Here is a 288,358-nt window from a genome sequence, read left to right on the forward strand (position 1 = left end):
AAAAAATGCCTGTGTGTGGACCACACTTTCAAAATTAGTGCTATTGTAACATAACCCAGTCCCAGCCCAACAATAAATGAGTTTAGGCTTTTTATTTCTTTGATGTGTTGGACTCCTCATTCTGTTAGTTCTTCTTTGACAAGCTGCATCTGCTCGCTCATTTGGTGACATTCTCCCTGTCTTTGCAACTGATGGTGGTATACCCAGATTGTGGGCTGGACAACCTCACTGGCTACACACACACACATACACACACACACACACATCGAGCATCAGAAAAAAGGAAATAACTTGTGAGAGGTCAAAGTAGGATATGGATAGAAGATATCCAACTTCAGTTTGGGTACTAAGAATATTCAGGGGTTTATGGAAGTATTCCCAGGTTCATGATTTTAGAAATATAATAGTTTTTAAAATTTTAACTATGAAAGCCTCCAAGTATTGACTAGATGTTTGGGGCAGTTCATGAAGATCCTGCATGATATGCTTGGTTTGGTCAGCTAATCACTTCATCTGCTATGGTATTTTGTTTTTGTTTTTGATTTTTGAGACAGGGTCATGATATGTTGCCAAAACCAGTCCTGAACTCCTTGGCTCAAGTGATGCTTCCTTGTTATTCTCCTGAGTGGCTGGAACTATATAGGTACCTGGCTCTGCAGTGGTTGGGACCATTTCACAGCTTTCAATTATTTTTATTCAATTGTCTTATTCTTGAATGGATTATTGAGTAAAGTGAGGTGGCATCAAGAACATTGAATTTAGAGCTGGTAGATAGCTCAGTGGTAGAGCACTTGCCTAGCACGTGTGAGGCACTGGGTTCAATCCTCAGCACCACATAAAAAGAAATAAATAAAATAAAGGTATTATGTCCCTCTATAACAACACAACAATAACGACAATGAAGAACATTGATTTAAAAATATAACTATCAACTATATTATTCCCTTAAAGTGGTTAAGAGGGTTAAAATATTAGAATGATCTGATGAGGGACATAAAATAATAATTATGAATTTTGACCTCATATCAATAAGGTAGATTCATATGATCATTTCTTAGTATATCAAGATATCTCTGGTTCTTCAAAACAAATGTTAAAAGGAGATTTTCTTATCCAATTTGGCTTTTCCTTTATTGGAAATAAAATTATCCAACCCCACAGTGTGTTATTTCTGGAGAGTACTTGCAAATAGCAGCCAGAAAGTACTCATGTCTCCTCATTTAGAAACAAAACATGAAAATTATAATAATAAAGTAATTGATTTTTTTAAAGTGCAAAATTCAAGAATTCCAAATATCAGGTCATGGAAGCAGTTTGGAGGCTTTCAACACATAGTTAAATTTCAATCTACATATTAATACACATTTGGTCCCCAAACACAATATTAAAATGTCATTTTGAATTTGTAGATAAACCATGCTCTTTCTTGCATACTTAATTTGAAATAAATTAAGCAGCATGCATCACTTGTTAAATTTGGGAAAGTCAAACTTTGTCCTGATATATTATGAATATTATTAAAGAATATATTAAAGTGAAAATTATAATACAATCTTTAATAATATACTCATCTAAATTCATTTTTAAAACACAAAGTTGCCTTCTCTCATACTATATTAAAATAACACAGTGATTTAGCATTTCTGTGGGAGTGGATGAAATTACAGATTTCTTTGAATGCCGTTTGTAAGAGTGGAGACAGGAAGAGAGTGGGGGTGACTGCAGTGGAGAGGGTGGTTTAGGTCAGTGTTTGTCTGAATGTGTTTCTGTTATCCAGGGTTTTCATGCTGCACCATTTGCTAGCACAAGTAATAGAAATACAATTCAAGGTAGCTCAAGGAAAAAGGGATTTATTGGTTCAGAAAACTGGTGAATCCAGAGATAGAACTTATTTCATGGACTTTAAGATGTCAAATGATATCATAAGGGCTCTCTGCCTCTCTCTCTTTTCACAGCTCTGTTTCTCTGTGTGTGTTGGTCAGTTTTTTTTTTTTTTTTTTTTTTGGTAGTGCTGGGGATTGAACCTAGAGCCTTGAGCATGCAAGGCACTCTACCAACTGAACTGTAACCCCAGCCCTGTGTGTTGGTCTTTTAATCTCCTAGATATTCTTCCATGAGTGGGGGAAGAGGTCAAATTTCATGTCATCTCAGCTTAGTTGACTCTGGAGAAAAGACAGTTTCTCTCTTCTCCATAGATGGATGGATGGACAGATAATAGAAAGGAAACAAGCAAGGACAGAAGAGATAAAAGTTCCAGGAACAAAAACCCCACTTGTTTCTCATACTAAGTATCATCTCCCCAAGTGTTGGGAACAGAGGGTGTTATCATTGGCCAGGCCTTGATGTCATTTCACCCTGGTCATCAGGGGGGATAGAGAACACACAAAGCTGGAGAAAGATAGTTTCACATGATAAAGCAGCTTCTGTTACCAGAAAAAGGAGGACTGAGGTGCTGGAGAGAGGTGAAACCACAGACAAAGGCTCTAGTGGCTACATATGTAACCGGATGCCTTCAAGCTCTCCAGATGCCTTCAATGCCCAAATGAAAATAGCTTGAGACCCTGAGCTGGATATTTCCCATTTGTCCCTCCATATCCAGTCTGGAAAGTGGTTGCTTCCTGTTGATTCTGGCTAATGAGGGAGATCAACAGGAAATTAGAGACAGGAATAGAGTGAGGAGGTCAGGGTATTTGTTCTTCCAGCTTGCTCCATTCCAGGCTTGGATGGATGGCAGCCATTTTCCTCTAGTGAAGGCCATAGCTCCCATCAGACAGCCCTCTCCCAGAGCTATAATGCCTACCAGTTTCAGAGAAATTAGTGAAGAAGTGGCATAGCTTCAGGCCTAGGTATGAGGGCGACTTACTCCTGTTGCTTGCTCTGGGGTGTTTCACCATCTCTTGTTGATTTCCTTCAATCCTGACCATATTTTGTATATAATTTCTTTATTAAACTCCCTCAATTCTACTTTTGAGTGTGACATCTCTTTCCTGCAGGAACATGCCCAATGCACTGCCTCATCCTCCTCACCATGGCAATGCTGATCCTCCTACATTCCCCCTTCTACATACTTCTACCATCTTGACCATTTTAATTTTTTTAGTCGTTGATGAACACAATACCATTATTTTATTTATTTATTTTTATGTGGTGCTGAGAATTGAACCCAGTGCCTCACATATGCTAGGCAAGCGCGCTACCACTGAGCCACAACCCCAGCCTCATCTTAACCATTTTAAGTGTATATTTCAGTAATGTTAATTACAGTAAGCTGTTGTGAAACAGCTTAAGAACTGTTCATCTTGCAGAACTGAAACACTATACCTATTAAACAAGAATGCCCCATTTCTCCCATTTCCCAGCCTCTGACAACCACCATACTACTTTTTGTCTCTGTGAATTTGACTAATATTCTATGTAAGTGGAATCATACAGTAGTTATCTTTTTGTGACTTGCTTACTTTGCTTGTCCTCAAAGTTCATCTACATTGTGGCATGTGACAGGATTTTCTTATTTTTTTAAAGATTTTTTTTTAGTTGTAGATGGATACAATACCTTTATTTTATTTATTTATTTAGCGGTACTGAGGATTGAACCTAATGCCTTATACATGCTAGGTGAGCACTCTACCACTGAGCCACAACCCAGCCCCTATTTTCTTCTGTTTTAAGATTAAATAGGGCTGGGATTGTGACTTAGTGGCAGAGCACTTGCCTCACAAGTATGAGGCACTGGGTTCAATCCTCAGCACCACATAAAAATAAATAAATAAATAAAATAAAAGTATTGTATCCATCTACAACTAAAAATTATTTTTAAAAAAGGTTAAATAATGGGGCTGTAGCTGTAGCTCAGTGGTAGAGCACTTGCCTTCCATGTGTGAGGCACTGGGTTTGATCCTCAGCACCACATAAAATAAATTTGTTGTGTCTATCTAGAACTAAAAAAAATATTAAAAAAGATTAAATAATATTCCATTATATGCTTAAACCAAATGTTGTTTATGCATTTATCTACTAGTGGACTTTGTGTGGCTTTCACTTCTTGGCTACTATGGACAGTACTGTTCCAAAAATGGATATACAAATATCTATCTGAGACCCTGCTTTCAACTCTATTGGATATATACTCGGAAGTGGGATTGTTGGATCTTATGTTCTGTTTTTAGTTTTCTAAGGAACCACCATATTGTTTTCCATAGTGGTTGTCTCATTTTGCATTTCAACCAACAGTGCATAAGGGCTCCAATTTCTCCATATCCTGCTAACACTTATTCTCTGTTTTATTTTGTATTTCACAATGGCCATCCTCATTGTAAGATTTTGATTTGTATTTCTTTGATGATTCATGATGTTCAGCAGCTTTTCATATGCTTATTGGCCATTCACATGTCATCCTTAGAGAAATGTTAAAGTTCTTTGCCCATTTTTTTGATCAGGTTATTTGATTTTTTTGTTGTCGAGTTGTCTCATTTTGCTTTTAAACACAGATCTCAGCATTGAGAGGAAAACGATGTGTCATCTAGTTTTGTTTAAAAACCCTTCACATTCCCATGTCCTTTGAGGACCAGGGACTCTGGGAAGATGAGTGCTGGCAAACAAGTGCTGGGAGTGTGTTTGATGCTACAGAAAGTTTCCTCAAATAAAGAAGCAGAGCCATAGCTAGAAGAACTCCAAGGTGCCTACAACATTCCCTAGGACTCAGTGAGGTGAGAGAAGAGATAGAGATTACCTTCACCCACATCTTTCAGCCCTTTCATAGGTCACATATTAGCATCCTTGTATGTTAGGGAGGTCATAAATGTGATTTTACTTGTAGTGTGCAGGAGTCTATAGATGCTGGCAAGAAATAACTGTATTTAGTTTTCAGAGAAAAATCAGCTATGTTGGTCTCTAAAGTAGTGCTAAGAGATCTTTCTGTGATGATGGAAATGTTTTATATCTATGCTGTTTTCTATGGTAGCAATTTGCCATGTGTAGTTATTTATTTTTATTTTGGTATTGGGAATAGAACTTAGGGGCACTCAACCACTGAGCCACATCCCCAGCCCTATTTTGTGTTTTATTTAGAGACAGGGTCTCACTCAATTGCTTAGCACCTCACTTTTTGCTGAGGCTGGCTTTGAACTTGCAATCCTCCTGCCTCAGCCTCCCAAGTCTCTGGGATTACAGGCATGTGCCACTGCGCCTGGCAACATGTAGTTATTAAGCACTTTAAATGTGGCCAGTGGGACTGAGTAAATGAATTTAAATTTAATTAATTTAAACTTACATAGCTACATATTACCAGTAGATAACAAACTGAATAACATAGCAAAGTAGGCAAAATATATCTTGATTTGGGGCAGAGGACTAGGGGATTTAGATAGATTTAAATTATTCATGAAGTTAGGCTGACATATGCAATTTGGTTGTATAACATCTAAAATTTAAACAACCTACTGGGCATATCACATGATAATGACAGATGAGGAGGAAAAGGAGAAATTTGGGGCCTGAAGAAGAGGACCAAAGACCAGGCAGGAGGAACTTGGTGAAGAATATGATCAATCAATGTACAAGTACATACAGGGCATGTCTTGTCCGAGGGAGAAGTTACAAATGATATGAACAGTTGGATCCACACTCAAAGGGCTATATTTGGGGTAAAACAAGATATGTACACATAAAATGCATGGTGAACAAGACAGGTTGTAATGTCAAAGTTATGCCAACTAACCCTGAGAAGGGAAAGATCTATGTTAGCCACAGATACCAGAACCAGAATGCCTGGATTGATTGCTAGTTATTCTACTTACTGGTTGCATGACCTCAGGCAAGTCACTTACTACCTATGTAATCAGTTTCTTCATCATACAATGATATAAGTGCCAATACCATAGGGTTGTTGTGAAGATTAAATAAATATGTGAAAGTGCTCAAAACATTGCTTTGAATACAATGTGTGCTAATTAAATATCAGCTATTATTGAAGGGAAGGGGGAAATGGTAGAGTAGGAAAAAGAGCATGAGCTTTTGTGACCTACACCCACCCAGGCACTTTCTTTAAATATAACTTAAATTCCTTGTGAACAATTTGATACTGAATAGAATGATTATTTATGGTGTAATTAGTTACTTGGAAGTTCACTCATGTAGCAAAAGTCAGGAAAAACAAAAAGAAGTAAAATAAGTTCTTAGGTAAATGTCCCCAGAAGCAGACCTTGAGATGAGGATCAATGTGCAAGTGGTGTATTAAGGACATGCTCCTAGGGGAGACAGAGAAGGGAATGGAAGGGCATAACAGAGAATGGGAGGAAGCAAGCAAAGGGATGATCTTAAACAAAGTCCCTGCCTCAGTCCAATCCCACAGGGGAGATTTTGCAGGTAAGTTACACTCCAAGAGTGTGTCCCAAATCCAAGAAATGTAGCTGGTTTTCAGATGCCTACACCTACAGGGCATTGGCTAAATTCCACCTAGGGAACCTAAACCACCAGGCATGCCTGCTCTCTGCACAATTGAGCAAAACAGTGTCAACAGCTAGAGAGGGCAGGAAAAGTATACCAAACCGAGGGAGGGCCATTTATCTGACTATCCTGAGTATCATGGGTTTTGCTGAACAAGTCTGGGCAGATAACTGACTGAAGGAAATTGGTGCTGCTGATTGCTGACTGCACAGACTTCTGAGCAATAGATCACAAATGTCACACTGTTTAAGATCACCTTTGGAATTGTTTGAAATCTAGATTCCTGAGCTTCATCTCCAGATATTCTGAATCAGTTGATAGGCCCAAAGAAAATTCATTTTCAATATGCACCCCAGGTAATTTGGATGGGGAGAACTTTGGATCATGCCCTGAGACTCACTGACTTAGGGGCCTGGTAGAGGCTGGCAGAAGGCCATGTGGGTCAGTTGTCTGGCTGGCTCACAGGCAGGGTTCCCACAGTGTTTAGTGAGATGAGGATCAATGTGCAAGTGGTGTATTAAGGACATGCTCCTAGGGGAGACAGGGAAGGGAATGGAAGGGCATTCATGAGCAGATGTGGAAAACCATGGAAACTGTTTCATGAATGCCTTCCTGGGGAGGCACAAAGTGAGAAAGTTAGTCAGGGCTAGAGCCTAAGCCTACAAAGACATTTTTCCTGGAGTAGTCATTATGTAAGCCCTGAGGGAAGGGGGAGAAAGGGATGGGATTTAAAGAACTACAATTATGAAGTGTCTTAAGCTGAGAATACCCCCCCATCATCCCATCCCACCCTGATCTGAGTCCAGTTTACTAGGAGGTGTGAACCTACCAGCATAGAAGTGGAGAAGGGAAGGGAAGGCAGTCCATCAATATAGACTGCTGTTGTTGTCTGTGAACCACTGTAGCAGCAGGGGCTCAGTCCTGCTGGGTATGTTTGGGAAACTACTTAGCACATAGCTCCAAGTTGTCCTACTTGGAGGTGAGAAGCTAGGACATTTTGCCATCAAATCCCTTTCATCAATGGCTGAGGGCTGCTTTCCTGAAATTTTGGGTTTATGCTGGTTATGTGGCAAGCCCTAGGGAGAGCTGCAGATGTTTGCAATCAAAAACTGTCAGCATTACAGGGCTGGTAAGTGTTGAGCGGATATGGGCAGGACACCTATAGTGCCTGCCAGGGTGAGAGGGAATTGTTCATTTTGCCAACAAGGGCAGTGTCTGGCACTAAATTGCCTACTGACTACAGAGTTTATATTAGGTGGGTCTGCTTGGCTGTAGCCATCCTTAGTCCCTCAGCTACAGGCTCTGATGCCTTCAGTCCATGTGCTCAACCTGGCCAGATTTCTGGAACAAGCTTGGTGAGGGATTGTGAAGTCCAGGTCCTCTAGTTCATGAGATTCCAAAAGACTTGTGCTGCTGATGGCCCAGGAATTGGTGTATCCAAGGTAAGAACAAGGCAAATACTTCTACCCACCCCAATCTTGTACATTTTCTGTTCACTCCATTACTGCCTATTGGAGCTATACCTTAGTCTCTGAAAATCCACCCCTGGCCACTATTTCACCAGGGTGAGTTCATGAGAAAAACCGTGAAACACAGTCAGCACTCAGAGAATTCTTTTTAGTACTGTTCTTTTGATCCATTTCTTCCTAGTTTCATCTTTGGCCTTAATCCTTTGTCACCGGCTTGTTTGTTTACCTTTCATTACCTTACAGTGTCAGTAAAGCCATGAGCAGAACTAATTTACCAATCCTAATTATCACCAATGAGGTGGCAGTGGGAGTGATAGGAAATAGGAGAAAATGACAAGAATACTTTGACATAGCCTAAAAAAGGATCACAGGAATACTTCCAGAGTTTAAGGAAGAAAATTTCAAATAGGTATAATGTGCCATGAGTGTGTGTGTGTGTGTGTGTGTGTGTGTGTGTGTGTGTTCGTGTTCTCACAGAGTCCAAAGGAGAGATAAGAGAAAATGATTGCTTCTAAAGGAAGCTAACAAGAGATAAAGAGTGCAGATCTAAAGAAACCATCAAGGCTGCAGTTCAATAGTTTTGATTTTAAAGTGATTTGTGTAAAAACAGAAACCTGACATCATTAAAGGATAAACACAAAGCATGTCATAAATTTATCAGAATGAAAATGAAAAGACTAGAAAAATCTCAGATTTGAGGCAAATCTAATGTTAGCAATAAGAAGACTTTTAAGCTATATTTGAACCAGAAATGAAATAAAGAAAGGATAGGTCTGCTTAGGATGAATGAAGTGATACAGGACAGGGAAAAAGAACCACACAGCTCTTAGTTTGCTTCCTCCATTTTCTTATTTTTGACTAAGGGGTGCACTCTTTAAACTGGAAAGGGTAAAAGATTCTGAGTTAGACTGGAGAGTGGCAGAAATATAAAAGAGTGTTTGGATGTTTTGAACAAGTTCAAGTTAGGAAACCAGTAGGTGGAAGGGATGTCACAGGGGTAGTATGTTCAGTTTTGTGTGTCAGGTTTTCAAAGGAGCTTTCTATCAAAAAAAAAAGGAGAGGGTTCCTTGAAATGAAGACTCTGAAAATCACGGCATATGAAAGCTGTAGGGGCCAGTAGGTTTAGTCTGACAAAGGTGAGACATGGAGGAAGGACATTGAACTGGCATGGATGATGTGAGGAGATGTCATTTGATATCTTTTTTTTTTCAGTACTGGGGATTGAACTCCAGGGTCTTGCCCATGCTAGGCAAGCACTCTACCACTGAGCTACATCCTTACTCCCTGAGGAGATGCCATTTGGAAAAGGACTAGATTATGCTGTGGTTGGGAAGACTAAGCCCATTAGATTGACATTTCAGGGAAGCACTGTTCAATATTCATATTGAATTTAATATTAAACTTCTGAATGCTTAAAAGCAATTAGCCTTGAATAACTGCCTCAAAGTAATGGCATCTTCACCACAATAAAGTCCAAACTGAGAGTTTCTGAATCTGTCAAGACTGCTATAGGTAGAATTTTCTTCCAGGGCATGAAGTCAGGCTAGGATCTCAAACATTATTTCTTAGTCTTTGTTAAGTCATGAAATCCTTTCAGCATCTGATAAAAAAGTAGTTTTTATGTTCAATGTTAAGCAGTTCATTTCCCTAAAGCAGTACCATGGTGCCCAGGGTAAGCCCACCTCTACCTAGAGAGACTTTTCTGTGTCTAAAATGCAGAGATTCTAAGTCCTTTTCCTAGATGTTGCATTATGATTCTCTACTAAGCGGCCTTTGTAAATACTTTCATGGCTGAGTGTTCGGGCTGACCAAAGTCCTTTTGTTTCCCAATTTATGATTTCCACCTTGTGGGAGCACTTAAACATTTTTAACCATCTCAACACCTGGATTTGGCACTTGCCACACATAATCCAATGCCAAGTCCCAGAAGTTCAACTTTGTATATCACAAAATGACTTGTTCCAAGTTGTTTGCCTCTGGTTTCTAGTTGTCTGCATCAGGTCTAAGAAATGTTGTAATACACATCAGCACCACAAGATGACACCCTTGGGAAAGTCTTGCTTTTGGGAGTTGGTTTCCCAGCTCTGACGTCTATTCTAAACATAGCCTTGTAAAACTGCGTGTGGAAGAGAGAAGAGAATCTATTACGGGGGAGGAAAAACACCAATGACAAAACAGCCCTGGCACTTTCCTGTGCTTTGGTAGACAGAGTCAAGCCTTGATTACTTTCTTCTACTTAATCATCAGCTTTTGGAGGCAGACGCGTAGATTTATATAATAGCGTCAGCATATCTTTCATACACATACATATATTTTCTGCCTTTGCTGATGCTCTGTGTGATTTAGAAGCTGCTCATAATTTGGGGGAGAAGCCTGTTCTTTTGGATTGTGAGCTTGCATATTTATTCCTATATCACTTCTATCCCCTACTTCATTTCCAGTAAGAATATTGGGTTTGCATGGAGACATTGCAAAATGCCCTTCTGAAAAGGGAGAAGCTTGGTTAGATCAGGGCTCTCTGCTGAAAACCTCAGGCCAACTGGAAAGAAGATCAAAGGGAGAGGGGAGGGCAGAAGTGGACCAGGCTGGAAAGCAGGATTAGCCACTGAAATTGACATGTCTCTTCAACCTTCTCTCTTCTTCCAAATTTTTCTTTAAAAAAGTGTGAAAAAACCCATATATATGTTATGTTGCCTTATGTTTTATGCTTCTCTTTCTTGTTTGTTTGCTTGGGTGGCACTTGCCATCGTTTAGTAAGCTTCCTTAAGAGAGGGAACAACATCAATTAGAGTACTGTTATCTTTGTTGAGAAAGAACCCTCCGTTGGTTTGTGGTCTTTGGCAGGCAGCTAAGCGAAAATAATAAGCTCTGAACAGATGCCATGTTTCTGTGGGGCATGGCTCTGCCAGCCCTCTTTTCATTTTTGTACCTGCAAGTGGAAAATCACCACTTTAATGAGCCATGTACCCTGGGGTAAAAATATTTGAAATTATTCAATGGAGGAAAGCAGCCTTTTAAAAGATTTGTGAGAAGAGGTAATAAAGAACTCCACCAAATTCCATGGGGAAATTCTCTTCTCCTTACATTTATTTTAAGGACAGTACTGCTAGAAACCTGCATTTCCAAGCAAAGGGCCACAAAACAGAATTCCACAGTAGCCACGACTGCAGCAAATAAGGCACATAGTCATTGAGGGAGTGCATCTTTCCTGGCCTGGCTCTGTGCTGGGCAGTACTGGTGATGGAGAAATTAAAGTGACACTGTTCCTCTCCTCTTGGAGTTTCCAATGAAGTGCAAAAGACAAACATACAGAGACCCCATGTTATGCCTGGAATTATAGTTGAGTGCCAAGAGCAAAATAAAATCAAAGTACAGCTCTGCCTGGCTGCGCATGGCTGCAGCAATTCAAATTCTACTAAAATGCAGACTGTTAGTAGTGTCAAATTATCTTTTGTCCTCGAAATGTAAGTAACTGGCTGGATGTGGGTTATTTTTTCCCTCTTTTTCATACTTTTCTGTTCTTTGTAAAATTTCTAAAATAAGCATGTTTAGTTTTTGCCCTCATTATAGAAGCAAGTGGGAGTCTGAAGAGGAAAATGTATACTTTTTTGGCAATAGTCATAATAATGTTAACAAAAGCAAACACTTCCTTAGTGGTTACTATGGTGCCAGGTACTATTCTAAGTGCTTTTGTATATTAACTCATAATTCTCACAAGCATCATGTGAGACAGACATTATTATTAAATCTAATTTATAGAAGAAAAAAAATCAAGACACAGAGAAGTTAACCAATGTGCCCAAGGTTACACAGGAGTTAAATGGCAGGTTGGTTCCAGAATTTAAATTGCTTAATTTAGTGAATATAATAAAAGAATTTTTTTCTCTTCAGTTAATTTCCCAGGTAACTGTCATTATGCCTGATGATTAGGGTAAGGAATAGGTCATTCCAGAGAGCAGAGTGGGGCCAGGCAGGGAGATGCTAGATTTGAGAATCAGGTCTGCATCTGATTCAGTCATTCTGGGGAACCTCCATTTGTAAACTGAAGAGTTTCCCCCTGGTTGACCTGGCCTGGCCTAAAGGGCTCAGGGGAATAGAGAAGGCTTTGTCTAGAAAAGCAGCTAATCCTGGGAGGGAGTCTGGGGAAGGAGTTGTAGGAGGCACTTGGCAGAATGTCCCGAAGAAGGGAATTGAGGGCTAGGGGTCATTTTGGGGCTGAGAGTTCAGGTTAAGGGTTAGAGTTATATGTTAGGGTTGGGCTTGAGGGTATTGTTAGGGAGTAGGGATTAAACATATACGATAGTGTTAGGAATTAGAGGATTGGGGATAGCAGTTGGTGTTTGGATTAGGATTAAGAGTCTGGGTAACCATTAGAGTTAGGATTCATGGTTAGTGTTAGAGGTTTGGATTATGATTAACAGTTAAGATTTAAAGTTCATTTTAGGGTTAGAGGTTAGAGATTAGGGTTAGAAATTGTGATGAGTGTTAGGGTCAGGGGAGCTAGTCAACCTCCAACTGGTTTGTGTGGTTGCACTAGCCACCTACAGGATGGGTCCTGAGAATTGAGGGCAGAGTTGAGCTACAGGGTGAGGTCTAGCATATGTTTATGTAATTTTATTTTTAATAATGACTATGTTTAGCTGGCTTGCAAAATTCCTGATAATTTGTCAGCTCTTGCAAGCTGGTGCAAGTCTGCTACAATGCATCACTGGTCTGATCCCATATCCAATTCTTTCTATGCCCATTACAGTTGTCTCTATATCATTGAGGCTTCCAGCTATACATGAATATTGAGGAGGACATTCACAGGGTGGATGTGAATGGACATGTGGATGGATTCTATATATATCATAGGGTATCGTACAGTTTAAATGATCAAGGTTGCTAATATCTAACACAATGCCTAATAAATACATAGATGATATTTGAAAAAAGTTTTTGGTTGGGACACAACATTACCAAATATAATCCTATCTTGGACGCATTTTAAGAGCCAGACTGTAACTTTAAAACTTGTAGAGATGTGTTACACTGTAAATTAGCTTTGAGGATATGCCCGTTGTTTACCAGGAAGGTATAAGATACCAATCAGTGTCAAGATGGCCTTGAACTTTGTGTGGGAAACTTAGAACTGGCTTCTCTGTACCCAGAGGCCACCAAAGGGTGATTACATTTCTGATCTGGTTTTCAATCACTGCATCTTTCTTTCTGCCCATAGCTAGGTTATGTGAAACACTCACACATACACACATACACACACACACACACACTCACACCATCTTCTATAGATGACTATATATTCTCCAAAATGAAATATATTCTCTGCCAAGGCTCAGGCAATGAATTGAGAGAGAGGGAGAAGGGGAGGGAGAAAGAAGAGGGGGAGGATGAATAAATGAGAATGAATTGGCTTTTACGGCTTAGAGTAAATCCTCACTGCCAAACCTGGATTGAACCCACCTTCCACTGCCTTTAGGAGTAATTGTGTCTTATTAAAATACATTGATAATTGATCTGAAGCCAAGGGAATGTGCTTATTTGAAATAACCCTTGTATCTCTACCTTACCTACAATTCTAGTCAGTGAACACTTACAGCAAATCTTCATAGACAGAATTGGAGATCCAAAGAGAATCATAGGGGTGGGAAAGAAGATTGGAACAATGAACAAAGGTCATTGGGTTTTTGGAGATAGTAAACCCATTGGTAGGGGGTAAAAGACTAGCTTAGAATATTTTGTGACTTCCCATCTTGATATTTGACCTGACTCTCTACCTTCATCCCACTCTTCCACTGAGAGAGAGAGAGAGAGAGAGAGAGAGAGAGAGAGAGAGAGAGAGAAGGATTGATTGATAGTAATTGGGTACTTAATACATTTTCTTTCTCACTCCTCCTTGAGCAAATTTATGATATGCATAATTTGAATGTTGCTGGCAGGGGGATGGGAAATTTTGCATAATGAGGCCAAGAGCCTTCTGGAAGGAAAGGCACTGTCAATACCAAGCCCTCTCCTTGAGATTCAGAAATGAAATCTGTTGAAGTGGTCCTGGGTGGCAGAGAGCAAACACCAATGAGAGGGAATGGCTCAAACAATGCTGTAATGCAGTTCCCATGGGGGTAAGGAGATTGGAGCAGTTGTTGGGTGCAGCTTTGGATTACAAGTGGTATACCTATGTCTGGAATATGAAGCACCAGTTAATTTATTCCAAGGCATTCCACCTGGGGACAGATTTAGTCTGATAAAGTGGACATGTGGATGGATCCAAAGTGACTGGGCCATTAGATTTACCCTTTCTCACATTGCATGCCCTCTTATTCTCCATCTCTTCCTTGGTAGCTACAGTGGGGATAAGTGGTCACATTACCTGCAATGTTCCCTTGGCCTAGTGGTCTGGCAGACAACTGGTGGCAATTGTAGTATCTTCCAATGTCAAGGGGAGTATTATGAGTTCTGATTCCCTCTAAAACAAGTAGGAATTTTCAGATTGGGACACTAAAAATTCCAAGTGATTCTTATCATATGAAAGGCTATGAGGGGAAAGGGACTTCTACAAGTCTGGGCAGGTAGGGACCTAACAATTGCATTCTGGACAATACTGGGGTAAGCCCTCACTTGAATTGGAACTAAAATTCTGACATGCCAGTTACATAGTAATATGAGAAAAGATAAGACTCAATATGGAAATGTCTGTTATATTCTGAAATGCTAATGGGGTAGACTTTTATAGTTAAAGTCTCTGGATTTGGTGTGTATGTTTATTTTTTTGAAGTGCAGAGTTTTAGATTTTTATTGTGGTAAGAAACATATATAAAATTACTATCTTAACCGTTTTCAAATATATAGTTTAGTCATGTTAAGTCTATTGACATAGTTGTGAAATAGATCTCCAGAATGTTTTCATCTTGCAAAGTGGAACTCTATACCAATTAGACAACTCTCCTTTCTGTTCTCCCTGCAGCCCCTGGCAATTGCCATTCTACTTTCTATCTTTATGAATCTGACTACATTAGATACTTCATATAAGAGGAATCATATAGCATTTGTCTTTTTGTGACTGGCTTATTTCAATTAGCATAATGTCCTAAAAGTTTATTCATGTTATAGTATGTGACAGGATTTCCTTCTTTAAAAAAAACTGAATAATATTGCATCATGTATATATCACATGTCATTTTATCTACTGGCTCATCAATGGACATTTGGGTTGCTTCTACCTCTTGGCTATTGTTCATAGCTATGAACAAGTTGTCTTGTAAATGTCTCTTGGAATCTCTGTTTTTCATTTTTTTTGGATATATAGCTACAAATAGAATTGTTGGATAATATGGTAGTTCTACTTTTAATTTTTTCATATTGTTTTCCACAGTGGTTGCACTGTTTCTCAATCCTATCAATGATGCACAAGGGTTCTTATTTGTCTATATCCTGCCAACATGTCATTTTCTGATTTGGTTTTTGTTTTTAGATAGCAGCAATATTAATGGGTATGAGATGATATCTCATTGTAGTTTGATTTGTATGATTTCTCTATGACTCATGATATTGAACATCTTTGCATATGCTTGATGGCCATTTGTATATCATCTTTGGATAAATGTCAATGCAAGTCCTTTATCCACTTTTTAATTGGGATATTTTACTTTTTTTGTTGAGTTGTAGAAGTCCTTTATGTGTTTTGGATATCAATCCATTATTGGATATATGATTTACAAATATATATTTTTTTCCATTCTGTAGGTTACCTTTTCATTCTGTTGATTATTCCCTTGATGTGCAGTAGTTTTTTTTTTTTTTTTTTGTACCAGGGATTGAACCCACGGGTCTTTTACCACTAAGCTACACCCCTAGCACTTTTTATTTCCTATTTTGAGATAGGATCTTGATATATTGCTTAGGGCCTTGCTAAGTTGCTGAGGCTGGTCTTGAACTTGTGATCCTCCAGTGCAGGAGTTTTAAAATGTGATATAGTCCCATTTGTTTATTTTGCTTTTGTTGCCTATACTTTTGGTGTCAGATACAAGAAATCATTGTCAAATTCAACTCCATGAAGTATTTCTCCAATTGTTTTCTAGTTTGGGTCATATGTTTAGATCTTTAATCCATTGAGTTCATTTTTATATAGTGTAAAATAAGGGTCCAACCTCATTCTTTTACATGTGGATATGAAGCCTTCCTGATACCATGTGTTGAAGACACTAGTCTTTCCCCATTGAATTCTCATGACATCCTTGTTAAAGATCATTTGACTATATATGCATGAATTTATTTGGGGGCTCTCTATTCAATTTCACTTTCCTGTATGTCTGTACAGATGCTAGTACCACTGTTTTGATTATTTTAGCTTGATAATATGTTTCAAAATCAGAAAGTGTGAGTCATCCAATTTCTCATATTTCTTAAAATTTTTGGTTATTTGGAGTTACCTGAGGATTTTAGAATTTTTTCTATTTCTATTTTCTTTTTCTATTTCTATTAAAAAACCATTGAGGTTTTGATAGGGATTGCACTGAATCTGGAGATTGATTTGAGTAGTATTGTAGTATTGATGTTTTAAAATATTAAGTGTTCCAATCCATATCTTTTCAATTATTTGTGTCTTCTTTAGTTTTCTTAAAAATATTTTCAGTTATAGATGGACACAATACCTTTATTTATTTTTATGTGGTGCTGAAGATTGAACCCAGTGCCTCAAGTGTGTGAGGCAAGCACTCTTCCACTGAGCCACAATCCCAAACCCCTCTTCTTTAGTTTTGTTCATCAGTGTTTTGTATTTCTCAGTGTACAAGTCTTTAACCTCCTTGGATAGGTTTATTCCAAAGTATTTTTTTCAGAACATTCATTGTTAGTGTATAGACATGCAACTAGTTTTTTTTTTTAACCCTGAAAACTTGCTAAATTCATTTGTTACTTATAAGAGACTTTTTTTTTCTTGGTATATGTAATTGTTAGTGTTTGGGGTACAATTTTTTTTAAAAAACACCATCAATATATGATTAAAATAGTGAATCTCTAAATAGCTCTTGTGAAAGTAAGTTAAAACTTCACTAGGGAGAAGTTTGTCCAGATTCTAGTAACCTCAGGATTCATGGCATCATCTATTTTCCCCTTTGAGATAAAAAATGTATCAATTGTATAATAGTTACCATTGTCCATTATATAATGGAAGGAAGTGGGCAGATTTTGTTAGTTAAGTCTTTTATAATATTCATGTATGTGACATTTTTGTTTTCAATGACATTTCTATTCCCTTACCCTTCTAGATTTTTGATAACCATAAAATAGTTTTCCCCATGCCAGTACAGGATATAAAATCGGGGCTTCTGGAGAATTCTGATTACAGTGAGTAGACTGTACATGGTGTTTCAGTCTCACAATTACAAAATTCACACAAAATATCATTGCAAAGTGACAATCTCTGTTTCAACAGATTCTTTGCCTAGAAATATTCTTCAGCTTGGAAATTGTTAGCATTTGAGGAGGTAAATGCACATGTGAAATAACAAAAGGCATTCTTTATCTTGCTACAATTTGAGAGAATTACTTTTACTTTGAAATAATATTCTGAGATATTGATTCTCAATCTTTTGGGAATTGTGGCAACGTTATTGAGTTACTTTTAAACAAACTCTTCTGAATTTATCACAGTTCTTCAGTTGCCAATATCAGAATCCACTCTCACTAGTGTAAAGGTTTTATTCCAAATATTAGAAAGTTCGCAGGGAGTGCCAGAGAGCCAAACTTGGAAGCTGCACCAACTAGGCACAGTACAGTTAGAGAGGTACGCAAATCTTCCAACCTCTTTACGATGCTGTTCCTGAGGAACCTCCCTGCCTGAGTACTTACGGCCCTAGATACACTACTCAGCTCTGAGTCCCTAGCTCTTAAATCCATTTATCATTTTTAAAAATAAATGAATTTGGATTTGAAAACTTCATAATAGTCTTTGATATATAATGGGCCAATAAATTTCCTTAATGATTTATTCATTTTGAATGCAGGACTTCTCTTACTTGCAGCCCAAATTATCCTAATTGTTAGGCATCCTTACCCCTATGAGTATATGTGGTAAGATCCAGAGTTGAGCCATACCCTAACACCACCTCCTGGAATTTTTATAGGCAGAGAGTAATGATAAGGATATCCTCAAAGGAACTGTGCTGAGAGTTGATGAGATAAACATAGGTTTGCCTTATAGATTAGTGCCAGGCATCCCTAAACTGGTTTGAGTTTGAAGCTGGTTTTGACCACCCCTACGTAGAAGCTGCCCTGATGTGCTGCTCTGAAGGAAATAAAGGCTCAAGACTAGAACCAAAACTGCCAAAGGAAAAGTTGAAGAATTAAAAATTGCCTTAAAGCTGATCCAAAAACAAATCAGGGTATCCCTTCCAGAGAAAAAAATGGCTGCACATGCTATTAATTTTCTCTGTGTTTATTCAAGTAGTTATAGAAATTATCAATTTTGTAATTTAAAACACAAATACCACATTCATCTGTTAATTTGACTATGGAAACATGAAATCTAACAGCATTTACCACCTTGGAAAGAAGTAGACTACAAATTTCAGACTTCCAAGTCATGCATTTGTGCCCTATGATGTGTTCATGGAAATCAAGTTTGGGTTAACAATAGTTTAGTTATACATCTATGGTGTTTGCAAAATTTCTCCCTCATCAAAGACTTGCTGGTCAATCAATTAATATATCTTTGTAGGGGAGTACCTGGTACCTCGTAACACACTACTCCAGTAAGTGATGGAATCTGCTATCATGTGACCAAACAGCACTTATTTCTACTGGGATCAGATATGACTGTCTTTCATCTGCTTTTCCAGAGTACAGAGAATGAATTGATTGAGATGAAACTATGGAGGCACATTGCCTAGTTCTTCTTCTAAGAAAGAACTTTCCATGCAGCTGTTAGTGCAGTTAGCTAGCAGGGTACAGTGGTGCATGCCTGTAATCCCAACCACTTGGGAGGTTGAAGCAGGAGGATTGCAAGTTTGAGGCTAGCTTGGGCAACTTAATGAGACCCTGTCTCAAAAAAAGGGGGGATGCTAGGAATGTAGTGTCTCTGGGTTCAATCCCCGGTACCAGCACTAAAAAAAAAAAAAAAAAAAGGAGTGTGGTTAGATATCACCACCTTCTTCATTCAATGACTGGGCATGGTGGGGGGACTAGGGCCTGAAATCTCTGCCTAATGAAGGGCTCCTGTCATGGGCAGTCCTTGCTCCAATGCTCCCCTTGGAATTGGTTGAGACTTTGTCAGAGTGGTATCAAGGTCTGAAGCTCTTCCTGACAAATTCTGCTTTCCACAGCTCCAGCCACATTTCCTTTTACAGGTGTAAGAAGTGGCTTTATGGTCTGTAAATTTTCCCCACCTGGTCTAGATTCTTCCCGTTTTATTTTTCACAAATGTCACTCTCTCCAGCTAGATCTCTTGCACTCCTGTCTCATACCCTACTTCCTCAAGGTCCCTACTGACAAAAATCTGCATTATCCATTTTCTCTGTTTCTAGGAAAAAATTATTGATATTGCTTTTTTCATCTCCTCACATCATGATAGAAAACTGAATTTTTCTCTATTCTTTAAAACCTCACTATTCCTTTATCCTTCCATTTCAAAGAGTGCAGACGTCTGGGTTCGCTGCTTTTCTCTGTATCTCAGGTGGTATACAGTGGAGCACAATGACTTACCTTGGATTTTCATGTGAAATAATATGGGATACTTCTTTGGCAAGATACCACACTGAAAAAAAAGTCATTGTTCAGTCAGTAAACATGGCCCACCTGGGCCATTATCCACACTTAGAGTCACAGAATTATACAACCAGAGAGAGCTGAGAACTTTTTTTTTTATTTAGCAGTTTTTACTTTCTTTACTTTAGTCAGAGCCCATAATGAAAGTCATGGACCCTCTTCATTCAAATTTCAGTTCAGTCATGTTCAGAGCACCATCCATGGACTACAGGTTAGAAAGCTGCATTTTAGCCAAACCAAATCCTTATTTTCAAGAGAAGGAACAGAAAACTAACAAGATGAGATGATTGGTTCATGATCTTCCAACTCTTGGCTCAGTATGGAGGAGTAGGATGGGGAGGGGGAAGATCTACCCATTTGCCAAGCAGGGTTGAAATAAAAAGATGGTGTTGATGGGCACAGATAATGCTGGACTTCCTTTGCTAATTTGTCATTGGAAAGATGATATTTACCTTCTCTCCCCTGCCTTAACCTGACCCTAACTCTGGAATATTGGACAAATCATACAGCCTTTCTGGCTTCAGTAGGCTCACTTTAAAAACTCTTAGTGGGGGCTGGGGTTGTGGCTCAGTGGTAGAGTGCTCACCTAAACATGTGAGGCCCTGGGTTTGATCCTCAGCACCACATATAAATAAATAAAATAAAGGTATTGTGTCCACCTACAACTAAAAAATATATATTAAAAAAAAACTCTTAGGGGATTGAGCATGAACCAAATAAACTATCATTATTGTCGACCCTCTGTATCTGCAGGTTCTGTGTGGGTGGATTCAACCATCTGTGGGAAGAAAATATGTTTTAAAAATTGTGTCTGTATGTCTGTAATCCCAGTGATTTGGGAGGCTGAGGCAGGAGGATCTGAAGTTTGAGGTCAGCCTGGGCAACTTAGCGAGATGCAAAATAAATAAAAAGGGTTGGGAATGTAGCTCAGTGGTAGAGCACCCCTGACTTTAATCCCCAGTACCACAAAAATTGCACCTGTAGCAAACATGTACAGACTATTTTCTTGTGATTATCCCCTAAACAATAAAGTATAACAACTATTTACATAGAATTTACATTATATTATGTATTATAGGTAATCTAGAGATGATTTAAAGTATTCAGGAAGATGTGTATAGGTTATATGCAAATGCTATGTCATTTCTATAAGGAATTTGAGCATCCTCAGATGTTGATACCCTGGCAGTATGGGGTCCTAGATTCCATCACTTGTAGGATGCACAGCTATGGAACTGCTGTTAAGCACTTCATGTGTACTATCTGACAACCATATTATGAGGAAGATACTTTCATTAGCTTGATTTTATGGATGAGAAAACTGGACCTAAAGTAGTTCATAACCTTACCCAAGGGGGTAAAAATCAGAACTTTCATTTGAGTGGAAAAGCACTAGCTAACTCTGGGGCACTTGCTCTGAAGCCCTGCATTTCCATCTTTACAGAAAATTCTAGCTTTAATATTCTATTATTCTGTGATTCAACCTTGATACTTCAGTGGGAATTGAGTGCCCTGTGTGTTCCTGGAAGACCTATAATTGCCCACTGAACTGCACTCTTTCTGGTCTTGGCCCAGTGTGGTATAATGACACTTGTCCCTGTTTAACAGGGAAGAGTGTGAGGATTAACAAGGTAATGATTGGTAAGTGTTTTGAATCTATTTAATAAAAGTCTGGTCTTGTGGGATTCCACATGGGAAAAGAATGATTTTTTAATTGGAGTGAGAAACTGATGAGCACTCAGTACTAAGAAGCGTTTTGTTTTTAGATGGCAGTCTCTTAAACCAAGAGCTATCATTTTGTTTAAATGATTTCCAACCTGAATAAACACTAGAACAAGTGAGTCTCAAAATCAGTTAGTCAACCAGAAGGCAAACATTTCTGTAACCAGGAGATAGTGGAGCTTTACAACCTTTAAACAATATAATCTGAGAGTACTCCCTGCTATCTTACCAACTGGCAGCATAAAATAGGTGGGTTTTAATCATTGTGCTGTGATAGTTGGAACAGCCAGCTGATAGGAAGCTTAAATCTAGTTTATTCCTGAGGAAGAAATAAGCTTAGAACCATGTGGTGTGTTTATTTTATTTATATGTTTTCAAATGGATTGCAAGGGATTTAGAATTCAAATGCTCTAAACACCACATTCAAGTAGTACCCTCTTCTAAAAATGATATGCTAAGCCCGCTGGAAGATACAAACAAGGCCCATGGAAGAGAAGTCAAGTGCAGGAGCCTGGCTTCCAGTAGTTCAGGGCTCAAAGAGCCAAGAACATGTACTTCAGGCTGGATCTTGGTCTATTAATTCTGATGTCATCCCTCCCTAGAGCATTTATTGCTGCAGACATTTTGATATTCTCCATGCCCTCATCTCTAGTCTCTCTTGCCTTCTCTCTCAAGGCAACTTGAACTTGCCCTAATAATCTTATCCATAATTTTTCACAATTATTTGTTACCTTCCACCTCTCCCACCACATCATCAACTCCACATAATAGACCCAATACTTAATGCAGAGTCAAAGTGCTCAATAAATATTTGTGGATTTGTGTGACCTTGTGGGGAATGGGGAGGAATGGGTGAGAGTAGGAATGGGTGAAAAGTTTTTCATCTTTCTGATCTCTTCATAAAAAAATGTATGTTAACCAGTTAGATTTTGATTTTAGAAATCTGTGCTACAGGAGTCTTCCCGGGTTCTGGAGTTGATCTGAGAGAGTTCAGAAACATCCCCAGTGGTCCCTGCCTCTTTTAAAAATCAACATTACACTCCTTGGCATGGAGGAAATCTTCAGCACAACTAGAAAGTCTGTAAAGTTTGTCTTCCCAAGATCATAGATATAGTATAGTGGTAAAACAGTGGGATTTAGAGTCAGAAAGGTGTCAGTTTAAATCTTAGTCCCACTATTTATTTACTGGCTGTGATTTTAGGACTTATGTGGCAGTCTTGAAAGTGTGCCACACAAAACTTCTGTTTCCAGGGTGTGATTGAGGGCTGGCCCAGGCTGGGGCCACCAGTGCATGTTTGCTCAGGCCATGCTGCTCATGGGTTGTTCCCAGCTGATATCTGAGCACAGCCAGGGTACTAACAGGGCTAAGAGATGCAGGATTCTTCCAGTGGACAACTTTGGCTTGAGGCCAGACCAAGGATTTCTTAGAGCTGGGTTACAGCCCAAGACTCTTTCTTCCCAATCCTATTTCCTCTATTCTCCACAAGGATCAGACTGGCATCTGATATCAGATGGCATTACCATCTGGAGGTGTACCCTTCCTTCCCTTGCTCCTCCCTCTGAGCCCTTCAGGGACATCTCTTACACATCTAATCCCTTCTTGGCCTGTGCTTCATGGAGGACCTCATGAATTAACACAGCTAGTTATCTTACCTTTCTATGACTCAGTTTCCTCATCTGTTAAATGGAGCTAATATTACCTACCTTTAGGGTTACAGTGAGGATGAAATGTAAATAAGTTCATAAAACTGTCTGGTGCCCTACCATACACAAACTATTATTAGTTCTCAGATTTTTGCCTCCATGTTGCCCACTCCTGCTCCTTCCCACTAACATTCTGTCTGTTTTGAAGTATTTTTTGTAGCTGTCCTCTTCAGTACCAAGGTATCAATTGTTCCATTTGCCTGAATTAATACACTAATGACAGCACTGTTTTAATGTGGATCCTCTGAGCAATGACTCATAAGCCATTCTCATGATGAAGCAACTAAAGTAAATCTGGAAATGGTGACCTATCTTCAACACCCTCCTAACTCCCCTTTCTGCCTCTTTTTCTGTTCATCTCCCCTTAGTGATGGAAGGAATAGAAATAGCCTTCAGCTGTCTCTTTGCTGCCTCTAATAAAAACCCATTGTCAGTGGGGATATGTCATTTGGGGCAGCCTTGTGTTTTACTCTGTATCTAGCTGCCTAGTTTTCTTAATCATAGAACAGGCCTGCCCTGGGTAGCTAGAGAGTGGACAGGTGAGACTACCAGCCCCAGTGACTCTGGCTGCCTCTCCACCCTGCTCTGGAACTCCCTTTGAAGAACTCCATTCCCAAATGACAGCCCCTCCCTTGTATACTGGGTACAAAGTGCTACTTCTTGCACCAGCGCAGTTGACCAATTGAGTGGGGCTTATTTATCTCTTCAAACACAAATATTAGAACATAGTACATGCAAGGACCTGTTTGGTAGACAGATGGCTTTAGCATAAGCAGGTTGTGGGCAAAGTCCAGATGCTGGAGACCTTCAAACTGTCTTCTTTACTGCTCAGACCTCTCTGGGTTGGCCTACTGCAACTCACAAATAGACTGATCCCTTAGGACACACCTGGTATTAAATTAACTTGACTTCTGAACTAGGGATAAACTGGGTGTTTAGTTTAATTCCTAAGCAAATTGAACTTTCTGAACCTTTTAGAACCACTCTGAGAACCCTTAGTCCCCCTTTCTGTTGCAATGTTAGATGTTGAGCCCCAAACAACATCTTACAAAAACCACTTTTCTGTGTCTATCAATAGCACAGGAGATCCTTCACAATGGGATGGTCCCAAAAAGTACAGAAGAGGCTACCTTGGATGTTTTTCTGACTTTGATTACATACTATTTCCAAGGCCTTCAGGACCCTCATGCATCAGTTCACTGGTATAAGTTAAAAGTTCAAAATGAAAGAATAATAAGATAGATGATAAATGCTGCAAACCAAATTCAAACCATCAATAAGCCCAGATGGCAGGTACTGTGGACGCCATCCATAAACCTTGGCCATCATCATTCCCATGCATGCCAATAATGCCCTCCTCTAAGCCCCTGACTCCCAGTCTGAGAACTTTCTTGGGCTTGCCCAAGCACAGGGAATAATGGGAAGTAAATGCCTCAGGAGTGGTTCTTGGTTTATGATGGCAGAAGCTTGTATGTGACTGACTCTTTTCCTTTTCTGCAGGGTGAGAAAATTCTAAGGTAATCTACACCAGTTTTTAGTTACCCTAGTTGCCCACAGTGAAAACCTCATCATTAACATGTTCTATACTAATTTTCTTCCCTATCTGTTTCATATTCCCACTTCCCTGCCAGTACTTCCTGGGTGCAACTCTTAATTAAAACTATTTGCCCTCAAATCTTTGTCTCCAGGACTGCTTCTCTGGGAATTGCCCATATGAGAACAATGACCATCAGAGAATGTAATCGTCTTTGAAAAAAGTCTTCCTATTGCTCAAAGCAACAAACTCCATTTTTTGTGTGTGCCTTCATTTTAATGTATGCCTTTCATTATATGAATAATTTATTTATAAAAGACATCCTATCATTAACCAATATATTAAGGTTATACCTTGGGTAAGCTAAATATTTCCATATTTCCAACAGGTACATGAATGATTTAAAATTCTTTGAGAAACTTTTTCCATATATGAATAGATGGTCATTTGTTTTTGTTCTTTGCTTTTTTATTCTGTAAAGGTTTTATTAGAAGGTACTCAGTCCTTTCCAGCTACTTGCCTGATGGTGGCCAGGACATTTGCTCAGCTACTCTTGCTTCCTGTTGGTATGAATGTGGGTCCTCATCCTTTTCTTGATAAATGTGACAGTCCATTTATCCTTGGAGACCTTACACAGCTTCATGGTGCACTACTTGTATGAAGCAAAGCCACAACCTCTCAGATCAAGCTCTGTGTGAATTTGGTGTGCTTGGGGAGGCAGCAGCAAATGCGGCTTCCTCATGTTCTTGGTCACTTTATGGTTCTTTTTGAAGCTTATGGTTATGTGGTAGCATGGAGCCATGGCTGCTGTGGTGGAAGGGCAGATTGTCATTATTTTGACTTAACTGTGGTAGACAAGGAATGTTCTGGAAGGAGGAGAAATGCCACATTTGTTGGTGTTGTCAAAAGGAAAAACCTCACATTTTCTGATTGTTTGCTTATTCTTGGAATAAGCAAAAAGTTGCTTTTTCAACACTTCTTTGTAGGATTGTTCAAAGTCACTGTTGCTTTTGGTGAGGATTGGTTTCATTGTAACTGTATACCAGAATCTGTAAGCACGCTTTAACCAGGCAGAAGAAAAAAAGCAAATGATGAGTCTTTTCTTCTCAGTGGAGGAATTCCTGTCTTCAAGATAACTTCAGTATTGTTCTTGTCTGTGACTGTCTGGCCTACAAATAGGGAAAGAGGACAGCATCAATCTCAGTATTACCTACTAAATGAGATTCCTTAGAACTAATTAAATACAACAGAAGTCACCATCTTTTCTTCCCTCGCACCAGGGGACTATCTTGACCACCCCTTAAGATATGCATTTTCTTGCATGCAATACCATTCCTTCAAGAGTCTTCCTGCCCTGCTCCCACCTTCCTGAACCTGACCATCCTCTCCAGAACACTCTGTTACAGTCAGCCCAGCCTCTTCCTCCTCTAGCCTTTTGTTTATTTGTTCCCAATTCTGATGTGTATCTTCCTGCCCCATTTTCACTCATGTTTTGTTCATCCTTCCTTTCCCAAGAGCCTCCTTTAAGCTATTCCTGACCAGAATGATCTCACCCTGCTTTAAATCCTTGGAACATGCTTAGCCCTCACCACACTTACTTATTTGTCTTTGTAGCTGAGCTCTAATAACTGACTACAGGCCAGAGCTACTTGAGCACAGAGAAGACAGAAAGATAATTGGAGGTGACCTGGTTTTTATTAGGTGTCACCAGGTCCTGTGTCACAAAACCAGCCCATGGGCCTGAGGAGCCTCTTGAATTCTTACCATAGACAAAGCTTTTCAGCTCTCCCAGATCTGCTTCCTCTGGTGACAGGCTAGGGAATGTAAACCTTAGTTTGTAGCACAGAGGCAGTAAGGAAGCCTTGGAGAAATGACTCCAATTTCTAGCTGAGAGAATAGAACTGTGTCAGGCTCAGAGTGAGTTAGCCCCTGTCTCTCATGCATTACAACTTCTGTTCTGACTTCCCAGGCTGAATCAACACATTCATAATAAGACTTTTTTTTTTCCAAAGAAGCCCACATTTATTAAGATATATCTCACATATCATATAATTCACCCATTAAGAGTATATTCACCCACTTAGTATATTCACTGAATTAGTCAGTTTTACATGTCAACATGCTTAGGTTATAGTCCCGTGTGATTAAATTCAACACTCATCTAGGTGTTGCTGTGAAGGTATTGTGTAGAAGTGATCAAAGTCCATAATCAATTGACTTTAAGTATAGGAGATTATCCTGGATTATCAGGGAGGGCCTGATCCAATCAGGTGGAAGGGTTTAAGAGCTGATGTTTCCTAGAAGAAGAAATCCTTTGTGTAGACTGCAGGTTCAGCTCATGCTCAAGAGGTCTAGCCTGTCCTTTCTGACAGCCTGCCCTATGGATTTCATACTTGCCTCACCAGTTCCACAATTGCATAAGATAATTCCTGGAAACAAATATCTTTATTTCTTCTGCTAACTATATTTCTTTGGTTGAGCCTGACTGATATAAACCCACTTTTAAATTATAAAAACAAAATTCCATTTTCTATAGCAGTCTGTTTTTGTTTCTTATGAGCTCTTGCAGCCATCTCTCTCTTTGCCATGTGTTCTTAGGGTATTTCTATTTCCCTTCATATCCCAAGGACTAAGTACTGGATTGAATCTTTTTTGGTACCAGGCATTGAACCACTGAGCCACATCCCCAGTCCTTTTAAAATATTTTATTTAGAGACACAGTCTCACTGAGTTTCTTAGGGCCTTGCTAAATTGCTGAGGCTGGCTTTGAACTCACAATCCTCCTGCATTAGTCTCCCGAGTTGCTGGGATTACAGACATATACCACTACGCCTGGCCTGGATTGAATCTTACTGTAAGTAGGTGAGATCAAAGAAGTTTTTTATTACTACCAGAACAATTTGTTGGAAGTCTATTCTCAATTTTTCATATTATATTTTTTATTAGAATGTAAATTCCACAGGAGTTAGAATCTTTGTTCTGCTTATTGAACTATATTAAGAGCCCAGAACTGTGCTTGACACATAGTAGATGTGATCAGAGAATGTAATAGTCTTTGTTCATTTGTGGGTTTTTTTTGTCCTCTCCCAAACTCATGTTGAAATTTAATTGCTATTGTAACAATATTAAAAGGTGGGGCTTTAAGAAGTAACTAGTTCATAAGGATTCTGCCCTCTTGAATGGATTATGCTGTTATCATGAGAGTGGATTCCTTGTGAAAGGACAAGTTTGGCCTTCTTCCCCCGTGCCACCTTCTTGCCTTCTGCAAAGGGTGATACAACAAGAAGTCCCTCCCTAGATGTTAGCCCTTTAATCTTGAACTTCTGAGTCTCCAGAACTGTGAGAAATAAATTTCTGTTCATAATAAATTACCTAGTCTGTGGAATTCTGTTATAGCAGCACAAAGTAGACTGAGACAATATTCAATAAATATTTGTTGAATGAATAGATGACTATAGTAATTTTGTAGATTGCTTGAAAGGAGGAGAGGATCTCCTTTTACATCTTCTATAAGAGCCTAACAGTGCTGGATATATAGAAGATGTTTCTGTTAGATTTCAAAAATGGCCACAATTCTTCCCTTCTTGTAAGAGCTAGAGTCCACTTTATTCCTTAAGTTTGGGATCAGCTATGTGAATTGCTTTGGTCAATAGGACATGAGTAAATGTGATCCAAACAGAGACTTTAAAAATGCTTGAATATTGAAGTTTGGGCTTGGAATTTGGGACCACCAGGTAAATAAGACTGAGGTAGCCTACCAGAGGGCAAAAGGCTACATGGAAAAGACTAAGGCATTTCATCCAATAACACCAGACTTGGGAATGAGGTCATCTTAGATCATCCAACCACCTACCAACCTGCAAACTGAACACAAGATGCATGAGCCAACCCAGATTAGATGATCTGCCCAAACTACCCACCAAATCATTAATAAAATAAAATGTTTGCAGTTTTAAGCCACTAAATTGAGACCATTTGTTACATCGCAATAGAGAACTAATATAGTGCCTAATTAATCTTCAAGGTCAGATAAAGAAAGATATGACATCTCATTTCTCAATTACTTTGTGTCTGCTATATGCCAGGCTTTGAGATTGGCTTCAAAAGGACAGAGTTTAAAAGATGTAGTTCTATAATCCTCATTAGATGTGACACCAAAAGCATAAGCAACTCTAGAAAAATTAAACTGGGTTTCATCAAAATTAAAAATTTTGCCAGGTACAGAGGTACACTCCTGTAATCCCAATGGTTTGGGAGGTAGAGGCATTGCAAGTTCAAGGCCAGACTAGGAAACTTAGCAAGACCCTGTCTCAAAGTTAAAAATAAAAAGGCTTTGTAGGTAGCTTAGTGCTAAAGCACCACTGGGTACACCCTGGTATAATTTTTTTAAACTTTGGGGCCAGGGGTTATAACTCAGTAGTATAATGCTTGCCTAGCATGCACAACAAAGTAGAAAGGGCTGGGGATGTAGCTTCAGCACTGGAAGTAAATAAATAAATATATTTTTTTGTGCTTCAAAAAATACCATCAAAAATGTAAAATACAGGGGCTGGGGCTATAGCTCAATGGAAGAGCTCTTGCCTTGCATGAGTAAGGCACTGGGTTCCATCCTCAGCACCACATAAAAATAAATAAATAAATAAAGATATTGTGTCCATCTACAACTAAAAAACTATTTTTAGAAAGTGTAAAATACAATCCACAGATGGGTAAAACTATTTATAAATCATATAAGGCATTTGCATCCAGAATATATAAAGAACGCTTACAGCTCAATAATAAAAAGATAAATAACCCAAATAAAAATTGGGAAAAGAATCTGAATAAATATTTCTTCAAAGAAGATACAGAAATAGCCAATAAGCATATGAAAAGATGCTCAATATCATTGGTTATCAGGGAAATGCAAATCAAAACAGCATGAGAACTTGAGGACTGCAGTTAATGTTTATTGGGTTGTAGAAATTACAGAGTAGATTTTAGGTGTTTTTCACATACACACACACACACACAGAAGTAAATATGACTATGTGATGGTGAATTTGGTTTACTATACTAATAACTTCATTATATACACATATGTTAAAATATCATGTTGTAGACTTTAAATAAGACAATAAAATAAGCATGTATAAAAAAGAAGAAAAAGTATGATTCTAAATAAACCCACAAAGTGACATCACTCAGCACCTACTAGGATGTCTATAATAAAAAGAAAGGACAAACAGTGACAAGTATTAATGAGGATGTGGAGAAATTGGAGACTTCATACACTGCAGTGGGCCAGATGTAAAATGGTACCTCTGCTTTGAAAAGCAATCTGGCTGTTCCTCAAAAGGCTATAGTTACTGTATGATCCAGTGATTTCACTCCTAGGTATATACCTAGGAGAAATGAAAACATACATCCTCACAAAAATTTGTACATGAAGGTTTATACCAACATTATTCATAATAGCCCCAAAGTGGAAACAACCCAAATGTCCATCAACTGATGAGTGGACAAGGAAACTGGAGTACATTGATACAATGGGATATTATTTGACACTAAAAATGATACCTGCTACAATGTGAATGACCTTGAAAACATTATACTAAGGAAAAGATTCCAGACACACAAAAACATACTGTATGATTCCATTTATAGAAAATGTCCCAAAGAGGCTATTGTATAAAGACATACAGACAGTAGTTTAGTAGGTGAGGGGAGTGACTGCTAATGAGCATGAGGTTTCTCTTTGGAGTGATGATAATATCCTAAAGTTGGATTTTGGTGATGGTTGTGCAACTCTGTGACTATTCTGAAAAACACTGAATTGTACCTTTAAAGTAGGTAAATTGTATGATATGTGAATTATAACTCAATAAAGCTGTTTTTACAAAGTTCAGCCTCTTGTCCAAGGGCAAACAATTATTAGTAAATAGCTGAGGTCCTATCTGCACACTCTCTTTCTGTTTGACTTTCTTATCTCAACTATGCCTAATATTGTTATTTATTTTAGAACAGTCCAGTGACTCAGGAGGCTAAGGAGGTTCACAAATTTGAGGCTAGCCTCAGCAACTTAGTGAGGCCCTAAGCAACCTAGTGAGACCCTGTCTCAAAATAAAAAAAAAATAAAAAGGGCTGGGGATATGCTCAGTGGTTAAGGACCCCTGGATTTAATTCCTGGTATCAAACCAAACCAAACAAAACATCAGTGTGCCCCAGCTACTTGGGTGACTGAGGGTGGGAGGATCATTTGAACCCATGAGTTCAAGACCACCCTACATGATATATTAAACTCTGCCCCCCAAAAAAGTGTGTAGAGGAAAATACATAGGAATATATAATATGTATCACAGAACAATGTTTTATAATCTGCTTTTTAAACTTTAAAATGGATTGTAAGCACTTTTCTGTGTCATGGCATGGTCCTTAACAACATACAAATTTTAATAGTTTCCTAATATTCCATTGCATGGCTGAACATTAATTTATTTAACCAAGTTTTTTTTTTTTATCTGAATGGACTAACATGGGGCTATTAAGAAACTCACTGCTATAAAGAAGCTAGTGATTTGTTTTTTTTAAAAAAAATGTTTTAACATCACCTGAGGCCATTTTTCAGTGATCAATGTAGGGTCTCTCATTCCAAATACTTTTTACTAAAGCACAATGTACATATATCAGAGTGCACATATGGTAAGTGGACACATTTTCATAAACCACACACATGTAACCAGCACTCAACTCCAGAAACAACATGACTGATACTTCAGAAGCCCTCTTTGTGCCCTCCCCCCCCCCCACACTTGCCAGGTCTTTTTTTCTTTTTCAATTGAATATCAGCTGGCAATATATCAAATTGGTAAAGCCAACACTCCATTTTGGAGCAGCCAATAAGGACCTCACAGGTGCCACTTAATTTGTATTGCTGTCTCTCTGTTCTCTGTGCTTCAACTCTCCCATATTCAATGCTCTAATATCTGGTAACCTTAACCTTTACATGAGTGTCAACTCTACCATTTGTCTAGTAGTTTTGGTAACTGAGTAGGTAGCAGAAGAGGGCTGCCCTGGGTAAGGGTCTGACCAGGTATGTCGTACCCTATCCCTGCTCACACACATGGTGGAAGGTGGTAAGGAGGGCCTGCCTAAGTAGTTGGGAACAAGAGTCAGGTGTCCTAAACTCTTGAATCCCAAACTTGGTGGCATATTGAAATCTGTGGGGAACCAGAACTGTAATGATGCCTGGGATCCACCTCCAGAGATTCTGATTGAATTGGCCTGAGGTATGGCATGAAACATAAGATTTTTTTAAATACCCAAGGGATTCCACTGTGCAGTCAAGGCGAGAACCATTGCTTTCAATTCAGATTCTCCTTGGCTTTTGTGGGTGTTCTGCTCAGTGTCAACATTAGCTGAGGATTAAATGCCATGTCTCATTGACTCCATAATATTTGTGTAACTCATGCCAACTTTTTCTTGGCTTTCCTTAGAGGGCCTTTGCAACACTGTTCTGTCAACATCCCAGTCTCTCCTTAGATTAAGTTGACAATCTCTAAGATGATTGTGGATAGAGTGGGCCATTTAGCTTGAGTGGGAATTAAGATGATTTCAAACAATATCGAGTTGTAAAAACTAGTTCTTAAGCATATTTGTTGTGCTTTTCTATCTCTCTTGCAGTCTCTGTATCTTGACAAAATAGTGTGCTTACTGGAAGCAATGATAGTTTCAGATGTATAAATTACATGAGAGATTTGCAAAGCCATCATGTGTGACCCATCAAATTGTTCCCTGGCTGTTTCCTGCAGAGGATACAAGCCTTTGCTAGAGCAGGGGTGGGGGTGGTCTCTCAAACTGGGGCCCAGACAGCAGAGTTGAAAGATGATTAAAGGTTTCTTTTACAAGTTACCTTCAAGAAGGAGAAGGAAATGTCTGATTTTGAGGACAAATAAATGGGTTGAACAGAAATCAGACACTTAAATTAGAAAAGGAAGAGAAAGGAGTTTGAGCAGAAGAAAGAAGAGAGAAAAGTCTGGGATAAACTGGCATTTCCAGGGTATCCATGGTGTGAAGCCATTGCCCAGTAAAGAGAATGACCAACTAGCTTACCTGGTAGGGCTGTTGGCAAGTATAAGCAGAGCCTCCTAGGCACTGAGGCACAGGAAACACAGGCAAGTGTCTTCTGTGTTAGACAGGAAAACAAACAATGAAGGCAGAGGCACAGATAAGACAACACCTCCTGACTCCCTGGAAAGTGTCAGGCTCCCCTCAGTGACACTATTCAAAACATTCACATGAGAAGGCTGATGCATGGGCTGGAATTCTCAGGAACCCCACCTTTTCCTTAGGAGTGTTGGTGGATATTGGCTAGGAGGTCTGCTCCAACAGAGCTTGGAGTTGATGATACATTTTCCCACGTGATTTCAAAGCAGTGGTGGGTTCTGTCTTATATTTATACAACCAACAGAAAGAACCTATTTTAGAGAAAACAGGCAAAGAAGGGAGCCGAGGGTAGCAATTTTGTAGCCTGCTCTGTAATTTAGTCTGATATTCTCTGCTGAAGGAGAAAATAGTCCCTGTGTTAACACACAGTGGAGGATGAGAAAAGGAAGGATCAAGCAACGTGATCCCTATTCCCAGAATTCTCAATTATTTGGTAGGGAGGAAAAACTTTTTATCATCATAGAAAGACACTGGTTATTTGTGGAAGAGACAGATGCACAGATTCAGATAAAAATAGATGGATGGATGGATGGATGGATAAGTAGAATGGTGAGCAGTACAATAATAGGATGACAGGAAATAAGAGTATTGGCTAAGAGCATGGGCTTTGAAGCCAGAGTGTGCTTGGGATTGAGTAGCCACTGCCACTGACTAGTAAGTAAGTAACTTTGGGAAGGTTATGCAACCTTTCTATGCCTTGGTTCCCTCATCTGTAAAATGGGTTAAAATAATACATACCTGGCACAAAGTAAGACAAGAAAAGCTGGCTTTTTTTGTTACAGTATTATCATTAGTATAACTTCCCAGGATATTACACGGGTATAGATGAGAACTCTCTATTCCAATCTGACTTTATAAAACATATCATTCCCCAGGCCAGGGGAAGTGGCTTGGCCTGAGTTTTAACTGATCAATAAGAATTAATATGAGAGGAGAGAGCCAGTATTTCCTTTCTAGGTAGAGGAGAGGAGTCTGTAAGTGAGATGTGTGGAAGAGAAGTTTTTAAGTGATTTGCATTTTTTGACTCACAATTGTTTCCATGTTTGAAAAATTTGCAGCATATTTGAAGCATATATGGAAGCCACAATTTTTTCAGTATACCAAAAATAACCTCAGTAAGGAGGTTCAAAAACATCTTATGATGTCTGCAATTCTCCCCAAGGGTCTAGAGACCACAGTGTGTAAATTTTATTAGTCTGTGTTCTGTTGCTATTATCAATATACCTGAGACTGGGTATTTTTTTAATAAGGAGATTTGTTTAGTTCATAAGTTTTGAAGGTGTGAGAGCCTCTGCTCAGTTCTAGTTATGGAGCTCCTGACTATATCACAATGTGGTGGATAGCATCATGGTGGGAGAGAATGTGAGAGGGAGAGATCACAAAGTGAGACAGGAAGGCTGATAGAGATTCAGTGGCCAGGCTAGTCTTTTACAACAATCTGTTTTCCCCAGAACTACCTTACTCCATGACAGCAGCATTAATCCCTTCCAAGGGTAGTATTCTCAAGGAACTAAGTACCTTCAGCAGGCACCGCCTCTTAAAGTTTCCACCTTCTCAACACCACCACTTTGGGAACCAAGTTTCTAACACAAGAATATTTGAGGGGCAAATTGTAGCAAAAATCATTGCTGATATCTGCTGTATCTTGGGCCCAGGCCTTGTTTCCCTTCAGCAATGTTATATAGATGGAGATTCACTAAAGGTTTTCAAAAAGGGGAACCATGATAGAAATAATTATTCTGCACCTATTTCAATTTCTTTTCAGTGTGCCATTATGGATAGAAGTCTAGAGGAACAGAAAAACTAATACAGACTCCCTTGCAGCTGTGTAATTTAAGGTCCACTAATCAGATGCAGTCATTGAAGACATTCAGAATCCATTTACTTAAGTGGTGAAAGAGGAATGGTGGGATGATTCTGTTTTGCAGATGTAGGTTACAGTAGGTCTGGGGTGACTCTGAAGTCAGTGGTTCCAGTGGTAGCTTTCTGATCCCCAGATTATGTCAGAGGCAGCAATACTGGAGCCAACTGCTGAGAGGACACCTTCCTGATTTGCCCACATAACTCTTTCCTGAGGGTGATGGCTTGCTGTCAGGAGAACCTAGTTAGTACATGTCTGGTGTCTGCTGTATTCTAGACCCAAGTCCTACTGGCTTGCCTTCAACAGTGCAATGCAGTGCAGGGGCCAGCCCCTCTTTCCTTGTCACCTCCACCCCCGCCCCACCTGTAGCCCTCCATTGCAGTCATCTGAACCACTAAACTAAATCACACAGCTGGAGTCTTAGTTGTTTTTGTTCCAGAAGGCATCTGGTTTTCTTATACCCCTTCCCCACCCTCTCCCCACTGTGTAAATCTGACCATTCCTCTGCCTTTAAGCTTTATGTTTGTTTAGCTTGAAGGCAATTTACCTCCCCAGACACCTTGCCACAAAGTGGTGCCACTTTCAGGGGGTGGAGCAGTGTAATTTTCTGGTGGGGATGCTGCTACAGCTGGACAAATTATCTAGGTAAACTAACTGAAATGGAGAAGTTATGAAGGAAGCAGATGGAAACAAGAGTTAGGAGATGTTGACTGAAGTAGAAAGAATAATTCTTCAGGATCCTGAACCAAACACTTATAGACAAGAGAGATACAGAGTAGACTGCAGCACTGGCCTGGGGTGGAATAGCCTTTAGACCTGGGCAGAGAGTTTGAAGCATATATGGAAGCCATAATTTTTTTCAGCATACCAAAAATTATCTCAGTAAGGGGTGGGGGACAGTTTCTTCCAGTCCTAGACAGATTTTCCATGTGCAGTGTATGGACTGTGTCTTGCATATGGATACCTGGCAGAGGGAACCCAGCACGAGCTAAAATCCAGCCTTTGCCCCACTTGCCAAGCTATGAATCCCAGCACGGCACTACATACTCCTGGAGGAAGGAGCACTTTTAAAAGTCCTCACTAAGGACAAGCAGGGACAGGCTTAGTTTCAGGTGATTGGATAGAGAGGAAAGACCCAAAAGCAGCCGGTTTCAAAGCTTCCTGACACCCAGAAGGGTGTGCCTTCCCCCACCCTTCAAACTACCAAGGGCACAGATGTGTGCAGAGCTGTTGGCCCAGCCCTCCCCAGCTCTGCATGAGACAGCAGTTTGACCTTTTATTACAAAACCGCACAGAATGAGCAAGATGGCATTGGCTCTGTTATTGCTTCCTCTGCCAAGAGTTTTCATGCCATAAACTGCACGTAACAAACTATGCAATTATTCCTTGGACTTTGAAAATTGCTTAGGAAAGAATACTTCATCTAAGAGAGGATGTGGGAAGATGAGGGGTAGAGAGAAAAACAGGAGGAGACAAAGTCCTCTGGGAACACAAACCGCCAGTTTCTCTTCTGGAGTGACTAACTGCATTTGTCTTTTGTTCTTTGTCCAGGGAACATGTCCAACAAGTATAAGACTGGATCAGGTGGTTCATAGAAATGCTTTGAAGCCACCAGGCCTTTCTGCTGTAATAGGAGCCCGGGCTGTGTTTTCTACTGTCCTCAACCACATCCACGAAGAACAAATAACAAGTCAGACCCAATGAAGTCCTTTGGACACTGAGGCTCCCACCCTGCTGTTAACCTAGGTACAACTTCCAGGAAGGGAGTGTACCAAAGAAGCCTGTATTGGCAGCATGGGCACAGCCTCTGTATCAGGGTAAGAACAATGAACATACACGAAAGAGAAGATGGTTGGTAGAAAATCAGCTTTAAAGAATTTTGAACATAAATGTAAATCATCAAAACTACCCAAGAAGAAAAAGACTAAAGCAAATGTATGAAATATGATATGTCAAGAGCTTTGCATTGTTTTGAACAACTAACAATAAAAAGAAAAAGAAAAAGACTAAAGCAAACTAAAACCCATACCTAGGCCTGTTCCTGCCATCTGTAGCAGATGCTTTGGTGCCCCACTCACAGCCCTCAGCAGGTACCATTTTCGTGTGTACTTACCCACCCTCCAACAGTCAGCAACTACTACTCTTTGCCTTGAGACTGTCTGTGGACACCAGAGTAGCCCTCAAGCAGTGCACTTGCTTCTCACATGGGGCTCTATCTTGTCACCTGGAGTTTCCCAACACCATTAAGCTGCGCTTGACCAGGATGCTAACTTGTCTGACAACACATCCTTAAGTGGCTTCCTTCTATTATCTTCTTTGTCTCACTTTTCCACTGTTCCTATGATGTTTCCTGGAATCTCCCAAATAAACTATTTGTACTGGAATCCTTACATCAGCTCTTATTTTTTGTGTAACCCAAACCATCTCATCCTTCAACATGTATCCATTTTATTAAAATATTCTCTCTTAATAAATAAATGAAAATAAATAAATAAATAAATAAATAAATAAATAAATAAATAAATAATATTCTCTCTTCCCTTGTTGAACAGGTTTAGTTTTCCTTGAAATCATTCATTTTGAAAGCCAATGCAAAGTCGGGGTGGCTTCTTGTCATCCAAACATGTTTGCTACAAGGCATATTATCCAAGTTATAAAAATCCTTTTGTGTTTGTAAAGTACTTTTCCAATTCTTTGATAGATTGGAATTTATTGTATTAGGTATTTGATCTGGTCTCTGAATCAAAACCGGGTCTTAGCAGGTTTGGCAGGCTTTCACTTGGTAAATGTAATTTTTGATGAGTTTTATCAGTTGGGTCACATTTTAAATAGATTAGAGGAATTTAGAATTTGAACTCTCCTGTGAATCATTTTGTAAAACAAGCCAACATTTATGAATTTTCACATACTTTGTTTTCTTAAAGTGAAGTATACCCACCTTGATATTTCCTTGTTAAATCTCACATTTGAATAAAATGTCACCTGTAACTTCTTCCCTTTTTAAATGCTATTTTTACTAGTGCCAGTTAGACTTTACCAAGGATCTATACAAAACTATCTGAAGTAAAATATTGATGGTTATACAGCCTATGGGAAATTACTTTTGTTTCCAAACATCACCTCAGGACTACAACAATATTTCTTTTTTGTGTCATTAATTTGTTGAGGGAGGCTGGATAGATCACTCTGACTCTGCATTCTTCAGTTTTTCTCCAGCATATTGAACAATAAATTAATATTTGAAGTTATATGAAGCAAAGAAAGAATGGACTATATTCCTTTCTTAGAAATAAAGTATTAGAACTTATTTCAATATAAAAGCTATGTAGCCTGGCATAATGGTACATGCCTGTAATCCCAGCAGCTTGGGAGGCTGAGACAGGAGGATTACAAGGTAAAGGCTAGCCTCAGCAACTTAGTGAGCAATTTAGTAACACCCTGTGTCAAAATTAAAAATAAAAAAAGCTAGGAATGTGGCTTAGTGGTTGAGCATCCCTGGGTTAAATCCCCAGTACATAAAAAAAGCAATGTATACACAGATAAAAGTAGAAGAATTCAGAAAAGTAAAAGAGAAAAAAGCACCTATATATCTACTGCAAGAGAAACTTAGCATTACATTTTAGTTTATATTATTCCATTCTTCTTTTTATTTATTTATTTATTTATTTATTTTTTTAGTTTTTTCGGCAGACACAACATCTTTGTTTGTATGTTGTGCTGAGGATCGAACCCGGCCCGCACGCATGCCAGGCGAGCGCGCTACCGCTTGAGCCACATCCCCAGCCCTCCATTCTTCTTTTTTAAAATTGTGTTGTCTTTCTTTCTTTGTCAATTGATCTTTATTTAATTTATTTATTTATATGTAGTGCTGAGATCGAACCCAGGGCCTTACACGTGCTAGGCGAGTGCTCTACCACTGAGCCACAACCCCAGCCCTCCCATTCTTCTTAATATGTACAGCTTATTTGTGTTTTCATTATCATGACATAAGTACATTCTATATTATTATATTTTGTTGGATGTCATTATCTTAATAGCAACATGAAACACGAATGAGTAGATACACCATACTTTACCTATCTTTGTTCCTTATGTTCAGACAATTCCTCCTTTTTTTTGCTGTTATAAATAATGCCTAGCAAATTTAGCTCATGTCATATTGTGTTTCCCCATTATTATTTCCCAATAATTTTTCATTCTCATTCATGATATATAGAACCCATGTTTCATAGGAAATGGGTTCCTAACCCTCTTTGCATCTTGAGTGCTGCTCTGTGTTGGGCATCTTGAGGAAGCTGAAGATGAATAAATATGGTGCCTATCTGTAAAGAGTTTGGAATCTGGAAGGGGAATGCAAAATTGTAATATACAAGCAATAGTAGCCTACTAGCAGAGCTCTACATGGGATGTTATGAAAGAGAAGTAAATTTCTAACTCTAGCTAGAAAGAAGTTTGGGAAACACAAGAAAGAATTTTTCAGACATAAAACACAGATAAAGGAAATAAGAAATCAGGGTAATGTGACAGTACTAGGAGAAAAACCACAAGAGAAGATAGCAAGGATAAGGAAATTCTCTCTGGAGAGATGACATTTGAACTGTGATCTGAATGACAAGAAGTTTTCAGCCATTCAAAGAGCTAGTGGAAGAGCATTCAAAGGAGAGGATCACCAAGCACCAAGGAAACATATGGGATCTTGGCTTATTCAAGGAAGAGTATGGTGGAAATGACATAAGTGAAATGGAGAAGAGTAGACTTGACATCAGGGAATGGAGGAAGAAAATAAAGGGGGGGGGGCGTCAAATGAAAGGACCAAAAGCAAGATTGAGAGTTCAGGTGATGTTAAGGACCATGAAGCATGAGTGGCATCAATATATAAAGTTATATGACTTTTAAGACTGCTTAGTAGCATTGTTGTAGATAAGGAGGATGGTTGGATTGATATATGGTTGGAGGTTGTGGAAGAAGTGTAGCAAAAATACAATAAAGCAAATGAATAGAATATACTGGGGGTGGAGAGTTTATACTCTAAGCTCTAAGCTGGATAAGAAAAGAGTAGAAGTTGAGATGTGGGAAGAAGTAGGTGTGACAAATAGAAAATGGGATTGGAAGTTTGGAGGTCTTAGAGGATTTGCAAAGCAGATGTAATAGAAACAAGGTAGAAGGAAATCTATAAGAATGAAGGGTTGGACTCTGAGAGCAGAACACTGGGGTTTAGGAAAGCAGAGTTTCAGTAGCTTTGGGTGATGTTCAGGTCCATTTTTTAAGTGAAATGAAGGTGATAGTTAAAGGGAAATGAGGGATGGGTGGTATAAGAAAAGGTATTAGGACTTCATCAAATTAAAATCTTTTATGCTTCAAAGGCCATCATCAAGAAAGGGAGAATACAATTCACAGAATTAGAAAAAATATTTGCAAAATATTTATCTGATAAGGAACTTTTATCCAGAATATATAAAGAACAGTTACAGCTCAATAATAAGAATATAAATAACCTGGGCTAGGGTTGTGGCTCAGTAGTAGAGCACTTGCCTAGCCTGAGTGAGGCACTGGGTTCAATTCTCAGCACCACATATAAATAAATAAAGGTCCATCAACATCTAAAAAGTATTTTTAAAAAGAATATAAATAACCTAATTATAATTGGCAAAGAATCTGAACAGACATTTCTTAAAAGAAGATAAACAAATAGCCAGTGAGCCCATGTAAAGATGCCCAGCAGCACTGGCTATCAAAGAAATGCAAATCAAAACAACAATGAGGCCAGGCATGGTGGTGCAAGCCTGTAATCCCAGCAATTGAAGAGACTGAGACAGGAGGCTGAGACAGGAAGATTGCAAGTTTGAGGCCAGCCTCAGCATCTTGCTTTGTAAGGCCCTAAGCAACTTAGTGAGACCCTGTCTCAAAATAAAAAAAAATGAAAAATAAAAAGGTTTGGGGATGTAGCTCAATGGTAAAGCACCCCTGGGTTTAATCCCCAGTACCAAAAACCAAACAAACAACAACAATGAGATACTACCTCACATCCAGTAGAATGGCTGTAATCAAAAGACAAATAAGTACTAACCAGAATATGGATAAATCGGAACCCTCTTGCACTCTGGGAAGAATGTATAGTGGTGTTGCTGCTTTGGAAAATAGTTTGGCAGTTCTTCAAAAATATTGAACAGAGAGGTACTAATATGATTCAGGAATTTCACCCCTGTGTACAATGCTCAAGAGAAATGAAAGCATATGTCCACACCAAAACTTGTATACAGACGTCCACAGCAGCTTTACTCAATACCCCATAGTGGAAATACCCCAAATGTTAATCAGCTGATGAATGGATAAGCAAAATATGATATATCCGTTTAATGCTACCACACAGATGACTCTTGAAAACATGCTATGTGAATGACAAGTCACAAAAGACTACATATTATAAGATATATGATTCTGCTTATATGAAATGTCCAGAATAGGCAAATCTATAGAGACAGAAGTTAGATTAGTGGTTGCTGAAAGTAAATTAGGGATAGAGTGTAGCCAGTGTTTTTTTTCCCAATGAAATAGAATACTTCTGAGCATATTACACATAGTAAGAATAAAATACATATATGTGTATTATGTCTTGATTTTACTGTTGGTTTTTCTAAAAAATTAAGAGAAACTCCTGTACTGTACCCTCTGGTTCAAACATTTATGACTGTAATTTTTTTCTGAAGCATAGATCATTCTATTGGATTGAGAATCAAAGCCAGGCAGGGTGGTGTATGCCCATAATCCAGCAACTAGAGAGGCTGAGGCAGGAGGATAACAAATTCAAGGCCAACCTCAGCAACTTAGCAAGGCCCTAAGAAACTTAGCAAAAAATAAAAACGGGCTGGGTATGTAGCTCACTGGTTAAGTACCCCTGGGTTCAATCCCTAGTACCAAAAAAAAAAAAAAAAATCACAGATTATAAATATAAGACTTTTGATAATTTATAATAGTAAATAGTATAGTATTTTATAAAGTATATTTTAATCGACAAATAATAATTGTATATACTTATAGAGTACATTATGATGTTTTCATCTATGTACAGTATACATTATAGAAACATACAAACTAGTTAACATACCCATCACGTCATAGCTTTTTAAAAAAGTCACTGAAGTGAAAATTTCTCAAGTATAAATTAAACATTAATTGAATTTCTTAAGTATAAATACATGTTAATTTAAATTCTTAACAAATGAACAATGGTTGCAGTCTACATTAAAATGTTTTTTAGACTCCAGAATATTTCAACAACTATGATTATTTCTAATAATTTATGGACAAAAACACTAGGAAGTTCATCTTTAGTTATATGGCAAAATGCATGTCTAAATTCTTCTACTATAAATTAATTCAAAACAGTTCAATTATAAGATTTCTTCTGGGATGTGTAGCACATCAAATGCACTTAATAATTCTCTTATTTGGCAAGCACATGGTGGGGAAGCATGGAGAATCTGCAGCCAGTCAGGTCTGCCAGAAATCCTGGCTCTATTGCCTACTAGCTAGCTGTTTGACATTTGGCATATTAGTATATTGGGACCACAGATTCTTGGTCTATAAAATGAAAAATATTTTTATTAGTGTGTTATAGTTATACATAATAGTGGAGTTCATTTTGACATAATCATAAAGCATGGAATACAATTTGTTCCAGTTCAATCCCCAGTACTTCCCCTTTCCCTCTCTTCCTCTTTCCCCCTATTCTCTTTCCTCTACTCTATTGGTTTTCTTTTTATTTGTTTATGGTTTTTTAAACTAGTGTTTTATAGATATACATAAAGGTGAAATTTGCTGTGGTATATTCATATATGTACATACGTCACTTTGGTAAGATTCATTCTACTGTTCCTCCCTTTTCCCATCCCTCCTCTCTCCCCCTCAGTCCCCTTCTTATGCTCCACAGAGCTCTCTTCTATTTCTCATTCAGCTCCCCCCTTATTTTGGTCTTGCTTCTGCATATGAGAAAAAACAGTGGACCCTTGATTTTCTGAGTCTGGCTTATTTCACTTATCATGATGTTCTCTAGCTGTGTCCATCTAACAGCAAATGCCATAATTTCATTCTTTTTATGGCTGAGCACACCATTGTGTATATATTACCACATTTTCTTTATCTATTCTTCTGTTGGCAGGTTTCTGGGCTGGTTCCATAACTTGGCTGTTGTGAATTGTGTTTCTATAAACACTGATGTGCCTGTATTGCTATAGTATGCTGATTTTAGTTCTTTTGGGTAAATACCAAAGACTGACATAGCTGAGTCATATGGTGATTCCATTCCTTGTTCATTGAGGAATCTCCATACTGCTTTCCAGAGTGGTTGTACTAATTTGCAGTCTCACCAGCAATATATGAGTGTACCTTTTTCTTCACATCCTAGAGTGAAATGAATTCCATTGTAATTCTGATTATCATTTTCCTTGTTGCTAAGTATTTTGAACATTTTTTCATATATGTGTCATCCATTTACATGTATTCTCTTGAAATATCCCTGTTTAGTTCATTTGCCCACGTCTTAATTGGGTTATTTGGTTTTTTTGAGGAGGGGGGAATTAGTTCTTTATGTATTCTGGATATTCATCCCCTGTCTGAGGAGCAGGTCGCAAAGATCTTCTCCCATTATGTAGGCTCTCTCTTCATACTCTAATTGTTATTGGAATGTAGGGAAACAGTTGAATTATGTATGTTGATCTTGTATCCTGCTGCTTTGCTGAATTTGTTTATCAGCTCTAGGAGTCTTCTAGTGGAGTTTTGGGTGTTCTAAATATAGAATCATGTCATCAGAAAACATATAATTTGACTTATTTTCCTATTTGTATTCCTTTAATTTGCTTCACTTGCATGATTGCTCTGGCTAGAATTTCAAGAACTACATTGAACAGGAGAGGTGAGATTGGAAATTCTTGTCTTGCTCCTGTTTAGAATGGAAATGCTTTCAGTTTTTCTTCATTCAGTATCATGTTGGCCTTGGGCTTGTCATATATAGCTTTTACAATGTTGAGGTAAGTTCCTTGTATCCCTAGTTTCTCCAGTATTTTAAACATGAATGAGTGCTAGGCTTTGTTGAATGTTTTCTCTGCATCTATTGAGATGATCATGTGATTCTTGTCCTTCACTCTAGTTATGTGATGAATTACATTTGTTGATTTGATATGTTGAACCAACCTTGAATCCCTGTGATAAAACCCACTTGATCGTGGCATACTATATTATTATTTTTTTGAAGTTGTAGATGGACAGCATACCTTTATTTTATTTGTTTATTTTTATGTGGTGCTAAGGATTGATCCCAGTGCCTCACACTTTCTAGGCAAGCACACTACCACTGAACTACAGCCCCAGCCCCAACATACTATATTCTTAATGTGGGTTTTTTTTCTTATTTTTAAAGTTATTTTGTTAGTGCATTATAGTTATACATAATATTAGGGTTCATTCTGACATAATTATACAAGCATGGAATTTGCTCCAGTTCAGTCCCTAGTACTTCCCATTTTTTCCCCTCCTCCCTCACCCTGTTCATTTTCCTCTATTCTACTGATATTTCTTCTATTTATTTATAGTTTTTTAATTAGTGTATATACATAAGATATACATAAAGGTATACTAGAGGTATAGATATACATAAAGGTAAAATGCACTGTGGTATAATCATTTATGTGCATAATTGTGACTTAAAATTATTTTATTATGGATTTTTGCACCTATGTTCATCAAAGATATTTGTCTGAAGTTTTCTTTCCTTGATGTTTCTTTGTCTAGTTTTGGTTTCAGGGTGATAGTGGCTTCATAGAATGAATATGGCAGTGTTGCCTACCTTTCTGTTTCATGGAATACTTTGAGGAGGAATGGCATTTGTTCTTCTTTAAAGGTCTGGTAGAACTCAGCTGAAAATCTTTCTGGTCCTGGGCTTTTCTTTGTTTTAAGGCTTTTAATTACTTCTTCAATTTCATTTCTTGATATTGGTCTATTTAAGTTTTCTGTATCCTCCTGGTTCAATTTGGGTAGGTCATATGTGTGTAGAAATTTGTCAATGTTTTCCAGGTTTTCTAATTTATTAGAGTATAAATTTTCAAAGCAGTTTCTAATGATCTTCTGGATTTCAGAAGTATCTGTGGTGATATCTCCTTTGTCATCTCTAATTTTGTTGATTTGGTCTTCTCTCTCTTTTGGTTAGTTTGGCTAGGGGCTTATCAATCTTTATCCTTTCAAAAAACTAACTCTGTTGCATTGTTCTTTAGTATTGTTTTTATTCTCAATTTCATTAATTGTGGCTCTGATCTTATCTCCTGTCTTCTACTGATTTTGGAATTGGCTCATTCTTCTTTCTCTAAGGCCTTGAGTTATAACAATAGATTATTTATTTAAGATCTTTCTAATTTTTAAATGTGGGAATTCAAAGCTGTAAACCTTTCTCCTCAAATTGCCTTCATACTGCTTACATATTTTGGTATATTGTATCTTTATTCTTACTTGTTTACAAGATTTTTAAATTTCTCACTGATTTCTTTTGTGATCCATTCCTCATTCAAAAGTATATTATTTAATCTCAAGGTGTTAAAATGGTTTCTGTTTTTTAAATCTTGTCACTGATTTCTAATTCCATTCCATTATAATCTTATAAGGTGCAAGGAATTATCTCCATTTTTTTGTATTTGATAATATTTGCTTTGTGCCTTAAAATATGATCAATTTTAGAGAAAGTTCCATGTGCCTCTGAGAAGAAAATGAATTCAGTTGTTGATGGGTCAAATATTCCATTGATTTTGCAAGGTCTGTATTATTAACAGTATTTTTTAGTTTTGAAGTGTCTTTACTTAGTTTATGTCTAGTTGACATATCAATGGTGAGAGAGGTGTGTTGAAATTGGCCATTATTATTATATTGTGGTCTATTTGATTCTTTATATTGAGAAGGATTTGTTTTATATACATAGGTACACCACTGTTTGGGGCATCATTTATAATCATTTTATCTTGTTGTTGAATGTTTCCCTTAAACAATATAAAGTGACCTTTTTGTCTCTTCCAATTAATTTTGGCTTGAAGTCTGCTTTGTCTGATATGAGAATAGCTAACCCTGTTTGCTTTCAATATATCTTTTCCTCCATTCACCTTTAGTCTGTGGATGTCTTTGCCTCTAATGTGAGTCTCTTGTAAACAACATATTGTTGAGTCTTATTTTCAAATCCAATCTGCCAATATGTGTTTAGATCATTTTAATCTGGTATTATTATAGAGAGATGATTTTAATTTCTTGCCATTTTAGTTTATTTCTAATGCTTAATTCAGAATTTATTCTCCTTTAATCGACTTTTTTCTGATATGATTCATTCCTAAACTGGTTTTCATTTTTATTTTTCATTTGTTCTGCATGAAATATTTCATTGAGTATGTTTTATAGTGCAGGCTTAGTGGTTATGAATTTTTTTAGTTTCTGCTTATCAATTTTGAAGGATAGTTTTGGTGGATATAGTAATCTTTGTTGTCACTGTTTTCTTTCAGGCTTGGTGTATATTATTCTACGCCCTCCTGGCTTTTAGGGTTTAAGTTGAAAGATCAGGTAAAATCCAAATTGTTTTAGCTCTAGATGTGACCTGTGGATTTTAAAATTCTATCCTTATTCTGTATATTAGGCATTTTCATTTTAACGTGTCTTGGAGAGGATTTTTTTATTTTGCCTATTTGGGGCTCTATATGCATACTGTATTTGGATTTCCATTTCATTCCTAAAGTTTGGAAAATTTTTTGATATTATTTCATTGAAAATACTTTGTATTTCAGAGCCTTCAACCACACCAGTGATTCTTAGATTTGGTCTCATAATATTATCCCAGATTTCTTGAATATTCTGATCATGGTTTCTTAACATGTTTTCTTTATTGTTAACTTTATTTTCAAGGTTATATACTTTGTCTTTAAGGCCCCAAAATCTGTCTTCAAAGTGCTCTATTAGTGATATTTTCCATTGAATTTTTAATTTATTGGGGCTCATTTCCAACATTTCTGTTGGTTATTTTTCAGGATCTCTCTTTATTGAAGTGATCTTTCACTTCCTATATTTTCTACTTATGTCCATTCATTATATCTTCTTTTAGCTCATTGAACATTTTAACTATGAAATTTCTAAATTCTCCAGCATTTCCTCCACTGTGGTATCCATGGGATCAGTTGTAGAAATGTTGTGAGCTGTTTGGAGTGGTTTGTTCCCTTGTTTGTTCATAGTGCTTGCATGTCTACTCATTTTCTGGGATAGTTATCACTTATATTTTAATGCAAGGGACTCTTTCCTAAGCTTTTTTTCTCTTAAATGCTCCAGGCAGGGTGAATATCCAAGTATTGATATTTTTACTCAACATGTGTTCTCTGCTGTTCTCAGTATCAGCACCATTTTGAGAGAAGACACTGAAATCTATTTACTGCAATCACTTCAGAGAAAAGCCATGTACTAATCAATCTTAGGAAAAACTGAAAGCTTGTTTGTAATGTTCTCCACAATTCCCTTAATCTAGATATAAAATTGTAGTCAGGCATGGTGACACACACCTGTAATCCCAGCAACTTGGGAGGCTGAGACAGGAGGATCACAAATTCAAGGACAGCCTTAGCAACTTAGTGAGGCTGTTGGCAATTTAGTGAGACCCTGACAAAAATAAAACATAAAAATGTCCTGGGGATGTGGCTCAGTGGTAAAATGCCCCTGGGTTCTATACCCAGTACCACAATTGTAGTAATGTTCTGGAATAGGTTCAAAAATTAGTTGTTAAATATAGTAAAATCACTATTCCATTATATTAGTGCAGAAAAGAGGAGGAAAGAAAAAATGGGCAAAAAAAAAAAATAAAGAAAAGAAAAGAATAATACAAACCAAGGTAAAAAGAAGAAAAAGATGGATGGAGTGTATCCAGGCAGTAGCTGGTAATATAAGAGAGGAAAGAGGGACTAAGAGGAGCAAGTGTAAATCTGGGCTAGGAAAACAAGAAGAATGGTTCCAGTTAATGCTTTAAAACATAAGAAGATATATAATCAGATGGGTTGAGGACACAATATTGAATGCTAGGGAACAACTATGGAATCAACATGAAGAGTAATATATATAAGATCAAAACTGACATTAGATCTTTTTATAGTAAACCACATCAAGGTGAAGAAAATTCTTCTTGAGTCTTCCTGGGTTGTATGTCATCAGGATTTGGGACCTTTAAAAGATGCCCATCACTTTTTAGCTTTCAATCCTCCTAGAGGTGCTGGGCACAGGAATTACTTTCTCTGGTTGCTATGGATTTCTCAACAGCCAGTTCTTGTTCATCAGCCCATGGGTCTGAGGCTGCATGCTTGGAGGGTGCTGTGTTGTGTCTCTTGGCTGTTTCTATTGGGTGCAGGTACACTGGATGAAGGTCTCAGAGCTGTCCCATTGACCAATATGAAATGCTATGCACTTGTTCTCTACAGGATCTTTTTAAAAAGTGTCATGGAGCCTGGTGTCTGTCTGCAAATGTGGGATCTGTGATTGTGGGTGATCTACCCTCTGACTGATGTACATTGCTCAGGCATGTCCCTATGACTGGGATATAGAGTCAGTTGGCCCGTCGTATCTGAGTTCCCACTGTAGTTGTAAATGGCTGGTGCTTGCTCTCTTCCACTTGTCTTCCCTGGAGCAGTGCTATCTAAGCACTCAGTGGCTGCTGGCAACCAGGAGCCCATGAGTGCAGTCTCTCTGTGGGCCATCTGTGGCACCAAAACCTCTACTCAGGATGATATATGTGACTGGGAAAGAGAGTTGGTTGGCCTACCTGTGGCTGTGATTTCCAGGCATCTGATCCCTTCTGCTGTGATATCCCAGTGCTGCTATCCAAGCATCTCATGCTGTCTACAACCTTGGCCACTCTCTGTGGCCTTTTGTGGCACAGAAACTTCTGTTCTGGCTAATGTAGTTGACAAGTTTTATCCAAAATTATGGTGGGGGTGGGATGTCAGCTCATAATAGAGAAAATATTAAATGGAACCGTATAGAATTACCAGTTGTAGGAGTAAAAAAGGTCAAATATTGGCAATTTTGTATGGTTCAACCTAATAATAACCCTTACAGGTGATTGTGAGGCTGAAACAAGATAAAATTTGCTTAATACCTGGCATAATGTTTATTATGTTTGTATTTCTTTTCATAGAGGTAAAAAAATATTAGCATTAGTGTTTAATTATCTCTTTTAAACTGGCAGTATATACATTAGTCCATTGCACATTACGTACTTATTTACTTCATGTCTTTCCTTGTTCCAGAAAAGCTTTAATGAGATTATATATTGCACATTTGGTACTAAATAAATATTTGAATACTAATAAATTAATATTTTCTGTTTGGTTTCAGTTCCCTGGTCATTTAAGAGCCATCCTTTAGTATTTTAACTAGAACTTGATAAAAATCTAGAGGGCCAAATTTGGACTCAACTTTTCTGAAAAGTTTGTAATACTGTCGTCTTTTGTACTTTTATAACAGGTTGCTCTTTCTTACAAGCCACTCCATACAGTTGCATCTGATAAATAATAACAATAGGTTCTCCAAAAGCAGGGGTGGAGCTGATGTCTTGCATTTGCCAATTTCCATGTTGCAAGTACTCCCATTACTGCTGATTTCAGGCTACCAATTTGACCTCATTGAACACAGGGAAGAAATTCAGTTAGAGTTAGTCATCTCTTTCGAGCAAGTACCAAGCAGCTCCAGAGTACCACTGGCACCAAGACATGTGACACCCCCACCTGAGAACTCAGTTCCATTGGCTGGAACTGAGATTTGTAGGGTATTTGATTTATATTTATGTTGCTAATAAGAAATTTTCACAAATATGGGATTTTTTTTTTAAAAAATGACTAAACAGAATAAATGCAAAAATGGAACAAAACAATAATTACAGTATTTATTGCTGTCCTAGATCTGTATGATATCTTCTTCTCATTAAATTGCTTTTCTTGATAAGAACCTTAAAGGTTTTGCTCTCCTTTCTTCCTTTTGTCAACCTATTATATTAATGACTAAAATACTTAGAATGTATTTCCAAGAAAAATATAACCATGTAATTTTGTTTATTGACCCCAGCATCTTACTCAGATGTTGTGAAATTTCTCTTTGGTAGGATTGTAAAAATCAAAGATCAATTTTTTAAAAAACTGCAAACAACAAATGGGGGGCTCAGTATGGATTCTTTTATTCATGTATGTTTTAAGATTTAAAAAAAATGACCTGCAAATGATTTTTTACTCTACATCAGAGATTCTAAAGGGAAGGTAGCCTCATCTGAGGTGGAAGACATTTTAGAAATCCATGGTGGCATGGTTTTTGGTTGTCACAGTGACTGGGGGCACTATTGACATTTGAAGTGTGGGGCTCAGCAATTCTAGAATTAGAAATTGTAGCTGGGCATGGTGGCTCATGCCTGTAATCCTTACAGCTAGGGAGACTAAAGCAGGAAGATCGGGAGTTCAAAGCCAGCCGCAGCAATGGCGAGGCACTAAGCAATTCAGTGAGACTCTGTCTCTAAATAAAATACAAAATAGGACTGGGGGTGTAGCTCAGCGGTTGAGTGCCCCTGAGTTCAATCCCTGGTACACCCCCCAAGAAGAATACAGAAATTGTCCTGTGTTCTGAATGACCTTCAAATGTACTGCTGAACATTCATGCAGGTGAAAATAAGCACCCAATTTCCCAAGAACACAGGTGCTGTACAAAGGATGAAAGGATGCTTTCATTTAGTGTTGCTTAGAATTTTCCAGGAATTGTTCACCATGTCCAGCTTTGTGATTGAAATTGCCAGCCAAGCACACCTGTGTCAGCCTGCATCTTGAGCTGTCATTCACAGTGATTCCATGATTAGTATAAGCATCTAACTAGTTTATTATGTCTTCTAGTGTCACTATACCTATAGTTTGCATTTTGAGGTATTTATATGTCATTATATATTGGTTTCCTTTTAACTAGGGCATCCTGGTTTTTTTTTTTTTTAACAATTCCACACAGATGTATGTAGTATCATCTATGAATTTTATTTTCAGCTAGTATAGGGATTTACTAACTATGTTTTCAAACTATATGTTTTGGCAGTTATTTAGATCAGCAGTAATCTAAATAACCAATCTTTAACATATGACAATATGTTTCTAAAGCTCCTAGTTTATCTTCCTGTCATCTGACATCAGAGTAGTATATCATATTCTCTTGGTTTCAAGACTATAAAAAGATTGTTCATTTCTGCCCTAGTCACTACTATTTGTGGTCTATGATAACAATTTTATCCATTTCCTTGATCACAATGCTTACAGTTTGTCATTTATTCTTTGGAATATTTGGTGCCCTCTTGGAAAATCACATAATCAAAAAAGTTCAGTGAATCAAATCTTTAGGGCAGTTTTAAAATGAAGTGAACCTAAATTTCCTTGAGATTAGAATTTTCCCCTGAGAAATTTGGAAGCAAGCATTAACAAGCACATCTATTTAGTCTTATTCCATATACATTGGCAATAAATACCCTGGTAGGAAATAAGCAGTTAGTGTTAGGCATACAGTGACAAAAATAAATATATACGTTGAGTTGGATTCAAATATGAACCTACAGATCATGTTGTCAACACATTGAAGGAAAAATGCATCATCAGTGAATAAACCTATAATCAATATTCAGTGCTGACTTTAGGCAAAATTGCAAAGTAGTTGGTATTTATTTCCACCACTTCCATCTTCTTTCTTTGGTGGCCCTTTCTTCCCTTAGCTAATCTCACAACTGCAAGCCAAAGACCTTCAGTCAGCATGGAATTAGCAAGCATTTTTGAGCTGCTTCTATATGCCAGACACCATGATAGGCACTATTAAATTATTTTTGTATTTAAAGCTGTCTTCCTGTCTGAAGGAAAGGGGTCTAATACATTTCTTCCCTTAGTAACCAGAATCTTTTTGTAGCAGATGAGCTATTTTTATAGGTTGGGATATTGATTATCTTGTATAAGAGGGAGTGACTGGGAAGGGACATGAGGGCTGGTAATGTTGTATTTCTTTTTTTTATTGTGGCAAAAAAATACATAACATAAAGTTTACCATCCTAGCCCTTTCTGAGTGCACAGTTCTGCAGTGTTAAGTATATTCAAATTGTAGTAAAACAAGTCTTAATTTTTCCATAATAAAAAACTGAAAATTTATACCCTTCTATTCAGCTGTTGACAAGAGCTCCCATGGCTTCAACACAACATGGTAGCAAAGTAGAAAGGGAAATGGTTGTGTACTGAAGGGGCCAAGCAGGTGGGATAGCCTCCCTTTATAACAATCCACTCTCATGAGAATTAACTCACACAGTTCTGAGAGGTCAGCATTATTCACTTTAGAGGGCAGTATCCCCAGTGACCTAATTACCTACCATTGGGCCCCACCTATTAAAGGTTACACCACCTGAACACTACCACACTGAGGACCAAGCTTCCAGCACATGAACCCTTAAGGGACATATCCAAACTATACCAATTAGAAATCAATTTCATTTTATAATTGACAGAAAAATTAAGAGACTATTTATGCATATCTTGCTAGGAGCTCAGAGTTTAATCCAAACTCTGTCACATACACTGTTTCCCAGAGAGCTGGGTAACCGAAACTGCCAAGAATAATGGGTGTGTAGGCTGCAGGAAGGAAAGGCAAAGGACTTCTGAAAGGCCTAGTAATAACTTTTCCTAATGTCAGTTTTCTTCTGAAGAAATCCTTGATGTACGTAAATAGGGGTTGCCATTAAAAGTACAACATTAGCACTGGTGAAGGAAAACACATTCCTAAACACTCCATCCTTCCCATTCATCTGTGCAAATGTGCCCAAGATTCATTCAAGGTGAATTGGAGCAGTTGCTCTGGCAGAGTTAGCCCCATCAGAGATGTTCTGATTGTCTTTTGAAGTCCTACAGTTCATTCTAGTTCTGAATCAGTAGAAGATATACAGAGGCCAAATCAGTTAAAGTCTGAAGCCCTTAGTTTATTTATTTATTTATTTTATTATTATTGGTTGTTGAAAACATTACAAAGCTCATGATATATCATCTTTCATACATTTGACTCAATTGGGTTAAGAATTCCCATTTTTACCCCAAATACAAATTGCAGAATCACATCGGTTACACACTCACATTTTTACATAATGGCATATTAGTGACTGTTGTATTCTGCTACCTTTCCTATCCCCTACTATCCCCCCTCCCCTCCCCTCCCATCTTCCCTCTCTACCTCATCTGCTGTTGTTCAGTTCTCTCCCTTGTTTCCCCGCCCCCTTTCCCCTCACAACCTCTTATATGTAATTTTGTGTAACTTGAGGGTCTCCTACCATTTCCATATGATTTCCCTTCTCTCTCCCCCCACTCGTCTCTGTTTAATGTTAATCTTTTCCTCATGCTCTTCCTCCCTGTTCTGTTCTTAGTTGCTCTCTTTATATCAAAGAAGACATTTGGCATTTGTTTTTAAGGATTGGCTAGCTTCACTTAGCATAATCTGCTCTAATGCCATCCATTTCCCTGCAAATTCCATGATTTTGTCATTTTTTATTGCTGCGTAATACTCCATTGTGTATAAATGCCATATTTTTTTTATCCATTCATCTATTGAAGGGCATCTAGGTTGGTTCCACAGTCTAGCTATTGTGAATTGTGCCACTATGATCATTGATGTGGCAGTATCCCTGCTGAGAGCCATTGCCAAGTAGGAATGATGCATGGCAATTTCTTTGTCAGCCTACCCAATGTTGCTTAGAGGAAGGACTCTCCATATTGGACCCAGGTCATTTGCAGTGACATTGCATGTAAGGTGACCTTGCTTAAGGACCAGGGCGGATCCGGGTTTAGGGCGGATCAGGGTTTAGGGCTCTCCTTGGGTTTAGGGCCGTTCCAGGTTTAAGGTGTACCCTGCTGGGAATAGGGCATATCCTGCTGCCTCAGGCGCGCCTGCTCCTTGAGTTCCCCTTGAGTTCTCTCGGGATTCAGAGAGTATTTGGGATTCAGAGTGTGGATTTGGCCCAGAACGTGGAATTTCCCCAGAATGTGTTTGTAGAGTGCCGGAGTGAGTTCGAGAATAAAGAATTGCTGTTTGAATCTACAAGGCTGTGAGTGGCTCGTGATTTTGTGCCCAGCCAGACTGCGGCATATCCCTATAGTACGCTCTTTTAAGATCCTCAGGGAATAGTCCGAGAAGGGCGATAGCTGGGTCAAATGGTGGATCCATTCCCAGCTTTCCCAGGAATCTCCATACTGCTTTCCAAATTGGCCTCACCAATTTGCAGTCCCACCAGCAATGTACAAGTGTACCCTTTTCCCCACATCCTCGCCAGCACTTGTTGTTGTTTGACTTCATAATGGCTGCCAATCTTACTGGAGTGAGATGGTACCTTAGGGTGGTTTTGATTTGCATTTCTCTGACTGCTAGAGATGGTGAGCATTTTTTCATGTACTTGTTGATTGATTGTATGTCCTCCTCTGAGAAGTGTCTGTTCAGGTCCTTGGCCCATTTGTTGATTGGGTTATTTGTTATCTTATTGTCTAATTTTTTTTGAGTTCTTTGTATACTCTGGATATTAGGGCTCTATCTGAAGTGTGAGGAGTAAAGATTTGTTCCCAGGATGTAGGCTCCCTATTTACCTCTCTTATTGTTTCTTTTGCTGAGAAAAAACTTTTTAGTTTGAGTAAGTCCCATTTGTTGATTCTAGTTATTAACTCTTGTGCTATGGGTGTCCTATTGAGGAATTTGGAGCCCGACCCCACAGTATGTAGATCGTAGCCAACTTTTTCTTCTATCAGATGCCCTGTCTCTGATTTGATATCAAGCTAGTTGATCCATTTTCAGTTAACTTTTGTGCATGGCGAGAGAAAGGGATTCAGTTTCATTTTGTTGCATATGGATTTCCAATTTTCCCAGCACCATTTGTTGAAGATGCTATCCTTCCTCCATTGCATGCTTTTAGCCCCTTTATCAAATATAAGATAGTTGTAGTTTTGTGGATTGGTCTCTGTGTCCTCTATTCTGTACCATTGGTCCACCTGCCTGTTTTGGTACCAGTACCATGCTGTTTTTGTTACTATTGCTCTGTAATACAGTTTGAGATCTGGTATTGCTATACCTCCAGATTCACACTTCCTGCTTAGAATTGCTTTTGCTATTCTGGGTCTTTTGTTTTTCCATATGAATTTCATGATTGCTTTATCTATTTCTACAAGATATGCCATTGGGATTTTGATTGGCATCGCATTAAACCTGTAGAGAACTTTGGGTAATATCGCCATTTTGATGATGTTAGTTCTGCCTATCCGTGAACAGGGTAAATTTTTCCATCTTCTAAGATCTTCTTCTATCTCTCTCTTTAGGGTTCTGTAGTTTTCATTGTATAAATCTTTCACCTCTTTTGTTAGGTTGATTCCCAAGTATCTTATTTTTTTGAGGATATTGTGAATGGAGTGGTTTTCCTCATTTCCATTTCAGAAGTTTTGTTGCTGATATACAGGAATGCCTTTGATTTATGCATGTTGATTTTATATCCTGCCACTTTGCTGAATTCATTTATTAACTCTAGCAGTTTCTTTGTAGACCCTTTTGGGTCTGTTAAATATATTATCATGTCACTGCAAATAGCGATAATTTAAGTTCTTCTTTTCCTATTTTTATGCCTTTAATTTCTTTTGTCTGTCTAATTGCTCTGGCTAGTATTTCAAGAACTAAATTGAATAGAAGTGGTGATAGAGGGCATCCCTGTCTTGTTCCAGATTTTAGAGGGAATGCCTTCAGTTTTTCTCCATTTAGAATGATGCTAGCCTGAGGCTTAGCATAGATAGCTTTTACAATGTTGAGGTAAGTTCCTGTTATCCCTAGTTTTTCTAGTGTTTTGAACATAAAGGGATGCTGTACTTTGTCGAATGCTTTTTCTGCATCTATCGAGATGATCATATGGTTCTTATCTTTAAGTCTATTGATGTGGTGAATAGCATTTATTGATTTCCGTATATTGAACCAGCCTTGCATCCCAGGGATGAATCCTAGTTGATCATGGTGCACAATTTTTTTTGATATGCTTTTGTATTCGATTCGCCAGGATTTTATTGAGAATTTTTGCATCCAAGTTCATTAGAGATATTGGTCTGTAGTTTTCTTTCTTTGAAGTGTCTTTGTCTGGTTTCGGGATCAGGGTGATGTTGGCCTCATAGAATGAATTTGGAAGAGCTCCTTCTTTTTCTATTTCTTGAAATAGCTTGAAAAGTATTGGTATTAATTCTTCTTTGAAGGTTTTGTAAAACTCCGCTGTATACCCATCCGGTCCGGGGCTTTTCTTGGTTGGTAGTCTTTTGATGTGAAGCCCTTAGTTTAAAACAAAATTGTAATTGAAAGCATATAGTGAGGATTAAATAATTAATAAAATGATTCTAAATTGAGTCCTATTTTAATGGTTTATTTTTAAATCAGAAAAATAGTTAAATATAGTTAAAGGCAAAAGTCCTTTAAACAAGTTGCTCCTAGAAATAGGTAAACTATATATGATATTTTTTATACCCATTAATTGTTTAATAAACTTTTCTCTCATAGGGGTTTCAAGTAAACTTTCGTCTAGCTCAGTTCAAATCATGACAAAACCTTAAAACAATGAAGACCAAATTTCTTGTATAGAAGGCGTGTGTAAAACTGTTATTGGCTGGATATGCAAACTTTAAAAAAAATATTTGTTTTAGTTGTAATTGGACACAATTCCTTTATTTTATTTATTTATTTTTATGTGGTGCTGAGGATTGAACCCAGGGCCTCACAGGTGCCAGACGAGCACTCTACTGCTGAGCCACAACCCCAGTCCTGGATATGCAGACTTTTGATTGATGTATGAAACTGTCGACAGCCTTGACCTGTGTGTTAGAAAATTCACTCAACTATGTAGGCTTCTGCTTACTCATCTACAAAATCAGAGTAGGATCAACTCATTTCTAAGTTCCCTCCACACTCTAAAATATCTCAACTAGGTTACATCATAGATGTGTCCATTTCTCAGGGTCAGAGGAGACTCAGAACAACCTACCTAAAGCTTTCCCTGAAAGTGATATTTTTATTTTAATAAATAAAGGTAAGAAGAGTGTAGAGAAATGTTTTCTATTCTTTCTTGCACCCTTGGAAATCTTCCATGGGTAAAATAATCGAAAATTTGGGCAAAACCCAGAATATCTATAAAGTGATAACCTCTAGATGAGAGCAAGGGATAAAGAATTGAGAATTGGTTACTATAAGGAGAGTAGATTCCATGAGAAAAAAAAAAAAACATATCTATCTTTGCTTCCACAAATATCCAGAATGTGCCTGATGGGAACAAGATATTCAATCCCAGTTAGTACATTCAGTGATGCCAAAAGTGATGTCTTCTGTTTGATTCCCATAGCTGTCAGAAAAGTGTGTCGTGGCAGCTGAAATATGAGATGAGACTATTCCTAGGGCTGAATGTTTTTACTCATCCTAACTCTGATGTGAATGACCATTGTGTTCTATAGGTAGCACTTTGAAGATTGGGGCAGCTCAATATATTCAAGCCAACTAAAGTATTTAAAATGCAAATTATTTACAACACAAACCCCCTTTTTTTTCCAAAAAAGTAGCTGTACACTTTTTGAATTTTGTCCTGCAAATTATAAAAGCATATCAAAATGTTTAACCACATCTTCTTGCTAAAACTCTTCATCTGAGATGCCTTGTGACCATCTCCTCAGCCAATTTCTTAAGAAAGGGACAACCTGGACAGGAGACTTAGAGTTGGGAGGGTGGACAGGAGGGTTAATTCAGCTGCTTGGCTGGGCCTCATTCCCTTCCTGTGGCTTTGCCTTCCTTAGTTCATTTGTTGTTGCTATAATAGATACCTGCAACCAGGTAATTTATAAAGAATAAAAGTTTAATTGGCTCACTGTTCTGGAGGCCGTATCTGGTGTGCTGTGTTATGCCATGGTGGAAGGTGAAAAGGCAAGTGGACATGTATGTTTGTGGAAGAGGTGAAACATGAGAGATGACCTTGATTTATAATGACCTACTCTCTAGGTAACTAATCCAGCTCCTCAAGAATGATTTCACTTCCATGAGAATTAACTGAGAGAGTAGCATTAATCCCTATATGAAAGTGAAGTCCCCTCGACCTCTTAAAGGTTTCACCAATCTCAGTTCTGTCACATTGGGAACCAAATTTCAACATAAGTTTTAGAGGGGACAAACAACATCCAAGCCATAGCACTTCCTTACCAAGGGGACAGGAAATTGAAAGAATATGCCAAGTACACCTGGAGACTGAGTATATGTGGATACAATGGAGAATATGTACACATTAAAGGAAAGCCTAATGGAAATGGAAAGGTTTACAAAAGAATATACGAAAGTTATGATGTGGTTCATACCATGATACATATGAAGTATGAATGGTAGTGAAATTCAGGGTTTGTTCCAGAAAAGTTTGCAAAAAACGTACCATCGGAGGCATGGGAGGTGTGATAGGCTGAAAAACATCCTTCCCCTCATCTCAGTCCATTTTGTGCTGCTATTTAAAATATCTAGGACTTAATAATTTATGAAGAACAGAATTTTTTGTTTATAGTTCTGGAGGCTGGGAAGTCAAAGATCAAGGTATCAGCATGTGGTGTCTGGTGAAGGCCTTCTTGCTGCCTTCTCACATGGCAGAAAGTAGATGAGCAAAAAAGAGATGAACACTGTGTCCTGGTGAGATAGAAGAGCAGAAGAGAGCAAACCCACTTCCCTTTTTATAATGGCATTGATCCCTTCATGTTGGCTCCCTTAAGTGCAGAAAAATCTCCCCAAAGGCCACACCTCCCAAAACTATTACATTGAGAATTAAGTTTTTAACACATGAATTTTTGGAGACACATTCATACCATAGCACCCATGAAGATTTTTACCTCCTAATGTCCCAAACCTGTGAATGTATTACCTTAACACGACAAAAGGGACTTTGCAGATATGATGAAATATCGAGAAGGGAAGATTCTCCTGGATTAACTGTGTAGGCACAATGTAATCATAAAGAAGGAGGCAGGAGGGCAAGAATGAGAGAAGAAGGTTTGACAATGGAAACAGAGGTTGGAATGATTCAAGGCTATGAGGAGTGCAGGCAGTCTCCAGAAGCCAGAAAAGGTGAAAAAAGGATTCTTTCCTAGAGCTTCCAGAAGGAAGACAGCCTTGCCTACTGCTTGATTTTATTTTTTAAAGTTTTATTTTATTTTTAATTAACATAATAGTTGTATATATTGATGAGGTATATTGTGCGATACATACATACACACACACACACACACACACAGAGTGGAATGATCAAACCAGGTGAGTTAATATATGCATCACCTTAAATATTTATCTCTGCTTTGTGGTGAGAACTTTTAAAATCTTCTCTTTCAGCTCTTTTGAAATCTATGCTATTATTATCTATATTTTACACCTATTGACCAATGTTTCTCCTTTTCTTTCCAACCCCCACAACTACGCCTTGATTTTAGTTCTTCTGACCTCCAAAACTATAAGATAATAAATCTGTGCTGCTTTAAGACACTAAATTTGTGGTAATTTGTTATAGCAGCAACAGGAAACTAAAACAAGAGGACTCAACAGAGTGTTTTTCAACTGAGCAAGCAAGGCCTGATGAAAGCATTGGGGATAACGATTGGGGGAATGTTCAGAGAACCAGTCACTGTACAGATTTTTCTGCTCTCAACTGGAAACTATGCTAGGAACTGAGGCCTCAGTGGTGGACAAACAGGCATGGGCTCTTCCAATATTGGAATTTATAGCCATGAGAGGAATACTGGCATTAAACCAAAAATTGCTATTGATCAACTTCAAGTACACAATGTGCTATAAAGGAGGACTGCTTGGTGCTATGAGAGTGATTTAAAGGAGACCTAGTCCCATCCAGGGAAGGTTTTCCTGAGGATGTGATATTTAAGGCCAACTCTGAAGGTAAATAGGGATTAGCTATTTCAGGTCAATAGGAGTGGAAAGAGTATTTCAGACAGAAGGAAGAGCACAGACAAAAGCCATGGGCATGCAAAACATTACATTTAAAGGAATTAAATCCAGTATTACTGGTTTAGACAAAATAAAATCTAGATTTATACAGGAGAGAATGGGGTGCCTAAGAGAAGACCAAGTATTACCTTAGAAGCCATTGAAGGAGAGTGACATGACCATGTTTACATTTTTTAAGATCACATAGGCTGCAGTGGATGAAAGAATAGAGTAAGACAAGGAAGATAGAGGGAGACTTGTTATAATGATATTGCAATAGCCAGATGAGAAGTAATGATAGTCTTGGCCAGGATAGTGGCAGTTGGGATGGAGGGAAACAGAGGATTCAACAGAGATGACTAAGAATCAAGACACTTAATGACTGATGGAATGTAAGCAGTGACAGCAAATGAAGTACCTAGGGTGATTTGTAAATTCTCATTTTAAGCAACCTGGTCAGCAAAACATCTATTTTCCAAGAAAAGAAGCAATGCTGGAATAAAAGGACTTTGGCAGAAAAATAATAGAATAATTTTGGACATGTATAGCTTGAAAGGATCACTGAGACATTCAATTCAAGTGAAAATGGCTGGAAAGCATTTGTATATATAGGGGATCCAGAATTGAAATAGTAAAATGAAGCCAGGGGGATAATGAAGACGAGAAGAGACAAGTAAGAAAAGGGCTGAGGACAGAGGTTTAAGGAGATTTAAGAAGAAGTAGAAGTCAGAAAGAGAGATACAGCAGTGACCAGAAGGCAGGAGTGTAAAATGGAGGCTATGGAGTTCTTAAACTCAAAGAGTTTTTTTTTCCCACATAGAGATAGCGACCATGAGGTCAATAGTAATAGGACTGACTGAAAAGTATCCCTAGGACATGAAGATCATTGAAGATTTAAGGAGGAATTTGGTGTATTGGGGAATTGTCATGTTGGAGTGTTTCTGGCAGATGTTAGGAAGAATGGGGTTTTTAGGAAAAGGTTTGTGGTTAGGAAGGGATGAAATACATGCCCCCCACCAATAGCACACACATTCTCTCTCTCTCTCTCTCTCTCTCTCTCTCTCTCACACACACACACACACACACACACACACACACACAGCCATTCCAGAAAGACAAATGTAGATCATAGATCTCACTCCTGGCCCTCTGGGCCTTAACCTCCTGTCTTAGTCTGTTTAGATTATTATAAGAGAGTACCACTAACTGCCTGGATAGCTTACAAACAATAGTAAATTCATTTCTCATAGCTCTGGAGGCTGGAAGTTCAAGGTCAAGGTGCCAGCATATCTGGTATTTGGTAAGGGATCACCTTCTCATAGATGGCACCTTTTTCCTGTGTCTTCATATGATGAAAGGGATGCAGTAGCTCTTTGGGGTTTCTTTTATAAAGAGCACTAATCCCAACCTTGAGACTTACCTCCCAAAGGCCCCCACCATCACACTGAGGGTGAGGACTTCAACATATTAATTTTTTATGGTGAGTGAGGTAGGGGAAGGACACAAACGTTCAGAGCATAACAGCACAACTCTATGTACACTTGTCACCCTTAGCTAGAGTCCTTTCATCTCTCACTTTTTAAAATTCTCTAGTCCTTGCTTGAGCATCTCTGACTCAGGTCTTGGTTATTTTGGCTCGAATCACCTTTCTTTTGCTTTCTTCCTTTTATTATCCTAGTGTTGTTAGAGAGATTTGTATCTCCAGAGAATCTGAGTTAATCAAAGTTTCATTGCAATTGCTTTTCATCCAATGAATATGAAGTGATTCCTCATCATGGATACAGCCAGTCCTGTGAGAAGATGGAATACAATAGGATATTAATTAGACAGGTGAATTCATATAGAATTATAAGAAAAGGTTTCAGGTAAACCTCCTCCCTGTGAGAAGCCAGGAAGGTTATTGGGAAAGACAAGAGTTGCCCTGGGTTGAAGATTTAAATTAAGAGACGAGGGCTAGGGAATGTAGCTCAGCAGGCTGGGTGCTCACCTACCATGTGTGAAGCCCTAGGTTTGATCTCCAGCACTACAAAATAAATAAACAAGAAGATAATGTCCTTCTGCTTTTTCATTCACTGCTAAATTTTGCTTATGCTTAATTCAGATGGAATTTTTATGAGGTATATGTAGGAACAGAAGTTTTTCTACCCTGTGAAACAACAGTATAAGAATGGAAATAGTATTTCTTGGGTTATGTTACCAAATAAAACTTACCTAAGTGACTTGCTCACTGAAATCACAACAGGAATGCTGAGAAGAAAAAAATTGCAGTGAAAGAATGAAGCCATTCTGAGGGACAGGAATAAAATAAGAAAAGGGTTATATAACAAGTCATACAAGGAGAAACAGAATACAGTCCTGACTCGTGTAATAAGCTTTCTTTGTTAGGTGGTGAAAAAATAATTGGAGTGATTGACAAGTAATATCAGAGTTCTGAACTCAGTCTTGAATAGTGTTTTGAACACAAACACAGCTTTTGTTTGTAAATTTTAGAGTATTATTTTATCCTCTTTTTTTTTGGAGGAAAATACTTTAATCTTGTGTTTTTTTTAATGAAACAATTTTTTATTTTGCCATGTTTTTCTTTTTAATTTTTTTTTAATTTTTATTGTTGGTTGTTCAAAACATTACATAGTTCTTGATACATCATATTTCACACTTTGATTCAAGTGGGTTATGAACTCCCATTTTTACCCCGTATACAGATTGCAGAATCACATCAGTTACACATCCATTGATTTACATATTGCCATACTAGTGTCTGTTGTGTTCTGCTGCCTTTCCTATCCTCTACTATCCCCCCTCCCCTCCCCTCTTCTCTCTCTACCCCCTCTACTGTCATTCATTTCTCCCCTTTGTATTATTTTCCCCTTTCCCCTCACTTCCTCTTGTATGTAATTTTGTATAACCCTGAGGGTCTCCTTCCATTTCCATGCAATTTCCCTTCACTCTCCCTTTCCCTCCCACCTCTCATCCCTGTTTAATGTTAATCTTCTTCTCATGCTCTTCGTCCCTACTCTGTTCTTAGTTACTCTCCTTATATCAAAGAAGACATTTGGCATTTGTTTTTTAGGGATTGGCTAGCTTCACTTAGCATAATCTGCTCTAATGCCATCCATTTCCCTGCAAATTCTATGATTTTGTCATTTTTTTAATGCAGAGTAATACTCCATTGTGTATAAGTGCCACATTATCCATTCGTCTATTGAAGGGCATCTAGGTTGGTTCCACAGTCTTGCTATTGTGAATTGTGCTGCTATGAACATCGATGTAGCAGTATACAATGAAAACTACAGAACCCTAAAGAGAGAAATAGAAGAAGATCTTAGAAGATGGAAAAATATACCCTGTTCATGGATAGGCAGAACTAACATCATCAAAATGGCGATATTACCAAAAGTTCTCTATAGGTTTAATGCAATGCCAATCAAAATCCCAACGGCATTTCTTGTAGAAATAGAGAAAGCAATCATGAAATTCATATGGAAAAATAAAAGACCCAGAATAGCAAAAACAATGCTAAGCAGGAAGTGTGAATCAGGCGGTATAGCGATACCAGACTTCAAACTATACTACAGAGGAATAGTAACAAAAACAGCATGGTACTGGTACCAAAACAGGCGGGTGGACCAATGGTACAGAATAGAGGACACAGAAACCAATCCACAAAACTACAACTATCTTATATTTGATAAAGGGGCTAAAAGCATGCAATGGAGGAAGGATAGCATCTTCAACAAATGGTGCTGGGAAAACTGGAAATCCATATGCAACAAAATGAAACTGAATCCCTTTCTCTCACCATGCACAAAAGTTAATTCAAAATGGATCAAGGAGCTTGATATCAAATCAGAGACACGGCATCTGATAGAAGAAAAAGTTGGCTACGATCTACATACTGTGGGGTCGGGCTCCAAATTCCTCAATAGGACACCCATAGCACAAGAGTTAATAACTAGAATCAACAAATGGGACTTACTCAAACTAAAAAGTTTTTTCTCAGCAAAAGAAACAATAAGAGAGGTAAATAGGGAGCCTACATCCTGGGAACAAATCTTTACTCCTCACACTTCAGATAGAGCCCTAATATCCAGAGTATACAAAGAACTTTAAAAATTAGACAATAAGATAACAAATAACCCAATCAACAAATGGGCCAAGGACCTGAACAGACACTTCTCAGAGGAGGACATACAATCAATCAACAAGTGCATGAAAAATTGCTCACCATCTCTAGCAGTCAGAGAAATGCAAATCAAAACCACCCTAAGATATCATCTCACTCCAGTAAGATTGGCAGCCATTATGAAGTCAAACAACAACAAGTGCTGGTGAGGATGTGGGGAAAAGGTACACTTGTACATTGCTGGTGGGACTGCAAATTGGTGCAGCCAATTTGGAAAGCAGTATGGAGATTTCTTGGAAAGCTGGGAATGGAACCACCATTTGACCCAGCTATTCCCCTTCTCGGTCTATTCCCTAAAGACCTAAAAAGAGCATTTTATCCTCTTTTTACTATTTCCTTTGCCCTTCAGATTTGGAAATTGTTCTCTCAAGTAAAATAAAATTATTTCCTCTTGTTCCCTTGGAAACTACTTGTTCTAACTCTTCCCTCAGGATCTATTGAATAAGTTACTACTTGAGGAACAATAGCCATGGGTGACTACATTGGCATGAATGAATAATTTATTATTGTAGCTAGGGCTCCTCTCATAGACTCATGATCTCCTTTGCAGAGATCAGCTGAGGTCCAGCCCTCTCACTTTACACATGAGGAACAGGCTCTGGAAATATGAAGCAATTTTTCCCAAATTTGCAGAGCTAGTGAGTGGCAGATTTAGGCCTGGAATTTCAAGGTTAGGTGTCTGTCTACATTATATTGTCATGCTTGAATGTATTGAAATAGCAATGGCTTCTGTAAGTGAAATCTGACTGAGGCCTGGAGGGTACTATTTCTAGTCCTCATAACTAACCTATAAAGGGGGCTTCATTAACTCAAATATCCTATCTTTTAGATGAGAAAACCAAACCTCAGAGTGTTGGATAACTCACCTGAAACCAGTCAGTCAGTTGGTGGAAGAACTACTTAATCTTGAGGGATGATCAAGAAAGGATTATGGGTATCTAAGGCTGATCTGGTGATAGCTGCCCGGTGGCTTATGGAATGCCCAAAGGTCCACCCAACTGAAATGGCTGTAGCTGTTGTACTTGGAATCACTGCTAGAAAAGAGCAAAGTCTTTTGGGAATGGGACACTGAAGAGTTATGTTTTTATGAGCACTGGGAAGGACTACAATCAGAAGCAAGGAAAACTCTTCAGGCCCAGTAGGATGATACTGGTAAGGTGGAGGCAGTGTGAAGAGAAATGGTCCCTGGAGAAAGAAGTGCAAAAGTGGAAACAGACACTGCCCAGCTCAGAACTGCCTCTAGAATGAGTCTGGATCTTTGAGCCCCTAATTGGTCTGTGGTATTTATGGAACTTGATAGTATACATTTATAGAACTTGTACAATTTGGGAAGTGAGTTCATAGTTGCATAGAACTAAATCAGTAATAATCCTGGGCTTGGGATATACAGGTCCATACTTGGTGCTGCCTTCTTCCTCCCCCCCCCCACCCCCAGCTCCTCCTCCTCTTCCTTCTTCTTTTGGTACTGGGGATTGAACCCAGAGGTACTTTGTCACTGAGCTACATCCTCAGCCCTTTTACTTAAAAAATATTTATTTATTTATTTTAGTTTTAGGTGGACACAATATCTTTATTTTATTTTTATGTGGCACTTAGGATCAAACCCAGTGCCTCACACATGCTAGGCAAGCACTCTACCACTGAGCCACAACCCCAGCCCTCCTTTTACTTTTGTTTTGTTTTGTTTTTGAGACAGGGTCTCACTAATTTGCTTTGAGCCTCTCCAAGTTGCTGAGGCTGGCCCCAAATTTGTGACCCTATTGTCTCAGCCTCTTGATATGATGGGATTATAGGCATGTGCCACCACATCTGGCTTGACCCTCTTTTTAATACATAAATACATAAATAAATATGAATACCCATGAATTCAACATCCAAACCAAAAACTAGAGCATTTGATAAAGTGATCTGACAATACCAAGTTTTGAAGAGAGGATATGGAAAAACAAATTCTTATTTATCCGTCAGAGTAGAAGTAGGTTTTGTCAATTTATAAAGTTAAATATTCCTATATATTTTTATATAACCATTCAATTTTTTAGGTCCATACACCTATTCAAGTGTAATGTTCACAGCAGCAGTGTTTAATATTTGTAGTAGCAAAAAAAAATAGATGAATAGATAAAGGAAGGGAGAGAGAGAGAGAGAGAGAGAGAGAGAGAGAGAGAGAGAGAAAGAAAGAAAGAAGGGGGGGACTAGAAACAACCTAAATGCTCCTATATCTATACAAGTAACATAAAATGAATCTTTGTAATATAATACTGAGTGCAAAGCTAGTTCCAAAAGTCTTCTGATAGCACAATACTCTCTTTTTAAGTTCTAAGTAACTGAAATGAAATAACATAAGCATATATATATGTGTGATAAAATTATATTTCATAAAATCCAGAGAAGGATAAAATTCAGGGCAGTGTATACAGCAGGCCAGAAGTGCTAGGGAATTGCCTCTCCTTCCCAGGAGCAACACTGACCACTAAGGTGTACAAATATTCTGGTTTTCTTGCTTCTTGGATAGGATAACTCTGAGATGTGCTTTTGTACTGTTTCAAGGAGCTCCCTGACAGAGTAAAACTCCAACTACCTGTGGCAACTTGTGTGATCACAAGTCCTTAATTGACCTGCTTCCCTACTCTTCTAGAGGTGTTTTGGCATCCTCTCTTAAATAAACAAATAGCACATAATCTGTGTTAGCTTAATACCTGAGATAATCAATTTTTTAAAGAAGAGAAGAGGGCTGGTAATGTAGCTCAGTGGTAGAGTGCTTACCTAGCATCCATAAGGCCTTTGGTGCAATCCCAAGCACCACTAAATAAATAAATGGTAAAAGTTGATGGAGGTGTGGAGATTGAACCAAGGTCCTTGTGCATGTTGAGTACGTACTCTACTACTGAGCTATACCCTAAACCCAGGAAAGGTTTATTTTGTTTCATGATTTTGGAGGATTCTGTCCATGGCCAGTTGGTCTATTGATTTTGGGCCTGCAGTGAGGCAGTACCATGGCAGGAATGCTTGATGGTGGGAGACCTTACCCCATGCCTGGAAATGAAAGAGAAAGTAAGAGACCAGGGTTCCTTCAAGGGAATGACCTCAATGACCTAACTTCTTCCCACTAGGCCCCACTTTCTAGAGGTTCTATCACTTCCCTATAATGCCACAAGCTGGGGACTAAGCCTTTGACACATGGGCCTCTGGAGGATATCTATATCCACACTACAGTAGTCTGCTTTGGGGAAAAACCAAACTAATCTCATATCTAAGATCCTAATGGTGATATCTTCAGTGTGACACATGGAACTCTAGAAATATTAATGGAATAGCCACTTTCAAGCATTTTAAATAGGAGCTCACCTAGTTACTTTCACTAATAATTCAGTATTATATATCATCCAGTGTTAGCTGGAGGTTCCTCATGCCCTGAGAAACTGAGGTAAAAGTACCCCATGCTGCTCCCATTTACTCTTCTGCCCTTTCTAGTCTTCCCTTCAAATCCCAAAGCCCATCACAGTTCTCAGTATTATGTCCTCTTAAACTCCTCTGCTGCCTGCTCTTTGTTTCACATGGCTGCTACTAAGCCCTTCTTAAAGCTCCCTACCCCACCCTAATTATTCCTTCAGTCTCTGCTTCTCCTCTCCCACTTCCATGAGCACCCTGGGGGCTTCAAATTCTTCCTTCCACATCTCCAATCCCAAACTTGTATATCTAAACTTATCAAGGTTCTCTTTGAGAAAAAAATGAAAGTAGAAGACTAACTAGCAAAAGTCTTCCTCTTGTCACATCTAAAACTATAGACAAATACTTAAAGGAATCTTTCTTTCTTGAGTGGGGAGAGTCCAGATATCCAACAGCACCACTCAAAAGCTCTAAGTTATGATTAGGATAAAAATGAAAGCAGTACTCCATCACTCATCCCCAATCATGTTTGTTAACTTAGTATCAAAGACTAGGAAGGTGTAGTTATATTTTTTCAATGAGGCTCTTCTGTGCAAAGCAATTTTAATTTTAGAGAGCATATCTCCTCTGATTTATTTTTTGTTTGGCATCACCTCTTCTGCATGTGTATGTCTTTAAATCATAGCAGAGAGAAAAGGCTTGGCAACTGAATAACACACTGAACAATCATCCAGTGTTGAATTTACTGATAGGATTAATATGAGGATTAAAAAATGTAATTGTACCTAACATAGCCCTGGCACAAAGAAGCCCAAGTGTTAGCTATTTTCCCATATAAAAGAAGAATAAGGGACACTCTACAGAATATCTACTACAGCAATGTCAAGTAGATTTCTAATATGATCCCAAAATGCAATCCACAGATATGATTTTACATTTTCTAGAAGCCACACTTAAAAAAGGGTAAAAGAAGCAAATGAAATCAACTTTTAAAACCTACTTTATTAAACTAACATATACAAAAGGTTATCATTTCAACATGTAGTCAATATAAAATTATTAACATAGTTTACATTGTTTTTCATGTGAAATCTTTGAAATTAGCGTGAATTTTACATGTATAACACATCTCCATTAGGACCAGCCATGTTTAAAGGACTCAATAGCAATATGTGGCTAGTGGTACTAAATTGGGTAGTGCAGTTCTAGCACTTATAATGAGGTTGAATCTCTTTAGATTTTGAAATCCAGTCTTTTCTATTTTATTCTATTTTATGGCACATTACAAACTGTGGGTGGTATTCAGTTCCAGTCTTGTTCCTTTAATATCACTAATTTATGGTTGTTCCATGCATCAGGTAACACAAGGGATGGGTTATGCTAGAGCAGAAACTCCCAAATTCCTTGTGAGGAATAGCTATTTTTTTCCTTAAAGCTTTCGAACCAACATAAAATTAGGGTAAATGGAGGGCTGGGTAGAATGAAGAGTTGGGACTGACAATAAAACTTTAGTGGCCTGGGGATAAGGCCCTATTGGTAGCCACACAACCTTCTCTGATGGAAATTATATTAAGATGGAAATTGATCCATGCTGATTTCAATGTCAGTGGTCAGGATGGTTGGGGATGGGGAGAGAGGCCGCACCTTAGAAAACAGCTTGGATGGATGAAGACTTTACCAGACTTGCAGATGTGATAAAAGCCAAATTTTCTAGAAAATTGGTGGCATTTTAGGTTCACTGTAAATAATGGTTCCTGTTCAGTTAATTATGGTGCTAAGCAAATATTATAGAACCTGATAAGATTAAGTTTTGGATAAAAACAAGAGAGCAGTGGATTCTGACAGTCTTTGAATAATTAACCTTCATCTTTTTGAGTCAAGAAGAACTGAATAAGGTCATTGGTGGCCATACTTTTAGAACACATTCCAACCTAAGGACTCTAGGACTTCCTCAATGTCCACTCTAACCATGATATCACTCAAAGCATTCTTTAGTGATTCTTGTGTTGTTGGTATTTTGCTCCACACTTTTTTCTTAAAAATGTTTTCTGATCTCTTCATAGTGAGCTAAAATTTAATACATAATTTAGTATCTTGCTTTCTCCCCACTTAAAATGTTTTCATTTCCATGTTCTCATATGGACTCCATACAATGAATCTTTAGTCACAGTATAATGGTTCACTGAGTGTATGTGCCATGGTTTACTTAACCAATTCCATTACTATTTTCTTCCTTCTGGATACTATAGGACACGATTTTGTTTCATAACACTTGAGCACAAGAAGCATTAGTTTACTTTATAAAATCAAATTAAATCTGGATTTGAATTCACATGTGCATGGCTGGCAAAGATACCCAATAGCAGGCATTACTGGGGGGCTTGGCCCTGTACAAGATATCTGGAGAATGCTTGGTGTGAAAGTTTGGACGTTTTTTACTTTAAATAATATAAGTATACTCAAGCTGGCCAAACCATAAAGGAGATATGCTGGTCTATATAACTGGAAATTTAGAGAAGGCTTCAGGGTTGGTTTGATTTAGTAGTCTGACAATGTCATTAAGGGCCCATTTTCTTTTCATTTCTGCTCTACTTCCTACAAAGTCAGCTTTACCCTGGTCACAAAATAGTTACCAACTGGTACTACATGCTTCTTTGTATGCACTCAGAAATGAGGAGGAGGTTAAGAGAAAGAAGAAGAGAGATTGAGAAAGGCACTTTCAGAGGTTTTCTTAGAATACCAAGAAAGATTCTTTCACAAAAGTCCCAAGGAAAGTCCCTTCCCCTTGGGCTAAATTGGATCATGTGTCCATCCTTGGACCAAGATCCATGGTCAGAAATCAGAATTAAGCTCATTCAATTTTAGGTTGATATATCTATATCTATATATATCATTACTGCAATCAAAGTGGGCTATTCCTCCCACCCTGAAAAGCACAAATACACTCTATGGAGAAGTGAATAAAAGTGGGATCAGTTACAAAAATGAGGACAATAAATTTTGTAGAGATTACCAATAGATCTCCTGTATCTTCCAAATTCTGTTTTCAGCCTTGAAGCCAAAAAACCCTGCCATACAAAAACAGCTAACAAAACTGCAAGTCAGAGGAGCCCAAAGCTCAGAACCAAAGTTTCTGCTGTCTTTTAGGTTGTTGAAGATAAGCTACTTCTTTCTTTTGCACATCCAAGGATAGCAAAAACAAATACATATTTTATTTCTCAGAGTATCCTGTCACATCATCCCTATACTTAAAGTCTTTTCTGATCTCTTTAAAGAAAAGAGGAAGACCACTAAGGGTGAAAATTCTTCCTATTAGAAGCAAAAGGACCTGGATAAATGGACTTCAGGAGGGTTTGGGCCACCTGAAATAGTTTGTTGGGAAAAAAAAAAACAGAAGCTGAACACTTAGAAGAAAGGAGTTACTGATTTAGATCATACACACATTTGATCAAAGATGTTTACTAGTTAACTAGCTTCACTAGTAAAATTTTATTAGGTATCCTTGCTTCCCTAGTTCACTCATTTTCATAATCTCACTTCCTCTTCTTAAAATCAATAGGGAGGCTGGTGGAACTTGGAAGCAATCAAGATGTCCGTGTAGGTTAACAGATAAATAAACTGTGGTACATGCACACTATGAAATATCATTTGACCCTAAAAAGAAATGAGGTTTCAAGCCATTATGATTTGGATTTTAAAATGTCCCCCAAAGAGCTCATGTGTTAGACAATGCAGAAATGTTCAGTGATGAAAAGAACGGATTATGAAAGCTGTAACCTCATCAGTGGTCAATCCATTTGATGGAACTGGTTTGCAGGAAGTAATCAAAAGTTTGGAGATGCAAGTTGGAGAAAGCTTAGAAGGTTGTAAGCAGAACTTAGTGGGTAATTCTGGCGGGGGCTCAGAAGACCAGAATGCCAAGAGGAATGTGGACAGTGACAGTAAAAACTGTGCTCATGAGATTTTAGATATGAATGAGCACTCTATTGGAAATTGGACCAGAGGTCACATGTGTTATATTTTGGCAAAGAACTTGTCTACATGTTGCCCATGTCCTGAGACTTTGTGTTAGCTGAATTTAAAGGTGATGTACTAATTAACCTGGTGGAGGAAATGTCAAGGCATCATAACACTCAGGCAGTGGCATGGATATTGCTGGCAGCTTTTGGCCAGGCTTACTTTGATAATCAGGAGGTGAAAGCAAAGAAGAAAGATTTTTAAAATTGCAGTTTGACCAGAAAAGCACATGTAAAATTAAGGCCAAGGAAGATGTGGTTGCTGAAGAGATTACTGGTAAAAGAGATGCTAAGTACTTTTCACAGAGACAATAGAAAAGATACTTTGAGGGCATCTCAGGAATCAGCAAGACCTCACCCATGTCAGGCTTAAGGGTGTAAAGACATTGCTTCACAATAAAACACCAGCACCAGGCAGCTGAGAAAGCTACTTCTCCAGTATTCTATTCACCACACTCAGTTACCCAGGCACTCAGAGGCCACTACAGTCATGGTCCAAGAGGGTCCTGGTGGCAGATCTTGGCCTATCTATGTGGTACTGGTTTTGCAGGAGTGCACGATGTCGGAGTTAAGGGGTAATGGAGGCTTCCACCAAGATTTCAAAAGAAGGCCTGGGAGGCCAGGCAGAGTGTAGCAGGGTCAGGCAGCCTGTGGATAGCCCTGAGAGAGTGATGCGTGAAGCTGTGATAACAAAGATGAACCTGTAGTAGAGACTCCTGGAATTAAGAGATGCCAGGAATATGGACTATCTGCTGAAGAAAGCTGCAGAAAGTGAGCAGAGCCAACCTAAGAGAAAGGCCATGTGGGCTGCAACTGACAAGACTGGAGGGGTGGGTCTGCCCAAACCCTTCGGAGAACACATTTTGCCACCATGTGACATGAATTCCAGACGTGGAGCTATAGGACTTTTTGCCCCTGAATTTCAATCTTGTTTTGGTCCCATCCTTTCTGACTAGGCCCCTATTCCTCCCTTTTGGAATGGGAATGTTTACTCTGTGCCATTGCATACTGGAAACATTTAACCTGATTTTTTTTTTAACCAGGGCTCATGGTTAAGAGTTTGCCTTAAAACTCAGAGGAATCTTTAGACTTGAACTTTTGAGCAATGTATTTTGCACTGTGAGATGAACATGAGGTTTTGGGGGCCAGTGATAGAATTTTATGGTTTGGATATGAGATGTTCCCCTGAAAAGCTCATGTGACAGTGTAGGAATGTTTAGAGGTGAAAACATTGAATTGGATAATGAAAGCTATAACTTCATCATTGGATGAATCCATTTGATGAATTAATAATTTGAATGGACTACTGGGTGGTAACTGTAGGCAGGTGGGACCTGGCTAGAGGAAAGAGGTCACTGGGGGTGTGCCCTGGGAGATTATATTTTGTTCCTGGCTCTTTCTGCTTTTCCTCCTGCTCCACTCACGTCCTTCCTGGTTATCATGGCCTGAGCTACTTTCCTGTGCATGTCCACCATGATATGATGTTCTGCTTCACTTCAAGCCCACAGCAGTAGAGTCAGCTGACCATGGACTGAACCTCTGAAACTGTGAACCTCAAATAAACTTTCCCCCCTCTAAGTTGTTCTGGTCAGGTATTTTGGTGACAGTGACAAAAAGCTAACTAACATGCAAGCCATGGAAAGACATGGAGAAAACTTTAATGAATATTTCTAAGTGAAAGAAACCAATCTGAAAAGGCTATATACCATATGATTCCAGCTATATGACATTCTATAAAAGGCAAAAGTACAGAGACAGTAAAAAGATCAGTGGTTGCCAAGGGTCAGTGGGGCAGGGGTATTGGAATAGTCAGAGCACAGAGGATATTTAGGGAAGTGAAACTATTCTTTAGGATACTGTAATGGTGGATACAAGTCATTTTGTACCTTGTATGCCATACAATATCTACAGAATGTACAAAACCAAGAGTGAACCCAAATGTAAACTATGGATTTTGATAACAATTTGTCACAATTAATGAAGGTTCATTAATTGTAATAAATGTACAACACTGATGATGTGGGAGACTATGTGTGGGGAGGGAGTATGTAAGAACTCCTTATACTTTCCATTCGATTTGAAGTGAACTTAAATGTGCCTTTAAAAATAAGGTCTGTTTTTTTTTTAATGTCAGGCTGATTATAAAAGACCATAGAATTGTGAGGAGACCTGAATTCAAATTTAGGCTTTCATTTACAAACTGGACAAGTTTAAATTATTTTAAGACTTCTATGTCTTATTTCACTCACCTGTAAATTGAGGATAATATTTATCTCTCATATTTACTGTGAAGAGGCAAAAATCAGTATATTCACAGAGTACACAACAGTTGCTCAAAAATGTTAGATGAATGTGACAAGGGAAAAAGGAGGAAAAGACATGGCAAAAAGTCTCTCATAGCCCTGACAAGTGATGATGGAAGTTTTTTGTAACAAGATCCACCAGTTACTGATTAATGATGAAATAATCATGGGTTGTTTTTTCTCATTGGTTCCATTCTAAACTTTGGGTTTTGTCTGTACTAATTATGATTTAACACAGTGATCATTATTGCTTGTTTGCTCAGAAAACTACCATTGCCTTCATTTCCTCACATAGAACAGTAGAGAAAGAATGTGGTTTGGGGTAGGTTTTGTATTTTTTTTTCTGTTTCATAAATATTTGGTGTGAACCCACATGGCAACTGGCACTTATGCTGGACACTGGTTAAGTCTAGTGGGGAATATAGGAATTAATCAAATTGTAAAAAGGAATTTGGAGGGATATGGTAGGAAGAATCAGAGAATCAGAGTACCAGATACAGAAAATTAGAAAACCAGATAGCAGGGGGAATGAGTAGACCTTTCCATTCAGGGATAACCTCCTTTAATGTTTAAGTGATTATGCTGAGAACTGAGATATTTGCTAGAAGGAACAGAGATCTGCACAGGGTAGGAAAGTAGTTCTCACACCTGAGTATGCATCAGAATCACCTGGAGGTCTTGTATATTAGTTAACTATTGTGGCATAACAAATTATCTCCAAACTTGGCAGCGAAAAGCAATAAACATGTATTAAACAAACCGTGAGGATTTCTGGGAGGTCAAAAGTCCAGGACGTCCTTAGTTAAGTGGTTCTGACTCAAGATCTCTCCTGAGGTTCAAATTAGGTATTAACCAAGGTGCTGGCCAGAGCCATATCATCTCAAGGCTCCACAGGGGAAGGCTCTGTTTCCAAGCTTTCCACAGGTTTGCCCCATAGCATGACAGATAGCTGCAGGTAGCTTCCAAGCTTCTAATAACAGGACAAGAGAGAGAAGGGGTTGGGGTGGGCAGGAGAGAAGGCAAGGAGCGTTAGTATGATATATATATATATATATATATATATATATATATATATATATATATATATATATATATATATATATATATGTTCTAGGGATTGAACCCAGGGCTTTGTGCATAGTAAATAAGCACTCTACCATTAAGCTATATCCTAAGTCCTTCTTATCTTAATTTTTAAGTTTTTTTTATTAGTGGATTGAAGTTATACATAATAGTGGGGTTCATTTTGATATTTACATAAATGCATATAACACAGTTTTTTTATTTCAATCCCCAGTACTTCCCCCTTCCCTTCCTCCCTCCCCCATCCCCTTCCTTTACTCTATTGGCTTTCCTATTTACTCATACATTTTTTATTCGGTACATTATAGTTATATATAAAATTGGAATGAATTGTGATATATTCATACATGCACACAGCATAAATTGGTCAACTTCATTCCTCAGTTCTTCCTCTTTCTCTCCCCTTAACCCTCCCTCTTCATCTCCTCCTTCTACTTTATTGATCTCCCTTCCATTTTCATGATTCAATTTTTTATTCCCTTTTTTCTCTCTAGCTTCTGCATATGAGAAAAATCATTCAATGCTTGACTTTCTAAGTCTACCAGCCCTTTTATTTTTGAGATAGGAGATCTCTAAATTGCTGAGGCTGACTTGGAACTTGAGATCCTCCTGCCTCAGTGTCCTGAGTGGCAAGGATCACAGATGTACCCTACTGCAGCTGGCTTATGAACCAATATCAATACATAATTATTAAACAAATTTAGTCCAAAGTCTATACTTTATTCAGAGTGCCTTAGTTTTAACCCAATATCCCCTTTTCTGTTCCAGAATCCCATTCCAGATAACACATTATATTTAGTTATATCTCATTAGAGTCCTCTTGGTGTGACAGTGTCTTGGACTTTCCTTATTTTTAATGATTTTGAGAGTTTTGTAGAGTACTAGTCAGGTATTTTGTGGGACTCCAGTTGTTTTATAACTTAACATCTGAAGTGAGAAGCCATCACTTCTGGCCATATTCTATATGTTAGAAGTGAGTCTAGCCCACCCTCAAGGGAAGTGAATTAAGCTCCATCATTTAAGGGGAGGAGTATTAAAGAATTTGTGCTCATTTCTTAAGACCATCAAACTTGCTTAAAACACAGATTTCTGTGCCCCACTCCAGAATGTCTGATTCAGTAGTGCTGCGGTGGAGTTCAAGAGTTTGCACTTATAAAAAGTTCCCAGGTGATGCTGCCATTTGCTGGTCTAGGAATTTCACTTCAGGAGCCACTGGGAGTGGAGACCTTAGTGCATACCAAGGAAATGGGAAAAGTTCAAGATGTATTTCTCTCAAGAGACCTTTTTTTTATAACTACAATCAACACTGAAATCAAACCACTTCTTTAGCTTCTGGACTTTGCCAGTTATCATGAAACTATTAGGTAAAAATGTATTTCTGTACAAAAGTGGTAGTACACCTTATGTTTACATTAGATGTGATTTATTTCATTTGAATGCCAGGGAGAAAAATGAGATATCTGTATCTTACATTAAAAGAAGTGGGACACAGGGGTTGAGGTTGTAGCTCAGTGGTAAAGTGCTTGCCTAGCATGTGTGAGGCACTGGGTTCATTCCTCAGTACAACATAAAAATAAATAAATAAAATAAAGGTACTGTGTCCATCTAAAACTAAAAAAAATTTAAAAAGAACTGGGACACAGAATGGCTAAGTGACTTGTCTAAGATCACACAGCTATAGAACTAAGCTTCAGACTGGGCCATTTGAGCCCTGGCCCCAAAGTTTCCATTCTACCAGGTTCTTTATATTGTTTCCAACTTGTAGGACTTTGCCACCTTCTGGAAAAGCAAAAATACAGTTAGGCACATGAAGGTTCAGATAACTGAATCAACAGAATAGATTTAAAGAAGCATTGTGCAATGGAAAAGGAAGACATAAAACAAGTGATTTATTTGCAAGCTTAGGAAGATCAGCAACGTCTTAGGTTTGGGAGACTTTTTTTTTAGATACTTTATCTCTAGTTTTAGTTGGACACAATATTTTTGTTTTGTTTATTTACTTATTTATTTTGATGTAGTATAAGGATTGAACCCAGGGCCTCCCATGTGCTAGGCAAGCGCTCTACCACTGACCCACAATCCCAGCCCTGGGGAAACCTTCTTATCCATCAATATCCAACTTCTCCCTGCTTACTGACTACCATAACTACTACCAATTACATTCCACCTGCAGGTAGCACCTGAGACAATCACTAGAAGAACCACAGGCCATGGTCGTCTTTTTGTCTGCCCATGCACACCGACTGGAGTGCTTACCTGTGCTGATAAAATTGCCAGGTGAAAAGATTGTTAGTATGTTTTTTTAGGCTTTGTTGTGAATGTAAGAGACAGAGTAGTAGTACACATACCACCACCAAGATGACCAAGTTGTACATGAGAATCTAGAAATGTGGGAAGACCCTTGGATGTCTTTCAATGTGTAACTTTTCTTAAAGGGAGTAAGATGCAATTATATTATGAAGCAAAGAATTAGGTGCATAAACACCCAATGAAGTCACAAAAGCTAAATAGCTATACACTAATAATCTTCCTTTTTAAATGAGGTAACTTTTTTTCATAGTTTTATTCATTTATTTTTTATGTGATGCTGAGAATTGAACCCAGGGTCTCACATGTGCTAGGCAAATGCTCTACCACTGAGCCACAACCCCAGCTCTGAAAATCTTACTCTGTGAGAAAACCAGCCCAATCAGACCAAAGGAGTGGTTTCTAGTTTCATTTTATCATTCTTTAATGAACATTCTACCTTTCACTTTAGTTGATGCTTCACATTACCAAAAATTAAACTAAGTTTTGGTGGAAATGGTTTAAGCAAGCAATATTTCATGCATTCATATTAGCAAATAATGATTTCATATACAGAGCTGTGAGTTCAAGTTCACTCTTTTTTCCTAAAAATTTTTTTAGTTGTAGATGAACACAATGCCTTTTTTTTTAATTTATTTTTATGTGGTGCTGAGGATCAAACCCAGTGCCTCACACGTGCTAGTCGAGCGCTTTACCACTGAGCCATAACCCCAGCCACTCAAGTTCACTCTTATCAAACAATATCCAACACGGTGTAAGCATAAGCTCCTGTCCAAAAATGGTAGTATATGGTGGTGATGAAACAAAAACAAGTCAGTGTCCTAAGGTGGTAAGAGGGTATGAAAGAAAGTGTAAGTGACCTTACATTTGGTGTTTTCCAACAGTACTAGTGGTGGCAGGGGGCATGAAACAGAACCAGTGACTACAATTAATTCTGTCCAGTGGGGTTGGGAGTGGGGGGCAGGAAGGCATGAAACTGTTAGTGACCTTACAATGCATTACATCTAATGATGGTAGTGTGGGGGGGCATGAAACAGAAGCAGTGACCTAACAATGTCATCTAAAGATGTTGGCCCAGGTGGGAATGAGGGGTGCAGGGCCACGAAAGAGTCAGTGACCTAACAATCCTGTCCCAAGGTGTTGGGGTGGGGGTGGGGCGTCAGAGACCATGAAACAAGGGAGTCAGTGACATTACAATTAATTCTGACCAATGGTGGGGCGAAGACGTGAACCAGAAACTGTGAGCTTACATTTAATTCTGTTCAAAGGTAATAATAGTGCGGGAGGGCATGAAACAGCCATTATAATTAAGTGATAAACAGAACATGAAAACCAAAATATAAAGATGCAACAAGTACTGTAAAGTGCAACAGTCATTCCATCCTGGGAAGGCCTCCCGGAAGAGGCACCTTGGGCTGAGAAAGGCCTTGAGTCGTGTTTAGGGCGTGAGCTCCCTAAGTCCTCCTTGTCCCCTAGCACCTTGGCTACAGTTCGGCCTCGGAGGAGTTGGCCAGGGGCAGGGACAGAAACGGAGACATTTGCCAGACCAGGTTGAATCCCACCTGCTAGAGAAAGAGGTGTGGGTGCCTCACTCAGGCTTTTAAGAGCTTGTTCGGTAGCGGCGGCCAATCAGGGGAGCGCGCGTGCGGCCGCGTGCCCCTCGCGCCCCCGCACCCCTCGCGCGTCGTGTACGTGCGGCGCCCGGCTCCGCCCAGGAGGGCGGGACCTAGAGAAGCCGCGGGCGCCCGTCTGCGGCCCGAGAGCTGCTGTTGCTGCTGCTGCGGCGGCTGCAACCCGCGGTTCCGAGGCTGAGAGGCCGAGGTGTGCCCCTGGCGAACCTGCCGGATCTGCGCGGCTCAGCTGTACCCGTCCTTGCGGCGGTTAGGAAGTCCCAGCTGGTCTGTGCGCTGCTCTGGTGAGGATGCGGCTGTTCCAGTGGCTGTTGAAGCAGCCGGTGCCGAAGCAGATCGAGCGCTACTCGCGCTTCTCGCCATCGCCGCTCTCCATCAAACAGTTCCTGGACTTTGGTGAGTGCGGGGCCACAGGACCCCACGGTCCCGGGATGTGAGGGCGCCACCATCCCGGCCAGCCTCCCGGGTCTCCGCAGCCTTTGGGCAAAGTCCGTGGGAACCGCGGGCGGGGCTAGGGGATGCCCATGAGCTCTCCTCCAGGCTCGGATTTCGGGGCATGGAGGGGTAGGGCCTGGCACCCTCACACCAGCGAGGGCCAACCCGGAGACACAGAAACCGCGTCCAAGGACTCTCATTCCAAGGGGGGGGGGCTCCCCAAACCTGCCACCATTAGCTTTAAATCTATGTGACACAAACCTTACCGCTCATAAAACTTCAGAACGAAATGTGTGCGACTTTTAAATGTTTTTAATTTTAGATTTTGTTGTAGGTAAGAGCTGTTTAGAAACACCTTGAGGTTGAATAAATTATGCAATGGCATTTTGTTCTTTTTCTGCTCTGAGGAGTTGCTGTGTAGCCAGAGCGGGAGGACTCAAACTGTAGTCTCCATCATGTTATATTAGAGCAGTCAAAGGCCTGGACTGTAAATTCCTTGATGCTGGGAAAGAGCCGACTTGTGGGTTCCTAGTGTCAAAGCATGATCTATGACAACTCTGGCCTTGGTTTCAGCACCTTTCATAGCTCCTTTCCCTTGTAGTTTCATCCACCTTCCCCCATCAACTGCGCTGGTTTGCGCCTTCCATGGATTAAGGGGGAGCAAAGACGACTGGGTCCCCATCCTGCCTTAGGCCTAGCTGAGAAGGAAATAGATTCCACCACCTTCTGTTAACTGGATCATGTTTCCCCAGAGGGTGCCATTCCAACCGCAGCTAAAAGCAGTTGTGCAACACCTGAAAGTAAAACAAAAGTGTGCAGCCAGGTAACAGAATGGAGCTTGACATCTCTAAAGGAAAATAAAATCAAGCAGCAAAGATGTTCTAAGCACACAAGGGAAAATAATGGGGTGTCTGTTCATTTAATGAATTTTATGTAAATGTCAAGGGATTGTGTAGGGCATAAAAACTAAAGTACAGAGTAGGTAGAACATTCCAGAAACATCTGGAATGTGCCAAATGTGGTGTCTATACTTTAACAAGATGGGATAGGAAGGGAGGAATAGTTTGCATTTGAGAACAAATTAAATTTTTAGAAACCTATTTGCCACAGACCCATGATGAAAGTCAAAATTCAGTGAGATGTTGATCTTTGCATCTTAACTTCACTCCCCAAAGCTTTTCAATAGTCGGACTTTACCATCTGAGGTTACTTGTAGAATTTTAGAGATTGGAGGCAGGTCCCGACTTCAGAGTTGCTGTTGCTAATAAATAGGCATGCTTTCCATCTCTAATTTATGGTTTAGAGAAGATTATTCTGAAGGTATCAACCTTTTGGTTGGGTAAACTGGGACATGTTAGTTCACAATAAAAGGAACCTGGAATTAAATCCCAATTCCTCCCACCCTCAGAGTTTGTGCTAGCTTTAAAAGTGTGGCTGAATTTTCTGTTATTTTCTGTGGCAGTTACTATATACCCCTGTTAATAGGTGTTTTGGCAAGAATGTTATTTGAGTAGGTAAACCACAATGGGGGATACTGTTATAGTGGAAAACCTATAGGGCCAGTTTCTGGAAATGATTTTTTTTTTTTTTTTGTGGTGCTGAGGATTGAACCCAGGGCCTTGTGCATGTGAGGCAGGCACTCTATCAACTGAGCTATATCCCCAGCCCTGGGAATGAATATTTTAATTCTGGCTCTGCCACTAACTCAGAGTATGGCCTTAGCTAAGTGACTGAATCTCACTGGGGTCCATTTTCCTCATTAATAAAACATGTAGATTGTATCAGATAATCTCTAAAGCTCAGCTCCAAAACCATGTGATTGAAATTTCAAGAAAAAGGGGTGAGCTTTTTAAGAGAAAATTGCAAAAATCTTTTGATTTACCTGTTAAAGTCTTCTGACCTATTTTGAAGGGGTAGAGGGATTCACTCATCTAGGATCTTGAGAGAAGCAAAATAATTTAAGTCTTTACCATATAAGGACACTCACAGAAGTGCTATATATAATTGTAGTGAATTTTTCTAGAAACTACAAACCTTGTTTGTAACACCCAGAGACAAATCAGGTGGCATTGAGCTTTAATGACATGACAACTAAAAGAAGGGAGTTGTCATTAAAAAGTCCATCTCTACTTCTACTTTTCTCTTAGTTTTGTCTCTTGATAGAAGTTCTGTTTTGACAAGGGATTGGGGGAGATTAATCATTCAGAATGGATGTCAGGATAGGGAGAGGAGTAATGAGAGGTCTTCTCCCCCTGTGTGATTGAAGAAAACTGCAGGAGAGGGCCAACTCAAATGCTTATAGGACCAGATGGGGAACAACAGGTGAATGAATTAAACCAGCCAGGTGGGGACTGTGGCAAACTCCTGGTTTATGGCTGGCTCCAAAAAGGGCAGCTGATTGGCACCCATTTGGTTTATATTTTAAAAGACCTTTCATGTAAACAAAGTGGATGGATTGCACTGGTCCATAGGTTTCTAGTTTGTGAATTTTATGTTGTTTTCCTTGAGTAGTTTATAGATAAATGGGACATAAGCTTTGGCTAGAGTAACTAGACAGGGACCATAGAAAGGATGTGCACAGAATTTTTGTTTACAGTATTTGTTATAATCATATCAACAAATAAATTGTAGTTTCTATGGCCACTGAAAGAGCTTTCTTATTTTAATGTATTGCACATTAGTAAATAAGGAGATTATTTCCTATGTTTAAGAGTGTGGACTGAAAAATGGTGTTTACTTCAGAAGCAGTGATTTTATGTCATTTAAATTTTTTGTATAACTAACTTTTAAGATTTATTGTATATTAGTCTTTTTTTTTAAGTCATAAAAATTGTGAGTAAAGCCAAAGGCCCCTTTAATCAACCCCACTAATATCCTGCCAGAGACAGCACTACTAGTAATTTGGTATGCATCCTTCTATTCCATTTATTATGCTGTTCTGTGCATATTTCAGTGATATTCATGTAAATTAGAGTGATTTTATTTTAAAGCTGAGGTTCACAACCTGAGTACTCTTGATGTTCTAGGCAAACTCATTGTTGTGGGGGACTGTCCTGTGCATTGTGAGAGGTTTAGCCACATTCCTCACCTCTACCTACTAGATGCCTCCCACCCCAAGTTTTGACAACAAAACATGCAGCACATCATTACTAAATATCCGCTAGGAGACCTACCTAAGAGTCGCCTGGGTAGTTCTTTGTTGAGATGCAGTGTTTTAAAACATTGAGATCAGTGTTTTTTGTTGTTGTTGTTGTTTGTTTGTTTTTAGAGCAGGGCCTCACACCAGGAATTTCTGATGTCAGTGGTCTGGGAGTGGGGTACAAGGCATTGTGTTTTTAGAAAATCCTCAGGTCATTCTAAAGCTTTAAAAAGTACTAACTAGATGCTCTTCTTGCTAATCTACAGTCCCCCTTTCATCTTTGTGCAGTATTTTTCTAAGCCCTTTAAAATAATAAAAGTTTCTTTAACTCAAAACTCATTTTTGGAAATACGGCCTGCCACCCAGCAAGTGTAGCAAGAATAGCAATTGTTTTAGATGGATAATTAGTTTAAAAAGATAATACAGTAGTATATTCTGAAGGATTGGATTTTTACAAATGAAATCTTCTTTTTGACCTGTGATTTCAGTCATGGTTCCTATTTCAAAAAATGTAAAAGGGCATAAGCAGAAAATCCTGCTTCCTACTTCTGTTCACTAACCACCTTTTTTTTTTCGCATAAATGGTAGCTTATACTTTTTTTTTTTTTTTAATACCAAGGTGCTTACTCACTGAGCCACATCACCAACTCTTTTTATTTTTTGTTTTGAGACAGGGTCTCACTAGGTTGCTTACAGCCTTGCCAAGTTGCTGAGTAAGGCTGGCTTCAAACCTGAAATCCTCCTGCCTTACCTCCTAATCCACTAGGATTACAGGTGTGCGCCACCACACTTGACAGCTTATACCTTTGAATCTTGTATTTTAAACTTAATACATTAGAGAAATTTCCACATACGCACCAATAGAATTTCCTTTTTCTTTTTTATGGCTTCTGAGATCTTGCTTATATATATGGGTGTAGTATAATTAGCCAACTCCCTATTGATGGCTAGTAGATTGTTTCCAGTCTTTGCTATGACAACCAGTGCTACAATGAATTATCATGTACATTGGAATTTCATGCATGTCTGGGTTTTATATAGGACAAATACCTAAACATGGGGATGTTCATTTATAATTTTGATAAACACTGTCCACTTGCTTTCCATAAAGGTTGCCCATTTACCCTCTCACTAGAAGTTTCTGAGAGTGCCTATTTTTTAAATACTTTTATTACATTGTTGTTAAACTTTTGATAGGTGAAAAATGGTATCTGGCATTTTCTTTTTAGAAATTTTTTCTCCTTAAGTGTTTCTATATTTTACCTTTTTATTATATAAAGTTGTAAACATTTACAGAAGTAGAGTGGTTTGATGAACTATTCATCCTGTGTTCATTATATTGATATCCATTGTCTGTAGATATTGTGTTTAAGTGCAGGCTTTTAGGTTTCCTTATCAAAGCTACACTCAGTTCAGAAAAATATTTTTTTTCTTTTTCTATACTAACACCAATTTATGAGTTATGTTTTTTTATTTGAATAATATATTCTTTAAAGATTTGGTAGAGTATCTGTATGAAACCTTTTAAGCTCAGTGTGCTCTTTGACAACTTTCTCTATTCTCTGGTATTGATCTGTATAGGTTTTTTGTTCCTTCTAGAGTCTGTTTTGATACTTTGCTTCTAGAAAATTATCATAGTCATGGAAGGTTCTAAGTCAATGTGGATAGCTGAGATAGTAGGGTTTTTTTTTAACAGCCTTAAATTTTCCTGTGGGCATTTCCTCTTTGTTTCATAATTTTGTACTTATTCTCCCTACCCACTTCTTGATGAGGTTAGTTGATAGTTTATTTGATTGAATTTATTTCTTAGCTTTATTATGACTGTTGTTTTCTAGTTCATGAATGTCTTCTGATAGTTTATTTGATTGAATTTATTTCTTAGCTTTATTATGACTGTTGTTTTCTAGTTCATTAATATCTTCTTTGCCTTTATTGTTTCCCTCTGATTGCCTCAGGTTTATTTTGTTCTTTTTTAAAAACAATGGATAGTTTCTTTTCTGTTTACTTCAGTACTTAAAGTTACAGTTATTCCTCTGATCACTGCTTTAGCAGCTAATGTGTGCATTTGATGATTTTCCCCCAACTCTTCTGCATCTTCAGATATCTATTATGTCAACTATAAGGGTTGTTTGAGTGTTAAAATTTCCAGTGGATGTGCATTCTGTATTTTAATTGTTTAATTTGGTTGCATTGTTATCAGAAAACAATTGGTGAATTATTGATGTTCACTTTGTAGTCCTGCATATGGTCATTTCCTGTGAATGTTCTTTGGGCAGCAAAAATATAATGTTCTCTTCTCAGATTATAGTATTTATTTTATTAAATCTACCATATTAATTATGTTGTTTAGGTTTTATATACCTTTACTTTTTGGGGGGAGGGTACTGGGGATTGAACTCAGGGACACTCAACCACTAAGCCACATTACAAGCCCTATTTTTTGTATTTTATTTAGAGATGGGGTCTCACTGAGTTGCTTAGCACCTTGCTTTTGCTGAGGCTAGCTTTGAACTAGCAATCCTTCTGCCTCAGCCTCCTGAGTCTCTGGGATTACAGGTGTGCACCACCTCATCGGATATACCTTTACTTTTTATGATTTGTCATGTGTCAAACATAAGAGAAGTCAAAGTCTCCTAACAATATGATTTCATTTCTCCATGTATTTCTTTCTTTTCTAAAAAATATATTTTAGTTGTAGATGGACACGATATCTTTATTTTATTTATTTATTTTTATGTGATGTTGAAGATCGAACCCAGTGCCTCACACATTCGAGGCAAACACTCTACCACTGAACCACAACCCCAGCCCTCTCCATGTATTTCTTATAGTTTTTGTTTTATGACCATTAATATTGTGTTTGATGCTTATCGACTGCCATGTCCTCATTGTGAGATGCACCTTTAACATTAGAGAGTGCTGCCCTTTTACTAATTGAATGCTTTTTGGGCCTGGATCTACCTTATTTGATGTTGAGATCTAGTTCCCTTTATTTTGTTTATTTCCTGGTACAGCTTTGCTATCCTTTTATTTTCAATCTGTTTTAATTATTTTGGTTTAAATATGTTTATAAATGTATTATAAAGTTGGGTTTAGATTTGTGAGTCAATTCTTTTATGTGGTAAGTTTAATGCATGTATACTTAATGATATGACATGTTTGCCATCTATAATGATAAGCATCTGTAGTTACCTTGTTTTTTGTAAAAAAATTTTTTAGTTGATGATGGACCTTTATTCATTTATTTATATGTGGTACTGAGAATGGAACCCAGTGACTCACACATGTGAGGCAAGCACTCTATCCCAGCCCCTACCTTTTGTTTTTAAAATCTTTATTTAAATTTTTTTTAAAAAATTATTTTTTAGTTATAGGTGGACACAATATCTTTATTTTATTTTTATGTGGTGCTGAGGATCAAACCCTCACACATGCTAGGCGAGCACTCTTACTCTGAGCCACAACCCAGCCCTCTTTTTAATATCTTATTTTTCTCCATGTTATATTGTCTTTGTTTTATCATATTTACAAATAGATTTATATATCATATATAATAATATGTAATGATATAATATAATATATATAATGATATACATCATAATATACCATTATTAACAAATAGATTTGAATTTTTGTCTCCAGCAGTTAGCTTTATTATTTATTAGCTTTATTTATTATTACTTCATTTCTTTGGACTTTCTTTGTTGGGTATAGTTACAACTTGCCAGCCATGAGCCTCTTGAGTACTTGAAATGTGGCTAGGGTAGCTGAGAAACTGAATTGGTTTAAGTTAAATTTAAAACTGGTATTTGGGCTGGGGATATAGCTAAATGGTGTAGCACTTGTCTAGCATGCAAGAGGCCCTGGATTCCATCCTTAGCACTGAAAAAAAATTGATAATTAATTCAGTTAAGTTTTAAGTGTTTAGAACAACTTTTATATGTGAATCTACTTTATCAGTTGTTAAGTTTTATGGAAGCTAATTATATATATCAGTTATTTCTAATAGAAATTTAGCTTTCCAAATGGAAATGTTATAAGTGTAAAATATACACTGGATATCAAATAATTAATTTAAAAATGGTAAAATATCTCAACATATTTTATGTTGATTGCAAGTGGAACTATTTTGAATATGTTATTTAACATGTAAATAAAGTACAAACATTTCATCTATTTCCTTTATGTTAATGTGGCCTACTAAGAAATTTTTTTAAAGAGAGAGAGAGAGAGAGAGAGAGAGAGAGAATTTTTTAATATTTATTTTTTAGTTTTTGGCGGACACAACATCTTTGTTTGTATGTGGTGCTGAGGATCGTACCCGGGCCGCACGCATGCCAGGCGAGCACACTACCGCTTGAGCCACATCCCCAGCCCAACCTACTAATAAATTTAAAATATTATATGTGGCTCACATTTTATTTCTATTGGACAGTGTGGGTTCAGATGATATATGTTAATTTATTATGAAGAACAATAGAATTATCACACTTTAATGTTCAGAATAAGCAGTTATTGTTTTTATTTTTCATATCACTTTTGCAAATCTTGTTCCATTATTTCTTCTGTAAACCTCTCTAGCTTTTTGGACCAATTCATTGTCTTCAAATAGCAGTTAATGTTATGGTGGTTCCTTTTTACATTTGTATAAATTTGAGTTTTGTCTTTCCCTTAAGTCACTGCTATGAATTAAATGTACTCTTGACTGGGAATATGGAATATAGCTCAGTGGCAGAGCACTTGCCTAGCCTGTGTGAGGCCCTGGGTTGAATCCCCAGGACAGCTGGAGAGGGTTCTCTTAGTGATATAAGGAGCCTGAGTGCGGTGAGGCACACCTGTAATCCCATCAACTCCAGAGCCTGAGGCAGGAGGATCCTAAGCTCCCTACCAGCCTCAGCAATTTAGCAAGACACTGTCTCTAAATAAAAAATAAAGGGTGGGAGGTGTGTAGTAGCATAGTGGTAGGGCACTTGTCTAGAACACCTGAGGCCCTGGAGGTTTTTTTGTTTTTGTTTTGTTTTTTAACAAAACAAAGAGAACTTGGATTTTTGTGGCATAAATTAAAGATAGAACCTTTTGTATGTTGAATGACTTGGTAGGAAATGATTCACATTTTCATTTGGACTTGCTTTTCATCTTTCAGCCTCATTTTATCCACTTCTGGTTCTCTCATTAACCACTTTTATACTTTTATCCCCCCATACAGATTTACTTCCCACTTGTTTTATTTCCTAGTTACTTCTGCACAGCATCACTTATATTAAAGCTATTTGCTCCTGTCTCCTTTTATTTCATCCTAAATCATCTCTTTCCAGAGGGAGGGTGCTCACCTCTTTGTAACCTCTCTCAGCTTCCTCAGCTCCATTTGTTCTGCACAGACAGAGTGGACACTCCATAAATGGCAATTACTCCATATAGAGGCCATTAAACATCATGTCATTTTCATTTAGTTGTTATATAAGCTTAAACTTCCATAATTTCCCCATGTTTAATATAACATCTCCCAGATAAAAAATCACTGGAAAGCAGGTTGTTTAACCACCCTGTTCACACTGGCTCTGTGAACCTCAGTGCCTTTAGCTATTAGAAGGCAGCAGTCAGGTCCCCTGCTCTTATATTCTTGAAGTATAAGGGTCCAGCTACCTTCTGTTTCCCTTTTGAAAGTAAGGAAGATTCTAATACCCACTGAAAAGTTGACTTTGGTTCCAAATGACTGCTCTTTCCAAAGTCTCCATTTTTTTAAATGTAATTTTTCACCTTGAAGCCCAATTACCTCTGGGAAGAAGAGTGATTTTGTTCCTTGAGAAGATGAAAAAGTTTTTTTAAAAGATTGTATTAGGAAAAGGAAACACAATCTTGTTCTGTTTCTGAGCGTATTTATTTTATACCTTTACCTATGTACCCAACACACATTTTCTGTAAGCAGTGAAATTTTTCAACTGTGAGGCATTGCCAAAAATTAGAGGAACCGGTTTGGAGACAGAGCCAACTATTCAGAATTAAAATGGAACAGAATAATTTTGCTTAGGGTAAAGATATCTAATTTGGCTAATGATATCATGATTAGTATTTACATTTAAACAAAGAACTGGCCATTTGGACCTTTAAGGATTACCTGGTGTATCAGTCTCTAGGGCATTTTTGAGGCATCTGAAATTGTAGCCTTGACTTCAAAGCCTTTGCAGGACTTGACTGTGTTTTGTGTGCTTTTGAAGGGGAGATAACAGACTTACTGAATCATTGATGTCTGGATGTTTTCCTCCCATTAAGCTTTTGGGAAATTGATCAGAACTTGGCAAGATTTGGGGAAACTTGGTTTTATTACTGGATGGAATCAGAAAATATCACTGCATTTTCTTTTTCTTTATATTTATAAGCATTCAGTTATTCTACTTTAGTAATAATACCATATCAGAGTTGGGCAAATCCTTTTATTTAAGGAGTATCTGTCTAGAATAGAATGTCAAATGAAAAGCCTGGCCGCCTATTTTTTGTTGTTTGTTTTTCAATTAGTAGACTTTTTTGCTTTTAAAAATTATTCAGAAAATCAAGTATAATGCACATTGGCAACATGAATCCATATGGAAGATTTTTTTAAAATTGTTTTAAAATTAGTGTATTATGGTTATATGTAATTGTAGGGTTTCATTGTGACATAATCATATATTCATGGAATATAATTTGCTCCATTCAGTCCCTAGTACTTCCTCTTTCCTTTCCCTCCTCCCTCCCCCTGTTCCCTTCTTCTACTCTATGGGTCCTTCTTCTATTTATTGTTTTTTTTATTTGTGCATTATAGATATACATAAAGATGGAATTCACTATGCTGTTATTTATATATGTACATAAAATAATGTAGTCAATTTCATTCATCAGTTCCTGCTTTTTCCCATCCCTCCTCTCTCCCCCTCTATCCCCTTCCTCTATTCCACTGATCTCCCTTCTATTTTCATGAGGCTCCCACCCCCTGGCTTTTTTCCTTATTTTGCTCTAGCTTCTGCATATTGAGAGAAAATATTCAACCTGATTCTTTGCTTTCTGAGTCTGGCTTATTTAACTTAGCTTATGTTCTTCGGTTTCATCCATTTACCAGCAAATGCCATAATTTCATTCTTTTTTATGGCTGGGTAAAATTATATATATATATCTCACATTGTCTTTTTTTAAATTTTTTAATATTTATTTTTTAGTTTTTGGTGGACACAACATCTTTATTTTATTTTTACGTGGTGCTGAGGATCAAACCCAGGGCCCCCGCGCATGCCAGGTGAGCGCGCTACCACTTGAGCCACATCCCCAGCCCACATTTTCTTAATCCATTCATCTATCAGGCATCTGGGTTGATTCCATGACTTGGCTATTGTGAATCGTGCTGCTATAAACATTGATGTGGCTGCATACCTGTAGTATGCTGATTTTAATTCTTTTGGGTAAATACTGAAAGATAGCTGGGTCGTATGATTGTTCCATTTCTAGTCTTTTGAGGACTTCATACTGCATTCCAAAGTGATTTTGTACTAATTGGAATTATTACACCATTGGCAATGTATGAATGTGCCTTTTTCCACTCATCCTCACCAGCATTTATTATTATTTGTATTTTTGATAATTGCCATTCTGACTGGAGTGAGATGAAATCTCAGTGTAGTTTTGATTTACATTTCCTTGATTGCTAGAGAGGCTGACAATTTTTTTCAGAGTTGTTGCCCATTTGTATTTCTTTTGAGAAATGTCTATTTAGTTCTTTTGCCCATTTATTGATTGGATTGTTTTGGGGGGGTGGAGGGGATAGAGTTTTTTGAGTTCTTTGTACATTCTGGATATTAATCACCTGTAGGAGGAGTAGCTGGCAAAGTTTTTTTTAATATATTATTTTTTGGGCTCTTGTTTCTTTTCTGGTGCAGAAGCTTTTTAATTTGATGCTGCCCCATTTATTGATTCTTGATTTTATTTCTAGAGCTTTAGGGGTCTTGTTAAGGAACTTGCTGCCTGAGCCAATATGTTGGAGTGTTAAGTTTATGTTTTCTTATAGCAGTTGCAAAGTTTCTGGTCTAATTCCTAGGTCTTTGATCCACTTTGAGTTGGCTTTTGTGCAGGGTGAGAGATAGGGATCTAGTTTCATTCTTCTACATATGGCTATCCAGCTTTCCCAGTACCATTTGTTCAATAGACTTTTTCTCCAACATGTTTTTGGCATCTTTGTTGAGTATCGAATAACTGTTATCTATGTGGTTTTGTCTCTGTCTCTTCTGTTTTATTCCATTGGTCTTCATGTCTGTTTTGGTGCCAATCCATACTATTTTTGTTACTGTTTCTCTGTAGTATGAGATGAGATCAGGTATTGTACACCTTCAGCATTGCTTTTCTTGCTTTGGCTATTCAGTAATGCTTTGACTATTCTGGGTATTTTAATCTTTCAAATGAATTTTACGACTATTTTTTTTTCTAATTCTGTGAAGAAGACTATTGCTATTCTGGTGGGAATTGCATTGCATATAATACTTTTTGTTAGTATGGCCATTTTGACAATATTAATTCGGCCTATTGAAGAACATGGGAGGCCTTTTCATCTTCTTGTGTCTTCTTCAATTTCTTTCTTTGGTGTTCTGTAGTGTTCATTGTAGATCTTTCTCCTCCTTGCTTAGATTTATTCTCAAGTGTTTTTTTTTTTTTTTCAGGTTATTGTGAATCAGATAGTTTTCCTGGTTTCTTTCTGAACAGATTTGCTATTGGAGTATATGAAAGCTATTGATTTTTGTATGGTGATTTTGCAACCTGTTACTTTGCTGAATTTGTTTATCAGCTCTAAAAGTCTTCTTTTGGAGTTCTTGGATCTTCTACATACAGAATTATGACATCAGCAAACAGATAATTTGACTTCCTCCTTTCCTATCTGTATCCCTTTGATTTCCTTCTCTTGCTTGATTGCTCTGGCTAGAGTTTCAAGACTTATATTAAATAGAAGTAGTGAGGGTGGACACCTTTGTTCCTGATTTTAAAGGAAATGATTTCAGTTTTTCTTCATTCATTATGATGTTGGCTTTGGGTTTGTCATGTATAACCTTTATACAGTTGAGGTAAGTTCCTTCTGTCAGTAGTTTCTCCGGTATTTTAAACATGAATGAGTGTTGTACTTTGTCAAATGCTTTCTCTGCATCTGTTGAGATAATCATTTGATTCTCATCCTTACCTTAATTCTATGTGGTGAAATACATTTGTTAATTTGCATATGTTGAACCATTCCTGGGATGTGTACCTGGGATGAAACCCACTTGATCATGGTGTACTGTATTCTTAATGTGGGTGTGGGTTTTTTGCATTATTTTGTTACCAGGGATTGAACCCAGGGTCACTTAACCACTGAGCCAAATCCCTGGCCCTTTTGAAAATATTTTACTTAGAGACAGGTTCTCCCTGAGTTGCTTAGTGCTTCACTTTTGCTGAGGCTGACTTTGAATTCTCAATCCTCCTGCCTCAGCCTCCTGAGCTGCTGGGATTAGAGGCATGTACCATGGCATCCAGTTTTTTTCTTGCATTTTTAAAAGATTATTTTATTAGTACATTATAGTAAAAGTCTAAAAAATAGTGAATTGTGGATACACATAAAGGTGAAATTCATGTGTACAGCTTTGAGAGATTTTACAACTTTAATTTAAAAAGTTGTCAGCAGAGTATAAGTGTACCAGTTTCTCCACAGCCCTACCAAAATGAGGTTTTATGATTTTAATTGTATAGTAGAAATTAGAAGTTTTTTTTCCTGCTTAGGTTTATTGTCCTCATTTTTGTTGTGTGTAAATTGCCCTTGATCATTTAGTAACTGGAATTTGGGGTTTTAATCATTTTCTGAATTCCTTGTGTATACTGGTAAATTAGTCAGTGAACACATTGACTAGCACATTATCAAAAATGTGCTATAGGGATTATGGGTAGGCTATCTAGTGTTCCTAAGCTTTTCACCTTTTTCATGTAAACTGACATTCAAACTAGCATTTAAGTTTCTCCAGTTAGCCTATTTGGCTTTTATGACAAGGAGGGCTAGTTTAACTCCATATTTCCCTTCCAGGCAGAACCAGGTTTGATTATGACCCATGGTGAGTGTCCTTCAAATCTGTCAAGGAGAGCCCTACTGCTGGTCATTGTTTCATCTTAACTCTGAGAATGTACCTTCTGCCATACAAATGGTATAAAATAATAGTAAACAATTACATTTACACAGGTCAATATTTATATTCCCTCTAATTGAATATTTTGTGTTCTAATATAGTAGTATATTATTTCCCTAAGGGTTTTACCAGTAATTGTGATTTTATTTTCATTCTTATACTTGATCTAGAATTCTGCTTTAACATTTCAGTTATGCCAGTGTTGCTTTCCCTCTTATTAATGCATGGCGGTCAGTACATAATAGTCTCACTGTTGGGAATAAATGATCAACTCTCTAACATTTTCCCACATCATGCAGTTAAATATTTTCCCATGTGTTGTTGGCCAGAAAACAGTTGAGCTCTTTGAAATTTGTAATTTACATCTTTCTCCAAAAACTGTTAACATTTTCATAGACCAGAGCATTCTTAGGCTTCTGTCTAAACCTTTTCTTGGACTGAACTTTTCCTGAATCTGTTCTAGTAGAGTACAATATTTCTTAAGCTTGGTAGCAGATATTTCTCGATACCTGACTGGGGATTTTGTATAAGTTAGATTAATTTCTCTCCTGATTCTGCAGTTAAATAGAAAGAAAAGTGGTTATTGCTACATTACAATTCCATACTTGTCATATATTGTGCTGAAATGAATGTATTTTTTTATAGTAAATCCTTCTGGGAGGAAGTTGCTTGCTTCACAGTGTCTCTTATTCTCTAGAAACTTCCCTTCCTGGATGTGGTACTACTTCTTCTTTACACATGGTAGATCTCATCTCTGCCCTACATACCTCAGTCTTTCTGCTGCTCTGACCTGAGGTTGGCTTCAGTTGTGAAGGAAATTAAAATGACTCCTATATGGCAACTGGAAAATATTCAATAGATTGAACTAGCATTTACTAACACTTGGTATAAAATCTGGTATTATTTAATTCTCATGACAGCCATGTCCATTTTATAAATTAGGAAACTGAAGTTCTGAGCAGTTGAAAATTGTTCTCATATAATAGGGTGGTAGAGTCAGGTTTTTGTCCCCCTGGTCATCTTACCTTATAGCTGACCAGTTAGGTGATAGATTGGATGCAGTGTGTGCACAAAATTTGAGGAAAGAACTAACAATTGCATTGTTACCATTTGCCAAGTGTTCCCACATCCTGAAGTATAGCTATTTCCTTCATGAATTTGTTCAATTTTTATCTTTTCCATTTAGAATTATCTAAAAGAGAAAGGGAGAAAAAGAATGTTAACAGACTTTGAAGGTGTTTGTGGTCAGTTTTCTAAGTGGTTGAAATAAAATTGTGAAAATGATGGCTAAAACACATTGGAAAATAGAAAAAATTTGGATGCTTACTGGGCACTGTTTGAGCTTGAGGAATTCTTTGTTTTCTCCTATTTAATTGTCTAGGATTAGATGCTAGCCAATGGTTTTGCCCAAGCCCAAGAGTTATGAACCACTTTAGGAGGTAGATCCGAGATGCTAAAGGTTAACAAGTCATTATGGAGTCTGTAGCATTACTTGAATGTTCTGGATTTGGAATGAAAAAGAAACAGAGAAGCACTGGGAAATTGCCAAGGCACAGTCATCGCCTTTGAGGAGCTCAGAAGTAAATGGGAAGCTGAGACAAATACAGAAATTTATATGTGCTAGCCAAATTTTGTGAATCCTGTGATTTTATGGTATTTTTCTGCTGTCCCTACTGCTACCTTAAAGGTTTTTGAAATAGTGGTGGTTTCTGGAAATATGTGAGGTGTCCTTTGTGTCAATTGTCCTTTGTCCAAGTGTTGTTGGAGCCCTTCTAGATGAAGAATATACAAAGAACAAAATGTAAATGTGTACGCAATTTTTCTTGATTTCCACGTTGTTTCCTTGACTGCTTACTCCTAGCACTTCTCTCCAAATTATCTTATAATTTAGTAGGCAAGGTTGATATAGGATAATATAAATAACTGTAATCATAGAGACCCAAACCAAAATTTATCTTCTTACATTCATTCAGTAGAAGTTTGAGCTTAAAGCTCATCTGGAACCTCCCCAGTGTTATGCAGGATAAAGTAGAAACCCTGAATAATGATGGTTATGTCCTAACCATCAGCTAGTTGTTGACATAACATTTTGGTCTCCTCTTCCAAAGGAAACCAGAATTTATTCTTTCCAGGAGGTCAAACAAACTTATGTTTGTGTAGCACTCTCTGTCAGACACAATAGTAGATAGGTCTAGTTGTAATTTTCACAGCATCCATATGAAGTAGATGTTTGCATTTTTTGGACGAAGAAACTAAAGCTTACTTAAAGGGTTTAAACTTCTTATCTAAGCAAACTTGGAGGCAAAATCATGGTTCTAATACAGGTAGATTGAGCTTTTGAACCTATGCTTTTTTTCACTTCAACATAATATACTATTGCCCCCAAAGCAGTTCTTTATAGCAAATATCTCCATTATGGTTTTGTTTGGTCTAAATTTGTTCAGTTAGACAATCAGGAAATGACATGATCTAACACCTTTTACACATTTTAACATTTCAGGACCATCAGATTGATATGTACTGCTTTTATTTACATTGAAACAGTTCTTCTTATTCTGAAGACCACTACTTGTTAGTCTCCCTTCTTGTCTCTAGGAATATGAGAAGCAGTATATGCAGACTGATATTCAGGTCTTAATCTCAGATGCCTACCAGCAGTGTGTTTGGGCAAATCACTTTGTCCCACTATGCTTCAGTACTCTGATCTACAAAATAGAAATTAATTGATTAATTTAGAAATAAATTGATCTACAAAATAGTACTTAATCAGAATTGTTGCATTGATGAGATTGAGAGCATGTAGCACAATGAATGGCACAAGGTAGGTGCTCAGTAAATGTTGGTTATGAATTGATCAGTAGTGACACAGCATTTCCTAGATAAAATCTACTTCCTGCTAAGAATAAAAGCTGGGTGGGGAGCTCTTAACCTTGAATATTAATTTTCTTCAAGTTTGCTGGCTGAAGGTCTCAGCTGTACAAAGTGATCATTTTCCAAGAATTATAGCAGTTTCAGCACATTCGTGCTATGAGCATGACTGGCTTTGGACTCCCTTTATTCACTGACATGGTTAACTAAAAACATTTGGCCTCAATAAACCTCATAGATGGGTACAGTGTGACCTTTACCTGACTATTCTGCTTCCATGACAACAAGGCATCCTATAACTCACCAATTTACTGTGAGGACTAGATCTTTAACTGCCTACTAGGTTTCAGTTGATGTAGATGTGTTGTGGCTTTTTGCTATATAGTAGTAGTTAATCATGGACTCTAGGTGGTCATAACTCTGTGATATGGGTTCTATGTATATCCATGCATCATCTTTCTGCTTTCTGGCCTGTCTCTCTTTTGCTCTTCTCCTAACTTTAAGGATTGGAATAGCCTTCAACAAATACATAGAATGAAGTTGATCTATAAATGGAATTTACCATTCATAGCAAATTTTATTGTTGAGAGCCACAGCCGAGGGGGCCCCAGCAAACTTCTAGCTGCCAGCAAACTTCCAGCTGCCGGCTGATGATTGGCTCACAGCGGCCCCAGCAACATCTAGCTGATTGGCTCCTCTGCGGTGATGCTCATTGGGCTGTTTCCCTGCCCTTTCAGACCACAGAGCTGCTCAGTGGGGGACTTTTTTGGCTCCAACCACGTGACCCAGCCAATCGGCCTCAAGAGCAGGAGGATTGTGGGAGGTGGGGAGAAGCTTGTGGGGGAGAGAGAGGCTTGTGGGAAGCCGGTGGTGGCAGTTGAGGCTCTGAGGGTTTTTCCTGAGAGGCTGTTTTGTTTGGTGTGTGTGGTTCTAAAAATAAAGTTAGTTTCTTTTGACAAGTGGCTCCTGATTGTGCCCAGCCAGACTGCGGCATTTTATCTTGAGCCCCTGACTCTTATTTGCTATGGTAAGTTTATACTTAAAACTTACTACATGTTTTAATTTTCAGTTGCAATCAGAAAATATTATTGAATACCTACAATGTTCTAGGTATTGTGCTAATGGATCTTCAAATTTCTGAGGAATCCTGGGTCTTACACTACATAGAACTCAGTGATTGGGACAATAACAGAGGGGTTGTCCAAGGAGAGGGCACAACTTCTGGGCCCATAGTGAAATTCATTCACAACTTACTTTGGCTTTATTTGGTATAGAGAGAGAGACAGGTTTCTCACTTGTCTGCTTATGGAGATATCAAAAGAGCAAACAAACAGGATTTCTGAAGAGAAACAATCAAGGGATTAGTGGATGTTACTCATTTTTCCTCAGAACAGACACACTGCTATTTTTCAGAGAAGGATTCTATAGCCTTCACTTACTTTAATTAAAAATCCTGTTATGATTACCTTGTACCATCTTTTCCTATCAGAAGAACAAAAATCAATACATGAAAGGAACTGTGGGTGTTAGACCCCCTTTAAAAGATCTGTATAGGGTAACATGCCTTGTATGATATTTTAAAAAATTTTTATAATAGAATGGCTATAGTAGGTTTTTTTCTTGTTTAGAATAGCTGTAGTTCTAGGGGGATCTTTTTAGAAGATGGTTTTTCAAACATTCTTTTTAATGAGTGCATATTTCCCCATGTAAATATACAATATTAAAATTTATTTTACTGTTTCAATATTTTTCAACATTTAGGTTGTTTTTGGTGCCCACCCCCCAAAATACCTTTATTTGAAAAAATTCAAACCTTAAGAAAAATTACAAAAATAGTACACTTAACACCTTCTTTCTAGCACCTAGTTTCACCAGTTACTTGGACATATTTGCTTTCTGTCTCCCCTCTCCACCCATCTATATCCCAGTATCTTTCTCTTTCTTCTCTCTTACACACATTAGCTTTTTTTGCCAAACCGTTTAAGAGTAAGTTGTACACATCATGCCTCTTTATCCTTACATACTTAATTCGGTATATCCTGAGCATAAGAGTAGTCTCCTAACATAGTTATTACACTTGGGGAATTTATCATTAATACAGTAATAAAATTTAATATTCAACTGGGCATGGTGGCATGCATCTGTAGTCCCAGGTATTTGGGAGGCTGAGGCCGGAGGGTTGCTTGAGCTCAGGAGCTCGAGGCTACCCTAGGCAACATAATATCCTGTCTCAACCAAACTTGAGTATTTAAATTTCCTTTAATGTTTACTGGCTCCTGTATTGGACAGCTCAGGTCTGGAACACACTTAGAAGATACTGTGGCTGAAGAGGCTGCTGAGCAAGTATAGCAGAGTCCAGAAAGGGCTTCCACCTCAGCAATGCAGAGGGCAGGAGTAGCAAGTAGAGCTTGCTGGGTGTAAAGAGGAGAATGAACTGGAAGTCTGCAAACAGAAGGGCCAAGCTCTACCTTTACCTTGAGAACGTTAGTGGCAGGCAGTTACCTGCCTAAGCAAGGCAAAGGACAAAAGGGGGTTCTTCTCTAAAGACACTCAACAAATTATTATTATTATTATTATTATTATTATTATTATTATTATTATTATTATTACTTTAGTTGTAATTGGACACAATACCTTTGTTTTATTTATTTATTTTTATGTGGTGCTGAAGATCAAACCCAGGACATTGCACGTGCTAGGTGAGTGCTCTACTGCTGAGCCACAACCCCAGTCCCCCAACAAATTATTTAAGAAGAATCAGGAAGCTATTGTGATATTAGGGGCCACTGAAAAAAACCCATATGATCTTATTTGGAGAGTGCACTCCTCCTAAAGCCCTACAGGGCTTCCAGCCAATTTTTAGGCTACTTCACTGCCAAACCTGACTGAACAACTAAGGATCACCAGACATCCAAGGGAAGCTACTATGAGAAAGAAACTAAGACAAACGGACAAACATTGACCCCAGAAGAAACAAATTAAGGCATTAGAAGAGTACTTTGAAATATAATTTAAGCAGTAAATCATCTTCTGCAGCTCCTTGTCAACATCTTAGAGAAGACTGCATTTTCCAAATATGGTCATGACAATGCTTTTTTATAGTGTTACCTTGGCACTCATCTATCAGTGGGGGAGTCTAATTCTCTTTTTCTGGAATCTGGGTGGGCTGCGGCTGTTACACCAATCAGATGTGGCAGGAGTGAGCCAGCTATGTGACTGTTTTTGTGTGTGTGGTATTGGGGATTGAACCCAGGGCCCTGAACAGCTGTATGACTTCCAAGGCTGAATCACAAAAGACCACATAGCTTTGCTAATGTAAATTGAGCTGCTATAAACATTGATGTGGCTGCATACTATAGTCTGCTGATTTAAAAAACATTTTTTTGTAGTTGTAGATGGACATCATGCCTTTATTTTATTTTTTTTATGTGGTGCTAAGCATTGAACCCTGTGCCTCACATGTGTTAGGCAAGCACTCTGCCACTGAGCTACAGCCCCAGCCCAGTATGCAGATTTTAAATCCTTTGGGTATATACCTAGGGGTGGGATAATTGGGTCAACAGGGGAGGAAAGAATAGAAGTTCATTGGATTAGACAAAGGGGAATGAAGGGAAGGGGGGATGGGATTAGGAAAGAAAGTAGAATGAATCAGACATAATTTTCCTGTGTTCATATATAAATACATGACCAGTGTAACTGCACATCATGTACAACCACAAGAATGGGATCCTAATGAGGATCCATGTATGTATAATATTCAAAATATGCTCTAATATTATGTATATCTAAAAAGAATAACAACAACAGCAGACCACATAGCTTCCACCTTCTTGTCAAATCCATGTAAGAATCCAAGTAGTCAAAAACTGCCATCCTGTGAGGAACCCCATAGAGAGGCCACCCAAAATTGCTTGGGTAAGCAATCCTAGTCATCAGGTAATTTGGTGCAAGCATCAGACTTGTGAGTGAAGGAGTGACCCTTCCCCCTCCCAGCCTTCCACTTTTACCAGATGAAGTCCAGACAAGCCATCTATTCTGTATCCTGTGTGAATGCCCAACTCATAGCGTCTGTGAGCATAATAGACACTGGGCTGACAAAAAGTAGTGTAATATCTGTATATTATTGAGGCATTGAATTTGGTAGGGAATCAGGTATATGTGAAATACTCAATCCTTGGTTCTGAAAATTCTGGCTCAATAATTATTAATAGTAACCAAAACATGGTCTGACCTATTAATGGAGGCAGCCCTAAATTTGTCATATCCAAATCTGCTATTTTTAAATCTTCCTTTTAAAAAATTATAATTGACACATAATAATTGTACATGTTTATGGGGTCCAGTGTAATTTTGCAGTATTTGTATACATTGTGTAATGTTCAAATCAGAGCAACTAGTGTATACTGATACACCTCACTTGTCACTTCTTTGTGGTAAGAACATCAAAATACCCTCTTCCATCTGTTTTGAAATATGTACTGTTGTCCAACCATAAATCACCCTAATATGCAATAGAACAACTAGAACCCATCCCCTCACCTTTTTTTTTTTTTTTTTTGATGCTGGATGCTGGGGATCAAATCCAGTGCTACACACATTGCTAGGTAAGCACTGTGCTACTGAGCTATATCCCCATCCCTATTCCTCTCATCTAACCGCAATTCTGGACCCATCAACTCTTCTCCCTCCCCAGTCTTTGTTAGCCACTGTTCTGCTCTCTGCTCCTATGAGATCAACTTTTTTAGATTCCACATAAATGAGATCATACAGTATGTGTCTTACTACGCCAGGCTTACTTCACCTAACCTAATGTCTTCCAGGTTCACCCATGTTGTCACAAATGGTAAGATTGCCTTCTTTTTATGGTCAAATAGTGTTCCATTGAATATCCCACATTTTTATTATCCATTCATCCATAATGCTTAAGTTGTTTCAATTCATGGCTATTGTGAATAATGCTGCAGTAAATATGAGAGTGTAGATGTCTCTTCAACAGACTGATTTTATGTTCTTTGGATATGTACCCAGGATTGGTATTGCTAGATAATGAGGCAGATCTATTTTTAATTTTTGAGGAATCTCTGTACTGTTTTCCAAAATGCTGTGGTCTCTTCTTAAATTCAGGAGTAAGTTTTCCCAAACAAAGGAAAACTCTTAAGCTTCTCAAACAGTGAAATAACCACTACTGGGTATGAAATAAAACAATCATTTTGAAAGTCTAAATGAAGTGATTCTTTTGTAGGACATTTAAATCATCTAGTAGTTCTCCATTCACACTTTAGAGTGTTCCTTTTGAAGAACAGTTCAATTAATCATTGTTTACCCCTAGAAAATCCAAGCATTAATTATTTATGATTCTAAAATTCAATATTTTCATAAGATTGAAATCTTATAAATTCAGTTGGAGAAAAGAAAACCAAATAATATTTTCTCAGTTATGCATTACCCATTTTAACATGGTTAATGAAAAAATACATTGCAAATTCAAACATTTAGTTGACAGTTTTAACAAAAAGTTAGCATTATCAGAATGAGTTAGATTGTTCTGTTTGTTTTTGGTGCCTTGCTAGTAAATTTTCCATTTATTGCTCTCCTTTTTTTACTCATTTGTCCTCTTATTGCCACTTGCAAATCAATCCTCATCAAGTGTGAAAGCTGAAAGATATGAATGAAGGTAGCCTAAGTGGCCCAAACAGAGGAGACTGTAATTTTAGGGGGTATTATTTCTGTTGATGGAAGAGAGCACAAATGATGTCCTCAGTCTTAGGTTTAATTATAAGATATTAGCAAGTGATTTCATTAACTGGAGAAATGATTATTTTTTTCTACCTTCTGTAAATTAGTTGAAAAGAGGATTAAAGACTCACTGGAAATACAAGCCACTGTGGAAACAAGACATAAAAAAAAACCTGAGCCTGCAAACTCTTGCCATCAGGTGGCTAGGGAAATGCTGCTGGTTATCTCCTGGTTCTACTCCTAGGTGGGCTCCCAGTGTTAAACTGAAAGTTGTTTGTATTTCTGTCTATTCATTCTGAGACTTGGTGAATGTGAAGCTATATGGATCCTTCCTAGACAAGGCACATCAAACCTTTTGTATGTGTAGTAACTATCTACAAGTTCCTAATGAAAGGGCAAAGTATAGAAACCGAGACTGGGGATGTAGCTTAGTGGTAGAGCAAGTATGCATGAGGCCCTGGGTTTGATCCCAGCACCAAAAATAAACCGAAGCAGAAGAGAATTAAAGGGTCATCAAACAAGAAAGAAAAACTGAATACATCTGAGTGTTATTTTAGTTAGTGACTTATTTATATTCACTAAGTCAGAATTTTCCAAATCCCTTCACTTGCTCCCTCTTTGTCATCATCTGAATCAATACTAGGGAAAAATGAATTGGTAAATTTGAATAAGAGGAAGTATAAAGAGAAATGCAGAATAAAATTCAAAATTAAGGAATGTAGAGAAGCCAAGTAAGTGGGGAAAAAATGAAGTCAAATAATTGGAAAGAATAACTGGAAAAATATTCAGTACACCAAAAGACTTATAAAAACAGAATCCTTTTGAGAGGACATTCATTTAAAACTCAAAGATTTTTTGGGTAAGTTTATTATAAAAAGGTTATAAGAACTCTTTGATTTAAATTGAGTGTTCAGCATTAATACCTAGTATAAAATACGTAAATGTATATGAGGAAAGCCACAGAAAGGTTATAAAATTCAAGCATTTCAGATTTATTTTTAGGTTCACTAATTAACTAAATAAAAAAGACTTATCCTCTTGTTTAAGCTGATATATAATTAAGGTATCTAAGTACAAAGAATTTGTCCCTAAAGCTAAATTAGAATGTAGGAAGCAAAACTTGGGGGTTTTCAGCTACTCTTTTTTTAAGAACACAAACTTTTGAAAGCATTAGCTATTCTGCCAAGAAATCATTGAGAAACTGTAGGCAAGACACTATAACAGGGACTGAGGGGTATAGAATCAGATAAAGTTTCTTTTCATAGATTTATAAAAGGCTGATAATCAACAGATACTAGAGTAAAAATGCTTCCTGAAGTTGATTCTCTTAGACCATGCCTAATGGTTGAGTTTTTCATATAGTACATAGTTGACCACTGTAAGCATCAAGGATTTTTATTTTAAAATAGTGAATGGTAGGGACACTGGGCATACTTTCATCTTTTTAAATTATAAAGAAGCATCAAATGAGCCCAGGGGACTGTGCTAATCCAGGATAAGGTCATGCTCTCAGGGCTGACCAAGTATCAGACTATATGATTTTGTATCCCATGGCCTCAGACCATTCTGCTTGATCATCATCTGGCATCTTTAGTGATTGCTATTTAATGGACCCCCCCCCCTTCTAAGCTTTAAGAATGTGTCGATATCCAAAGTTAAGCACATTTTAACCCTCACCATATCTCTATGAAGAAGGTGCTACTGCTATCTTATGGATGGTTGTAGTGAGATTTAGAAGTGTAAAGAAACTTGTCTGTGTTTGTGAAGCTTGTGAGTGCTTAAGATTCAAACTCAAGTCTTACTGTAGGTGATGAGCAACAGAATCAGATATCAAAGGTGATCAGATATGGAGGGCAGGGGAGTTTTGCTAAAATGACTTGATTCTTGCTAACACTGGCCTAAGCAAGTCAAGCTAGAGCCCAAGGTTAGTGCCTAGTCAGAGGAGCCTGACTCAAGTTTGGTCAAAGGAGAGAATCTTTGTCATCCCCTACTGAGGACATTTCTTTTCTTTGCTTTCCCTGCCCCCGCCCCAGTACTGGGTATTGAACCCCAAGGCACTGTACCACTGAGCTACAACTCCAACACTTTTCTAATTTTAAAATTTTGAGACAGGTTCTTACTAAGTTTTCCCAGGCTGGCCTCAACCTTATAATCCTCCTGCATCAGCCTCCTAAGCAGCTAGGATTTCAGGCATGCACCACTGTGCAGAACATTTCTTTTTTGCTTTTTGGGGAGTGCTTTTAAAAAAAAAGTCTGTTAACTAGGATGCAAAGTTCTTCTGGCATGTGAAAATCTAGATTTTTATTTTAACTTAGACAGTAAGTCTTTTATGAGATTTTCTGTGACAAATATTAGCATTATTTGTTTGTTTGTTTTAATTATTTTGGTACCGGGGATTGAACCCATGGATACTTTACCACTGAACTGCATCCCCAGCCCTTTTTATTTTTTATCTCGAGACAGAGTCTCACTAAGTTGCAGAGGCTCTCCCTAAATTGCTGAGGCTGGCCTCAAACTTGTGATTTTCCTGCCTCAGCCTCTGGAGTAAGTAGGATTACAGACAAACTCCACTGCACCTGGCAATAGCAGCATTGTTAATGCATTTAAAATCAAGATTACATTTATATAGAACTTTTGAGGGATAATATATAGTATTTGAAGCAAAACATCCAGGATCATATAGAAAATGATGTTGGATGTTCATTTCTGGAGTCTTACACCTCTTTTCCCCTTATTTGGAAGTGGGTTTTAGAGATTAAAATACCTATTATAGTCTAAGTAAAAGAATCATTCATTTAAAAGAGACACTATTGAAGGCCTTCAGTATACTCAGAATGAAGGAAATGAGGGATGGATTATTTAAGACTGTAATCATTCATTCTGACTTTTTTGAAAATGAAGAAGGGGTCTGGGTCTGGGGTCAGGAGGAAAGATTCTGGAGATGACTTTCAAGAGTGGGTTCTTTGGGGCTGGGATTGTGGCTCAGTGGTAAAGCACTTGCCTGGCAGGTATGAAGCACTGGATTGATTGTTAGCACCACATAAAAATAAAAGTATTATGTCCATCTACAACTAAAAAAAATTTCTTAAAGTGGGTTCTTCTACTTCAAGAAAATTTGGCTTCTGAGTCTCTCATTTGCTGCCTTTATCATGTAAGGATGAATAAGGAGAATTTGAAGATGAAAATTGTTCGATAGGCTCTGCTTCCCTCTGATGTTGTTTATTTCAGAACAGCTTCCAGGGAGCATGGAGCATGTGGGGGCCTAGCTAGTGTGAGGGAGATTGGATGGACCCATAAAGTATCATGGAAAGCAGGAGAAGCACCAGGGTTTATTGGTCACATGCTCCATCTCAGTCTCCACTCATGGTATAACATTTAGTTTTTAGGAAGTTTGATCCCTGTTTTACAAATTAAGGCAGATGAAATTCAGAGGAATGATGAAGAAGCAGTTTAGCAAAGGTTTCCCAACCCCAGGATGGAGGAGTTGGAACTAGAGGATATTTTTATCCTCCAAACTTTTGTCCTTTCTATCATGCCCTCTGTCCTATAGCCATCATTGAGTTTATACCAGGTTTACAGGCAAGGCTAGTCCTAGAACTACTCTGACCACATGCAACAGGTGAGAGTGACTGGGGCACCTTTTCTTTCCTTGTGCCCCATTTTTGTTAGTGTTTTGCATAACCAGCTTAAAGTCACCTCCAGAAGACTCCTTAATTTATTATTTTATATTTTAACTGATACATGAAAACATTAAACCATACATATTAATGGGGCACCATGTGATGTTTCAGTGCATGTATACATTGTGTAAATCAGGGTAAACACATCTATCTCCTCAAACATCCTTTTTTTTTTTTTAACTTTTTAGTTGTAGTTGGATACCATACCTTTATTTTTTTAATACCTTTATTTTGTTTATTTTTATGTGGGTGCTGAGTATTGAACTCAGGGCTTCGAACGTGCTAGGCAAGCGCTCTACTGCTGAGCCACAACCTCAGCCTCTATGGTGAAACTTTCAAAATCCTTTCTTTTGGGGGCTGGGGTTATAGCTTAGTGGTAGAGTGCTTGTCTAGCATGCGTGAGGCACAGAGTTTGATTCTCAGCACCACATAAAAATAAATAAATAAAATGAAGGTATCATGTTCATTAAAAAAAATAAATAAAATTTCTTTTAACTTTTTGAAATGTAGAATTTATCATTATCTGTAGTCGCCCTGATTTGCAATAGCACACCAGAATGTCTAACTGTAACTTACAATCCATTGATCAACTTTTCCATTCCTCCCTCTATGTGACTTTCCTCAGCCTCTGATAACCATCATTTTACTCTTAACTTCTATGAGATTAATTTTTTAGACTCCACATGTGAATGAGATCATATAGTATTTGTCTTTCTGTGCCTGACTTAATTCATTAACCTCTTTGGTTTTTTTTGTTGTTGTTCTTTTTAGTTACATATGACAGTAGAATGTATTTGACATATTATACATACATGGAGTATAATTTCCCATTCTGTGGTTGTACATGATGTGGAATTACACTGGTCATGTATTCATATATGAACATAGGGAAGTAATGCTTGATTCATTCTACTGTCAACCTCTTTGTTTATTGTCAACACTGTGTCTTCCCATTTTTTGACATGCCATAGCAGACCCCTGTGCCCATGGGAACATCATGAGCTGGTTTCTCTGACACACGTGAACCCTTTGTTTCAGAGTCCCACATTTAGAATCACAGAGCCTCCTGAGTCTGTGGCTACTTTCCAGAGTGATAGTGCTATGGTTTCTGAAGAAACAAATTTAAAGAAAATCTTAGGAAACAGTTGGCACACAGTAGGTGAACATTTATAGAATGAATGGATCCGTTGTCTCCTGTAAACCCCTATGTAAACAGCAATAGATTTACATGTTCTACTACTTTTGTACTTGGCAGTTTTCCCACAGTGTTTATTTGAAAACAAGTTTACATTATATCCCAGGTCACTTTTATATTGCTGCTGGTAACACTAGGAACTTACTTGTTTTAAGAAAAAAAAAACTGTTTTCAAGGTTACTTCATGGAATAAATGTTCTTTTTCTCTTCTAATTAAGTTATTTTCTTAAACTAACTATTTCAGAGGATAAAATTTTAACTAGAGACTGCAGGATTATTTAACTTTTCCTTTATGACTAGTAATAACTGTGTTACCATGAAAACCCTTTATTTCTTCATTTATTAAGTTGTAAAATCATGGAACATTTTTATCTCTTAATAGGGAGAGATAATGCATGTGAGAAAACTTCATACATGTTTCTACGAAAGGAACTTCCTGTGCGACTGGCTAACACTATGAGAGAAGTTAATCTTCTGCCAGATAACTTACTGAACCGCCCTTCAGTGGGATTGGTTCAGAGTTGGTAAGTAAAAATGTGGCTTGAAATGGATCTTCCCACAATGCTGTGAACATTTGGCTTTGGAACCATTCTCCATAAAAGTGCACATACTGCCCATGTGGGAATGAGTCATTCAGGGTAGCTGGGTTTTCCATGCCCTTAAAAGATGGGTTCTTTTTGAACTGTTCAATTTAAAGTAGCTTTAAAAAATACTTCTAAGGCATAATAGATACTTTCTTGACTTTTCAAATTTAATTGTTCTGCTTATAGATGTGATTGCTCATTGAAAAAAAGGAAAGTAGAGAACAATATAAAGGAGTAGCAAGGTAGTAGCCTGTGAGAATGGACCTGCCTTCCTTCAGATAGGAAGATGTTTCTCACATTTATCAAGTTTAAGCTTTGCTGCTTTTATTTTCCTTTTAACTAAGTTCCTTTAAGGCAGTGCTTCTTGGAGAATATGCGAAGGTATTTAAAGGGGAACCTCAGATTGGAAAAATATCAGCTCCACGTTTTGCTTCATTTGCCCGATGAAAAGTATGAAAAAATCTTAACAGACTATAACTTCAAGTTAAATCAGATATAGCACATGCCTGTAATCCCAGCAACATCAAAGGCTGACACAGGAGGATCAAAAGTTTGTGGCCAGCATTAAAATTTAGCAAGGCCCCAAGCAACTTAGTGAGACCCTGTCTTAAAAAGATATGAAGGGCTTGGGATGTGGCCAGTAGTAAAGAGCCTCTGGGTTCAATCCCTAGTACCCCCCCAACAAGAGAATTAAATCAGATATAGCTCTGATGCATAAAACAGATGTTATTAATTGAGGAAGTTGAATTTGTGATGAAACTCCCTACTAGGTAAGCAGGGTGAGATAAGTGAATGGTATAATGTAAGAGCAGGTGATAAGTGAATGGTAGAATAATGGAAGGTGGTGTGTTTTTAGAAAGGAGTTTGCATATATTTGATAAACTTTCACAGTTCTACTCTGTGTTGTAAAAGCAAGGTAGAAGTCCCTGGAGAAAGGTGGAGGAGTTTGTAGTTTGTGAGGCCAAATGGCTTAAGTGCTCTTGGGGCAGACACAGTGTGGTGGTAACACAGAGGAGGGGCAAAAACTGCTCACTGTGGTCTTTAACTGACCTTGATGGGGGTGGAGTTGACCAGTAAGGTGACAGGGATAGCATCTTAAGAGAAGGGAATGCTGTGGACAAATACAAGGAAAATGGAACCAGTAATTAGTTTGCATTTAGAGGGTTCATGGAGGCCAGGCTACTGAAAGAAAATGCACATTCAGCAGTCATTTCTCAATAGTAATAATAATAATAATGTAATAAATTCTTAGGGCTAAGAATGAGTCACCTGAGAAGCACTATATTGGATGGTATTAGAGTTATAGTGTCATTCCCTTTTCCCAAAAAGCAACAGCTCCTGACTAGTTTGCATGAGGCTTCTTTATTGCCTCAAGATAATTATTAGAGCTCTTCCAGCATTCTAAGTAGGCAAGGTCAAGTTCCCAGATCTGGATGGTGGTGATGGTCAAGCGTTTTCTATTACTTTTATAGTAGTTACTTCAGTGGCTTCCAAGTGAATTGCTGGCTCTGTGGTGTATTCCAGTACTAATAAGTAATTCTTTGATTCTTCAGACACCAGATGGGTGTTCAACAATTCAATTCTGGTATTAAGTACCTGAAGTTTTCACAGACCCCACAACTTAAGAGCTCAGTCCCTCAAGACTGACACCTACTTCAGACACCAATTGCAACTCCCTGGACCACCTTTGCTTTTTTACAGGCTGACTGTAAATTGAGTTTCCACAGCTCTCTTTTTAGGTTTGATAATTTGCTAGAATGGCTCACAGAACTGAGAAAGGTACTTTGCTTACTGTTTACAGGTCTATTGTAAAAAGCACAACCCAGGAATAGCCAAATGGAAGAAATGTGTAGGGCTAAGTGGGAGTGTGTATGGCTTCTGAGCTCTCTCTGGGTTCAGCATCCTCCCAGCACAACAACCTAGGGGCTTTCAGAATCTTTCCCTTCAAGAGTTTTTATAGAGCTTAATCTCCTGGCTGTTCCCACCCCTAGAGGTGAAGGTGAATTTTTTGGTAACAGCCCTATCCTGAGGCTATCTAGGCACCTACTCTCAATCAATCTCATTAGCATAAACTCAGGTGTGTTTAAAAGGGGCTTTTGATGAACAAGATACTCCTATCATTCAGGAAATTCTAAGGATTTTAGAAGTGTACTAGGAACTGGGAACAAATACAGGATGTATTTTTGTGTTATACACCAGCACACCACACCAGCAGAGTATAGAACTCAAACAAATTAGTGCATCAACTCCTTTTTTTTTTTTTTTTGGTCGCTCCACCGTTCTTTTTCCATATCTCTTTCAAACACATACCTGCCATTTTGTCCTTTTTGTTCCTTTAACATTATATTTTGAAATAATTTCCTACCTAAGAGTTGCAAGACTATTAGAAAGAATTCCCATATGCCTTCACTCAGATTCATTGATTATTAACATTTGGACACATTTGTTCTACCATTGTGATTCATATTCATACTCTGTCTCCATATGTGTGTGTGCATGTGCATATGTATGGTACACACGTGTGTATATGAAAGAAATATAAAAGTTCTCAGAATCAAAATAGAGTCACTTGTAACAACCTTAACAAAAATAAATAAGGCTAGTAGGTTATAAAGAAAGGGTTCTTATGTGTGAGTGCCTGATAGTAACTACCACAAAAGACTGCCAGAACCATAAGCTTATACAGAGTCCACCACAACCTTATACAAAAAGTACTTCTCTAAGGACATCTGCCTAGCAACTGTTTAACCTCATACTGATGCAAATCTTGCTAACCATCATGGCCAAGGATTATTGTTTGAAAATCTGATGTAATCATCTTCATTTTTTTCTTTAAAAGCTTCCCCTTGCCCTTCAACTCCTTTGAATTCATCATAGCTTACTAAAATGTATTCCCATTGCCAGGCTCTGCTATTGCCATTGTAATGCTGTTCCCAAATAAGCATCATTATTCTTTGGATAATCTCTTTCTGATTTTTTTTGTATTCTTTTTTTAACCAAACTTTATTATTTTATTTTTTCCACTTTTTTTAAATTGGTGCATTATAGTTGTGCATACTGATGGAATTTGTTGTTCTATGATTTTTTTTAATGATTGCCATTTGTACACATACATTTTTTTCCTGAACCATTTGGATTAAGATAGATATCATGTCCCTTTGTCCTTAAATATTTTGGCATATATGTCCTGGGAATAACTCTTAGAAAACTAGAATAAGGTCATCACATTCAGGAACTTTAAAATTGATACAGTAATAATTCCTAATATGTAGAACTTGTTATCATTTCACCTATTGTTTTAATAGTGCACCTTTTTTTAGCAGTCTCCCCTCTTGATTTAGGAATTCAGTTCAGGATCATATATTTGTGTGTCGTTGTCATTTGTTTTTAAAAACAAACTTTATTTATAACAAATTGTCCCCATGCTGAGCCACAGTGTGTTGTTCTTGTTATTTTGATTTTTAGGCTGGGAATCTTAGCATAATCTTTGATTCCTCTCCATATATGACTTTACTCTTTAAAAGACTATCCCCTTTGGAAAAGACAGGAGGCCTGCCAAAATTCCCTTGCATGTGGCAGGACAAAGGACGTTCCTGGAGCTGACCAACTTTGATTTCTCAGGGTATTTTGACCTAATGATTTTAATATCTCTTACCTGGCCTTATCTACCCAGAAACTTTTTAAAAATACACATGAAGATGACTGCCCTTTAGTATCAGATACATTATCACAAAGTTCCTGTGAGGCTGATGAATTAAATGTCATTCCTGCTTATATGCATATGTCATTTTTAGTCACTAAAGTGTTCTAATCCTCTATAATAGGATTAGTGGTAATTAATTGTTAGAAATGATTAGAATGAAGGGATAATTATTTCAGGATATGTTAAGTACCAAAGCAGTGATCGTAAATCTCTAATTGGAATATCTGAATCCCTACTAGATCCGTCCAGTTTGGGACAGATATAACTGCCACACTAATGTGCCTCTCTGAATCCCATTTATCTGTGTGTTCCAGATCTTAATGTTGTACACATTTTTATTGTACTGGCCCTTACTGAAATATGCAGCCATTCTTAATGCAGAAGCAGTTTCTGAGGACCTAAGATATATTCCTCCATTACAGGTTGATGAAATGAATTTCACTTGGAAAAGGAATCTTTTTTTTTTACTTCTAGTTTCTAAATTCTTGGTGTGTACTTGAGTGTCACTCAGGTGCTTCTTAAAATTTATATGCATGTTTTTAGTCAAGCTGTAAAATATCAGTTAGGATATACTTGTAATAGCAAAAAATGAAGCTGAACCTGGCTTGTGTAAAGATCCAACCAAAGGATAAGCTTTTGGACTTGGTTTGAATCAGAGATTCATGAGGCTATCAAGGACCTGCTTTTGAAAATGTTAGCTTTGTTTTCAGGTTGGATTTCCTACTGCTGGCAGAATAGCTACACAGTTCCAGACTTAACATCCCCATAGCACATTATATAAAAGCAAAGCAAGTTGGTTTCTTTCTCAGAGACCTCCAGCAAGGTTTATCTCTCTTTTTATTTGCGTCAATTGAGGCAGTATGCTCATTCCTGAGCCAGTCCCTGTTTTGAGGGGAATGCACAGCCTAGGCTTAGACCTAACTGTTGAACCAATTAATAATTAGTAGCAAAAGCAATAGGACTATCCAGAGAAAAACGTCTATAAGTTTTGGAGGCATCAGCTTTTCTTGAAGCACTTAAGCTGCATGTGGGGATGGAATGAAATCTGAATGAAATTTTGGTGTGCTTTTGGGAAGAGGGAAAGGAGGAATGGCTATCTGGTAGGCAACTAACAGCAATTCTTCTTCTTTGTTTTAGGTACATGCAGAGTTTTCTTGAACTTTTAGAATATGAAAATAAGAGCCCTGAAGACCCACAGGTTTTAGATAAGTAAGTATGCTACCACTTAACTGAAAGAAAAAGTATCTAGGTAAAAAGATGTTTTGGTAAATGGAATTCCTGCCATTAAGACCCAAGAAATACAATTTGCACTAGTTTTCTTAGTGGCTAATGGCTCAAGGCTGACTTTTTTGAAATTTTTGAGTTAAGAATTTAACATAGTGCACAAAGAATAATGACCCTTCAAATTAATGCTTCATGACCCAATTCTTAATACATTTAATCAAGGTGAACTGAGTATTAACTCTAAACATTGCAGTAAATGTTCCATCTAGTGGTAGTTTTAAGAATGCAGTGACGTTCATATATACATGAATCATCTATCCAGTCTTTTTAAAAAAATTCAATGGGATATTATATTTGAACTCACAAACTGTATTTTAGACAAGCAACAAAAGAATGTACTTTTTTTTCATATGGGGAATTGAACCCAGGGGCACAACACTGACCCACATCCCCAGACCTTTTTATATTTTATTTTGAGATAGGGTCTCAGTAAGTTGTTTAGGGCCTCTTCACCTGGCAAGAATGTGCTTTTTATATAACAACCTGAATTCTGTTGTTGTCATTACACACAGACTACTAAGTTCTCATGCTGATGGAAAGTATTTTACTTTTTCATTTTTACTTAACCAAGAAACATTAACCCTAGATGTGAATGTGTTTTTCTCCACGAGAAATTGCAATCTCCTTCACGTTAATTTCTTCCTGTTTTATGTATATACAAGTGAATGCACATGGCAAGTCTGTTTTGCTGAGCAATTTCTGAGTATAAACCTAATTCACATAGTTGTGAGACAGGCACCTGTCTCAGGTGGGTCATGAAAAGGACTATAGAAACACCACATTATATCAACAACCTTAGGAGGTATTTAACACAGACCTCTGAATTCACAGATTAGGAAACCGAGGTCAGGGATATGAAATGACTTGCCCAAGATTATGACAGTTCTTAGCAGAGTTGAACCTATAAGTCATGGTTCCTTTTCCCTTGTACATTCTTATTTATAGTATACCATACTGCCAGAACTGCTGTTTGAGCCATAATTAGCTAGCTCAAGTTTAGTTGTAAATTAAGATATAAAAGAGAAGAATCTCTGATCAGTTATATTTTTATTTATTTTTTGGTACCAGGGATTGAGCCATGGGGGCTTGACCATTGAGCCACATCCCCAGGCCTTTTTTATATTTTATTTAAAGACAAGGTCTTGCTTAGTTGCTTAGGGCCTCACTAAGTTGCCGAGGCTGACTTTGAACTCCCAATCTTCCTGCCTCAGCTTCCCTAGTTGCTGGGATTACAGGTATGTTCTACCATGTCTGTCCCTGACCGATTTTATTCTTCAGTAGGTGTTTTGTCTAATGGATCTGTGAAATGTGGATGCAGTGGTTTCCTTGATTCAAGCCACTGCTATAATTTAATGTGTTGATTGATAATAAATGAGTAGAATGCTGGAGCTTCGTTTTCTCAAAAGTCATTAGCTGATGACTGTTTGGCTAGTGTCCCAAAAATTAGGTCTGGCCTTTCCAGCTCCAAATTTGAGGATGTAGATTTGTGGAAGAACACAGTACTAAATTTCTGCTGTGTTTTCTGGACTTCTGTCTTAGTTTCTGGAAGAGGTTAACAGTCAGATGTAATTTATGGACACAGGCCTGCTTTGTAAATGGCCACTGTGAATATAGTGTATGCTAGGTCATGTTGATGACAGCTCTCAACTCAGTGAGTTTTGATAATTTGCCAGGTTCTTGCAGCTAGTTAGGAGAGTTGGGATTTGAGAAGCCTGATGCTGTTGGTGAAGAGAGGAGTGAAAAGTGATTGTCATGGTTGCAGCCTTTTCTGTTCAGTGGGAGGTTATATGAGATTGCCAGCAGGGAAATCATTTTAGTAAAGTCAAAGTAGCTTAGAGGACAAGAATGTTTATCATAATAATATAGTTTAGAAGAACATGGAAGATTGAGAAAGTATTCTTAGAATTGAACCATTGTCATATGTCTCCTCCCTTCAGATACATTGAAATACTACTATAATTAATTAACTGTTTCACTTTAGGAAGTTTTAATTTATATATACATTGGAAAGAGTATTGTATAAGGACAAATTGTCCATTGTAAATTTTCTTATAAATATTTGTGTCCTAATTTAAGAATTTATTTATTCATCTTTACTGTCATTGTATGTATGTATTTGTTACAAAGATCTTTCATCATTGAAAAAAATAAGACTATTCAGACAAGTAAAAAAAAAAATTGTTCCAAATTTCCACTAGGAGGAGACAACTACTGTTAACATTTTCCTTCTGTCTGTGCTTTTTCCTAAGCATGCATATTTTTGTATGTATAAAATATTTTTTTACAAAAATAAGTGTCTACATAACAGACGTATACCATTATTAGTTTCATAATATGGTTGTGCATTGCATAATGACAGGGATACATTAAGAGAAATCTGGAGCTGGGGCTCAGCAGTAGTGCACTTGCTGGGCATGTGTGAGGCACTGGGTTCAGTTTTCAGCACCACATATAAATATATATTTTTTTTAAAAAGGTCTAACAACAACTAAAAAATATTTTTTAAAAAAGAGAAATCCATCATTGGGATGATTTTATCTTTGTGCAAATATAGAGTCTACTTACACAAACCAAGATGATTATGACATTGCTAGGTGATATAATCTTATGGGACTACCACTGTGTGCAATTTGTCATTGTCTGAAACATTATTACGTGATGCTTGACTATTCATATTCCTAGTCCTTCTACAGGTATGTCATGCAATTTGATCACCTGTTGTTGGATTTTAGACTGACTTGTAGATTTCTTGCAATCACAAATAGTACTGTAAGGAACAGTTTTTAAAAACAGCTCTTTACCTTGTCCAGTTATTTTCCTAGAATCGATCCTGGAAATAGAATTATTTTATTCAAGCTTTTGGTGAGTATTGTTAAATTGCTCTTAGAAATTTGTCAGTTAAGCTCCCACATTCCACTGACACTTGTTATTCTTTGCCAGTCTGATAAGTAGAAAATAGTATTGCATTGTTTTAATGTACTTTGTTTTTTAAAATATTTTTTCGTTGTAGATGGACATTATTTATTTTTACGTGGTCTGAGGATTGAACTCAGTGCCTCACATGTACTAGGCAAGTGTCCTACCACTGAATCACAACCCAGCCCTACTTTTTTTTTGTGAGGGTAAAATTACTGGCATTTGTGGTTACGCTTTAGTAAATTTTCCATTGATAATCGGCACTTTGCCTAGTTCTCTAATAGGACACTCATCTTTTCCTTTATCAAGGATAATAACTCTTGCAAATACATTCTTCCTGGTTTCGGGTTGTTTTTATTTTATATATAATGTATGTTCCTATAGAATTATTGAAATTCTACATCATCATATCTTTGTTTCTTTATATCATTTGTTGCTACCTTTGGTATTAAGCTTAGAACAGCCTTTCTTATCCCATGCTTATATACTTGTTCACTTTATTTTTTTAATCACTTTTATGGTTTTAAAAAATATTTATTTTTTAGTTTTAGGTGGACACAATATCTTTATTTTTTTTTAATTTGGTGCTGAGAATCGAACCCAGTGCCTCATGCATGCTAGGTGAGCGTGCCACCTCTTGAGCCACATCCCCAGGCCACCCTTTTACATTTTTAATCCTTTTTTTGGTTGTTGGTTTAAGACTTGCAATTGGGATATGACTTAAATTGTTAGCCTGCTATCTGAATTAATTTGATCATTAATTTGTGTGTGGAGGTACTAGAGATTGAACTTAGGGGCACTCTACCACTGAGCTACATCTCCAGCTCTTTTTCTATTTTATTTTGAGACAGGGTCTTGCTAAGTAGCTGAGGCTGGGTAATCCTCCTGCCTTAGCCTCTCAAGTTACTGGGATTACAGGCATGCACCATCATGCCCACTTTGATTATTAATTTGATTATTTTTCTACTGACTAGCAATGTCACTTTCCCAATATGCTAAATTTTTATGCACACATACTTACCCTTGGGCCTGATTTCAAACTTTTTATTTCATTCCATTTAAGGACTTATCTTTCTATTCTAGTCACTATTTTTAATATATTTTTCCTATACATGTTTATGATAATGTGCCAGAATACTTGAATACATTTTTCTTTTTTCTTTGAGATGGGGTTTCACTATGTTTCCCAGGCTAGTCTCAAACTCCTGGGCTCAAGCAGTTCTTCCACCTCAGCTTCCCAAGTAGCTGGGACTACAGGCATGAACCACTGTGCCCAACAAATACATTTACTGTAATTGCTTTTTTAATGTCTGCATTTCCCCCTCCCTTTCCACAGGGGATTAGCAAGGATGGTGGAATGTGATAGACATCATTATCCAAAGTACATGTATGAAGACATGAATTGGTGTCAACATACTTTATATACAACCAGAGATGAAAAATTGTGCTGTGTATGTGTAATAAGAATTGTAATGCATTCCGCTGTCATTTATTTTTTTAAAAAATCAATAAAAAAATAAAACTTATATTTCATTATTGTATTTTACTACTGTAAGAAATTTATTTCCAAAGTTTACTTTTAAAAAGTTTGATTCTCTGCTGGGCACAGTGGTGCATGCTTGTAATCCCATTAGCTTGGGAGACTGAGGTAGGAAGATTGCGAGTTCAAAGCCAGCCTCAGCAACAGTGAGGCACTAAGCAACTGAGTGAGACCCTGTCTCTAAATAAAACACAAAATAGGCTGGGGATGTGGCTCAGTGGCTGAGTGCCCCTGAGTTTACTTCCTGGTACTCACCCCCAAAGTTTGACTTTCTGTCTTTACTCATGGAAGGTATTGCTTTGAAATTCCATTAAAAAAATCCTTGGAGATTATTTTGGGATTTTCCTCATATTTTCAAAATAAATATCGACATGTTCTGCAATTATTTATAAACATTTATAAATCTATAAAACATTTATAGAATCTGTACTATTTGTAACTACTTACTCAAAAAGCCAAAGGACTTAGAATCAGCATAATACAGTGATGCATCCACATCAATGTTTATAGCAGCTCATTTCACAATAGCTAAACCAACCTAAGTGCCCTTCAACAAACGAACAGATAAAGAAAATGTGGTATATATACACAATGTAATATTACTCAGCCATAAAAAGAACAAAATTATGGCATTTGCTGGTTAAATGGATGTAAATAGAGAATATCATGCTAAGTAAAATAAGCCAATCTCAAAAAACCAAAGGCTGAATGTTTTCTCTGATATGTGGATGCTAATTTCACAATAAGGGGGTGGTTAGGGAAATGAAGAACTAATTTGGATTAGAAAAAGGGGAATTGAAGGGAAGGGAGGGGGAATGGGAAAAGGAAAGATAGTAGAATTAATCTGACATTTCTATCCTATGTTCATAAATGATTTTATGACCAGTGTAATTCTATGTCATATACAACCAGAAGAATGAGAAATTATATGCCATATATGTATAATATGTCAAAATACATTCTACTATGTTGTATAACTAATTAGAACAAATAAAAGGAATTTAAAAAGTCATTGGAGTCCTAATAAGGTGGTTGAGCATTTTTTTCCTTACCAGAACCTTCTACTTTTTGCATCTCTGAAAAGAACTTCTGTAGGAAATTTCAAGCTAACACTTGGTTAAAGTTTTTGTTTCTTGTGAGTATTTCCTTGACGAGAATAATGTCTACCTATAAAAATACCAGCAGATTAACCAGTCTGGGGATGGAGTTGAGAAGTGTGTGTATTAGCCCATGAGATATAAAGACTGACTGTGTTTTCTTTCTTTCCCATACAGCTTTCTACAAGTTCTGATTAAAGTCAGAAATAGGCACAATGATGTGGTTCCTACAATGGCTCAAGGAGTGATTGAATATAAGGAGAAGTTTGGGTTTGACCCCTTCATTAGCAGTAACATCCAATATTTTCTGGATCGATTTTATACCAACCGCATATCTTTCCGCATGCTTATTAACCAGCACAGTAAGTTGAGTTTTGTTGATCCTTTTACAGAGGTAACCACAGTGATTTTTCCCAATATTATTCTTATTTCACTTTTAATTTACTGACCTACATTTTTGGCTATAAAAATTTCATTGCTAATTTAGTTTTTCCTAAGTAAATCCTATTAAAAGGCTGTTAATTGGTACTCTTGAATACTAATTGATGATGTTCATCTTAGATAGGACCACTTGTCTCTGCCGTTATATTACTGGTAGACAAAGGGACTAGCTTTAATGGCAGCTGTGCATTCATCTCTGAATAATTTTATGTGTCTCTGAGAGTATGTTATACTCTTTGTTCAAGTTGTTATATGTTTTCCTTTTTAGTTTTAAGAATATCTGGTACCTGGAAATATTGAATTAGCATGTTGGCAATATGAGTAATCAATCCTGTATTTTAAAATATCAGTGAAATCTGATTAAGCAAGATTGTCAGTGCCTAATCCTGCATTGAGAGTTTTAGTTCACTTTCTAAGGTGATGAGCAGATATGAAGAAAACTAAAATTCTCTCAATACAATAAGCTTTTTGGCTCATTTTCAGTGTTATATCTTTGGCTGATTTCATAATTCTTAATAAAAAGCATTCATATGTCTAGAGCCTAATTCATCCTCTTTGCTGAATCAGAAAATGGATAGAGTGCCTTTATTTTACTAATTTGATTCATTGGATAAGCAAATGTTACACAACTATTAAATATGGTTTACTTAAATGTATGACAGAAATGTATGACATTTACAGGAAATTTAGATGAGAAAAGACCCTAAATACTACTCAGCTAAATTACTTAGATAACTGAAATTTCTTTTGGGATCTAAGTATGTATATTTAGACATATATCTACATTTTTAGATCATTGGCTAAATGTATATCTCTGATTCCTTCCCCTTAATCAGTTGAAACTTTACTGGTCTAATGCCCATATTTACCATTTTTCATAATTCAAAATCTGTCCTATTTTATTTAGGCCTTTTTTGTAGTTTCTAAGTTATTTTCAATTTTTTTACCTGATTTAAAATAACTGCACCTATAAAACATTTGGACTGAGGTTGCTTTTTTCTTTGGGGTTTCTTTTGACTTTTGTTCAGAAATAAAATTTGCAGTACTTGTGTATGGTGAAATTTTCTTTTTAAAATACTTGAACAAATATTGTTTGTGTATGTGACATTGAAAAATAATCTCTATGATGAAAGCTTTTGAAATGCTGCCAGTGAAGAACATCACAGACCTGTCCAAATGGTAAAGACTATGTGTTCTAAATATTTAGCAAATGTTGAGATAAATGTCTGCAGTAGTGCTGGGAAGGTGGATAAACTTGGCTAAGGATGAAAGTAAGTTTCTTCATCCAAGTCACACTGGTTGGGGGAGAACAGGTTGGGCACCTAGCACCTGCTGACTACAACTGATGAGTCTTAAAAGCACATTCTTATTTCTTCATTGGTTGGTGGAGTTTCTCCTCCATCAATTAGATGCATTCCATTGCTTTAAGTCATTAGGGACACTAAAATGATTCTTACATATAAGGGAGCCTTTCAACGCTTACAAACTCATATTTCTCTGCTTGATCATCCCAGAATGCTTTGTTTAAAAATCTTCTCCCTTTCCTTTTGTGTTCATTTAGCACTTCTATTTGGTGGTGACACTAATCCTGCTCATCCTAAACATATAGGAAGTATTGATCCCACCTGTAATGTGGCTGATGTGGTGAAAGGTAAGGAGACTGATAGAGCATTTCAGCTGCAACCCAAATAGTGTTGTGGTTTATTGGAGGCAGATTGGCCCATAGGGTTACATTGTTATGTTTACTGCTGATTCATCAGGCCACCTTAAACCCACGCCACTTAATCCAAATATGAAGTGTTCTTTGTAAACAGTTCTAAGAAAAGATGCATAATTTTTAATGCTCAAAATGTTAGCTTCTTTTTTGTGTGTTTAATATTTTTTTTAATTTGTTGTTTTTAGATATATATGTTCTACTTCATTGATCAGGGCTATACTTGTAGTTTTCTCTTATACACTAAAAATTTGAGTAAAATTCTAAGCTTTGATTGCCAACATCATCTGAAAATTTCCTTGTTATAAAATTAGGCTGAGTTCATATATTTGTAAAATGTAAGCATCTTTCTGTTGTGCACTCCTAGTGAGAATCTATGTAGCATGTGAGCTTAGCTAGACACTGCAAGTAGCCTTAGGGTAGACAGAACTGGGCCATGTAGTCATAAATCCCTGGTACCCAGGCAATTTAAGTTTGAACAGCAGTTTCATAATTCCTTGAAGGTAAATTGTTATCTCCATAAAGCCTGGTGGGTTATAAGTGATCCACTAGGTTCCTGTGCTTCAGTTTTTTTTAGTATTGTAATTACTCTGTGTAGCCTCAGATCCCCAACCTGTCTCTTTTCCTACATTTTATCTCCTATTGTGTTCCTCATCTCCCTTCTCTGAACACTTAACTTTATACATTTTCATGACCACAACTCTCCCTGGTTTTCATCAAGGACCTCTGTTGCTCTTCAGCATCCACAACAAAGGAAAACCTATGCAATTTGTTTACCCTGGGCATTTCTAAACCCAGGGAGGAGGACCCAGGCCTGCTGGCCTTAGCTCAGCCTGATTATCAAGCTGCTTTGGCCTCTGCATAGTCAGAAAATATTTACTCACATTATTTCAGTTATAAGGTGCAAATTCAGTCTATTTTGCATGTGTACCCTTTATCTTGACTTATGAACAATTTAAGGTCAGGTTATGTGTCTTAAAATTGTTTTCTAACTTGCATAGAATGTAGTATGATACTTGTGTAGATGATCTATAAATATTCCTTGGTTTGATACATTTTAAACCTTTTGATAATTTACTCAGCAAGTTTAGACATATTCTAATACTATTCAATTCACCAATTTAAAGTGTGTATACAACTCAGTGGTTTTTAGTATATTCACAGAATTGTGCACCCATCACCACAATCTAATTTTAGAACATTTTTCTTCACTCCAAAAAGACCCTGTACCCATTAATAATCACTCTCTGCTATTCCTTTCCTCAGCCTTAGGCAACCATTAATCTACTTTCTGTCTCTATATAGATTCCCCTATTCTGGATATTTCAATAGATTAAATATGTAGTCTTTGGTGACTGGCTCCTTTCACTGAGTATAATGTTTTTATGTACCATCCATTTTGTAGTGCTTATCAGCAGCACATTCCTTCTTTTTTCATTTATTTCATTTTTTATTTTCAATTTTTTTGCAGTGTTGGGAAGCAAACTAATGCTAGGCAAGTGCTTTACCACTGAGCTACACCCCCAAGCCACTGCATTCCTTTTTTATGGCTGAAAAATATTCCATAAAATGGCTATCACACATTGTATTTATTACCAGCTGATGAGCATGTGAGTTAGCTGGGTGACCTTGAACTGTTATGTAACTTCATTGGGCTTTAGTTTCTTCATCTGTAAAATGGCAGTATAGGGCTCTTAAAAGACAATTAAAATTTTGAATACTGGATATTTGATATTAAAGAAATATTTTTGGTATGATTTTTGTTTGTGGCTATGTATTTTAGAAGAATTCTAGCTTTGAGAGAGGTATTTAAAAATATTTTGCATGATATAAAATGATGGATTTGCTTCAAAATTATATAGAGTGAGGGGGATGAGAAAGATTGGGTATGTGTTGAAAATTGTTGAGGCTATCAATGAGCACATGGGGATTCATTATACTATGTTCTGTACTATGGTATGTTTTTTGTTTTTGTTTTTGTGGTACTGTGGATTGAACATGGTAGGCAAATTCTCTACCAATGAGCTATATTCCCAGCCTGTATGTTTGAAATTCTTCATGATAAAGTCTTGAAAACACTCATTTTAATTATCTCATTGTTTCTTCACAAATAAAGTCTTTCACTGATTTTTAGGGGAAGTTTTAACCAAGAGCCAATAGAACTTGGTAAGTAACCAGGAATTTTATGAAACTGTGACTACTATAGAACAGAGAGATTTAACAGTGTTGAAGTGAGTCAAAGGCCTGTGGAGAGTTCAAGGAGGGATCTTCTGTAACTTTATACCTAAGGCCAAAAGAATCTATTATTTTTGGGCTGGGGATGTGGCTCAAGCGGTAGCGCGCTCGCCTGGCATGCGTGCGGCCCGGGTTCGATCCTTAGCACCACATACAAACAAGATGTTGTGTCTGCCGAAAACTAAGAAAACAAATATTAAAATTCTCTCTCTCTCTCTCTCTCTCTCTCTTTTTTAAAAAAGAATCTATTGTTTTGTTTTATGGCACATACTGTCTGTATTGCTCTATTATATTTAGTACATATTACCTGGTCTTGTCATTATTTGTTCTTATGTTATTCTTTCTCAACTGGGTGTAAATGTCTAAAAGTCCAGAATTACTCTCATACACTTTTGCATTACTCCATTTTTTTGTTTGTTTTTTGGTACTAGGAATTTAACCCAGGAGTAATTTACCACTGAGCTACATTACAGTCCTTCCTATCTATCTATCTATCTATCTATCTATCTATCTATCTATCTATCTATTTATTTTGTCTCTCTAAGTTGCCAAGGCTGGCCTTGAATTTGTAATCCTCCTGGCTCAGTATCCTGAATGCTGGAATTATAGGTGTGTAACACCACATCCAGCCCATCACTCCACTTAGTGACAGAAATTTGTACCAAAAAACTAGCTGAAGACTATATGTAAATTAGTTCAATATATATTTGAAAAAAGCCTGGAAGTTTACGCTGATAGCATACCTCTTAGCCTCTTTGTGTTAGCTTTCCATCACTGCAAGAAAACACCTGAGATAAACAACTTAAATGGAGGGAAGATTTATTTATGCTCATTGTCTTAGAGGTTTCAGTCTATGGTCATTTGGCCTCATCACTTTGGACCTGTGGCAGCATAATTCATCATGGCAGGAGTGCATGGAGGAGGCCTGTCCACTACCTGCCAGGTAGGAAGCAAAAGAGAGAAGAAGAGACTTGGGGTCCTGTTTTAGTCAGCTTTTTCATCACTGTGACCAAAAGCCCTGACAAAAACAATCTTAGAGGAGGAAAAGTTTATTTGGCATCCACAAAGTTTCAGAGGTCTCAGTCCATAGACAGCTGACTACTATGTTGCTCTAGGCCCAGAATGAGGCAAACACCATCACAGAAGGGCAAGGAGGAGAACAGATGCTCAGGACATGGAAGCTGACAAGCAGAGAGAGACTGAGCTCTGCTCACCAGAGATGAAATATATACACCAAAGGCATGCCTTCAGTGACCTATATCCTTCAGCCACACTCTATCTTATCCATAGTTAATCCCTATCAGTGGATTAATACACTGATTAGGTTAATACTCTCATAATCCAATCATTTCACACTGAGATTTTTCTTGCATTGCCTCACACATGAGCTTTGGGGTACACCTCATATTTAAACCATCAACAGGGCTCAATACCTCTTTTAAGAGTATGCCCCCAGTGACCTAACTTCCTTCCACCAGGCCCTGCCTCCTAATGGTTCCATCACCTCCCCATTGCACCACAAGCTGTCAATACATGGTCTTTGGGGAACATTTAAGATCCAGATCCCTTTTATTCACAGTTTTGATCACAGGCTAAAATCCCTTTCTTTTCTCCACTCTTCCTGTACTTAGTCATAATTTTATCTTCACTCCTTCTGCCCTTTTTCACTTTATACCTAGTAGTATACTATGAACAAAGTGGACTACCTCTGCTTGTGCAAATTATTCCTACTGCTTGTCCACTGTAACTAAAGCCTAGATTCATGGTGACGCTCTATCCAATGAAAGTCACTTCCCCCACTTCTCTATGCCTCATAATTCCACTTCTCTGTATATATACATGCATACATGTGCATGAGCACACACACTTGGATGTATACATATAGATTCTACCCCCACACTCATGGAATAAGAAGAGACTGTTATGCTCTCTTTTCCCCTGTGCATCTTTCAAACAATATTTTTCATCTTTCAACAACCTCTTCCCGTAAGAGGGGACAAAACAGTAGAGGGTGGTTTCAGATTCAAAAAGTACATAAAAGCTCTAAAGCAACATCCACATAATTAACTTTTCTTTTTTTTTTCTTTTTTCAACATGTCCTAATTTTTTTTAATTTTTAAATCTTTTTATTTTTATATGATAGTGGAATGCATTACAATTCTTCATAATTAACTTTTCTGACACCCATCTTTTCCTTTGTAAATCATGCATATTGATACTCTAGCACATTTTTGGGGGGCTGGTATATATTTTGTAGAATGTGTTTGTACTTCTGCTTCCACCCAGTAAGGTGTGTACTTACTAAGGGTCACTTATTTGTACCTAAACTTGGTATAAGTTACAGTGCCTTTTGTGATTACCTAATTTATTTAAATGGCATGTAAACTGAAGAAATGTGACTTTTCTCATTAAAACCAAGTTGATTGCTTTGGAGAAACTCAATAAGGGAAAGTCTCTTAAATTTAATGAAATTACTGTGAACAAGAAAATTATTAAATTATAGGCCAACAAAAAGTTAAAATCTAAGAAGGAATCCATAATCAGATTGCTTTATGAGTATCTGCAATCTTATGACACTTTAAAGAAATAGGAATTGTAATTCATTGATGTGGTGGTGTTTATCCAAGAAAGATAACCTGAAACCCCAAAATAATCCATATTCAAAGAAAAGACTTTGGGCTTACATGACCTTATTGGCAGACTAAATTGTATATTGAAATTTGCATTTTAAGAGCTGGGTGCAGAGGCACATGCCTGTAATCCCAGAGGCTTGGGAGGCTGAGACAGAAGGATCATGTGTTCAAAGCCAGCCTCAGCAACAGTGAGGTACTAAGCAGCTCAGTGAGACCCTGTCTCTAAATAAAATACAAAATAAGGCTGGGGATGTGGCTCAGTGGTCAAATGCCCCCTGAGTTCAATTCCTCCTGCAAAATTTGTATTTTAAGGTATATTTATGATTTCCTAGTTTAGCCAGCTCCTATCCCCAGTTGGGGCAGTTAAGAAGACTAATACCATATTGCCAAAATAATGAAAGTGCTCAGTGAAGAAAATTTAGAATATGTGGAAAAAGAGAGAAGAGAATAAAAAGAACCTGTTTTTATAATCTAGCAAGAACACTGTTTTATGCATTGAACTCACATCAGATTTACAGGTCAGTATGTAACTGCAAATACTGTGAATACTCTGTGAAATTTATAGTATTTGTGTATTTCCCCATTTCCAGCACTAATGCCTATCACATACAACCTTCTGGGTGCATTCAAGACCTGACAGTAATAGCCTCTGTCCTGCCCTCTGTTCCTACATTTGATCTGTGATATTCATCATCTCTATTCAAGTGGTTTTTCCAGTCAAGCATATATAATCTTTATTCCTCAATGGAGGATTGGCCTTAAATCAATTACTGTTTGTACCATGGCAAAATGGGCTAGGCAATCTAAAAGGAAACCTAAAGATCTTTTTTTTTCCCTGTAGATTAAATCAAAGTTTGACAGCTTTCTGCTTCACTTCCTACAGGCCCTACTATTAATTTCCTGAGTGACTGAATACCTAAGCAGAAGCTCTTTCTAGCTCAAAATAAGACTGGACGCAAACAAACAAGGCAGAGAATGTCAAAGGTCAAAAGGCCTAAAAGTTCTTCTGTCTTCTAGTTGAAATCCTTGGAGTCTCTATCCCCAAACACCTCAGGAGCAGCTAATCAAAAAGCCTCACAAGACCCAGGCCCCAGCTCTTCTCTCCACTACCTCCAAATATTGCTGAGGACAGGAAGAAATGTATGTCAACTTCCTTTTACTCTTAGTGAAATCTTACCACTCCCTTCCTCTTTTTAGAGTAGTTGGTGTTTTCACACTGACTTTTTATATCTCTCATCATCCTCCAAGACTGCTCAGTTTATCTTCTCACACAACTTCTCTATATGCAACGATTTTCCTTCTGTTTGTTTAAGAAACTTGATGTAGAAAGTGTAAAAGTTCTGGGTATTAATGATAGCTTTACACAGCTGTGAAGATCTCCCATGGTTTAAGCATAGTCAAATGTCTATCTCAAAAGGACGTGTGTGTGTGTGTGTGTGTGTGTGTGTGTACGTGCATGTACCTGTGTGTGCACACAGGGGTGTGTTTTACATACCTTCATGAACGCCAATGAACTAACACTGATCCCATACTTAGATTCCTTGAGGAAAACTACAGAAAACTTTTAGGTGGAAGGGACAATATTTTTATTTTTGACTAGACAGTTGTATAAGCATATAAAAGTGGGGGTGCACCCTGCCTAATGTTAATTGAATGTGCAGAACCTTGAAGCATGCCTCCTTGCTGCTTATTTAGCACATTAATTATCTACCTTTACACATCTGCAAATTATAGACTCAGGGTAGTGAATGCTAGAATTAGTGTTGTAAAGCAGGTTCTATTATCCTTTGGGAGGTGCCTTCTTCCATTGTGACCCTTTTCCCTCCTTTCTTTGTAAGAAACCAGGAAATGAAATGGAAAAATCCTGTAGTAGGATCATTTTAAAGGTACACACTTACATATTTGGTAGAAAAGTCTATTCTCACAGTGATGTTAACTTGCCCATGTTGTCCCTATATGCTATTTTTGCTTAGTGTAATAGCATACAAATGGTCTCCTGAAAGTGTGGCATTATTCTGGTTCAGAAATAATGTCTTATGCTCTCATTTAGGCTCTTCAAGTTGAAAGAAACAAAGACCTGCTCGCATTAACTCAAGAAACAGATTTATTAAAAGAACCCTACTGGTCGCGTAGTAATCCAAGGATAGGAAGCACTTTAACAATTGGAGCAATAGAAACTGGAATTGGAAAACAGAAAACAAGATTGTTTTCTTGGTATCTTTGCATCTGTAGTGGCCAATTCATGTCCTCTCCACCTTTCTTTGCCTCCTTAATTTACCTGTTTTTGTCTATACAAAACTGGCTTACTTAGGTGCAGTTTGTTTAGGGCAATCTAGGCTTCCCTGGATCATGATAATTCTCATTGTGCCCCCTTGTCTCCTGCCCTTCCTGATCATCCTAAGTGTCCCCATCCTAAATTTGCAAAAGATGAATTTAATTTGTGCTGCTCATTTTTATTTATTTACTTATTTTTTGTTATCATCTGTGACTACAAGTTTGAGGATTCTGGTCAGCCAGGGATATTGGTTCTACTTATCCAGTCTGCTCTGTTTTGGGGGTCTGGGAAGATCTACTCCTTAAGAAACTAATAGTTCATACTCAGGATTGGTTTTTGATTGGAAAAATTATGATAAACATGGATTATTAGAATTACTTTATAATTTGGAAGGGTTTCTAGAAAATAGTATACCAGATCTGGAAGTTTCTATCTGAGGAGCCTCTAGGTCATTGTGGTGTTTGTGAACTTCCATTTTAGTGTACTGTGGCCAAGGTCAAAAAGTGCAGAAAGTGAAGGTGTAACCCATCAACTTCATCTTCAGACACTTGCAAAATAGTTCCCAATTTCAGGTTTGGCTCTATGAGCAAGTGAATGTGCAGGTTGAGGGCTCAATCATTGGTTTTAAGAAGTATATGAACCTCATATCAGATGATGCAGAAGAAATTGATTTAAAACAAAGTAAAGAACAGAACTGGGTGACTGTATACTAAAAGGAGATAATATTACTCTGCTACCAAGTGTCTCTAACTAGAAATGATCAATGAAGTCATGAATTATTGAGAAGGCAGTTTTGGTTTTTTAGGTGTTTTTATTTAGGAGTATAATCCTAAAGTATTTGTTCATATTGCTTTGATTACCCTTTTGTTATTACCAGATGATAATAATGGTATGGGGTTGTTTTTATTAAAAAGTACAAATTAAAAGCAACACATCCATGACTTTGTAATGCTTTATGGTCACTTATGGTTACCTCCTTAACCTGAAGCTTCTATGTTTTTCTCTGTTCTATTAGACTCAAAGTTTGTGACCTTATCATCTTTAATTTTAAGTTTTTTCAGCAATCAGATTCATCCTCTCTGTTGAGCTAGTCTAGACTTGCATTAGATATGTGTAAACAAATGAATGTATTTGGGACACAGGCTAATTTTTGGTAGCAGAATTCTGTGGTGGATTTTGAGTAAGAAGGTCTAATAAAACAACCTCAATAATCTATTAAATTTTCTTGTGTCCTGTTTCTTAAAACTGATTCATGGCTAGGTTGTATCTATTAGGCTAGTTGCTATGTGAACTTTTACCTTACTTTTTATGGCTCAGCCTTTTAAATTCTTAATCTTGTGTGTTTATGGTTTGGGCATGTTAGCCTCGGGGAGTATGTATATGCCACACCCACATTTTTATTAATTACTTTGTGATCAACACCTTATTATCTTTGCAAATAAATTCTTAAAACAGTTATTATCAATAATGTTCAGGGGAAATAATAATACTTTCCTAATATTTTCTTTTAAAGATTAGCAGTAAATACTGGCTAATTTGGTAATTATTTTGAATTTTTATTTCTAGTTAGAAAATAGAACAATTTTATTAGAAAACTTGTAAGTACAGCTTGCATTTTGCTCTAGATACAAAAGAAATTTATAAATACAGCTTGCATTTTGCTCTAGATACAAAATAAATTTACAAGCTAATCGTTGAATTTTGGTTGTTATAGTGATTATTTTTATAATTTACTTAAACAGACATGTCCTGTCTTAGTACATATGTGCTATCAAACACCCCAGTACCCCATGATCATTCATTTCATGAGAGAAAGTGCCAGAATTAAGTGTGACCCAGCCTTGACTTTCCAGGCAACTTTCCAGGACTATATTAATCCCCCAATATAGCTTCTCTTCAGAGTTACCCGCTAAGGTTTTAAAATGTGGATTCCCAGCTTTCAACACAGGCCTCATAATCTTTAGGGATACATTTTATAATATGCACTTTTCTTAACTTGAATGAATTCTATACACAGCCATGTTTGGGAACTACTTGAGGCTGCTAGTTCCAGACCCTAACGACAACAACAAAAACACCTCCCGTCAGTGTAGTTGACTGCATGTGGAGAACTTTATCATGGGCCAGAGGACTGTTCCATTTAACATGTACTTACTAAGTATGTTGTGTCTATATGCTATGATAATTTATGCCTATCAGTATACATTTTACCAGTAATTCCCCCAAAATGCTTTTACCTGGCTGGTATATGTGAGCCTAAATTGTGATCTTGAGTATTACAAAGATCATGCAATTCTGGATTATAGCATTGATAAACTATAATTTATAGTGATGCTTTAAAAATTCTTACTCATATGTGATTTAAGGAGCTATACTGGGTCTTTGAATTTGAAGCTGACTGCTTCTGTCTGACTCCACTATCTTCCACATGTTATATTTGTGTAACACATTTTCATTACTATCATAATTATGCTGCTAGGCAAGCTAATATGATGAAGAATTAGCACATCAAGTGGATTTAGTTTATTTTTCTGTTTTATAAGTGAAAGGAAGATCACTGTTTAAATGTCTTTATTAAACACCTGGAGAAATTGTTTTGTGATGTATTGGTTTGTATCTATATAACAAACCATAATTTTTAGACTTCAATCTGTGTGGTCTTGGAAGTTCATAGTTGGTTTTGTGCTATCACGTCACTAGGTGGAGATGTAGCATTGTTTGGTGGTGTAGCCAAAGCAAAAAGAGTGAGTCTTGAATTTTCCTCCCTTTACAGAAGTATTTTATGAGATTCACTATATCCTAAAAGAAAAAAAAAACAACTTTAAAAATTAATATAATTTAATTTTTTAACTTTTTATTTTCAGGATTGAAATTCAATATAACTTTAATGTCTATTTTAACACTGATTGATTATTTTAAAAAAAATTTTCCTCTTATTCTAATTCCTTTTCACTGTCCCTCATTATTTCATATTTTCAGTTATTCTATTTCTTTTTTATTCATTGTTGATGAATTTTTTAAATTTTATTTACTTATTTGTATGTGGTGCTGATAATTGAACCCAGTGTCTTACACATGCTAGGCAAGTGCTCTACCACTGAGCCACAATCCCAGCTTCAGTTATTCTATTTCTGTATCTTTAGTTCTTCATATTGATTTCATTCTAAAGCTTAATAGAACAATCCAAATTTTTACCAAGGAGAAATAATATATAAAATTATAATTTGGTATCAATATGAGGTAAACAAAGGTAAATGAACCAAAACTTAGTCTGGAAATACCTTAATATTATCTCTGTATTATTTTAGGTTGATAATGTCAGTTTTTTTTTTAAAGAAATAGAGAACAGGAGAGAGGATTTTTTTTTTTTTAGAGAGAGAGAGAGAGAGAGAGAATTCTTCAATATTTATTTTTTAGTTTTCAGCCGACACAACATCTTTGTTTGTATGTGGTGCTGAGGATCAAACCCGGGCCGCACGCATGCCAGGCAAGCGCGCTACCGATTGAGCCACATCCCCAGCCCCAATAATGTCAGTTTTTAACATTTAAATTCTGTAGAGCTTATTTTCCCCTTTCTTCTTTTTTATTCCCTTCTTTCTCTTATTTCTTTAATTTCCAACAAGTATGTGCATTATGGATGTGTGAATATAAAAGAAGTACAAGCCTGTCTCCAAGGAGCTTATACATAGTTGGAAACATTGCAGATGTACCTGTGAAGCATTTTAATGTAATTTCAATATCTGATCTTTAAAAATTATAAAGGTGAAACTCCAAAAAAAATTTGCTTTGGCAAACAATCTGGCAGTATCTCAAATGTTTAAATGTAGAGTTGCTATATGATCCAGCATTTTTCCACTCCTAGATATATGCCCAGGAGAAATGAAAGCATGTTTATACAAAAACTTAGACATGAATGTTTACAGAAGCATTATTTATAATGGCCAAAAAGTAGAAACTCAAAATGCTTATCAACTGATGAATGGGTAAAAAATATGGTATATTTCTACAGTGCAATATTACTCAGCAATTAAACTGTGAAGTACTGATTTACACTACAACATAGATGATCCTTGAAAGCATTATATTAAGTAAAAGAAGACATAAAATGTCACACATTATCTGATTCCACTTATTTAAAGTGTCCAGAGTGGGCGAAGTATTAGAGACAAAGTAGATCCTTGGTTGCGAAGGGTTAGATAGAGGTGAATGATGGCTAATGGGTGTGAGGCTTCTATTTGTAGTAATGAAAATGATGCAAACCTGACTGTGGTGATGGGTATAGAACTTGTCAAATATACTAAATACCAGCGGATTGTATGTACACTGTAAACAGGTGAATTGTATGAGAATTATAGCTCAATAGACTTTTTAAAGTAAGTTATCAAAACATTTAAAATTTATCAAACCAAGGAACATTTATTAACCATCTACACAGGCACTATACTAAGTTCTATGCAAGTTACACAACAAGTAGAAGATATGAATCCTGACCTCATATTATTTTGTTGTTGTTTCTTTTGTAAAGATTATTTCTAGTTCAAGCGAAAAAGCAATATGTCACAAGGCACTTTAGCCTTCTGAATTTGTTCCCTATCTTTTGAACCTCCTGAATTCTCTTTTCCAGCTATTTCTGTAATCACCCTGATCTTCTTATCCTAAACCTAATTTTTTCCCCTTTCAAAAGTAAACTCTTGCTCCTTCGACTTGGATAAATATTAGTCCCAACCTGGCACTGTTAACTTAAAGAACATTTTAAAGTGATAGTGATATCTCCAACAACTTAAATTGTGTGACTCACAGAAACCCATCCATTCAGCAAATACTGATAGATGTTTCATTTACAAGTAACTGGCAAATCATAAGACTGTTGACATTATGATTTTTAAAATTATAACAAATGACATTTTGCTACAATTTAGTCAGATTGCATAGTATTTATAGTCTTAAGTCGTAGATTTTTATAAAAAATAACTTAGGAATGATTAAAAGTTAACTGTGTGGTGGTCATAGAGCTAGCTATATTTATTAATCTAATATTTTGACATGGTTATGGCTATTAAAACTTTAAGGAAAGAGAAATTTTGTTTTAATCCCATAATAACTTTATTAAAGTCAAAGAGACTATTTTAAAAGAGGGTAGTTGATTAATTTTAAATATGTCAGTTTAGACTGTTTATTATGCACACATACATACACACATGTACACATGCATTTGTGCCTGTCTTGAGTGCAGCAGCTAAACTTTCCTCTCTTTGCAGATGCGTATGAAACAGCCAAGATGCTGTGTGAACAGTATTACCTGGTAGCTCCAGAGCTGGAAGTTGAAGAATTCAATGGTAAAAGAAAAATACTTTTAATCTTAAATACAAAGAAGCTGACTAAAAAACTGATTATACCTGAGGTATATTTTAGTGATATCCTAAAATTATGCTATTTTTTTTCTTTGATATCTTTTAAAACCTTTTCTATATTGTTGGTCAAATGGGAGTATTTTTGCAAAGTTATGTGTAATGTATTAGACTGCTAAGTTCTTGGAACAGAAGTAATCAAGGAAGAAGATGCATAAAGTTATAAATAGGTAGTTTTCAAATTAAAAACACAGCAGTGAATAAATATATGGAAAAGTGTGTAACTTTACTAATCAAAGAAGTACAAACAAAAACAAATGCCACTTTTGTCTTTCAAAATAATGATGATTAAAATATTATAGTTCTTTGAGTTTATGCCCAGAAAAACACTGTCACCAACACATACATTTCTTATATAAGTTAAATTGGTTTAGTCTTTCTCAAAAATGCTAACAATGTCCTTCCTCTTTGGTCCAGTAAATTAAATTAATAATAAGCATGTTTTTAGTCCAGTAAATTAAACTTCAGGAATTGGATTATAAGAAAATAGAGACGTACAGAGATTTATGTACAAGAATGACCATAGAGCATTTACAATTAAGGATAAACCCAATTCCTCTCAAGGAATACCAAAAATATATTTCTCCTACAGTGAGATGAAAATGGGAAAAGACTTCACACTGCCATTGAAGAATAGTTGTCCCTACATTCTACTAGAATGTATGAAGTCAGAAATACTTTCAAAGTCTCTTGGGTTTTCTGAGAATGCTTGTGCCTGTTTTGAGTAAATACGTGACCAGAACTGAGTGCACTTGGCTTGGGTATTTATAATTAGAAACATTTTAATATTCTCTGTATTTCTTCCTAATGTCTAGGCCAAACCAGACCTAACTGTTCTTACTTATATTGGCCAAACAATAACACTTAAATCACAAGTAGTAACAAATGTCTCCTTGGTGTGCATGGCAGCCTTGCTCATTCTGCAGGCTGGAGCAGCAGGCCTGTTCTTGCTTTCTTAGAGCCAGCTGATTTGCTGACACAGCCAAATCTGTTAGACTGGGCAGCTCAGCCACCATGACGGGAGCTTTAAAACTATTTTTGACACTATCTCATGGATCATATAACCACCTTTACATCACAGTTTGAAGCCCTCTTTCCAATCATTAAGAAAAATGAATCCTGGTGTTTTTAGGTAGCCTCTAATTTTCTATTCCTGTGGATAATGTAGTTATGATTTTTATTTGTGATTTCTTGAATGCCAAAGCTCTTAGTGAACATGATTAAGGAATGTGCTTTAGCTCTAACAAGTTCTGTGTTAAGGATACAGGTCAGAAGTTGGTTCTGAACACCTTAAGTAGCACTTTCGTTGCCTTATAATGAAAGAGTATGTGTGTTTCCTACAGTAGGACAGCTGACCTGTTTTCTAGGGACAAATCACATCAAGATTCATATAGATACACATTTGGAGTTCATCTAAACTGTATAGCATGGCCTTTCAGGAAGCTTCCATTACACAACAGGTGCCTGTAACCATAGAATGATAGTGCTTGCTGCTCAGACCTTCAGAGTGAGTGAGGCTACCATTAAAGAATAATTTGTTGTTCCCTGAAAATTGAAATTCTGCTGGTTTGGTGTATTATCTTTTGTTTCTGAATTTTTGGGTTACTTCCCCCCTTTCCCAATGTGACCCCTGAAAAAGTAGTAATTAGGATTAATAATTAGGATTATGTAGAACCCAGAGTGGCAACACCATCAGTCATCACTATAATTCTGGATGTTGGGGACAAGTTATGGTAAATTTCCTTCATTTTTCCTTTCTGTAACACATTTAATAGGAACATTCAAAATAACAGAATTCTGGGCTGAGGTTGTGGCTTAGTGGTAGAGCGCTTGCCTAGCATGTGCGAGGCCCTGGGTTCGATCCTCAGCACCATATGAAAATAAATAAGTAAAATAAAAGATATTGTGTCCAACTATAACTAAAAAATAAATATTAAAAAAAATAACAGAATTTTGGCCAGGCGCAGTGGTACACGCCTGTAATCCTAGTGGCTCAGGAGGCTGAGGCAGGAGGATCATGAGATCAAAGCCAGCCTCGGAAAAAAAGTAAGGCACTAAGCAACTGAGTGAGACCCTGTCTCTAAATAAAATACAAAATAGAGCTCAGGATGTGGCTCAGTGGTTGAGTACCCCTGAGTTCAATCCCCCCACACACAAATAACAGAATTTTGTTTATGTTAGATCAAGTTTCAGATGTTTCTGTCTCAATTTTTGGTGCTGGGGATCAAACCCAGGGCCTTGCACATGCTAATTAAGCTTGTGCTCCACCACTGAGCCACATCACCATCATGGCTTCAGATATTTCTCACTATCACCTGTGACAGTCCATGATCAGTTTCTCTGAAGTCCAGAAACATTTTCATCATATTGGTTCTCATTCTTTTGCTGTTCTGATTCAGTTGCTAAAACATTAAGCAAATAAACATTTTTACCTTACCTTTTTCCATCCATATGGTAAGGCAACATGGCTTAGGGGAAAGACGAGCTTTGTAGCTCACTAGGTAGTAGACACCCTGATTCTAACACTTAAGTAACATGAGCCTTAAGATGACTTCAGCTCTCTAATGCTCAGCTTCCTCATTGGTTAGCTTGCCTTGCATGGAGGAAGAAGAATGTCTATTTCCTCAAATATTGCACTGGGCACATACTGGATATTTAGTAAAGGGTAACTACTTGAAGTCAAGCTTGACTTTGGAAAGATAAGACTTATAGTCCCTCGTATTTCTTCACCATTTGTACATTAGACTTTCTTAACAAGAGAATGATTCATAGCTTTGGGTTTGGTGGGAAAAATAAAATTTCATTTATATTGTATGTAATGTTTTAATAGAAAAGGAATGTGTCTATCCTAGAATCTTTAACCTCTAGTTTTCCTATATTGAATACTTTTATGGGTACTTTAAATCAAGTGGTTCCGTACAATCCAAAAGCTATCACTGGTAGCACTGTTAACATTGAGAAATTAATATTAGTAATAGTAATAGCCAACATGTATCAACTACTTACAATGTGGAAGACCCTTTCTTACCAGTTTATCACCATTATCTCAATTAATCCTTGTATTTGTCCAATGAAATATGTACTGGGTCCCTCAGAGATGGAGTACTGGGGCCCAGGTAGGTTAAGTACATATTAATATAGCTATCAAATGACAGAGTTGGGACTTGATCCCACTGTGACTTTGAACTCTACTATATGCTGTTATTAATAGCCTTATCCATTGACCTTGGGAACTGATTAGCCAGTTTTAAATACACTGCTACCTTTTCTTTTAAATGCATTTTTTCTGCTTAGCCTCCAATTCCTTTTTCATTCTTATAGGAGAACTATCTGAAAATAAAATTCCTCATGTCTGGGCTGGGGTTGTGGTTCAGTGGTGGGGCGCTTGCCTTACACATGTGAGGCACTCTGTTACATCCTCAGAACCACATAAAAATAAATAAACAAAATGAAAATATTGTGCCCATCTATAACTAAAAAAAATTTCCAAAGAATTCCTCATGTCTACATCAAGTTCTATTGGTATTTATTAAATGCTTCTTCAACTAATGGTATTTACAGCAATGACTATGTAAAATGGACACTTTATTTTTTTCTTGAGTCTTGAGCATGAAAAATCTGAACCATTTTTCCATTGACTTTTAAAAATGTACCCTTAGACAGAAAATTCATATTCTGTTTGTCTCTTATTTTAGAAAGTCAACAAACATCTATTAAGCATTCAATATTTAACAGCCACTAGACCCAGAATAAGAGAAGAGTCATGGACAGAAACATTTGACAAGGCTTTAAAAGGAAGGAAAGAAATCTAAACCATAATATTCCCAAAGAAAAGTGCAAGTAATTGAGCAGGCCTTTAGATGGCTCCCAGAGAATGCTGTTTGAACTAAAAAAAAAAAAAAAATCATACTGTAAAAGGTATTTTCATTTCCTTGAGATTTAGAATGAAAAGGTTGAATTCAGAGGCTGTTTATAAAACTAATCATGCCTTTTGGTACAGGATAGACTAAGCATTCAGACTCCATTAAAACAACAGTAAAGGAATCCAAAGAAAATCACCAAAGGAAAGTCGGGGGTTTTATTGGTGGACCACTATCTTAGTTCCTTTAGGTTGCTATGACATAAGTACCAGAGACTTAATGGCTTAAACAACAGATATTTATTTCTCATGTTCTGGAGAGTGAAAAGTTCAAGATCACGTTGCCAGTGGATTTGGTGTTTAGTGAGGGCCTACTTCATGGTTCATGGATGGCATCTCACTGTGTCTTTATATGGAGGAAGGGGTGTGGGAGCTCTCTGGGGGTCTTGTTTATAAGAGCACTGATACCATTTGTGAGGTCTCCACCTTCATGACCTAACATCTTCCAAAGTCCCCACTTCCTAATACTATCATTTTGGCAATTAGGTTTTAGTGTGTGAATTGAGGGGCATATATACTGAGTCCATGGAAACCACTAATCCTGAAAGAGGGTAACCAGGTGAAGTTATGCTGATTGATGGGACAGAGCAGAAACAACCACAAAGGAGAGGGCTACAGCAGAGGTGGGAACCAGTTTGCCAAATGTTTTCCTGGAGGAATCCTAGGAGAAGAGCTGGTGGTGCAAAGGACTAGAATGGGAAGGAAAAGCCAAAGGGTAGGAGTTAACTGAAAGCTGGTCTAAGGAGGGAGCATAGAGGGATAATGGGGAGCAACTTGACTCTGTTGGGGCTTTGCCTGCCAACAGCCAAATAAGAGTACTTTGTTTAAGAACAACCTGGGAGCTGGGCATGGTGGCTCATGCCTATGATCCCAGTGGCTTGGGAGGCTGAGGCAGGAGGATTGCAGGCTGTAAGCAACCTAGTGAGGCTGTGTCTCAAAGAACACTGGGGATGTGACTCAGTAGTTAAGCATTCTTGAGTTCAATCCCAGTACCGATATGAGTTATGTTAATATGAGTGGTATTACTCCAAAGTAAAGCCCTCTTCATTTGCTGTCTGCTTGTCCTGAAGCCAATTGAAGTTTCTATCCAGTACACAGAGCTCCAAGTCAGCTTTCCCATGTAGGGGAGAGCCACGTGGGAGATGAACACTAACTACTTCGAATGATAAATTCAGTTCTTGATTCTTAAACAAGAACATTACAACTGTGGTGTGTCATGGTCAAAGCCAGTAGTAGCATGAGTGAAACATAAATGGCATTAAACTTATCAACTGTACTATTATTGCTAGAAGACCCTCCCCTTACCAAATTCTAAGAGAAAATTATTTCAAATCCAGAATTCTATAACTAATCCAGCCTTCCAGCAGGTAAATCACAAGGATTGAGATATGTATACCTCATCCACACCTTTCTCAACAAGTGCTCTAACTCTGAGCTATATTCCCAGCCCTACACCTTTTTGAAGTAGGTTACCTGTTTAACTCAATGAAGTGTATAAGGTAGATAAAAAAGGGGGAAACATTCTAGAACTTCAATCAAAAACAATTTTAGGATGGTAGCTATGCAGCATGTTTGGAAAGCAATCAATTCTAATTTGAAAAATCTTAATATTGGATGGATACTATGCAAAAGAAGAAGCAGATGGAAGATCTTGGTGATGCAATGATCAAAGCATGTTTCTTGTCCAGTTGCCCAAGAGGAGAGGCATTTCTAACTAGAAATGCTAGGAAAAAATCATAGCTGTGCAAGATAGACTAAGTATGAATATGAAACAACCTAAAAAGGCTAGCATGATGTTGAACAGTTGGAAGAATATAAAGAGAATCCATTTCACCTTAAGTCTGAGAGTGTTGTCCTCCAGTTGATGCAAGTCATATCATTGGGCTTGCAAGGGAAGGAAATATCATCCAGGTACATTGTTGTGGCTGCATTATAGCAGTTGACATGTATGTAGTTATAATTTGACCATAATACTGATTTTCAACTTTCTTAACCTATAGATGACATGCAGAATCGTTGTTTTAGGGCTACAGAACATAATGTAAATGTCAAACAAAAGATTACAGCAGAGGGCTGGTGTTGTGACTCAGCAGTAGCACGTGCAAGGCCCTGGGTTCGATCCTCAGCACCACATAAAAATAAATAAATAAAATAAAAAGGTATTGTGTCCAACTACAACTAAATAAACATAAAAAAAAGATTTCAGCAGAAATAGCAAAGAGTAGCTGCCCAGGCACAGACAGGGGTAAGGTGGAAGAAGATAGAAGAACTACTTACTGCTTTTCTTCTTTATGAAATGGTAAGCCATTTCTAAACAGTACTAAATAATGTTTAAAATAACTTATCATAAAAGGGTTCAGGATTTAGAATCAAAAGCTCTTGTGAGCTGAAGATATAGCTCAGTTGGTAGAGTGCTTGCCTTGCATGAACAAGGCCCTGGGTTCAATTTCCAGCACCACAAAAAAGAAAAGAAAAAATGCGCTCGGGGCCTGGAGATATAGCTCAGTGGTAGTGTACTTGCCTAGCATGAATGAGCAAGACCCTATGTTTAATTTCCTCAAAAAAACTCTTGGGCCAGGTGTCCAATTTAAGCACCACTTCTTTTTTAAAAAATATTTTTAGTTGTAGATGGACACAAAACCTTTATTTTGTTTATTTCATTTTTTATGTGGTGCTGAGGATCAAACCCAGTGCCTCACGCATGCTAGGCAAGCGCTGTACCACTAAGCCACAACCCCAGCCTAAGCATCACTTCTATTACCATAGTCAGCCTCCTCAAAGCTTATTTGTTCACCTGTAAATAATACCACCTACCTTATGAGCCACGAGGCATTGTCAATGAGTATTCAGTTGGATGATATGTGTGAAAGCTCTTCATAAATTGCCAAGAACCAAACAAATATTAGCTCTAATTTTTATTATTGTTATTTACATAACTAGAGGAGGTAGTTAGGTTGAAATTATAACATGGATGAGTATGTCTGTATTTTTCTTGAGAAAGTTCATGCAGTTTTAATCTCTTAAGTGATTTCAGGTCATGAGGAGGAGGAAGGACTACATTTCTGAGCACCACCTCTCTACCCCACGCTGTTCTTTGTGGTTGACATAGGATTCAGTGTTCCTCAGATTTTCCTCAGAAGGTCCCTGATGTAAGGAGAAAAACTGTATGTCTCCTGGCATTTAGCTGCTAGGTACTAGTAGAGAAGTTACATGAACCTTACATTTTACTCTACAATATACCCTGTATATCATAACTTAACACAATTTAGTGCTGCTATTTAGTCTACTTCACCACCCCCTGTTCTCCTGTGGCTTTCCATTTCTCCAACTGACCATGGGTTGGTAGCAAGGGTGTCCTCCTAATTTGAAAAAATACAAAGTGATATTTGGATGACCTTACATAATGTTCAGAACATCATGACATAGATGATAATATTCCAGTTTTGCTCAACTAAATTTTGGAGTGCTTGAATGATCTGTCCAAGGTCACATAGCTGGTAAGTGAAGGAACTGGGTTTCACCCCAGGTTTGTTTGATTCTGCAGCATATGTTTTTGCTCATCACTGCCTTTAAAGGAGGAAACCTAAATTATCCTTTTATAGAGTTCTGTTTTATGTACTCAGAAAATAGAATGCAAACATCATTCTAGTTTTGGTCCTTATTCATTGACGGTTTTGTCTCTGTTTTCAGCCAAAGCACCAGACAAGCCTATTCAGGTAGTTTATGTGCCCTCACATCTGTTTCACATGCTATTTGAGTTGTTCAAGGTAAGTGGAATTTAAAAACATGGAAAGAAGTCTTCATTTTAAATTACTTTGATTCAGGGCATAATGGATTCATTAGATTAGCATAAGAAAAAGGTTTTGCATAACCATTCTAAAAATTCTATTTCTGATATCCTGTGGGTTTTATAATTTGTACACTGTGAGATGAAAAATTGCTGTGTACAGTATAGTTTTTGTGAATATTAGTACATATTGATTTTGAAACTTAATTGTACTTTAGAGACTTTACATAAAATCCATACTGTTTTTCCTTCAGTTATGAGATTAGAGATGCTTTTTAGTTTGCAAACCTGGCAAAGGCTTTATTGGTGATAGCCAGACCAAAATAAAAACATGTTTATGCTTATCTATTCTTTTGAATATTAACTGTGTTGGTGTATTAGTGGTTGTTCCAGTCTTGAGAGCTCCTGTAACCCTTTTAAATATTTGAATTAATTCAGAAGATCCTCCAGAAGCAGAGAAGAAAGATGTGGCTGGGCTGAATCAAAAAGAACAAAAAACCAAACCAAACAAAATAATACAAACAGAAAAACCCCTCACCTCTTTAGACTCTATAGCCTAAGCTATTGCTTTTGTTACTTGGTAGTTAATGGCATTTACAGTGGTAGTATTACAGGCACAAGATCTTTGAGCTAAAATTTTATTTCTTCCAATGTGTAAAATACTAAAGTGAACACCTGAAAAATCAGTTATGCTGATTTGCTTCCAAAAATTAGAATGTTACTGATGTAACACTTTAAGGTGGAGATGGGCATTCAATTGTGAACTTCCTCTTCAACAGCTGTGGCTTTTTCAGAATTTCTTTTTAACGGATATTTCTTCTACTTTTTCTCAGTCAAATGATTAATTTTTGTGGAAAGCATGAATCCTTTCAGTTTTTCTCCCTTCTTTAGAGGAAAGGTGCTCTATAAATGCAGACTGATAAATAGGACTTAAAGTGCACAAATCAGCCTCTGCAGCCTCATTAGTTGTGATAAAAACATTTCTCTGGGTTGAGTTGAATGATTTAAATACCCTAAAGCAAAAAAAAAAAAAGGAAGGAAAGAAAAAATATTTAGTATGTTGGATATGGCTAAAACTTGATGTAAAATAAAGTGTCAGGAAAATTTTCCTTGATCTGAATACATTTAGCTAAGCTCTTTAGAGGGAAAAATAGCATATAAATCCAACTATATTTGCCCCCACAGAAGAACTTTCAGGTAATAATCTGGTGCTTGTTTCTTTTTTTAAAATTATGATTTGTGGGATTGGGGGAGTAGCTCAGTGGTACAGTGCATACTGTTAGCATGTTCAAGGTCCTGGATTCAATCTCTAGCACCAAATGAGTATATAAATAAATAAAATTGTAAATTATGAGTCATCAGTATGGTTGAAAAGAGTTTTATTATTTTAGAACTCAATGAGAGCAACAGTTGAACTATACGAAGATAGAAAAGAGGGCTACCCAGCTGTTAAAACCCTTGTTACTTTGGGTAAAGAAGACTTGTCCATTAAGGTAACTGCTTTATTTATCAGTTGATTTCAATAGTATATAGACATTGAGAAATCAGAGGGAAGGGGAAAAACTGACATTTGTTGAGTATCTTACTTGTAAATACAGTTATGTCATGATGCTTCTGTCAATGACTGCATACATATACAATGGTGCTTACATAAGATTATATTGCCTAGTCAGTTTAGTTTGTTTAAGCATGCTCTATAATGTTCATATGATGAAATCACCTAACAATGCATTTCTCAGAATGTATCTCTGTCATTAAATGACACATGACTGTACTGCACTGGATCCTTGGCTTAAGTTACCTAATTTAAGCTTCACTGAACAAGACCTCAATCCCAAGCATTTTGGATCCCACTGCACTATTATACCTCTTTTATTTTATAGTGTCCCCAAAGGAATAATATTTCTGTGGAAGTTCAAAGCCCTTATGCATTTTAGAGTACTTTAGCATATACTTTAATGAACTCATTGCTTCCTACTAAGTATAGATTGATTTCTCTTTTTTTAAATGTTTTCTACACTACAGATAAGTGACCAAGGTGGTGGAGTCCCGCTTAGAAAAATAGATCGTCTTTTTAACTACATGTATTCAACTGCTCCTAGACCTAGCTTGGAGCCTACAAGAGCTGCCCCTTTGGTAAGTAAACATTGAAAATGGCTTCTGAAGAAAAAGTCATTAACATGAGAGAAAAAGAAAGAAAGAAAGAGAAAGAGAGAGAGAGAGAGAAAGAAACTGCCCATCTCTCCAGGTTGTTGAACTAGCCTCAACTAGACTGCTTCCTGTACAGCTTGGAGGAAGAAACTTTTTGCCTTGGCTTTCTTTGTGAATCCTTTGGACTTAGACTGCTTCTCTAATTTGTCTAAGAAACACTCTGAGCTGAGTGCCTCAAATCCCAAATACAGTGAAAAAACATTTTGCTGTGTTAAGACTGCTTGTGAAGCGTCATTTACTACCTTGTGCTGTCCTAGGAGGGGTTGGAAGCTACCAGTGAGTGAGTGAGGGATCTGTGCAGGATGTATAACTGTAGTTTGGTCCTGGGTACTTTGGTGCTACATAACCATAGAGGTCCAAGTCTCCCAGAGCCTTTGAATCTCCACCATAAAATTTGTTTATATAATTAAAATGTTCAGTTATGAAAACATTAAATTTTTTCATATTAAATAACCTAAGCACAAAACATATAGGTGGTGTATGCATTTTCAGAGCCCTTTCTATTGCACTCCGGAAATAACCTTGAGCCCTATTAAGGCAGTGAGAAAAGCCTCTGGTTACCATGGTAGCAGTTAGATCCTGGTAGGGCCACACTTTCTTCCCCTGCTGAGTGTTTCTAATTGACAAACAACAATTGAACCCTTTGTCATTAAACACAGAAACATATCTATCAGTCTGCAAAATGGTTCAGGGTATAAATTAAGTTTCATTTTAAAGTCCTACCTGACTGATAAGCACATAAGATTATATTTTATTTGTATGAATAAAATCAAACATTTTTCATTGTTTATTTGAGACAGAATTTGTTAACTCAGCATGAGGAAAGCAGAGAGGAAGTCATTTATATAGGATTCAGGAAAAATTTCTGAAAGATCAGTTTGTGAAAATTTGTGAAAGATCAAAAGCATTGCCTTGACCAGGTTCTGGTACCTACTTAAATAAATATCAAAAGAAAAAAAGGCACTACAAACAAGTCTAGAACCTTCTCCAATCATTTAAAAGGAATATGAATTGTCTATTCCAGGTCTTAAATAACATCCTGAGGGCAGCAGTTATGTCATAATTTTCTTCATGAAACTGAGGAATTGAAGCAAGAAGACTTAATATACGTACCTACTCTCCCATTGTATAGATGAGGAAATAAAGTTAGTACCTTGCCCAAGGTCACTGAGCTAGTTAATGGTAGAGCTGGCTCTGGCTACATCTGTGTTCTTTCTAGCATAACATATGGCTTCTCCTTTTTATTTTTATTGTAGATGGACAGGATACTTTTAATTTTACTTATTTATTTTTATATGGTGCTGCTGAGGATTGAAACCAGTGCCTCATACATGCTAGGCAAGCACTCTGCCACTGAGCTACAACCCCAGCCTTGGCTTCTCTTTTTTTTTTTTTTTTTATTGTTGGCTGTTCAAAACATTACATAGTTCTTGATATATCATATTTCACAATTTGATTCAAGTGGGTTATGAGCTCCCATTTTTACCCCATATACAGATTGCAGAATCACATCAGTTACACATCCATTGATTTACATATTGCCATACTAGTGTCTGTTGTATTCTGCTGTCTTTCCTATCCTCTACTATCCCCCCTCCCCTCCCCTCCCCTCCCCTCCCCTCCCCTCTTCTCTCTCTGCCCCCTTTACTGACATTCGTTTGTCCCCCTTGTATTATTTTTCCCCTTCCCCTCACTTCCTTTTTGAGGAAATATTTACTCAAGTGTCTCTCCCAGTTAGTAAACTTCTCAGCTTTAATATGGGTTCATGCATACGGACTACTAGAAAACATAATTTCCTCACTGAACAACTTAGAATTTTACATTTCTGTGCCCTTGACACATGGATTCTAGGTTGGAAGAGTGTGCACCCAACTAACTCCTATTGATGCTTTAACACTCTGGGAAACCTTCCCTGAACTTTTGCAAATCCAAGGTAGAGGCCCCTCCTCTGTGATCCTCAGGACTCTGGGCTTTCCTACTGCCTCATAGTGTTCTCAGCTGTTCCCCATTACACCTGAGGGCAAGCACTAGCCTTGCTTGAATACAGAAGTAGATTCCCTTGGGTCTCTTCCTGAAGTATACTGATTTCTTTGCTGTGGTTTCTTCTGTCATTAAGGATAGGTCACGTTCAGGGACCATATTCAGCCAGTGTGACTTAAATGATAGGTGTATTCTGTTACCCCACCCTTTCAATTAGGCCCAACAATGAGGAAGATATTGAAATGTTAGAAAATGGAAGAAATCCATGTAACTTGGTAAAATTGCTACTCTTAGTAGCCATGATACCTGCTTCCATTTCTTTAGATTTGCTATGTGTTTTGCACTGTGCCAAGACTTTACACTTATTTTATAATTTAATCCTTAAAGCAGGTAAGCTTTTTATTACATGTTTGAATGAGAAAATAGTCTTAAAGATATTGAGTTAATTTCTCAGTTGCACAAAAAAGTAGATTTCAACTTTGGTCTGAATCTGAAGCCCATGGGACTGTGACTATGGGTATATTATCCTACTGCCCCTCTTTCCTTAACCATGTTCATAGATTTAATCAGAGGTGATGGAACTGGATGGGATAGCATCTCCCTGCATCAGACACCCATGACCAACACAAAAGTTACTGAATTTAGTCTCAGTTATTCTTATTGTTCTCACCAATATCTGAGATCTTTAAAAATTACCTCTTTCTGACCATCAGGGTTCCGTGACATAGAGATACAGGAAGGTATTAAAATATTTTCTTATTTCTAAAAATATATGAACTATAATATATTAACATATTGTAGCATTTACAGAACCTTGGGAAGTAGCCTCCCAGGAAATTATTTTCTTTTCAAAGTTTTAGCCTTGTTACTGGTAGATGTGAACTCTGGTGCTATTAATTTTCACTTCACAGAGCAAGAAAATCTGATAATGGAACTTTGAAATGAATGTGGTTTAGTTTTTTCATTAAAGCAAATTCCATATCAAATTTAAAATGTGCTTAAAATCTTACTTTACAATGCCAAAAATTTAATCAAAAATTGGAACATTTCTGTTATTATCCAAACATGTGAGAAATGTTTTTGCAGGGTGAAAATAAAGAGATTTACCATAGATAAGCATGTGTGTGTGTGTGTGTGTGTGTGTGTGTGTGTGTGTATATATATATATATATATATATATATATATATATATATATATATATATAAAATTGTAAAGTTTGAATCAATAATTCATTTGATTTAAATCTGAATCAGTAATTTATTTTTATCTTCTCTCAGTGGTCCTCATATGAAGCATTGTGCCTGTCTCACTGTATTAATTTTCTTTTCTTGATAGGCTGGATTTGGTTATGGTTTGCCAATTTCTCGCCTGTATGCTAGATATTTTCAGGGAGATCTAAAACTGTATTCCATGGAAGGAGTGGGTACTGATGCTGTCATTTATTTGAAGGTACTGCATATTTTGTTAGTATGATCTTCACTTTTTAATGCTATAAGTTCTAATAACTCACCAATGATGACTAGTACTATACAATCACTTCAGATTTACCTCCATTTCACATGAAAACCATGTTGTACCTTATCCTTGATTTTATGCTCAGATACAGCAAAACATTAAACATGGAGATGTTTAAGTATTAAAATATTGTTTTCAAAACCATAGTTCCAAATTTTGATTTTTTAAAATTGCATGTCAATTGAAGACCTAATTTTAAAGACAGATTTTTCAATAATTTGAAGTTGTTTTATGTTTTGCTTTAAAAATTTGCTAGTTTTCCCTAATTATAAAAATTCAATAATAATACATATAGCTCTTCTCATTTGTTGTTGGTGGTAGAATCTCTTACCTAAACTCTGAAATATTTTTTTAGTATTTCGAATAGGTAATATAGGCACATTATAAAAAATTAAAGCTACAAAAGGAAGAACTAAGGGCCCTAAGCCACCATTTCTCTTTTCCCAAAAGAAGTGCCAGTTTCTTATGGATCCTCTTAGAGTTGAGTCTGCATTTATAAACGACTAATCTTTTTCCACATAAATGAAATTTTAGCACCTTGTTTTTATTTTCCAATATATCTTATAAATCTTTCCTTATCAGCTCATATAGAAATGGCTCATTCTTTTTTCCTCTCTTAATACCTTTCTTTTTAAAAATTTTTATTTTTATTTTTTCCTTTTTAGATATACATGACAGTGGAGTATATTTTGACTGATATATGGATGCTAACATACAACAAGAGGGGGGGAAATAGGAAAGACAGTGGCTCATTCTTTTTTAACTGTGGCTAGTATATGTGTCATCATAATTTAGCCATTTATTTGAAGTATTTTTCTTAGATGCCAGTGTTTCTAAAAGATGTGATTGGTTGGTTTGTTTTGGTGTTGAGAATTGAACTCAGAGTCTCCTGAATGCTAAGCACACATTGAACTACATCCCCAGCCTCTAAATGATGTGATATTTGGTATTACTTGATGGCATATGTTTATAAATCTGGTAGGAATGAGACTTAATTTCTCCTTGGGCCCTTTGGGAGAACAGCTGCCTGGTAAACCATAGTCCTGGTTTAAGAACATAAGTCAAAACAATTGAATATCTGAAAGCAGTATTAGCTGAATTGAAATGTATTTTGTTCTAGTCATGTGTACTTTATTCTGACTTTAAATAACTAAACGTTTTCAATCCTTTAAAATAGCTTTAATTTTTTCCTTGCTAGTCTAAGTAAAACTGCTAAAATATAATTTTAATATAATTCCAGAAGTATACATTATAGTATCTGATGTTTTAAATAGTAAAATTTGGGTTAGTATTTCATGTGAAAACAATGGCAACCTAGACCTTTGAGATATATATATATATATATATATATATATATATATATATGTATTTTTTTTTCCAACAGGCTCTTTCAAGTGAATCATTTGAGAGGCTGCCAGTTTTTAATAAGTCTGCATGGCGCCACTACAAGACCATGCCTGAAGCTGATGACTGGAGCAATCCCAGCAGTGAACCCAGGGATGCATCAAAATACAAGGCTAAACAGTAATGTAGCACTTTGATTTCCATTGTAAAGGATCTGACTTGTTGCTAGAATGTACCAGCCAGAAGATGAGAGATACTTTCCCCCACCAGATATTCTTTGAGGTTTTATCACTGGAAAAACAAAGTGACCTGAAGAGAAAGAATGATGGGAGCAGAATATTTACCTCAGAATGAAGGATAGCAAGAATTAGGTAGCCAGAGTCACTATTTCAATAGTGGTCCTCCTGTTCTAGGAAACCTTTCACTGTAGGTAGAGTTATTAGCAACAGTGAACAGGGGTTTATCCTGCCATGAATTTTATTTAAAAAAGTAATAAATTTGCATTTCGTTTTTATCCCTAGAGACAGAAGAATGTTTAGAGAAATTCTATAGGTTGAAACTGAAAAAATGAAGAATTTAAAATTATCTACCAAGATAAACAAAATGTGGTATATCCACACAATGGAATATTATTTGGCCTTAAGAAGGAAGGAAATTCCCTCATGTGCTACAATATGAAAAGTCATGCTAAGGGAGATAAGCCAGACCCTTAAGGACAAATATTGTATGGTTTAACTTATATCAGGTACTTAGAGTAATCCAGTTCATACAGTCAAAAAAAAAAGAATGGTATTTGCCAGAGAGTGGGAGGAAGAGGGAATGAGGAGCTGTTGTTTAATAAGTAGAGTTTCAGTTTGGGATAATAAGAAAATTCTAGATAAAGATATTGATGATGGTTGCACAAATTATTGCCAGTGAACTGTACACTTAAAAATTGTTAAGAAGGTTAAGACCTATGTTCTGTATAGTTTATCATGATAAAAAATTGAAAAAGTTGTCAGTCATAGAATAATAACTGTCATTATTTTATATTAATTAAGGAAAATAGTCCAATCTTTGGTTTTCAGATTTGTTTTTATTCTGACTACTCTTAAGCTCCAACTTTACTAACAAGAGTAAGGATTCTGTTTATTTAATTTAAAATAACCTTTTGTTAATAGAAAAGCAGCATTCATTGTAAACAATTAGAAAACATAAATGAGTGAAAAAAGCAGAAATCACTGTATTTTCACAACCCACAGATTGCCACTTGTTGCTGTCTTGTGTATGATCTTCAAGATAATTTGCTAATTGTACTATAAACATATTTTCCCAAAATGAGATCATACAATTCATACCATTTATAACCTGCTTTTGTTTTATTTAAATATCTCTAGTTTTCCATGTCAACAAAATTTCACCTCATTAAATTCTCCTGATTTGTTCAACTTGGGATCCATTTCAGCACCATAATACATCAGGGTAGTCTCAAATTGCTTTTAATCTAGAAAAATGTCCCACCTAGATTTGGTTGATTTCTTCTTTGAAATATCACTTAGTTTATTCCCCGTTCCCATATTTCCTGTAAACTATAAGTTGATTGAAAGTCTCAGTGGAGTTTTGTTTTGTTTTCTAGAATACTCCATCAACGTATTGCAGAATTACATGATGAGACCCATGATATCTTTTTGATCCACCATTAGTGATGTTAAGATAGACCATAATTTAAGTGTTGACTGTCCAAAAATATTGTCATATTTTCCCTTTTTCACCAGAAAATCCTTTATGTGGTGTTATTTTGGCACTTTACAAATGTATATTTATCTATTTGCCTGATGGTTTTTACCCTAATTAATAATTTTGGCTCAATAAGGATATCCACATTCATCATTTTTATTCAACATACTACTGGAGGTCTAACCAGACATTAGGCAAGGGAAAAAGTAAAGGGCTTTGAAATTGGAAAGGAGAAGTCAAATTGTCCCAAAATCAATTATCTTGTTTGTAAAATTATGTTTTTTAAAAGAAAACTCCTTTGTCAATTATTAACTAACATTTCCCTATGAAGTAAAGCTCTTTCTCCAACTCAGGCCGTTTAGGTACCTTGAAGTATACTTCGTCCAGTGAGTACTGGTAACCATAGAAAATAATTATGAATTAAAGCAAGGGCTTTTGAATTACCACCATAACTAAATGCTCTAAGTGTTGCTTAAAATAGAGATTGTATTCATAAACTCACTATGATATTCCCAATATTTTCTTTATAGGGACAAGATCAAGACTAATAGAACTTTCTAGAGACTGAATGCTCTGATCCTCTCTGTGAAGAAAGATTGTCTTCTCCAAGTCAACCAGAGAAATTTCTTTCACCAACTCTGAGTGTGGCACCATAGTTATTCCCAGTGCTTGAATGTGTGTTTTCTCCACACCAGCTGGACCTTTTCATGGAGCCCTTCCTGTAGTTACTTCAACCAGATCTTCCACTAAAGTAGTAACTTGAGTAATTTTTCATGGTATCTTGCTGTGATGTGCTTGGTACCTGCCACAAAAGAGCACAGAGCCTCATTAGAGCCCTCATGTCCTCATATTCTCTATCTCAATATGGTAGAGTCTGATGTCTAAAGTCTTTGCAGAATTTTGAGCTCCTTCCCCATTCCAGACATAGCAGATCCTATTATTGTTCTTTGTGACCAAATACCATTTTGTCCCAAACCTCCTGCTTTGGCCTAGGGAATCTGGAAGTGGAAGATATCAGCTGAGAGCACATTTTGATAATTCAGTCCCAGGTCCTTTCCTCTCTCATATGCATCCCTCCTTTCTCTGATTTAGACTTTGCCTTTTCTATCTAATTGTATTCTCATTATGCAGTATGATACTTTTCATGTTATTTGATATGTTGATTTTATTTTAAAATTCATTTGTATACTACCATTCCATTGATTAAAGCATTCCAAAAGTTGTGTTGGAATTTTTCACTTAACAGCTTGGTTTCAAAGATCTTAAGTGAAAAACCGCCTTCTGGCCAATATCAAGCTTCTAATGAGTGGAAAGTGGAATTTTGTGCTCTGTGAAAGTATTGCCAATTTGATACTATACCTTTATCATATTCCTTTGTTGTCTTCTAAGGAATTGGAAGTTTGTGTGTAATGCACTTATCCATAGGGAAAAGTTCTTTCTAGTTTATTTTTTTAAATCCTATAGATCTTCATAATTTTCATTGTCACTAATTTTAATTTTAGAATTATAAGCTCAATCTGATTTTCAAAATCATTATTTTTTGCTAGAAGTTGGAAGTGGAAATTAGTAGAGGACTTGGGATAAGGAAAGAGGAATGGGGTTATATTTAACCTTAGTAATAGAAGTTATCTGAGAGTCCAGATTAAAACCAGCATTTTACACAAATCTACAAGATGTTTCTCTTCACCATAATTTTTTATATATATCATGTCTGATTTCTGCCCTCTTTTATTGTCTGTATAAATGTTTTTGGTCCAATTTTTAAGTATCAAATCCACTGATTTAGAAGTTTTAACTTTGAAGTATTCCTCCTCCTCTAGTCATATGGTAGTAACAGTGCAGTTGTCCCCACTGCCACCACAGTGGGGGATTTTTCCCTGAGTAGAGTTGTGCTCTTGCCAGCTCCATGTGGCTCGATTGCATCTCTGCCTCTCTTAGTTCCAGTGAATCTGATTTGCATTTATTTTATTATACCGTCTGAGTTCATGGCACTTCCTTCATCTTTAGAAATATCTCTTCTCTTCCATGCTTAGAAGGATCTCATTAGAGAAGTCATATACAATCATTCAGGTAAAAGAAATACCAGTGATCTTGGCCAGAGATCTGGGTCAGTGTCTTGGGAGTGGGGCTATTCCATGCAATTATTTTCTTGTCCTTTAAAAAAAACATAGCTTCCTTATAGATATTAAATAGTATATCAGTACCTTACTAGGCCTTAATTTCCAACCATTTTCCTTTACACTTTCAAGTGTGTTATCCTGTAGTAGAAAGGAGGCAACAGATTTGGGTTGTGTTACTGCCTTGTTCAGGAAGAGTTTTTATTGCTTGAGGAATGTCCATTGATTGCTATATCTTTATGACAACCACCACGTAAGAGATGGATATGGAAAATATTGTATAGAAAAAAAAACGTATTACATTCCTTACACATCTTTTTCAAAAGTAAAAATTTATTTTGACGTTTTTAAGGATTTAATGATCAGTTTTTTACTAAATATACTTTGGGGATTACTCATATCCATCTGATGCCTGTAAAATCTGGGCTTCTCCTATCTTCATTTTCTTCATTAATAATTTAAATTTATACCTTAAAAAACACAAGAACTGTTTAAGGAATATCTTGTATACTTACAGTTTGTCAGCCCCTTTACCAAAGTATTTATTTATTCTTTTTGTTAGTATAAGCAGATGGTCAGATTTCTACATATAGGTTGTAATATAAATAGACATTGACCCCTTGTCCGCTGAATTCTTCCCCATTCCTCTGAAATGCCTTCTCATTTATTCTATTTTAAGTATTTGGAGACCATGTCTACTATTTGAAATGGTTCCTGGCCATAGTAGGTACTTAATAAACATTCATTGAATCAAACAATGAAACTGACAGCCATTTACCTTGGTTGGTGGGGCAATATTTTTCTAAGTTCTTAAATTATCCTTGTCTCCACATTAATAACAGTTCAGGTCAGGAGATGTGGAAATACTGAATTTCCTTTCTATAGTGCTAAGAAGTGATTTAAAATATAGAGGAATGGCAGTAAGTTGAGGTGGATCCACAGGAGTCATCTGATTCTTTCTTTGTCTCTGAATATATAATTTTGGCTCTATATTACAGGGGTTCTTTTCCTCCAAACAGTGACATGGTTTTACAGCCTTGATTCCAAAGAAATTTCACATTCAGCAGCTGGTTTGATCTTTGCGATGCCATGCGGTGGACCACACAGGACTATCTCTACTTTTCATATGAATCCCAAAGTAGTTAAATGGTTTGCCAATGTGGCTTGGTAACTGAATAGAAGAACCTAAGTTAGTAGTTGGGTCTTCTTGTTTCTGGATTAGTGCTCTGAACAATATATCAGGTAATTAGCATTATCCCTTTTGAGGAATTTCTTGGCTATATTAATCCTCAAGGGTAAGCTCTAAACCAAAAATTTTCTATAATACAAGGTAATTCCACTCAGGAGAGGCTTTCTTTTGTGTGTGTTTTCATTTTGGCATAGTTAGTTAAAGGAGATAATCAAATGGACTTGGCAGCTTTTACCTAGAAAGACAGGCAACCTAAAGTGTATAGCTATAGGTAATTATACTAGAGTTATTTGAACTTAATTCTATTTTTGAATGAAATCAGTGCTCACTGCCAGCCATTTTATAAAAAGACTCCACATTTGAGAGGTGATGCTTTTATCTTTTGGTATGCCTGGATTACAGCTTCAGTTAGATTCTCTCACATATTTATAAATATATTTCTGTTGCCATAATTATAAACAATAACTTGGATAGCTATCAGATTTTGTGGATAACATCCTTTCCCCCTGATATTTTTGGGATCATTACTTGTTGTCTCTAGCTGATGGTGCTAAGGGGTCTTAAGTCCAGATAGATTTTTTCTTCCCCTTTTGTAGATGGCCTGCTTGCTTGCCCTGGAAACATGTGATTCTTTGTTTAGTCCTTAAAATTCAGTAGGTTCATTTGAATATACCTCAGAATTGATAGTTGTCCTTTGGCTTTTTCTGGTACATAGTGAGCATTATATATTGACATTTCAGGCCTTACTGCATTTTGTATTGGTTTATTCTATTCTCTTTGAGAATTTGTTGTTCTCTTGGCTCTCTATTATCTGTCCTTCACATTTATCTTTCTTTCAGTGGGTTTTACCTCCTTGTCTTCCTTCATACTGTGATTTTGTTTTTCAGAAGCCTTATTCTCCATTTCACTGACTCAGCTTTCTCTACTGATGATTTTGGGCCTTGTTATTTATAATGTGGCTTTCACTTCTGTTAAGTTTAATTTTTTTTATGTTTCTTCCCCTGGGTCATAATATTGTCCTTTTTTATTTCTTATTTCAATTCTTGGATGAACCATTTTGTCTATATTTATCATGGTTTCTGAAATCATTCTTTAGAGTGTATTTATGTGCCTTTTGCTTTATCTGTTAGACACTCTCCTGGAGTCCGTGGTATGGGGTTGTGGCTTTTATTAGTTTCATTATAGACAGCTTTTTGCTCAATTTTTGGATGTGTGTGTTGGAGAGCAGGAGCACTTATATAAACATGCATTTATTCTGCCATCCTTCCCAGTGGTCCAGGTGCTTAAACATTGACTTTGAAGATAATGTCCTTCATAATCTATATGTTAGTAAACAGAAGGAACCAATATTGCCAGCAGGAAAGCACTTAACAACTTTAATCAATACAAGATTTTTGTTTACTGTTCTGTGTGGAAAGATAACTTTTAACTCAGGTTCCTGTTCCAACAATTAGAGATATCAGTACCTTCTGGCTTGAAAAGAGGGAACATGTGACATTTTAATGAACTTAAGTTATTGGCCATTGACAATGATTAATTAGTTAATTAAATATGACAGTATGTTTCAAACTAGCATGTAATCAGAGTTGTCAAGAGAAGTATAAGCTGTTTTTATTAATAGGTTGTAGTCAACTCGTCTCACTGCGACAGTTAACCCTTCTAAGAGCTTTGTTTTGACACAGGTTTTTTTTTTTTTTTACCTGTCTTTTAAATCAACCCATTTTTTTTAATGTGGTTCATTAAGAAATAAAAGGGTGTTATGTTTTCATCAGAATTTTTTTGTTATTTATGATTATACATTCAAATTGTTTGTAGATCTGGGGCCTATCCTGGAAGCGCATAGTTTAATGTTTCAGAAGTACATCTGCAGGTAGATCATGGGGTAGAGTTTTATTTGGCCTCTCAGAGAATTGAAGCCTCCTTGCCTTAGTGACCAGCACACTTCACTAGAAAATCAGCAGCAAACTTTTGTCACCTTCAGAGCTCCCACATAATGATCAGGGAGTACAAGTGACAGCCTTGCTCTATATACCAAACTCCACTCAAGGCAAGGCATTCTTAAGACCAGGGCCTTTGCCCTAGTCTGTGCTATTGTAAAATGGAGAATTGAACACGGTACCCTCAGGTAAAGGAGACTAATAAAGTGAAGGTGGCAGACAGAGGAGTCATGGGAAGAAAAAGTGTTCAATGTTCATTTAAACAATATCCAGGTTAGAAACCATGTTAAGTATGGGTACATGGCAGTGATCAAACAGAAATCCTCACTCTGTGACTCACGTTCTTGCAGAGAAGACAGTCAAGAAACAAAATAAGGTGATTTTATGGTTCAATTGGGAGATGAATGCTATGGAAAAAAATGAAATGAGAGACAGAACCAAACCTTCTCAGGGTTGCTTTCGTCATAGGCAGGTGTGTTCCTCAGAGGAGGAAGTGTTGGTGATTTCTGGTTTCTCTGCTTTGTATCTGTTGATCTCCATTTGGAGAGTTCATCTTCTATGCCTGGTTCTGTGCTCAGCTCTGTGGGGGACCCTGTTGAGGCCCTGCATTGCAGTTTTAGGTAGACAAAGGGAACTGACCTGTTTCAGTCATGGTTTTTCTGACCCACAGGGAGCAGCAGTCAGGTGAAAAGAGCCAGCTTTTACAATCAAATTTCACCAAATGATGTGAGCTGCTGTGTCCAAAAACACAATTGCCACAGGTTCCAGATACGTTTTTAGAACTTCTGAAATCATTCAGTAATTGTTTAAAGCCTCTGGATGCTGATGCTGCACTTAAAATAGCTGCTTGTTGAGAAAGACCCTATTTAATACTTCCAAACTCATTTTAGAAGAGGATTAAAGAAGTATCCTAGAGGCTTCTCTCTGAAGTCCCCAGGATAGCATCAGCTGTTTGCCTCCCAAAATAAGACAATAAAAAGACACAGAGCTCTTGAGAAACATATTTTCACCTCTCTATCTCTAAAATAGGGACATGTATTCCCTCTGATCTCTGCGATAGCCTTATGGTGGTTAGGACGCAGGTTGTCACTTGGTGTGTGCCACATGTGGCCCACTACTTTCCATCAGAGCCATGGTGGGGACTTTTAGTTCCTCACACTTGTCTGTCTTGTCGCCTTTAGGATAGAGCTGAGTGACCCAGCAATAAATAGAAGGTTTAGCTGACTGGAGGAAATGCGATACACTTATTTATTCCCATAGGCAGAGCCAATTGGTCACCCTTTAAATTGTCTTATTTGCATATGAAAAAGAACATCATGGGATATCATTTCTGAAAGCCACCAAACAAATGTCTGATAAGGTTATATGCCTGCATTAACCCCCCCCCCCCCAATCTCACATTTAACATCCTTTCAGTGTTTTAGCTAAGTCCAGAAAACATCCTATACATGTGCATTCTTTGCACAGAAAATTCTATCCAATGTGGAGAATTGACCTCAGGTCTCAGTATCCTTTCCCTTTTTGTTGGGCGACTCCATAAGCACAGTGCTTCCCAATTAAAAGTGATGAAGTCAGTTTTTGATAGAGGTTATTCTGCATGTCTCTTGAAAATGATAAGAAGTAGTTTGATGTCTGGAGTCCCATGGTCCCCTTTGGGCTATTGGAAATATTTTTTGTTTGATTTTTTAAAAAGTTAGATAATTGAAATAGTAAATCTGTGCTAATACTAGATCCAGGAAGCTTCCAGTTCTGAAAGAGTATGAACTTAACCTGAAAAATGTTTCTCGGTTCTATAAATCTCTCAGTGACATTTGGATTAATCAAGTATAATTAAATGTAGTTAGATTTTTGTCAGATTGTAGTTCAAAATAATATTCATCTATGGAGAGGGTAATATATTCTGTAGAAATTTTATTAAGCACTTTAGTTAAGCAAACACTAAGGAGAACAAAATCAGCCTCAGGAAGGTTAATTACTAAAAAAACACAAAGTATAGTAGGTTATGTAAATCACTTTAATTTTGAATACCATGGCTTGAGCTTTAATTTACATAGAGAGGTATTTTGGATTTGTTTTTCACATTTATATTTTCCAAAAAGAACAGAATTACACTTGCATTCTTTTAAAAAGTTCTAATCATTCTAGGATTCCATTAAGTTTGCTTAACTTTTTCCTATTATAGTTTCCAAAAGTGAAGAATTACAGTTGCATTCTAACTAATTATCTTAAGATTCCGTTAAGTCAGTATAAATTGTAAGAACTGTATTTTTATTTCTGAGAGTTTTAAGAAAAGTATCAAGCAAGAGAATGTATGTGAAAGTATCAGCCCATGTATGACTTTGCAATAAATATTCATTTAAAAGAAAAATGTTTAAAAAGGTAAAGCATAAGAGTTTAGACTATAATGATAAAATTTTTTATTTTAGTAATTTCTTTAAAGGGAGGAGTAAAGAGATTAAATTGATTTTATATGTATATTTTTTGTACTCAGAGAGTTGCATTTTCACTCCACTTTCATGTCTCAGGGAATAGCCTTTGATAAGAATCTCATGGGAATCTCTGGAACTATACCACAGTGTGTTCAGATTTGATTGTTGTTGTCTAAATATCAGAGCTAAAGTTTCAAAAGTATTGTCATTTTAGGAACATGAGATTACTCAAGAAACCTGAACTTAACCTTTTTTGTTTTTTATAATAAAAGACACCTACATTTCCTTTGTCTAGGAGGTAAACAGAAGTCTTTTTATGACACATCTCTGAGATTTTCTTAGAAAACCCCCATAATTTGATTTTGTTTGATAGTTTGCTTCTTGACTTTTCAATGAGGATTCTTTTCCATTGGAACAGACTCCTTTTGGGATAATAAACTTACGCTTAAAAGAATATTCTATCAAGTAATTCTAACTTCTATTGACCTAGAAATGGCTTATTAATTTAAATTCTCTGGATAACTTTCTTAAGTGGGCCAAAACAGCACAAATGTCAAAGATCACATATGTACTAAGCAAGTTATGCCCTGCATTTAGCAAGGTAAACATCAAACTCTGGCATTTAGGACTGATTTAACTGCTCTCCAGTTCATCTTTGCCTTCCAAAATGATTGAAAATGGCAAACTTAGAATGGAATGCATATTAATAACAAAGCTACTTAATGTTTAAAATATTCTTACCTTGTTGGGCATGGTGGCACATGCCTTTAACCACAGCAATTTGAGAGGGTGAGGCAGGAGGATCACATGTCTGAGGCCAGCCATGGTAGCTTAGCAATACCCTGCCTCAAAATAAAAAATAGAAAAGGGCTAGAGATATGACTCAGTGGTAGAGCATCCCTAGGTTCCATTTCCAGTTACAAAAAAAAAAAAAAAAATCTTGATCTTTTTGAGAGAGGGAATGAAGAATCTTAACATTCATTGCTAACTGTTTTGGCTGTTCAGATATGCTAGACATTAACAAGGAAGTTAAAAATTAAATGTGATTACAAGTCAAAGGTGTTCACCATTTTGTCATGCTAAATGATATGTCACAAAAGGAGTTTGTGAAATCAGGATGAATATAAAATGTTACATTGTTTAAATCATGCCATCCATTTCTCATAAACTCTACTTTCTTTTTGTCATTGAACTTTTATAACTGCCAGAAAGCTCAATCTGTATTTTAAAAGGCACAATGTATTTTCAGTAAGATCTGGCTTATGCCTTAATCGTTAAAAATGTTGAGGTTAATATCCTACCCATTTAATTAGAATGTTTTAAAATGTTTACAACTAAAGCCTATAACTGTAGGGATCTAAAGACTTGAGACCACCTGCCATTGAAGAGGGACCAGGCTGACTCTTTTGGGCCTCACTTGCTGAGTCCTCTCAGGAGGCAGGATTTTCCCAGCTGTTATAACTAGCATGAAAAATAAAATAGAAGGAACATTACAAAGTCCTGTATCTGTTCCTTTTTTCCTTGGATACCTATGTAACTCTTCTTGGGGAAGATACCACATGAATTCCTTTGGTATCTTGTGTTTCACTTTGAAAAAATTTCTGTTAGAGCTCGTATGTACTTTTGACAAATTGTGCATATACCTACAATTTTTTTTAGATTAAACAAAATGTACCTTGACTCTTGAGTGGATAGCCAAGGCAAGGTTTTCCTAGAAAATATAAAGCACTGAGTTATTTAAAAATTGCAGTGGACTGAGCTGGGGATGTAACTCAGTGGTAGAGCACTTGCCTCGCTAGCATACTTAAGGTCCTGGGTTCAGTCCCCAGCACCACAATAAAAAAATTGCAGTGGACTTTATTCAATGTTGGAAGAATTGAGTTCTACTGCTTCTTTCATTTCTGGTCCATTCATTGTTGCAATCCTGCTTCTTTTTTCTTGTTCTGCACTAGAACTGAATGTTGTGCTTTAATTAGAAATGAGTTGTGCTTGAGTCAGTTCTGGACAACATGACACATTTTTAGAAGAATGGAAATACTGCTTTAGCATCCTGGCTAACCCTAATCTCTGTAGAGTTCCTTGGGTTAAAATCATTTGAGGTCATAATTGTTGTTTAAGATTTATGTACACACCATCTGCTGCTCTTAAGTTCACACACTCAGAAAAGTATGTAAATGCTTGAAATTTAAATATTTTCCAGATTTAGAACACGACTTGTAAATGCCTAGTAAATGCTCAAACTGAATAAGAAAGCCATCATGGAATAAAATATACCTTTATGCACATGTCTAATGCTACAAATTAAGTGAAAAGTTTCTTGCTTGGACAGTTTTTCATCATAACCCCTTATAAAACTGGTGTCCAAAATGGGAATTATTGCTGATTTGATAAGAAAATAATATTAAAATACATGAAATAAATGTTCATTACAATATTTGTACCAGTAAGTTCAAATCTGACCTGTTCACTTTGTGCCTCTGTCAGCTTAGTTACAGTGATAAATGTACACACAATATCCTGTGTTTCCAGGCAACCTTGTGGTTTGTAGACTAAAACCCAGCCCCCCAAGTTCTGTGCTGTTCTGTGGCCTGGCTGGTACACACTGTCATGAGTGAAGAATGACTTTGGATTGGGTCATTTGTCATTCCATGTTCCGTGAAGAAAAGTGTTTTGTTGTGATTGTTGGAAAAACAACCAGAAAAGTGTATGGCTCAGATAATGTTCCCTGTAAATTGTGGAACAATCTGTAGTGTCCATCATAGCCAAACTAGTCCTGGAGCACATGGACAATTCTGTACCCCAATAATCAGAACAATAAAATGGTAGTTGTGATTCATAATGTGTCAGTGTGGTGTTTAATGACCTCTGGTCTGTATTCTTATTACTTCCACCTATAAACTTTGTTTTCTTTTTCTGTTTCTGAAATTCAGTACATTAGTTGCAGCAGGCATCTTTGTAAGTTTCTGAGAATGCACAAGGATACTTAAATTCTTTTTTTAGACCTTTATTTTATTTGTTTATTTATATGTGGTGCTGAGAATCAAACCCAGTGCCTCACACATACCAGGTAAGTGCGCTACCACTGAGCCACAGCCACAGCCCTGATATTTAAATTCTTATGATCAAAGAAAACAGGTTTATTTGAATTCTCTATAGCTGGGAATGTTGAATTCACCTTTTGGGGAATATCGTATGAACAAAACATAAGAACTGTGTAACAGTAAATTATATAGTGGTGTTTTTCAAATTATGGTCCATGGATAGAGGAAAGAAGACTATATATTGTCCAGCCCAGGACATTTTTGAGAGTGAAAAAGAGCACTATTATTATACTTTAAACTGTAAACAGGTGTAAATTGGAACTGTCCTGGGCAAAATGGAATGGCCTGGTCATAGACCTTCTACTCCAGAATTAACTGAAATGCTGGTTAAATATGGAGTCCTGAACTCTTCTGAGCTCTACTGGTTCAGGTTTTCTGGGATGGGGGCCTAGGTTTCCAAATATAGATGCAGTCATGTGCTTCCAAATAATTAAAAAGAGGTAGTCCTCATGTTGTTTAGAATGTGTCATTCTTTCACTCTACATTCAGTAGTGAAGAGGTATCTTCTGTTTTAAAAAAATTGTTTTCACAATACCTTTATTCTATTTATTTTTATGTGGTGCTGAGGATCGAACCTAGGGCCTCACACATGCTAGGCAAGTGCTCTGCTACTGAGCCCTGGCCTCAGCCCAAGGGTGTCTTCTTTTTTCAGTTTAATATAAAAGCCATGTAATGCTATATTGTGTATTTACCACTAAAAACAAAGTCTTTGAAAATTTGAGGAAAACCTTACATTTGAATGATTCTTTAGGAGCATTAATGTAAGGAAGTCATGTTTATTCTGTTACCAGCTGATTCTTTTAACTGTGCCTTGGTTTCCTTGTCTATAAAATTAGAGAGTTGGATTACATGGATTCCAAGACTCTTACCTAGCTTGTTTTATGGTACTCTTTTAAAACCTAAAGTAGGAAGCAATCAACTATGTTCATTTTGTTACCTATTTTGCCCAAAGAGTACAAAACCAGTGACTCTTGAAAGTGACTTGTGATTTTAGTCAGAATTTTTAAAATTATCCATGTATATTTTACCAAAAGTCAGCTGCTGTGTTAAGACATCATTCATGACTGAGAATGGCTTTCTTGCAGCAGCTGCTCCTGCCCTTGTTTGAAATTCATAAAGTATGAGTAAGCATGGTTTATACTTACAACTCAAGATCAAATAATTCCATGAAGCTGCTCCAGGGCACTGCACATCAGTGTATATTTTTACTTCCCTTGTCCTTCATCTCAAAATCCTTTCCAAATGACTTAATAATGCATGCTTACAAGTGATTATCTGTTGATAGTATTTTCAGATGTTCACTTCATTAATAACATAGATTTACTTTGATCACATGAATAAACCATAAGGCATCGTGTAAAGGGGTTGCCTTTGGGAAGGGTTTCTGCAGACCACCATCTGCCACTAGAACTCTCTGATGATGGAAATGCTCTCTATTTGTGCTGTCCCTTATGGTTGCCACCTGAACAGTTTAAATGTGGCTAGTGCAACTGAGGAACTGCATTTTAAATTTCATTTAATTTTTAAAATTTGAATAGCCACATGTGGCTAGTGGAACCACATTAGGGCAGTTATCTATAGTCATTTCTCTGTTGAATTTTTTTAAATTTTTTGTAGTTGTAGATGAACAGAATGCCTTTATTTTTTTTTTAATTATTTTTATGTGGTGCTGAGGATTGAACCCAGTGCCTTACACATGCGAGACAAGTGCTCTGCCACTGAGCCCCATCTGTTGAGTTTTTAAAAATAAACATCAAGCACCCATTTTCATCAGTCACTAGGCTACATGCTTGATGGCAACTGTCATTTCTCAATGTTGGTCTTAAATCCTTTGTCCTCTACCCACTGATGACACTTTGGTTAAGAAAACAACAAAATGATATTTAGATCTTTTCCTTTCAATTTCTCCTGGCAGATGGATTCTCATCTTTGCTACACAAGCTGTTGATCATCCACCTCAGCTAGTCTCAGACTTGCTTTTTCCCTGAGCTGAAGTATTACAATAGCCCAGAGGGTCCTAACCTACCTCCATATTGGGAGCTCCAAGGCCTAGACCCCATCAGAGGGCTCTGGGAAGTAGTTTTTGAGTTTTCTAAGAGTTTCTAATGTGTGACACAAAAACCACTGGTTAAATCTGAATTATGGAACAGCAAACCCATCTCCTTGGCACAGAACAGGCCTAGGATCCTTGTGACTTACTGATAGTCTGTTTAACTGATAATTGGAAAAAAATTTAAAGGAGAAAAGGCCTTGTCTGTTTAAATTTAGGGCAACTACATAGCCTGTTATGCATGTTTATGCATGTATACTGTGCATAAAATTCTAAGCTAGGCCAATGCTACCCTTACTGTTCTGTGGAATTCTTGTCCAAACAGAATTTGCCAGTCCTCAAATAAAATAAACATGTTAATGATTTCATTAACAGTGATGGATGCAGAAGCTTTTGATAGTTCCTTAGAAAGAGCTTAATATATAATAGCATAATTATTTCTAAAGTTAGAGGTAATTATTGTCACCTAGTGCAATAATTGGAATGAAGCTTCCTATATGTAAACTCTACTCCTGGGCTTCAACTGGTAATGAAATAACAGTTTATGAGGACACATAAGTGTCTTATTATTCAAGTGAGGGATGCCCATCAGACACCCCATAATCAAAGAATCTAGAGGCTTGGAGTGACCATCTCATCCACAAAACAACCCTGGCCAAAGTTTAAACTATTCCCTGAGAGGCCCCAGGCCTGTTTGTCAAGCTTCTGAAGAGAAGTTAGTGATGACTTTGGTAGGTCACTTATACCTTTGTTCATGGGCCTAGATAAGAGATGACATTGTCAGTCTCCTCTTTTCAACATACTCAAAGAGTGGTTTCAAATAGATAGAAAATCTTTTTTAATTTTTCTATTAAATTAATTTCCTTAATTTTTCTATTTTCCCCTAATCTGTGTAAGAGTTGGCAATCTTTGCATTCTGGGACAGTTAGAGCACTCCACCCCAAAGAAATTAATAAGTAATGTAAAATTAGTAAGTTAGTAAAATAATTGTAAAATTTTATTTGGTAGAATCAGTTTTGGTGGCCAGAAACGTGGACTTTTCATTAAGAGCTCAGTAGATTCAAAGGTAGGAGTACTCAAGAGAGAACTGAGAGCTAGGCTATTAAACTGAAATTGGGGGCTAGGTATTTTTTCCTTTTTAATCTTTGTGTTCCTAGAAACTACAGGTTCACTCAAATGTTACTGAGTACTTGAGATGGGAATGTTTGGTAGACCTTAAGTTAAAATAAAGACCAAGGGCCATGACAGGAAAATAAGTTATTCTGGAAAGGAGCCTGGAATAGCTTGATACTTGATAGTTGGAAATGAGTGCCAGTTTAAACTGGCTGCAGCCAGCATCCAAAAGACCAGCAAGGGGGAAAAACAAGGGAAGAATATGAATAAACTATATCCCTGGATTTATTTCAGCAAGAACATATCCAAATATCTAATAATCAAAGACTTTGATTAGCTTTTTTTTTTTTTTTTTTTTTTTTTTTTTGGTATCAGGAATTGAACCCAGAGTCACTTTACCACTGAGACACATCCCAGCCCTTTTTATTTTTTATTTTGAGACAGGGTCTTCCTAAGTTGCTTAGAGTCTTGGTGAGTTGCTTAGAGCCTTGCTAAGTTACTGAAGCTGACCTCGAATTTGCGATCTTCCTTTCTCAGCCTCCCAAACCACTGGCATCACAAGCATGTGCCACCATGCCTGGCTCCTTTTTCACTTTTGTTTTTTGTACTAGGGATTGAACCCAGGGGCACTCGACCACTGAGCCACATCCCCAGCCCTATTTTGTATTTTATTTAGAGACAGGGTCTCACTGAGTTGCTTAGCACCTTGCCATTGCTGAGCCTGGCTTTGAACTTGCAATTCTCCTGTCTCAGTCTCCAAAGCTGCTGGAATTACAGGCGTGTGCCACTGCACCTGGCTCCTTTTTCACTTATTGTTTTAGATAGTCATGTATGGATTGGAGGGTATATAAAGGGAATAGGAAAAGAAAACTCTTTAAATTTCCTTCTGTATTGGTCATGGCTCTATGTTCATGAGTGGAATCCTCATGGACCAAATAGCATGTTTATTTGGGTCAGACATATCTCATTGTTATCTATTCCATGCTTCTCTTGTGGATGTCAAGAATTGAGAAACATTTAAGCAAGGTCATCTCTACTAGCTGTCAAATAAGAATTTAAATGTTAAATAGAAATGTTAAAAAACAGAAAATCAATCTATCTGCCAGAAGATAACTGTTCCTCAACCTGGAAGAAAATTTAAGGGTTTATAACTGCTCTCCTTGGACACCCTAGACAGGATATTGACTCCCTAAAGATGTTCAAATCCTAATCCTTACAATCCTGGAATATGTTGTAATACAAGAAGAAATTAAGGTTGCTGATAAAATTGCTGATGACCTTAAAAAATAGGGAGATTTTCCTGGATTTTCCAGGTGGGCCCGTGTGATCACAAGGGCTTTTATAGTGAGGTAGGGAGTCAGAAGAAAGAGTGTCAAAATGATGTCAGGTAAGAAAGATTGGATTGACTATTGCTAGCATTTTAGACATTAGGGGGCCATGAGTCAAGAAAAGAAAAGGAGACAGATTCTCCCCTACATTCTCCACAGACAGGAACCTCCATCACCTGTTATCATCTTAATTTTAGCACAGTAAGACCCATTTTGGACTTCTGAAATCCAGGACTATAAAACAATAAAGTTGTATTGTCACAATTCGCTAAACTTTTCATAATTTGTTTCAGCAATAAGAAACTCACACACACCTCTTCAACTTATTTCATCTATCATTCATCTAGGGGCACCAGATATGGAAACAAATGGAAAAATCAGAGAATCATTTGTGTTAATGTGAGTTTGTAATCAGGATAGTAAATGGCATCTCATCAACATTTGTCTAGTAGAACATGACTACCAAACAAGAAAGGAAGACTGGTTATCTTCTCAAGGTAGGTGATGAGTCAGGGCCTGCCACATACTTGGCAGATGATGACAGGTTTTCTCTAGACTTGGAAATTTTAGAGTAACAGGATTATTTGCAAGTATAGTAAGTTGAAAAGGGTCCTTGTGGAAAGGATAGAGTACTCCATATTTTTTCAAGTATGATTTCATTTTTCTTTTTAAATGAAAAGTTACATGTCTAATATTTTTGTTATACCTAATCCCTTAATCAGAACTCTCCTTTTATGAATAGAGTACATTAACCTTGTGGATTAATTCCTTCTTCCCTAACACCCAAGAAAGATTGAGTAAAGGAGAATAAAATGATTTATAGGGAACAGCACAAGTCAACCCTATCCTGAATATATCTCATCAACTTTACCACATTTGATCAATTGCAACTGAGAGTTAGCCTATTTGGTGTCTTTTCTAGGATACAAGTAATGCAGTACACAAATACCCAATATATGCCCTAGTTATTATCTGCAGATATTTGTGGTGTTAATAGTATTTTTAGATTTTACTGGTTATTTGTTGGTTTGTACTTGATGGTTTCTAAAATAATTTGATCACTGGGTACACCTATATGTGTACAGATTGTCATATTCGGTCTGGAAAATGTCCTGATGGCAGTCTTATCGGACATCTCCTGCTGAATACCTGGAGAAGTCCCTTAAACTTTCAATTTCAATAGCCAATGAGTACTCCAACACAATGTGTGGAATGGAAACACGTGGAAACATTTTTTGTAGTGTACCTCTTCCAAGGAGTTCTGTTTATTAACGAAGGTTAATTCTCTTTGCATCAAACATCAAAGTTCTTAAATATGAGTTTTATCATAGCTTAGAATTTGCTGTTTTCCCCTGGAGATTATGTCTGAGGTATCAGAAAAGTCAAGAAAAACCAATTAACTTTTGCTTTAAATACAATCTGTCAAGATCATGTTTAATCTGTATGAAAAGGCCAAATAATGTGGTCTATGAATAACAGGTATTGTTTTAAAATGTATTCCCTTGATCATTACATCCCTAGCTTTATTTATTCTAGAATCCAGCTAGTATTAGAACTATATTCACTTCAAAGAGCTAAACCCCTCCAGATGGTGGTAATGGAAGCTCCTAAATTGAGTGAGGGGAGGGCATAAGCACACTTTGCAGAACATCAACATCTGCCTTCATTGTTGACATTTGGGCATGACTTAGCACCTCCACCTCCATCTGCCTGTCTCCAGCTGATCAAAGGAGATTTCCCCCCCCCCAAAAGGAAAAGTATTAAACTGGCCACTTCCCAAAGTCTAGGTACACATGAAGTATTTTGTTAAGTGGCAAAGTAAGAAAGGTAAAGTCAGAGTCTTTTATCTTGATGCTCCAATTATGGAAGTAAGATCACCAGTAATGCTGGTTGTGGAGACCCCAGGGGACTGGAGGACCACCTCTCCAGCTTTCTATTCAGTGAGAAGTAAGCACTTTCTCCTGGTCACACAGAGATAGCATGATAGCTTCAAGAAGCTTGGGAGCAATGCATAGAACTTCACAGCCAAAGGAAACTTCAGAAACCATTTCCTCCAACACTCTCATCTTACAAAAGTAGAGACCAGAGAAGTGAAGTGGTTGGCCAAAGTCACCAAGCAAGTGAGTAATAAGACCAACAATCTAGGTTCCCGACTGGGCTTACCACATGACTTTCCCTCCAGGTGGCTCTGTGTAAGTTCACCTTTTTTTCCCTCTCTCTCTTTCCAGAGTTTTTAATGGGTGCATTATTAACTTAGCTTTTAAATCAAGATGTGGGGCATTTAGCAACTTCAAGACTTGGCCCCATTTTGCACAGTGTAGTCAGATCCTTCTGGGTGCTGGAGCCACAGCTGGGCAAAGCCAGCCAGAGGTCTGGGACAGCTGCTCTAATGCCTGTATTTTTCCACATTTAACTAGAGCTTCTAAATGGGCACACAACAACAGCACACTCAAGAAACACAACAGGCAAAAGTGCAATTCTGCATCCCTTTATTTATAAACAAGTTGGGAATGCTGTGTTTGGGAGCAGGAGTGGGGATGGAGAAGGAGTATGGGGAAGGGTACTGATTCCAGTAGTTCACATTATTCAGCACCAGAGCAAATGCTTGGGCATTAGGTCGGGCTTTAACCCAGACAAGTCATCATCGTCTTCTTGTCTTATTATATGTACAGCAGAGTCTTAAGTATGTATGCTCTTCTTATGGCTTTGTCCCCAGACACATTGCAGTGACACAACAAAGAAACTAGAGAGGCGTCTAGAGAAAAGGAGAATTGCAAATGCCTCATAAGCTATTTTTTTTATCAGACAGCCAGGACAAATGCTGCATGGATGCCTGAGAAACAGGCACATGTCTGCTAGTTAGGAGCTCATCTGATTCAGCTGAGCCAGTGATGCCATTTTGCATCTCTCCCTGGGGTATGACTGGGTGCCAAAATAAGTCCTGAAGATGGAGAGAAAACAAATCTATGCCCTTCCTGTTCCCCTCCCCTTCAAGGATGAAATCACAGCCTCTAGGAGCCTAAAACATGGAGAAAGGTTGAAATTCCCCTGCTGTTTCTTTCACCCAGAGCAAGTCAGAAGTTAGGCTCCATCTGTCTTTCTCCTCATGAGGCTGGCTTCCCCTTGCCTTTGTAAGGTCCTGGCACACTGGAGTTTGCTTGCCAGAAACAGGTCATGCAGTGTGACTGTGGTGTTATAATTCCACACTTGTTTAGTTGGAGGAGGGATCAAAATTTGATTTCAGGGTTCCTGTCAGGAGGATGTGGAAGCACTGAAATGTGAAAGGCTGAGAGGCAGGGACTCACACCTGATTGCCACCTGTGCTGCATGCATATCCACTGAGCTTGGAGGTATGTAATAGGAACCTTCCTCCTTTGCCTATTAGGGGCCAAGTTAACCCTGGAAAGGGAACAGAAAATACTGACCCTCCCACTCCCACATTTCTTCACTCCCATTTTTTCCCATCTTCATAACCTGCCCCATCCACAATCCTAAACTGCTCTCATCTAGCTCTTTTCAGTCTGAAGTTTCCTTCCATTTCTACAGCAAAACAAAATCTATTTTCTTGCTTTTTGTAACTTCTGCTTACCTCACTAAGTTTGCAGCATATTTACTATATTTCTTATTCCAGCCTTAACTTGCTCTTGGCCATGACTGTTGACTGGATGGCCCAAACAAAGGGCAACTCCAGTTCCTCCTGGGTGCAGGGCAGGTGGGGGGTAGGGGCTGGGAGAGACTGAGAGATGGCCAAAGATCAACAAAGTTTGGATGGCAGAAATGTTCCCATTCCTTTCTCAGTAGACTCGTGGTCTTAGGAAGGAGGGGAGGTGTTATTAGAGGTTAGGAGGATGAGATTTAGAACCCACTTATCAGTTGTTGGGGCCCATCCCTGTAATATCCCAGATTATTAGTCATTTCCCATAATTGGCAGCTATGGTGGCACTATCTGATGAGTCACATATGTGGCACCTGTCAGTATGCTGTGTAAGGCCTGCAAATTTATAGTCAGACTTGTTTATCAACCACATATTGTTTGCTCCAGAGCAGGACTCAGTTAGAAATAGATCTACCCACCCTGGGACATGGAGTCACAGCATTAAAAGGCCTCCTCAAGAGAGTTTCACCTACAAAATGAAGTCCTGACATAGTTTAAGAGAGTGGATGTTCTTTATCCTCCTCCTCTCTCTCTAGGAGCCTCTTTTCACTTTCCTAATTCTCACCTTGTTTCTCTTTTCTTGCCCAGCTGGTCCCCTGACCTTTCACTGCTACAAGTATCAGTCGTGAATTGACAGGCATACAACACATGCACAGTGTGCCCTGGGGGCATGGTGGAAGGCAAAGGCCAAATGGACACAAAGGAAGAAAGGAGCCCTTGCTGCTCTCTGTAGAGTATGCTCTGGGAGGGCCTTAACTGCAAAAAGAACTTTACTTCTCAAAGACCAAGTTCCTGCTCGCCCTCTGTCTTGCTTGAGTGCTTTACAGAGTTCTGGAGAAAACCAGGAACAAGGAGGTTCCAAGCCAGCTTAGCAGCATAGTTTTGCTTTCCAATAAACACCGCTAGTCTCCAGGTGGGCAGGGAGGTAGTTCGACCCCAACACAAAGGGGAAAGACATGCCACCTTCCTTCATCAGTTGCCCCCAAAAGGCTGGCTCCCAAGTCCTCTGAAAAGGGGTGCTTCTGTCACAAGAGGTGCTGGGCTCTGCCCACAAGTTGCTGGTTGGGGCTTCTGCTCAGTCAGATCCCAGCTCTGCCTGACATTACCAGGATAATGAGGCAATATCTACGTCTGCCCAAGAGTTTGGTTCTAAACCTTGATTCTACCTGCTCATTTCCTACATGTGATAAAGGAGCAGTAACTTCAGACAACTCTGTAGGAATCTTAAGAGTCTTCATCCCATTTAACAAAGCTATAGCCAGCAATAACTAGCCCATTCAAAGAACTAGCCCATTGTTCTTTGCAAAACTCTTCAGAACCTGCCTTCACCCCAAAATGTTATGGGAGGCCATGAGAACAATAATAATTTCCTGGTTGGGACAAAATATTTCTACAAGAATCTGGTATGAGCTTTTGACAAAGTGCCCAAGTCACAAGGGAACCAGATGGTTCTTTAGATAAGGATTTCAGCAGGCTATTAGGGTGGAGAGCAGGAGAGGAGTATATCATAAAATGCCACCACCACATATTCATATTGCATATGGTATACACCCTGGGGTGGCATATTTGGAGCATACACAGAACAGATACGTGCAGGTAGCACCCCCTATCAGTATACTATGTGTTTGGTACATCAAACTGTTACTTGAGGTCTATGAAACTGTTAACTGGTCAGAAATGGGAAGAGCCATTCCATAGTAGCATCCTTTAAGGAGAAGCTTCGAGAGATGTTTCTCATCTGCCAAACTTGGAGCCAAAGCAAAGCAGCTCCTCTTTTTTTATACAGGATGTTTTTCCTTGTTGCAGTTTCCACCGATTAAGGTAATTTCTGGAAAACAATAAAGTCACACCAATAATGAGAAAGTACAGCCAGGAGCACATCAGGACTTAGGTGGAATTCTCCTTGCCAACACTGTCCTCTGAGTGAGAAGTTAGGGTTCACACTAGATCACCTTTTATATCTGATCCAAAGCAAGGTTTTGGCTCTGAGCCATGGTCCTGGCACTGGAAAGATTGGATGTGTTGCCACATCAGGTCTTAGTGGCTGCACTGAGAAGACTGGAATTTGTCTTTAACATGACTATTTCGGAAGCACTTTGCCACCTCTATTGGAAACAAATTTATTCTGGCAGAGCTTGGGTGGTAGGAGGCAACGTGCAAGGCCCTTTAAAGAGCCAAAAGTAGCAGGTTGAGGAAACAGCCGCTTCCACAGGTAGTTTACTTGATGGGGATGGGGGCATGGATAAAAGCAGAAGTCACCCTACTCAGTGCAAGTCTCCCTGGGGTGCTCTGCTCCTCTCTTTAGCAAGGTTAAACTAGAGTGATTCTAGAGGATGCTAAGAAGGTTTATGGAGGTTCTCCAGCTGGAAACCTCCATGCTGAGCCCAGCTGGGCCATGTGGAAGATGAGGGAGAACAGATCAACCTTCCCTTAGCAGAGCTCAGGGCCTCCCTATTGAGCTGTAGCTCCCATGATTCTTCCCCTTCAAACACCACCCAGGCATCCCCAGTGCCCCTCCCCCTCCTGTGTGGTGTGGCTCTTGCCTGCCAGCCACCTTTACTTCTCATCCTCATCCCCCTCACTCATGCTGCTGATGGAGGCTGAGGCTGCTTTGGGTGAGGAGGGAGGTGAGGTTTTGATCGGAAGCCACGAGAAGGTGGGTGACGGGGAGCGGGAAGGGGACCGGCTCCTGGTTGGGCTGCTCACAGGGCTCTGCTTGGGTGATAAGGCTTGTAGCATCCGGCTACTCCTCTCCTGGAACATCTGCTTCTAGAGAGAAATTTGAGAGAAGGTGTCTGTTAACGTAGCAGTCTCAGGTGGCAGCAAAACAAAAAGGAAAGACAGGAAGGAAAGACACCACCCCAAAAACCTGTGCCCACATCATAGACTACATTCCATGTTGCCAAAGACCATGAGTTGTAAGGAATTGGCCAAAATTCTGAGCTAGAGAGATGCTGATACATAAGATTACAATCACTGCTAGTTCTTGGGATTCTTTCTTTTCTTCAGTCTACACAATTTAATTGAGTATCTATTTTTTAAATATTATTTTCTAGTTGTAGTTAGACACAATACCTTTATTTTAATGTGGTGCTGAGAATCGAACCCAGGGCCTCACAAATGCTAGGACCTCACACATGCTCACTCTACCACTGAGCCACAATCCCACCCCAAAGTATCTATTATTTGCCAGGCAAACAGTATTGGAGGGGCAGGATAAAATAAAACAAACATCTCTGTCCTCGTGGACTTAAGGAGGTATCCCATAATAAACAAAATATTTGGTATGTCAGATGGAACTGTGTCTGTGAGAATAATAAGATGAGGATATAGCAAGTAGGAGTAGTCATGGGGGGCTGCATTTACAAATGTGGTGCTCAGGAAAGGCCTCCCTGAAAAAAATGTTATTTGAGCAAAGACCTGAAAGAGATGAGGGAGAGACTCTGTTGAGTAGAAACCAGGCAGAAATCTCCAAGAATGAAGCATAGTATGCACTAGGAAGAGCAAGCAGGCCTTGGGGGTGGAGTGGGGTCTGCTGGGTGGGGAACAGGATAAGGGAGGGAGTTAAGGGATCACCAGAGAAGTAGCACAGAGCTGTGCTACTAAGTGTGTTGGCGGCTATTGTGGGAACTCTTATCTTTTACTATGAGAACAACAGGACATGTTCAAGGGGAGGAGGGAGGCCAGCATGGCAGCAGTGGAGAGAGCTAGTGGGAGAGGAGTGAGGGAGGGTTTGGGAGTTATTAGGCTGGTGAAAGAACAAAGGATTGTTTTATGTAGGGCCTTCTCTGAGGAGAAGAAAAACCTTTGGAGAGTTCTGAGCAAAGGAATAACAAAATTTGCTTTTGTCTTCTGAGAAGCAATCTGGCTGCTGTGCTGAGCATAGACTTTATTGAATCAAAGGCAGGAGCAGCGAGACCAATGAAGAACAGACAATCTCAATAAGAATCCAAGGTTATATGGCAGCTGGCCCAACGGTGATGGTGGTAATGATGGTGAGAAAAGGTTGGATTCCCACTATATTTTCTCCATATTTTCATTAAGGTATATTTATTTCACCTTTCTCATGCACAGTTCTATGAGTTCTGACAAACACAGTTGGGAGACTACCAACATGATCAAGGTGTAGAAGAGTTCCATCAGCCCCCAAATTCCCTCATGATCTGGTAGTCATTCTCTCTCCCCACCTCTGGCAACAGATCTGTTTTCTGGCCCCACAGTTTTACCTTTTCCAGAATGTCATCAAAATGGCATCCTACAGTATATGGTCTGGCTATATTTTGAAGGTTGAGTCAATGGGACTTGCTAACAGATAATATGTTGCTCATAGGAGGGTAAGAAATCAAGTGATTCCAGTTTCTGGAAAGTGGCTATGCTATTTGCTGGGGTAGAGAAGAGTGTGGGGGTGGGAGGAGGTTTGGATGGTAAAATTGGTTTTCCAAACTGGGCCCTCAGGTGACTGTTGCTTGGTGCTTTCAGAAATGAGCCCTTCCCTGACACTGTCCTTCACCTTTCTGGGAAACTCAGTCCTGGCCCCGAGTTCCTGTTTGCCAGGCCTCTAGGTGCTGGCAGCCTACATGGCCTCCTACCCTTTGACTGATGCTCAAACCCCCACACCCAGATGCTCCATTCCACCACCTTCTGAGGGTTCTGCCTATGGTGGCTGGGGTCTTTTGATTGCTCACAGCTGAGTCTTGGCCTCCAAAAGCTCAGTCCAATCTTTTTATCCTAAACTAGCCCTCAAAGCCAATTTTCCTATACATTGAGTATCTTTCATCCAATGCATGGAACCAGAAGTGACTCAGATTTTGAATTTTTAAAATTTTGGAATATTTGCATATACATAATGAGATATCTTGGGGATGGGAACCAAGTCTGAACACAAAGTTCATTTATGTTTCATATAAACCTTATACACTTAGCCTAAATGTAATTTTACATGATACTTTTGTTGTGCATCTTTCCTTTGCCTGTGACCTGTCACATTAGGTCAGGTAGAATTTTTAACTTGTATATCTATTCAATGCTAAAAAAGTTTCAGATTTGGGGACATTTCAGATTTTGTATTTTCAGATTAAGGAAGCTCAACCAATACTAGCCATTTTAGACTTTGCTTATCATTTGGATTATTCTGTTCTGCAGATTATTATGAACATCTTCTGGAGCCTGGGTACTGCACAAGAAGAAGGGGATGCAGAAGACAAGAATCAAGCAGATGGCTATGTGTGATCTGGGTCTTTGATAATACACAGGAAAAGGGATTAGAGTTGATGGTAAGTTTGTGGGGACTGGTAGGGAGAGGACCAGCTTTCCAAGCAGAGGACACAAAGTAGAGAGTACTAAGTGCAAGTTGCTTGGCATGACTAGAACATATGGGGTGACAATAGCCTGGGCCTGGAGCTCCAGAAGGAGGCTGGACTGCCACCCTAAGCTCCCTGGGAAGATGTTAATCAAAGGAGGGCTATGATCAGATTTGTTGTTTAGAAATATCTTTAAGCATAAAAGAAACCATAAAGAAAAATGTCAATGTTTGACTACATAAAAATTTAAAAGTTTGAAAAAATATTATAAAATAAGATAAAAGGTAAATGGAAAACTAGGGGGAAATTTTTGCAACATTTGACTAAAGGGACTGGGGATTTGGCTCAATGGTAGAGTGTCTGCTTAACAGGCATGCGTCCTTGGGTTCAATCCCCAGCACCATAAATAAATAAATAAATACTAAATAGAGATTATAAATTAAAAATAAGGTAAAAACCATAATAAGAAATAAAAATAAAATAATAAATAAAAATAAAATAAAAAACATAATAGGAAAGGAATATGGGATGTTCCATATGGCAATCACAAAAGAAATTTATAAATGAATTATAAACATGTTCAGAGTCACTGATAATCAAACAGATGTAAATGATTGTAATGAGTTGTTTATATATCAGATTCCTAACTTTCTTCAAAAAATTGCAATGGCTACTGTTGATGGATGAGGGCACAGGAAAAGTAGGAGGAATACACAGTAGCATCTTTCTCAGGGGTAATTTGGCAATAGGTGCAAAAGCTATTTTTTTTCTTTCCTGAGGAGATAATCAGAGATCTATGTGAATGTCTATTGTTTATATGGATATTCAGTGCAGTGTCAAACTGACAAAACTGCAAACAGGGCTCAGTGGTAGAATACCCACCCAGTGTATACAGGGCCTGGGTTCCATTCCCAGCACTGTGAAACAAACAAACAAACAAACAAACAAAACAAAAACTCCCTAAATAGGTTAGAGAAATCTCATACAACTCCCATATGAAATACGAAGAAGTTGAGGAAAATCAGGTTCTTAAAAAAGTATTTAATATGAAAAAAATGCTCATGAGCAATTATAAAGTAAAAACAATTTTAGAATATGTTCTGCATGATTTAAATGTTGTAGAAGTAATGTATATAATGTAGAAGGAAAAAGATATGGGTGATGGGACAACAGGTAATTTTTAGTCTCCTTTTAGTCTTTATTTTCTAATAATTCTATAATGAATACAGTTGGCTCTTCATATCTGCAAGTTCCACATCTGTGAATTCAACCAACTGTAGACCAAAAATTGTACTTGTGCCAAACATGTACACATTTCTCTTGTTATTATTCATTAAACAATATAGTATAAGAAATATGTACATAACATTTACATTGTATTAGGTATTGTAAGTATTCTAGAGATGATTTAAAGTGTACAGGAGAATTATATAGGTTATATGCAAATACTACACCAGTTTATATAAGGGACTTGAACATCTACAGATTTCAGTATCTAAGGGAAGTCCTACAACCAATACCTTGCAGATACCAAGGGTTGTCTGTATATTACTTTTATGATCATAAAAATGTATATATGGTAGGAGAGGGGGAGTGCTGGGGAGTGACACTGGCCAGTTTATATTGTTATATTGTGTGCATACATGAATATGTGACAATAAATCATTATGTACAACTATAATGCACCAATAAAAATGTGGAAAGAAAACAAAACAAACCATCAGAAAGTGTATGGTAGGAATACAGGAAGATAATGCAGATGTCTTGGGCAGGGAGATGAAGCAGAAGGGCAGGCACTGCAATGATGATGTAGGAGAGAAAATATTAAGACCTCATGCACATCATCAATTCCTTCAGGCACTCATTTTTCCTTCCTAAGCTCTAGCCCATCACTTTTTAGAGTCTCAAGTTTCCTCTAGTAGATATAAGAGAGATGACTTGCTGATCACTAAAATCCTTTCCAGATTTAAAATTCCATATGCCTATGAATACACCAATTATTTACCTTCCATTAAGGGCACTGATAATTCTGCCCAAAGACATCCAACTCCCCTCAAAATCAAATAAAAAAATACTATAGTACAACAGCATTACTTTAGATTAAGCCCATTTATGAGACAAAATCAAATGCCAAAAGGATCTGGTGGCCTATTATTAACAGCAACATTAAAAAAAAATTCTTGAACTTCTAGCAGGCACTTTAAAATATGTGTTTTTATTACTGTAATCTTTAAGTATATTTTTAGTGGCAGCCATTAGCCCTCCTGCTGTTAATGGATTGTCACCATTTCCATTAGAAACCCACTTTCTAAGAAATCTACATCTTGTCTACTCTAGTTTGAATCAGACTCATAAATGAGAATATTCTGCCTAAGGGAATGAAGGAATTTGAATCCTTAATGATAAACAATGGTGTCACACATCATAAAATGTGATATCCATGCAAAACAACTCCCGGCCTCGATTTGCAGCCTCTCTGATCTGTTTCTGGTACATTTTGAAGGGTGGTTCCCCTGCAAAGGAGCTGAATTAAATCGGGACAGGAGACAGTTTGTAATGAGCTTCCTGGGAAGAAAAGCACTTTAGAAATATAACAAATAATGAAGACCATGGCATGGCATTTTCAAAGAGAAAAGGTATTTAAATTCAATCTTTTACTGTATTAAGAGGTTTCCATTTATAAATTTTCCCCAAGAAAATAATCCCATTTATAGTCCTGTCCATATGAAAGTAATTTTCTATTTCCCTCCTACAAAGTTTTTCCTTTTAAGAAGTACTTAACATCTAGTGAGGCAATAAATGTCTTGACAAATGCCTTTAAAGGTTTCAGTATTTCAGATATATTCTGGCATGTCTGCTAGAAATGAAAAGTATTGTAGTATGATTGGTTTGAACCTCTGGTAAGCAAGATAAACTCAAGGAGAGAGAGGAATGGTGTTTCAGTTCTGGCCAAGTTCATAAACAACATCATCAACAACTAACCCTTACACAGTTCCTGATGTGCATCTGGGTGCCAGGCACCATTATAAGGGCTTTCAAGTGTGAACTAGTTTAATTCTTCCAACAGCCCTAGCAGGCAGCTAAGCTTCCTTTCCCCATTTACAGATGCTGTGACTGAGTCCTGGAGATGCAAAGGAACTTGCTACCAGCCAGGAAGTGACTCCATGCTCATGACTACCTTTCTTGTAATTAGCCACTTTCATAGTAAGAAGCTTTTCATGGTTACCCCCATCTACTTGTGCATTTGTTTAAAGATAATTTTGTTTAAGCCAACTGTTAAAAAGTCCCAAGTGAGAAATCTATCTCAGATCCACAGACTTCATTTTATATCTCCTTTCTCAAAATCAAAACAGTATTTGACCTCTTTTTTAGAGGGTGGGGGTACCAGGGATTGAACTCAGAGACACTCAAACTCTGAACCTCATCCCAAGCCTTATTTTGTATTTTATTTAGAGACAGGGTCTCACTGAGTTGGTTAGCGCCTCGCTTTGCTGAGGCTGGCTTTGAACTCATGATCTTCTTGCGTCAGCCTCCTGAGCCACTGGGATTACTGGCGTTTGCAACTGTGCCTGGCTCAAAACAGTCTTTGAAATTAGCAGTGCCTAAAATTAAGATGGCTATTATAAAAAAATGAAATAAAATGATAAGTGTTGGTAAGGATATGGAAGAATTAGAATTTTTGTGCATTGTTACTAGGAATATGAAATAGTGTAGTCATTGTGGAAACCAGTATGAATTTCCTCAAAAAATTAAACATAGAATTACTATATAATCCAGTAATTCCATCTCCATGTACATACCCAAGAGAATTGAAAACAGGGACCCAAACAGATGCACATAGCACCAATGTTCATACTAGTATTATCTACCATTTCCAAAAGGTGGCAACAATCAAAATCCATCAACAGAAGAATGGATAAACAAGAGGTGGTACATATATACACACAACGGAATATTATTCAGCCTTTAGAGAGCTGCTACAACATTGGTCCAGGCTACAACACGAATGGGCCTTGAAGACATTACACTAAGTAAAATAAGCCAGACACAAAATGACAAAAACTATGATTCTACTGATATAATACAGTATACCTAGACTACACAAATTCACAGAGATAGAAAGTAGAATGATGTTTGTCAGGGGCTGGAAGGGAGTTGTTTAAGAGGCACAGAGTGTTTTTGTTTCTGTTTGGGATGATGAAAAGGCTCTGGAGATAGATGGTGGTGATGGTTACACAATAATGTGAATGTACTTAATGCCACTGTAATCTTAAATCATTAAAATGCAAATTTTTATTATGTATATGTGTATATATATATATATATATATATATATATATATGCCATGATTTTTCAAATTAGCAATGGACCTCGCATTGTGTAAATCTGTTCTTTGTAAAAATGGACATACACAGTCCACTTGATTAAAAGGTAATCTCATAGGGCTTGGGTTGTAGCTCAGTGGCAGAGCGCTTACCCAGCATGTATGAGGCACTGAATTCAATTCTCAGCACTGTGTATCAATAAATGAAATAAAGGTCCATTGACAACTAAAAAATATTTAAAAATAATAAAGGTCCATCAATAAAAAAATATTTTTAAAAAGGTAATCTCATATATCAGATGATGCATGCCTGCTTGGTTGGCATAGAATATATCATTGATTGGACTGGAGCAAGAAGAGTTTACTGGTCTATGATGAATTAAAAACTTGCTCCTGACTTAAAAATATTCTCTTCTGGTGCTCAAGGAAAGAGTTTGTATTTATTTGCATGGTAAAAATCAATTAGAGGGGCTGGGGATGTGGCTCAAGCGGTAGCACGCTTGCCTGGCATGCGTGCGGCCCGGGTTCGATCCTCAGCACCACATACAAACAAAGATGTTGTGTCCGCCAAAAACTAAAAAATAAATATTAAAATTCTCTCTCTCTCTTTAAAAAAAATCAATTAGAGTCATTTAATTTTAAACAGGAATGAATTCTGCTTTCAGAGTGAATGAATACAAGGGCAGCTCATTCAAAATAATACATAATATTTTTAAAAACAGCATATATGGTTGAGTAGCTGATATTTGAATAGAATGTATCTTCTCTGAGAAGTCAGATATTTGAAATAAAAACAAAAACGTTTTGCTGGGGAGACCATATCCCCAAATCAAACCCCGAATACTGGGCCAACATCTCCTGACCTAGGTTCCTTGACCCTCAGTACTAAGTACTACTTTGAAAAAGGCCCTTTGCTGAGACAGTATGTCTTTCATAAGCACACCCACCAAAGAGAATTAATACTGTGTCTCTGTTGGAAAGGTGCTATAGTTTGGGTCTGGAATGTCCATCAAAGGCCCACTTGTTAAAGGTTTGGTCTCCTGCTCATAGCACTAATGGGAGGTGGTGGAAACTTTAAAAACTGAAGCCTGGTGGGAGGTCTTTCCTGTCACTGGGAGGAATCCTCAAAGGGAATTATGGGACCCCCTTTCTTCCTCTTTCCCTTCACTTCCCAGCTGCCATGAGATGAGCAGCTTCCTTTACCACATACTCCTGCTATGATGTACTGTTTCACCACAGACACAGAAACAATGGAGCCAATCAACCCTGGACTGAAGCCTCCAAAACTGTGATCCAAAATAAACCTTTCCTCTTTTAAAGCTGATTTTGTAATAGTAACACAAAGCTGACTAACACAGAAGGCTTCCCTTTGCCTTTCTGGCTGGGTTATAGGATACTTTCTGAGTATGAGTTAAGACTACTTATAATTAAGCAAGCTGGGTGAAGCAGTTCATTCCTATAATCCTAGAGCTCAGGAAGCTGAGGCAAGGAGGATCACAAGTTTGAGGCCAACCTAGGCAATTTAGTGAGACCCTGTCTCAAAATGAAAAAAAAAATATATAAAAAGGGCTAGTGGTCTAACTCAGTGGTAATGTCTCTGGGTTTAATTCCTAGTACTGGGGAGGAGGGAGAGGAGGGGGAGGAGGGGGAGGAGGGGGAGGAGAAGAAGAAGAAGAATCAAACTGGGAGCAATTGCACATGCCTGTAATCCCAGTTACTTGGGAGTCTAAGGCAGGAGGATTGAAAGTTCCAGGCCAGCCTCAGCAACTTAGTGAGACCCTGTCTCAAAAAATAAAAAGGGTTGGGGACATAGCTCAGGAGTAAAGTGCCTCTGGGTTCAATCCCCAGTAGAAGAAGAATGAGAAGAAGGAGAAAGAGAAGAAGAATCAACAAAAGTAGTTGAAAAAGTAGAGTGATGAGATTGCAAAACAACAGCTTGTACTCTCATAATTCACCAATCAAACTGAATAAGTGGGCAAAGATAATCCATTATAGCATTTAAGACATACAAAGATTGCTTGCTTTAAATTTTCAGAAGCCATTGTGGCTGACAGCCTACAAGATGGCCCCCAATGTTTCTACTTCCTGCTATTCACCTCCTTATGCAGTATCCTCCCACAGTGGATAAGGAGCAAATTCAAATATTCCCTGGAGCCAGGTGGGCAGCATAAATGTGTAAATCAGGTTGGGGGACAAGGATAAGCTATGGGGAATGATGTGACCATGAAAAAGTAGAGAAGTTCATGCCCTCTCCAAAAGAAACTTTAAAATATTGCTGAGAGCAAAGCAAACTAAGTCTGCCTATTGAATTTAATCCACCAAATACAAAAATGTAATCTGGCACCATAAGCAATGAAAAACTAATGGTATAGAAGGAGGTTCAGTCCTCATCATATCCTTCGTAAATGCTAGAAGGTTCTGTGAATGGGTCTATCTCACACATCCATTCATTCATATGTCCATTTATCTAAACATTATGGAGTACCCACTATAAGCTACATATTATGCTGCATACTGATCCAGCTGTCCCAAATTTTGTACCTTAAATCCTTCTATTTTGTGCCTTTCCAAGTTTGGGTAATTTGTATCAATACTGTATTTGCAGGTAATGCAGATCCTCTAGTTTAAGAAATGAGTTCCAGTCCCAAATCCACAAATAAAGAATTATTATAATAATAGCATATTCATGAAAAGCAAATTACTTATCTTGGCGTTTAACATCCTTGTACTATTTCCGTACTTTTAATGTCAACAGGAAAAAAGTAATGTCTAAGTCTGGCTGATACAGTAAATTAATGTTAATAACAGTTTTGACACTAATAGCAAGTTTGAAAAAGAAAAACCTCCAATCTCTAAGCTGGGTTTCATTTCTTAAAAATCACCTCAGCTCACTGTCACCAGACTCCCTAAGAACAATTCCAGCTACTATTTTGCCTTCACTGGGTGCTTGAAAGGACTAGGGCCATAAAGTTGCTTCAAAATTATATCCTTTTCCTGCGTTTGTTCACCCCAAATGGAGAAAACATCCACCCCTTGTATTACAATATGAGGGCCTCTCAGCAGACACACATTTCTGAATCCCTGTAAGCAAATGAATACCTATATGGTTTCATTAAAAAAAAAAAAAAAACCACTAGCTATTCCTTCAGAGCCTGAAAGTTAATTGTGAAAACATGAACCACTAAGTTTTGCATGAGATCAAGTGAGAAATTTCCGACTTCATGTTCTAAAGATCAGAGTCTTTCTTTGTCTATCTTTGTGTTCTTCCATAGTGCCATGCACAGACTAGAACATTAATAAATGTCATGGATTAAATTGTTAGAACTGAAATTTTTAACAGGCCTGAGGAAAATGAAAGGGAACCCAGTACCTGGCTCTTCCACTCTTGCCAGCTCTTTCTAGAAGTTACTAAGAGCTCAAATAGCCCTTGCAAAATTTCTACCTCTCCTTTTCAAACTCAGACAAATAGATAGGACAAAGTTGGCCTATAATATCCACCTCTATAATCACTTTGAGGCCACTTGGCTTTAAGTAAGCCATCTCTTCCCAAACATTGTTCTTTTCCTATTATTGAGTGTTTTACTTTTAGATAATCCTATAATGAATGAGCTCAAATGAGCAGAGGCATCAGTGAAAACCCAACAATAAAATAATTAAGTCAATGTGGATTTCATTAGAGACTTTTCATATCATAATAGGAAATGTAGGCTACTTAAAATCAGAAAAAGCAAGAGGAATCATGTATTTTTGTTTTACAAGGAAAGTCAGCATTAAAAGTATTTGTTTCATAGAATCCTCCTTAGCTCTACTGACAATAACAGTTATTTCCTCAGGAAGGGCAAGAATGGTAGAAATACCAATGGAGATCTAGGTGGCTTTCAGAATATTATTTTTTTCCCCTTTCCATAGTTATCATTCAAAATTGTCTATAGAATTTAGGCAAGAAGATGATTTATATTTTTTCTCAGTTCATGGCCTCAGTCCCTAAGATTTTGTGATTTGTCCTAACCCTTGTACGCCATGAAAAAAATAGGAATTGTGGTACATATACACAATGGAATATTAATCAGCATTAAAAGAGAATAAAACTATGGCATTTGCAGGTAAATGGATGGAATTAGAAAATATCATGCTAAGTGAAGTAAGCCAATCCCAAAAATCAAAAGGCCAGCTGTTGTCTCTCATAAATGGATGCTGATCCATAATGAGGGTGGGCATGGAGAGAATGGAGAAACTTTGATTGAGCAAAGGGGAAGGGGCATGGGAGTAGGAAAGATGGTGGAATGAGATGGACATCATTACCCTAGGTACATCTATGACTGCACATATGGTGCGACATTACATCATGTACAACCAGAGAAATGAAAATTTGTGCTGAAATCAAAATGCATTCTGCTATCATGTATAATTAATTAGAACAAATTTTTAAAATTTTAAAAAGAAAAAAAAATAAGAAAGGTCACGATGGGCACAGCTACAAGGCAAAATTCTACCTCTTCTCTCTTTCTCTCTTCCAAAAGAAAAAAGAGGAAGATTCCTGACAACAAAAGGTAACCAAAGCAGCTGTACTTCTTTTGCATTCTCCTCCCCAAAACATAAATATCTGTGGTTGATCCAAGAGCCACTGGCCTTGGCTTGCAACACAAGCTCCATGCTGCCAGTGAATGACTGCTTACCCTTAATCTCAAGCTTTACATCATCTCCAACTGGGAGACTTGGATAAGCTACAGAACTAAACTCTGCAATAACTGACATTCAATGATTACTGAATGGCTAGGAACCTCTGGACAAAGAAGAGAAAGAGACCAGCCCAGCCTTTGGGTGCTACTGTGTACAATATTGAGAGGTAAAGCCATAACTCAATAAGGGAGTGACATAGTGCTCCATGAAAAGGAAGATAAACTAAAAACACTCATTCCTGTGGGGCTAAGTGAAATAATTACATACCCATGCTCCATCAGGTCCGAACAGTTCTAGGAAGTTGCCAATGAATTCCCTTGACTTCTCTTCCCACTTCTGAATTAGATCATGACTCTTTTCTTCCACTCTGTTAACAAACTCCTTTGATCTTTCCTCCACATTCTTGACCTTTTCTTTCATCTTGTCCACCTGGTTCTGGAAACGGTACTTCTTTTCCTGGTCAAAATTTATAGAAGAAAGAAGTGGATGTATCCAAGAGGACATGAGCGAGATCAATCATTCACACTAATGGTCACATTTTATGTCAACTTGTATTTGTTTCTAACATTAAGAGTCAGGATGTTGCCATTTCCCAAGGGCTAGATTGACAGGAAGGGCAATTCTTATAAGAAAGTCATTTTTCATTAATCTATTTGGATATGTAAAGGGAAGTACAAGTTGTTTTAATTCTGTTAAATGTCTATGAGCTAAATTCACTTATATAAGAGAAAAATAAAAAAGATACAGTTGCCCTTTTATTAAAAAAAAGAATTCCTTTTTTTAGTTGTAGATGGACACAATACCTTTATTTTGTTTATTTTTTAATGTGGTGCTGAGGATTGAACCCAGTGCCTCACACATACTAGGTGAGTGCTCTACCACTGAGCCACAACCCCAGCCCCCACAGTTGCCCTTTATTAGGTAAATATCTCACTCAATTTTTCTGGTACTTACACAAATGTACAGATTGTGTACAGAATGGTTTTCTGGTTAGCTAGGACATTGTTAAAACCAATATTGCTTGCAATAAGTGGGCCATTCACTGAGTTTTTGAACCTGTGTGTTATACCGAAATTTTCGTTGTAATGATATTTTCCAATAAGCTAGTTGGACTGCATCAATTTCCTTCGTGATGAAGAATGTTTTTCTTCTGATAGCATCTCTGATTTTCTTGTTAGGGAATTTATGCAGCAATGCTGTCTATCTATATGCCTGAAAGCCACTGTGTGTTGGGCAAGTCATGTCACCTCTAAACCTGTTTTCTAATCTGTAAAATGGTGGTAAATTAAATAAGACAATGCATACAAGTGCTTGGCACATGCCTGGCATTTTGCAATTGTTTGATATACATTGACTGTCTCATTGAGATTAAATGTCACTGGCATTTATCTGTGTTACATCATGAACATTATATCAAAACAATGAAAATAACATGAGGCAAAGAGTCTTCAGCCATAAAATCATATGTTTTCCACTAAAAGGGTAAAAATACATATTGTTTTTCTTCACTATGTGGGACTCAAGTTCATTTTGTAATTCAGAATTTTCCAAAGCACCTTGAATATTATGAAACTGATACAGATCTTCCTTGGATCCCTGACTTAGATCTTCTAAACCTTACTGTAGCCTTAGGGTGAGGTATGAGCTATGTATATGTCACACCTCAGCAATATACACACACATATATGCTGTAGGAAGTCATTCAGTCTTTTATCATTTACTATGTGACCTTAGGTGAGTTGTTCAACCTCTCTGGGCCTCTGTTTTCTCACCCCTGTGTTCATTGAGGTCATTATACCCAATCTTATAGGCTTATCATGAGGATTAAGTGAAATAATCCAGGTAAAACACTCAGATGGGCACATGATAAACTCTCAAGACATTTTAGCTGTTGACTTTACATCATTGTCTTCCATAGTTCATTTTGCACAGGAGATGGTTGCTATGTACAGATCTCAGGGGCAGCAATGGGGAGCACTGGGCTGGGGAGTCATGATACTGGGACCTGCTGCCACCTCCACCTCTCCCTTACTTGAGGGATGCTGGCCAGGTTCCCTCTCTGGGTTCTGCTTTCTTCATCTCTGAATCAAGGGACTTAGACTTAATGACTGGCCCCCGTCAGGTCCCTGCCACTTCTGAGGTTCTGTGATTCATCTACACGCCTATCCAACACATTCAATTTCATCTCTGAGCTACGGCCAGGTTTGTTGTCACAGAAAGGCAGTGAGCGCATCCACACTGTCTGCACGGTTCCTTGAGCTAAGTGGCTTATCGAAAGACCGTTTAAAAAGAATGAGCAATGACTTTTGGAAATGGCTTGCCATGCTTGGATGGTTGACTGAATTCAATTTAAAAGAACAGACAGTTTAATTTATTGAAATAACCAGGGCTTTATTCTCTGTAAGATACCAAATAATCACTTTGACTGAATTCTTTTCAGCCACTTGTTCTGGTGCCACTCGAACCCGACATTTTCCATTTTGTTGCCCGGCTTGTGCGAAGCAACAGAGCCTGGACTCCCAGTGCTCTCGGCCTCATGAGGACAATTAATAATCACTGATTTACAATTAATGAACCTTTCCTATTTTGAAGGTACCAGTATCAATTATGTAAGTGCTGCATAATTATGTCTGCATGTAATGATAAGTACCTAGTTTTTTTTTAATCTTATTCTTTTTTTTATTTTTGGTAATGGGAATTGAACCCAGGGGCATTTTACCACTGAGCCACATCCCTAGCCCTTTTAGTTTTTTATTTTGAGACAGGGTCTTGCTAAGTTGCTGAGTTGCTGGCCTTGAACTTGTGATCCTCCTGCTTCAGCCTTCCCAATAGCTGGGATTACAGGTGTGCACCACCTGGTGTAAATACATAGTTTTGAAGACAAATCACTCTTTCAAAGTATCATATCTATTTCTGGGAGTTGGAATTCTGTATGTATGGTATGTATGGAGGACTCTTGTTTTCATCAAAGGTATCTGCTCCTTGGAGGCCAGGCAAATACAGTTGTCCAGACTTGCTAACATCACCTCCAGCCATGGGGCTGCCCTTTTGCTTTGGAACAGCTTGTTTTGCTTGTTTTAAAGATTGTTTTAACAGTTGCTCTATTATTAAACTAACAACACCTCTGTGGGAACAATACAGTAGAAATACAAAAAGAGGTCAAAGACTTTAGACTTTATTTAAGCAGCTGTAATTTCTCTGGACAATAAAAAACGGTTGTTAAGGTTTCTAATGAGCAGCTGTAAGCCCTAAAGAAAATGAAAATTTTTAAATGTTAAAACAAGAAAGCATTTTCTCTGGGCTTAGCATTTCATTGCTTCCCCTCACCCTCCTTCTTTCCTTTTAAGCAAAAGACAAATCTTGCCTTTTGCAAGGGACAAGATTTCCCAGAAAACCTTTACTCAGGTCTGAAAACTTAAGAGGGAGGTTGGGATGAGGGAAGGGAAGTGAGGAAGCTCATTGGTTAACTTATGTTACCCCTTTGGAAATTGATTTCTTCATCTGTAAAATGGGGATAAAAACACATCATTGGGTTGTTATGTGGATTAAATGGGACAATAAATGCACAGCTTTGTTTTTATTTTTAGTACCAGGAATTGAACCCAGGGGCACTTACCACTGAGCTAAATCCCTCATCCCCAGTCCTTTTTATTTTTTATTTTGAGACAGAGTCTCACTTGCTGATGCTAGCCTCAAACTTGTGTTCCTCCTGTCTCAGCCTCCCTTAGTCTCTGGGATTGGAGGCATGTTCCACAGCACCCAGCTAATACAAGGCATTTAGAACACTGCATGGCACATAGTAACCCCTTGGTAGATGACTGCAGTGGTAGTGGTGAAGGTGTGATGTGGTGGTCCTCAGGGGATGTGGAGGGGCATGCTTACATTTATAAAGCTGACATTCAGTTCCTTGGCTGTGTACCCTCTCTGGAGGTTGCGTCGGGCATAAACATCATAGTCCCGGACAATTCTGGTGATGATGTCTGATGTTGAGATGCCTTCTGTTCTCTGGGTTGGAACAAACATTCCTGTTCAAACAGGAGAGGAGATAAAACTAAGATTAGTTTGGTTGACCCATTTTGTTTCATGGTCCTCCTTTCCAGGACAAAGTTGGAACTCTTAATTTGTCAGGAAAGCCTTCAGGTCTGGCCCCAACTCTTCTAGCCTCAGTTCCAAACACTTGCCCCCTACCATAAACCCTGTGGAGTAATCCCAGGCCTGTTCCCAGGGTACACCATACACTCATCTGGCTCCTGAGTTGACTCATGCCAAGCCCATCCTTTCTGCCTTGGATAACACTTCCCTGCCCATATCAATTACAGAGCTCCTCCTTATCCTGCATGGTCCAGCTTCAAGGTTCTACCTTTGGGAAGTATTTTCTGATATTACCAGGCAGAATCTACAACATTTTAGACATAAACACATCTTCTGTTAACAAAGGGATTTTTAATATCTGACTCCACATAGAAACAGACGTTTTGAAGGCACAGATTATGCCTTGTCTTTTCATCCCCAGCACTCAGCTCAGTGCCCCTGTGTCTAGCATGTGGAAGGTGCTCAATAAATGCAAATCAAATGAGTAAGTGAGTGAAGAATAACTGAGTCAATGAATTAGTCACATCACAGCTACTCCTCCTCTTCCAAGGAAGTCTGTGTCATATTATACTGAAGGGAAAGAAGAGAAAATATACTGTTTTTGTTATCTCTGTTCTAAGAACATGTCTGTGGGGTTCTGGATGATTTTATCCAAGAGTCTACTCTGCATGGCAGTTTACCACTCAAAAGCTCTTTCATGTGGAATACACGGGACTGAGTAAAATAAACACGGAGGGTGCCAAGATGTAAGTTCTATTAGACTTTCTTAAAGTCTTCAAAGATGTAAGTTCTATTAGACTTTCTTAAAGTCTTCAAAGATATGTTTGTGTATGCCAACCAATACAGGCTATAAAGAGGTCATAAATATTAAGATAGAAGTGGATTCATGCTCAAAATTCTGCTGTCAACTGAAATAATATGTTGGCAACCGAGATCTTTCTACCCAATATCATTACAACCACTTAGAGACATCACACATGAGACAGCATGATAGAGCCCAGGGACAAAGGTAGCATGTCCTCAATTTACAGGATTGGGCAAGTCATTCAAACCCTAGGAAGGCAAGTTATTAACCTTAGTCTTCTTAACTGAGAGATGGGGTAGCTGGATACAGTGACTTGGGACTCATCTATGCCTTTTCTCTTGCCCTCAGTCCCCATATCTGGTCAATTTCCAATCACCAACCTATTTTTCAAAAAGTTTTCCTAATTCACCCACCTTTCTTCTCTCTCATCCTTAATCAATCCAACACAATCTTGTTCAAATATCACAGCAAGAGCCTCAAAAGCAGTCTCCAGTGGTATCCTTGTGTGTGTGTGTGTGTGTGATGCAGGGAATGAAACCCAGGGCTTCATGAAAACTAGACAAGTGCTCTATCACTAAGTGACATCCCACTTCAACCCACATAACAAGATCTACAAGGTGATTTTTTTTCAGTATTGTGGATTGAACCCAGGGACACTTTGCCACTGACCTACATGCCCAGAATCTCACTAAATAGCTTAGGACCTCACGAAGTTCCCGAGACTGGCCTGGAATTTGCGATCCTCCTGCTTTAGCCTTCCAAGCCACTGGGATTATAGGTGTGCACCACTATGCCTGGCTCAGAGTGATCTTTCTAAATTGCTGAGGCTGGCTTTGAACTTTGGATCCTCCTGCCTCAGCCTCCTGAGTTTTGGGAATTATAGGAGTGTGCCACTGTGCCTGGCTCAGAATGAGCTTTCGAAATATGCCTGCTCAGACCCCTTTATTGGCTTTCCACTGTCCTCTGAATTTAGAGCCCAATCCTTAATTTGGTTCTGAAGCAGCTTGCATGATCTCTTCTCTGTGCTTCTTTCTAGCCTCATCTCAGACCCTCTCCCCTTTACTCCCTAAAGTAAGACTCCTGTGCTGCAGATCTGCAGATTTTGTTCTTGTTGTATTCTAAGGAGCTGGGAAATACACTGTGCCTGCCTTGGCCCAGCCATACTAAACTTTAGTGTTCTGAAAATGTTGGCTCTCCTCTGCTAACTCTGTCAGAAACACAATCTATCTGGTTAACTCTTGGTCATTCTTTGGGTTTCAGTCTGGTGTCACTTCCTCAAGGAAATCCCTCAACCCCAGACCAGGACTTTTTGTTTGTTATTCCCTCCCATGTGCCATTGCTCTTTGCCTTCAAATACTGCAAGATTTTCATAGAACAACTTTTTCAGTAACTGTTTCCTCCACCTGCCTATAAGATACATGAGAGAAGAAACTCTTCTATGTTCTTAGCACTGGGTGACAAGCAGACACTATAGGAACACTGTTGAATGAATGACTAGATGAATATTGATCCCTCAATGACCTGGTTCATCCTGAATTTTTCAGTCTTCTAAACCCAACTAGGATGTCCCTTCTGAAACTTTCTTTTGATGTCATCTGCTAGTGGTGCTGCTGATGTTAGGGATGGAACATTCAGTTTTTCATGTTCTGTGACTCAGAGGACTGAGTTAGGGTTTGCCACCAGGTGAAAAACTTTGTTTTATCACCCTTTAGGGGAGTGGAATAAAAAACAGAAAAATAAATGGAAGGCAGAGGGTACAAATATCTAAACACATGGGCATATATAGCACTGAAACTGACCCAAGTGTGTAGGGTGCTCTGGTGAGTGGAGGAACCCTGAGTAGTCTCAAGCTGGTGTCGGGGGGTAGGTGCTGGAACAACATCCCCACCTTGGTGGGAGCAGTGGAAAGCTTTCTCATGAGAAATTCACTCCATCTTTTAGCAGGTAGATATTTCTCCCATGCTCTAGTCTGCTATGAGGTTAAGAGGACTCTAGCTATGAACAGATTTTAGAAAGTCATTTAGACATTGGTGACATGAGCTCACCCTTTCTTTGAAGCCAGAGAGTGAAGTGTCTGTGGTTGAGTAACTGAAAGTAGGTTTGGGGCTGGGGAGAGATTTGCTTTGGCTGGTTAGGAGGTAGGTTTCTGAAAGAAGCCAAGCCCTTTGCTGACAGAATGAGGCACCCGGCTTCCTCCAAATCCTAATTATTGCTCTTCTAAAAATATTCAGTAATGAGCATGATCAGAGAACCTTTTTTATCATGCTTTTCAGAACTGCAGCATTTGGTTATGGAGCTATTTTAAGAAGCAGCAAAGCACATGTTAATGAAGGAAACTTTCAACAGTAGTAGGCAATATTAGAATGATGATGAGTAATGTGGACCTTACAGTCTATTTCATTTCAGCTCCATCGTTTCACCAAGCCTTGCTACAGGGTTTTGACGTGTAGCTCTGACAAGCAGAGCAGAGTGTTGTAAAGCTTAATTCATGTTCTTGATATCTCTGGCTTCATTTAAAGTGATTTTTTACTCTCAAAACAAGCCACAATTAGAGTGTAAAAGTCAAATGTGGATGCTCAGGCCCTTTCTGAGCATCTTTATCTACAATGAACTCTGGTCCTCTCTACCTAGGCCCCAAATAGATCTTTGCTGTGACTTTCCCTCCTGGTGAGAAATCAGCAGATCAGATTAATGGACCAGAAGGAAGATTCCTCATGTACATGACAAGTCATACAGAATCTTAGGCCCCAGAACAAGTAAAATACCACTTGACTATTTAATATGGAAAAGGAATTGTGGTGGATTAAAAACTGGCCATAATTCCCTTTCCTTCCCTGGAATTTGGGTTGGCTCAGGTGACTTGCTTGTACTGTATAGAAAGGGACATGATGCTGTGTGATTTCCAGTGGTAGGTCAGAAGGAGTCTTGTGGCTTCTATCCAGATTGCTCATGCTCTAGATAGTTCCTCCCAGTTTACCATGTTGTGAGAAGCCCAAGCAACATTGAGAGACCAAGTTTAGGTACTCCAATGACAAACATGACTGAGCTCCCTGTTGACCAGTATCCAAGGCCAGCCATGTAAGTGTACAAGCTGGGAGCCCCAGCCCAATAGCTTTTCAGAGGACTGTAGCCCCTACCAACATCAGATTACAACTATATGAGAGGCCCAAGCAAGAAGCACCCATCTGAGCCTCTGTTAAAATCCTGCCCACAAAATCAAGAGAAAAATAAAGTGACTCTTTCAAGCCACTAAATTTGGGACTCATGTTGTTACTCAACAATAGAGATGCTGGATTGCTAGAGTTAGAAAAGTGTTGGACTTGTTCCAATACCCAATTGGAACTCAGCATTGATTTTATTCCCTAAAATCAGAAAAGCAACTTATTTTTCACTCACTAGAGGTCACTCACTGCAAAAGAAAATCAGCACCTAATGCTTGTTCCTACATTGCAAGGTAGCTGAGTAATCCCAGGAAACAAGTGATTCAGTTAGCCTTGGGGGATATGTGACTGGACCCTAATTGCTCATCTAGATCCATGGGGCTCTAAATAAGGTCTATGGATCTGCAGCTTTTAGCAACCTGTGAGCTCATTAAAAATGGGAATTTCAGGCCCCATTAGACCTCCTGAATCCAAATCTGAATTTTCACAAGATCCTGCAGATGATGTGTAGGCATCTTTAAGTTTGAAAAAACAGAGGTCCTTATGGTAATTTTAGGGAAGGGGCAGGTGACTCACTGCTCAGATCTTATGAAGACTTAAAAAAGTCTTCAATCACCCCATGTCATAAAATCCATCTTCATGTAACTGACCACTTCTTTCCCCTTTCTTCCCATACTGTGTTTCCTGGCTTCCAAGTTTGAAGTGTAAAGAATTTCCTTTTTTCAGAACTCCTTACAAATAAGATTGGGATTTAAGAATGTCAGTGCTCACATTTCTATCCAATGCTCCTGAACCCTGAGAAGCCATTACTAAGAGAATGGTACAAGCCTGACTATCATCCCTGCTGGGAGTGGCATGGAGCTTCCCTAATTGGCCCCAAACAAGTGGGAATAAGCCAGAACACCATTGTGGAGAATCAGTACTTTCTATGTAACAGAATAATTCCCTGAACTATTTATCCAGTGTCATTTTCACTTCTAGCATCATGTCTGTCCTGAGGCACTGTTCCCACTGATACTAAGACCTCCATCATTTCAATAGGAGGTACATATAGCTGAGATTACAAGAGAACATGTTAAACCTTTGACTTCTAACACAGGCTGTTTTTAAGGCTCACTGGAAAAAGAAGAGTTAATAAAGGCAAGCATGAAAATATTTTTCTAAATCTCAAAGATGTCCCTGGAATTATTAAGAACCAGAGGCTGAGCAGACTCAGTCTATAGAATGTTTGACCATAAGCCCTGGAATGGGAAAGTCATGAAATTAACACAGGGATGGTTTTTCCCATTTTATGATTTTAATCTGATGAGCCATAAAATTGAGCCTCAGACCTGAGGTTGAGTACTTTGGTGCTCAGGTTAATTCTTTTTTTTTAATACCTTTATTTTTTATTTATTTATATGCAGTGCTGAGAATCAAACCCAGTGCCTCACACATGCTAGGCAAGTTCTCTACCACTGAGCCACAATACCAGTCCTGATTAACTCTTATATAAATGTCGTAATAGTGTCTGCCATGACTGAGCCTTAGCACATGTCAACAGAGGCTTGTAGAAGTTGCTTGGGAGACACCCGACATTCCAGTGCCCTGTATATCTATGCTGTAGTCCTAGGGCAGATGTCTCTTCTAACACCTGATTATTTGGTGTGGTGGACAGATGATCACAGGGGGATGCCTCACCTGCTTCCTTTATATGCTTGTAAACATCATCAGAACCAGCAGAAGAATACGGAATGTCATCATGAGCCACAAAGTCAATCTGTTGGAAAGAAGAGTGACATCACCAATAGAATGGATGTTCATGTCTGAAGATTCAAAAAGAACTGGTGCCTCCAAAACACATTTTTTAAAAATTAGAGCTTTATGGTTATACATAGTAGTTGGGTTCATCTCAACAAACTCACACATGCATGGAAATTGATTTCAGTTCATGATCATTCCTTTTCCTCCCTTCCCCCCATCCTCCCTCCCCTCTCCCAGTCTCCTTCTTCTATTAGACTTCCTTTCACTTGTCTATTAATTTTTTAAATGCCTTTTTGAAATAGGGCAATCATATGTTACATTTATATCACAGATCTGAATCCTTGACTAAAAGATATTTACAACTGTCTCCATTTCCAAGAGATAACCGGAACTGGAAGAATAAATATTTGGTTCCTCTCCTTTGATGACAGTAGGTTTCTACCTTTGACAATAAGTTTTCTTGATCTTTTTTTTTTTTTGCCTTTAAACTTTCTCCTTCAGAGAACTCATCCATTTCTCAGACTTTAATCATTCCTGCTATGAAAAGGAACCTAAGTCTCCATTTTCTGTCCCAATGAGACAATAGTCACTCATACTTAGGTCATATTTTATATCATGAAAATGAACTTGTCTGTTTTTTCATTTGATCCTCCTAACTTTGTGAAGTGAGTAGTACATATAGTACTACTTCAGTTAGGATATAAGGTGACGAAATGGGATAACTTCTTAGATATGCCCAAAGTCACATAGCTGATTGGTGGTTTAGAAATGGGAATGGGCACCTGGGGAACCAGGCCAGGCTTTCTTAACTCTTACTGCAGCCTTCTTCTCTTTTATCATTTCTTGCTGTCACTTGAAAATCAACCTGTTCTGAATTGAATTCATCTTCCTGAAAACTGGGCCCACTTCCAATGGCACCTCCTTTGTCTATTTTCCTAGACCAAAATCTTGGAATTGACCTTCTTTCCCTACTTCCTTCACTTTCCATAGCACATAGGCCACAGGTTCCATTGTTGTGTGTGCGCATGCACATGCACTCATGGGCTTGTGCCCATCACTTCCTCTCCATTGATACTATAACAAATCCAGGCCCCTGTCACCTGGATTACTGACACCAACTTGTATCTGGACCTCCTCATTGTAGTTACAAGAGGTGTCATCTTTAAACAAAATTTCTTTCTGGTCTTCTTCAGAATGCCTGCTAATTTCCACCCCTGTTTTCTATTATATCAAGTAAACTCTTGGCACAGCTTTCAAAGCCTTTCACTCTATTTTGAGAGGTAGTTTCGAGTAGCAGTTTAATTTGCTGGGGTATGAGTCTTGTCCTACCACTTGCTAGCTACACAACTCCAAAGTTGGTGGGAAGGATTCCATCAGTATTTCTCAACCTCAGTATTAGTGACATTGGGGACTGGATAACTTTTTGGTGTGGGAGACTGTCTTGTAAGTTGGAGGATGCTTAGCAGCATCCCATGCCTTTACCCACTAGATGCCAGTAGCACCCTCTAGCTATAACAACCAAAACTGTTTCCAGACATTGCCATATAGAGAATCACTGGATTAAATGACATAAATATATAATCATTCCTAAAAATAATTACTGGCACGTAGTAAGGACTTAATAAATTATTATTAATTATATTCTCAGTACTCAAGCTTATTTCCTCCTCTCCAGTGTATACTAATAATAACTTCTTAGGATAGTCATGAGATTGAATTTGATTCATATAATAACAAAGTCTTTAGCAGAGTGCTGGGCACAAGGTAAATAAATGGCAGCCATCATTATCATTATTACTATCTCCTATAATGCCTATCACTGTTGAATATACAATAGCTGCTTAGTAAAAATGTTAGTGATTACTGGAAGTAAATCATATTGTAGTTTTTTCCCTTTTCTTTTCATTCTCTCTAGAAAATTGTCTCCTTTGCTATTACCCATGCACATTTATCACTGTTCTCTATTCTCTTCCGCATTGTGAATTTAAAAATAGAAAAGAAAATTCTTAGAACAGCTTAATCTTATTTTTTTGTACTGCTTATGAGAAGAAAGAATAGCTCCTAATGTGGAGCTGGTAGGGAGATACAAAGCACATAATTTGATGCAGATCAAAAGAATTTTTCATGTTTTCAACTAATAAAAATCTTATGTCAGTAGGAATCTTAGGGTCACAAAATCAGAAATAGGAAGTTCTTTCCTTAAAGGCTGGCCCCTGACTTGGATAAGATGTGTGTTCATTTGTTCCATATAAAAGGATGCCTGTGAATGTGCAAGCAATAATGATGGCAGTCATGGTGATTATGATGACATCCTTGCAGCTCTTGCTATAGACCAGCCAGTCTTCCAAGTGTTTGACTTACTTACATTACCTCATGAAGTTCTCAATATGGGCCCCATGAAGAAGATACCAATGTCATCCCATTTTACAGAAAAAGGTAAGAGAGTAGTGCAGTTAAATATCTTGCTCAAGGTTCCACAATTAGGGGCTGGGGGTGTGGCTCAAGTGGTAGCGCGCTCGCCTGGCATGCGTGTGGCCTGGGTTCGATCCTCAGCACCACATACAAACAAAGATGTTGTGTCCGCAAAATAAATAAATAATTAAATATTTTTAAAAAAGTTTCCACAATTAGAAGAAGACAGAGGCAGCATTTGGACCTGGATAGTCTAGTTCTAGCATCTATAAGACAGCAGTCCCCAGGATCAGGCAGAAGAGAAGTGCTATAGCAAGTGACACCACATGACAGCTCCCAAAGTTACCTCTTTTAGAAATTGGAAGTGTTTGGGGGCATTCTGCAGCATCTGCTGCAGAACCAGACTTCCTAATCTTACTATTTAGAGAACACGGGAGAATGAGAAGTACCTTGTGTTTTTCCAGAAACTCTGGTGTGAGGGTCCATGGAGCATCTCTGATGACTTCGTCCACGTAGCGACAGTGTCTGAGAGCTTCATACCTTTCTGCTTCATTCATCACAGTGAAACCTTTGAATTTGTGGGTGAGATCATCACTGCAAACTGAAACAGTCAAACATATTAAATACTGTTACCAGGTGCCCTGGTGCAAACATTGTTTCTTGGGCAAGAAAAAAGGAGCATAGGCTGACTAGGTGCTTGGCATAATTGAACACAGCCTTTTACAGGAACAAAGGATGAGGAGAGTGAAGCAAACCTAAACCCACTGGGAAATAAGGATTTCATTTTAGTGCTAATTACAACTGCATTCTCCACTGAGGCTTTTGTAAAAAGTATTCTCCACCTACCCAATGTGACTTTCATATATTTTTATCTCTCTATCCCACCCTTCAGTGAAAATTACTATTCGGAAATAAAATGACCAGATGAACAGAGAAAGCAGAGAGAAGTCAAGAAGCCTGAATTATTGAAGGTTTGACCAATCAGTTCAAATTATTTTGCTAGATCATTCATATTTAAGTAACCCAAGGGTCAACCCTCTCACCCCCTGCAACACACTTCTGTTCCCTGGATCAAAGTCCACTCACTACACATTAGCCTATACAATCAAGAGGGGAAAGTCATAAAATAGAAGGTCTGATCTTACAGAGTTCACCCTTCCCATATCACTTATCTATTCTAGATCTCAGGCTCCTGAACCCTCAAATGAGGGTAGTAATATATTTACTATCAGCCTTAGGAAAGATTTTTTTGAGGGTTTACATAAATGTGTTTTTAAAAAATATTTTTTAGTTGTCAATGGACCTTTATTTTATTTATTTATATGCAGTGTAAATTGAATTGAACCCAGTGCTTTACACATGCTAGTCAAGCACACTAGCACTGAGCCACCATCCCAGCTCCCATAGATGTGTTTTGAAATACCTTAAAAAATGAAATATATTTCACTATCCCTATCTTTTGTTTAGTCAAGGAAGATGAGATTACAGGCATGCACCATGGTGCTCAGCAAAATTCTCTAATTTTAAGTTCACAGGAAGTGGTTTACAAACAAGAATATGATCATTTTCCTGGGATCAAATCCTGTTTCATGCCTAGAACCAAATCTGGCCACCAGTGAGTACACAATCCACATTCACATTCAGCATTCTTGGAAACCCTCCTTTTGTAGCCCCTTCCTACACTCCACATCCAAACCATCAGCAAAATTACTGGATGTGCCTGAGAAAGCAAAGATGTTGATCAAAGGGCACAAAGTTTTAGTTAGATGGAGGAATAAGTTTTATTGATCTAGTGGACTGCATTGTGACCACAGTTAATAATAATGTATTATATATTTTTAAATGGCTAAAATAGATTTTTAACATTCTCACCACAGAAAAGATAAATTGGTAAAGTAATATGTATGTTAATTAGCTTGATTGAATATTCCTCTAATGATTGAAATACCGCATTGTACCCCATAAATATATACAATGATTTTCTGTCAGTGATAGTCATGTGTTTCTAATGACAGGGAAAAGTTCTGAGAAATGCATCATTAGTTGACTTCATTGTTGTATGAATATCATAGAGTGTACTCACACAGACCTAGATGGTATAATAGGGACATCAGTTAATATAGTCTCTTGATGCAATCAAGAGACACAGTAAATATTAGATGAATGAGGCTGCTGCTAGCTTAACCCAGCATACTATTTAAGTAAACTTTTAAAAAATAAGTACACTCTAAATTACCAATAAAAAGTATAATATCATAAACACAAAAACCAGAAGAATAGTTGTCCTTTATCATTATTAGTATTATATACTGTACATAGTTATATGTGCTATATTTATGCTTTTTGACACAGGGTCTCAATATGTTGCCAAGGCTGGCCTCAAACTCTCCATCCTCCTGCCTCAGCCTACCAAATATCTGCAACTACAGGTGCACACCACCATGCCTGGTTTATATTATATTTTTATATGAGTGGTGGAGCAGTAGGTTTATTTATACGGCAGCACCATAAACAGGTAAGTAATGTGTTACACTGTCACATTCTGATGGCTCAAATATCACTAGGCAATAGGAATTTTTTCAACTCCATTTATAATCTCATGGGACTACCTTTGTATACTTGGTCCATTGTTGAATGAAATTTCCTGATGTGGTACATGAGTTAAAAAATAATTTTTAAAAGTTCACTTGGAGGGCTGGGGTTGTGGCTCAGTGGTAGAGCACTCACCTAGCATATGTGAGGCCCTGGGTTCAATCCTCAGCACCACATAAATAATGAATAAATAAAATAAAGGTATTGTGTCCAACTACAACTAAAAAAAAAAAAAGTACACCCGGAATCCAAGTTCTGCTCCCCACCTCCATTGCTCCCATTGTGACCCACTCACTTTTATGGATTACTACCGTGGCCTCCTAACTGGTTCCAGTCTTGCTCACCCCTAACACCCTATTCTCATCCAGAAAGAGCTCATTAAAACCTGCCAGATTAAGTCCTTCCAGACTCAGAACCCTTCCCATCCCTCTCAGAGTAAAAGCCAAAGTCTTCCAGTGGCTAACAGACCTTTACAAGATCCAGACCTCTGCCCACTCCTTCCCTCTATGACCCATCTCCTATTGCAATCCAGCCCCAGCCTCCTCACTGTTTTCTCAAGCTACTGTGATCCTCTTCCTCAGGGCAGGGTTTTGCACTTCCTATTTCCCAAACCTGGAACTGTTGTGCTTCAAATCCCATGGGATTCACTCCCTTTCCTCCCTTAAGTCTTCCTCTGGCACCCTATTTATTCTGAGTTACAATCAAATTACTTCCTGCCATCGCACTGGCAGTCATACAACTGTCTTATTTAATTTTATTGTTGGTGTTTCCCTACTAAAATGTAAGCTCCCTGGGGGGCATGAACTTGCAGCCATTTCATTTTCTGATGAACAATACCTGGCCTCTAGTAGGTTCTTAACAAATACTTGGTGAATGAATTAATGGTGCCTGATGCATATAGATGCTCAATAAATGTTGATTATTATTTAAAATAATAGATGTATAGTTATCTGCAGGTACATTTCAACAACATACATGCAAATAAGAGACTAATGGGTCTCTGAATATACATACACACATGTATTCAGAGATATAAAATATCTCAGAAAATATTTATAGGTGGTACATTAGTTAAATATCTTCTGAGATATTTTTATTGTAGCAGTTTACATTACCAAAACAACACCAATAATATGGCTGGCTCAAAAACTTTGATGAGTATCAGAATCACCTAAAGAGCTGGTTAAATACAAATGTGTGTGGGTTTTGCTCTTTGACAGTTTGATTGAGTTGGTCTATAGTGGGGCCCAAGCAGCTCTGTTTTTGACAAACTTCAGGAATGATACTGATGTCCACAATATGTGCAAACCCCTAATGAATATTATGAACAACTTAAGTAAAACAACCTGTCTGTTTTTGAATCATCCATCATGCCCAGAAGCAAGAGGTGATGGATGAGGCTAGGTAGCAGGGTCATATATGACTACGTATTGATTCATTGACTCCCAAAACAGGAATGATTGGTGGGCTATCCTATACAATTTTAAAAAACTGATCTAGATGTTCTTTGGGGGCTTTATTAAAATACTACATCAAGAATCATACTGAGGGCCTGCAGTTCTAGCTCAGTAGTAGAGAGCTTGCCTGGCAAGTGTGAGGCACTGGATTTGATCCTTAGCAGCACATAAAAGTAAATAAATAAAATAAAGGTATTGCATCCATCTACAACAACAAAAAATTTTTAAAAGAATCATACTGAGCGGAAAGGGATTTCAGATCCATCAATATTCTATCTCAAACAGCACAAAACTAGGCTGGATGGTATCTTTCCCCCTTTTTGAATCTGCACCTGAGCAATTTAGTGTAACTTCTGAATGACCAAGATAATGGCCTCCTGATAGATCACAAAGAAAACAAACATCCTGTTTACGTCAATACAGGGCTCTATTTTCATATCCCAGGAGTGACCTCAAGAAGCAGCTGAACATGCTGACCAGTTATTGTCTAAACATTAATTACACCCAAAGCAGCACTGTTGTGCTTGAGTCTTGGCAAATGCACTCTGACAACCAGATGGAGAACTGTGAGCAGTGGTATTCCATGGATGAATTCATTGAGCTCTCTGGGAGCTCATGCTGCAACTAACCTATCCTGGCAGCTCACTGCGCTCAAAATGAAATACCCTGCAGGAAAGAAAAAATAGCATAGGGGTTGAACTTTAGAGCCCAACAGATTTGGATTCCAATCCCAGCTCTGCTACTTACTACTTGCAAAGTTATTCAAACCCTCCAAGCCTCAGTTGCTTAATCTTTAAATATGGTGAAGTTTTGAGAATTAAATTTGATAATCCACATGAGCAGAAAGTAATGCTCAATGATGTTAGCCATCAGTAGCAGTAATGCAGGATCATTTATGGGAATATTCCTTTGGGTTTTGTGTTCTGTCTTTTCCCTGCCCAGCTCCATGTAGGTGTTCAGGCCTCTTGGTACAAACTCCCTTGCAGAAGTTGTAAAGTTCAAGTTGCTGGTAGACAGCCTGTCTTCTTGGCATCTGTTTTTACAAAGCCAGAGCTCCTTGGGGGAATTCTATAAGGAAGAACACAATGAGAGAGAAGATTCCTCCAAATTGGGAGGAAAAGATCAATTGACTGTGGATTCTACAAGCAGCAGGGGCCAGTGGAAGAGCCTCAAGAGGAATGAGGACATGAGGCCCTAAGCACGGGAGCTCCCACCTGGGCATAGACCACAGTTGCCTCACTTGCAATGGATCTGCTTTCTGCTAATAATTATGTGGGCTTGGACAATGAGGACAGTGAAAAAAAATGTCACTGAGTTGAAGACTAGAAGCTCTTCTCCTGGTTTGTTTTGCAAATATTTTGGACACTTGTTGACTCTGGGGAAGTCAAAAGAACCCAATAAAAACTGCGATTGAGTTTCTCACCAGTCATGCAAAATGAAATCTGAGAATTTTTTTAACTGTTTTTTTGTTGTTGTTGTTTGTTTGTTTGTTTGCAATACAGGGGTTCAAGCCCAGGGCCTCCTCCATGCTAAGCAGGTGGTCTACCCCTGAGCTACACCCCCAGCTGTAGAGGAATATTTCATTTCAATTAAAATTCAATAAAGTATAAATACAAGCTTGTGGAGTAATATTTACATCAACTATAGTAGCAGTAATAATATATTTATTGCTCCCATTTTTATTCCCCTCCTATGATGCAGAGGTAGATGCTTAGGGACTCTCATCTTTTAAAAATATTTTTAGGGAAAAAATTCTGCTATAAATTGTAATTTCTTGACCTGTTTTCAAATGACATGAAATTTTAAATTAAAATGAAGAAAAAGTGCTTTACAAGTGAATCATTTCAATTCATTAAAATAATTCTAACAAGGTAAGCTTGCACAGAAAAATTCAAATAATTACTATCTATATGCTCAAGAAATTATATATGCAGGTAATATAATCATAGTGTGAAATCATGACAGTTGTGGTGTCTACTCCTGCCTAAGGCTGAGAAGTAGACTACAGTACCTCCAGTTATCTCAGTTTCCTATCTTTTAATAAATTGTTTCTGGTAAATACTAAGTATTGGCACCAAATACCTGTCCATGTACTTGCCCCAACCAGAGTAGCTTCACAGGGTAAAGCCTTCACTTTACCCAGGGGAATTCCTAAAAAGAACCTACCTGTAGATGTAAGGGGGGCTACAATTGACATGAGAGGCTCTTTTAACTCACCATAGCATTTTTATTTGTTAACTACACACATAATATCAAGAGCCAGCCTTTCAACTGACAACACAGAATACCTATTCTTCAAGGGCCCTCTGAATATCCTCAGTATAGAATTGTCTGCCATTAAGTTGGTTTGTGATAATCCAAAAAGATAATCTAAGGCAAAGGTCCCCTCAAACTAGGGTACACATACCTTCAGGGGTATGCAAAAACTTTTCAGGAGGGATCCAAACACAGTTTTAAAAGAATCAGTGTCTGGAACCTCAATATCTAATAGCACCCTTCCCTAAAATTAATGGGTCTGAAAAAGTCTCTGTATCCAAAACCACCCTTACCTTACTTAAAAGAGAGGTGCCTTATTCTTAAAAGAGAGGTGCCATCTAAACTTTACTATGTTACATTTCAAGTGGTAAGAGGTTTCACCCTCAGGCCAAACCAAATAGAAACCCCATTTAATGACTCTTTGAAGTGCCATGAACCTATAAAAGCTTCCTCTCTTTCCCTGTCATGTATGTACTTCTGTTACAGATGAAATTTGGTGTTAGAAACTGAATGTAGTAGAATAGAGAATAATGCAAATTTTGACCTAACAACTTTGCTTCCTCTTCTCCCAACTATTACCAGAAAACACATGGATCTTTAGGGATAGGGCCTAGGAGGAATTCAAAGCAAAAGGAGCACTGGAAAGAAATATTGAATGCTAAAAATGGCTTTTTCATGTAGTTAAGGGTAAGCATTTTTCCAGCTATTCTCAACACTCATATTGAATCCTAAAAATGGCTTTTCTCTTGTAGTTAAGAGTAAGCATTTTTTCCAGCTATTCACTTCAAAATCACTTTAATAAGCCAAAGCTGTATAAGCTGGTACTGCTGCTTCTCGGAAATGTAACTGGAATATTTTCTGGAATTATCAAATTTTTAAAGATATATTGGAATAAATGTCTGAGCAAAACATTAACATGATTTTTCCATATTCCATATGCATTATTTAAAAAGTAAGTTAAAAACCTACTTTATAAATTCACATTATAAAATATTCCATTTACAGATAATTCTTATTCTATTTTATCTTCTAAAATGTTTATTTTCTGCCTCCTTATAATAAAAAATAAAATTACATACTCCCAGAGCAATTACTTTTAGTAGGTTTTTTCCCTTTCCATCTTTAAATACATAGGAAAATTTTAATCATGATATCTAACAAAGATAATTATTTTTATTTTTATATTTGATTTTATTCCCCAAAGCCAAACACTAGAATTTGCTACACATACATACCAATAATTAGAGAAGGAATAACATAACTTTTAAAAATTGTGTTTCTCTTCTTATTAACGCCATCTAATTTTATCTATAAATTACATTGCATCACTACAAATTAAGTACATTGATTTATTGTATTGTTTATAATTTATTATATTAGATCTACATTATTTTAATCTTAACATTCTCTTTTATATAATCCATTCTATAATTATTTCTCAGTGGTTTTTATAAAGCCTCTTGAAATGCATTAATACATTTTATTTAAAAGGACATTTTCTTGGTTCCTAGTAGTTTTGAATGTAAGGACTAGTTTTGCCAATTAGGTTAGAAAATAAGCTCTGAAAATTTAGTAAGCTAAAACTGCAGCCCCAAAGTTTTCCCTTTTAGTTTTGCTTTGAGACTGGGTCTCACTAAGTTGCTCAGGCTGGCCTGGAACTTGCAATCTACCTGTCTCAGCCTCCTGAATAGCTGGGATTATAGGCATGTGCCACCTCGCCTGACAGCCCCAATTTTTTTTTTGAGTAAATGATAAAATTGTTTCAAAAATTATTGGGCTGATGCACAAGGCCCTGGGTTCAATCTCGGCACACACACACAGAACAAAACTGGCTTAGTAATGGTGTAATGAAATTACCAATATTTCCATTCTCCCAGCCCTTTCTGCATGTATCTGGTTGAATAAGTTGCTTTCAAGTAAAAGAGTAATGGTTATAATTAAGAGTCATTTGATAAGTCTTGAATATAGCCTTTTGTTATTATTCCAAGAAAGAGAAAAGGCAAATGATTCTAATAGCTTTAACAATTCCTTTTGTGAGTAAGGTCATTTCCAATTCATTGCTTGCAACAAATTTGAAGGAGGTTCTTAGCAAATAGTCACTTGATAGATTACTTTGGGTGACAAAATAATAATAATAATAGTAATAATAATAAATTATTTTGTGTTTTTTGGGCCAGTAACTCTGAAGGAATTCAAAGAATTGAGTGGCATCACTGTAACAAACTCATTCCATTCCCATATATGCATTTGTGTGAACCAAATATTTCATTATATATATGTATAACAAGGAAAATAGGAATAAAATTTATGTTAAACACTGCCTCATTCTAGCAATAGTTATATTTATCCACAGGTACATTCACAAATAAGGAGATCCCACTCATCTCATTAAGAGACACACTGCTGATCAAATTTATGTTCATTTTTAATAATTATTTATCAAAAGTTATATTGCAGTATTTTGGTTAGTTGTGTGCTAATTTATATACATAATTCTGTTTCAGAGAATATGATAGAGTGATCAAAAAAGATTTCAAGCACTAAAGCATCCCATTAGAAAAAAATTATAGGAGAGAAAAGAATGAATGTATAAATGTGAGGAGAAAAAAAGACAATTTATAAAATATTTGAAAGTTCAAAAAGAGCTTGATATATTTTGTGAATGAATAATGGTACATTTCAAAGTGTCATATGTTTTAAATGCCACTGGTACATGTAAGTGATTAGGTAATAATTTTGTTTTAAAATGTCAAAATTGGACTTCTATTTTCTTGCCTGGCATGTAAGGAGATTAGACATTACCACTCCATTCTAATGACAAGTAAAAAGAAGAAGCAACTGAAAAATCAACAACTCTTCAAAGATTTGTCAGAGAAATGATGTCACAGGGTTGCCCCCAACATTGGAGAGACAGACAGATAAAGAGAATCACAATTTACTGGAGCAGAAACCCACCAGCAGAAATCTCTGAGGGATCCAGTGCTGGAAAGGAAAATTTAAACTGACAAATTGCTGGGGGCTCAGTGTGGACAAGTGTGAGTCTAAAACTAGGAGTACAGAAAACTTTCACTGTGATCCACACCAAACCATCTCCAAGGTTAAGTTGCCAAAATGAGCAAAACCCAAACACAGCAGAGGTTTCCCCAAGTTTCTGGTAGCCTAGGACCAGACTCCAGATGTTCATGCTCAATCAAGAAAGTTTTCCACTCAGGACAATGGGAATAAAATAAGAGTTGGGTTTTCTGACCACTTTGGGTGTCCTCTGCATGACTTGTCCATTAACTGCTGCCTTTTACCCCTCTTCCTTCTGAAAGAACTCCATTCAATAGCCACATGATCACTACCCTTAGCAAAATATGCAGAATGGTTCCTCTTAAATATACAAAAAGCATTTTTAAAACTTGCAGAAGATGCCAAAATACTCAAAAAAAAATACAGTCTCTTACCAGCACTGTTTTTTTTCTCTCACAGAAGTTTAAAGATTGATGGTAAATAAATAAATAAATAAATAAATAAAGGTGGGTGGTGTCACTTTATACAGTACCATAAAAACTGATCACAGTGAATGCATATGCTACTTTCAGAAGCTACAGAAGTGAGAATGAAAGCCTACTAGGCAGGTACTATCCCTTTTGCCCAAATTGAAATAGATAGGCCCTCTGGGGGAGAAAATTTTTGATCTACATTTAACCATTCTTCTCTTTCCATAAACTTTTGAAGTAAGTCAATCCCTTCATTATGAACCAAGATTACTTGGGTACATAAATCTCCATTTCTTTAACACACTGAATAAAAATTCAACTAATTAGGGCTATCTTAAGCCATTATTATTAGCACAATACTGTCCCAAATGCTATGGGTTACACAAAGGAAATAGACAATGACTTTGTTTGCCCTTAATCATCCTAAACCTCTGTAGTTCTCCAAGATTTGAAATCAGAATAGTATTGCTTTTCTCTTAATCATGCCTCTGGATCATACCCCAAATTCCATTAGAAAAGCATTAATGGAAATTGTGAAGCAGCTACCCTTGGTGGTATTATTAATCTGTCTCTCTGAGGATCAATGGTACACAATCTCATGATATAATTCCCCTATGGTTTTTAAAATGTCATTTTAAATTTCAGGCAGTGAACAAGTGAGCCAGTACAGGATGAATTGGAAGCACTAACAATGTCAGATTTTACTTATGGAATTCTGAAAGGGACCCTTTTCAGAAAACATATTATAAAGGAGTTTTCTGGACAGAGAAAAATGCAATTCTTACCTCCCACCAACAAGTAGCTGTTGGGAAACAGTGTTTTTGCTTGCATAAGTGCCCTTGCGTGACCTGAGTGAAAGAGGTCAAATATTCCATCTGCATATACTCTGACAGGCCTGTCAACTGTGAAAGAAAGAAAACAGTGTTAACAGAACTGCAAGAATAAGGTATTCCAGTTACCTTCCATTAGAATAGTGCCATAAGAAAGTTTACCTAGATAAGATGCAATCTCTCTGAACCATCAATTTCATATTGGTGCATGAAATTGATTTTAAATACAGGTTCTTCTAAAGACATCAAAGCAAAACAAAAACAAAATTAAGATCAAACAAGAACACACATTGTTAGCCAACAGGAAAGACGAACACAGAGCACTGGGGAGTTCTCTTGACTCTGAGTGAAATCTAGATGTCTGAGCCGGCATAGTCGGCCTGGCAGGAACATCAAGACATGAGTAACTGAGGAGCTCAATGGAAAGGACAAATGACTATGTCCTTGAGTCTGGCAGTCTTGAATGAAGACTGCAAATCCTGTTTCAAAGGCAAAGCTGTGCTGGAGTCTGTTCATACTGCTCAAACACTTTTCTTCCCAACTTCAAGTCTCATTGGTAATCTGAAGTGAGCCATGGTAAGGGTGTTTTCATTGAAGAAGTTGGCAAATGCTATAAATCAGGGCTTATTTCCATCTGGAGGGCCAGTTGTTAAACATTTTCAATAATATAATTGCACAAAGTCACTCTCTAACCTCTTTCATATCATAGGAGATGGGGTCCCATGCCCCCAAAGGGAGGAGAGTCAGAAATAACCGTTGCATATAAGGATGGTGTTTGGAGGTAAGCAATCAATACTATAGTCCTTCATGGTCCCAAAGGATACTTGCTGCACCAGGCCAAAGACCTATTCCCTTCAAGTCAAAAGGGAGGGTTAGGGGGATAGGGTTCTATTAGTTTGGTGGATGAAGCAAGTCACACAATGGAAGGAAAGCGGGTATCACTCTATTATACCCCTATCCTGCTAGTCTGAAAGAAGCCTGTTACATTTGTCGAAAGTTTTATTTGTTTGCCAACTTTTACACCCTTCTCTACTCTCAACAAAGGAATTGGACAATGAAAATCCAAGAAGATCCAAAAATAGATAACAGGAGAAAGAAGTAGTTTTTCATAACTAACTACTCTTGTCCCAAGCACATCTGTTACCTCTTCTCCATGGTTACATATGCCACAGGGACATTTTATTCTCTAAGAAGGAAAGAGATCTATGTGGTCACAACATTGCTTTTCCCCCACCCTACTGCTCCATACTGGAGGTGCAATCCAGGGCCTTGAACACACAAGACAAGTGCTCTATCACTGAGCTACCCCCAGTCCCACAATGGATTTTTTTTAATTTTAAAAAATATTTATTTTTTAGTTATAATTGGACACAACACCTTTATTTTATTTATTTTTATGTGGTGCGGAGGATCGAACACCGGACCTCGCATGTGCTAGGCACACACTCTACCACTGAGCCATAACCCCAGCCCCCCCCATGGATTTTTTTTAGATGTTGATGGACCTTTATTAGATTCATTTATTTATATGTGGTACTGAGAATTGAACCCCGGGCCTCACACATGCTAGACAAGTGCTCTTACCAATGAGCCACAACTCCAGCCACCACAATGGATTTTTTAAAAGAGGAATATGAGAAGCCAGGTGCAGTGACATGCACCTGTAGTCCCAGCTACTTGAGAGGCTGAGGCAAGAGGATCACTTGAACCCAGGAGTTTGGGGCCAGCCTGTGCAACATAGCAAGACCCCATCTCACAAAAAAAAGAAAAAGAGGAACATGAGAACTTATTTCTCCTAACATTAACATTGTACCTATTAACCAACCTCTCACCCTTCTTCTACTTCCTACCCCCCCCCCAAGTCTCTGGTTATCACTATTCTACTCACTGAATAATTTGATTTGATTATTACCCAATGTATACATGAATCAAAATATCACATTGTACTTCATAAGTATATATACAATTATGCTTAATAAAAAGATATAGAAAAATAGAATATGAGGACTATCAATTAAATATGCTGAACAGAACACACACATTTATCTCTACCTCCTTCTCAAACACCAAAACAAGTATAAAAAAGAGTTTAAAAGGTATCATTTTGCAGAGTTCGGTGGCACATGCCTGTCTACCGGCAACTCAGGAGGTTGAGGCAGGAGGATCACAAGTTTGAGGCCAGTCTCAGCAACTTAGTGATACCCTCAGCAACTTATTAAGACCCAGTCTTAAAATAAAAAAGGCTAGGAATGTAGCTCAGTGGAGGTGTGCTTGTCTAGCATGTGTGAGGCCCTCAGCTCCATCCCCAGTTTGGGCGGGGAGAAGGCATAATTTTCGCCAAGGTTAGAGAAAACAAGGAAGACAGTGACAGTGAATGAGAGATGTCAAAAACATTTTGTAAAGTCAGTTGTCAAGTGTTGAGTGCCTACAGGAAATAAGAATTAGGGGTGAGGTAGGAGGAGAAAGGTATTGCTGATTTTCTTTATAAACCTAAGAGTCTGACTGACTTTTTAAAATACATACATGTATTATGTTATAAATGAATTTTTATTATAATTAACACAATAATTGTACAAATTAATGGGATTCACTGTGATATTTCCATACATGCATACATTGTGCATTGATCATATCCATTCACCCTTTTACTTTCACCCTTTCCTTCCTCCCTACCCCCTTTCCAGCCCCTAGTATTCCTCTTCTACTTTCAGATTGTCGTTTTGTTTGCTTGTTTGTGAGGAAGCTTGTACTACTTGTATTTCTGTGAATGCTTTAAAAAGAAAGAAATCAATGGAAACTTCTATTGAATGATCTTTAGAACTTAGATTTCAAATAGTGATTATTTCTTGATGCAATTCCACCTCATTAATTTGGAAACAAATAAATGTTACATTAATAGATTCAGATGGTATAATGTTTCTAATAAATTTCTCTAATAGAATATCTAGAGACTTTATGTCAGATTAGGAACTGCAACTATTTTCAATTATATACTATTTTGAACAAACAGAATTGCCTGAATTCACAGGATTATACTGTATTCTAAATAAGGCACAGTAAACAGAAAATGCTTTGAAATAACAAACTGTCTAATGAGGGATCCTTGGTTTCAATGCTCTTATTCAATTTGATTTCAATTGAGGAAAATTTGTTTTAAGATATAAACCCCATGGAAAAGCAGATGGCAGTTTTGTAGAACTTTTTGTTAATGATTCAGAGGTGATCAGGATAAATGAATTCAGGAAGCAAGGAAGAAAGAAAAGAAAGATGACATAATTACTGGGAAGAAGGACATTTAGTAAATTTGAGAGTATTTGCAGAGTTGATTTTGCAGTAAGCTCACTTTTAAAAATTGTAATGTGTCAGCAATTTCTAGACTGTGAGAAGCTCTACAAGACCAAAAACAACAACAAAAGAACCTGGTGTCTTTGTTTCTTCAAAAATTAAACTTCAAGGCTTAAAAAGCAGAGGGGGAGGGGAGAGAAGGAAGGAGGACCTGCAGATTGAAAGAAATTTAAAAGATATATTAATATCAGCTTATTGTAATGTATGGACATTACTCTTGTTCACACACCATCCATCCTTCAGTTCAAAGCCTGAGCATGTTTTCACTGAGCTCCATGGTCATTGGCTGAGGGCCATGCCTCACAGTGCAGCCCCTTGTGATAGACAAAGCAGAGATTTGAGGTGAAAGGGACTCAAATTGGAATCCCAATTCTACCCAGTCAGGACATTTGACAACTTACTTTTCAGTTCTTCAATTCTCATTAGCCTCTTTTGTAGAAAGGACATAGTCATAAACATCTCACATGGTTTTTGTAAAGATTAAATGAGATACAGTATAGCAGATGTATAGTAAGTTCTGCTTCCTTTTCTTTTTCCCCAGAAAAGTAAGGTCCTTTTCTGCTTGGACCTGAAGCTCATTTTTTAACTTGAGGTCAAATCTGTTTTCTTCAAAACCACCTTGTTATGGTTTGGATCTTAAATGTCTCCCATAATCTCATATGTTGAAGACTTGGTCCCCAGCTAATGGCACTATTGGGAGGTGGTGGAAACTTTAAGAGGTGGGGCCCAGTTGGAGGAAGTTAGGTCATTAGGGGCGTGCCCTTGAAGGATATATTGGGACCTCAGCCCTTTCCTCTCACTTTTTCTTGTTTCCTGTCCATGATGATGTGAGCAACTTTGCTTCACCACATGATCCCCATCACAATGTTCAGCCTTGTCATAGGCCTGAAGCAACAGGGCCAAGTGACCATGCAATGAAACCTCAAAACTGTGAGTCAAAATAAAACTTTCCTCCTTTAAGTTGTTTAACTCAGTTGTTTTATGACAGTCACAGAAAGCTAATACACACCTGGACTTTCATTTGGCATACCTTGGATTTATTGCTGGGTCAGTATTTCTCAATGTATTGTTTCTAGATCACCAACTTAAGAATTATCTGAGCTGTTAAAAATGTAGATGTCCAGGCTCCCTTCCTGATTTGAGGTTTTAGTGTGGGTAGGGAGCACAACAGGGATTCTGCTTCTCTAACAAGCTAACCAGGTGATTCTTGACACATTAAAGTCTGCTCTGTGTTACCTCCCTAAGCCTCTGGTTGCCCTTCTCAAAAGAAGCTCATGAAAAAGCTTACTCTGATCACCCTCTTCCTCACCTCACTCTTTTGAAGGCTATTCTTAAAGAAGAAGCAGAGTGTCATGGTTAAGAGGTCAAGCTCTAACACAAATAGGTTTGAGATCAAATCTCAACTTTACCTCTTAGAAATGGTTCTGCAGGTGTGCTCTGCAGAGTGGCAGTATCCCCAGGAACTTTTAAAGCAGCAACTCTTGAGACCCACCCCAGCCATCTGTGGTTCTTTCTTTTTTTTTTTCTTTTTTGGTACCAGGGATTGAACTCAGGTGTGCTTACCACTGAGCAACACCCCCAGCTCTTTTTATTTTTGAGACAGGATCTCACTAAGTTGCTGAGGGCCTTGCTAAGTCGCTGAGGGCATTGCTAAGTTGCTGAAGATGACTTTGAACTTGAAATCCTCCTGCCTCAGGCTTCAGAGCCTCTGATATTACAGGCATGCACCACTGGGCCTGGCAGCCATCTGTGTTTTTAACAAGCACTCCAGGTGATTCTGTTGCAGGCTCAAGTGTGAGAATCACTGCCACCTAAACTTATGCAGGTTCACGACTTCTCTAAGCCTTCATTTCCTCATCTGTGAAATACTAAAAGTACTAGCTGTGTAGAACTATGATAGTTAAACTGGGCATGGTGGCACATGCCTGCAATCCCAGTGGCTCAGGAGGCTGAGGCAGGAAGATCACAAATTCAAAGCCAGCCTCAGCAGAAGCGAGGCACTAAGCAACTCAGTGAGACCCTGTCTCTAAATAAAATACACAAAAGGACTGGGGACATGGCTCAGTGGTTGAGTGCCCCTGGGTTCAATCCCCAGTACTCTCCTGAAATAAAGAAGTATGATAGTTAAATTGCATGATACATAAAAGACCTCAATGCATAGTAAGCATTTAATAAATATCCATTCTTATTGTTAAGCAAATGGTCCTTTGTCCCATGGATTCTTCTAAGTTTAGGTTGGTTGTTTTTGGCAAAGGAAGTAAAAACCATTGAGTTGTGTCATCATAACTGGCTCAAAACTTATTTGCTCAACTAGTCTTATTTTTTACTCCATCTCAACCAACTTGAATTATACTCATTTATTCTCACACACCTCTCTATCTCTGTGCCTTCATTGTTTCTCTTATATCCTTCTGAGAACACATTTTCCATTTCTGCCCACACAGTTCAAACCTTATTTCTCACAAAAGTTATCAGCTCCATGTTGTTCCCTCCCTGACATCTTGCCTGACCACTCCAGGCCAAATGAATTTGCCCTTTTCTAAACTGTCAGTCATCATCTGTGTTGTAGGATTTAGTCCCTAAGCACATTGCAAGCATGCTACTTGTGGCTTTTATTTCATCTCTAATTGTCTTGTCTCTTTAATTATCATGAAAACCCTTGGGAAACAAATTATATTTATATTCTTTTTAAATCCCTTCACTATCCATTCTCTGGTACAGCCTTAAAAAATAATGAATGAATGAATAAACTTTTATAGCAGAGCCCAGTATTTTTAAGGCATGCTAAAAAGGTTTGTTTTTTTTTAAATGCAGACTTTTAAGAATAGTAATAATTATATAGTAGTTTGGGTTCATAAAAGCCTTCATGGTTTAAAAAATGCTTTGGGCCAGGTTTGGTCTTATATTCCCAGTGACTCGGGAGCCTGGAGTAGGAGGATTGCAAGTTGGAGGCCAGCCTCAGCAACTTAGCGAGACCCTGTCTCAAAATAAAAATAAATAAATAAATAAAAGGGGCTAAAGATGCAGCTCAGTGGTACAGCATGCATGGGTTCAATCCCCAGCACTGGAAAAAATGCTTTGGTATTTTTAACTGAATTTAGCTATCACAAAACCTTTGCAGACCAGGTATTATTGTCCCCATTTTGCACATGAGGAAACAGACTCATATCTCTCTCATGACTTGCCCATGGCTGTTGAACTATTAAATGAAAGATTTGGGGCTTAAATTCCTGCATTAGGCTGCATCTTTTACGTGGATACTTTGGTTGGTGTAGGTTACCACTGCTAACATTCACCCTTCTTGCATTGTGCTATAATCTCTAAATTCAACTCTAATTGAAAGCAAGCAATGCTCAAATAATGATGGGGCTTTATACATACTTTAAATATCAAGACAGAGCCCATTTGGGGAAAAAGAAGAACAGCCTCACCTGGTGTTCCTAAGCGGGCCTGAGCAATGGTCAGTTTTTCATGGGGTGCTTGGCACTGGCAGCTCGTTTCATCTGCAAATGGGGCAGGTGCAGTCAGGGTCTAAAAGGGAAAAAAGAAAACAAAGGGAATACAGTCTCACAAGTTTTCCTTCAGCACCATCTTCCCTGAAGTTTTATTCTTGTTGACTACACAGGTATGAATATGAAGTAAAATATATCTGCTAAGCCTCTCAGAGAAATATTGTACTGCTAGAAATAAAGATGGTATTATGATGCCCCCCCGCCTTTTTTTTTTTTTAACTGGTGCTTCAGAAATAATAGCTTTTCAGTGTCTACCATCTGCCAGGTACCAGATGAGCTACTCTGGATCTGTCACGCCTCTTAGGCTTCACAACACCCTACGATGGATGCACACTTCTATAGTGCAAGATAATACTATGCCTATTTCACAGAAAAGGCAACTGAGGCTCAGCAGGGTTAATAAAGATGCTAAGTCATGCCCCTGGAAAGGCCTAATGCCCAGCTTTGACCATCTCCCAAGCAATGAGGGCAGTCTTCAAACATTTAGACTCACCCACACCTGGGGTACTCGGCTGAAAGGAGCATCATACTCGGAAGCGTGGCACGACATCTCCTCTATTTCACACGCCAGCCTGGCCAATCATAAACTCTGACGTCTCTTCAGTGCAAAGACCAAGGCCGTTATCTGTGCTCTGGGAGGGCCTAAAAGCACAGCAATTCTGGCGGGCTGCAGATAACTGTTACTGTGGTAGCTTCGCCAGCCACCAATGGCTGGAGGCCCCGCCCCAGGCAGCTTAGGCTGGAGCTCTGGGGAACGCTGTGAGAAAGATGTAGTCACTTGGAAGCCTGCCCAGGAAGTGGCCCTGCATTTTTTAGTCAGCCTCTTAAAATGAAAATCTCACTCTCTCCAGACAGGGGAAGACAAAGCGGGCGGTGTTTGTGTAAACAGGGTAGATGCAATCCAGAGTTGTCCTTTTGTAGTGTTTGAACTATGTCATTATCACAGTCACCACTACATCATCTTTGGTAATTTTTAAGCTAAAGTTGACTAGTCACTGTAAACATTAGTCATAGTGCTGCATGAATAGTTTCTTAGAGATGGAGACAGGTGTTCTTTGACTTGGGAAGATTCAACTGAAGAAGGACCCATACATTTTTTAAAAAAAAAAATTAATGTTGCACAATAATTCTAACTAAAAATAGTGGGAATTCATTTTGACATATTCAAACATGCACATAACATAAATTGATCAATTTCATTCCCCATTTCCTCCTCTTTCCCTCCCCTCCTTACTCCACCTGATTCCCTTCCTCTATCTTACTGGTCTCCCTTCTGTTTACCCAAGATCCCATTTTTCCTCTTTTCTCATAGTTTCCACATATGAGAGGAAGATCCATACACTTGACAAGGAGCTGTAATCCACTTCTGCCATTCATTTATTCAATCAATCATTCATTCAAATACACATCAGGCACTGTCTTAGAATCTGAGGCTATAAGTGGAGATAAGACCAGAACCTGCCCTTAAGAAGCCACTATTCTCTGCATTGACCAGAATGGATCCATGTCCTGGGCCCATTCCCTTCCACTATTGCAGTCACTTCCACCCTAAAAATGGGAGTCCTGCCCCAGATTGTTGGGAGACCTCCCAGTTGCCTGAGACTTTCTTAACCCACACCCTCTTCTTCAGGGCTCTGAAGGCAAACCAAAACTTGGGACAAAGATTCAGAAAACTTGAATCCACTATTGGTTCTTTTTCAGATATATTAAGGTGACCTTGTGGATTGGAGCTGCATTTGTAATGTGACAAAGGGGTACAGTGACAAGAGCAGGAACTCTGTGCCATAAAACCGGGGTTCAAATCCCCTTTGCAGCACTCATGGGCTATGTGTTTTAATTTGGCTTTTCTGGTTAAAAGGAACTGGCACCCACTGCCAGGCGTGGTAGTGCATGCTTGTAATCCCAGCAGCTTGGGAGGCTAAGGCAGGAGGATCACTAGTTCAGAGCCAGCCTCAGCAAAAGTGAGGCACTAAGCAACTCAGTAAGACCCTGTTTCTAAATAAAATACAAAAAATAGGGCTGGGGATGTGGCTCAGTGGCCAAGTACACCTGAGTTCAATTCCCAGTATCTCCCTCCCCACAAGAAAAGGAACTAGCACCCACTAAAGTTAGATCAAGGGATGAAGGATTTATTTTAAGGTTGCTCTGGTGCAGAAACTATGGAAAAGGAAGAAAGGGGCAGAGTGTGGCCCCAGAGTGCCAAGTGTTCTGTACCAACCTGGTTGTTCCCTGAACATGTTTCTTCCTACTCCATTTCCATTCACCCTATATGCTTCCACCACACCAAAGTGTTTGCCTGCCTTCTATTCCCCATAACTTTTGCTTAATGATGGCTTATCATGGCTTCTCAGTCTCCCTTCACAACACTCATTTATCAACTTCTGATTGTGCCTTTCAGCCTCAGCTCCTGTTACCAACTTATTGCTTCTTTCCATGTTTCCTGATTCAAATTCCTAAGGCAGGTTTGTGGGTAGAGCTCATTTGCCTAGCACGTGAAAGGCCCTGGATTCCATTCATAGTGCGCGCGCGCGCGCGCACACACACACACACACACACACACACACCACAAAGATCCTGAGGCAGTTCCTGAGTGGCCAAGCTCATCTTTTCACATCAGGCCATAACCAGGATGAGCTGCAATTGGGTCAGGTAGCTATCCTGCAGACCAACAGCTGTGGCAAGGAAAGTCATAAGTGGCCTATTGTCACTTTAGCAGAAGCTTTAGATGGAACAAGACAAATATTTGACTTTGTGTGCTCTTAAAAGCAAGTTCCAGGCTGGTGATGTGGCTCAAGCGGTAGCGCGCTCGCCTGGCATGCGTGCGGCCCAGGTTCGATCCTCAGCACCACCTACAAATAAAGATATTGTGTCTGCCGAAAACTAAAAAAAAAAAATAAATATTAAAATTCTCTCTCTCTCTCTCTCTCTCTCTCTCTCTCTCTCTCTCTCTCTCTCTCATATTAAAAAAAGCAAGTTCCTTAGTTTATTGGAACCTCAGCTTCATTTGTAAAATGGGTAACTATCTTCTAGGGTTATTGTGAAAGACAGATAATATGTGTAACATACTTGATACTCAGGAAATTGTAGCTATTATTATTGCTATCATTACTCGTTCTTATATGTAATACTACATATTTTGATATAATAAAAGAGTGTAGTTATCCATAGAAATAAGCAAATTGACTTATGAATGGACTTTTAGGACATGACCTAAACAGGCAAATCAGTTGGCAAATGAAACTAGCTTACATTAAAGATGCATTACCCTTTATTATACATGGACAGTGAATCTTCTTCACATGATCTAAAATAAATTACTATTTGGAGATCTTTTACACTCTAGTCACAAAGTCTATTAAAGAGATGAGGTGTTGCCATTTTCCAAGAAAGGTGTAATCTAGAGGGTGTGAAATCTGATAATTAAAGCAGAGATAGATAAATTTGTAAAGCAACAATAGTTACTCAAAGGTAAGGAAACGTTTTTTGTACACCATGCATTTTGGTCTTAATTATTGTGCCCTAGCAGTAGGAAAAAGGGGGAATTGAACTGAATAAACACTCAGGATTTTTAGAAAATTAGAATGGAGAGACCTCAAAAAGGAGATACTAAAATTCCTGATAATTTGAGAAGGGGAACCCAAACAATTAATAAAGAAATAAAAGCACTTCAGCATATTTGTGCCTAGGCTTAGTGAAGCAGGTCAGGCGACTCACTGGATTCTTTGTCATTGATCATGTAGAATCTCACCAGCAAGCCTCAGCTTAGACTCTAAGTTACTCAGATCATGTTTAATTTATGCTAGCTAGATCTTTTTGAGGATAGCTAAATGGAGGGAAAAATAAGAAAAAAAGAAACAGAATTGTTTCTGGGACAGTGATCTTCCAAAGTGAACGGTAGCCCCTTTAGAATGGGAGGAGGTATTAGTTTGAAAAGACATGTTCAATTTTCAATAATTTCATTTTGGAATAAAAGCCCTACTCTTCTCAACATGTGAATCATAGACACTAAGCCTTTGAACTACTGGAGATCATCAGAGGATAGATGATTCCCCCCTAGAGAGCCATATCCTAAATTAAAATTTGGGAAGGCACATGAAATTATTGCTAAGCAGAGGAGAGTGAGGATTTTAAGAAGCCTTGGCCCAGCAACCTGGACCTCACATGTACAAAGACCTTGCAAGACCACAAACTTGGACACAGCCCATAATAAAACTTTTTTCTACATTTTGCTCATTCATCATGCAAGTTCTGCTTTTGTAAATTGCACTATAGTGCTATACCAAAGCCATATTCCCTGCAGGTTTTTTAAAAGGAAGGACATTATATGTTGGACATTTCATTTGTAGAGTCTCTTTAATTGGACATTGACAAATATTTCCTTAAAAGCTATGAAGTACTATATAAAATATACAATGCAAATATTACTTGAGTGCAAAAAATGGCTGGTAGAATCTGTACTTATGAAATGTGCATTATTGACTGAAGATAATTGGACTGATAAATTTTAGAACCAGAAATTGAGAGTTAAAAGAAAGACATTACAAAATCTCAACCCTCAATCTCATACTAGAGTTTGTTATTTACTCATCTCTGAACATAATTGCTAAGCCTGATATTACTTGGGATCAGAATGTTTTAATCTTTTTAGAAATAGAGAGGGAAGAAAAATAGATCTCACAGTTTCCCATAGGTCTGACACACATGAGTCACTGGATTATTTGTCATTGATTATGTAGAATCCCACACCAGACAGCTGGAACAAAGTGCTCACCAACACACTTCAATGGAGTGAAGGAAAAAAAGGCCCAGAACATGGCTCAACACCATGAATTTTCCATTTTTCGTTTTGTTAAGTATGGTATGCACATGTAATTAGGTAATAGGCATCATTAAAATAGTAAGATAAGGCTGGGGTGTAGCTCAGTAGTAGAGCACTTGCCTAGCATATAGTGGCCCTGGGTTCAATCCCGAGCACCTCAAAAAGGAAAAAATGGTAAGACAGGTGTATGTGTGTGTGTGTGTGTGTATGTGTGTGTGTGTGTGTGTATGTATATAAAATATGATTTCATTGAATGCAAAAGCAGGTCACAAAACAATATGTATATATGTTATATAGTATGATACCATTTATGATAAAAGAGGGAGAATTGGGCAATGGTGACTCATGCCTATAATCCCAGATTCTTGGGAAGCTGAGGCAGGAGGATTGCAAGTTCAGGCCAGCCTGAACAATTTAGAGAGACCCTTTCTCAAAATAAGAATTTAAAAAATGTCTGGACATGGAGTTCAGTGGCAGTGCACTTGCCTAATATGCTTGAGGCCTTAAATTTGGTTTCTAGTACCACACTTCCTCTAGATATACTGTTTTTAAACACCAGTATATCTAGAGGAAGTGAGCAAAAGGAAAATGTAGTAGGAGATATAGCCGAGATAAGGCATGGAGGAAGTTAGTAAGAGGCTTTTAGGACACTACAAGGACTGGTTTTCACTCCAGTGAGATGGGAACCATTAGAAAGTTTTGAAGAAGTTATGATCTGATCTGACATGATCTGATCCAGCTTTAACAGGACCACTTGTCTGATATGTTGAGACTAAACAGTAAGAGGGCAAAGGTAGTAACAAGAAAACCATTGAGGTGTCTCAGGCAAAAGAAGACAGAGGCTGGAGTGATAGTTGTGGTCAGATTTGGGGCTGGGTGTATAGCTTGGTGGTAGAGTGCTTGCCTAGCATACACAATACTGTAGTTTCCATCTCCAACCCACACACACACACACACACACACACACACACACACAAAGTGGTCAGACTCTGGATAGATTTGGTATAAATAAAGTTTGGAAGAGATTGATGGAGAGCGTGAAAGAATTAGAAGAGTCAAAATAATTCCAAAGTAGATGGCCTAAAGAATTACTAACTTCCTCCATGCCTTATCTCGGCTATATCTCCTACTACATTTTCCTTTTGCTCACTTCCTCTAGACATACTGGCGTTTTAAAACAGTATTTTGTGGTACTAGAAACCAAATTTAGGGCCTCAAGCATATTAGGCAAGTGCTCTGCCACTGAACTCCATGTCCAAACGTTTTTTAAATTCTTATTTTGAGGAAGAGTCTCTCTAAATTGTTCAGGCTGGCCTGGAACTTGCAATCCTCCATAGGATGGGGAAAACACTGGAAGAGTAGGAGAAGAGGAGGAGAAACAGGAATGGAAATATTAAGAATTCTGTTCTCTCTCTGATTTGATTTGACATACCTACTAGATCTCCAAGAGCAGATGTCCAGTAAACAGTTGAATGAATAAGTCTGGAGTTTGGGAGAGATTACTATACTAGAGATACAGGTTTAGAAACTGACAGAATGTAAGTGATGCTTAAGGTGATTAGACTCAATTCACTCATTCAGCGAAGGGTATAAGTGCATGTAGAAGAGAGGTCCAGGTTGTCAAATGAGGAAACAATATGTGTTTCTCCTCAGGCTCTCCCCACTGTTATGGAAGATCTAAGAAAGCAAGGACTTGATCTGTTGTGTTCATTGCTGTATCTCTGCTCCCTAGAGTGGTACCTGGCACATAAAAGGTCCATCAATATTTGTTGAATAAGTACTAGAGAGAGAATAATTATTGATAAAGACAAAAACGTGATTTAAACATAATAAGAAAATCCATGTACTTATCAGTGTTTCATAGATTTTTTCTCATCTTCATAATACATGTTATAGAAAACTTGGGAAGATCAAGAGAAAAAAACAGAAGTCACCAATAACTCTACTTCCCAGAGACAGTTATTGCTAATACTTTTCATATTTATTTTCAGCCTTTCTTTTTTTATACTTCAAAATAATTTCTTTTTTTTTTTTTTTTGAGAGAGAGAGAGAATTTTTTTTTTTTAGTTTTCGGTGGACACAACATCTTTATTTTTATGTGGTGCTGAGGATTGAACCCAGCGCCCTGCGCGTGCCAGGCCACCACGCTACCACTTGAGCCACATCCCCAGCCCCAAAATAATTTCTCTTTTTAAAAAAATTTTTAATTTGTATTTTCAGCCTTTCTAAATGTCATATATACATAACAACTCTGGAATCTTACTGCATAGACATTTTTCACTCAATATATCAAGTTATTTTATCACATCATTTAAATAGTTTTTAACCTCCCTAATTTTGGGAACTGGAGAACATTCCACTAAAGAGAAAAATCATAATATAAATTCTTTATTTTTGAATATTTAATTATTCATCTTACTAATGTAAGTAACATTCTAAACATAATTCTGAATCTCTGATCATATCCTTAGGATAGATGTTTAGGAGCTGAATTACTTAGATCAGGAGTATGAACATTTTAAAGATAAACATTTGCAGAACATTTGAAAATGTATTGGTAAATTACCTTCTTACAAAAGCTTTATCATTTATACTCACATTACAATGTATGAAAGCACCTATCTTGCTGCCATCTCACTGGCATTGAGTATTATCTTTGTCAATTTTATAGACCAAAAAATGGTATCATGCTGTTTCAATTTGCATTATTTTGATTACAAGAAAGATTGAATATTTTTCAAATGTTTATTAGTCATTTGTATTTTCTTCTGAGAATAATGTGTCCTTTGCCCAGTTTTCTATTGTTGAGAAGAAGTATTTTGAAGTTGGTTAAAAGCAAAACAATAGCACAGTTAAAAGGTTACCCAAAATATCTTTTTTAACATATTTTCCAACTTTATTTAGAGTTTCTTCAGAAGGAATCCATCTTTTAAATCAGTGTGTAAACACCAGCTTCTAGGTCGGGCTAGTAATTAACTGCCCCTCTGGAGATCAGGGATCAGAATTTTTATTATGCCCTACAATACAGGCTTCCTTAAAACACTGACCACCTAAGCCAGGTGTGGTGGCTCATACCTTTAATCCCAGCTACTCCAGGGACCGAGGAAGGATGATCATAAGTCCAAGGCTAATCTCAGCAATTTAGCAAGACCTTATCTCAAAATTAAAAAAAAAAAAGGCTGGGGACATAGCTCAGTGGCAGTGGTAGAGCACCCCTGGGTTCAATCTCCAGAACCACCACTACCAACGACAACAACAAAAAAACATTAAAAACAAAACACTGACCCTTCATAAACTGCAACTCCCTCCCATGTGGCTACTTTTAGAAACCCAGGGAAGTGAACTACAAATAATTAGATGTCTCCTAGTAATATAAATAAAGCCACACGGCATTCTAAAATCTATATTTCCCACATATTTTTAACATCTTTGAGGTTAGGAGGGTCTTAACAATAAATATTGTCTTAAAATCAGTGTTGGCCAATTTTTCACATTGTAACACCTCTGAAATGGAAGTGTAGCTTACAATTAATAGCATCTTAGATTTATGAAATGCAGACACTATTACTAATATAAAATAATCTTTGTCTAGAGATAAGAAATTCTATACCTTAAGTTCTATACCTTAAATCACTTAATCTTTTGGCAGTTGTGCTTACAGAGTTTATAATGAACATCAACAACAATCATATATCATATCCCTCTATCCCCCAAAACTGAAGTGACTTAAAAATAGTAAAATTTGAAAGTTTAAACAAGATATGAGGTGAAGGAGGAAAAATATTTTTTTAAAGATGAGGTGAAATGAGCACACTGGGATTCATATCATGGTCTTCAACATTTCAGAGATGATAGACTACAAAAATGGCTTTAACTCCCAGTAGTCATAGCAAAGAGGGGAATAAATTTAATATTATCAATAAGCAAAAAAGGAAGGAAAGCAAAAGACTATTGAGGAAAAGCACAGCTTTTCTTGATGCCAAATTCTGGAAGAAATTCCTCTCATGGTGCCACTTTAAAGGACATACTGGGTGATGCTGTATATATTCAACAGCCATTTATTCAACACAGCCCCCTGATAAAGACAGTTTTGATTTTTATGCTTATCTTTATAGTGCCCTCCATGCAAGGCAGAAACCTAGAACCAAAAAGCAATTCAGAAAAACATTTCTAAAAGGATCCAGACATGCCAGCTGAAAATTCAGTTCTTTCTCTCTGATGGCTGAATCTAAGGGCAGGATTAAGAATATCTAGACCAGGGTTTCTAACATGGGATGGGCAAGACAATCCATTGGAGAGCAAAATTTGTGCTTACATTTGTATCTCATGTCAAAAATCAAGAAAGGAAGAATTACTAATATCTAGTTTGATATTATTTATACTGGTGTCCTATCTCTGTTACCATAAAATATACAAGATGTTCCAATGGGAGAGTACAAATTGGGTGTCCTCGATTGTCTAGTATTTTCATTTGTTTCAGTTTATTGCAATATGTTACAGTTTACCTAGACCTTGATAAATGCCTTTGTGGGTTATATCATTTAGATTTAACAAAACCAACACTCACAAGATCAGCAAGTGGCTTAAAATAGTTCCTTCAATGAAATAGGAAAGCAAAAGATAGTTTGAGCACAGGTGAACTATAAGAAAATGGTAAACCTGGCCCTTCTACTCCCTATATGAGTTCTGCATCAGCCACATTATCAGGTATGAACAATGACCACTTAATCTGATAAGACAAGTGAAGCAAAATTATCATACAGAAGACTATTAGAAATACCCACGGCCATTAGCATTAAACTTCACCTTCAGGGATGGCGATATGGCTCAGTGGTAGAGCACTTGCCTAGCATGCATGAGGCACTGGTTTCAATCCCAGCACCAATAAAAAAGCCTATCACCTTGAGTGTGTGTGTGTGTGTGTGTGTGTGTGTGTGTGTGCGCGCGCTAATGATAGTATGAAGCTATTATAATTATCACAATATTCTAAAATGAAGCATCCAAAACATGAAGACAAACCTCCATGATTTTTTTTCCACATTTCAATGCTTGATGTTTCAAATCAGATGATACTCAATCCAGTATTCTACTGTTAAATATTAAGTGTTTAGAAGCCTTTTCTAAGCTTCCCACAATTCAATAGTGAAAAATCAAAGTCCCATACCATTGTAAAAACACCCGTTCTTCATGCTACAGTAAAACTAGCTGCTCTAATGTGTAGAAAAAGAAAATATGACATCAAGCTATAATGCAGCTCTTTATCAGATAATATATTTAGAAGACACATAGAAAATATTGCTGAATATTAGAAGAAACAAGCATTAGAACAAATTATGGAATGCACAATGTTTGCTATGTAGTCAGATGGAAATACAGATATTTCTAACATGTCTCAGTTTGAAGTATTTGCTAGATTGTTTTAGTAATAAACCCCTTTTTCCTAAGCCACTAAAAGAAAGATGTTCCAAGGAAGATATATTGTATAAAATGGATGACTTCTTTAACACTCTAACAAAAATAATATAGGGAGGGATTATGTAATTATCAATGAGGTGATTGCTTTTCCCTTTGATCCTTGACTTCCTACCTATTTAAGAAATAACTTTTCTGTTTTATTTTCATGATCCTTTATTGGCTCTCTAAATGCTCTTCTTCAAGGTTCCATCCTAGAAGATTGTGAGGTAAAGTAGATTAATTTAACCAGATTTCATGTAGAGACAGGCAGATATAGGGAGGATTCTAATAGCTTTAAGTACAGCTCTTCTGTTTTTCCCCCCTCTATGAACCTGATAGGAGGGCTCAGGGTTAGTTACTTCCAAGAAATTAGCCCTGTGGTAGGATTATTCTGAGATACTCTTGCTAGCTAATCACTTCCATCCATTTCCTTCTGAGTCCAGAAACTGACTGTGAGACCAGACCATTGTTAGATAAAGCATAAAAGTTGAGGACAATGGATTTTAATTCACAGATTATATGAATAGCACTGGACTGGTCCTAGAAATAAGGCAAATTTAGTTCAAGGGCTCACCTAGGCTCAGTGGGGCTTGGATATAATGGTCCCTAAAAGGTCTGAGCACAGTTCTATTAGTAGCCAAGAGCTGGACCTAGAGATGGGTTCTGATACCACTGTTAGAATGTTAAATATTAGATCACCAGAATTATTTGGAAATGGGAAATAAGTGGTAGAGTGTATTCTTTCTCCATTACTATGGTCTGAATATCTTCGAACTTTGTACTAAAGAATAATATACATGCAAAAAAGTATACATGTCCTAAGTGTGTGACTCAATGAACTTTCACAAGCTGATCACATGCAGCATCCAGATCAAGTAACTGACTGCTGCCAGCATCGTTCATATGCCCCTCCCTCTTTGCTGACTTCTAAAATCATAGGAGAGCTCTGTTTCTTTTATATTTTATAGAAATAAAATTGTGCATATTATTTTATGTCTGACTTCTTTCATCCAATATTGTTTGTGAGATTCATCCACAGTCCTGCAGGTGGTTGTATGTTCTTTATTCTCATTGCATGGATATACTTCATATTGTATTAATATACTACAATTTATCTATTCCCCATCTTCTGGGCATTTGGGTAGGTTCCAGTTTGGGGTGATAATGAATAAAGGTTACTAAAAACATCCTAATATTGGTTTTTGGTGACCATATATAAAAAATTTCCTAGGAGTTGAACTGCTGAGTCAAAAATATTTACTTTGAATTTCTAGTGTTATTACAAAGAGCCTAGACATCCTATTTATTTCTTTTCCTTGTCTTAAAAGCAGAAGATATGACATGTTAGGTCTATACAGCATTGCTCAAAGTACATGCAGATACATCTTGCTTCCAAATCACCTGGGGGTTTGAGCAGGTAGGTGACTCTTCACTCACGGGTGTTTGAGAACTGTGCATAATAAAAATGGGATTTTAGAAGTCAGACAGATCTGATTCTAAATCTCAGCTTAATCAGTATCTGGTCTTTAGGAAATTATTCTTGATTTTCTTATAACATGGGGTATAGTAATTCTCATTGCATGGGTCTGCAGCCCATTTAAATGGGATAACTCACATAGAGCATTCAACACAGTGCCCAACACAGTGCAAACTATGATTGGTTGTTCCATTTCCCCTACAGAGAAAAATGTGTAAGACCTCTAGCCTTGGACCTAGTATAGAACAATTACCTTATAACTAAATAATTTGGAAGTACAATAAAATTTATTATTATGTGACTGTGCCTACAGTCAATATTAGGCACACTAGAGATGAAGCACAGAAGTCTGCATGTGCCAGGAATGGGTTTTTGACATCATTTGGTTGGCAATAAGCTGTATACATCATTCATGATGTTTCTATTAACCTATTATTGCTGTTGTTATTTTTCTTAAATACCAGTTTAAATAACCCTTGGCGTCCTTTTACACTGATGTCAGGTTCAGCGTGCATGAATTACCTAGTGGAAAACAAAAACACCAAGTCAAAGACTTTGGCGAGAGGGAGGAGATTATATGAAAATGAATCCTGCTCAATAGGCTAGCCCCGTGCAGCCCCGCACATTATTATACAGGCGCACACTACTAGAGCTTGCTGCTTTATTTTCTAATCACTGTGTTTTCAAGTCTGCCTTCAAGATCGTTGAGTGCTAAACTGTCTTTTTATCCCCAAGCAAGGTCAGCTTCCCCAGCCTCCCATACAACCCGGTTCACGCTGGGATAAAGAGGAAGGTAGGAATGTTAAAACAATAATACTATGGTCTGAGGCCAGCAACGGGTAATCAGACCCTAGCAAGGTAGAGGCTGTTACCTGGGAGATTATTGGAAGAAAATAGGCCTCGCCTGCTATGACTTAGTCTGTTCCTACCTTCCTTGCTTTCTCCTTTTCATCCTGCTCCCAGTGATCATATGGAATAACTCTTTTTCTGCATTCATTTCCCTAAGGGTCACTGAGAAGCTTTGTGCAGGGCACCAGTTAAAGATGCAAGAATTTCAGGACTATGGCCTGACCCACTGCCAGGTTTTAACCTTAAGTATTAAGCTTAGTGGGATAACACCTATTAAGAAAGACTCCTCTAGTTCAATGTCATACTGCCACACCTCCAAGAAAGCCCAATGTTTCAAACTTCAGTATTATGAAATAGATAAATTAGAAGTTATTGTTCACATTAAGAAAAAATTTCAATATAGGTTTCTTTAAAAAATGAATCATAACATTACAAATATAATTCAGAATACATTTAATATTTTTGAGGAAATATCTGAAGAATAAATTGGAAGACAGCAGACATGGTTCATATAACATTAATATAAGACTCCAAAGTGTTTTGCAAACATTTATCATCCATATTTAGCCAATGTTTTACCATAAGATCTCTCAACCTATTTTTTTTTTTTTTGAGATGGGCTCTTGCTAAGTTGCCCAGGCTGGCCTTGAACTTGTGACCCTCCTGTCTCAGTCTCCTGAGTGTCTGGGATCACAGGCGTGTACCACCACATGTGTAGTCCTGACTTTTGATAGGAGCATCAGGATAAACAGAGAACATTACAGCGGACTATGTTCCATGATGATAGAAGCTAGAATCATAGCCTAAGAACTAGAGATCATCTGTCTGTTCATTGTGGGTGATAAGACTGGGGTTCACAGAAGAAAAGTGATTTGCTTAAGTCCACACAATAATTCAATGACAAAACTGAGACTAGAATGAGACTGCAGGATCCAGCAAGTAGAGACCAAGTTGCAATATACTTGTTTCACCAGCTCCTGGATCTTTCACTGTGGACCAGTCCAGTTCTCCATGGCCAATTGTAGATTTGCCTTGATGGGAGTTACTGTGGAACCCCACAGGCCACAAAGAAGCAGATCAACTTGCTCTCATCACTACACATCTAATCAGGAATCAACCGAGCCTTTCCACTTTCCCCTACTCCCAGGCTGGTGGCCTCTGAAAAGGAAATACACTGGAGCTGGATTCAACTTTCCAGGCTATCCTGTAATTAACTCTGCACCTGCCAGAACTAAATCACCATGATTTTGCCTTCACATTTACCAATAAAATGGAAGCCACTAGATAAGAGGGGACTTTGTTTTTTAGTCCCCTTCCTGTTATAACTTGTTCTTCTCCAAACTATTCTTGCCTACATCACACAGTGGGAAAGGTACCATTTTTCCTTCCTGAAGCCAGTCCTTCCACAGATTTACTGGAGCCCAATCCCTCCAACCTAAAGGTCTTTCCCTGCATCAGTTGTTCTCATCACCTTTACCCTATCCCTCTCCACTGATCCTTTTCTGTTTTATTTAAGTTAAAGTTACTGTCACCTTAAAAGAATGAGCCAGCTGGGCATAGTGGAACACGCGGGTAAGGCAGGAGGGTCACAAGTTTGAAGTCAGCCTCAGCAATTTAGTGAAACTGTCTCAAAAAAATGAAATAGAATTGGGGATGTAGCTCAGTGGTAAAGCACTTGCCTAGCATGCTTGAGATCCTAGGTTCAATTCTCAGTACCAAAAAATAAAAGAATATATAAATTAATCTAAAAGGCTGGGGATGTAACTCAGTAGCAGAACAGTTCCCTTACCATTCATGAGGTGGTGGGTTAAACACCAAGTACTACAAAAATGCCAACCAAACATTTTGACATCTTGGATGGATGGAAGAAAAGAAGGAAGAAAGGGGAAAAGCTAGATGCTTTTGGCCCTAACCTCTATTTTCTCCATTTCTTGGCACTATACATTCTATTTGCTTACCCTTTCAGTTAAGTTTCCACTCTCCTACCTCCTAGAGTCTCTTCGACCTACTGCCATCTGGTCCCTACTCCCACAACTTCACTGAAACACCATCTCTGACTTCTTCCTAAATCAAATCTGAAATTCTTGCTTATTTCTTCTTATCTCACTTGACCTTTCTGCTGCATTTGCTTCTATTGGATGTTCTCTCCATGGAACTTACCCTGCCCTTGGTTCCCTGATCTCCCAGCCATTTGAGAAATACCTGTCTCTCTTCTTTTCATGATCCTTCCTCTATCGGCTCTTTAAATGGTCTTCCTCGGAGTTCCATCCTGGAAAGATTCTGGGATAAAGTAGATTAATTTAACCAGATTTCATGTAGAGATAGGCAGATATAAGGAAGATTCTAATATCTTTAATTACAGCTCTTCTATTCCCCCCCCCCTCTAAGAATCTGAATAGCTCAGGGTCAGTTACTTTCTAGAATTAAACCTGTAGTAGGATTATCCTGAAGCATTCTTCCTGCTAATCATTTCAATCCACTTCCCTCTCAGTCCAGAAAGTGATTCAATTTCACATCCATGTGGTCTATGCTGATGTCTCCTAAATTTAGATCTCCAGAGTTCCAGAACAAAATATTAACAGACACCTATAAGTGGAAGTCTTCATGGTATTTCCAACATAACATTCACAAACTCTTCTCTCATAGTTCTTCCATTTCAATGACGGCACCCACTCACTGGAACTGGAAAACTTAGTCTTCACTGACCATGGCCCACTCTCAAACTCAATTATCAAGTCCTGGTTCATCTACTCCCTTAATGTCTCCCATATTCATCCAGCTCTCTTTTTCCCCACTGCCCCACCATAACTTCAAACTTATCAACTCTCATTTAAATTACTCTAACAGCTTCCTAAATGACACAGATTAGGATAACAGAAAAGATATGAGTGCAAAATATGAAATAAGAAAAGTGATGTTTGGTTTTAGTTATGATGACATACATGTATATGTGTATTGTACAACACGAAAAGCATTTGTTGTTTTTGCTCCTCAGAGCTCATCCTGAACAGGACTGGGCAGGCAGATGATTAAGATCCCTCTAAAGCTACATGTGGCCAGTAAGCACTTGACATTGGCTAGTCTCATTTGCAATGTATTGCAAGTATAATATACACACTGGATTTCAGACTCAGCATGAGGAAAAGAATGTAAAATCTATCATTAATAATTTTTATATTGACTGCATGTCAACATGATAATATTTGGAATACATTGCATTAAATAAGATACATTATTAAATTAATTTCACCTGTCTTTTTTTAACTTTTTAAACTGGCTACTAGAAAATTTTAAATTACATATGTGGCTTCAATGGCATTTCTTTGCATAGCACTGCTGTAAAAAAGTTGGAAAGTGCCACCCACAACAGGGGCTTAAGAGCCCCTCAGAAATAGAATGATTGTTTCCATGTCCCCAAATTTGTTTTGGGTCAGGATATTTTCTTCAGATGGAGTGACTTAACTTGGGGATCAGGTTAACAGAGCCCTCCCTGCTGGGAAATATTTCTGCTCAGTGAATAGAATACAGCTTTTAAGAAAGTCCAATATATTAGAGCCAAACTTTAAAATGACTCTCTTAGGGATCTCAGCATCTTGGCATGCTTCCAAATAACAAACCACTGTCTTCTACTAAGTGGAAGTGATCTTTAAGGGCAGGGATTATGGATTCTCTTTTATATCTTTCCATAGCACCTTGCTGTGTCTGGAAGTTGTTGCCCACTTGACTGACTGTGGATCCTGTTGGTAGGAAATGGAGTTTACTCTGTTACCTTATAAAGCTTTCCATCATGAAATCCTTAACATTTCCTCACTGCCTGAATGATGATATGTGTATCTTTTGATTTCTATATGCTCAAACACAAAAGTAAAAGAAACTACCCATCTTATATTTGAATTAGGTCTATTTTTTCCACAAGAAGTTTATCATGAGGCAGATGGGGGTTTGGAGGGATAGTAAAAACAAATTTAATAAAAGAATGGAAGAAACAAATTCATTGATTCCATGCTCGATACACTTGACTATTATCAATTTGTAAGAAATGGATGTTGCATTTCAACAGAGACCAGCAGAAAGATGTCTAATAATAACCTTGGGCAGAATTCCCATTGACCACAGTAAATGCCCAAAAAAGCTTATGTTTGTTTATTTTCACCAATACAGCACATTGAGAATGTCTCACTTATAAAATGCATGCTGCTCTGAGTGGCTAAATAGGTGATGATACTAGTAAAGGAAGCTACTAATGTCTGGAAATCCAACCATCTTTTTTAGTACTACTGGTCAGCATCCTACATCCCAACTGACATAATGCGCCTTCTGCAAGACAGCAGTCTCTTGGCACTGCTCCACTTTGAAGTGAAGCCCAAAATGAACTCCTGCTAACGTGGCATATTGAACCAGCCCTTTTTTTTTTTATTTCCAAGGCCTTCTCAGTTGATCTGTGGCACATCCATCTTCATGGAAGTGACTATTGCAGGCTAGAATTACAACTTCCTTCTGATGGAAGAATGCACCCCTAGAAGAACTTGACCAAGGTCATTAACCAAATTCTCAAGCAGACAGCTTTTAGGGTGGCTAGGCCTTATTAGAAAGGGTTTATGGAGTGCCTACTTGGCTCAGAGGCTTTTTCTAGGCATAATCAGAGGCCTGGGGAGATATGAGGATAGTCCTTGCCCACAAGGAGTCCTTATTCCTCAGGAGTTAGATTACATCATATCACCCAAGGTCACTCAGTTTCTTTTCTTGACTGTCAAGCTTATGAGTCACCTTGCATCATGTTCAAGCAGGAAAATATTGAAGAACAGAAAACCAGTCAGATATTAAGAATATGCATTATAACAATGGAAAATAGAGTATTCAGAGACATCTCAAGCCAGAACACCATGGTAAGGAGATAAGAGTAACAAGATTACATTACTTAAATACAGGCTCTATCATAAAACCTAAATGATTTTGTTACTACTTTTCTCATGTGTATATGTGTGCGTGTGGCACTGGGGATGGAACCCAGGTCTCTGTGTATGGTAGGCAAGCACTCTACCACTGACTCACATTCCTATTCTTTTTTATATTTTCTTTTGAGACTGTGTCTGGTTAAGTTACTCAGGCTGATCTCAAACTTGTGACCGCCTGCTTCAGACTCCCAAGTAGCTAAAATTACAGTCATGTGCCACCATACTTGGCCTTTTTCTAATGTCTTTTTTTTAATTTTAATATTTTATTTTTAGTTTTCGGCGGACACAACATCTTTGTTTGTATGTGGTGCTGAGGATCGAACCCGGGCCGCACGCATACCATGCGAGCGCGCTACCACTTGAGCCACATCCCCAGCCCCTTTCTAATGTCTTTAGCAGTGTTATTTTATTCTATTTGCCACTCTCCTTTCTTTTAAGGTACCTGGGAAAATACACATATTCTGTTCACAAAAGTTTCCCTTTGAAATATGATTTAATTGTATCCTCAATATCATCAATATGCTATTTACATGGATATAAAATATAGAATTCTTTAAAACCTTGTTTACTCAAGGATGCTGGCTTTCTTCTTCACTTCGACAACTGGGAGAAGGAATCTGATGTCTGAAGGGAAATCTAAGTGTGGAGTTTCATTCCTAAGCAGGCCCCTCTCCAATCCTTTAGGCACTTTCCAAAGTTAGTTAAGCCACTCAGTAGCCATACCTGTTTATGGCCATGGATGGTGTGACCCCCATGTGATCAGGAGAGAGATGCTTGGGTATCAGGAGAAACACAAGATTAATAGAATTTGAAAAAAATGAAGATATTAGCAAAGCTACAAAATCAACAGAAACTCTTAAAACCCACAAAAAACTAACTTCTCATTTTCATGTGCCACACACTGTCAACAAACTTTAAAGTAGTGAGCATGTGCCTTAGTTATTAAGGTAAAATCACTAGCAAAGGATACTTCAGTTATCATATGTAAATCTAAAGTCAAAATATAACCAACCCTACAGCGATCAAAGTTTGCTAATAAGAGAAAAGGTGCTTTAAAGATTAAGTGGTTGTTTATAAATTGGTTGCAAGTACCTATTTAAACAGAACCAATTTCAGTAGCGCACAATAATGATGAACATTGTGGAAAATTTTAATCAAAAGTAGGTCAAAGCAATTGTTTCAACAGTTCAATTTCTATACATCCCTGTAATACCTGATCTTGTGTGTGTGCGCACGCACGTGCACACACACACACTTTCTCTCTCTCTCTCTCTCTCTCTCTCTCTCACTCACTTACTTTCAACCAGAACAACCAAAACATGGGAAGGGAATGTATCTCAAGAGTGTTTTGTAGGGCTGGGGATGTAGCTCAGTGGTAGAGCCTAGCATGCACAAGTCCCTGAGTTTGATCCCTAGTACTGGGGTTGGGGATTTGGTGTGTGGAAAGCAGTGTCTTTTAAGGGGAAAGATCTAAAAATCGTTTGGGTTCAATTCTTAGCTCTGCTCTTTCAAGGCAATGTGACCTTTGGGGGAAGTCACTTTCTCTGAACCTGTTCCCCATTTCAAAATTGAGTAGGAGGTGAGGGTGTAAACTGCAACCTTTATGTGGTTCTTGAGTTACCCCCTGGGATGAGCTGTCAAAAGTGAAAGTGGAAAGCAACTTGAACTTTCTTCCCTTGATTTCCTCTGCCCATCTTTCTCAGGTAGAAGCAACCAAGGAACAGAATAACTAAGTGAAAAGGGAAGAAAAAGAAGCAGACAAATGAAGCAAAATGATACATAATATGGAGCCACCTGTCTCTCCCTTGCCCTTTATCTCTGAAAAGTATGAGATCCAAATCTGAACATGAAGTTTACTTAAAAGTACATTCTGGATGATCTTGCAACATAATTTTAGTAGCCATTTTTTCCAATGCTAAATCATGAGTTGTTTGTTAGCTCTAAGGAATGCCTCAGTTAACAAACTTATTGGGATATTTTATACTCCATAAGAACATGAATTCTACATTGTGTATGTCATTCAGTAACTATCCAAAGGCGTAGGAAGCAGTTAATATTAAAATTCCCTAAGAAAATTAGAAACATAATGAATAAAAACCCCACAGGGCTCTAATATAACTTGGTTTTACTGTTTTTTAGGAAGTGGTTCTAAACCTGCTTTTGAACCCTCATTAACCCTTAAGAAATGACAATTCCATGATGGGATGGCTTTGACATCAGTAAGCCCTTATTTGGGGCTACACCACAAAATCCTTTAAAAAAAAAAAAAAAAAACTCTTCCCCAGGTCAAACTTCACAGCCAATCAAAATATTGCACCTTTTAACTTGAGAGAAAATTATAAAGGATAGTTCTAGTGTGTCTCTTGGACTTGGGGGCTCAAAGAAAGATCTCCTCAAGTTCCGCAAGACTTCAAGCCACAGAAAACTCACCACTTATTTGATGTTTTTGATTCCTTGAGCACACATGCTGAGATGGTTGAGAAGGAACTTCCACATCTAGTTAAGGGATCATGACCAATGCCGGAAGAGGAACTCATCAAATTTGGAATACTGGTTACTGAGATGGATGGAAGCTCTGAGTGCCCCGTTTCTACACTTTCATTATTAAAGGCATGCAGCCCCATTCTAAATAAATGTAGCTTCCCCAGGTTTCCACTATCTGAATAGAAACCCTCATCGCACACTCCGGAAATCTTTACAATTCATTTTAAATGCCTGTTATTTCTAAATATCATGCAGAAAGACCCCTATTTATTTATTTTTGATTTTTTTTAACAAATGGGGGTAAGTTATGCTTCCAAAATTGGCATTAGGCACAAAATTGGCATTAGGCACGAAGATGAGTTGAGGACCGAATCATTCCTGAGCTAGAATTTAGAACTTAACAAGGGACTCGTTCCAAGCTTTGCGTAGAGAAAACCATTTTAAATTTGCACTATAGGATTTTTACCTCCGAACGAGAATACACCTAAAAGGAAAAAGGCCATCCCCTCCTCCCAAAGCACAAAAAAAAAAAAAAAAAAAAAAAAACAGCATATCCCAAGCAGCCCGTTTCCTACCCAGCCAATACAATAATGCTTTGTAAGCTGAGAGCAGCGCCCGGTATAGAAGCTAAGTATAAACAGCTGAGAAGGATTAGGTGGTAGCTCCATTCTCATTTACATGAAAATCCTCTAAGCATCGTTTTCCTCTCTGGCTGCGGGCGCATAAGGAACTCTTTTGTGCCATAGCCACGCATACATTTGCATCCTTTGTCTTTACTTACCAGTCGAGGCTGTGGGCATGTGTGCTCTATTTCCTCCATGGTTTCTGAGGGAGGCTCATTGGAAAGGGATTTTGGGATACCTGTTTCTGACTCAGCATCAGTGGTAAGTACTGGCATGGCCAGCGAATGCTCCCTCCAGCTCTACACCCTCTGGGAGTCGCCTCCCAAGCAGAGAATGTTTTCTTTGTCACGTATTTTTCTCTTCCCTACCCATCCCCCTTCTTCCCTTCTTTCTCTCTTCCCTGGGGGAAGTAAAGAGGTTACCCCCCTCTCCCGCCCCTTTCTTTCTCCGAGAAGCAAAGAGGCAAGGCCTCAGTTTATCACTATAACAACCAGAAGGCACTGGAGCGGCTGGTGCGGGATACAGTATCCTCATTTGCATGGAGCGCGCTGGTTGGCTACTGTCATCATAGTACCACTCCAGCGGGGAGCGGCCAGGCCCCATTGGCTGGCCAACCGTACCCACGGGCCGAACTTGCTGCTTTTGTTTCTTCTATTTAATTCTTCTGCAAAGGTCTCGGTCCATTTTGGGTAAGGGACCCGGGTTTCACTACCCAGATAAAATAAAACCACTTCCTGAGGGACCTAGGATGCCTCTAGAAAGAACATGACAGACCTTCACTAAAAAAAAAAAAAAAAAAAAAAAAAAAGACCAGGTCCTTGGCATGAGTGTATGATGTGCTATAGCCAGAGTATTTGCCAAATAGAAGTCACCCTGAGGACAAAGGCACTTTTGAGCCCAAATTCACTGTGCCAATTGCCAGCTGGCCTCCAAGGATCTCTCAGGGAATTCACTGTGGGCACCTGAATGTTCACCCCCTGGATTGCATGCAACAGGAACAGGAGCAGATCCCCCTGTGGACTGATGTAGCCCTGGAGTCTATCCCTGGGGCTACCCTAGGATCCACTTTGAAGGAGGTAGATTGTCTTTGACAGCCTGCCTGCCACTTCTGGCCACCCTCACCAACTGCTTCCTGTCAGCCACTCTTACCCCTCTGAAGAAATCTAGCTATTGTTTGTCCTTGAATATACTGTTCCATGTGTTGGTCTATTATCCCTCTGCTCCCATTTTAGCAGTCTTATTTCCTAAGCACTCTGTTCTCAGCCAAATGCTCCTGGCACTCAGAAAAACATCCCAGAAGGAATGTTAAAAATTATGTACCTGAAAGTTTAAATTGTCTGGGAACATTCACATTTTAAGAGGAGTATTCTGAAGATATACACTCAAAGGAAAGAACTTACAAAGGTATTTGTTCTAGTAAAATGTCATACGTTCAATATTAATAAAAGTTATAATCTGTAGCATTTATTAAGCACAAGCACAGAGTGCTGAGTACTTTACTTAGATCTTAATTAATCTTCATAAGAACCTGAAGAAGTTGATCCTATTATTATCCCCATTTTACAGGTGAGGAAATTGCAACTTAGCATAATGATTCAGGGACTCAAAGCTCCCAAGTAATGGAGCTGGCATTTGAAAGATTGGGTGGGGGAGTAGGGTTGCAGCAGGTATAGTAGAAAAAGAACCCACGATGGAGTCCTCTTAAGACAAGTCCCTAGACTTTTAAATGTTTCATTTTTTTCTGTAGTTGTGGTTTTTATCCAAGTGTGGTCCAAGACCAGCAGCACCAACATCAGCATCACCAGGGAACTTATTAGAAATGCTAATTATTGACCCCACACCAGACCCCAGACCAGATGCAGTAGGTCTGTGGAGGTGCTGGATTTTGCAGGGTTTTATTTATTTATTTATAGTTGGACACAATACCTTTATTTCACTTATTCACTTTTATGTGGTGCTGAGGATCAAACCCAGGGTCTCGCACGTGCGAGGCGAGCACTCTAACACTGAGCCACAACCCCAGCCCCTTTGCAGGGTTTTTAAATTTTGTTTTAAATTGTAGTTGGACATAATACATTTATTTATTTATTTATCTATTTATTTGTTTGTTTATTCATTTATTTTTATATGGTGCTGAGGATTGAACCCAATGCCTCACACATACTAGGCGAGTGCTCTATTGCTGAGCCAGCCCTTGAATCTTACAGTTTTAATAAGTGCCTGGGATAAAAATACCAACACTGCTTCCCTTATAGAATTGTGGGAGATCAAATGAGATATCATGTGAACACCTTGTAAATTAGAATGTGCAATGCTAACATAAAAGGACATTATTTTTATTACTCCTCAAATAAGCAAAGAAGGCTAGCCCTAAAAGAAGGAAATGAATATTGCATCAGAGAATTATATAGTTTTATGGTTATAGATCCTATCACATTGTCAAGGTGTTGTCACCTGATAGTATATTATCTATGCTCAAGAGAACTTCAGTAATGCATAAATTCCAGTGATGTTTGGGTCATCTGAAGAGAGGCCATTTTCTTCTTACCTTATTTGTCCTCCTAGAAACACAAAATACCTCAAGGTACAGGTTTGACTTTAAGAAGCTAATCAACATGGAAGGGCCAAGCCCTGCATTGTTTGAGAGCCCCATTTTCACCCATGCTGGGTGATGTGAGAGTGAGATTCGATCTCAATATTTCCTTTGCCTTAGAGCAGTGGTTTTCAAAGGGTGGTCCTCCAAAGAACAGTAGCCATTCTGGCAACTTGTCAGAAAATTTCATTCTCCACCCCAGACCAACTGAATCAGAAACTGGGTTCTAGCAAAAGTTCTTGGTTTGGGATACATTCTGACATACACTAGAAGTTTGAGAACCACTGACTTGGAATCATATATTCACCTTTGAAAGCACCTCACTTATTGTATTCTGGGTCACTGAACTTCCAGTTTGATTCCTCATTGGTCCTCTGATTCCCTCTCTTGAAAAGAAGCCTTGCTTCTCCATCTGTTTGTTTAGTTGAGTTTTGATGTCTAGCTGAGTCCTTATGAACCCCTCTTTTCCCAGAGCCTGGACTATGTCCTTATGCCCCCAGCCTTTTCTGCCTTAAAGTGGAAAGTTGTTCTCTTCCTCTCCCCCCTATCTTCCCCTATCCCATCAAACCAAGAGGCTACTTTTGCCTAGAATGAGTATCTTCATCACATCACCCATGTTAGACCCTTATTCATCCCAAGTCTTTGAACTTCTCAATTTGGACTTCTAACCACCCTAAAGGTCAGCCCTATAACTAATTGCAGAAGCATTAATCCTACTCTAGCCTAGCCTTGATTCTTCTGTCCTTCTCCCAGCAACCCAGTGGTTGAATCCCAGCATGTCTTGCAATCCTAATGGCAGAAATAGACTGAGGCACCACTTTGAGAAGGATCCTTACTGGATCCACCCACTTTGGAGCCCAGTCTTGGCTGATACTGCTACCTGATTTAGGAACTTTTTAATAATACTTTATTTAACTTGGAAGTCTTGTAATACTATCAAGACAATTAGCTGAGAATGACCAGTTGATTCCACACTATGGAATTGCATATTCTACAATCCTCCAGGGGTTACAGTAAGGTAACATATAAAGGGATAGCAGGAAAGAGTTTATTGGGGTTATGGAATTGTTCTGTATTCTGATTATGGTAATAATTATACAAAACCAATGTCTGTATTAACAAAATCTCCACAGAGGCTCAGCATGTGAGGTGGCAGTGGCACATGCCCATTATCTGGCAGTTTAGGAGGCTGAGGCAGGAGGATTGAAAGTTCAAAGCCAGCCTCAGCAACTTAGTGAGGTCCTAAGGAACTCAGTGAAATTCTGCTTATAAATAAAATCTAAAAAGGGCTGGGGATGTGGCTCAGTAGTCAAGTGCTCCTGGGTTCAATCCCTGCTACTGAGAGAGAGAGAGAGAGAGAGAAAACTCCTCAGAGGACATTTGTCAGTATATGCTAACAGCCCTTAAAATGTTGATACCTTTTGTCCCAAGGATTCCACTTAGAAACTTTTCTCAAAAAGATTGTTTCTTATGGGATTATTGAGGATTTTTGTTTTCTTTTTAATTTTTCTATGTATAAAAGTATTTTTAAAAAAATATTTTTAGTGTTGATGGACCTTTATTTTATTCATTTATTTATATGTGGTGCTGAGAATTGAACTCAGTGCCTCACACATGTGAGGTAAGCACTCTACCACTGAGCCACAACCCCAGCCCCTATAAAAGTATTTTAAAAGAGTATATATTAGTGGGCTTGGGTTGTGGCTTAGCAGTAGAGTGCTCACCTAGCATGTGTGAGGTCCTGGGTTCGATCCCCAGCACCACATAAAAAATAAATAAATAAAGGTATTGTGTCCAACTACAACTAACAAATATTTTAAAAAAGAAAGAGAGCATATATTACTCTTATAGTCAGAAAAAATGAATATTATCCTCCTTCCAAAAGTAATAAAGGGCTGGGTATTCAGATGGGGAGGAGGCAGAATTGGTTAGCAAATGAGCAAATAGAAAGGTGCATGTATCTCAGTGAGGGGAAACAAGAAAGCTGAAGCTGAGGAACAATGCTATGACCTATCTCCAGTTAGCAGAAGGAATATGTTGGAATCAGGCTGCTCAGAAAAATCCCCAGAGAATGCTTGGAAACAGTGCTCCTGAGTCCTGTAACCTCTTCAAGTAGGACATGCCTTCTGTGAGACTTTGTTACATCAGTGTTGCCCTAACATGCACCACCATTATTGTTTCTGCAATTTATTGAGTACCTTTTACATTTTTAGCATTATGATAGGTATTTACTACCTGTCACCCCCACAACACTTGATCATATGAGTGTAGTGGCCCCACTTTGCAAATGCAGAAACTGAGCTATAGAGACCTTCACTTAAACTTAAAAGAGATCTACATTACAGATGTATCATTATGTATCATCCTTCCCACCAGTGGTCTTCATACTAACATCAAATTGTTGAAAATACCATTCCCAAAGATCTGCAGAGGAGAACTAAAATCTCTTTGGGGCAGATGCTGTCTGAACCTTGTCCAAATCCCCTCAGGCCTTACTATGGTAGTCAACACCTGGCCCATTGCCAACTGCCAGCACCTGCATCTCCCTGCCTGAGGGCTTTTTCTGACCATTAGAGCCTGATGCCTTTCCAACATCACAGCAGAGGCAGAGCTAAAGAATTCTTGACCTATAACTCAGTGTATGACTACCTCTGCTCCCCCAGCCCTCAAGCAAATTGCATGTTTTACTCCCAAATTGCCCAGTGGGTTTAACTTCCAATTGCCACCAATAGCTTGCTTGACAGTGAACCTGTACTGGATATCTTCCTTTCCTTGCCTCACTTGCCCACATTCCTGAGGGTGTTTCCTGGGATTGCCTACCAAATAAACTACGTAAACTGGAATCCTTCCCTTGGGGTCTACCTTTGGGTCCTCTCAGACTAAGAGGATATTTCAGTTCCCCATCGTAAAGTTCTAATTTTTGGGGGGTGGGGGTGGGTTCTGAGGATTTAACCCAAGGGTGATTTACCATCCCTAGCCCTCTTTATTTTTTGAGACAGAGTCTCACTAAGTTGCTTAGGATCTTGATAAATTGTTGAGGCTGGCCTTGAACTTATGATCCTCCTGTCTCAGCCTCCTAAGTCACTGGGATTACGGGCATGAACCAGTACACCACAGCACCTGGCTTTAATATTTTTAATGGTAAAATACCTTTCACATCCTCATCACTTATGGATAAAAGTGAATCATAAGGTAATCTATAAATATATTTTAGCCTTTTAAAAATGCATTAATTTTAAGTTTTTTTAAAAAAATTCTATTTTCCAATCTTTAGTAATGCAGCTGGAGATTTTATATACATTGTTTTAAAATGTTAGGACAATTCTATCAAAAATTTAAAATTATTTAGCTATAATTTTTATGCCATTCCAGATACCATACTGCTCTTAAAATTTATCACTCAGGCCACATGTAAAACATTTATTCCAAATCCTTCCCTGATACCATCACTCCTGATTCCACTATTCTTCCACTTTTCATTTTTTTCTCAGTCTCAAGTTTACCAAACAAGGAATTTATTACAAAGAAGGGAGGAAGATGGAAAATAGAGGGTAAAGTTGACAGAAGAATTTTAAGATTTCCAGAAACCAGTATTACCTCTTATGGAATTTCATTATTTTTTCATCTTTTAAAATTTTTATTTTTATTTTTTAAATACTTTTTAGTTATAGATAGACACAATACCTTTATTTATCTTTATATGGTGCTGAGGATCCAATCCAGGACCTCATACATACTTGGTGAGCATTCTACCGCTGAGCCACAACCCCAGCCCCAAATTTTATTTTTATTTTTAAAAAATGTTTATTTTTTAGTTTTAGGTGGACACAATATCTTTATTTTTATGTGGTGCTAAGAATGGAACCCTGGGGCTGGGGATGTGGCTCAAGCGGTAGCGCGCTCGCCTGGCATGCATGCGGCCCGGGTTCGATCCTCAGCACCACATACAAACAAAGATGTTGTGTCTGCCGAAAACTAAAAAATAAATATTAAAAAATTCTCTCTCTCTCTCTCTCTCTCTCTCTCTCTCTCTCTCCCCCCCCCCTAAAAAAAAAAAAAAGAATCGAACCCTGTACCTCATGCATGCTAGGTGAGCACGATACCACTTGAACCACATCCTGAGCCCCAAATTTTTATTTTTTGAGCCACATCTCCCATTCTCCAGATGTGGCTTAAAGTTAGGACCTAAGACCTGACAGTGTGAGCTGGGCATGATGATGTGCACCTGTAACCTGTAGTTCAGCTCCTTGGGAGGCTGAGGCAAGAAGATCACTTGAGCCCAAGAGTTAAAGACCAGCCTGGGCAATATAGCAAGATCCCATCTAAAGAAAAAAAATCCTGATGGTCTGGAAAAATCTCCATTATACCAAGTAATGAAACTTGTACATATGTCTTTTCCATTCACTCTGGGAAAGTCATGGTAATAAAAAATATTTTGCAGCGGAAACAATTTCACCTCTCATGTGGCACTTTTACATATTAAATTATATCAGATTAGCACACTGAGATTGCCAAATTTTAATACTAAAAATTTTAAGATGAATAAACCAATTCATATAAAATGACATGGCAATGTCATACAGTGAGTGATAGAAGTATCACCTGATTCCAGGCCTCCCGAATCAAAGTTGAACAGTTTTCCACCATATTACACTCCCCACTGTTTGATATAGTTAGATTTGCTTTATTAACATGGTTATTAACTCATATACTTCTCATCATTCAGTATCACCCCTCCCCTCTTTTCTTCTGAATGCATGAAACATGAAGAACTCTTCACTTTTATTCATTTAGTTCATTTCAAATCTGTGCATGCATACGAGCATCTGGATTCATTGTAGGTGCCTGCATTTACTTATGACTTAAAAATTAACAAGGTAGCATTGCCAGATTCATCAGTGGATTAAGAATTGCATGTATACAGGGCCATGACCCATAACGGCCATTAGGAGAAAAATTAATGGTGAGATATAATAGAGCTTCAAAACTTTTTTTTTTGAAAAATGACAAAATGGAAACTGTTTTTGTTTCATTCTTAAATGTATTTTATTCTTTTTCCACTTTTATAATAGCCAAAAAAAATGACCTTCACTCATCCATTTGACCAAAATTTATCAATTCCAAACACAGTTGTAATGTGCTGGGGAGAAATTGAACAGACGCAATATGAAAAACTTACTGCATAAATGAAAATAAATTCTTACATCTAATATTTAAAATATTTGACGTAAGAAAGACAAGCAATAAGGAGGTCCTGAATTCTTAGTACTCAAGGACACCATACTATGATGGTTGTACCTGTGTTTGAGAAGGTATTTAAAGATGTTTTTCTAATCAAAATGAGATGTATTTATCTAAATGTTGATGATAAAATGGTTATAAATATATTTTGTTTTGCTGTATCAAAACAGATATGATGGCAGAGGTTTTTTTTTGACATAAATTAAAGTTGCCCTTAGCTGGAATAAATCAGTCTAACTGACATTAGCAGCTGTGTAGTCAGTAAAGAATTATTGTTGCTATTACTTGGTGGTATTTATAAACACTTTTATTTTCTAAGTGCTTTACAATCACTTATTGTCTAATTAATATCTAATCATCTGTTTACAAGTAATAATCACACATGTAGTGCAGTTTAATCAAAACTCCAAATGCAGCCGCCATCATACTCAAGAATGCTGTGTAAAATTTTGGTTCCTCCTCCTTAGGGTTTGGGTCCAGACATATGACAAACTCATAATGCAACAGGAAAAAAAAAAAAAAAGGATAAAGATTCTTACTTGTCTTTGAGCATTCTTTGAATTCACAACATGCCAAATATACTATCTGATGTCAGTAGATAAGTAAGACTGTAGGTGATTTTTAACAATGGCTTGATTTCACACATATATTAAAAATTAATTTACTTAACTCACAAAATTGGGTGATAAATGTACAAGGCCAGGCACCAAGTTAACACTGAAACAGATAGTGACAATCACTCTTACGGTGATTTTAATGAAAAAAGACCAAATGTACCAAAAGTGGTTGAGGGACCTTCAGAGGTTAATAATCTAACCAGGTTCAAGTCCATACCAAGCTATGATGGGTATGAACACCTGCCAGTCTTAATTATTCAACATAAATGGATATACTGCTGTTGCCCTTCAGTATCCCCAGGTGTTAATCTATAAGCAATTACAGAAACCATGAAAGGATTTTTTAAGTAAGTGAATGATATGCATATTAATCCAGGTTTTTTCCTCTAGGATGAATTTTCTTACGAGTTGCTGACTCAGAGTACTTGCCTTTTTAAAGCTTTTGGTACATGCTTTTTGATACTGTTATCAAATGTCTTCCAGAATGGTTAACCACATTTACACCTGTTCATATACTGTTAAAGAGTTGTCTTTCTTGGTTATTGATCTGCCATATCCACTTTTTTTTTTAAATTTTAATATTTATTTTTAGTTTTTCAGTGGACACAACATCTTTGTTTGTATGTGGTGCTGAGGATTGAACCCGGGCTGCACGCATGCCAGGCGAGCGCGCTACCGCTTGAGCCACATCCCCAGCCCCGCCATATCCACTTTTATTCCTTCTTGCTGAACCACTAGGCTCACTTTCCTAGCACTGTAGCAAATACTGCAGGATCCTAAGGATTTTGCCTGTAGCCTTCCAAATGTGACACCAATGAATTCAAATGGCCAGTTGAATAATGAAGACTATCTAATGCCAGGATGGATACATTTATTCACAATTAAACTATTATTATAATCCTTAGATTTGTACTAATAGATTTTGAAGATTTGGTCTCCAAAGTGACTCTTCATCTTGTAAAGATTTGGTTTAATCTTCTGTATTAGGTCCATATGGCTGCTGCAACCATTTATTACAAAGTTAGTGTCTAAAAGCAACATAGGTTTATTATCATAAGTGTGGACCAGGGTCAGAAGTCTGAAATGGGTCTCAGTGAGCTAAAATCAATGTATTGACACAATTGCATTTCTTCTGGAGGCTCTAAGGGAGAATCCATTTCCCTTCCAGCTTCTAGAGGCTGCCTGCATTACTTGGCTCATGTCCCACTTTATTCCATTTTCAAAACCAGCAATTGCATCATGCTAGCCTTTGCTATAACAGTCTTAATCTTCTAAGTTGTCTGTTTCCCTCTTTCACAGTCTCATCTTCTAAGTTGTCTGTTTCCCTCTTTCACTTAAAAGGACCCTTGTGATTACATTAGGCTCACCAGGACACTCGCTCTCACCTCAAGATCTTTAACTGAATCACATCTGTAAAGTAACATATTGACAACTTTGGGACCATTAACAGACATCTTTGAGAGGTTGTTATTCCACCTACCACACCTTTCTTAGCATGAGCTGGACCTCCAGATATTCTGAACAAAAAGTAGATTATGATTTTAATACTTAGTAATTTATGAATCCCTACTCCTTGTCAGATACAGGCATCATGCCCAATTTGCAGATAACAAGTGGTACTTAGAGACATTAAATAATTTGCCCAAGGTCACAGAGATGGTTAGTAACAGCCAAGTTTCCAATTCAGGGCTGTGGGACTTCAAAGTCCAGGTACATTGCCTGCTGCTTTGGTATCTCAACATTTGCAACACTCTAATCATTTTGCTCTCTGGATAGCCTTCATGTTGAAAGCTTTTCATTTAGTTTGTTTGACATTTAATGATACAACCTAGCTAGATAAAAGCTTTTATTAAGCCCCTATAAATTTAATATCTGACTCAATCAGTAGATGCCAAAGCAGAATGTCATTACAAAACACACTTAAGAAGATGCCACGGCTGGGGATGTAGAACATTGGCGGAGTGCTTATCTAGCATGCCTGAGGCCCTGGGTTCCATCCCTAACAGAAAAAAAAACAAATGCTTTCACATTCTTTAATCTTTCAAAAAGTAGCATTGATGGATTCTTCCTCTGCAATGTAACCAGAACTGGATTCACTGTGTTTGCTTCTCTGTGGGTGACATGTACATCTCTGAATAATAATGGGTGATGCAGGCAAGAAATGATCTTTCCAAAAGCCCACAAGTATACCAAATACCATATTTTTGTATGTGGTGCTGGGGATTGAACCCAGGTCCTGGAAAATGCTAGTCAAGCATTCTATCACTGAGCTATATCCCCAGCCTTTTATATTTCGTTTGGAGACAGTGTCTCAATAAGTTGTCCAAGCTGGTCTCAATTTGAGATCCTCCTGCCTCAGCTCCCCCAATTAGCTGGGATTATAGGCACGTGCCACACTGGGCCAGGCCTAAATATCCTATTTTTGAAAAAAAGAGAATCTAATACTTTTGGGGTCTGATATGTCTTAATGAAGTATCTTATTGTCTTCACTCCCTACGTTTCTCAACCTTGATTGTATATTAGAATTACCTGGTGAGTTCAATATCACTGAGTCCTAGTTTCTACACCCTACAGATTCTGGTCTCATTGAGCCGGGGTGCAGCATCAGGACTTTTAAAAGTTCAGAACCACTGTGGTAAAGCACAGATAAGAGGCTTTATTAACATATGGATTTTGATCCCCAAACAATGCTTTTTTTCAAGACAATTTTGTTTGCATCAAGAGAAGCCTTATTTGTGTATGTGTCCCAAGAAACTGGCTAGGTAAAAACCTTCAATATGTCCAAATACAATCCTTTTACACACCTAGTCTACTACTAAAGTGCCAGGTGAGAGACTATGTCAAATGGCTCACCCACAGGTACTTGAGAGTAATGTAGCCAATGGGCCTCCTCAGAAACCATCCTTTTATAGTAAAATATTCTCCTAAGTAATCAAGACAGCATGAGATAAGCACAGCTTCAAAGAAAAATAATACTTTATTCAAAATGGTTTGAATAAACTTATACTACCACTCAACCATAGAAACTCAAAAGGAGTAAAACCATGAGCAGTGAACCATAGCAGTCCCTAGCACATGTAATATCATCATTGTTCAAAACACATTTGGGCCAGGTGCCTGTAATCCCAGTGGCTCAGGAGGCTGAGATGGGAGGATTGAGAGTTCAAAGTCAGCCTCTGCAAAGGAAGGTGCTAAGCAACTCAGTGATACCCTGTCTCTAAATACAAAATAGGGCTGGGGATGTGTCTCAGTGGTCGAGTGCCCCTGAGTTCAATCCCAGGTACTCCCCCACCAAACAAACAAAAAACCGTTTGGAATAAGTCTTTTGAAATTTCCATCATGACAACTCAACTAATCAATAACTGAGAACCAGTTATTATATCTAAATTGTTAGATCCAAAGAGGTATAATTTAGATTTGTCATAAACATGTCAGACATTCATTGACTTATAGTTGTTTCAAAAATATCAGAAACACTTCCTTCCAAGATGTGTTTGGAAGGAATAAGAACAGAGAGTGGCCTATTGTGGTGGGAGATTCTTAAAGGGGATGAGATAATCCTTGTGACCCTGTCTTAAAGTGGAAAACATTAGATACCCAAAATTAGGCTCTGAAGTAAATTATTGTAGAGCAAAGGTTCTAGAGCTTTAATGTGCATAGAAACCACCTGTAGCATTTGTTAACCATAGTTTTCTAGGGCCCAGAGGATCTAACTCAGTAGGTCAAGTAAGGTCCCTCAATTTGAATTTTGATCAAGTTGGCAGATGTTGCCTGAGGTTCACGCTTTAATACCGTTGTAAAGAAATTATAAAAATATAGTAAGTACAGGGGTTTACCAAGTAAGAATGTGGATATAACAATACTTTGTGTGTGTGTGTGTATACTTTTTTAAAATGACAGAAATTGTCAAAAGGACTTATGAGACATCTTGAAGAGATTCCTGTGAAAGATGGAAAGTTTAGGTATCAATAAGGATAAGAACTGCAATGGACTGAAACCCATTAGATATATTTAAGCCCATGAGTTCACAGTACTATAGGTGGGGGAGAACCCCTAAAACTTTGGTGGGTTCTAGAAAACAAATGCATTACTTTGAAAACTGGAAACTACAGAGAAGGAATCAGACATTCATCTTACCTTTCCTATACAAACTGTCTAAATAGGAGTATCTCAGAATGAGTAATGAAGCAGATAAGAAAATAATGAAGAACGTAATGAATTATCCCTGCTTCCTAACCCCCAATGAATTATTAGATCTATGCTCTGAGCATTAACCACTTATAAGATGACAAAAAGACCACCCTAAATATTTTGGACTTCTGCACTATGTATGAAATATGACTTTCAAGTAAATAGAACCTGGCTTTGATCCCACCTCTTGATCTGAGACTAAATTACAAAAAATACAGAAGGAATAAAACATATTTTAACACAATGGGGAAGCAATCAGTAAAATCAAAGTTGTGAGAAGCTCTATAGGAAAAACTTTGTTTCTTCAACCAAAAAAAAATGTGCAAGAAACCTATGGATTGAGATTTAAAAACCATCAATTAGTCATAATGTGTGGGTATGTTATTAGTATCCCAATTCAAACACTATAAAAACATCATTTGTGAGGCAATTAGAATCTGAACAATTTCTGAATACATGAAGAAATTGTTAATTTGGGGGGTATAATAATGGTATTATTATGTTTATATTTTCCAATTTTTAGAAGTATATACTGTAGTTAGGCACAGTGGTACACACCTGTAATCCCAGTGACTCGGGAGACAGAGGCAGAAGGATTTCAAGTTCAGGACCAGCCTCAGTAACTTAGTGAGACCCTGTCTCAAACTAAAAAAATAAAAGGGTTAGGGATTTGGCTCAGTGGTTAAGCACCCCTGGATTCAAGCCCATACCAAAATAAATAAATAAATAAAAACTAAAAGGACCAGGGATGTACCTCATTGGTAGACTATCCCTTGGTTCAATCCCCAGTACTGAAAAAAAAAAAAAAAAAAAGTATATACTGTAGTATTTGCACATGAAATATATTGTTTGGATGTGGGCAGTGGATATAGCTCTAGATCAGTGATTCTCAATTGGGTGCAATTTTTCCCCAAAATAAATTTAGTAGTATCTGGAGACATTTTTGTTTGTTACAACTTGAAGGATGGTGCTGCGGGCATTTAGTGAGTGAAGGCCACAGCTAAGCATCCTATAATGCACAAGGCACTCCTCCACTAGAGGGGGTTGGCCCTGCCTGGTCCTCTGACAACTTTGGGTCATGCAGGCAGAGGCTTGAGGTACAGTTCATGTGAGTGCTGGAGAATGTGATCCTCCTGGCACAGGAAAGAATGGAAGGCCTGTGAGGAGTTGTTTCAGGGCCATCTCTCACACCCTTCCTTATCTCCCTTGAAATGCTGTTATGAGGTAGTTTCTAATCACCCCTTCCATTCTGTTGGGAGGGGGGGTACCTACCCTGCTCCTCTCAGTATACAGTTATAGATAGAAATCCACTTACTTGTGGCCTACAGTGGGCCCCTGAGCAATGGGTGTGGGAGTCATCTGGCCCATTTTGTTTCTGTGTTATCTTTTTCAGTGTGTGAAGATAAGACTATGAGAAACTGGCAGCATTAGCTACTGTTTCTTTTGCTGTCTATGTAAGTAATAAACTGTCTGAATCTAAAAATGACTTGTTGTACTTTTGCCAGTCGAATCAGTAAGACCTTGGCCTGGCCTGGCCTTGTGTGTGTGCATGTCACAACAAAAAATTATACCACCCCAAATGTCAGTAATGTTGAGGCAACATTGGTCATGAGTTGATCACTGTTGAGGCGAGGTGGGGAGTATGTGAGTAGTTCAAATGGCAATGTATGATTTTGTCTAATTTTGTATCAGTCTGAAACTCTCCATAAGAAAAATTATATTTAAAAAAAGAAAAATTATATATTTTTAAAATTTTTATTTTAGTTGTATATGGTCACAATACCTTTATCTTATTTATTTTTATGTGGTGCTGAGGATTGAACCTGATGCCTCACACATGCCAGGCAGGTGCTCTACCACTGAGCCACAACCTCAACCCCTGAAAAATTTTATATATATATATATATATATATATATATAAATTTTTTTGTGGTTGTAGATGGACAGCATGCTTTTATTTTATTTGTTTCATTTTTATGTGGTGCTAAGGATCGAACCCAGTGCCTCACACATGTTAGGCAAATGCTCTGCCATTGAGCTACAGCTCCAGCCCCCAAATTTTAAAAAAAGTGGTCACCTTGGTTTATTTGGCATCTGGCAATTTAAGTACCTAAACTCAGGCAATATGCGTAAATGCATGATGTCAGGCTTCTACCTCCACCACAAAATTAAAAAACTGTGTTCTTGAGCAAATGTTTTGACCTCTTTTAGCCTCAGTTTTCTCCACAATAAAATAAGGCTAATAATGCACCTAAGGATTTTGTGGACATTAAATATAAGTCAAATGTTTGCCTCAAATAAATACTTTCATTAGATCTTCCTTTGTTCTTGTTGTCTACTACTTTTCAATACAGAAAGGCAATGAGACCCTTCTGTTATCCAGATAAATCATTTTGATCCACTCAATTTGTTTTCAAATAATTCCCTGAAAAATATAGGTGGCATTAGTATGAGATGTTTTGTTCTGAGGATTTATTTTATTTTATTTTAGGTACTGGGATTAAACATGGGGCGCTTTGCCACTGAGCTACATCCCGGCCACCTCTTTATTTTTTTTTTTAAATGTTGAGACAGGGTCTCACTAAGATGCTGAGGGCCTTGCTAATTTGCTGAGGCTGGTCTCAAACTTGCAAATGTCCTGTCTCAGCCTCCCAAGTTACTGGGATTATAGGTGTGTGCCATCTCACCTGGTTTGTTCTGAGGGTTTCAAACAGCAAAACCTAGAAGGCCCTAGAGGCTAGGGAGTGAGAAGGAAGGTAGTATTTAATTCAGTAGTTTACAATAATGGTGATTTTTTTCCCCACAGGGGACATTTTTAAGTGTCTGGAGACATTTTTGGTTGTCACAACTTGGAGGGGTACTACTGGTATCTAATGGTTAGAGACCAGAATGCTGTTAAGCATCCTACCATGCACAGGACAATCCTACAACAAAAAATTGTCTAATCCAAAATATCAGTAGTAGCAAGGTTGAGAAACCCTAGGGTAAGGTGACCAAAATTCGTTGATGAAGTTTTTCCTGAGTAATTAACTTTGCCTTTCTTTGTTCTTCTTACCCAACACATACAGGTTATTAAAAGCATGCTCAGGAGAAATCATTCAAAATGTGATTACTCTAATTCTGAGGCCCTAATTTGTTATTCATTTCTTTATGAAGAAAAAAATCTGAGTAGTGTTCTGATCTTATTGCCTTTGAGTTTCAAATACCAAACTCCAAGCTTGCACTGATTATCTTCTTAATTAATAGACTGCGAAGGCAGGGCATCTCTTTATTAACTAGTGAAAAGTATCATCTCCTGACAACTCTATATAGTCTTTGTTCCCAACTATGGGGACAATTGGGATAAAGCAGATTCAGACACTACTCCCCATATGTATTATATTTCTCTTATTAAAATAGCCCATCTCCATTTAGATGATGTCTGCCTACTATCAGTATTAAATAGAAACAACTATGTGCAATTTGTCCTCCATCCTGTTTCTGAAGTCAGGGAACTTGAAGTCAAAAACACAGTGCTGTTGGGCTGGGGATATAGTTCAGTGACAGAACACCTACCTAGCATGTGTAGAGTCCTGGATTCAATTCCCAGTATCCAAAAACAAAACAAAACAAAACAAAAAACCCCCACAGTGCTATGTGGACTGAAGGAAAGAGATTAGTGGTGATAACTGTGTATTTAGTTGGCAAACCATAGGTGTTTTGTGAGGTGTTTTGTGTGTTTTGAGGGGCAGTAAAGTAAATATTTTAGAAGATAATGGTGGGGGTGGGGAATGGAGAAAATCTCTATGGAATTAGAATTTCTTAAGGATCTATGATATGGCCCTATTTCTTTATTTCTCTGTCATCACACCCTACCCCTTTTATGAAAACTGCTTTACCCCTTAGCCCAGGAAAATTGTGTTGGGACACCTGATTAAGAGAGTCAACCTGGACATTGTGGCATGTCCCTGTAGTCCAGCTACTTGGGAGGTTGAAGTCAAAAGATTGCTCGAGTCTAGGAGTTTAAGACCAGCCTGGGCAACATAGTGAAACCTGGTCTCAAAAGAGGGAGAGCACCAAGTCATTGCTTTTTCAGTGGTTTCTCATATCTTCATATTTCTTCATTCATGAATAAGAGTGGGGTGCAGTGGTGCATACCATCAACTCAGGAAGCTGAAGCAAGAGGATCTCAAGTTTGAGGCCATCTTGGGCAACTTAGTGAGACTATGTTAAAATAAATTTTTTAAAAAATTGACTGGGATATAGCTTGGAGGTGGAATGTTCCTGGGTTTAGTCCCCAGTATCACATACACACAAAAAGAATAAGAAGAACAGATGGACGCTAAATGGGTCAAGAGCTGAGCTGTAGGCAAAGTATTAGAATAAATGGAGTGAATGTCCCTTCTGAGGGCTTCTCAAAGCTGCCCTGATTCTTGTTTTTGCTGAGGCATGCTTTTCAGCTTTCTGTGGATTTTATAAGATAATCCTTTGCATTCTCCACCCCAGAAATCACCCTTCTGAAAGAGCTAACTTAGTGAGTGCCATTCCTTGAAACTATGAAATCTGTGTCTAAGATAGATATACAGATGTGTCCAATAAGAGATGAGACTAGCATGATAAATGAAACCAAGAGCTTGCCTAACAGTTATTTGTACTTCATGCATGGGAGGGTTAAGTTCTGCCCCAAAGACCAGCTCACAGTAAATTTTCCTTCTTAGAAACCATATCATTTCTAGATTGTTTCATATATTGTCTTATAACTTCTTTATTTTGTTGTGTTAAACTATTGTTTATTTCATAATATCAACTTATTCTCATTTGTGCCTTGATATTTATCTCTTATATGGTCAGTTAACTCATGAACAATCAGATTTGGGAAGGGCAGTTCATATTCATAGGATCTATTCACTTTTTTTACATTTTTATATCATCTTCAACCCACTCAGACTGGCTTCTATCTCTACTATTCCACTGAAACTGAGTTATGTTTCTAAGTTTTTCAGAAGGATCATTTATAGCAGTGGTTTTGATTACAGGAGATTTCCCCACAAACACCACAAGAGTTATTTTGCAATGTCTGGAGATAGTTTGATTACTATGTGGGTATTGCTACTAGCATCTGGTGAATAGAGGCCAGGGATGCTACTAAACATCCTACATTGCTCAAGCCAGCCTCCACAAGGAATTTTGCAACTGAAAATATCAATAATGATGAGGTTTAAAAACCCTGCTTTAGGACCAAGATGGGTCTTTGGGATAAATGACACAAGTCAAAATAGTTAAAGGATTTTTTTTTTTTTTTTTGCAGGGGGTACCAGGGATTGAACTCAGGGGCACTCAACCACTGAGCCACATCCATAGCTTTATTTTGCATTCTATTTGGAGATAGGGTCTCACTGAATTGCTTAGCACCTCACCATTACTGAGGCTGGCTTTGAACTTGCGATCCTCCTGCCTTAGCCTCCTGAGCCACTTGGATTACAGGCATGTACCACTGCACCCCTCTATTCAAAGGATTTAAGTAGACATTTCTCCAAAGAAGATGTACAAATGGCCAGTAACCACATGAAAATGCTCATCATTAGCCATTAGGGAAATGCAAATCAAAACCACAATAACATATCACTTCACACCCACTAGGACATTTTAAAAAAATATTTTATTAGTTGTAGATGGACACATACCTTTATTTTTAAATTTATTTTTATGCAGTGGAGAGGATTGAACCCAGTGCCTCATACATGCTTAAGTGCTTTACCACTAAGCTACAACCCCAGCCCCCACTAGGACATTTTTAAAATCTGGAAAGTAGCTGGGCACCATGGCTTATGCCCACAATCCCAGCAACTCATGAGGCTGAGGCAGGAGGATCACAAATTCGAGGTCAGCCTCAGCAATTTAGCAAGGCCCTAAGCAACTTGTAAAGATCCTGTTTCAAAAAATAAAAAGGGCTGGAGATGTAGCTCAGTGGCAAAGTGCCCCTTATGTACAATTCCCAGTACAAAAACAAACAAACCCTGGAAAATAACAAGTATTAGTGAGAATTGAAAAGTTGGAACTCTCATGGATTGCTGGAGGGGAATGTAAAATAGTGCAGCCTTTTTGGAAAGCAGTTTGGCACTTCCTCAAAAAGTTAAGAAATTGAGTTACCATTAGACCTACTAATTCCATTCCTAGTTTTACACCAAGAAAATTAAGAACATATGTTCACAAACAAGACTTGTATGTGAATATCGTAAGAAGCATTATTCATGATAAGTAAAAAGTGGAAACAACACAAATGTCCATCAACTAATGAATGGGGAAACAAATTGTGATATATCCACACAATGGAATGTTATTTGGCCATAAATGGGAACCAAGTACTGATACATGCTACAACATGTGTGAATCTTAAAATCATATGCTAAGTCAAAGAAGCCAAATACAAAAGACTACATGTTATATAATTGTACTTATATGAAATTGTTACTGAACCAGGTCATTTTACTCACCATGAAATATGCCAATCTATGAAACAAAGAGTTTTGCAAAAAAGAAAGTTAATTCACAAGGCAACCAATTGTGAAGAGACAAGAGACCCAAGTCTCAAATCTACCCACCAAGATTTGGCCTTGTGGATATTTATATTCTGAGGCATGATAAAAGGTGACTGGAAGTTAACTAAGAGCAGGTCAAATGAGTTTAGCCTAGAGGGTTTATTCTGGTTTTCCCTTGATTTCAAAACATCCAGAATGGGTAAATACCTATAACAGAAAGTAGATTAGTGGTTTACCTGCTGCTGGGAGCATAGGAGGAGGTATGTGGGGAATGACTGATAGTGGGTATGAGGTTTCTTCTATGGGATGATGACAGTAGTCTATTCTAAAATCGTGGCGATGTTTGTATAACCCCATGAATATACTAAAAATATTGATTTGTATACCTTAAATGTGAGTTGTGTCTTTCAAATGTGTCTTGTTTTAAGAAGCTAAATTGTTTTAGAAAGAGAATATGTAATTATGTGACCTTTAAAAATTGCTGTTGACTTGCTTTTTGAGGTCAAGACAACTGTAAAAGCTAGGAGACTAAACTGGAAAAAAATCTAGGCTTCTATAGGCAGAGTGTTTTGAAAGTATCTTAAGTTTTCATTCCAATTAGAATAAAACCATGTTTCTGTATGCCTAATGAATAAAGATAATACAGAGAGGGTTAGGGGTGTAGCTCAGTGGTAGAATGTTTGCCTATCATGCACAAGGTCCTGGGTTCAATCCCCAGTACTAGAAAAAAAAAAAAGAAAAGGAAAAGAGATAACACAGAGCTCTAATCAGCAGCCCAATCAAAGGACTGTCAAATTAGTAATATATTTTATATTTAAATAAGATGTTTAATGTAGTATATCATTTTTAAATGAATCTCTATTATAATCATTCTATTTTTCAATGAATAACAGAGAAAATCTTACAAAGCTTTTATTAATTCTCCATTTTTGGTATTAGGGATTGAACCCACAGGCACTCAACCACTGAGCCACATCATCAACCCTTTTTTATTTATTATTTTAAGATGAGGTCTCACTAAATTGCTGAGGCTGACTTTGAACTTGTGATCCTCCTGACTCAGCCTTCCAGGCTGTTGGGATCACATGTGTGCACTGTTGTGCCCAGTTCTTCATTATTTATCTTGAATTATTTGTAATATTTAAGAAAGTACCTAAATTGACACCCTTAGTACTTAAATTTACCCTTAGATAAAGGTGTAGCAGCCACATGAGAAAGAATTCAGATAATATGTATAAGTCCTAACCATCTCTCTTTGATGTGTCCAGCTCCTGCCCCTCTGGATAAGCTGAGAAAGAGTTGTAAAAGGTGAACCTGCCATCTGTTGTATCTCTGAGCCAGTCCTTCCCAGTCATTAAATATCACAAACCTATAGCAATCCTAGAAGACTGGCAGGGATTGAATAAGAGAGCCTTGTAACATCTTTGTTACTAGTGCTAATGGCAATGTTAATCAATTTAGAGTCTGGAGTCAAGTGGAAGTTGGTCCACCTAACATTGAATCGTGCTTCAAAGGCTAGACTGAAACTCATTCATTCTCCTAGATGACCTGGAGGTAATCCTAGATGGACAAACTCAGGATTCCCTGGACAAGAAAGGTACAGAATAAATAGTGATTAAATTCCTTTCACTCATTCAAAAAACATTTACTAAGCACCCCCAGAAGCCATGCATCCAAGATGAATGAGATAGTTTCCACTCTTAAGAACATCTAGAGGGCCTGGAATTGTGGCTCAGCGGTAGAGTGCTCCCCTAGGACGGGTGGGACCCGGGTTCAATTCTCAGCACCACATAAAAATAAAGGCATTGTGTTGTGTCCATCTACAAAAAAGATTCATATTCTCATTTTCTCTCTCTCTCTCTCAAAAAAAAAAAAAGAACATCTAGAACAAGAATATATATGTAGAACAAACTTTTAAAAGATTGCTTTAGGATAGCAGATGTAGCTCAGTGGTACAACACATGTTTAGCATGCAGGAAGGCTTGAGTTCCATCCTCAAAACAAAAACAAAGTATACACCAATGAAAAAAATTAAATAAAAAATATATGCGAGGTATGTTGGTCATTGTTTTCAAAAGAAATTATCATGTAAATTACTCTGTGCTTTTATTTATGACTTGAATCAATGGAACTAAGGAAAACATATTTGAAACAGATATTATGTTTCTCTTGGTCCTGGACCATACTTTCCAATTTTTAAAATTCTTTATCTCTTTCTCTCTCTCAGGTATATGGGGGTGGGGTGATTTGTCATTCATGGAAAGACACAGAATTTTAAAATGTTCTAAAACCTGGGGCAGGTTGTGCTCTACCTGTCCATATTCAGAGGGGAGAAGTGTCAGAAGAGAAACCTCTGGCAGTGATCATATATTTGCTAATTGAATTAAGAGGATTTGTGACCCTTTAGAAGGACACAAAGACTATGTTGAGTTAGGCGAAGGCTGTACAAATAGAAGCCTGTTCCTGTAATCATGGTCAGGAATTAGAGATGAGAGGAAAGAAGGTTTAATGATGCTTTGGAACAAAAAGTAAAAATGGAACTACTTTTCCTTTAGGTGGCTTAAAAATGCTCAGCTTCATAAATCTGAGCATTCTAAGTTGTTAGAATAAAATAAAATCTTAAATATTTAATGTGTATTTACATTGTTTCTATGAATTTTTCTTTCTCTGATTATGGCCCCGTAGGCTAGAAATTTTCCTTATGGAAGACAAGAAAGCAACAAATCATGTTCTTTGAAACTTACAACTAAGCTGAGGAATTGGGTTTTATTTTTGCTAAAAATGCATTAATGTTTAGTATGATGGGTCTCAATAGGCTGTAAGAAATCACCTCAGCTAAGGATTTAGACATACAAGTTTCAGTCTGGAGGTGTAGCTCAGTGGTAAAGTGCTTACCTACTATACCCAAGATCCTGGGTTTGATCCCAGCACTGCAAACAAATAAAACCACAAGTATAATTCCTATCTTTTTTTTTGGTGCTGGGGATTGAATCCAGGACCTTGTGCATTTGAGGCAAGCACTCTACCAACTGAGCTACATGTCCCACCTTCATTCTTCTCTAAACAAGTCGAAATTCTCTCTTCTATCATGTTTATTACCTAGAACCAGCACAGTACCAGCAAATGCACTCAACATGGTGTTTTAGGACTAATGGAGCTAACTGATGACTGGTGCCTTGGGAAGGCACCATATTTGATGCCCAGCTCTCCCCTCTGAAAAAGCTGGCAGATGTAGTTTCCAAATCCATAGACCAGATCACATGCCCCTCCCTTCCCACCTGAATGCCCAGAAGTCATCTCTTTCTCACAAATGGGAAGTCCTTATCTTACCATGAAGACTTGGGAACAAAGACTGGTAAAGGAGGAAGAAAAAAACAGAAGATATTTTTCCATTTGATTCATGTATTCTCTGTAGAAAATCCGAGTCCACTTTAGTAAATGGTATCTTGGAAGAACTGTCAATCAACAGATATTTAGCTAATTCCTACTATGTTCCAGGCACTATCCTGGGTCCACAGGAGCACCTCTTCCAAGGAATCACAGAATATAGGGGGAGAAGTGAGGGTTTTGGAATTAGATCTTGAGCTAGTCAAAATTTCAGTGTGGAAGTATGTTGTGCTACCAATTTACTGTATGATCCAAAGGAAGAGAGGAAGGTAAATCAATAGCATAAAGCGATTTTACATAGAATTTAGAAATAGCAAAAGGGTTACTAGAAATAAGTAGGCTAGCCACATTATTTCCTACAAGGGCACCTTAGGGGATCCCTGTTTTAATGAATAAATAAAAATGATGTGTAATTATCATATCAATTGCTTGCATCTAAGTGAGTGCTTCTGGAGTTATTTGATGGTGCTTAAAAATCTTTGGTCTCTGAAGTGCATTTAACAGTCTCCTTGACTCTTATCTATATTATTAATTTGCAGACCAAAGTTAACTTGTACTATGCAAATGGAGAGATTTTAAATGAATGAGATTTTAATATAAGATTTTAAATCTATATTATTTGTTACAAAACTTAAATATATTTTGAGGACATTTGTCAACATATCTAAAAGAGACATTATGATTTTGAGCAATATTGTTTAAAAGAAATTTCCATGATTATGGAATATTCTGTAATTGCACTGTCCAAATGAAGTAGTTACTAGTCATGTGTAGCTGTTGAGCACTTGAAATGTGGCTAGTGTGACTGAGGAAAAGAATTTCAAATTTTGTTTAAATTTAAATTTAAATAGCCATATGTGGCTAGTGCCCAATAGCCATATGTGGTAGTGCCCACTTTATTTGACAACACAGGTTTAAAGAAAAAGTGAAATTGAATTTGAGGAACCTGAATTTCAGCACTACCTTGGACAATTAACTTCTACGAGCTCCAATTTTGTCACTTGAAAATGAGATTATTAATAATATCAACTTCACAGGATTTTGGGCAAGAGGAATTGGAATAATGTTTGGGCATTCTCCTATTTCCAAATAAGTGCTAACCAAATTTAAATATGTGGAAGGAAATAACCAACTTTATCACTTAAAGGGAGTTTCCATTCTCAGAAAGCTCTAAAATACTATTAAATTCATAGTTATCCTCACTTTTCAGATACAATATTTAATGATGCTTGTAACTATTGGCTGATAAGCCACACCATTAGCAATAACCAGAAATGGTCATGTGTTAGTGTGGGATAACAGTGCATGGTGTACAAAAACCCTGACAGAAAGTTAACTTTATAAAAGTTGAAATCAACTGTGTAAGAAAAGTACAGTACATTGAGAACTGAGAAACATGATAAAAATGCTAATATAATCCCTTCTTTAATATTGTTACAATTAACAATGTAATCCATTTTGATTGCCCATGGGGGATAAATAAACCCATTCCATTTATCAGGGAGGAACTCAGGCACAAATTAGCAAAATAGACCAGTGGCTAGGAGCTTGAGCCCTTTCAGTGAACGTAATCACATGAAGCAAGGCATAGAATGTACTTAGAACAGGGCATGCCACCTAAGGACCAAAAATGCCAGTCATTATTATGATAAGTGATGCTATTGGGTGACCATGAAATTGGAGGCTTTTGTCTATTTTTGAGTTCATAAACAGTATGAGAGTACAAAGTGGTATTTGCACAGATTTGATTCTACATGACTCCAACATGGAAAGAGCATCTTGATTATATCTGCACTAGTCAAGAACTGAATTTAGTTGTTTTGATACCATTTCAAATCTATTTTTTGAATGAAGAATGAATCAATGATTAAATGCCTCCTGATTATCCCATTAACTGAATAAAACAAATGATAAAATGGTGGGATAAAATTGACCAAATTATGCTGTATACATATATGAATATACCATAGTTAATTTCACCTTTATGTATATTTATATATCACTAATTAAAATAACAATAACTATAAGGAGAGTGGAGGAAAGGGAAGAGGAGAAGGGAAGAGATTAGGGAAAGAGGAAGTCCTGGGACTGAAATGAAGCAGATTATATTCCATGCATGTATGATTATGTCAAAATGAACTCCAACTATAATGCACTAATAAAAACATTAAAAATAAACCCATATACCTTTAATATGCAAATTTCTCTAAAGCCAAGATAACATGATGGCTATCTGAAAAGGGACCAACTAGGGAAAATAGTCTACCAGTCATCAGCTTAAGTGTCCAGTGGATGTGGATCCAGGTTATTTTCTGAAGTCTATGGTGCTTAACGCAGCTATCCATATCCATTCCAAGGTACACAGGAAGGTTTTGAAGGAGTTCTGGGACAGAAAAGATAGGGCCGTGTCCTAAGGCCTGAGAAACCCCTTTCAGATTAATGGAGTAAAAGTCGTTTCACCATTATAACACCAGAGAAATCATGCTGTTTCTGGGAAGATTGCCTCTGATCTTAAATTTCTTCTTCACATTATCTAGATTCTCCTTAAAACTTTGTCCCACTGCCCAAACTTTCTCCATCTAGAACTTATTTTATTTAACAAAGCTACCCTTCAAACCCACATTCCTCTGGACAATCCCCAAAATTAAAGACCACGTAAGATAACCTCATTTATGTGGTAGTCACATAGCATGGAACTGTAATGTATAATTAAAAAGAATAAATAAAATTTAAAAAAAAGAATTTTGGAACATTTTTATTAGGAGAATTCCTCATTTTATAAGATAATGAACATTTTGTTAAAACATTTCTCCAATGTCCTCAGGCTCCCACATCATCATTCTTTGCCTTGGGCTACCTATATTTCTTCATATTTAATTGATAAATTGACTTTATTTTTGGCTTTGGCACTGGAATTAAACCCAGGGTCTCATATATGCTAAGCATACACTCTACCACTGAGCTACACTCCCAGTCCCTCATTTTTTTAAGAAAGTGAGTCGGCTCCTGTTGCCTAACTCTATACAAGGAGCTTACACGTTCCGTAAGGGGATAAAGAAATATTAGCCACATTTTGTTTTTCTTTTTTATCACCTTAATAAGATGGATATATTTCCATTTTTAGTGGGACTCTATTAATTAGCACAGGTCTGTTATATTAGCAGATACAGAAGACTTTACTCTTTGAACTAACTTTGATGTCAAAGGCAAAAATCAATAAGAAATTGATTACATATTACCTTGCGCCAGAGTTTGGGAGTGCAATTGTTCTTGGTGTCCTCTTCCATGGTGCATTCCTGGTGGCCCACCATGTCTACCTCTGATCTCTTTCCCTTTTCTCTAGGATCTTCTTCCCTTTCAAGTTCTTATGAATCCCTGAGCGAAATTTTTGTTGTTCTGGACCGGAACACTTGACCAAAGGTCAAGCCAGCTCTCTATGCCCAGTGCTTAAAGATGAGCTCGGAGGAACTAGGAGTGTCCAGTTATTCAATAAGCAGAGATTCAAGTTGCCCGACACTCTTGCTTTATTTACCACAAGCTCCTCTTGTCCTCTCTGGACTGTTGTTCATTGACAATTGCTGTGCTCTGGACTGGCGCTATGATGGCCTGTTGTGTGGGGACAGGCAGGTTGTGGTGAAAGCTGCAGTTGTGAAAAAGGCCATTGTTTAATCTACCCTGTCCCTCGCTGGAGCTATGGCAACAAATTCCGTTGGTGAATTAACTATGTCATTGTGTGCCGGCTCAACTGATTATGCTCTCGGAATGACAAACATTTTCTTTTTTTTTTTTCCAAGATAAAAAAGTAGTCAAAACCTTGAAGTGTTAATATACAAATCAGCACTTTCTTTAAATAGGAAAATAAAGATGGAGAAAATAAATCACTCAAATGTACTTTGATTCTAATAAACATTTTTATTCCTTCCAAAGAGTTATTCTAAGCACCACTGATAATGAATTTGTGCATTTTAACAATGTGGAATCTTCATAATTTCTATTAAGGTAACGTCCCCTCAGATAACTGGGTATGTGAAAAGAACTCTTTAAATATGCATGTGCTCCAGCCTTTCTGAGAAAAAGATTCTTTTAAAATCTAGCTATACCACTCTCTGCCTCCTGTTCACCATGATATGAGCTGCTTTCCTCTGCCACGCTGTCCAGCCATGATGTCCTGCCTCACCTTGAGCCCAAAGGAGTGGAGCCCTCTGTCGACCTCTGAAACCAACCTCCCTGTATTGCTCAGGCTGGCCTTGAACTTGTGATTCTCCTACCACAGATTCCAGAGTAGTTTGGATTACATGCCACCCAACTCAGCTTGGATATTCTTTTTTCAGTGCTGAGGACTTTGTGCATACTAATTCCTTGTCTATAAAACCAACCCCCACTGCTCTACCCATAGAACACATATTCTATTTGATGAAATGAAGTGTTGTCTGGTTATAGAGTTACAAAATAAAGCCAAATGAAGATGGTTAAAAAAATCTAGCTTCACCAAAGTGCTATGGGAACTTTGGTTGCTGATTGTTACCTCAGCTCAGAATGAAGACATCTGTCTATCTAAATTTATCTTAGCTAAGTGAAGATTTCCTTGATCTCATCCCAGTGGGAAAACTATTAGTAATTTTCTCCTATATTCTAATCTCTAGGATAATAAAATATGCTCTGGTCAGTTGATGGATACTTTTTAGGCTTTCTGTCTATACATTCATCCTGTGCCATCTTTGTCTAGGTGCCATGCCAATTGCTAGAGTAGTTCTGTTAGCAGATCCACTATGAGTTTCCTAGTGTGGTAGAATGTAGTGTGCCAACTTGGTAAGCTGGAATCACATTTCCTAGGCTCCCCTTCCCTTAAAGCTCTGTGTTGGTTGGCCTAAAGAGGAATTTGCATAACATTTGGAAGGGTAAAGCAGGAGTCCTTACTTCCCAAAGGTGGCTGTAGTAAGGTGTGGTGACAAACAGAGGTTTAAGTGACACTAAGTCCCAGCTTGTCCTTATTCTTATTCTGTGTCCAGATTTTCTTTCCAGTTGCTGATCCTCTTGACCATTAGCAGCCATAGGCCCACCACTGTACACTTGGCTGCAGGCCTAGAAGTAGGAGCAACTCTCCATAGGTCTCCCCACAGGTTTCCTCTTCCACTTGGGTATCTAGATGCTGTGAGCTTCTCCGGCTAATGGTGAGTGGCTTCTCCTATCCTCTAACTCCCTTCTGGGCCTCCATTCCCCCGCCCCTCTTTCAACAGTGCCAGGACTAATTCCTATGATAAATCCCTTCCACAGTTCATTGTGCTTCCATGTTGGAACTTGGACTGATACGCATAGTCTTTCAAATAATACAAGGACTATTAGGAGATAATCCTTAAGTGGGGGCTGGGAGGGAGAGTAGAAAGAGCAATAGAAAGAAAACCTGATGGAACTTGAATTTAAAATCATGGAGTAGTCCAAGGAAATGGATATTCTATTTATATGAGATCTCTCCTCACAGTTCCCTATAGCTCTTCCCCAATTTCAGATATAAGCAGATATTTTTTTTTCCTTCTTCCCTTCTGTGGCTTCTCATCCTCATTCTTATCCTCTAGAGAGGGTAGGATTGGCCATTGGAGGTAAGCCACATACTAGGGTGGATCCCAGATAGACAACTAAAATGGCCTAACTCCTAGGTACATTATTTTCTCCAGAGTGATCTACTGGATCCATTCAAATGATAAACCAGTTCCACACAGCAAAAATAAATCAACTCAAATTAAGTTTCTCTGAAACTAACTGAAGCCTAGTTCAGTCATCAGGAAAAATCATCCACCTTTAAGTTGTCCTTTAGTGTCTATGGGGGATTGTTCCAGGACCTCCCTCAGATACCAAAATCTACAGATGCTCAAGTGCTTCACGTAAAATGGTGTAGTATTTGCACATAACCTATGTACATTCTCCAATTCACTTTAAACTATCTCTAGATGACTTATAATTTCTAATACAATGTAAATGATATGTAAATAGTTGTTATACTGTATTGCTTAGGGAATAATGACAACTAAAATGTCTGTACATGTTGAGTACAGACACAAGCCTTGTAGGCATAATTATATTTTCCATCCACAGCTGGTTGAATCCATGAATGCAGAACAAGTGAATATAGGAAGCCAACTGTATTTGCATTGGTTTTCTCTTCTCAGTAATGGAAAATCACTCTTGTGTCATCAAGGCCCAAAAGTTCAACAACAGAGGCTTGTTTTGAAATTGTCTCCTGTTGTCATCTCTTAGAATTACAGTGTGTTTGATCATATTTCCAAGTTTCTTGTCTCACATCCAAAAGAAGAATCCTGGCCAATCTATTCTCTTGGTTAATTCCTGGTTATAGTAGGTGATTTTTTTTTTCCTTGGGAGCGTGAGAGAGGTGAGCAGATAGATTCTGATTAATTATGACTATAAAGAAAATGGAATGGGGCAGAAAAATGCCAATTCATTCATTTCTACAATGATTCAGAATGTCTCTATCTGGGCCTACATCTAACATTTGTGAGGTCAAAGCAAAAGGATAAATGGAGGCTGATATATCCTGGGTCTAGATATTTAAAACTTCAAAATCACGCTAACAGATTGTACATGTGTGTGTATGTGTATTCCATCTTCATAACTCAGCAAATAGACCTTGTAATTGACTTAGGAGAGCAAGTGGTTTGGAATTCCTTGCTGGAAAAGTAGGGAGGGAGGAGGCAGAACCCTTTATCTATCCTACACCACAGGATAGCACCAGCCTAGATAGCCAGGATTTTTTTTGTTGTTGTTGTTCAGTTCCTCTGCTAAAAGTCCCTGCTCAACAACCCCTTGTGCCTAGGAATGTGTGATTCTGCTGCAGTGAGGTGGTTTGTCTCAAAAGTCTGATTATCTCTAAATATGTAAGCAATATGATTGTCCAAATCTTAAGTAGCTGAGAAATTTTGAACTGAGTTGAAATAATCCACCCCTTGAATAGTTCTTGGTACAATAGTAGTTGCTTTAAAATGATTATTAAAAATACATGAGTCCCTGCAATATCTTGTAGTGCCCCTCATCATTTGCCATGCATTTGTTGGTTAACTGGGGTGTGGAAACCCTGTGATTGATGACTACATCCAGGGTTGCTTTGGATTGATGTAATCCTGAGATGAATCCAGGGAACAGATGAGGAGAAGGTAGCCTGCTTGGTCCTAAAGAAAAGTGATGGCCTCTGATCCCCACCCCTAACTCTTTGCTTTACTGATGTATAATTAGCTATCAACAGTTCTGAAGAAGGAATGTGAAGTATGGACTTTGCACTTCCAAAATCTAGACTAGAATCATAATCTATCCTCATGATGTCAACATATGTCCAAATTCAAGAGTAGAAGGTAATGGCTGTAGCTGTAGCTCAGTAGCAGAGCACTTGCCTTGCATGTGTGAGGCACTGGGTTTGATCCTTAGCACCACATAAAAATAAACAAATAAAATAAAGGCATTCTGTCTATTTACAACTACAATTTTTTTAAGAGTAGAAGGTAAGTATATTTGCATATTACTGTTTCTGTTGAATTCATTGTGAATCTTGTGCTAAGCCAGAAACAAGGTGAAAATTGAAGACAACTTTTTTCAATTTATTTTTTAATTAGAGCATTATAATCATACATAATATTTGGGTTCCTTTTGATAAATTTATACATACAAGGAATCTGATTTGGATCCCCATCCCCTTCTTCCTTCCCCTTTTCTCCCTCCTCTGCTGATCTTCCTTTCACTCCTTTACTTTTCATTTTTGATTGGTACTTTTTACATATACAAAAAGGTGAAATTTACTTTGGTACATTTATATACATATATAACATGATTTTGTTAGATTCATTCCATATTTCTTCTCTGCATCCCTCTTGTTCTCCTACTTCTACTTCATTGATCTTCTCTCTATATTTATGAAAATAAAGGTAATTATGACAGTACCAGCTTTCATGGAATTATAAATTAGTATATGAATGCTACTAAGAAGAATAGTCCCCTGACTTAAATAATCAATTTTATAACCCTCAAGTCATCACTCTGTTTCCCCTTTACCCTGCTTTGGTTTACTTCATAATACCCACCATCAAATTGTATATTATGTATATTGTTTTTTTTTATTTTCCAGCAGAATTGAAGCACAGAAACTTTGCTTCAATGATGACATCTCCAGTGCCTATATCAGTTTATGTATTAAGTGCTCAATAAACATTTTTAATGAACATAATTCGGTGTTGAAATTATTTTCCTCTGGTTCAATATAGCTTTAGGCGGATAGGAGAACAGGGCAAAGGAAAAGCAATCTGATTTGACAGTGTCAGTCATTTCTTCTTCTGAAAGAACTGGAGGTATATTAATAATGCTGAGGAATGGTGTTAGGTTCTGGAAAATCATTGATGTCAAAGAAAAACATATGTATTGAGAAATTGTATAGTGAAAAGACCTGTGAAATTTATTAACTTTCATTTTAGGGACACAGTAGTTTCAGTATAGCAACTAGGTAAAACAACTCAACTCCAAGCAAATGGATGTTTTCCAAGTTTGTTGATCCATTAGGCCATTAACAATATTTCTCTAAGCTGTTAGAGGGATAATCAAAGTAATTCAGAATTTCTCCCCTTCCCTCACATAATAACAATTATTTTAATGGATCACTTAGGTTTTGCAGACATTTTTCACCATTAGAAAAATTGTCTACTTAATGTGGAACTTATTTGGAGAAAAACTGGACATGATACATTTTGGGATTGCCTCTACATCTTTCTCATGGCTTTTTGCTATTTTTCAGTTAGCTCTTGTGTGATGCAAGGTTTCTGTGCTTGATCCAAGAGGCTGGCTCATATCTTTCTCCCTGTTCCTCCCCTCTTCTCCATTCTCTGACTTGCCAAGGCAAAAGAGAGTCTTTAACTTTAATTGTAATTCCCGAAGTTGTTTTGTGGGAGAGGCTACCAATTAAAGAATTTCTAAGAACTTCTCTACGTCTGAATGTCCCTGTCTCTGGACAATGCAACTGCATCTATTTGTGATAATAAGAGGAACACACTCAGATGTCCTATGCCATCTATGAGGGACAGACCCTTACCAGATATCAAATCTGCATGTGCCTTGATCTTAGACTTCCCAGCCTCTGGTACTATGAGACATAAAATTCTGTTTATAAATTACTCAGTCTAAAGAATTTTGTCATAAGCAGCCCCAATTGACTGAGGCATCCCCAAATTAGTCTGCAAATTTAATATAATCCCAGTCAAAATCCCTGCAAGCATTTTGGGATAAATGGGCTTATTCCAAAAATTATATGAAAATGCAAAACCCTAGATTAGCCAAAATAATTTTGACAAGAAGAACAGTGTTGAAAACTCAGACTCTCTGATTTTAAAACTTATGTAAAGCTTCAGTAGACAGTGTGGTATTGCCATTAGTATAAACAGAGATAAGCTGAATAAAATAGAAAATCCAGACATAGACTCATATATGTATGTGGTGGTGTTATTTTCAACTTAAGTGTCAAAGTAATTCCAGGGTAAAAATATTGCCTTTTTGAAGAATGGTGCTATTAATAGCAGCATTATTCACAATAACCAAGAGCAACTGAAGTGTCTATCAAAGGTTGAATGGATAAACAATGTGGTATATAATTCAATGGAATATTATTCAACCTTAAAAAGGAAAGAAAATTCTGACATATGCTACAACATGAATCAACCTTCAGAATATAAGGCTAACTGAAAAGATAAATACAAAGGATTCCTAGAATAATCACATTTATACACAGAAGATAGACTGGTAATTGCCAGGGTTTGGGAAGAGGAGGAATGGGGAATTGTGGTATAATGGGTATAGAATTTCTGTTTTGTAAGAGGAAAAGAGTTCTGGAGATTGGTTGCATAACAATGTGAACTTACTTAATGCCATTGAACTTTGCACTTAAAATTGGTCATGAGGAGCCTGGCACAGTGATGCAGACCTGTAATCCCAGCAACTTGGGAGACTGAGGCAGAAAGATTGCAAGTTCAAGGCCAACCTCAGCAATTTAGTGAGGACCTAAGCAACTTAGCAAGATCTGTCTCAAAATAAAATAAAAAATGGACATAATGGTAATTTTAATGTATACTTTACCAGAACTAAATATAAAAATAAAATAGTGATGCAAGAACAATCTATATGCTCCTGCTTAAGGGGGCAGTCTCAGTGTGTGGTAATGTGCCTGCAAGGCTTTGCTGCTCCTGGAAGGGGTAGAGCAATGACTAGAAAGTTCTAAGTACCATTTCAGGGGGCTGAAACAGGATGTTGTAAATATCCCTGCAAATTTTGCCTCAGACTTGAAGAGGGCCAAGATAGGTTAGGTAAATTTTGGGTTAATAAACCTTGTATTACCCACTTTTAGATGAATACTCCTTAAATGACTAACGTGTATATGCAGAGCTGAGCAGGTCACAGAGTTTGAGGTAATAGAGGCGACAGATACAAAATGAAGGCAGAGATGCCAAGCTTTATCCTATAGTTAGTTACCCAAGGGGAATCTGCAGGCCTAAGTAAAGAGTCACTGCTTTTGGCAAAGACAGCTTCGCTACATACCTGTTATAGGCAGAATAAATATTTAAGTAATAATGGTCATGAATTTTTCAAATATTTTATCATTGATATGACAGTCACAAAACCACAGATCCAGGAATTTCCAACAATACCAAGCAAGATAAATACCCAACCCAACCCAACCAAACCAAAACAAAAATACACCTAGTAATGCCATATTCCAACTGAAGAAAATCAAAGACAAAGTGAAGATCTTGAAGGAAGCCCAGGGGTGGTGGGAGAAGAACTTTATAGAAGAACAAAAATAAGAATATTATTGGACTTGGGGCTGTAGTTGCGGCTCAGTGATAGGTAGAGTGCTTGCCTAGCATGTATGAGGCACTGGGTTTGATTCTCAGCACCACATATAAATAAAATGAATAAAATAAAGGTCCATCAACATCTAAAAAATAATTTTAAAAAGAATTATAGTGGATTTATTAGAAACCATGCAAGCAAGAGGAGAGTGCCAAGTGAAATCTCTAAAGTGTTGGAAAAAAACAAAACCCATCATCCTTGAGTTCTACATCCAGTGAAATTAAACTTCCAAAGGGAAGAAAGAATATGTGATTGAGAATGATCTGTAGAATTGAAGAAATACAAGATTCTTTTTACTTGAAATGAAAGCAATAAGAGAAGTGGAAATCTAATGTGATTCTTGGTAATGGTCAGAAATGCTTTTGACTTCATTTATTCTGATTTTGATAATATATATAGACCAGAAAGCAAAAAATATTGAGTGAAAAATTGTGTAAATTTTTTTCATTCCCATTATCATTATCATGGATAAGTATTTTTATGCTTTTAAGGTTTATTTATTTATAATTTGTCATTTTGATTTTTATAACCTTTTGTGGAATTTTGAAATATTTATATAATAAAAATGTCATGTCAACTATGAAAGTTTTTCATTATTTCTAATGCTATTTAGATCCTGTCCATCTATTTGAGACCTTTAGTGATTGCTAATTTTTTTTCAATGTTTTAGGTAATTATCATGTTTGAGTGATTATCCTCCCTTAGGAAATTAAATGCTGTTTATAGTGAATTCATGGTTGTTTTCTTTTAAAATGCTGCTTTGAAATTTTCTCATTACATGCATGGTCTTAAAAAAATAATGCTGCTGAAGCACCAAAAAAAGAAAAGTGAAGGAGGAATAAAGACTTTCTTAGATAAAACCTGGGAGATTCATCATCAACAGACTTCCCCTGCAAGAAATGTTAAAAGCAGTTGTTCAAGCAGAAGGAAAATTAGATAGGTCAGAATTTAAGGTCTACATTTAAAAAAAGCACATTAGAGAAAGAATAACTGAAGGTAAAATTAACTCTATTACTATTTTTTGTTGCTCTAAAAGATAATTGTTTAAAGCAAAATAGTAACTACGTATTGGTTGATAATAGCATATGGAAAAGTGAAATGAATGACAGCTGTGTAAATAGGGAAGGGTGGGAGGAATGGGGAGTATTCACTTAAAAGGTACCTGCACTACAGTGTTATTTGGCAGTGGACTTAGATTGTTTTTAAATGTATATTGTAAACCCTATGGCAAACACTAAAAAATTAAAAAATATATATATATAAGTGATATGTCAAGAGAGGAGATAAAATGGAACCATATGAACTGTTCCACTGAAGCCAAAAAGAAGAAAAAAGAATAAATCCACCAAATAGAAAACAGTTGCACATGGTCAAAAATCACACGAAAAGATCCTCAACATCATTAGTCATCAGAGAAGGGCAAGTTAATACTCACAATGAGACACTAATATATACCCTCTAGGATGAAAATTAAAAAAAAAAAAACTGATTGCCTGGGGATGTACCTCAGTGGTAGAGTGCTCGCCTAGCATTGGTGAGATCCTTAATCCTTAGTACTGCAAATAAACAAAGCAAACAAATAAAATATAATTTGACAGTTCTGCTGAGAAATCTATGAGAAACTCTACATTCCTGGTGGAAATGTAAAGTGGCTCAGCCACTTTGGAAAAGTTTCACAGTTTATTTTAAAACGAAACATACACTTACTATATGACTCAGCAATTTCAGTCTTATTTACCCAGGAGAACTGGAACCTATTTTTCTGAAGACATGTGCACAAAATTATAGAAATGGACAATAGGTTAAGCCTGATGCAGTGGCACACCCTGTTTTCCCAGCAATTCAATAGGCTGAGGCAGGAGGATTGCAAGCTTGAGACCAGCCCTAGAAATTTAGGGAGAGCATATCTCAAAATAAAAAATAAAAAGGGCTGTGGATGTGGCTTAGTAGCAAAGCATTCCTGGGTTCAATACCCAGTACAAAAAAGGGGGGGGGATGGAAAATAGATAAGTGGTTGTCAGTGGCTAAGGATAGGGATAAGGAACAAGAGGGAAGCGAGTAGGCCTGAATAAAGGCAACATGAGGAATCCTTAGTGATAAAAATGTCCTAAATCTTGACTATTACCAACATAAATATCCTAGTTGTGATGCAATACTATAGTTGTGCAAGATGCAACCATTGGAAGACCCTGGGTAAAGAATATACATATTTGTGACCACACATTGTGTGACTGAATATTTATGTACCAGGTAAAGGATACATGGGGTTTTTCTGTATTATTTCCTGGAACTGTATACAAATTTACAATTATCTAAAAATAACATTTTAAAATGTAAGATACAAAGTATACATGTAAAATATAATTTGGACAAAAATGCGTAAGAATGGGCCCATTGTATAAAAAATGTACATTTATAAAAGTAAGTTATCAAGTATAGCTTAACCATTGATTATTGATGCCAGTGGAGGAAAATGAAAGATCAATCAAGATAGAATTTTATTGTAGCTCTAAGGATAATTTATTCATGTCTCTGGAGGGCATCAGATTCACACATACAAGCATAACTTTTCAGCAGATTTACCTTACTAAGAACTTTTGACTGAGGGGTCATTCACCCCTCTCTCTCACTTGACTATTCTTGAACTATTAATGAGTGTTTGGGCAAATTTGTTTCACTGGTGAAATTATTTAATATGTAGTTAAAAACTAAGTTGTCTTTGCTGTTGAAGGAACAGGGGATAATATGATAAAGCAACAAGTAATGACTGCTTGAATTAAATATAATTTTCAAATTTCCCAAACCCAAACCACAGAGATGCTGACAGACTATGATTTATACTGGTGACTGATGCTTAACAAGAAGAGTGGGATCTTTTGCATTATTTCTTGTAAAGCTAGTGCTGACCTGAAATAAAAACTTTTAGGTAACCCAGATAGCATTTAATTCACACAAAGCCACAATACCAAATCCTATAAGGTAGAGGTAGGAGATGAGCCCTCATTCCTCATGGGAAGAGGTGTGTCCAGGCAATTTTGACAATATATAATTTGAATATGTCTGTCTAAGTTAGCCATCATGCTGAAAGTTTAGCAATGTCTCATCTAGACTACATGTTCTTAACTTTGGTTGCAAATTGAAATCTCATCCTCAAAAATTCTCATTTAATAGGTCTGGGGAACTACTGGGCATTGGAATTTTAAAGAATTACTCAGATGATTCTAATTTACATCCAAGTGCTGAGAACCACTGCTTTATAGAACACTGGCTAGATATAAATCACAAAATCCTCATGCTGCCATCCTCTGCTGAAATTCACTATTGACCAATTTATATGATTCATACTTTAACTCACAATTCTTCTAATAACTTTAATACCTCCTAGATGAGTTCTAGTTTTCTATTCCTGTTAATTTAAAATGCTAGTTTAGAGGGTTCTGAAGTATATAGCAGGTTTTAGTACAACAACAATGCATGTTTATACTGTGAGTCATGCCTAAGTTGTCACAAAGGATCTGCCAGGTCAATAATTCATGTTAGGTCACTTGAGAGCAGGGATCTAACATTGCTCTCTAGGAGGGAAGGACTAAAGACATTATGCACTAGTGGGTCTGAGGAAAGGATACAGATGTATTGATCTGGATGGCTAAAATTACCTATATAAATGTGGGACTCAAAGATGGTTAATTCTCACTGAGTTCTTGGCTTAATTAATACTCTTTAGTTAAGATATACATGTAGATGTCTTTGTTTTTATTGTTTTCTAATTAATTTATTTTCATGGCTGTCCTAAGAAAATGAAATTTTCTGTCCAGAAGCCACTAGGGCTGTGGGGGTTAGGATTCAAGTCATTCAAGAATATATTTTCTAGATTCAATGTTTTGTATTCTAGTCTCTAGGATTAAATATCAGAGGGTATAATATGCAGCACACATCTACATGACCAGGACACAGTAAATTGCTGCTGGTTTTTCTGGAATCAGATAATAGGTAAATTATTACTAGCAGATATGAGATGGAATGGATATGAAGTGGAATAATTAATGGCTAATTCTAGTAAGTCTTCCCACTTCTCTCAATTTTATAGATCTAGAAAACCACACCTTAAAAAATGATTTTTTGTCTGAAAAGGATGAATGAATACACATGTCAAAGTCATTTTTCAATGAATTAATACTGTGAGAGACAAGACAGAGATGTATTCATGAAGGTGAAGCCCCATAGGAAGGTTCCCTGGTTAGAGAGGATGTATCTATGGATTGTGGTCTGGAAGTGCCAAGTTCTCATTGTTGTAGGAAAGCCTTCTTAGGGTCATCTTTCTTGGTCTTCACAGTCTCCAGGGTCCTGTCCTTAGTGTTGTGGGTATTGACCAGATTCCTTTAGAGCACCCATATATGGTCTTTTAGGGACAGTTCTACTCGACATTTGAATTAAACTCATAACAGGTTATTTTATTTTTATTTTTTTATACTGGAGATTGAATCCAGGGGTGCTTAACAACTGAGTGACATTTCCAGGCCTTTTTATTTTATATTTTGAGACAGGGTCTAGGTAAGTTGCTGAGAACCTTGCTAAGTTGCTGAGGCTGGCCTTGAACTTGCAATCCTCCTGTCTCAACCTCCTGAGCTGCTGGGATTACAGGTGTTCACCACTGTGCCCAGCCATAATAAACATTTTAACTAGAATAGGCACCTATTGATTGATTGTGGGGACCATCATGTTCTAAATGCTGAAACTGCAATATTTTTATACACCCTTTGTTTATCATTCTTCTGCCCTAGTTTTAAGCTTTTGAAATACTAACCAGAAGATTTCTTGATGAGCCTGGCATGAGAATAAAGCAAATAAATAGAATGGTGTATCAGCCAGGGATATTATTTGCAAGCAACAGAAATTAACTTCTGGCTTATTTGAGAAAAGAGGAGGAAGAGAAGAGGAAGAGAGAGAGGAGAAGGAGTGTGTAGAGGAGGATGAAAAGAAGTTTGTGAGAGAATAGCAGGTAGTTCACACAATCACTAAGCATCCAGAGGAACCAGGCTCAAGTGGACAGACACAAAGGGAGACTCTAAGGTGAAATCATGGATAAAAATCACATTTCTGAGGCACTTGACAAATAGCATCCTGACCATTTCTGCCATTGAAGGTGGCCTAGATGCTGGCTGACCTTTGCAGTGACTCTGAAGAGTTTGCTGCCCAGAAGGAAGCAGAAAGCTGCTACTGCCAACACAAAGAAATTTCCTTATTTTTGTGCCAGTAGCTCCAAAATTAAAATCTCTTGTGGAAATGGCCAATAGACATGCTCATGCTGTAACTGGCAGGGTTGCTGGGACAAAAACATTTTCAATGTGTAGTTATAGTTAGGTTGGCTTCCCTCAAAACTTAGAATGTGGAAAATTCCCCAGACACAGGAAGGGGGCATTAGGTATTAGGCAGCTAAAACAATGACAGGTGTCCATCATGAATTAATTAAGGGGTTGTTATCAACATCAGGAAAATCTAATGTGTGTATTTATGTATTTATATCTATTTAGAGATCATATCTAAGGAACAGGTAGTTTGCTTTTCTTCCCCAGTCTTTCTTTCACTTGCGCAATGTTACATCCATTTGATTTTCAGGATGTTATCCTGTTTTACTTTACAGGTGATTATATAGAGTCCATTCTTAAGTCAAAGTTTCTCTTCCGTTGTGTGTTGATTCACTTAGTATCAGCCTCAGAATCATTGCTGTTTTAAGCAAATGACTCAAACAACCACCTTGAAGATTACACAGCATAGGCACCACATGACCACATGGATACAGGATGGCAAATACCATCCAGAGAGGTGTGTTTTGCCTATGAACAAACAGTGGGATGCATCAAGGGTTGTGCTAGTGAGGGGGCCTACACACTGTCATTACACTTTTTTTAAATAGTCAAGTAAGGCAAGAAAGGGAACTTGCAACTTAGGTGGAAGGGGAAATTGTTTGAGCTTGGGCACTGCTAGCTGCCCAGGGGAGCTGTATATATTTTCCTATCAATTGGACTCTTTGTGGGATGTTGAGAGCATATGTAGCCCCTGTCACTGCTTGCCTATTTCCAGCAGGTAGACAATTCTCTCACCATATCTATGTAAAGAACATCCTAGTTGTAATTTTGTGGATTGGTCTCTGTGTCCTCTATTCTGTACCATTGGTCTACTTGCCTGTTTTGGTACCAGTACCATGCTGTTTTTGTTACTATTGCTCTATAGTATAGTTTGAAATCTGGTATGGCTATACCACCTGTTTCACTCTTCCTGGTTAGGATTGCTTTAGCTATTCTGGGTCTTGTTTCTCCAGATGAATTTCATGATTGCTTTTTCTATTTCTGCGAGGAATGCCATTGGGATTTTGATTGGCATTGCATTAAACCTATAGACAAAGGTGCTAAAAGCATGCAATGGAGAAAGGATAGCATCTTCAACAAATGTTGCTGGGAAAATTGGAAATCCATATGCAACAAAATGAAATTGAATCCCTTTCCCTCACCATGCACAAAAGTTAACTCAAAATGGATAAAAGAACTAGGAATCAAACCAGAGACTCTGCATCTAATAGAAGAAAAAGTTGGCCCTAATCTCCATCTCGTGGGATCGGGCTCCAAATTCCTTAATAGGACACCTATAGCACAAGAGTTAAAATCAGGAATCAACAAATGGGACATATTCAAACTAAAAGTTTTTTCTCAGCAAGAGAAATAATAAGTGAGGTAAATAGGGAGCCTACATCCTGGGAACAAATTTTTACCCCTCACACTTCAGATAGAGCACTAATCTCCAGAGTATACAAAGAACTCAAAAAGTTAAACAACAACAACAACAAAAAACAAATAACCCAATCAACAAATGGGCCAAAGATCTAAACAGACACTTCACAGAGGAAGATATACAAGCAATCAACAAGTACACAAAAAAATGCTCACCATCTCTAGCTATCAGAGAAATGCAAATTAAAACCACTCTAAGATACCATCTCACTCCAGTAAGAATGGCAGCCATTATGAAGTCAAACAATAACAAGTGCTGGCGAGGATGTGGAGAAAAAGGTACACTTGTACATTTCTGGTGGGACTGCAAACTGGTGCAGCCAATTTGGAGAACAGTATGGAGATTCCTTGGAAAGCTAGGAATGGAACCACCATTTGACCCAGCTATTGCCCTTCTCGGACTATACCCAAAAGACCTAAAAAGAGCATACTACAGGGACACAGCTACATCAATGTTCATAGCAGCACAATTCACTATAGCTAGACTGGAACCAACCCAGATGCCCTTCAACAGATGAATGGATTAAAAAAATGTGGCATTTATACACAATGGAATATTACTCACCAGTAAAAAATAACAAAATCATGGCATTTGCAGGGAAATGGATGGCACTAGAGCAAATTATGCTAAGCGAAATTAGCCAATCCCTAAAAAACAAATGCCGAATGTCTTCTCTGATATAAGGGAGGTGACTCAAAACAGAGTAGGAAGGAAGAGCATGAGAAGAAGATTACCACGAAATAAGGAAAAAAAGGAGGGAGGGAAAGGGAGGGAGAAGGGAAAATGCATGGAAGATGGAAGGAGACCCTCATGGGTTCACAAAATACATATACGATGGTGTGAGGGGGAAGGGAAGGGAAATAAAAGAGAGAGATAAGTGTCACAGTAGTATGGGTAGACAATAGGGATGGGAGGGGAGGGGCGGGAGGGGGGATAGGGAGGGCAGCAGAATACAACTGACACTAGGATTGCTGTATGTATACACATGGATGTATAACCAATGTGATCCTGCAATCTGTACAGGTGGAAAAATGACAATTCATACCCTATTTGAATCAAATGTATGATATGTCAAGATCATTGTATTGTCTTGAACAACTAATAAAAAAATTTAAAAAAAAGAACATCCTAGTTGAACTAAGAATCTTTGTATAGCCACAAAGCTGGTTTTGACAATACAAAGAAAATCAGACTCGGGGCCCAGACTCATACTAACAAACTCACACAGATATTGATTGACACCAGAGTGCTAATTTATTAATTTACAATGAGAAATAAACCTGACAGAGTATAATCTGGTTGACTGTTTCTTTCCCTGCCTTTTTTTTTGGTAGTAGGGATTGAACTCAGAGTGCTTAACCACTGAGCCACATCCCCAGTCCTTTCTGTTTTTTATTTTGAGACTGGGTCTTGCTAAGTTGCTGAGGCTGGCTTTGAGCTTGCCATCCTCCTGCCTCAGCCTCCCAAGCCTCTTGGATTACAGATATGTGCCACCATGCCTGGCTTTTTGTTTCCCTCTGGAAAAAAAAAAATCTAGTTTACAAAAGAAAGATTGCTTGAGGTGTAGAAAATATTTGATTTTGGGGCTGGGGTTGTGGTTCAGCAGTACAGCACTCATCTAGCATGTGCGAGGCCCTGGGTTCGATCCTCAGTACCACGTAAAAATAAATTAAATAAAAGTATTGTGTCCAACTACAACTAAAAAATAAATATTTTTTAAAAAGAAAGAAAATATTTGATTTTGCTTACCATCTTATCCCTAGGGTCTTGAGTAGTGCCAGAAAGAGAACAGGCACCCAATAAATAAATAAGATAAATAAATAAATAAATAAATAAATAAATAAGACAAATAAGAGGCTAGATTCCCCATCTGAAACTTACTTTACTGTTTCAATTAGTAAAGCAAGTAAAGTGAAAGTAAAATAAGTATAATTTATATAATTAGGTTTGATTACATATAAAACCCCCAAACAGCTTCTTTGAATATGTTCAAAGTTTAGTTCTCCATCATGGAAAAGACTGGAGGAAGGCAGCCCAGGGATGGTGTAACGGCTTCACAATGTTTATGGACCCACATTGTTACCATTCTATTCCACCATCTCAGTGTGTGACTTTCATTTTTACAGTTATATCATGACCCAAGATGGCTTCTGAGCTTCAGCCATCACATCTGCGTTGCAAGAAGAAATACATGGAAAAGGCAAAATGGCAAAACAGAATCCCCTTTCAGACGTGCTAGATTTCTTTAAATAGCCTTCCCTCAAATCCCCTCACAACACTACCACTTATATTTTGTGGGCCAGAAATCTGTCATATAGCTAAACCTTGTTGCAAAGAAGTCTGGGAAATGTGGTCTTTTCATCCTTCTGCCAATGTGCCCAGTTGAAAATCCATATTCTATTACTAGAAAAAATGGGGAGAAATGGCTGTGTGGATAAATAACTTGAAATTTCTTGAATAGAGATTCAATATAATAGGTAAAGCACCAACATGCTCCAAAAAATGATCATAACCAAATATGTTGACTGAAAGAAATTTCTGCCAGTTGATACACTTGATTAGTTTAACTATCATATCCCTTTGATTATGTTGACAACAACACACTCACAAAGTGATAAGAATAGCTGTTTATTAAATGCTTTTTAGGTGTGGACTTCATAATGGCACTATACATGTACTATTTCAATTAAATTTCACAATAGCTCCTTAGGTAAGTATAAACATTTTATAAAAGAAGAGCCTGAGATCTCAATAATCAGCACAAGTTTAAACAGAAGTAGAATTCTAAGAGTCAACTCCCAAATCTGACTCTACATGAGCTTTAATCCTTCCAATATAATATTAAAGAGAACAAATTATAAACAATATTTTTAAACAATAATTCTACCATCTCAGAAGATACAGTCCATTTTGCATATTGCATTCACATAACTATTCAATATATTGTTGCAATTAAATGAGCATACATCATTTTGCCCTCTGCTGTTTTCACTTTATGAAATATCATAAACACTTTCCAGGTTTTGCATTTTCCTAATTATTTTCCTTTTGATATCACATCATTAATCTGCTGCTCTGGAGTGGACATTTAGATCCCAAATTTTTGCTAACAGAAATGGCACGCATTAACATCTTTGCATTTCTTTTCATCTTTATTATTTCTTACGAAACTTTTATATGTGAGTTGGGCATGGTGGTACATGCCTATAATCCCAGCTATGCAGAAAGCTGAGACAGGAGGACTGCAAATTGGAGGCCAGCCTGGGCAATTTAGAAAGACCTGGTTTCAAAATAAAATAAAAAGGGCTGGGAATGTTGCTCAGTGGTAGGGTGCTTGCCTAGCATGCATAAGACTTGGATTCAATCCTCATTACTGAAAAAAATTTACATATGGAAATAATGGCTTAAAATATATAACCATGCTTATTGTACTCACATTGCAATGTTATGTTCCAAAAGATTGTACCAATTTACACTGCCACCTGTAACACAGGAGCAGTGCACACTTCATGTTACCAGCAGTGGATAGTGTTTATATAAAGAGCTATAGATAGTTAAAAAGGCAAAATTATATTGTTATGCACGTATGAATATGTAACAAAAAAATCCCATCCCTATGTACAACTCTAATGCACAATAAAAAAAAGTAGAAAAATATCAAGACCAGGCACATCAGAATTTTGAATGGGGTTCAAAAATATTTTGTAGGTTATGTTATGGACTGAATATGTGTCAGAAGGAGAAACAGGGAGTAAACATAGGTTTATTGGGTATTAAGTAATGTTACTAATCATTATTTAAACAAAATGGTCATCACACGAAGAAGGGATCGACAAGCATGTGGGCAAAAGGGTAGAGAAAATATTACTAATGTACAGTAAGCATTATTCAATAAAATATACCTATTTGGAAAAAAGAAAAAAAAATGAGATGCATACATTGCATGCATTGTACCATACACAAGAATCTAATGCCCTTTTTGTCTTTCAAAACATTAACATTTTGGAGGAGTCCAGGCAAGATGCTTTGTAAGTCGTCCTGCACTGTGCATCTATAAGTGGTCCTATACTTTGAAAAAGTCTGATTGTTTCTTCATGTTTAGATTCAGTTGTTTTTGCAAGAAGAGCATGTAGGCGATGTTGTTCTTTTCTCAAGTGCATCACATCAGGTCAAATGTGATGAGGTCAGACTGCCACTTATTAGTGATGCTTTTTTTGGTCATTTGGTTAAGATGATGCATATACTTTTTTTTTTTTTTTTTGTACCAGGGATTGAACCCAAGGGTGCTTAACCACAGAGCCACATCCCCAGCCCTTTCCATGTTTTTTTTTTTTTTAATTTATTATTAATTTTGAGATAGAGTCTCGTTAAGTTGTTCGGGGCCTTGCTAAGTTGCTGAGGCTCGCTTTGAACTCATGATTCTCCAGCCTCAGTTTCCCAAGTTGCTGGGATTACAGGCTGAGCCACCGCGCTGAGCGGTGCATATACCTTTAAGTTAGGACACACACACACACACACACACACACACACAGTGTTCACATTCCTTGAGGCAAAGGATCAGACAAAACTCAGAGTGCGCACCAGGAGGCAGTGGTTTTCCGGGTTTTGGGGAGGGGGACAAGGGGGCCAGCCCTGCCACGCCCACCTTCCTGCCCGCCCGCGCCTCTGCTTAGAAAATCATTTCTCAGAACCAGAGAGCCCCTACTCCCACGCCCCCAAATCTTTTCCCAGTAGCTTGCGTGCGCCTGCGCAGATTCTCCGCCAAGCTCCTTTACAGAGCCCGACCGCTTCTTTCTCCAGCTCTCTTCCGGTCTCTTCTCAGCTCCAGTTTTTCCCTAAGGGGTCATCACAGGGCGCCAAATGCGCGCCCGCGGGAAGGCCCGGGGCGGGGCGCGGCGCGGCGCGGCACGTCAGTGGCCTTCCGGGCGGAAGTCCGCAGCCTCCCAAGCCTCTGATTGGCTTTCAGGCTGGCGCCTATCTCGGCCCCCGCGCCAGTTTCGGGCTGGTTGGCGCGGAATCGGGAGACTGCGGGACTATGGCGCCTGTGCACGGCAACGACTGCGAACTGGGGGCAAGCGGTGAGGGACGACTCCGCACTCAGAGCACTGGTTGGGAGTGTGGGGACAGCAGCATGATTGCGTATGGTGGTGGTGGTGGTGGGGGTCTCTGCTTTATTTCTTCCGAAGGAGGCGTGCGCCGGGTTCGCTATGCGGGTCTGCTTGGGCTCAGACCTTGTGGTTCAGGGCGGGGGCCTTTCGGGTGTCAGAACCAGCATTGAAGTAGGGCGGCTTGCAAATCCGAGCCACCCGTTGCAGGGTTTTCTGTTTGGGAGGCTGTCACATCTCTGTCAGCAAGTGACCCCTTTTAAAAATTCCTTTGGTAAGTCATACCCACGTGTGGGAACAGCTTCAGCGAGACTGGGGTCTGTGGGGCACTGGCCTGATCCAGGGTATTTCACTTCTCCCACCCGCTTGAGGACTAAGACAGAAGATATTTGCCCCTCCCTTGCTAGAAACTCCAGGAAAATTGTTACACTTTCTAACTAGGCAGGAGAGAAAGCTGCAAGTGCTGACACCATATACAAATGCGTTTTGTCTTTTTAGTAATGGATTTCTATTTTATGCATTAACACCTTTTCTTTCAAATTATTCTATGGAAAGTTCTTCAAGTGCTGCTATTTTTTAGCGTTCAAATCTAATCATTTTGGCGAAGTTCCTAAAAAATACATCAATTCAGCATTTCGGGTACATTGTATATCACTCAGTTTGTCAGTGGTAATCTTTTATTTCCAAAAATAGAATACAAAAATGCAAATGGCTTTGTCTGATTTCTGATTTTTGAACAGTGTTCAACTAAAATGTGACTTAACTTCCGTGAACTTCTAACTTAAAATCAGATGCTTCAGTTTTTTAGCCCAAGCATCACATCTCCTGTCACTCAAATACATCACCATTAATGAGAACTTGCTTCCTAATCAGCTTCCTTTGCATTCAGCTAGTTGTAAATCACAGATTTCAATTTGTTCTTTAGTCTTTCGTTTTTTTAAGACAATTTATTTTGGAGAGTCGACTAGCCTGGATTACAAATGGGATATGGGATGTGAGTATCTGAACAGTCTTTTCAGCCTTCTATCAGTGATTTGCCACTAAGCCCTTTCTTCACCCTAAAAACTGTACGCCATCCCTGAACATCAAGAAATCACTCTCTGGAGGATACTGTGCAATCTTGAGACCCCTCTTAAGTCATGATGTTGATTAAGTACTTGCTGAGAACTTGTGACTGGAATTTTTCCTTTAGAGCAGACTGAAAGATTGTTACCTGAAAGACTTCTTTTGCAAGCTAGTGTCTTGGCCTGCTTTTGGGGAGGATGGAGGTACTCCAGATAGTAATTTTAAAACAAATATTTAAGTCCTTGTAAATGTATTTTTTTTCATGCTTATTCCTTTATTTACTAGTTACTTACATGAAGCATTAGAGACATGTTCCAAAAAGGGAAATCTGGATTTTGTTTCTCTTAAATGTTAGCAGGTGGAGCACCTTGACAATAGCAGTGAAAAGTTGAAATATCTATAACTATTTTTATGGATGAAAAGAGATCAAGGGGAGTTTAGTGATCAAAAAAGTGGGTATAATGGTTCATTTGTAAATATTTATTATGTACATACTAGGCATCGGTATTCTGCCAGGCTCTGATGATGGGTAGACTAGGCATGGTTTCTGTCCTCATGGAGTTGAGATGAATGTCCAGTTATATGCAGTGCTGTGTTGAATCTTCCCTGAGGAAACTGCTTTGCTTTATTTTTGCTCTCTGAAACTAGACTGTGTATGTGGGAGTATATGTATGTGTATTTGACTGCCCTGCATCTACACAAAGAGAAACACACACAAATATAAACATTAAATTAGTTTATGTTGCTAAGTACAAATGAAGATAGCCATCCTCATGTAATCCTTGCAGCTTTATGAAGTAGACAAATGTGGTTTATTTCCATTTCACTGGACCCTCAGGTTCTGCATTAGAGTGCTTTGGTGTAAGCTGAAGGAACCAACTCTAGCTAATTTAAACTGAAAAGGAATTTATTAGAATTCCATAGCATTTGCACAAATCCTGAAGGACTGGAAATCTGGTCTGCAGGTTGCTTAGCCAGAAACAGTGATTAAAATTGTGCCACAAAACTGGGCCACTGAGGAGGTCATTGCCAACCATGACTAAATACTTGATGCTAGATCTTGTACCTTGGGACATTGCTGGCACTGTTGCTTCACATTCTCAATCTTCCTGCAGCTCTTGCTACTTCTAGAATCTTCCTTAAGTCCATATATCTCTTATTGGGACATTAGCCACTGGGCAGGTTTTTCTAATCATTAGAGCCTATTTTAATGCCCTTGCCCCAGCTGCAAGAGTGTTTGGGAAAGGGAACTTTCAGCTTGTATAGGCATAGGCTCTGTGAACCCATGGGACTTAAAGTGTGTGTGTGTGTGTGTGTGTGTGTGTGTCACACATAGGCTCTGTGAACCCATGGGACTTAAAGTGTGTGTGTGCGTGTGTGGGGGGGTGTTCCACAGATTGTTTCAGATGCTGGGCAGCTTCAAATAAAACAGCTGTCCACTGCTGAACTGGTTAACTTGTAGTCTCATATTACCTACTAAATGGCAGAGCTGGGATGTGCTACATCTTAATTTCTCAGTTGTACTGCTCACTTTACACTCATGTCAAACTTACCTTCTGCACTGATTTTCTCTTGATTCCTGAGTACACCTTGGATTTGAATACCTTTGTAGTTTGTCTCACACCTCTTCCTCTGCTTGTTCCACTTTTTACCCTGTTCTGTGCTGGTGAAATTCTTTCTAGGCTTGTATTGGAGACCTCCCCTATGAAAACTGACCTGATTTCTCATGCAAAATTAGTGGTTCTCTTCTCTACATTTCCTTGTCTGCTGTTCTTACCTCTTCTATGGCACTATATTTATATTATGATGGTAGTCTCAGGGTCTTTTGCTTTACTTGACTGTGAACCTCTTGAGGCTACAGGCAGCTCTGTCTTATTTGTAATTGTACCACAAACCCTGTGTAGTGGAGCAGTGTTTCCTGTGGAGTAAGTCCATTTGAAGACCTTTAGATTTTGTCAGATGTCAAGGGAGTCTTAAAGGGAATATACTGCGGCTAGCTTTTCACTCTTATTGATTGTGTTTAATAATCTCTGAAACCTTTTCATGTAAGCCTACTCAAAATTTTAAATCATTTGAATTATACCCAAGATTTTGTGACTGTCATCATTAAGTACCCACATTACTTAATTTTTACTTAATGCCTTTCCAAAAATGGATTTAAAAGTCAAATGTGAAAGTCAAACAATAGGCTAAGATGTTATAGAGATTCCATTTACAGGAAGCTAAAAAAATAAGATTCTCTAATTATACTTGACCTTTAAGATATAATTTTCAACAGTTTATTGCCAGTATTTGGTACATGTTCTTTAGATTGTTTCTTATACTTCAGTCAAACAGTCAAACAACTTAGTGTTGTTATGAATATGCCATTGGGGTTGGAGCTTTTAAGATGCCTCTTTATCAATACATCTCCCTTTTTGTGCCTACTCATTTTAATAAATTAGCACGAAATATAATAGATGGCTGCTGAGCCTAAACTTATGGCTGGCAGGCAGCACTGTCATCTTGATTTGATTATTCATCAGCTGGTATGTGAAAGTCTTAATTCTGTGGATGAATTCATTTCAGTATGTGTGTGGGGTGGTCAGTTTGTAATGACCAAAAGCATGAAGAGTTAAAAAGTTGAATGAGTGAGTGCTGAGGCCCTCTGGTATTTCAATCAGTTTTGACAAAATATATTTTAACCTTGGTAATGTGTTATTATTATCCTATAATATCATGATCCACTGAGGTCTTGAAGTCAGTGATAGAATTAATAAGATGGTTCCTTAGAACCATCTTTGTTTTTGTTGTCCTCTAATCCTGTCATGATCTTTCAATACCACTATGAACTTTTTTTAAAAAAAAATTTTTTTAGTTGTCAATGGCTCTTTATTTATATGTGGAGCTGAGAATCAACCCTGTACCTCTCACATGCTAGGCAAGTGCTTTACCACTGAGCCATGACCTCAGCTCACCACAATGAACTTTTAAAAAAAAATTAATTCCACTTTTTTTAAACATTTTTTTTTTTTTAGTTTTAGATGAACACTTTATTTTTTTATGTGGTGCTGAGGATCAAACCCAGTGCTTCACACGTGCTAGGCAAGTGCTCTACCACTGAGCTACAGCCCCAGCCCAAGAATAATTCCACTTTTAATGTTTTTACTTTTGCATCTTTATATAGTACCATCTTATATTAGAATTATGGTACCGTCTTTGTTAAATACCCCCAGTCTCCAATGTATTTCTCTTTGAAATTCCAGGTACTTTATCTGAGCTTCTATTAGGGCATGTATTCTACATATTCTTTAAGATCCAATTGCTACTTATCTCCTACATTAGATTGTAGGTAGGGTAAACACAAAGACCATATTTTTTGATCTTTTAGTCCCTCATAGCACCTAGTATTTTGCAAAGAACAGATCCTTCTTAAAGACTTTCAAATGTTGATTAATAGGAAGCAAAATGAATTGTTCTTTTATGACCTATTGGATTATTTGTGGCCTGTCATTTCCAATGGAAAGGCTATGGACTAGCTAACAGCTAATCACCTAATATTTCTGTAGGGTATCAGTTGGCTTTGAGATTTTCTTTTTTTTTTTGTGGAAAAAATTAACATTGGCTTCAGTTGTAACAGGATCTTAGAGAAGATTTTTGAAGAGCTACAGGATCTGCATATTTGGCCATGAGCTTTGTGAATTATTTTACATTATAATATTTAATTTAATATTACATATAATAAAATTGCATATTATTGTTGACTAGAAGTGTTCTTCATTTGGGGGGGGTGGGTACTGGGGATTGAACTCAGGGGCACTTTACCACTGAGCTACATCCCCCAACCCTTTTTATTTTGAGACAGAGTCTCATGAAGTTGCTTAGAGCCTTACTAAGTTGCTGAGGCTGGCCTTGAGCTTGCAATTCTTCTGTCTTGGCCTCTCTAGTCACTGGGATTACAGGCATGCACCACCACGCCTGGATGTGATTTTGTAACATCTCCTATACCTTTGTGTTTTTATCACCTGTGTCAGATTCAGGAAGTTTTGTAACTTCTCGGGCTCGGCGAGAAAAAAAGTCAAAGAAAGGTCGCCAAGAAGCTCTAGAAAGACTGAAAAAGGCTAAAGCCGGTGAGAAGTATAAATATGAAGTAAGTAACCATTTTTCTTCCTGTACTTTATCTAATTTATAGCCTGCTGGTAGTGTGTGTCACCTCTGTCACTGTATTAGTCAGCTTTTTGTCCCAGTGACCAAAAGACCTGACAGGAACAACATAGAGGAGGAAAAGTTTATTTTGGCTCACTGTTTCAGAGCTTGAATTCATAGTTGGCCAACTCCATAGCTCTGGGGCTATGGAGAGAGGCAGAACATCGTGGCATAAAGGCATGGCAGAGAAAAAGCAGCTCAGAATATGGCAATGGCGGGGAGGAGGGAGAGAGAGAGATAGATAGATAGATAGATAGATATTGATTGATTGATTTCTGCTCACCAAGGACAAAATATAAACCCCAAAGGCACACCCCAGTGACCTACCTCCTATAGCCACACCTTACCTGCCTATAGTTAATGCCCAGTTAATTGATCTACCGATCAGGTTAAGGCCTTTATAACCTAATCATTTCACCTCTGAACATTCTTGCACTGTCTCACACATGAGCTTTTGGGGCATACCTTATACCTAAACTGTAACCTGTTTGAAATAATACTTTCCCAGAATAGCTTCAGTTGAGGACTGAATACAAGTCATTAGTAACAAAGTAAAACTACAAAACACCCTTTGACTTTTATAAAGTTGTTTTAGGGTTTACAAAGTGATTTCACACATATTTGAGCCACCAAAGAAGAAATCACATGGATTTAGAAATATTTGTGTATTTCTAAATAGTAATTTAATTTAATAGTAATTATGAGGTAGATTTATAGATTATGGAGAGTACTCATTCCTTCAAAGTTCCTGTAAGGCACTTTACAGATGAGTTTAAAATTCCAAAATTAAAGTAGCTATATCTATACTTTCCTTATTTGGTGTGCTGTGTCTCTGCTAGGTCCCTTGGCTTCGCTGGGGGAACTGAGCGATGCTTTAACTTTAAAGTCTTCAGCAGCCTAGTTAAGTACCTTCTCCTTGGACAGTATTGTTTTAATTTGCAAAGGAATGGAGACTTGGACCTTACTTCTGCAATGTCCTGCTTGTAAGATTGAATGTAATACACTTTTGGCCGTTTTCCTCTGCTCATTGTTTTTGCCTGTAGGCAAAAAGTAAAGTGATTATCATCTATATATCATTGTTTAGCTTTACCTTCAGCACTCTTTCTGAGTATCTTAACTGCCAAGGCTAGAAAGTGATTAATGCTAGAAAATAATAATAACTAACTTTATTTTTTCAGCTAACACTATTATAAGTGATTTTACTGATATGTTTATTCATTTAATCCATCTAGTAACCATATATAAATTAGATACTATGACTAACAACAGTTTGAGGTGAGGGCACAGAAATTCAGTGAGATCACATGGCAGATCCTTTATTTAGACCCAGGCAATCTGGTTTTGGAATATGCACATTTCACTATGGCCTTTACTGTACTGGGCAATTAAGCAAATAGAAGAGGATTTTTGCCATGTGGCTGGCACCATTTGTTCAAATTAAGGGAGGCAACCAGATAATAAAACATTGCTAAAAGAATTAGAGTGAAGCAAAAGTAAAGCATTTTTAATGTAGGTTTTGTGGGGCATTTCTGATGTTGGCACAATTTGGTGATTTCTCTTTAAACACTGTGATATTAATTGTATGGCTCTAAGAATTCATGCTGAGCAGTAGCAATACTGTTTTTAAAGATAGAGTCTGCTGGGCTTGGAATGTTGCTCAGTGGTAGAGTGCTTGTATATATGCACAAGGCCCTGGATTTATTCCCTAGCACTAATAAATAAAGAGTCAGGGCCTGGGGTTGTGGCTCAGTGGTAGAGCGCTTGCTTAGTGCGTGTGGGGCCCTGGGTTTGACCCTCAGCACCACATATAAATAAATAAATAATAAATGAAACAAAGGTATTGTGTCCACTACGACTAAAAAATATTGAAAAAATAAAGAGTTAAAAGAACTTTTTATTCAAAATGATTTTTTTTAAATATTTATTTTTTAGTTGTAGGTGGACACAATATCTTTATTTTATTTTTATGTGGTGCTGAGGATCAAACCCAGTGCCCCACGCATGCCAGGTGAGTGCTCTACCTCTGAGCCATAACCCCAGCCCCCAAAATGATTTTTAAAAATAGTTTTCTTAGCCAGGTGCAGTGGTGCATGCCTATAATCCCAGCAACTTGGGAGGTTGAGGCAGGAGGATCACAAGGTTGAGGCCAGCCTAAGCAACTTAGTGAGACACTATCTCAAAAAATAAAAAGGAGGCTGGGGCTGGGGCTCAGTGGCAGAGCACTTGCCTAGCATGTGTGAGGCACTAGATTTGATCCTTAGCACTGCATACAAAAATAAAATAAAGTCATACTGTCCATCTACAACTACAAAGAAAAACAAAAAGGACTGGGGATTTAGCTCAATGGTAAAGCACCCCTGAATTCAATCCTCAGTATCAAAAAGAGAAAGTTTTCTAGGATCTTCTTAATATTATATAAATCAGCTGGGCACAGTGGCACCTGCCTATGGTCTCAATGACTCAGGAGGCTGAGGCAGGAGGATTACAAATTCAAGGCCAACCTCAGAAACTTAGCAAGACTCTATCTCAATATAAAAAGTAAAAGGGTTTGGGGATGTAGCTCAGTGGTAAAGTGCCCCTGGGTTCAATCCCCAGTACCATCCCCTCAAAAATAGTATATAAATCAGTTGGACGTGATGGCACATGCCTATAATCCCAGTGGCTTGGGAGGCTGAGGCAGTAGGATCACGGGTTCAAAGCCAGCCTCAATAATGGCAAGGTGCAAATCAATCCAGTGAGACCCTGTCTCTAAATAAAATATAAAAAAGGGTTGGGGATATGACTCAGTGGTCAAGTGCTCCTGAGTTCAATCTCCGGTAAACCCCCCCCCAAAATAGTATATAAATCAATTACTTAAATAAAAAACAACAGTATGCCTTCAACCAACAATAATAATTATGCCAGCCCCCCCTCCTGAAAAAGAAACTGGTTAATATGATAATGTTAATTGGACTAGTTTACATTTGGCTTGTTAATAAGTTTGGTAGAGTAGGTCGTTTTTTATCAGATGGTAAAAGGCCAAATCAGTACCTGCCAGTGATCCCTACAGAGTAAGTTAAAAAAGAGGTGAAACGAAGCCTAGTCCTGTAATCATTATATGCTTTATAGGTGTGGCAGAAATCAGTCAGCTCTGTTCATCAAGCTCTCAAATCTCTGTGTCCCAGGTTTTTCCTAGAGTCTTAGCTCTTCAGGTAGAGTTAGTCATCTCCCCTGATATCCTATATGAAAAATGCAGAACTCTTGAGAGAAGGCGGATATTTTTCATGAGATATCTATGAAATCTTCCTAACCAGCTCACCAGATTCTCATTTGGGGTGTATGTGGCCCATTACCATGGGCAGTGGCAGCAGTGGTGTACATCTGTTATTTTGTGCAGAGGTATTCTGCTTTAGTTGTACCAGTAGCTCATGGTACTATGACCCTTTGACAGTCAGGCAGCTAGTGTGGCTACTTTCTCTGGACTTGCCTTTCAAACAGTTCAGCATATAAGTCCTTGTGCAGTTTCAAAACCTGAGAGTGGTGGAGGATCAGTGGTGAAGCAAAGAGCGAACACTCAAAAGCCTTTTCTTGTTTGCTTATAGAAGAATATGCTTGTTTTGCCAAATTTTTGTAGGGGGGTGGATGAGGGAGATTTTCCTTTTGCATTTTATTTAGTCAAACAGGCATTAAAATTGTTGTCTATTTGTAGAACATCCATCAGCTAGTGGAGAAAGAGGTGGTATGCCTTACAGGTTTGCTAAGTATAGGAGCAACCAGTCTAGAAATTACAAGTGAATAATCCCCAAAGCAGCTAATGAAGAATTGGCTATAATTCAGTTTGTTTTTTATGAAGTAGATGAGTAATTGATGGTGTGACAAGTATATTATGCTAATGGAATCATTTAATATCTTATGTTAACACCCACCTAAAAGGAATACTAAGTTAATTGATGTCTATTTAAGGAAAACCCTGTAGTGGTGTTGAATGTCAGAACTCATGATTTGGTTGCAGCTTCTCCGTCAGGCTGCCATTCCAGTTTCAATTTGACAATTTTTTTCATAAGAATTGTTTAACACTTTCACTCCATTTGAAGCTTTTTCTCAAACTTGTATAATGGCAGATCGAGGACTTCACAAGTGTTTATGAAGAAGTTGATGAAGAACAGTATTCGAAGCTGGTTCAGGCACGGCAGGATGATGACTGGATTGTGGATGATGGTATGTAGGAGGAAATTATCTGCCAGGCACTGTGTTAGTTGCTTTTTGTAGGTTTTCATGTGGAGTTTCTACTGTGCCTGGGTGGAGGGAAGGCATTGTTAGAATCATACCTTTGGTTTGGATCATTTTTAGTTATTTGAGGATGAGGAAGCAGAACAATAAGAAGTTGATTTGGCAACATTTTGGAGAATCAAGGCACATACCTCAAGATATAGTAAAAATCATCCAGGAAACGACTCTGTGGGAACTGTGAAGATGCATGAGACCTTGCATTCAACCCCCAACACCAAAGTGGGGAAGGGTGAATTGGGAGGAGGGTGAATTGGAGTGAATTGTTTCTGTGGGGCCAAAACACAGCATCTGAATTAAGCGACAGAGGTTGAGGTTCTCTTTTATCCTTTGCAACTGTGTGACTGTGGCCAAGTTACTTAATGCCACTGAGCCACAAGTTTTTATTCTATAAATGGAGATAAGAAAACTATCTCCCTGATTGCTGTGAGGAGCACATGAAGTTTTAGGTATGAGAGGTAATATGAGCAATGGAAAGTACTGTAAAAGCAGGTTCTTTTCTACTGTTCTTCTGTCCCTTGTATAAAGCTTCCTGTTTATGTGATTGCTGACCACAGGAAGGAGATATAGACTGTGTCTGTGATTATGTTTCTATTTCTGTAATAGAGCTCAGCTATATTCTAATTTTCCCATGTAGACTAGGGTGCCTTTCTGGGCTTTTAAAAAATTCTTCTGGTAGAGTAAAATACCTGTGAAGCAAGCTTTTGTGGCTAAGTTTTTGATTCTGTGGGACCAGATCATTTCCCTGTTTCACCTAGCTAGGTATAGTATATATTTGGTTTTGATGCCACATATGCTGTGTGGATGACCTGCCTTGTCTGAGACCTGTTTGAATAGGATTCTGCTGCACTTATAAATGGAACAGATTAGGAGAACATCTGAGTGGGTACAAAAGTATTCTTTTTGCCATGGCTAAAATATTGTTGATGACTTGTGAAAACTTGATCCCAATATTAAATTTTGTTCCTGCAGATGGTATTGGTTATGTGGAAGACGGCCGAGAGATTTTTGATGATGATCTTGAAGATAATGCTCTTGATACCAGTGAGAAAGGTACCTACAAGAGAATGTCATTTTGAGATTTAAAGAATTGTCTAAACTTTTAAGATGACTTGGTATTCTGAAACAGTCTCCTTTTGAGGGAGAAGAGCCTACACAATTATTTTTAGATAGAGTATATGTTCTGACAGTGAGAGAATCACAGTTGTGTAGAAAATTAAATTTAAGAAACAAAAACAGTACCAGAAAGTATGAAATTTTTAGTCCTATGGTCAGTTTAGAGTTGCTGATACTGAGGACTGCCATAGTAAGTGATGTGTTTTAATTCCTACTGAAATGATGAACTCAGAATTTTAGCTCTTCAATAATTGTACAGTACAATAATAAAGTTTAGAACTAGTGTATTCAGCTTGCTTTGTTTAATTGAAATTTAAAATGATATGAATGAATGTGTTAAATTTTCTTAACTGTACAATCTTGGCATTTTTTTTTCAGGTAAACAAGTCAGGTTTAGTTCTGTAAAATGAGAATGGGAAGTACTCCTTGTTTTTTTTGGGTTTAGTTTGTTAATTGGTCTTCTACCACCAAGTGATAGATGATCAGGGGTCAGCAAACTATGGCTTAATTTTTGGGGAAAAAAAAACCACTTCTTTGAGATATAACTCAGATGCTATGTAATTCACTCATTTAAAGTATAAAATTCATCACAGAATTGTGCAGCTATCACCATAGGTTATTTTAGAACATTCTCCATTAACAG

At 37.8% G+C, this 288,358-nt stretch overlaps 3 protein-coding genes and 1 pseudogene across 3 annotated transcripts in view; 3 read left to right on the top strand and 1 right to left on the bottom strand.

Annotated features, from left to right (window-relative positions):
* The first annotated feature begins 78,774 nt into the window (after positions 1–78,774).
* Positions 78,775–149,407, top strand: Pdk3 (pyruvate dehydrogenase kinase 3). Its single transcript, XM_027927344.3, has 12 exons — positions 78,775–79,061; positions 106,264–106,405; positions 111,306–111,377; positions 117,183–117,367; positions 119,008–119,097; positions 131,562–131,639; positions 139,321–139,397; positions 140,809–140,910; positions 141,443–141,553; positions 144,945–145,058; positions 146,509–146,648; positions 148,715–149,407. The coding sequence occupies exons 1-12, from the start codon at positions 78,956–78,958 to the stop codon at positions 148,743–148,745; spliced, it is 1,248 nt and encodes a 415-aa protein (XP_027783145.1). The 5' UTR covers positions 78,775–78,955; the 3' UTR covers positions 148,746–149,407.
* LOC114085985 (small nuclear ribonucleoprotein E-like) lies at positions 122,297–127,057 on the top strand (annotated as a pseudogene).
* Positions 149,408–168,958: 19,551 nt separating the features above from the next.
* Positions 168,959–211,696, bottom strand: Pcyt1b (phosphate cytidylyltransferase 1B, choline). The gene is made up of 8 exons (XM_027927445.2): positions 211,588–211,696; positions 211,014–211,113; positions 204,193–204,309; positions 194,070–194,221; positions 191,146–191,224; positions 185,290–185,432; positions 181,675–181,863; positions 168,959–169,872 (listed from the first exon to the last, which is right to left on the bottom strand). The coding sequence occupies exons 1-8, from the start codon at positions 211,642–211,644 to the stop codon at positions 169,660–169,662; spliced, it is 1,050 nt and encodes a 349-aa protein (XP_027783246.2). The 5' UTR covers positions 211,645–211,696; the 3' UTR covers positions 168,959–169,659.
* Positions 211,697–276,975: 65,279 nt separating this feature from the next.
* Positions 276,976–288,358, top strand: part of Pola1 (DNA polymerase alpha 1, catalytic subunit) — a 294,232-nt gene continuing 282,849 nt past the window's right edge. Inside the window, exons 1-4 of the mRNA XM_027927441.2 lie at positions 276,976–277,056; positions 282,162–282,277; positions 286,434–286,530; positions 287,572–287,652. Coding sequence (XP_027783242.1) covers positions 277,014–277,056; positions 282,162–282,277; positions 286,434–286,530; positions 287,572–287,652 — 337 coding nt within the window. The 5' untranslated portion in view covers positions 276,976–277,013. The remainder of the gene's footprint in view (positions 277,057–282,161; positions 282,278–286,433; positions 286,531–287,571; positions 287,653–288,358) is intronic.

The sequence above is a fragment of the Marmota flaviventris genome, chromosome X, assembly GCF_047511675.1.
Source record: "Marmota flaviventris isolate mMarFla1 chromosome X, mMarFla1.hap1, whole genome shotgun sequence".
NCBI lineage: Eukaryota > Metazoa > Chordata > Mammalia > Rodentia > Sciuridae > Marmota > Marmota flaviventris.

Excerpts from the sequence above, each read along its gene's own strand:
- Pdk3 (XM_027927344.3), top strand. The coding sequence starts at position 78,956 with ATGCGGCTGTTCCAGTGGCTGTTGAAGCAGCCGGTGCCGAAGCAGATC. Across the intron at positions 106,406-111,305 it reads GTGGGATTGGTTCAGAGTTG|GTACATGCAGAGTTTTCTTG; the intron begins GTAAGTAAAAAT and ends TCTTTGTTTTAG. Across the intron at positions 131,640-139,320 it reads GGAAGTTGAAGAATTCAATG|CCAAAGCACCAGACAAGCCT; the intron begins GTAAAAGAAAAA and ends CTCTGTTTTCAG.
- Pcyt1b (XM_027927445.2), bottom strand. The coding sequence starts at position 211,644 with ATGTCGTGCCACGCTTCCGAGTATGATGCTCCTTTCAGCCGAGTACCC. Across the intron at positions 204,310-211,013 it reads GGCCCGCTTAGGAACACCAG|TTGACAGGCCTGTCAGAGTA; the intron begins GTGAGGCTGTTC and ends TTTCTTTCACAG. Across the intron at positions 181,864-185,289 it reads TGAATGTCAGCTTTATAAAT|GAAAAGAAGTACCGTTTCCA; the intron begins GTAAGCATGCCC and ends AATTTTGACCAG.